Below are 288358 nucleotides of genomic sequence, written 5' to 3' on the forward strand. Positions count from 1 at the left end.
TCCGGGTTAGGGGTGGGTTTGCCAGGGGGCTTTCCTTGGCTCATCATGCTCTAGCAACTCCTTGTGGCGGGCTGGGTGCCTGCAAGCTGACCTCAGTCATCAGTTAAACTTCATTTGTCAGTTGAACAGTGTTTCCTGGGTTAAGCAAGCGGGTGTTAAGAAGCAGCGTGGCTTGGCGGCTCATGTTTCAGAGGACGCATGACTCGAGCTTCGTCCCTCCCGAGCCCGTTGGGGAGTTGCAGCGATGAGACAAGATTGCAATTGGATGTCATGAAATTGGGGAGAAAAGGGGGTAAAATAAATAGCAGAAAAAATACAAAAAGGTTAGAGAAATGAAATAGAAGACAACCAAACCCAAAGAACAGAAACTATCCCTGTGTTCATTGGTTCGCTACTGATTGAATAGCACTGCTGAAAGCCATTATTGAAAGCAATCCCTTGTCTGCTAAACAATAATTTTACTGAGTATTTCAATGTGAAGACAGTTACAAAAAACAGCATGGTTTGCATGTGAAACTTGGTATGGATACACTGGCTACAGTCTCTCTCTCTCCCTCTCACACACGCTCACACATTCAATATGTTGCCCGTTCTAATGGGGGCCACAAACTATTTTCAGGGAAATACACAAGACGTTGCTGGCTGTGTGGAGGACGTAATATAATTTCCGATAGGTAAATGTTTTTCATCCCCCTAGTGCTGCTGCAAGGTAGTTAAATAAAACATTCCATCGAAATATGAATGTTTCATCACCTCACTCTCTCCCTCAAGCTCCATCTCCATCTGACATGTGGACGAGGAGCTCTCAAATTTCTGAAGTACTCAGATACCCCTGGACACAGTTTAGAGGATACATTTTTGCCACCCTTTGATGAACTCAACCTGATTAATGACTAAAGGCTGGCAGGGAGAGAGAGAGAGGTGGGTGGGCTGGCAGGTAGGGATCAGGGATGGACCTGTTATTAGAATACGTCCACTTGAATCATCTTAGCGGATCCCTCTGAAGAACAACTGAGTGAAAGGCAGTGATTAACCCAATGTAATTCAGTAAATATCAATTGGTGGAATGGTAGGTATGCACAATAATGAATTAACCTCATGTAACTATCAACTGTCAGCCAATGTACAGTACATTTGATTGGTGGTGCTCAATGCATTCTCTCCAAAACACGATATCTATGATTCATGTGGTTAAATTACGTATGTTTTAAGTCAATGAGATAGATATTGGAATTATAACAGGGATACATTACCGTAAAAGTGGTGGTGTTTCAATAATAATAATAGATTGAATTCGTATCGCACTTTTCATTACAGCAACAATCTTAAAGACGCTCTTAAAACAACAAAACAAAACATTTCAGTTAGCCTAACGACAGTTCTGGGTGGAAGGCTTTCCACGGTCATCAATAGAGGCAGGTGCAAGTCCAACAGGTCACATCCTGTGTACGATCCACTCTCCATGCGCACCATCTTCACCAGTTCTGTCCACATCTCTCCGACTGAGGCCCAGATGAAGGATTGAGTAGAGAAAGTCAGAAGTTAGGTCACCTCTTGCCTTCCCCAGTTGTACTCCTTCGTAAACTCCTCTGAAAAACATGTAGCACCCACCTGGGTGAAGCCATGCAGCCGCTAAGAATAGGTGACATGAAGCTTACTACAGTCCACAGAGATAGTCCACCTTGAACTAAACCATTGTGGAAAAACTTTTCTGATCCCCTAACATCTTCAACAGTCTCCACGCCTCTGCTATCTCTTGTTGTTTCAAATGAAAACAGTTAGCTAGCAGGCTAGCTAAATAGCTAGTTTCTCAGTTCAGTTGGTAAACTAACTGACTTGCCAGTTGAGGCAGTCTAAAAACAGTTAGCTAGCAGGCTAGCTAAATAGCTAGTTTCTCAGTTCAGTTGGTAAACTAACTGACTTGCCAGTTGAGGCAGTCTAAAAACAGTTAGCTAGCAGGCTAGCTAAATAGCTAGTTTCTCAGTTCAGTTGGTAAAATAACTGACTTGCCAGTTGAGGAATGGTCTGTCCCTAGTGGGCCTCATTTGTTATGTTCTATTCTTTTGGATTTTACCAGTCAGGCCATCCATACTCACTAGTCCCAACCTCATGTGAATTGTTTATTTTATATTCTTTTGATAACCATTTTTTATTGAACCTTTATTTATCTAGACAAGTCAGTTCCGAACAAATTCTTATTTTCAATGACGGCCTAGGAACAGTGGGTTAACTGCCTTATTCAGGGGCAGAATGACAGATTTTTACCTTGTCAGCTCGGGGATTCGATCCAGCAACCTTTCGGTTACTGGCCCAACACTAAAACCACTAGGCTTCCTGCCACCCCATGAAGCTGATACTGCACCAAGTGTTGACATTTTTTAATCGATTTGTCCCAAGAACCAAAACTGAATTAATAGCCTATCATTTTCCTCATCTGTGTTATATAAGGTATTACCAATAGGTTCTCAAATGCTATAACCATGCAGTATTTATAGCAAATTCATGATAACAACCCTGATGCAGTAAATTGGTACAGAACAAGTTTTTATAAAATAAACGGACACACATTTTCCCTATGGTTGTAAAGATTACAGTGCATCCTCAGCACCTGGGGGATTTGGTGACTCTCATTGTAAGGACAGAGGTTCCTCATCATTTAGCTCAAAGTCCTCCAGGAATAAACTGGTGGACTCGCATATCATTTTCACCTATTTATGTTCAGTGTTATTAATAGGTTGTCATACACCACAATCAATATTCTTAATATCAATTTTACTGCTTGGTAGTCTGTGACAAAACATGTGCTTGAGGTTGAAATTGTCATTTAAAAGCTGTGAAGGATTGATTCCATGATCACGCATGGTTATTCAGTGATTGTACCAAAAGAAGCATGGAAGACTTAGAGTGGAGCCTTGTCTCTTATGATCATACATATCAGTCAGCTGATTAAGTGTCTTGTCAGTGAATGGTAAATCTCAGTTCCATCATTGTGTGCGGGAGGTGGGGTGGTGATATACACGAGGCAAGGATGCATGGACACCTTGGAAAATACTTACAATTTACAATGTGTCTTTCTAAGGGAAAAGAAGGTGCATAATCGCTGCATTTGAATCAGTGGTAGTATAGCTACATTGCTGATACAAAGTCAGTAACTGAACTTGTCTAAAAACATAATACATGTCTATCACCTTGAAAATCTCCTGACTAGTGAAAATGCTCATGGGCACTGAGACCTGACGTCTGCGTATATATCTTCAGAATGTGGGCTCCTGTTTCAAGTTTATAGCAAGGTCATTTACCAAAATTGAATTCGCTCCTGGATCAAAGGTCAGCCCTTCTTTCCCTCCTCACCCTGGCTCAGTGAAATTGCTTTCGTGTGTTAGCAGATACATCAGGTGGCTTGTTGAGCTGATGGGGCCAGAGGAAAGATGGGAGGTCACAGACAAACAGAAATGCAAGCAACAATCATGGATACATACCAAATGGTATCCTATTTCCTAGACTGTACAGTGCACAATGGGCCCTTGTCAAAAGTAGTGCACTATAAAGAGAATAGGGTTCCGTTTGGGACGCAGATATGGCAGGAGGCTGGCTGCTCTCCTGCCACTGACCATAGCAATCATACAATATCCAGTCATTTGTCTGCATGTAGCATCTCTCCAGACTTTCCAGGGCATGTTTAGGGCATGTAACACAGGAAGCCCCTTGTACAGCAGGGGCTCAGATAGTCATGCTGGGTTTGATATTGCAGGGTAAGATATAACCTGGCAGCCCATGGGAGGATGTGTCCCAATTGATTAATCAAAGCATTCCAAATATACAGTGAGGGAAAAAAGTATTTGATCCCCTGCTGATTTTGTACGTTTACACACTGACAAAGAAATGATCAGTCTATACTTTTAATGGTAGGTTTATTTGAACAGTGAGAGATAGAATAACAACAAAAATATCCAGAAAAACGCATGTCAAAAATGTTATAAATTGATTTGCATTTTAATGAGGGAAATAAGTATTTGACCCCTCTGCAAAACATGACTTAGTACTTGGTGGCAAAACCCTTGTTGGCAATCACAGAGGTCAGACGTTTCTTGTAGTTGGCCACCAGTTTTGCACACATCTCAGGAGGGATTTTGTCCCACTCCTGTTTGCAGATCTTCTCCAAGTCATGAAGGTTTTGAGGCTGACATTTGGCAACTCGAACCTTCAGCTCCCTCCACAGATTTTCTATGGGATTAAGGTCTGGAGACTGGCTAGGCCACTCCAGGACCTTAATGTGCTTCTTCTTGAGCCACTCCTTTGTTGCCTTGGCCGTGTGTTTTGGGTCATTGTGATGCTGGAATACCCATCCACGACCCATTTTCAATGCCCTGGCTGAGGGAAGGAGGTTCTCACCCAAGATTTGACGGTACATGGCCCCGTCCATCGTCCCTTTGATGCGGTGAAGTTGTCCTGTCCCCTTAGCAGAAAAACACCCCCAAAGCATAATGTTTCCACCTCCATGTTTGACGGTGGGGATGGTGTTCTTGGGGTCATAGGCAGCATTCCTCCTCCTCCAAACACGGCGAGTTGAGTTGATGCCAAAGAGCTCCATTTTGGTTTCATCTGACCACAACACTTTCACCCAGTTGTCCTCTGAATCATTCAGATGTTCATTGGCAAACTTCAGACAGGCATGTATATGTGCTTTCTTGAGCAGGGGGACATTGCGGGCGCTGCAGGATTTCAGTTCTTCACAGCGTGGTGTGTTACCAATTGTTTTCTTGGTGACTATGGTCCCAGCTGCCTTGAGATCATTGACAAGATCCTCCCGTGTAGTTCTGGGCTGATTCCTCACCGTTCTCATGATCTTTGCAACTCCACGAGGTGAGATCTTGCATGGAGCCCCAGGCCGAGGGAGATTGACAGTTCTTTTGTGTTTCTTCCATTTGCGAATAATCGCACCAACTGTTGTCACCTTCTCACCAAGCTGCTTGGCGATGGTCTTGTAGCCCATTCCAGCCTTGTGTAGGTCTACAATCTTGTCCCTGACATCCTTGGAGAGCTCTTTGGTCTTGGCCATGGTGGAGAGTTTGGAATCTGACTGATTGATTGCTTCTGTGGACAGGTGTCTTTTATACAGGTAACAAGCTGAGATTAGGAGTACTCACTTTAAGAGTGTGCTCCTAATCTCAGCTTGTTACCTGTATAAAAGACACCTGGAAGCCAGAAATCTTTCTGATTGAGATGGGGTCAAATACTTATTTCCCTCATTAAAATGCAAATCAATTTCTAACATTTTTGACCTGCGTTTTTCTGGATATTTTTGTTGTTATTCTGTCTCTCACTGTTCAAATAAACCTACCATTAAAATTAGAGACTGATCATTTCTTTGTCAGCGGGCAAACGTACAAAATCAGCAGGGGATCAAATACTTTTTTCCCTCATTGTAGTCTAATATTTAACTGTGTGGCCATTTGAGGGGAAGGACTGTTATGTTAGGTTTGTTCATATGTAAGAAGACTATATTTGAGAGGAGAGGTGAGTTAATTATTATATTATTATATATATGTATATGTATATATATATATATAATATTACATTAATTAACTATGTATATATATACAGTTGAAGTCGAAAGTTTACATACACTTAGGTTGTAGTCATTAAAACTCGTTTTTCAACCACTCCAGAAATTTCTTGTTAACAAACTATAGTTTTGGCAAGTCGGTTAAGACATCTACTTTGTGCATGACACGAGTAATTTTTCTAACAATTCTTTACAGACAGATTATTTCACTTATAATTCACTGTATCACAAATCCAGTGGGTCAGAAGTTTACATACACTAAGTTGACTGTGCCTTTAAAACAGCTTGGAAAATTCAAGAAAATGATGTCATGGCTCTAGAAGCGTCTGGTAGGCTAATTGACATCATTTGAGTCAATTGGAGGTGTACTTGTGGATGTATTACAAGGCCTACCTTCAAACTCAGTGCCTCTTTGCTTGACATCATGGGAAAATCAAAAGAAATCAGCCAAGACCTCAGAAAATTTTTGTAGACCTCCACAAGTCTGGTTCATCCTTGGAAGCAATTTCCAAATGCCTGAAGGTACCACGTTCATCTGTACAAACAATTAGTACACAAGTATAAACACCGTGGGACCACGCAGCGGTCATACCACTCAGGATGGAGAAGCGTTCGGTTGCCTAGCGATGAACGTACTTTGGTGCGAAAAGTGCAAATCGGTCTCAGAACAACAGCAAAGGACCTTGTGAAGATGCTGGAGGAAACGGGTACAACAGTATCTATATCCACAGTAAAACGGTCCTATATTGACATAACCTGAAAGGATGCTCAGCAAAGAAGCAGCCACTGCTCCAAAATATGTATAAAAAAGCCAGACTACGGTTTGCAACTGCACATGGGGACAAATGATTGTACTTTTTGTAGAAATGTCCTCTGGTCTGATGAAAAAAAATAGAACTGTTTGGCCATAATGACCATCGTTATGTTTGGAGAAAAAATTGGGAGGCTTGTAAGCCGAAGAACACCATCCCAACCATGAAGCACAGGGGTGGCAGCATCATGTTGTGGTGCTTTGCTGCAGGAGGGATGGTGCAAAATAGACAGCATCATGAGGAAGAAAATGATGGGGAAATATTGAAGCAACATCTCAAGACATCAGTCAGGAAATTAAAGCTTGGTTGCAAATGGGTCTTACAAATGGACAATGACCCCAAGCATACTTCCAAAGTTGTGGCAAAATGGCTTAAGGACAACAAAGTCAAGGTATTGGAGTGGTCATCACAAAGCCCTGACCTCAATCCTATTGAAAATTTGTGGGCAGAACTGAAAAAGCGTGTGCGAGCAAGGAGGCCTACAAACATGACTCAATTACAACAGCTCTGTCAGGAGGTATGAGCCAAAATTCACCCAACTTATTGTGGAAGGCTTGTGGAAGGCTACCCGAAACGTTTGACCTAAGTTAAACAATTTAAAGGCAATGCTACCAAATACTAATTGAGTGTATGTAAACTTCTGACCCACTGGGAATGTGATGAAAGAAATAAAAGCTGAAATAAATCATTCTCTCTACTATTATTCTGACATTTCACATTCTCAAAATAAAGTTGTGATCCTAACTGACCTTGGATTAAATGTCAGGAATTGTGAAAAACTGAGTTTAAATGTCTTTGGCTAAGGTGTATGTAAACTTCCGACTTCAACTGTATATATACACATACAATACCATTCAAAAGTTTGGGGTCACTTGGAAATGTCCTTGTTTTTGAAAGAAAAGCAAATTTTTTGTCTGTTAAAATAACATCAAATTGATCAGAAATACAGTGTAGACATTTTTAATGTAAATCACTATTGTAGCTGTAAACGGCAGATTTTTTATGTTATATCTACATAGTCGTACAAAGGCCCATTATCAGCAACCATCACTCCTGTGTTCCAATGGCACGTTGTATTAGCTAATTCATGTTTATCATTTTAAAAGGCTAATTGATCATTAGAAAATCATTTTGCAATTATGTTAGCACAGTTGAAAACTTTTGTTCTGATTAAAGAAGCAATACAACTGGCCTTCTTTAGACTAGTTGAGTACCTGGAGCACCAGCATTTGCGGGTTCGATTACAGGCTCAAAATGGCCAGAAACAAAGAACTTCCTTCTGAAACTTGTCAGTCTATTCTTGTTCTGAGAAAGGAAGGCTTTTCCATGTGAGAAATTGCCAAGAAACTGAAGATCTCGTACAACACTGTGTACTACTACCTTCACAGAACAGCGTAAACTGTCTCTAACCAGAATAGAAAGAAAAGTGGGAGGCCCCGGTGCACAACTGAGCAAGAGTATAAGTACATTAGATTGTCTAGTTTGAGAAACAGACGCCTCACAAGTCCTCAACTGTCAGCTTCATTAAATAGTACCCACAAAACACCAGTCTCAACGTCAACAGTGAAGAGGCGACTTCTGCGGGCCTTCTAGGCAGAGTTGCAAAGAAAAAGCCATATCTCAGACTGGCTAATAAAAAGAAAAGATTAAAATGGGAAAAAGAACACACACACACTGGACAGAGGAACTCTGCCTAGAAGGCCAGCATCAATTGGGTTGAGGTCGGGTGATTGTGTAGGCCAGGTCATCTGATGCAGCACTCCATCACTCTCCTTCTTGGTCAAGTAGCCAGTAGGTGTGTTGGGTCATTGTTCTGTTGAAAAACAAGTGATAGTCCCACTAAGCACAAACCAGTTGGGATGGCGTATCGCTGCAGAATGCTGTGATAGCCAGGCTGTTTAAGTGTGCCTTGAATTCTAAATAAATCACAGACAGTGTCACCAGCAAAGCACCTCCACACCATCACATCTCAAACACATTTAAAAGGAAACAAATTCCACAAATTAACTTTTTGGGTTGATTTCTTTAACACTTTTTTGGTTGCTACATGATTCCATATCTGCTATTTCATAGTTTTGATGTCTTCACTATTATTCTGCAATGTAGAAAATATTAAAAATAAAGAAAAACCCTGGAATGAGTATGTCCAAGCTTTTGACTGGTAATGTATATCCATTGATTGTTTAAGAATATAACTTATAAATGCCTCATGAGCCTAGTTCAACTGTCACACTCCATGAGAACCCAAAATACATGCTTGTTTTACTCCAATATTTGTAAACATTGTAAATGTAAACAAACACTGTATAGATTCATAACATGGTTAAAACAGTAATGTTGATATCATGGAGGGCCAGTCATTGCATCCATAGCTCTGCCTATTAATCTGAGAGGGGTTACATTTCTCCAGGCCCATCACTCAGCTTTTTACCAAAACAGAGGCGGGGCGACCATATTGTTATTGTTTCATCTGTAGATTTGCCCTTTAATCAAAGTGTCACCAGCAAAAAGGTCAACAATAGGCCTACAGCAAAGGCAAAGTATGGCATTAATTTTTCACATGTAAATAGCACTTTTAAGTAGTGCTCAAAGCATGCCATTCCATGAGTGCAACATTTATTTTAAACTTGAATCAATGAGCCCAATCAGTTCTCCATGACAACAAAATCATAAACAACAGAGTAGGGCTGGCTAATAAATCCTTTGTTTTGGGATGATGCTCAGGTAAAACAATTTGTATAATCTACACTTCCATATTTCCAAGTCCTATTCTTGAAGATCAAGGGGTATAACATTTATTGGAATGGCTGGAATTCTGATAGACTTTGTTTTTTAATGTAAAGATATAATTTAATTGTATTATTATATGTAGTAGAAAGCAATGGGTTAGAAAAAGCCTACATAACTAACCCATAAAGTAAAATGTAACATCCATATGGCAAGCTATGTCAACTTTAACATTGATTTGTCCTGCAATAGATGTTGTTCAATTGGTAACATATATTGTTGTCTTCTTCTAATGCCTCTTAATGGGAAAGTAATCTAAATGTAACTGCATGTAATAAGATTACATTATTGAGTTTGGGTAATCCAAAAGTTACGTTAATGATTATAATTTTGGTCAGGTAACTAGTAACTGTAATGATTACACTTATAAAGTAACCTACCCAACCCTGTATATACTACAGTATTTAATTTGCATATACCCTGCCTATTCCCCTCCTCCACACTGGGAATTTGTGCCACCCATAAGTGAGAAACCTACATGCCAAGTAAAGTGTCATGTGAAGGCCAAATTTCAGAGGATGACCATCATCACAATGACAGACTGAATGGAGGGTGGTGTCGCAGGTGCTGCTTCTCCTCCAGATGCTGTTATTTTATCTAAAACATCAGGTGTACGCCGACCCCAGCTAAGTAACCCTTGCAAAAACTTAAAGCGCAATATGCGTTTTATCTCCAGTACATTGCTATGATTGTCAGATATGTGGCTGCCCTACTGATAATCTCAGTGCGTCCTTGCTGGGATTCAATCTACTGTCAGGAAATACCAACACCCCAGACAAACACATTGGTTCACTGTTCCTCGGGAGCGGACTGTACACAGCATACCATAATGTTCTGAATAATGGCCACGTCTACCTCGCTCCCTATATTACTGCACCGCTTAGGAATAAAAAAACACAAGTCCAATATCTATCAAAACTGCTAAACTACCTGTTCACTACCCTCCTGCTATCCGGGGATTTGCACCTCCAGCCTGGGCCTAACACCACCGAGCCAGCAATTTTCACCGGAGTGGAAAGCAGGGAATGTCCACGTCCTCAAATCATCGCCGCCGCGGAAGTGGGTGAGTTCTATGGTCCCTTGATTTCTCTCGATTCACCCGGCTAATAGTTTTAATTTGACTCTCCAAACATATCCAAGTCACTATACGCGAACCCCGACTCTGCTTCTGGCACGCAAGCTGTTTTAATTAGTTCCCCACATCCAGTGTAAGCACAAGGGATAGTTAACTGTACTACCAAACTGAACCTAATCAAAACTAAACAAAACAGCCTAAACCCAGCCATCAGATTATTATATATTTTTGTACTTTTTTCAATGTTTCAATCACGCTCGAGTCATCTGGGACTACTAGGGGGGTACTTGAACATTTTCAGTGTCATTCCAAAAAGTGATCAAATTCATCATCTTCTCAGACTCAATCCTTGACTTCCTCTGCCTTTCAGAGACATGGCTCCGTAAAAACGCTCCATTTGCTACTTTGATTGTGCCTGGCAACAATGTTTTCAGGAGAGACAGGAATGAAGGAAGAGGAGGGGGTCTGATGACTTACATTACAGAACATATCCGATGTAAACAAATTGATGTGATAATGAACTAGAATGTATTGGCCAAAACGTTACACTGTCTCCCCAAATGTATTTTACCCTTATTGGAATGTACAGACTACCTTCTACCAAAAGTGTGTTTTTGATCAATTTATTAACATGCTTAGTGAACATGATTTTGGAAAAGAGGTCACCTTAATGGGAGATTTTAACATGAATTATGAAGACAAGTCTTGTAGGAAAACCCTCAAACAGATCACTAATACCTTTGACCTCACACAGCTAGTTAATAAAGGGCCAACCAGGGTGACTTGTTGCTCTAATAGAGAGAGTGACTAAATCATTCAATATGGTTACTGGGCTGTCTGACCAGAATCTGACACTCATAGCCAGAAAGCTTTCCAAGAACAAGTTTAACCTCTCTACTGTTAGAAAGCATGATCAGCTCAGAATACCTAAGAGTTAATACAATTATTTTGAAAATGTGATTAAGGGAATTAAACTGGAATTATATTTTGTCCTAATCAAATGTGGAAGCAGGTTTTTCTATCCACAATCTGGACTACAATAAATGGCTTCCTAAAGAAAATCCTGGCCAAAAGAGCACTCTTCCTTGGCTAAATGGAGAAATCTGGAAACTGATGAAATAACGATATCATGCTCTAAAAATAGCCCTAAAGTCCAAATTAGAGCATGACAAACGTAGGTTTACCATGTTTATTAAAAAGGTGATGAAAGAAATTAGACAGGCCAAGGAAAACTTTTTTATCAACATAATTGGTGAAGCAAAGGGAAATTCTAAATTGATTTGGGAGAATCTAAAACAGTTAAAAGGGAAAGACCATTGTAACACTGCAAAAAGACAAAAAATCTATGTGAAGGACAGTCTAGCACAGGATGCAGTCAAAGTAGCAACAGCCTTCAATTCCTACTTTGTTGACTCTGTCAAGGTACTGACACAGAACCCCTCCACTGGTTTCTTGAGCTTAGCGCCAGTGAATAACACTAAACTTGTCTTCATCATAAGGTAGGTGTCTGAGTCAGAAGTGAACAAGGCGATTAGCTCACTAAAGAACTCTAAAGCCAAATATGTGTTTGGGCTGGATTCTACGGTTCTTAATAACTACAAAGAGTCACTCATTGGCCCCATTACTAAGGTCACCAACACATCTATTGTTCAGGGGGTGTTTCCAAGGGTCTGGAAGTCGGCCATAATAACGGCCATCTTTAAAACAGGTTACCCTGCTGATGTGAGTAACTACAGGCCCATTAGTATACTACCTGTGGTGTCGAAGGTTACTGAAAAGTGTGTAGCAGAGCAACTGATTGCCCAACTCAACAACAGCCCCTTCACATTACGCTCTATGCAGTTTGGCTTTAGAGCAAAACACTAAACTCAGAACCGGCCAACTGCTTTCTTCTGGAAAATGTGAAGTCCAAGATGGACAAAGGGGGCGTTGTTGGAGCTGTATTTCTAGACCTAAGGAAAGCGGAAAACTTTTGATACTGTTAACCATGAGGTTCTCATCACAAAACTGTCCCAAGTTCAACTTTTCCCCGATGCTTTGAGATGGATGAAATCATACCTTGAAGGCAGAACCCAGTGTGTCAGAGTGAGCAATGAGCTGTCACCCACTCTCAGCTATGATGTGGGCTTGCCCCATCCGCAACCACCTGACTATATGTGATAAAGTGAAAATTTGAGGCCCGCACCCGACCTTAATCCGTAAATATAGAAAATGCGATATAGACTACAATCAAAGACGGCAGAAAAAAAATGGACAGGGGGTGCAGGATTTTTTGTTGTTGCGTGATTTCTTTACTGTATGTTTCTGTTTATAACTTCCGGCATTTTGGTAGGCTACATGTTAGTCAACTTGTCTATAATTAGATACATGTAGCTTTTCTTTTGTTGTTATATGTTGCCCTAGAAGACTAAGTAAACCCTTGCTCAACAGAATAGGGTAATAGATCGATATAATGAATGCTTCAATCTAGTTGACATCGGTATAGTTACCTCTGTCACCTTTCGCGGAGCAAAGACATTTTGGTACTGGGGAGAAAATACAATAATGCAAAAAATATATATATAAAAAAAATAAGATTATCTATGCAAAATTTCCAAATTACATCAGTTTGACTGGTTGTAAGGAAAAATAAAGCTGTGAAAAAGCCCAATGTGTTTCTGATAAGATTTCAGTTTGGCTTCGATGCATATTTTTTGTGCTTGAAATATGATCAGCTTTTATGATGAAGACAGCACCTCTACAGATGGTATCTAACTGAACATTGCATTCTCTCAAGATGCAGAAAGAAAGAAATCATATTTCTCCAGTCCTTTTCCCAAGTCCAAATGTTGCCTACATTTGGTGTATCATTTTACTGCAAGAAATGCTTAATTCTACAGGAGTTATTATGAAGGCAATGTGAGAGGTTATAGACCTACAGTCAGTGTCCAGATTTCAGTTTCCATTTAACCCATCTAAACAGTAGGCTACAGTTCCCTTGACATGCCATAGGCCTATTTGAAGTCCTGTCTTGTGACTGTTGAATTTGTATAGAGCCTCACAATCATCACACGTCATAACAGTCACTCTCACTGCTATCATCCTCTTTTACCACTTCACCAAATCTTTTCCAAACATAACTTTTCTGGCCCTCCTTTCTCTTCATTTTCAACTCTCATTTCACAGCTTTGTATTATTTTATTAAACTTTGACAATATCGTTTTTGCCTCCGTGGATTGAAATTAACTTTTTCTGCCCGTTCCCAAAAGCATTATTTGGCGAGTGGCTGTGTAGGCTATTTGGTGCACGTACTCTTAAGCCTTAAAGTTCAGGCTCATGCACTAATACCAAATTCTGTAGCCTAAAATAATATATATTACTACCTTTACTTCACTACATTCCTAAATAAATACATGTACTTTTTACTTCATACATTTTTCCTGACAGCCAAAAGTACTCATTAAATGTTGAATGCTTAGCAGGACAGGAAAATGGTCCAATTCATGCACTTATCAAGAGAACATCCCTGGCCGTCCCCTGCCTCTGATCTGGCAGACTCACTAAACATAAATGCTTCGCTTGTAAATTCTGTCTTCATGCTGTAGTGTGACTCTTGCTATCCGTACATTAAAAAAAAGAAAATTGTGCCGTCTGGTTTGCATAATATAAGCAATTTGAAAGGATTTATACATTTTATTTTTGATACTTAAGTATATTTTTGCAATTACATTTACTTTTGATATTAAGTGTATTTAAAATCAAATAGTTTTAGACTTTTACTAAAGTAATATTTTACTGGGTGACTTTCACTTTTACTTGAGTCATTTTCTATTAAGGTATCTTTACTTTTACTCAAGTATAGCAATTGAGTACTTTTTCCACCACTGGCTGATATAACCGTGGGGACTGAAGGTCATGAGTCAACCCGCACATCACTACTATGTACTGTACATGGTCATTGAACACTGGTCACTTTAATAATGTTTACATACTGTTTACCCACTTTATTTGTATATACTGCATTCTAGTCATGGCTCATCCTTTATAACAACTGCTGTACACTCCTTTTCTATTCATATACTGCCCATACTGTCTATACACACCATTGGATACTGTGTATATATGTATATACAGTGCCAGTCAAAAGTAAAAACTATGAAATAACACATCATCATCATGTAGGAACCAAAAAAGTGTTAAACAAATAAAAAATATTTTAGATTCTTCAAAGTGGCATCCCTTTGCCTTGATGACAGCTTTGCACACGCTTAGCATTCTGTCAACCAGCTTCACCTGGAATAATTTTCCAACAGTATTGAAGGAGTTCCCACATATGCTGAGCATTTGTTGGCTGCTTTTCCTTCACTCTGTGGTCCAACTCATCCCAAACCATCTCAATTGGGTTGAGGTTGGGTGATTGTGGAGGCCAGGTCATCTGATGCAGTACTCCATCACTCTCCTTCTTGGTCAAATAGCCCTTTCATAGCCTGGAGAATCTAAAAATAATCTAAAATAACTGACAGTGTCAACAGCCAAGCACCCCCACAGCATCACACCTCCTCCTCCATGCTTCACTGTGGGAACCACACATCCGGAGATTATCCATTCACCTACTCTGTGTCACAAAGACACAGCGGTTGGAACCAAAAATCTCAAATTTGGACTCATCAGACCAAAGGACAGATTTCCACCGGTCTAATGTCCATTGCTCCTGTTTCTTGGCCCAAGCAAGTCTCTTCTTCTTATTGGTGTCCTTTAGTAGTAGTTTATCTGCATTAATTCAACCATGAAGGCCTGATTCACACAGTCTCCTCTGAACAGTTGATGTTGAGATATGTATGTTGCTTGAACTCTGTGAAGCATTTATTTGGGCTGCATTTTCTGAGGCTGGTAACTCTAATGAACTTATCCACTGGAGCACAGGTAACATTGGGTCTTCCTTTCCTGTGGCGGTCCTCATGAGAGCCAGTTTTATCTTAGTACTTGATGGTTTTTGCGACTGCACTTGAAATCTTCCAGATTGACTGACCATCATGTCTTAAAGTAGTGATGGACTGTCATTTCTCTTTGCTTATTTGAGCTGTTCTTGCCATAATATGGATTTGGTCTTTTTCCAGATAGGGCTATCTTCCGGATACCACCCCTATCTTGTCACAACCCAACTGATTGTCTGAAATGCTTTAAGAAGGAAAGAAATTCCACAAATGAACTTTTAACTAGGCACACCTGTTAATTGAAATGCATTCCAGATGACTACCTCATGAAGCTGGTTGAGAGAATGCCAAGAGTGTGCAAAGCTGTCATCAAGGCAAAGGGTGGCTACTTGGAAGAATCTCAAATCTAAAATATATTTGGATTTGTTTAACGGTTTTTTGGTTACAACATGATTCCATATGGGTTATTTCATAGTTTTGATGTCTTAACTATTCTACAATGTAGAAAATAGTAAAAATAAAGAAAGCCCTTGAATGAGTATGTGTGTACAAATTTTTGACTGGTACTGCTGGTATATATACACTACCGTTCAAAAATTTGGGGTCACTTGGAAATGTCCTTGTTTTTTAAAGAAAAGCACATGTTTTGTTGTAAATGACTGGTTGTAGCTGGAAACGGCTGATCTACATAGGCGTACAGAGGCCCATTATCAGCAACAACCACTCCTGTGTTCCAATGGTACATTGTGTTAGCTAATCCATGTTTATAATTTTAAAAGGCTAATTGATCATTAGAAAACCCTTTTGCAATTATGTTAGCACAGCTGAAAACTTTTGTTCTGATTTAAGAAGCAATATAACTGGCCTTCTTTAGACTGGTTGAGTACCTGGAGCATCAGCTTTTGTGGGTTCGATTACAGGCTCAAAATGGCCAGAAACAAAGAACTTTCTTCTGAAACTCGTCAGTCTATTCTTGTTCTGAGAAATGAAGGCTATTCCATGCGAGAAATTGCCAAGAAACTGAAGATCTCGTACAACACTGTGTTCTACTCCCTTCACAGAACAGCGCAAACTGTCTTTAACCAGAATAGAAAGAGGAGTAGGAGGCCCCGGTGCACAACTGAGCAAGAGGACAAGTACATTAGATTGTCTAGTTTGAGAAACAGATGCCTCACAAGTCCTCAACTGGCAGATTCATTAAATAGTACCCGCAAAACACCAGTCTCAACATCGACAGTGAAGAGGCGACTCGGGGATGCTGGCCTTCAAGGCAGAGTTGCAAAGAAATAGCCATATCTCACACTGGCCAATAAAAAGTAAATATTAAGATGGGCAAAAGAACACAGACACTGGACAGAGGAACTCTGCCTAGATGGCCAGCATCCTGGTGTCGCCTCTTCACTGTTGATGTTGAGACTGGTGTGAAACTTTCTTTTTGGATTATGTGTGTATTGTTTTGTATTGCTTGCTATTACTGCACTGTTGGAGCTAGAAACGTAAGCATTCCGCTGCGATACCATACATGTTGATTTGATTAGATTTCATATTTATTGTGTCTGATTTAAACTCGATGGGGAGACATCTCAGTTCATTATATTATGGTTAATGGCACTTCAGCCCCGTCAGTCCAGAACTTAAGTCAGTGTTGTGTCAGTATGATCAGGGCATGTGAGGTAATGTAGGGCAGCCACTCTGATGTCTGGCAGAGCAGGCCAGCAGCCTCATTAAAAGTGATCTGGGCAGGCACCAGGCACCTCCACTCTTTGGTAAGCAGTGGACAGCAGAGTCTGCTTCATGACTCGCATGCTCAGACAGAGCACCCCAGTTAGTCTGGGACCACTCTCCAAGAAGAATTTTAATTTGGGTCCATTTGCCTTGCTACAAATAGAGCTGTGTGGTGGGAAGTACATGTACCTGAGGGTGTTTTAAAGGGAGAGTCATTTGTCCTCTTTTGACTCTCTCTTCCCTCTCTTCATTAAACACCAAAACAAGACACTCTTTATGTCTCTGACTGGGAAATGGTTCCCCCAGGTAAAATAGACTAGACTGCAGTGTCGTCATCACTTGACTGAGATGAGAAGCCAATGGATTAACCACTTGGGAGCCATCTATGTCGAAATTGTCTCTAGGACATTTATTTCATGTGGTTATAATTGAACTTTCTCATGGACACAAGTATCCATTTAGCAGCGTTTGGAAATTGTAGGGGCCATTGCATTGTAGAGAAATGTATGAGCATACTGTGGTTCCTTTTTCCTTTTTTGGTTTCTTTGTTTGGTAGTTCAAGAAGTTTACCCCTTGCCTTGTTAACTGTCTGAGAGCAGTTCATTGCCACAGTGTGATGACCAAGAGACAGTCACAGCTGAGTTGCTGTATGCTTGGCCAGACCCCTGGCCCCAGCCTCACTCACTCACTGTGGAGACGGGAGGTCCCCAATGCATCACTGTCAATCTCAACCACTCAGCATGGCCAGCCATGCACACTGAGGGACACAACTCCCCTGCCTGTCTAAAAAGCCTTTCCATGTCACTCTGTCAAGCAGGCCAGGCTCTCTCTCACCACATTGGGTTGGATCCATTTCAGACTGTCCCATCCCATCACATGGCCTCTGATGCAGTCTAGCTGCCACACAAATGATCCTCAAGGAATGGCCAGGAACCCTCTTGTTTTACTTGAGTTATACAATCTGATCATTAAACAGGATGAATTTAATTATCCACTAATTCAATAGGGTGCAATCATGGCTAAGAGAGCATGCCGTGCCAATGGGTGTTAAAACAGACCATGTTTATCCCCCTTTATAGTATGTGGTGCCGGCTTGCTGCCTTGTCTCACTACCCTGTGGCCTGGATAGAAGGACTCATTCAGGCTTTGGGACTGAGGGACTGGATTTGACATGGCTTTGTGGTTTGACAACAGCTGGGAATAGAGTTGAGTTGCATTAAGTCTTTGTCACCCTGAGACCCAACATGAGAGTTTTGACATGCAATGCTAAATTGTTTCTGTTTTACCGCATGGTAGGCCCACATTATTTGAATCTATGGATCAATAATGACTAATAGCCTGGGCTTAATGTCAAATATTAAACTAGTCAGGACCTCCCATAAAACAGTGCCCCAGCTCTGCATAGAGGCGGTTCTGTTAGCTTGCAGTACCATGCTTGAGTTCAACATGCAGCATGTTAAGTGTCAAGCACCAGAGGAGGCCACGTTTGTTCTTTAGTATCTTTAGCTTGTGGGTCTCATTCTCCTTATAACATCCCCCAAGGGACTTCAATTACAAATCTTTCACTGCTCTGTACATTTGCCGCAAACCATACCATTTTCTATAGTCCTAATTTTGACTCTGAACTCGCAACGTAGCATGTCAAAAAGAGAGTTTCACAGCTCACCCATGGGGAGCCAGGCTCGGCCCCAAAGAGAAGAGATGAGATCAGATGTCAGACAGAAGATCCTCTGCAGTATCAGGGTAGCCAGCCTGGTCTCACAGACTAGACATAACATAGTAAACGTAAACCTTGTTCACTCAAATTAGTACTGTATCATATGTTACACTTGGTATGGTTACATAAGACAGATGGTTACTTAAGGTAAAAAATTAAGTAGGGTGGGCGTATAACGAAAAAGTCTAACAACCCAAAGGTTGCGAGTTCAAATCTCATCACGGACAACATTAGCATTTTAGCTAATTAGCTACTTTTCAACTACTTACAACTTTGCAACTACTTAGGATGTTAGCTATCCCTTCCCCTAACCCTAACCGTAACCCTTTTAGCTAACCCATCCCTTAACCCTTTAACCTAATTCCTAATCTTAAACCTAACCCCAACCCTAACCGCTAGTCTAGCTAACATTAGCCAGCTAGCTAGCATTAGCCACCTAGCCACTTAGCTAGAATTTTTAAGATATCATACGTTTTGCAAATTCGTAACATATAGTATGTTTTCCAAATTCGTAACATATAAAACAAAATGGGTGATTGACATACACAAATGAATACATGCCATACGAAATGTAACATATCATACTAAATGGAGTGTCTCTGATTTTTGTACAGAATAATATGAAATGCTAATGGTGGACATTGAAAAAAAGGTAAACGAGGGTTTTGAAGACAGAAAAGTATTTGATGATGAGGCTTAGATTAAGGCCAGAGTCCTTCCCCTGATGAAATATTCAGCATAGCATCACCTTCTAGCCCCTCAACAGGTTTAGGGGAGAGCTAATACTGACAAGACACTGTGATGACAACGCAGAATGCACACAGACTTGGGACCTCATGTCACCTTGATGATCTTATCATTCAATTACAGGACTGAGAAAAGTTAGAAATAGCAGACTGACAATTCATCTCATCTAAATGGAAAGTGGATCAATGTTTTTTTCTGTCTGTCTCGACAGTACCTCTATCTTTTCATACATCCGTGTTCTCTTTATCTCTCCCTCTCCATCCCTCCTCAATATGTCGCCTGGTCTCTCTCTCTCTCTGCTTTAAGTGGAGTGTAACAGCTGCTGGAGGGTCACCGGCGGGCCTTTGTCATTTTTAACATTCCCCTCATGCTCCACCTGTGCCCCAACTGCAGAGAGTGATCTACACCCCTTGAGATTGAAAGGTGAGAGCCCAGCTGCCCCGCACTATGACACAGGCCAATTTGTTATTGGACTGTTTATCCTTCCCATCTCTCTGTGCAGCCAAGCATTGACCCTCTCAATGGCAGGTCATTATTTCCACAGCTTTGTATTTCTCTTCCTATTCAAAGCTGGGAAAACCATATTGTTCTCAGTCCGCCACCTTGTGATGTTTGAGCATATGGAGAAACAACAAAGAAAGTTGTTTTAAGACAGTCAGTGTGGTAAGTGTGGTGAAAGTCACCGAGGGTAAATTAGTTTTTATCAGTTTGTGTATTTGCCTTCAAAGTGTGGTTGAGCGTGTCTGCTTTCTCAGCCCAGCATGTGGTAACATGAGATGAGACTGCAGTGAGATTCTCCTGGGGGGGTTGAACAGCAACTCATCCCAAAGCAATTTTCAGGTTCACCCTGTAGCAGAACCTGGTATTTAAACATTTGTGGTTTTTTAATTGCCTGTTTATTCTTAACAGTTGGTGGTCTCCATTGCTTTATTGTTTAAAGAATCCTCCATGCTGGTTCCCACTGGAGGCTGAAATTGTGTAAGTAACCCCAATGGTGCCACCTTTTGGCATTACTGTCATGAAATTCAACATCAAAGTCTGAGGCTTTATGGAAAGTTCATAATCTACATTTTAGAATTTTTCATGACTTAATTATGGGACTCCTTTGACAACTTCTTGTTTACAGAGATCAGAGTCTGAAAAGTGTGGAAACGGGGACTTGGGACCAGCTCCCACATAGCAAGTAAGAATAACACTGCAGACAGAGGGCATCAGAGTAAGTCCTTTCTATGTTCAGTTGAAGTCGGAAGTTTGCATACACCTTAGCCAAATATATTTCAACTCAGTTTTTCACAATTCCTGACATTTTATCCCAGTAAAAATTCCCTGTCTTAGGTCAGTTAGGATCACCACTTTATTTTGAGAATGTGAAATGTCAGAATAATTGTTGAGAGAATTATTTATTTCTTTCATCACATTCCCAGTGGGTCAGAAGTTTACATACACTCAATTAGTATTTGGTAGCATTGCCTTTAAATTGTTTATCTTGGGTCAAAAGTTTCGGGTAGCCTTCCACAAGCTTCCCACAATAAGTTGGGCGAATTTTGGCCCATTCCTCCTGACAGAGCTGGTGTAACTGAGTCAGGTTTGTAGTCCTCCTTGCTAGCACACTCTTTTTCAGTTCTGCCCACAAATTTTCTATGGGATTGAGGTCAGGGCTTTGTGATGGCCACTCCAATACCTTGACTTTGTTGTCCTTAAGCCATTTTGCCACAACTTTGGAAGTATGCTTGGAGTCATTGTCCAATTGGAAGACCCATTTGTGACCAAGCTTTAACTTCCTGACTGATATCTTGAGATTTTGCTTCAATATATCCACATCTTTTTTCTCCCTCATGATGCCATCTATTTTGTGATGTGCACCAGTTCCTCCTGCAGCAAAGCACCCCCGCAACATGATGCTGCCACCCCATACTTCACGGTTGGGATGGTGTTCTTCAGCTTGCAAGCCTCCCCCTTTTTCTTTCAAACATAATGACGGTCATGATGGCAAACAGTTCTATTTTTGTTTCATCAGCCCAGAAGGACAAAAAGTACTATCTTTGACTTCATGTGCAGTTGCAAACCATAGTCTGGCTTTTTTACGCCGGTTTTGGAGCAGTGGCTTCTTCCTTGCTTAGCGGCCTTTCAGGATATGGCGATATAAGACTCGTTTTACTGTGGATATAGATACTGTTGTAACTGTTTCCTCCAGCATCTTCACAAGGTCCTTTGCTGTAGTTCTGGGATTGATTTGCACTTTTTGCACCAAAGTACATTTATCTCGAGGAGACAGAACGCGTCTCCTTCCTGAGTGGTATGACGGCTGCGTGTACCCATGGTGTTTATACTTGCATACTATTGTGTGTACAGATGAACGTGGTACCTTCAGGTGTTTGGAAAACACTCCCAAGGATGAACCAGACTTGTGGAGGTCTACACTTTTTTTTCTGTGGTATTGGCTGATTTCTTTTGATTTTCCCATGATGTCAAGCAAAGAGGCACTGAGTTTGAAGGTAGGCCTCATAGTACATCCACAGGTACACCTCCAATTGGCTCAAATGATCAGAAGCTTCTAAAGCTATGACATCATTTTCTGGAATTTTCCAGAGTCAACTTAGTGTATGTACACTTCTGACCCACTGGAATTGTGATACAGTGAATTATAAGTGAAATAATCTGTCTGTAAACAATTGTTGGAAAAATTACTTGTGTCATGGACACTGTAGATGTCCTAACCGACTTTCCAAAACTATAGTTTGTTAACAACAAATTTGTGGAGGGGTTGAAAAATTCGTTTTAATGAATGACTCCAACCTAAGTGTATGTAAACTTCTGACTTCAACTGTATTTAGCATGTTTATGCTTTTTTATCTATAGGGATTAGCCGTCATATTATGTGATATTTACAGTACATTCAGAAATGATTCAGATCCCTTGACTATTCCACATTTTGTTACGTTACTGCCTTATTCTAAATTTGATTCAATTGTCCCCCCCTCATTCTACACACAATACCCCATAATGACAAAGCAAAAACAAGTTAAATTTTTTTGAGCAAATGTATAAAAATAAATAAAATATCACATTTACTTAAGTATGCAGACGCTTTACTCAGTACTCTGTTGAATCACCTTTGGCAGCGATTACAGCCTAGACTCTTCTTGGGTATGACGCTACAAGCTTGGCACACCTGTATTTGGGGAGTTTCTTCTCTCAAGCTCTGTCAGGTTGTTCAGCTATTTTCAGGTAATTTTCGGGTTCAAGTCCGGGCACTGGCTGGGCCACTCAAGGACATTCAGAGACTTGTCCCGAAGCTACTCCTGTATTGTCTTGGCTGGGTTCTAAGGGTTCTTGTCCTGTTGGAAGGTGAACCTTTGCCCCAGTCTGAGGTCCTGAGCGCTCTGGAGCAGGTTTTCATCAAGGATCTCTCTGTACTTTGCTCCGTTCATCTTTCCCTCTATCCTGATTAGTCTCCTAGTCCCTGCTGCTGAAAAACATCCCCACAGCATGATGCTGCCACCACCATGCTTCACAGTAGGGATGGTGCCAGGTTTCCTCCAGACGTGATGCTTGGCATTCAGGCCAAAGAGTTCAATCTTGGTTTCATCAGACCAGAGAATCTTGGTTCTCATGGTCTGAGAGTCCTTTACGTACCTTTTGGCAAACTCCAAGCAGGCGGTCATGTGCCTTTTACTGAGGAGTGGCTTCCATCTGGCCGCTCTACCATAAAAGCCTGATTGGTGGAGTGCTGCAGAGATGGTTGTCCTTCTGGAAGGTTCTCCCATCTGCACAGAGGAACTCTGGAGCTCTGTCAGAGTGACCATCGGGTTCTTGGTCACCTCCCTGACCAAGGCCCTTCTCCCCTTCTTCCTCAGTTTGGCCGGGCGGCCAGCTCTAGGAAGAGTCTTGGTGATTCCAAACTTCTTCCATTTAAGAATGATGGAGGCCACTGTGTTCTTGGGGACCTTCAATGCTGCAAAAAATGTTGGTACCCTTCCGCAGATCTGTGCCTTGACATAACCCTGTCTCGGAGCTCTACAGACAACTCCTTCGACCTCATGGCTTGGTTTTTCTCTGACATGCACTGTCAACTGTGGGACCTTATATAGACAGGTGTGTGCCTTTCCAAATCATGTCCAATCAATTACATTTACCACATATGGACTCCAATCAAGTTGTCAAAACATCTCAAGGATGATCATTGGAAACAGGATGCGCATGAGCTTAATTTTGAGTCTCATGGCAAAGGGTCTGAATACTTATGTAAATACATTTTTTTGGGGGGGGGGGGGTTAATACATTTGCAAAAAATCTTAACCTGTTCTCACTTTGTCAATATGGGGTATTGTGTGTAGATTGATGAGGGGGGGAATCATTTAATCAACTTTAGAATAAGGCAGTATCCGTAGCAAAATGTGGGGAAAGTAAAGGGGTCTGAATACTTTCCGAATGCGCTGTATGTGTTTGGAACTGGTGTCATTGCTGTTTTGTACAGTACTTTGGTTTGTTAGTGTTGAAATGCTTACCAGTGCTTTTGTCAAAGTAAGGCAATGTCTCTTGACATGACAACATCTGACAGTCACAAGGTTAGGTCCAAGAAACTGTCATATCGCTGTTACAAAGAACTGAAAGACATGCATTCTTATCTTACTGACTCAGTTTACCTGTGCATGAAGGGCATGCTGAACATTTATGTCAAAACCTCTTGTATTTAGAATAATATTTCCTCAGTCATAGTGCACTGCATAAAGCTGACCATTATTAATGTAATCAGAATTAGCATTTCCCATTTATGATTCATGCAATATGCTCAACATCCCTTCAGAATGACTATGTTATCAAAATATGTGATTTACATTTGCAGTACACAAATATGTAAATGCACAGGTTGTGAACCTGACGGCCTGTAATTCTGCCTTTTTAATGTGTTTCTGAATGAATTGGACAGAACCAAGTACGTCCCTGACAATGAGTGGGAAGGTTTCTTAGTTCACAGGTGAGAGTTGTGACCCCCAGACAAAACAATATCCACATCTATCAAGAATACTCACTAGTGATCCCAAGAAGAAGGGAAACTATAATAGATTGTCATGAGCTAGTGATGGTGGGAAAAGTCAATCCAGTTACATATCACAATATTATTTAGGAAAATATTTTATCCATAATTTGACTCCAAGTATCGATTTAGATTTTCTAGGTAGCGTTAACTAGCGTTGGGTCGGCTGTACCTGCACCAAAACTCTGGTGTTTTTCATCCTATAGCTTGTTCTCCATTTTCTTTTAAAATAGTAAGCCAACATGATTTCAGCACTTTTAGTTCCATGACTCATCAAAACAAATTTTCTCATGCTCTTTCTTGTCTTTCTGCAACATACATACATTGAGTGTACAGAACATTAGGAACACCTTCCTAATACATTACATTTACATTTACATTTAAGTCATTTAGCAGACGCTCTTATCCAGAGCGACTTACAAATTGGTGCATTCACCTTATGATATCCAGTGGATCAACCACTTTACAATAGTGCATCTAAATCTTTTAAGGGGGGGGGGGGGGTTAGAAGGATTACTTTATCCTATCCCAGGTATTCCTTAAAGAGGTGGGGTTTCAGGTGTCTCCGGAAGGTGGTGATTGACTCCGCTGTCCTGGCGTCGTGAGGGAGCTTGTTCCACCATTGGGGTGCCAGAGCAGCGAAAAGTTTTGACTGGGCTGAGCGGGAACTGTGCTTCCTCAGAGGTAGGGAGGCGAGCAGGCCAGAGGTGGATGAACACAGTGCCCTTGTTTGGGTGTAGGGCCTGATCAGAGCCTGAAGGTACGGAGGTGCCGTTCCCCTCACAGCTCCGTAGGCAAGCACCATGGTCTTGTAGCGGATGCTACAAGCTTCAACTGGAAGCCAGTGGAGAGAGCGGAGGAGCGGGGTGACGTGTTCAACCTTCCCAAGTTCTCTCACCAGACGGGCTGTGGCGTTCTGGATGAGTTGTAGGGGTTTAATGGCACAGGCAGGGAGCCCAGCAACAGCGAGTTGCAGTAATCTAGACGGGAGATGACAAGTGCCTGGATTAGGACCTGCGCCGCTTCCTGTGTGAGGCAGGGTCGTACTCTGCGAATGTTGTAGAGCATGAACCTACAGGATCGGGTCACCGCCTTGATGTTAGTGGAGAACGACAGGGTGTTGTCCAGGGTCACGCCAAGGTTCTTAGCACTCTGGGAGGAGGACACAAGGGAGTTGTCAACCGTGATGGCGAGATCATGGAACGGGCAGTCCTTCCCCGGGAGGAAGAGCAGCTCCGTCTTGCCGAGGTTCAGCTTGAGGTGGTGATCCGTCATCCACACTGATATGTCTGCCAGACATGCAGAGATGCGATTCGCCACCTGGTTATCAGAAGGGGGAAAGGAGAAGATTAATTGTGTGTTGTCTGCATAGCAATGATAGGAGAGACCATGTGAGGATATGACAGAGCCAAGTGACTCTGCCAAGTGGGCAGGTTGTTGGGCGGCCGGCCGTCACAAGACGCGAGATTTCATCTGGAGAGAGAGGGGAGAAAGAGGTCAAAGCACAGGGTAGGGCAGTGTGAGCAGGACCAGCGGTGTCGTTTGACTTAGCAAACGAGGATTGGATGTCGTCAACCTTCTTTTCAAAATGGTTGACGAAGTCATCCGCAGAGAGGGAGGAGGGGGGGGGAGGGGGAGGAGGATTCAGGAAGGAGGAGAAGGTGGCAAAGAGCTTCCTAGGGTTAGAGGCAGATGCTTGGAATTTAGAGTGGTAGAAAGTGGCTTTAGCAGCAGAGACAGAAGAGGAAAATGTAGAGAGGAGGGAGTGAAAGGATGCCAGGTCCGCAGGGAGGCGAGTTTTCCTCCATTTCCGCTCGGCTGCCCGGAGCCCTGTTCTGTGAGCTCGCAGTGAGTCGTCGAGCCACGGAGAAGGAGGGGAGGACCGAGCCGGCCTGGAGGATAGGGGACAGAGAAAATCAAAGGATGCAGAAAGGGAGGAGAGGAGGGTTGAGGAGGCAGAATCAGGAGATAGGTTGGAGAAGGTTTGAGCAGAGGGAAGAGATGATAGGATGGAAGAGAGAGTAGCGGGAGAGAGAGAGCGAAGGTTGGGACGGCGCAATACCATCCGAGTAGGGGCAGAGTGAGAAGTGTTGGATGAGAGCGAGAGGGAAAAGGATACAAGGTAGTGGTCGGAGACTTGGAGGGGAGTTGCAATGAGATTAGTGGAAGAACAGCATCTAGTAAAGATGAGGTCAAGCGTATTGCCTGCCTTGTGAGTAGGGGGGGAAGGTGAGAGGGTGAGGTCAAAAGAGGAAAGGAGTGGAAAGAAGGAGGCAGAGAGGAATGAGTCAAAGGTAGACGTGGGGAGGTTAAAGTCACCCAGAACTGTGAGAGGTGAGCCATCCTCAGGAAAGGAACTTATCAAGGCGTCAAGCTCATTGATGAACTCTCCAAGGGAACCTGGAGGGCAATAAATGATAAGGATGTTAAGCTTGAAAGGGCTGGTAACTGTGACAGCATGGAATTCAAATGAGGAGATAGACAGATGGGTCAGGGGAGAAAGAGAGAATGTCCACTTGGGAGAGATGAGGATTCCAGTGCCACCACCCCGCTGGCCAGATGCTCTCGGGGTATGCGAGAACACGTGGGCAGACGAGGAGAGAGCAGTAGGAGTAGCAGTGTTATCTGTGGTAATCCATGTTTCCGTCAGCGCCAGGAAGTCAAGGGACTGGAGGGTAGCATAGGCTGAGATGAACTCAGCCTTGTTGGCCGCAGACCGGCAGTTCCAGAGGCTGCCGGAGACCTGGAACTCCACGTGGGTCGTGCGCGCTGGGACCACCAGGTTAGAGTGGCAGCGGCCACGCGGTGTGAAGCGTTTGTATGGCCTGTGCAGAGGGGAGAGAACAGGGATAGACAGACACATATTTGACAAGCTACAGAAGAGGCTACGCTAATGCAAAGGAGATTGGAATGACAAGTGGACTACACGTCTCGAATGTTCAGAAAGTTAAGCTTACGTTGCAAAAATCTTATTGACTAAAATGACGAAAATGATACAGTACTGCTGGCTGGTGGAGTAGGATAGCTAGCAGTGGCTGCGTTGTTGACTTTGTTTGAACATGTAGCTGGCTAGGTAACCTCGATAGTTTCAGTACTACACCTTGTCATGATACAAAAGCAACTATGTAGCTAGCTAACATAACACTAATCAAGACGTTCCTTTGTAATGTATTTAGTTTCTACAATGCTGCTCGTCGGTTATAGTTGGCTAGGTTTGGAAAAATGGCGTCGCGGGGGACGAAAATAGCTGGCTAGCTAACCTCGATAATTACTCTAAACTACACAATTATCAAGCTATGACAAAGACAACTATGTAGCTAGCTAGATAACACTGCACTAGTCAAATCGTTCCATTGTAATGTATTAGTATCTACAGCGCTGCTAGTCGGTAACGGTTGGCTAGCTAGCAGTGGGTTTGATGATGACTAGGTGTGTTGACTAAGTCTGGAGTCTGGACAACGGCGTCGCGTCGCGGTGCGGCTGGCTAGCTAACCTCGATAATTACTCTAAACTACACAATTATCTTAGATACAAAGACAGCAAAGACAACTATGTAGCTAGCTAACTAACACTAACACTACACTAATCAAGTCGTTCCGTTGTAATGTAATAGTTTCTACAGTGCTGCTAGTCGGTAGAAGTTGGCTAGTTGGCTAGCTAGCAGTGTTGACTACGTTAGGAGGACGAAAATAGCTGGCTAGCTAACCTCGATAATTACTCTAATTACTCTAAACTACACAATTATCTTTGATACAAAGACGGCTATGTAGCTAGCTAAGAAAAATTGCTCAGATTGCTCAGATCAAACAAATCAAACCGTTGTAATGTAATATTGACTTGCACCCCCTTTTGCCCTCAAAACAGCCTCAATTCATCAGGGCATGGACTCTACAAGGTTTCGAAAGCAGTCCACAGGGATGCTGGCCCATGTTGAATCCAATGCTTCCCACAGTTGTGTCGAGTTGGCTGATGTCCTTTGGGTGGTGGACCATACTTGATGCACACAGGAAACAGTTGAGCGTGAAAAACCCAACAGAGTTACCGTTCTTGACACAAACCGGTGCGCCTGGCACCTATTACCATACCCTGTTCAAAGGCACTTTTGTCTTGCCCATTCACCCTCTGAATGGCACACATTCACAATCCATGTCTCAATTGTCTCAAGGCTTATACATCCTTCTTTAACCTGTCTTCTGCCCTTTATCTACACAATTGAAGTGGATTTAATAGGTGACATCAATAAGGGAGCATAGCTTTCACCTGGATTCACCTGATCAATCTATATCATAGAAAGAGCAGGTGTTCCTAATGTTTTGTACATTTAAGTCAACAAAATGGTTGGAACTTCAAGACAGAATAAAATCGCAGTATTGAATTGCAATACATATAGAATCGAGAGAACCATGAGTATCGTGAAAATACTAGTGTTATCATATCAGCACCTAAGTATCATGATAATATTGAATCTTGAGGTCCCTGGCAATTCCCAGTCCTAATGAGAGCCATAGAAACCTGAAGCGTGCATGAACTTGCATTAATTCTGCTGCAGGTGTGCTCCAAGGGCCAGGCTCCCTGATGGAAGAGTGACACATCCTCCAAATTATAGTCTCTTGTTAATTGAGAGGCAGGCTCCCACACCTGATCACGAGGAGGTGTCTCATCCTAGTCATGGGTGTGTGGGTAATGCGCATCACTGTCTGTGACACTATAGCAGGCCCCCACAGGGCAATGAACACCCTGTCCCTCTGCTGCTCACAGTGACAGCAGAACCACAGCCATGGGTGTCTGTCTGACACATAGAATTAGAAAATTGTGTTTTTTTTTCATTCCCACCACTAGGCCCCTCTCCGCTTCCAGAAGCATTGGCTCTATAATTTAGAGGGTCACTGTCATGAAAGCTGTCGTCATGCCGAGTGTCATGCCGAGTGTCATGCTTCAGACCCATACACCTTTTTTTCCCCACTTTAGTCCACAGTGTACTTGTGGACTTCTCACATCATGTCTTCCAATCACCCCTGTCCTTCAGTTGGAAAGCCATCTTTCTGAGAGAGATGGGGCTTTACAGGCGCCCTGGGTTGCACTGTCATGCCCACTGCCTCCAAGGATGATGTCACATACAGATACAGGAACAAGTAGTTCAACAGTGCTGAAGGCGAGCGTTTTATTTTCTTTGACGCAATCGTCTTTAAAAAAAAAAGATATACAGTGCATTTGGAAAGTATTCAGACCTGTTGACTTTTTCCACATTTTGATACGTTACAGTCTTATTCTAAAATAGATTTTTTTTCCCCCTCATCAATCTACACACAATACCCCATAATGACAAAGCAAATAAATGCTTTTAGAAAAATATCACATTTACATGAGTATTGAGACCCTTTACTCGGTACTTTGTTGAAGCACCTATGGCAGTGATTACAGACTCAAGTCTTTTTGGGTATGACGCTACAATCCTGTATTTGGGGAATTTCTCACATCTCTTCTCTGCAGATCCTCTCAAGCTCTGTCAGATTGGATGGGGAGCGTCACTACACAGCTATTTTCAGGTCTCTCCAGAGATGTTCGATCGGGTTCAAGTCTGGGCTCTGATTGGGCCACTCAAGGACATTCAGAGACTTGTCCTGAAGCCACTCCTGCATTGTCTTGGCTGGGTGCTTAGGGTCATTGTTCTGTTGGAAGTTGAACTTTCGACCCAGTCTGAGGTCCTGAGCACTCTGGAGCAGTTTTTCATCAAGGATCTCTATACTTTACTCGGTTCATCTTTCCCTTGATCCTGACTAGTCTGCCAGTCCCTACCGCTGAAAAACATCCACACAGCATGATGCTGCCACCACCATGCTACACCGAAAGGACGGTGCCAGGTTTCCTCCAGATGTGACACTTGGCATTCAGGCCATTGAGTTCAATCTTGGTTTCATCAGACCAGAGAATCTTGTTTCTCATGGTCTGAGTGTTCTTTACGTGCCTTTTGGCAAACTCCAAGCGAGCTGTTATGTGCCTTTTGCTGAAGAGTGGCTTCCGTCTGGCCACTTTACCATAAAGGCCTGATTGGTGGAGTGCTGCAGAGATGGCTGTCTTTCTGGAAGGTTTTGCCATCTCCACAGAGGAACTCTGGAGCTATGTCAGAGTGACCATCTGGTTCTTGGTCACCTCCCTGACCAAGGCCCTTCTTCCCTGATTGCTCAATTTGGCAGGGCAGACAGCTCTAGGAAGAGTCTTGGTGGTTCCAAACTTCTTCCACTTAAGAATGATGGAGGCCACTGTGTTCTTGGGGACCTTTAATGCTGCAGATTTTTTTTGGTACCCTTAGCCAGATCTGTGCCTCAACATAATCCTGTCTCGGAGCTCTACAGACAATTCCTTCGACCTCATGGTTTGTTTTTTTCTCTGACATGCACTGTCAGCTGTGGGACCTTATATAGACAGGTGTGTGCCTTTCCAAATCATGTCCAATCAATTGAATTTACCATAGGTGGACTCCAATCAAGCTATAGAAACATCTCAAGGATGATCAATGGAAACAGGATTCACCTGAGCTCAACTTTGAGTCTCGTAGCAAAGGGTCTGATTACTTTTGTAAATAAGGTATACATTTGCTAAAATTTAGAAAAACATTTTCTTTGCTTTGTCATTATGGGGTATTGATGAGTGATGAGGAAAAAAATCAATTTAATTAATTTTGGACTGTAAAGTCACCTGGAATTCAGCAAAAAATCTGTTTAATACATGCAATCTGTTCCCAAGAGACGCATGTGATCATGTCTCAGTGTAATACAATGATTGTTATTTTCAAATACAATCTCTTTTTAGGCTTAGTTGTGGTCGATTTGCAGCATACAAAGCATCTTATAACTATGTTCCAGCCTCCCGACCACCCGATCTGACAAAAAGCAGCCCGTGGCTGACTGTAGTTGCCTGCCCCTGCTTTACCCTATTCACAATGCTTGGAATTTTCCTATTGATGATACAAAAGATACAGTTACATAGACAGAAACAATTTAATTACAGGCTAGGTACGCTTCGTAACGTAATACTTCTATACCTTTTCGGCATGCACAATGTTAAGGATTTGCAAATAAGGTCAATTCACCTTACTAGCTATAATCCATATTAAAATACAAGAAGGCTTATAGGAGGATCCTGATCTTTCAACAAAATAATCATATTATGTAAGCAATTTAAGAAAAGATGGCAAAACACCTATGTGATGTACCTCTGGCTTGTAATCCCACATCAAAGCTATATTTGTCTGATTGGTCCCGTAGGGTGTGTGGCATAATGTGTTCTCTCCCTCTCCACCGGAGTCTTCCATTATGCACTGCAACAACTGACATCACATCACCAGGGGACAGAGACAGCAGATGCAATCATGCTAATTCCTGATCTGGAGCCCAGGTGAGAGGGTGCCTCAGCCTTGTGGCTGGTTATCACACTCAGAGAAATACACTGCGTGCCCTGTTATCAGCTACGCTCTAATAACTCTGAGACGTGCATGTCTGGATAAAGAACAAATACGCACTGTGGTATGTCTATGCTTTGGCTAAGATTTTACTTTTCATCCTATTCTTTCGATTTAAGGCTTTACAGTGTACATTCTGTTTTTTTACTTTTCATCTTTATAAGTTGTATCCAACAAAGTTCCACAACAGTTTATCTACACAGCTGCTCTTCATTCTGTGAGGATAAAGAAAGTTTTCTGAAAATGTTGATCATGTAGGACCAAATATTGAGATCCCGCAGCTGAGCTCCTCCATTCATCTTTTTCCTAAATCCAATTTTACCATTGTAAATGGGTCAGTGGTTAGCCCAATTGATTGGTCTCCAGAATGCACATTTGGCTCTATTTCTTTGTTGGACCATCTTGGGGTTAATGGTTGGATTACCCTAAGAAATCAAAAGATACGCGTAACATATGATACAGTTCCAGTCAGTCGGTTCTTTTCAGTTAAATTCATGCAGCTTTCTCAGATGATCAGGCTGATCCATGCCTAACCCTTAATCACAGCAGGGGAAAAGGCTGTTTTCTCAACCTAAACCCAGCTGCCCTCTCCTCTCATCTAAATGCAATCAACCAGCTGCAGCCAAAGGCCAGATCCTTACCATGCATTGGCCCAGCAGTGTGTGCTCTCATGTCCTGCTGCTGTGAGCACATTCGTACATGAGTTACCATGAGTGGCTTTAGGTTTTTGAAGTGATTCCCATGCAAATTTGACTCTATCTGAAGGATACACCATGTATGCACTCATGTCAACTCTTCCATGTATTGTTTCCGGGCTTTATAGTACTAGTGCAGAGTCTGAAAGGTTTGTGAACATGAAAGGATATCAGAGATTCTGCCATCTAGAAGAGGGGTAGGCCTAAATAAAAGGATGGTGAAACATTAACAAGTTAATGGAATGAACTTGCAATCCATTTTCACCAGAACCAAATTATGCGTCATGAGTAAACCATCATTAGAATGCGTTGATAAATGTGAACGATTGTACATTTGTAAAACAACATTTTGGGGTAAATTAGCTTTCAACAAACAACAGTAATTATTTCATTTCCCATTGTTCTACGGGCTCCTCCTGCAACCTAATTATCTTTTGTTGAATTCATCTAAAATAGCATGAGTGTCCTTGACACCACTGATATGATATGATTGCTGGCCTCTTTAATGCCGTTCTCATTTTGAAACATCAACATACAGTGCCTTCAGAAAGTATTAACACCCATTTTTTGTGTTACAAAGTGGAATTAAAATGGATTTAATTGTCATTTTTTTGTCAATGATATACACAAAATAATATGTAATGTCAAAGTGGAAGAAAAATGTTAACATTTGTAAAACATTCATGAAAATTAAACACTGATATATCCTCATTTCAATATTTAATCCCCTGAGTCAATACATGCTAGACTCATCTTTAGCAGTGATTAGAGCTGTGAGTCTTTTCGGGTAAATCTCTAAGAGTTTTCCACACCTGGATTGTGCAACATTTGTCAATGTATTATTTAAAAAATTCTTTACGCTCTGTAAAATTGGTTGATGGCCATTGCTACAAAACCATTTTCAGGTCTTCCCATAGATTTTCAAGCAGGTTTACAGTAAGTCAAAACTGTAAATCGGGCACTCTGGAACATTCACTGACTTCTTGGTAAGCAACTCCAGTGTAGATTTGGTCTTGTGTTTTAGGTTATTGTCCCGCTAAAAGGTGAATTCATCTCTCAGTGTCTGGTGGAAAGCAGACTGAACCAGGTTTTCCTCTAGGATTTTGCCTGTGCTTAGCTCCATTCAGTTTATTTTTATTCCTGAAAAACTCCTCAGTCCTTAATAGTTACAACCATTCCCATAGCATGATGTAGCCACCACTATGCTTGAAAATATGGAGTGGTACTCAGTAATGTGTTGGATTTAATTGACCCGAACATAACATTTTGTAATCAGGACAAAAAGTAAATGGCTTTGACACTTTTTGCAGTATTACTTTAGTGCCTAGTTGCAAACAGGAAGCATTTGTTTTGAATATTTTATTCTGTGTATGCTTCCTTCTTTTCACTGTCAATTAGGTTGGTATTGTGGAGTAACCACAATGTTGTTGATCCATTCTCAGTTTTCTCCTATCACAGACATTAAACTCAGTGACTGTTTTAAAGTCACCATTGGCCTCATAGTGAAATCCCCGAGCGGTTTCCTTCCTCTCCGGCAACTGAGTTAAAAAGGACGCCTGTATCTTTGTAGTGACTGGGTGTACTGATACACCATCCAACGTGTAATTAATAACTTCACCATGCTCAAAGGGATATTCAATGTCTGCGTTTTTTATTTTTACCCATCTACCAATAGGTGCCCTTCTTTGTGAGGCATTGGAAAACCTCCCTGGTCTCTATGGTTGAATCTGTGTTTGAAATTCACTGCTCGACTGAGAGACCTTATCGTACGTGTGGGTACGGCGATGAGGTAGTCATTAAATAATCATGTTAAACACTATTATTGCACACAGAGTGAGTCCATTTAACTTAAGTGAATTGGTAAGAAAATGTTTTCTCCTGAACTGATTTAGGCTTGCCATAACAAATGGGTTGACTGCTTCTTGACTTAAAAACCTCTTTGGGAAAGGCGTGCCGCTAGCAGTATTAGAAATATTTTACTTTCATAAAATCACAAGTGCAATACATCAAAATAAAGCTTAACTTCTTGTTAATCCAGCCGCTGTGTCAGATTTCAAAAAGGCTTTACGGCAAAAGCACACCATGCGATTATCTGAGGACAGCGCCCTGCATACAAAACCCTCCAAAAGGTCCCAGTTGCATCACAAATGGTCCTTTTGTTCTATAATGTCCTTCTTTATATCCATAAAAACTCACTTTAGCTGACGCGCTTCAGTCAATAATCCACCCAGTTTCCCTCCATTTACATTTTACATTTTAGTCATTTAGCAGACGCTCTTATCCAGAGCGACTTACAGTAGTGAATGCATACATTTCATAAAAATAATTTCTTCCGTACTGGTCCCCCGTGGGAATCGAACCCACAACCCTGGCGTTGCAAACACCATGCTCTACCAACTGAATCCCAAACGTTACTAATAAACTTTTCCAAACAAGTCAAACAATGTTTATAATCAAACCTTAGGTACCCTAATATGTAAATAAATGATCAAATTTAAGATGGAGAATCGTTATTGTCTTTACCGGTGAAAAATACCAAAGAATGCGCTCTCATTCAAGCGCTTGGAAACACTACAGCCAAAAAGAGAGCCACCTAGAAAAACTACAATTTCTGGCTCATTTTTCCAAAAACCAGCCTGAAACTCTTTCTAAAGACTGTTGACATCTAGTGGAAGCCCTAGGAACTGTAATCTGGGTGGACTTCGCCTTATAATAAAAGTGACAGCCATTGAAAATAGGGGTAGGCTGAATTTTTTTTGGTTGGGGGGGATGGTTTGCCCTTGGGGTTTCACCTGCCATATCAGTTCTGTTATACTCACAGACATAATTTTAACAGTTTTAGAAACTTTAGAGGGTTTCTATCCAATTATATGCATATCCTAGCTTCTGGGCCTGAGTAACAGGCAGTGTACTTTGGGCACGCTTTTCATCCGGACGTCAAAATGCTGCCCTCTATCCCAAACAAGTTTTAAGACATTTCAGCTTTTAATTTTTAAATCATTTGTAAACATTTTGAAAAACATAATTCCACTTTGATATTATGGGGTATTGTGTTTCCAGTGACAAAATATCTCAATTTAAAATATTTTAAATTCAGGCTGTAACACAATAAAATGTTGAAAAACAGTGTGAATACTTTCTGAAGAGTCTGTACATGGCAAAACAACGTTGGTATTGGCTTAAGTGGACCACCTGCTATGTAATTTGCACTGACAATATGACACAACTGGTCTTTGGTTTGTAGCATGACATGTTATTGTACATAATCAGATAACCAAAGTACTTACATCATCCAATTGCTTCTACTGTTTCAATGTTATTTCTAGTATGTGTGATTCACAGTATAGATATACTGCTTGCTCCTATCTCCTGAAACGATGGCCCTTGTGAGCTGCTGTTATCTGCAGAGAGTGACCGCAGGCTTAGCTCTTTAACCTTGATGGATTATTCCGGATCAACAGGATCAATTCGAATGCCTGCCACTAGGAATGGCAAACAAAGGCTTCAGATAAGACAGTCTTGACATGTAGGTCAGGATACCTTTCCTTTAAGCAATATCTACTTTCTGTGGATCCACCCATTTGAAGAGGAAAACGATTGATATCCTTAAGTCTTCATCCCTACTCCTTTCGACTACTCTATTCCCAAATGCAACACGCTTTTATAAAATGGGTTGCTTCTCTCCATCTTGCTGTGAGGTATGTTGCCTCAGACAGAGGAGCTAATGCAGACATTTCTCACAAATCAATGGTGGATTCAAGTCTATTTAAAGGATGTGAGAAGTCTGCGGAGAGCTGAACTACCAGAAGCCATCTGACCAAAATAAACCCGTGTTGAATCTCGGAGGGTGATGAGCTGGAAAAGGAAAGTAGGGTATGTGGCCCTTCTTTTCACTCAATCATCTACAGGAGAGGAGAGGAGGAGCAGCACTGTGTCTGTTCACAATTCAAATAGAGCTGTCGGATATCAGTGGACAGACACACCAGGCCTGAGAGGAGGGAGACAGACCCTGACGTGACGTCTGGGAGACAGCCAGCCAAGGTGACACTGCAGGAGAGGGATGGGAGACGCCTGTCAGTGGTGCAATTGACTAATAATAGGAAGCCATGCCGATAGAAAGGATTGTGACACGTCAATAGAGCAGGGATAGAAAAGGCCCAGAAAATAATAATGATTATTGTTACCCTTTCGATGGGTGGAGTGATGGGGTCTAGAGCTCACACGTCACACTAGTCCAAATGATATGTTTCCGGTGTGTAGCAAGCAGACGGTACACTCTCTAGCCGTCGCTGTTTGTTTGGAAGCTGTCAATTTGTGCGTTTCATTGATGAATGCGTGTAAGTGTCTGTATGGGAAATGTTTCGCTTTCTCACTTTTCTCCATTTCAATGTTTGTCCTCGTATCACCTCAGTTCGGTGACCGTGCTGCTCCATTTCAGTACACCTTGTATGAATAAGAGGCAATTATATCGGGGTTGGTTAGTGAGTCATTGTGAATACTAGTGGCGTCATAAGCGCTGTAGTAATGAAAGTGTAAAGGTGACTTCTTCCACTCAATTTGTACAGAGCAGTCTGCCCATTGCTGAAAATATGTCAACATGTCAATAAACTTCATGAAGCGTCTCCTGTCCAGACTGAAGGAGACAGAAATGAGGTTCAGGTTTAGATGATTCAGAGCCTGTGTACTTCAGATAAAGGAAGATAAAGAGGATAGGAGAGCTCAGACTCAACAGGTTGTGGGAGCTTTGTCTGTGAAGTCTATATTAAAGACTTTGAGGGCTTTGATGGTTGCCATGTCAACCAGCCAAAGGAAATCCATACATGATCTTTCTAAATGTTAGCAATAAGAGCATTTGAAAAGCAACCAAATAAGTCAGCCAACTCTAGCTGTACATTTCTGTTGTACATTTCACTTGTTGATAAGGGATATTTGTTTGAGATTGAGGTCTCATTTATGTAGTCACTGAAGCCGTGAGTGAGCAAAGTATAGGAGAGGTGATGCTATACTTCTCAAGTGTTGATGATATTAAATCATTTTGAAATGAAATGCTGACTTTGGCTGTGTGCAATCGTTGGTGTGTATTCATCCAGCCAAGGAAAGCCTGGCTTCCCCAAAATATTTTGCCAATAAAATGTTTTAAAGGATAAAATAATTGACCTTTCATCTCTCTCTGTGTTTTCAAATGTTTTCATCAACTCACAAGTAACAGAATCTCACCGGAGAAATCATCAGAGCGAGGGAAACAGCGCCCCTCTGTCTCAGTATATGTAGCCCAGCGGTGTCCAACCCTGTTCCCGGAGAGCTACATTCCTGTTTGTTTTAGCTCCAACCCCAGTTGTAACTAACCTGGTTCCGTTTATCAACCAGCTAATTATTAGAATCAGGTGTGCTAGACTAGGGTTGGAGGGAAAACCTACAGGATGGTAGCTATCCAGTAACAGGTTTGGAGAGCCCTGGTGTAGCCCGTGTGTTGGATGCTGTCTGGACCAAAAGACAAGCAAAAGGCAAGCATTTGGCCTCCCTTGATAAAACAATTCCAAAATAATTAGCCAAACAGCATTGAGTGGGCTCAACTGTGGGTTGTTCTAGTGTACCAAGGGAGGCCAGTTTGGATTTGGCTTCAGACCAATCAAATCCTAAGCGAAGCGTCATTTTCATAAAACGTGTCTGTTCCTGGTCTGCTTGAGTTGATGTCCTGCAATAACTAGCTTGGTAAATCTGCCCTTTCCCAAGCCATGGATGGAGATGGAGATTTGGACTTGTGGTTTTGACTTAATTCTCTGTACAGGTCAATAATTATGACGGCGATTCTGATCTAACCATAAATTAATACATTGTGCCACTGGCCTGAGATCATTGAAGTTCAATATGTAGCCTAGTAGGCTCACGTTAACTAGCTAACAAACTAAGCTGGTTCTGTGGTTCATTGTTGCCAATGCGAGGAAGTTAAGCTAGCAAGCGGTTTAGCTAGGTAGCCTATGACAACAAAAATTAAAAGTGTACTGAATGACAGAACCATTTTGCCAACATGAAAGAGAGGAGGATGGCATTGGCGGATCAAAAAGTTTAAAAAAAAGTGTTTTACTTGTGTGTGCACTCACACATACACACACACACACACAGAGACAGAAATAAGTCCCATGGACAGCCACATGATATTTAGCAACACTGATTGAACTAAATTGTTTTTGGTATCTTTAAGATTTTCAGAGTATTTAACTAAGCATATATAGGCTTGTTGATTTGATGATGTTTAAATGTTTAAGTTGAAATGGTGCTGGAATAGTGAAGACAGTGCTCATGTTGTCTTTGTGCTGACTTTTGGTAACTCTGTGGTTCTAAATCAGTAGTTTAGTAAACTGTCGATAACATTAACTTTTTTTATTGAATATTTAAACATACAATCTACTTGCAGTCAATCTACATTTACATTACATTCAGTCATCTAACAGACCCTCATCCAGAGCGACCCACATAAGCAACCAGGGTCAATTCTCTGCTCAAGGGCACGTCGACAGATCTCCCACAAGGTCAAAAACGGGAACCCAAACCAGCGACCTATCAGCCACCGGCAAAAGCTCCCAACCGGCAGGCCACCAGCCTTCTAAGATCCCCCCCACAGTTCCCCGAAAGCTGCCCCTCAAGCATCCAAGACCCCCCCCTCCAAAGTCCCCCACCCTAAGCCCTCGTCCCCCAATGTACCAACAACCAACAAAAGAGAAAAAAAGAGAAAGACAAAGGAAAACAACAATACAAAAGACATCAAGGACAATAAAAAGCATAACAGCAAGGCCAACTGAATACATTTGAGTGCATGTATGGCACTATTTACTGTACATGTGTGTATCCCTGTATGTCCACGTGTGTGCGTTTGAATGAGAGTGTGTGTATGTGCATTTGTACACGTGTACAAACACTTGTGTGGCATCAGCCTAAGCCTCAGGCAAACAAGCATTAGATGTAACAACGTCGCCCCTCTGTGTCATTCAAACTTACTGTTTGTTTTGTTTTATTTTTTATTTAATTTTTTTACTTTGACCGTCATTCTGTCCCCCGCCCAGCAACTCCACTCCCACGTGTCTCCAATTCCACATCCCATCCCTCAGCTTCCCTCAGCTCATCCCACCTATCTCTGCTGGCTACCCTCTTTGGATTTCTACGCACCATGTATCTTTCAACTATGCTGTTATGTTTAACATACAATTTGAATATATCTAATTGAATAGAATCCCTAGATTGCGAGTTGAAGATAAATACTTTTACTAAGAGTGTTAGTATATTAGTCTCTCCAGATCTCCCAACAATACTATTTCTATGGTCAATTTTAGATCCATGTTTTGTATTTTCAGCCATTCCTGAATCTTAGACCAGAAACAAGGCTACCTGAGGGCAATACCAAAACAAATGGTCTATTGATTCTGTATCCTCACAACAAAATCTGGAGAGCTGCGATGATTGTATGCCCCAAATATTCAACATTTAGTCTTGAATCTTGCATCATACACCCTGTACCACGGAATCGGTACATAAAAATCTCTTCCCAACTATTTTGCAATCTGTATGGCACAGCTGTCAACATGCTGGTCCTCAAATTAAACTGGTATACTTTCCTATTTATGCTATTTTTATTCCTCCGCAAGTTTTGAACATTTATATTGGGCAGACAGACCAGTTCCCTACCTCCTCCCGCTGCCACCTGCCTTCTCCATTTTCGGGGTAATGCTGTAATTAATTGGTTGTAATCTTAGATTGAGCAGACCTTCAAATACAATTCTGATAACTCCATGAAATACATAACTCTACTATTCCAATTTACGTTATAATTTTTTTTGAAGTACCCTTTCATACATCTTTTCCATAAATACAGGTCTTTTATCATCCAGCACATTTCAGTTCATCCATGATATTTGTTGTAATATTTGTTCTAACTTTTCAGGGGAATGAACCAGCTCTGCAATGCTAGCTTGAAAAAGAGAGATACTTTGAAAAATGTATTATTAATCGAAAATGAGACATGGCAATCTGCACAAAGGCAAAAAGGCCACAATGGATGAGCTTTTCTTAGTAATCTACTTGAGAACCATTTAGGGTTCAATAAATACTTTTGTATAAGTGAAGCTTTTATAGAAAGTTTTTGTGCTTTTAAATACACTGCTCAAAAAAATAAAGGGAACACTAAAATAACACATCCTAGATCTGAATGAATGAAATAATCTTATTAAATATCTTTTCTCTACATAGTTGAATGTGCTGACAACAAAATAACACAAAAATAATAAATGGAAATCCAATTTATCAACTCATGGAGGTCTGAATTTGAAGTCACACTCAAAATTAAAGTGGAAAACCACACTACAGGCTGATCCAACTTTGATGTAATGTCCTTAAAACAAGTCAAAATGAGGCTCAGTAGTGTGTGTGGCCTACACGTGCCTGTATGACCTCCCTACACCGCCTGGGCATGCTCCTGATGAGGTGGCGGATGGTCTCCTGAGGGATCTCCTCCCAGACCTGGACTAAAGCATCCGCCAACTCCTGGACAGTCTGTGGTGCAACGTGGCTTTGGTGGATGGAGCGAGACATGATGTCCCAGATGTGCTCAATTGGATTCAGGTCTGGGGAACTGGCGGGCCAGTCCATAGCATCAATGCCTTCCTCTTGCAGGAACTGCTGACACACTCCAGCCACATGAGGTCTAGCATTGTCTTGCATTAGGAGGAACCCAGGGACAACCGCACCAGCATATGGTCTCACAAGGGGTCTGAGGATCTCATCTCGGTACCTAATGGCAGTCAGGCTACCTCTGGCGAGCACATGGAGGGCTGTGCGGCCCCCCAAAGAAATGCCACCCCACACCATGACTGACCCACCGCCAAACCGGTCATGCTGGAGGATGTTGCAGGCAGCAGAACGTTCTCCATGGCGTCTCCAGACTCTGCCACGTCTGTCACATGTGCTCAGTGTAAACCTGCTTTCATCTGTGAAGAGCACAGGGCGCCAGTGGCGAATTTGCCAATCTTGGTGTTCTCTGGCAAATGCCAAACGTCCTGCACGGTGTTGGGCTGTAAGCACACCCCCCCCCCCGTGGACGTCGGGCCCTCATACCACCCTCATGGAGTCTGTTTCTGACCGTTTGAGCAGACACATGCACATTTGTGGCCTGCTGGAGGTCATTTTGCAGGGCTCTGGCAGTGCTCCTCCTGCTCCTCCTTGCAACAAAGGCGGAGGTAGTGGTCCTGCTGCTGGGTTGTTGCCCTCCTACGGCCTCCTCCACGTCTCCTGATGTACTGGCCTGTCTCCTGGTAGCGCCTCCATGCTCTGGACACTACGCTGACAGACACAGCAAACCTTCTTGCCACAGCTCGCATTGATGTGCCATCCTGGATGAGCTGCACTACCTGAGCCACTTGTGTGGGTTGTAGACTACGTCTCATGCTACCACTAGAGTGAAAGCACCGCCAGCATTCAAAAGTGACCAAAACATCAGCCAGGAAGCATAGGAACTGAGAAGTGGTCTGTGGTCACCACCTGCAGAACCACTCCTTCATTGGGGGTGTCTTGCTAATTGCCTATAATTTCCACCTGTTATCTATTCCATTTGCACAACAGCATGTGAAATGTATTGTCAATCAGTGTTGCTTCCTACGTGGACAGTTTGATTTCACAGAAGTGTGATTGACTTGGAGTTACATTGTGTTGTTTAAGTGTTCCCTTTATTTTTTTGAGCAGTATATATAATCTCAACCCACCCAGTTCATATTCATTATATAGATTGGCACGCTATATCTTGTCTGGTTTAGCATCCAAGATAATTATAATGTTTTTACATGTATATTTTTTTAACCTTTATTTAACGAGACAAGTCAGTTAAAAACAGGTTCTTATTTACAATGACGGCCTACACCGGCCAAACTCGGACGATGCTGGGCCAATTGTGCACCGCCCTATGGGACTTGCTATCACGGTCGTACCAGGGTGTCTGTAGTAACACCTCTAGCACTAAGACGCAGTGCCTTAGACCGCTTCCCCACTCAGGAGCAACATTTTTTTTGCTCATATGATTTGAAAAAGGAATCATCAGGAGTAGGCAGTGCCATAAGTAAGTGAGTAGACTGAGATATGACTAAGGGGTTAATCAAGGCAATTTTTCCATAAATAGACAGGTATTTGCCTCTCCATGGTTGCAGGATCTTGTCTTTTTTTACTAGTTTTCTATGGAAATTCATTGTGGAGAGCTCATATATATATTTTGTGATATGAATACCAAGTATGCCTACTTCACCGTCAGCCCATTTTATACGTAAACTGCAGTGTAATGTAAAAGTTATATATTTTAAAGATCCAATAGATAATATTGTATACTTATCATAATTAGGTTTTAGTCCAGAGAGTTCAGAAAAGTTACCTAGATTTTCAATGAGACACTGCAGGGATCTAGATTGCGGAATTAATATAAAACTTGAGTCGTCAGCATACATGGACACCTTTGTTTTTAAGCCTTGGATTTGTAATCCTCTAAGAAGGCCAGCATCCCGGAGTCGCCTCTTCACTGTTGACGTTGAGACTGGTGTTTTGCGGGTACTATTTAATGAAGCTGCCAGTTGAGGACTTGTGAGGCATCTGTTTCTCAAACTAGACACTCTAATGTACTTGTCCTCTTGCTCAGTTGTGCAACGGGGTCTCACACTCCTCTTCCTATTCTGGTTAGAGACAGTTTGCGCTGTTCTGTGAAGGGAGTTGTAGACAGCGTTGTACGAGATCTTCAGTTTCTTGGTAGTTTTTCGCATGGAATAGCCTTCATTTCTCAAAACAAGAACAGACTGACGAGTTTCAGAAGAAAGTTATTTGTTTCTGTCCATTTTGAGCCTATCATCGAACCCACAAATGCTGATGCTCCAGATTCTCAACTAGTCTAAAGAAGACCAGTTTTGTTGCTTCTTTAAGTAGGACAACAGTTTTCAGCTGTGCTAACATAATTGCAAAAGTGTTTTCTAATGAACAATTATCCTTTTAAAATTATACACTTGGATTAGCTAACACAATGTGCCATTGGAACACAAGAGTGATGGTTGTTGTAGATATTCCACAAAAAATCTGACATTTCCAGCTACAATAGTCATTTACAACATTAACAATGTCTCCAATGTATTTCTGATCAATTTGATGTTATTTTAATAGACAAAAAAAATGTGCTTATCTTTCAAAAACAAGGACATTTCTAAGTGACCCCCAAACTTTTGAACGATAGTGTATATTGAACCGGAAAAATTATGTTATAAATTCTTCTGTCTTAGTAAAAAAAAATTGTCCTCTAGTAGACTTTGTTCAATTTCCAAAATCCCCCTCCACGTGGAAATTCTGTAAGTTATGTGAAGGCCAATTAGATGATGATCCGATCGCATTCTGTCTCCTGTCAATACTTTTTTTAACCTTTGATGCGAGAGAGAAGAGACAAAAAAGTAATCAAGCTAGTCTCCTCCATGTATATCTCACTAGGTCAGGGTTTTTTAGTCTCCAAATATTCACAATTTCTAATGTGTCCATAATATTTGTGATTTTCTTCAGGGCACGTTGATGATAGTTTGTGGAGTGATTTCGTTTACGGTCCATTGAGGTACTTTACACTGTGTTATAGTCTCCCACCATAATGATTTGATCATTTGTTGCCTGTAAGTTCAATAAATTGGCATAAATATTTTCTAAGAAGTATGGATCATCCTGATTTCGACCATATATATTAATGAGCCAAATCGGTTTTTCATCCACTTTCATATTCAAAAGGATCCACCTTCCTTTCGAGTAATTCCTGACTACTTGCACATTCAGATCAAAATGTTTGTAAATTAATATCATCACACCTTTTGAGTTCCTTTGTCAATGACAGAAAATAATTCAATTCCTTTTTCCACGCAACTTCATCTAAGGATGTAGAGTGAGTTTCCTGTAAACAGTAATCTTCTTTTTTTATAATTTTCTAAACCGTTACAATTATAACTGGGTATACTTATTTCACCCCTTACCATAACTAGATACTATTCTCAGTCTAAGTCGAAAACTTTAACTTGCTTGACCATGATTTAGGTGATAGAACTGTTCACCCGACAGATGTTGCTCTCCGGTTTTCTGATGAAACAAACATATGCCTAGTTGAATTTATTCAGATCTCTCCGGTTTTCTGATGAAACAAACGTATGCCTAGTTAAATTTATTTTGCCATTATGTCACTGTTGTCTTTTTGTTGTCATGGCCTTATTGTACAGTTGAAGTCGGAAGTTTACATACACTCAATTAGTATTTGGTAGCATTGCCTTTAAATTGTTTAACTTGGGTCAAACGTTTTGGGCAGCCTTCCACAAGCTTCCCACAATAAGTTGGGTGAATTTTGGCCCATTCCTCCTAACACAGCTGGTGTAACTGAGTCAGGTTTGTAGGCCTCCTTACTCTCACATGCTTTTTCAGTTCTGCCCACACATTTTCTATAGGATTGGGGTCAGGGCTTTGTGATGGCCACTCCAATACCTTGACTTTGTTGTCCTTAAGCCATTTTGCCACAACTTTGGAAGTATGCTTGGGGTCATTGTTCATTTGGAAGACCCATTTGCAACCAAGCTTTAACTTCCTGACTGATGTCTTGAGATGTTTCTTCAATATATCCACATAATTTTTCTCCCTCATGATGCCATCTATTTTGTGAAGTGCACCAGTCCCTCCTACAGCAAAGCACCTCCACAACATGATGCTGCCACCCCGTACTTCACAGTTGGGATGGTGTTCTTCAGCTTGCAAGCCTCCCCCTTTTCCTCCGAACATAATGATGGTCATTATGGCCAAACAGTTCTATTTTTGTTTCATCAGACCAGAGGACATTTCTCCAAAAAGTACGATAGTTGCAAACCGTAGCCTGGCTTTTTTTATGGTGGTTTTGGAGCAGTGGCTTCTTCCTTGCTGAGCGGTCTTTCAGGTTATGTCGATATAGGACTCATTTTACTGTGGATGTAGATACTTTTGTACCTCTTTCCTCCAGCATCTTCACAGGGTCCTTTGCTGTTGTTCTGGGATTGATTTGCACTTTTCGCACCAAAGTACGTTCATCTCTAGGAGACAGAACGCGTCCCCCTCCTGAGAGGTATGACGGCTGAGTGGTCCCATGGTGTTTATACTTGCATAGTATTGTTTATACAGATGAACGTGGTACCTTCAGGCATTTGGAAATTGCTCCCAAGAATGGACCAAACTTGTGGAGGTCTAAAATATATTTTCTGAGGTCTTGGCTGATTTCTTTTTATTTTCCCATGATGTCAAGCAAAGATGCACTGAGTTTGAATGTTGCCCTTGAAATACATCCACAGGTACACCTCCAATTGACTCAAATGATGTCAATTAGCCTATCAGAAGCTTCTAAAGCTTTTGACATAATTTTCTGGAATTTTCCAAGCTGTTTTAAAGGCACAGTCAACTTATGTATGTTGGCCTTCCCTGTAGCTCAGTTGGTAGAGCATGGGGTTTGCAACGCCAGGGTTGTGGGTTCGATTCCCACGGGGGGCCAGCACAGAAAAATAAAAAAATGTATGAAATGTATGCATTCACTACTGTAAGTTGCTCTGGATAAGAGCGTCTGCTAAATGACGTAAATGTAAACTTCTGACCCGCTGGAATTGTGATACAGTGAATTATAAGTGAAATAATCTCTCTGTAAACAATTGTTGGAAAAATGACTTGTGTCATGCACAAAGTAGATGTCCTAACCGACTTGCCAAAACTATAGTTTATTAACAATAAATTTGTGGAGTGGTTGTAAAATGAGTTTTAATGACTCCAACCTAAGTGTATGTAAACTTCTGACCTCAACTGTATATCACGGTGGTGTTTGAACAAATGTGTTATAGAGCAACCAACGTAATTATGACAACATAGGTTGTAACATGTATTTTTTCTGGCTTGGCTTCCTCAATGATTGTACCCACGTAACGCTACTGTGTGCCATGGAAGCTGAGTAGTCATTCAGAGGGATACCACAAGGAACCTGTTTCAGAGACACACAATCCTAATTAAAAGAGTTTGTTCTATTCTCATGGATGCTAGGCGAAGGACACTATTAGGACGACCAGGCAGAAAACACTGCTGACATGTGTTTTAGGGAGCATTAGCAGGCTGTAAACAGGATGGACTGGAACCAAATGCAATCAAATTAAATACAGTATGTTTATGAAAATTATAAAATTAAAGGTTGAGCAGATTAAAGACAGACCATTTGGAGGGGTTGCCTTTCTTGCCAATGTTTGTGTGATACAACAATTTCAAAACAAATCCACTTTAAAAACGATTGAGGAAATAGAAATGTCTGACAACTTATTTCTTTACACAAAGATTTGTGCGTCACCACTAGGGTTGCACAATTCCAGGAACTTTCAATAAATTCCCTGGTTTTCCAGAAATCCTGGTTGGAGGGTTCCGGAATACTTACTTATTCTATCCTGATTCCGAGTGTCTTCCAATGGGATTTTGGGAAAACCAGGGAATTTATTACTAGTTTACAGAATTTAGCAACCCCAGTCACGACCATGTTCCCATTTCATTGATACTCAACATTACCCAAAGAGAGCCCCCTGGATATTGAAATTGCACATCATTGGATATGATACTTATCCTGAGAGGTTTGGTGCATACACAGCTGTTAACCAATCTGTTCATAAATGGATAGGATAATGCAATGAAAATGTAATGCCATGTTTTCCAGTGCTTCATTGTTGAAGATTGGATCCAATTTAATGGGGTTGAGTGTATGGCATAACATCAATTTACCACCATTCGGCTTGAGTGCAAACCTGATAATTGGCCTCGGCTTTTAGCAGAATGTTTTAATAAGCACAGTTTTGCATCACACTGGTTTGGATTTAATTAGCACAGCCTTGCGCTCCCATCTGCAATTTCCTGTGTCTCAATTTAGCTCAGTACTCCTGACAAACAATATACAACACTGACATCGCTTGAACTTTTGGATTTCAAAAATGTCAGAAATGCCAAGCAGGTAAAATATACAGGAATATAATGAATTCAAACCTTGTGAATCTGTGTTTACTGAAACATTGTCTTTAAACATAGGAAATATATATTTGATTAACCAATAAATAACAAGGACAAATATGCTATTAAAGTGGTTCAGGATGTTATTCTGTACTTAGAAAAAACAATGACAACACCACCATTAAGAATGTGTGTGTGTGTTTTACAAAAAAATCACGTGAAAAGGTTAATAAAAAAACATGTTTTTTTCTCTTCTGTTCATTTTCTTGGTTGTTGGTGTATTGGGGGGTTCTTGGGGGTTGGGAATTATTACTATTATTTTTTTTTTTTAATGTTTCTTCTTGGCAGGGGAACTGTGGGAGGGGTCTCTGATGGTTGAGGGACAGCTATTGGGGAACTGTGGGGGGATCTTGGAGGGTTCGGGTTCACGTTTTTTGGCCTGGTGGGAGATCTGTCAATGTGCCCTTGAGCAGGACATTGACCCTGGATGCTTCTGTGTGTCGCTCTGAATGGGAGTCTGTTGGATGACTGGTGTGGTGTAGTTGTTGAGTGGCTTCAATGCAAGTATATTGTATGTTTCGGATATTCAATAAAAATATCTATTTTTATAAAAAATAAACATGGTTTTCCAGTCAGAAGTTTGGACACAAGGGTTTTTCTTTCTTTTTACTATTTTCTACATTGTAGATTAATAGTTAAGCCATCAAAACTATGAAATAACACATGGAAACATGTAGTAAAAAAAGTGTTAAACAAATCAAAATATAGTTTATATTTGATATTCTTCAAAGTAGCCACCGTTTGCCTTGATGACAGCTTTGCACACTCTTGGTATTATCTCAACCAGCTTCATGAAGTAGTCACCTGGAATGCATTTCAATTAACAGGTGTGCCTTGTTAAAAGTTAATTTGTGGAATTTCTTTCCGTCTTAATGCATTTGAGCCAATCAGTTGTGTTGTGACAAGGTAGGAGTGGTATGCAGAAGATAGCCCTATTTAGTAAATTACCTAGTCCATATTATGGCAAGAACAGCTCAAATAAGCAAAGAGAAACAACAGTCCATCATTACTTTAAGACATAAAGGTCAGTCAATCTGGAAAATATACAAGAACTTTGAAAGTTTCTTCAAGTGCACTTGCAAAAACCATCAAGCGCTATGATGAAACTGGCTCTCATGAGGACCGCCACAGGAAAGACCCAGAGTTATCTCTGCTGCAGAGGGTAAGTTCATTAGAGTTACCAACCTCAGAAATTGCAGCCCAAATAAATGCAAGGAACACACACATCTCAATATCAACTGTTCAGAGAAGACTGTGTGACTCAGGCCTTCATGGTTGAATTGCTGCAAATAAATCTCTACTAAAGAACACCAATAATAAGAAGAGACTTGCTTGGGCCAAGAAACACGAGCAATGGACATTAGACTGGTGGAAATCTGTAATTTGGTCTGATGAATCCAAATTTGAGATTTTTGGTTCCTAAACCCTGTGTCTTTGTGAGACACAGAGTAGGTGAATGGATGATCTCCGCATGTATGGTTCCCACCGTGAATCATGGAGGAGGAGGTGTGGGGGTGCTTTGCTGGTGACACTCTCAGTGACTTATTTAGAATTCAAGGCACACTTAACCAGCATGGCTAGCACAGCATTCTGCAACAATACGCCATCCCATCTGGTTTGCACTTAGTGGGACTATCATTTGTTTTTCAACAGGACAATGACCCAAAACACACCTCCAGGCTGTGTAAGGGCTATTTGACCGAAAAGGAGAGTGATTGAGTGCAGCATCAGATGACCTGGCCTCCACAATCACCCGGCCTCAACACAATTGAGATGGTTTGGGATGAATTGGACCACAGAGCGAAGGAAAAGCAGCCAACAAGTGTTCAGCATATCTGGGATTCCTTCAAGACTGTTGGAAAAGCATTCCAGGTGAAGCTGGTTGAGAGAATGCCTGATAGTCCCACTGTGCAAAGCTGTCATCAAGGCAAAGGGTGCCTACTTTGAAGAATCTAAAATGTCATAGTTTTAATGTCTTCACTATTATTCAAAAATGTAGAAAATAGCAAAAATAAAGAGAAACCCTTGAATGAGTAGGTGTGTCCAAACTTTTGACTGGTACTGTATATACAGTGCATTCGGAAAGTATTCAGACCTCTTGACTTTTCCAAAATAATATACATTTTACAGCCTTATTCTAAAATCTATTTAGTTGCTTTTTCCCCTCATCAATCTACACACAATACCTGTATATGACAAAGCAAAAGAAATGAAATCTTTGCAAATGTCTAAAAATAAAAAACCTGAAATATCACATTTGCATACGTATACAGACCCTATACTCATTTACACAAGTATACAGACCCTGTACTTTGTTGAAGCACCTTTGGCAATGATTACAGCCTTGAGTCTTCTTGGGTATGATGCTACAAGCTTGGCACACCTGTATTTAGGAAGTTTCTTCCATTCTTCTCTGCAGATCATCTCAAGCTCTGTCAGGTCGGATCGGGAGCGTCGCTGCACAGCTATTTTCAGGTCTCTCCAGAGATGTTCGATTGGGTTCAAGACCGGGCTCTGGCTGGGCCACTCTAGCACATTCAGTGACTTGTCCTGAAGCCACTGCTGTGCTGTGCCTCGATCCAATCCTGTCTCAGAGCGCTACAGACAATTCCTTCTGCCTCATGGCTTGGTTTTTGCTCTGATATGTACTGTCAACTGTGGGACCTTATATAGACAGGCGTGTGCCTTTCCAAATCATGTCCAATCAATTGAATTTACCACAAGTGGACTCCAATCAAGTTGTAGAAACATCTCAAGGATGATCAATGAAACAGGTTGCACCTGAGCTCAATGTAGAGTCTCATAGAAAATGGTCTGAATACTTACGTAAATAAGGTATTTATGTTTTTTTTTGTAATATAATTTGCAAAAATTTCTAGAATGTTTTTGCTTTGTCATTATGGGGTAATGTGTGTAGATCGATGAGGATTTTTGTAAAAGAATTGAGTGTTTCAGAATTAGGCTGTAAAATTAAAAACATTGAAAAAGGGAAGGGGTCTGAATACTTTCTGAATGCGCTATACAGCATATAATTTTTTTACCGGTATTTTGGAAATTCTTCTGCAACATTTCCATATCAGGTGACCCCACATGGGGTTGTGACCCCTAGTTTGGAACTGTTAAACTAAAGATTGGTAGCAGGTGCAGGTGCACCAGTTTGTGTCAAGAACTGCAACGCTGCTGGATTTTTCACCCTCAACAGTTTTCCGTGTGTATCAAGAATAGTCCACCAAGCAAAGGACATCCAGCCAATTTGACACAACTGCGGGAAGTATTGGAGTTAACATGGGCCAGCATCCCTGTGGAATGCTTTCGACACCTTGTAAAGTCCATGCACCTATCATGTTTCAGGTAAGACCCAGATGCAGACAATGTCGAAGTAACAACAGTTTAATTCAACAGGGGCAGGCAAAAGACAGGTCAAGGGCAGGCAGGGGTCAGTAATCTAGATAAGTGGGGCGGCAGGTAGCCTTGTGGTTAGAGCATTGGGCCTGTAGCTGAAAGGTTGCTGGATCGAATCCCTGAGCTGACAAGGTAAAAATCTGCCATTTTGCCCCTGAACAAGGCAGTTAACCCACTGTTCTCCGGTATGCCATCATTGTAAATAAGAATATGTTCTTAACTGACTTGCTTAGTTAAATGAAGGTAAAAAAAATGGTACAGGACGGCAGGCAGGGTCAGGGTAAGCAGAGGTCAGATAGGTGGGGCAAAGGTACAGGACGGCAGCCAGGCTCAAGGTCAGGGCAGGCAGAAAAGGTCAACACCGGGAAAACAGGAACAATCGAGAGACAGTGACAGAGGGGAAAACGCGTGTAGGCTTGACGAAACAAAACGAACTGGCAACAGACAAACAGAGAACACAGGTATAAATACACAGGGGATAATGGGGAAGATGGGTGGAGACAATCATCAAGACAGGTGAAACAGATCAGGGTGTGACAGCCCCAACAAATTGAGGCTGTTCTGAGGACAAAAGGGGAGAGGGTGAGTTTAACTCAATATCAGGAATGTTTTGTACACAGTGTTTGCCGCCATTTGAACGTGATCCATTAAACTGCCCCCCAAAAAATTATCCTGTCCATTGTTCCGCGAATGTCACGCAAAATCGTTGCTTTGTCCTGCATTTGGGCTTTTTAGACATGATCAACAATAGAGGTGCATGGGTAAAATGTTTGCTCTATAATCTGTTATATGCCTTGCCACCGTGATAAATTCAACCACACCTTTGTTTCATCACAAAACCAGAGAGCAAGATCTTTCCGGTGAAGTTTACAAAGCATACTGTGATGTAACAGTTACATGGCCTACAGCATGGTCAGGCAAGTTAATGTTTACGACATTTTCGGACTAGTAAACAACTACTGATTTAGAACCACGGAGAGTTACTGCAAGTCCCAAAGAAAAATGCAGCTGCCTCCACTGTTCCAGCACCATTTCAACTTCAACATTTCAACATCATCAAATCACCTGAACTTAGTCCAATACAGTGACAACTAAATGATTCCAAAAACAATTTAGTCCAATCATCGTAAGCTAAATAAGATGTGGCTGTCCATGCAAGTAGAAAAAAACACGCCAATGCCATTCTCCTCTCTTTCCTTTTGCCGAAATGGTCTATAACTGTCATGCAGTACACACTCTTAATTGTTCTTGTCCTAGACTACCTCTCTAAAATATTTGCTCGCCAGCCTAACTTCCTTTCACTGTCAACGATAAGTAATCTACTTAACATTTGCCTAATAGCCTACATCTAGCTACATCTTGAACTTCCATCCTCTCAGACCAGGGACACGATGTATGAATTTATGGTTGGATCAGAATTGCTGTTTGAATCATTGAACAGTATGGCGAATTAAGTAAAACCACAAGTCCAAATCCCTACCATGGCTATTTTAGAAAAGGGCCAATTTTCACTAGGTAGCTAGGCACCGGAGGACAACAACACAACGAGATGCAGCAATTTAAGTTTTTTCTGTCAATGATGTTTGGCTTTTGATGTGATGTGATTGGTGTGAAGCTAAATCCAAACTGGATTCGCTTGACACTTTTTTTGTGGTCCGCCAGGACCAGTCACAGTTGAGCTCACTCAGTTTAGCTCAACGCTGATTGGCTATTATTTTAAACTTTTTTTATGAAGGGAGGCCAAATGCTCACTGGCTTCCCATGCAGTCAATGCTACAGGCGGAAACAATGTCCTACTCTATTTGACAGCCTCAAAAAGATAGGCTACATATACAGAGACAGAGGGGTGTTGTTTTGCTGGCTCAGATGCTTTCTCTGGTAAGATATATTCAACCTCTTGTGAATTTGAAGAAAAATCATGAGACACATATTTACATGTGTATTTGCATACATACATACATTATTTTATCAGTAGTTTAGTTGGGATTTTTTTGTCCGTTTTTTGGGAAAGCGTGGCTTCCCTTGGCATCCATGAACACATGCCACTGATGGTCACCCTTATTTTAACACCATCTTTTCACATGTGAGGAGAAGAACATTATTTCAACCCCATCCCATGTGAATCTGCAATTCCACATGTGAAAGTGAGATTTTCAAATGTGGAGTTTTTTTTGCTTGTGAAATGCCAATTTCAGCTCAACATGTGAAAACATGTGAAACTAAAAATTTGACGTGTTTTTTTTTGTAAGGTTGTGTGTGTGTGTGTGTGTTTGCGTGTGTGCGTTTTAATGCGTATTAACATGGAGTTACAATAAAGGTTGCCAGCTATAAAATAAATTATCATAAACCTTTCAAATGGATTCATTGAACCTAAATAATTATTTCTATAGTCTGAAAAGGAGTGACATCACTTAATAAAAACAGGAATGAAACTTAAGACACTAAACAGACCTTTTCTCCCCCTTCTTTCTCCACTCTTACAACTCTGCTTTTTTCTCTCCCTTGTTCTTTAGCTGTGCTCACTCCACTGTGTCGGATTCTGTGGAGACGGACTGAAGTCCATCATGCAATTCATTACCCTCTGCCAGTGGACCGCTGGAGTGAGTCATCCTCTCTATTTTTAATTCCTCACTGACTCACCTTCTCAAATCACCAGAGAGACCCCACAAAACTAGGCATTTTTTTAAGAAACATAACCTCTTTCCACATGGCATAGTGCAGTAAAAGTAATATGCCCAGTAGTCCCCTCCACTCCTTCAGGTCCACTCATGCATACAAACCTGTATCCATTGCTATTGTATAGCAGTTATTACAATTGTATTATAAAAAGGTGTGACGAGATAAGACAGTGTGTTGTTTTGTGCTGAAGAATGAAATAAGTGATTTTGATGGATTACAGCCCTTACCTATGAGATATCTTTAGTTTGATGAATCACATCCAAGGATTTTCCTGCTCTTCCAGAATGTTGGGATGCCAAATTGTTTTGCAGATTACAGGAGCGTGGAGTGGTTTAGTCGTGCAGTGTACTTTTATAAATATTTATGTACAAATAAATCTCTGGGAGCAGCTGTTTGACCTCATCTCAATGAATCATGCATAATGGATGCTGAATTGGTAGATGCCATTATATGGAGGGACACTTCTGCTGCTGTTTCCCTTGAGGAGGACTCTGGCTGTGTGACTGGGTGTAATGGAATGTTTATCAAAGGTGCAGGATTAAAGACACACGACCACAGTTAGCCGTCTTCCATATTCCTCTGCACACTGTCTGATGTAGAATAAATCTGGGGGCACAGCCTTAATCCTTTGTAATAGACAAGTGAACAAATCCTGTCCCAACTATGGCAAGGAGAAATGAAGCGCTGTTGAGTGTATATAGAGGGGTTGATTGCTGATGGGACCCACCCAGTGGAAGTGGAGCCATTTGAATGTGTTTCAATACACTCCTGTTTATCTAACAGTAAGTAATATGTGTGACATCCGGTAGAGTTTTTTACAGTAGCCCTGTGTGGTTTGCAATTACTAGATAGGAACGATTGTGTCACAAATCCTCAGAGGCACACTGCTGTTTTGCTGTTTTGCAGTGTATTGAATTACTATTAGTCCTCACAGGACAGATTGAATACTCCAGTTCATTGAGATAATATCAGTTAATTGTTCAGCACTTGAGTTTTCTAAGTAAAAGAATTGCACACATACACTACCGTTCAAAAGTTTGGGGTCACTTAGAAATGTCCTAGTTTTTAAAAGAAAATTAAAAAAATGTGTCCATTTTAAATAGCATCAAAATTAATCAGAAATACAGTGTAGACATTGTTAATGTTGTAAATGACTATTGTAGCTGTAAATGGCTGGTTTTTAATGGAATATCTACATAGGTGTACAGAGGCACATGATCAACAACCATGACTTCTGTGTTCCAATGGCATGTTGTGTTAGCTAATCCAAGTTGATCATTTTAAAAGGCTAATTGATCATTAAAAAACCTTTTTGCAATTATGTTAGCACAGCTGAAAAATGTTATGATTAAAGAATAAATAAAACTGTCCTTCTTTAGACTAGTTGAGTATCTGGAGCATCAGTATTTGTGGGTTCGATTACAGGCTCAAAATGGCCAGAAACAAAGACTTTCTTCTGAAACTCGTCAGTCTATTCTTGTTCTGAGAAATGAAGGCCATTCCATGCGAGAAATTGCCAAGAAACTGAAGACAACGCTGTCTACTCGTACAACGCTGTCTACTACTCCCTTCACAGAACAGCGCAAACTGTCTCTAACCAGAATAGAAAGAGGAGTGGGAGGCCCCGGTGCACAACTGAGCCAGGGGACAAGTACATTAGGGTGTCTAGTTTGAGAAACAGATGCCTCAAAAGTCCTCAACTGGCAGCTTCATTAAATAGTACCCGCAAAACACCAGTCTCAACGTCAACAGTGAAGAGGCGACTCCGGGATGCTGGCCTTCTAGGCAGAGTTCCTCTGTCCAGTGTCTGTGTTCTTTTACCCATCTTAATCTTTTCTTTTTATTGGCCAGTCTGAGATATGGCTTTTTCTTTGCAACTCTGCCTTGAAGGCCAGCATCCCAGAGTCGCCTCTTCACTGTTGACATTGAGACTGGTGTTTTGCGGGTAGTATTTTATGAAGCTGCAAGTTGAGGACTTGTGAGGCTTCTTTTGAACGGTAGTGAACGGTCGTGTACTTTGTTTACTGAGAAAACAGAACTGCTAAGAATAACCCATTGGAGTTGAATCTCAGCAGCTTAATAAGGGATGAATGTCGACATTCTGCACATTACCTTGGAAACAATGAATGACGCAGCAGGACGAGGCGAGCTGAGTCCTTTGCGGAGTTAATTTTTCCAAGGTAAAGTATGGAACGGAGGCGTTTATCCCGCTTATATCACAGTTTCCAAAGAAAACAATATAAAAGCACACATTTACCGGTATAAATACTTTTTGTTCCATTGATATTTTCATTTTTATAAGCTAATTCATACTTTCATATATTTTGGTTGCTAGAGACGCGACCCAGTCATTCCTTCAATTAGTGTGACATTTACGGACTCAACCCAGTTGTTTCTTCTATGCTATGTTCAGTTGCCATGCTCAGTGGCAAAGTTCTTATCCCTTGCATGCTGCTAGCTAGCCAACTAGCTACAGCTGCACAGCCAAGACGTCTGCAGCCAGAATAACAGCAAAGTTGATTCTTTTGCATTTGTTTAAGCTGTTTAATCCCCCTTGTACCACAGTTTACAAAGAAAACAACACTAGGCACACATTTACTGGTAGAAATAAAACATGTACAGTACCAGTCAAAAGTTTGGACAGCTACTCATTCAAATATACACAGGCAGTTAGAAAAGCTAAGGCTATCTTTTTCAAACAAAAATTTGCATCCTGTAGTACTAACTCAAAAAAGTTCTGGGACACTGTAAAGTCCATGGAGAATAAGAGCACCTCCTCCCAGCTGCCCATTGCTCTGAGGCTAGGAAACACTTACCACCGATAAATCCACTATAATTGAGAATTCAATAAGCATTTCTCTACGGCTGGCCATGCTTTCCACCTGGCTACCCCTACCCCGGTCAACAGTCCGGCACCCCCCACAGCAACTCGCCAAAGCCCCCACCATTTCTCCTTCACCCAAATCCAGATAGCTGATGTTCTGAAAGAGCTGCAAAATAGGGACCCATACAAATCAGCCGGGCTAGTCAATCTGGATCCTATCTTTCTAAAATGATCTGCCGAAATTGTTGCAACCCCTATTACGAGCCTGTTCAACCTCTCTTTCGTATCGTCTGAGATTCCCAAAGATTGGAAAGCTGCCGCCGTCATCCCCCTCTTCAAAGGGGATGACACTCTAGACCCAAACTGCTATAGACCTATATCTATCCTACCCTGTCTTTCTAAGGTCTTCGAAAGCCAAGTTAACAAACAGATTACCGACCATTTCGAATCCCACCGTACCTTCTCCGCTATGCAATCTGGTTTCAGTGCTGGTCATGGGTGCACCTCAGCCACGCTCAAGGTCCTAAACAACATCATAACCACCATCGATAAGAGACATTACTGTGCAGCCGTATTCATCAACCTGGCCAAGGCTTTCGACTCTGTCAATCACCACATTCTTATTGGCAGACTCGACAGCCTTGGTTTTTCAAATGATTGCCTTGCCTGGTTTACCAACTACTTCTCTGATAGAGTTCAGTGTGTCAAATCGGAGGGCCTGTTGTCCGGACCTCTGGCAGTCTCTATGGGTGTGCCACAGGGTTCAATTCTTGGGACGAATCTCTTCTCTGTATACATCAATTATGCTGCTCTTGCTGCTGGTGATTCTCTGATCCACCTCTATGCAGACGACACCATTCTGTATACTTCTGGCCCCTCTTTGGACACTGTGATAACTAACCTCCAGACGAGCTTCAATGCCATACAACACTCCTTCCGTGGCCTCCAACTGCTCTTAAACACAAGTAAAACTAAATGCATGCTATTCAATCGATCACTGCCCGCACCTGCTCGCCCGTCCAGCATCACTACTCTGGACGGCTCTGACTTAGAATACGTGGACAACTACAAATACCTGGGTGTCTGGTTAGACTGTAAACTCTCCTTCCAGACTCACATTAAGCATCTCCAATCCAAAATTAAATCTATAATCAGCTTCCTATATCGCAACAAAGCATCCTTCACTCATGCTGCCAAACATACCCTCGTAAAAGTGACCATCCTACCGATCCTCGACTTTGGTAATGTCATCTATAAAATAGCCTCCAACACTCTACTCAATAAACTGGATGCAGTCTATCACAATGCCATCGGTTTGTCACCAAAGCCCCATACCCTACCCACCATTGCGACCTGTACACTCTCGTTGGTTGGCCCTCGCTTCATACTCGTCACCAAACCCACTGGCTACAGTTTATCTACAAGTCTCTGCTAGGTAAAGCCCCGCCTTATCTCAGCTCACTGGTCACCATAGCAGCACCCACTCATAGCACGCGCTCCAGCAGGTATATCTCACTGGTCACCCCCAAAGCCAATTCCTCCTTGGTTGTCTTTCCTTCCAGTTCTCTGCTGCCAATGACTGGAACGAACTGCAAAAATCTCTGAAACTGGAGACTCATATCTCCCTCACTAGCTTTAAGCAGCAGCTGTCAGAGCAGCTCACAGATCACTGCACCTGTACATAGCCTATCTGTAAACAGCCCATCTATCTACCTACCGCATCCCCATTCTGTATTTATTTATTTATCTTGCTCCTTTGCACCCCAGTATCTTTACTTGCACATTCATCTTCTGCACATCTACCATTCCAGTGTTTAATTGCTATATTGTAATTACTTCGCCACCATGGCCTATTTATTGCCTTAACTTACCTCATTTGCACTCACTGTATATAGACTTTTTGTTTTCTTTTGTTCTACTGTATTATTGACTGTATGTTTTGTTTATTCCATGTGTAACTCTGTGTTGTTGTATGTGTCGAATTGCTATGCTTTATCTTGGCCAGGTCGCAGTTGCAAATGAGAACTTGTTCTCAACTAGCCTACCTGGTTAAATAAAGGTGAAATACATTTTTAAAAATCTACATTGTAGAATAATAGTGAAGACATCAAGACTTAGTGGGACTATCATTTGTTTTTCCACAGGACAATGACCCAACACACCTCCAGGCTGTGTAAGGCCTATTTGACCAAGAAGAAGAGTAATGGAGTGCTGCATCAGATGACCTGGCCTCCACGATCAACCGACCTGTCATGCTGTATAATGATAGGAGACAGGCGCAGGAATACGTAATAAGGGGTTTTATTACTCCACCCAAAATAAAGCACGTAATGAAAATTAGGGGGACAAAGCCCCCCCCAAAAAACACGTATTTATGTAACACAGGTATGTAACCCAAACAAAAAAGCGAGGCGTAAACCTCTAAATATTACACGGAACGAGACCAGTAATAACAAGTGCACAATAACACGTAGCACGAAGCTGATACAACAGAGCACAGGTACTCACAAGACCAACGGCATGGGACAATAATCGACAAGAACAATGGGGAACAGAGGGCACATATATACGCATACTAATCAGGGGGAATGGGAACCAGGTTTGTGTAATGAGACAAGACCGTCAGGGGGTTGGTGGTAATGAATCCAGTTCAGTGACGCCTAGAAGGCCGTGAGGTAGACCTCCAGAGCTGGTGAATCAGCAACAGTACCGGGGAGATCCGTGACACGACCTCAACCCAATTGATGCAGTACCTTAGACTGCTGCGACACTCGGGAGGCCAGAAATACAACATTTTAATTCATATTTTCATTTATATAAGTAAATTCCTACTTTCTCATTTTTCGGCTGCTATAGACGTGACCCAGTCGTTCATTCAATTAGTTCAATATTCATGGCCGGGACACAGTCATTCGTTCTTTATGTTCAGTCGCCATGCTTGCTGGCAACATTCTTATCCCTTATTTGTTAGCTAGCCTGCTAACTCTGGCTACACAGTCACGACCTCTGCAAGCAGAATAACAGCAAATTAACTGTTTTCTATTGACATTCATTTGGATAAATCCATAACAATGAGCTGATAATACACAATTTTGTCTGGCATAGCTAGAAAAGTTTGCCTTCTTGTCAAGGCACTCGTCAACATTGACTAGCATATTGACTAGCATAATCATCAAACAATATGCTAGCAGCTAGCTAAATAGTTTGTTGCTAGCAAACCTGCCAATATAACAACTGATTTTAAAAATTTGAAAACAGAAAACAGATGGTCAAACTATAAACGTGGGAGGATTTGATAGCGTTAGCGGCGGAGGGGATCGGAGAATTTCATCTTTATCAATTACCACGTTAGGTCATAATCAGATGTCTCTATAAAAACAAATCAATGCTTGCCTCATTGGACCGGCATTTACAATGTATCCAATTTCAGTTTGTGTAGTTGTTGGTTTAGCTTTCTGTACCTATGTGGCCATCTGCATGTCTGCGTGTGTAGGCACATATCATGAATGAAAGGTGTCCCGATATATTTTCCAACTGTCCCGATATCTTTTGCAACTGTTCCGTTATCTGGTTTTAATGTCCATTCTAGAATGCCCTTCTAGCCAATCGGAGAGGAGTATTCAACAATGCTCTGGTATAAACCACAAGTAATAACAAGGCCTAGTAATAACTCCTTAGACATGTGAAGTACATTCCTATATGTAGGCTGAGGAGCAGAATACTGCCAGCCAGGTCTCCTTTAGAAAACCTCTCCTTACCTTCCTCAGGAGAGCAGCTCCAGCTATCACTGCTCTGAGAGCCTCCTCTGATGTTTGTGAATCTGCCCTTGATTCCACGAGCAGCAGCACTTCAGAGCTATTGCTACACCTGCTCTCTATTTTTCATCCGCCTTCCCTCGCTCCTTGATGTGCTTTTCTTGAAGAAACAAAAAAGTTAAAGAAGAAGCCCTGTGCTGTCTGACCTTGGAGGGTGTTATAATAATAACATCTTATAGTTCTTCTATAGTTAATCTTTAATAGTGTAATGGTAGATGCAGGGTCGCAACTTTGGTTTTAGAAGTGGGGGGGGGGGGCGCATAATTAACATTTTTATTTTATCCAGTCGGATAAACACTCCAAATAGCCTGTCCGACTTCTCGGAGGCGTCCGCGTGGTCCTACAGCACATTGTTTCCTCGTAAAACATGTCCCCCCGTCCCCAGTGAAAGTTGCGCCCCTGGGTAGATGTAATAGTATTATGAAAAGATAATGTGTGGTGCATGTTCATTTACGTGTGCACGTACACATACATTCACACATATGTCTGGACATTGCTTAAGCACCTTTTTCAATAAAAGGCATTGTCTATCCTTCAAGAGAATTCATACCATAAAGGCAAAGAAGGAGGTGAAATGACAAAGTGCTGTCTGATCCCTCTATTGAACTAAACGATTTCTGTTGTGCAGACTGCAGAGGGAGTGCACAGCTTAGTGAGTATGAGAATAGGATGCTGTGATGAATCATATCTGAGCATTGTTGAGGATACAAATCAGAAGACAGAACAACTTAAGTTCAGCAATGGACATTTTTACTTTTAAGGAAGCTATTGTCTCCACAAAGCTGTCAAAGTACAATTTCAGGAAATATGTATAAATTTAATATGCCCCACTTTTGCAAGTATAAAAGGTAAAGACAGAGGTAATTTTGGACAACACAAAAAAAAGGAGGAATACAGAACATGTTTCATGTTGCTCTATCATTTTGTGTGTGTGTGTGTGTGTGTGTGTGTGTGTGTGTGTGTGTGCCACTGGGTGATAAATAGCAACTGTCATAGCGTTGCTGCCATATGTGTTGCTTCACTGAATTAATGATGCCTTCCAGTGTCACAGACTTCTGCACCATATCTTTCTAACAAATAACAAATTCCATCAATGGCCTTCCTTTCACTTTATAGTTGACAAACTGTGAATATTTAGCATGAATGTTTAGTTTACTGAAAGTTAAGTACAGTACTTATAAAATCTATTTAAATATTCTTCTTATGAGCATATAGAGGTTATTCAGGCAATATGTATTACTTCCTCATGTTTATGCCAGTAGCAACGGCTACTGTAACCTCAAGCAGATGGTCTAGCAGCCTTCGAACTCTGACACATGGAGAACACCCATGAGTGTGTGATAACACACCAGTTATGTCACAGGGCTTTCAGTATGAAAAGAGAGATGAGAGAAGCAACCCCAACTGTTCTCCCTCTGTATCACAAACACTATAGCTGAATGTGTTAATGGAGAGTTTATGACCTGTATTGAGAGCCTGCCATGACTGTCATTATCAGGAATGTTTCAACAGATGGGTGAGCAGAATAAGTTATATTGGTGCAAAGATGAAGACATTACGTCTTCAGAAAAATAGGATATACTAGGTGAGTCGGTATATTTCCGAAGTATTAGATCGGGGTAGGCAACCCTGTTCCTGGATTTTGTTCCAATTAGGCACTACACCTGACCAACTGAGCTAATTGATTAGATCAGATCAGTTTAACACACCTGGTCTTCCTGCCTGTGGCACTCCAGGACCAGGGTTGCCTACCCCTGTGTTAGATCAGTGTTTTCCAACCCTGGTCCATTGAGTATGCCCAACAGTAAAAATGTTGTTGTAACCCTGGACAAACACACCTCATTCAGCTCATTGAGGGCTTGATGATAGGTTGACAAGTTGAATCAGGTGTGCTTGTCCAGGGTTACAATAAACTGTTGTGCTGTTGGGGGTACCTGAGGACCAGGGTTGGGAAACACTTTGTTGTGCAGTCAGCTTTAAAACGAGTGATCATTTCCTATCAATCCACTGTTTAATTACTGTATTGATACAAGGACAATCAACTACAAATAATCCATTTCCCCTGACTGCAACTACTTGAAAAAGATATATGAAAAAAAAATCTTTGTCCGTTCATGAATAGAAGTACTTAACAGCAACAGACACGTGCTGAATTTTGGATTGGATTTTTACCAATAGGCTATGACTGAGACTGCAATGCACTGCACATGGAAGAATCCCTATCCACTGGCGATATTACATCTGTTTCGTAAACAAAATTCAATATTTGAGTCAATTCATCCTTTAACAGGTTGAACGGGTATTATTATGGTTTATGTCACTCAGTTGTGACCTATAGTATAGTAACATTGCTTCTGTTGTGTTTTAAAGCTCGGGGCAGAATGCTGAATACTGGGACATGGTCTATTGACACGTTCCTTTGAGCACAACCCAGTATGAAACCTTTCCATGGGAATTCAATACCGTCCACCCATTCTAAGCTATCGGCTGTCTGAGACACAGACTGGGTGGAGAGAGGAAGAATTAGCAAGGATTTGAAACTTTGAGGGATGAAGGATAAAGTTAATCACATCTTCAAATCTTTGTTCGATAATAGCCTATTGCAGCTGTGAGGAGCAAGAAGCTGGAGGGAGGGTAATTGTAATTGTAAATGTCACACCTGATACATCAAAGGATTGTTAGTCCAACCGAATAGCCTTGATTTTAAGACTTGAATGTGAACAGGCTATTTGTGTGGTATGAAGTCTGTAGTGAACAATCAAACAAAAAACAACTCCAAATTGTCTCTCTCTACTCATAGAAAATGTGGACAAAATCTGACCTCTAGAGAATGTGCTGTAGTAAACCGTTCAGGACACGCACCAGACATCAAGTTTGAGTCTGTCTCTAACATGTGTAATGCTGTTATCTATAGTGACATAACGCTTAAGACTATTTTTACATTGTCAAATCCTTATTAATCCCTGTAGATTATGATGGAAACTGTGAGAAGTTGTGTTCACTGGCTGTCCTAAGATTAACATCCACACAGAACCATAAACCAACGTCCCTTTTTGACCGTTCAACTGACTGACTTTGATTAAACGAACCCACTTCCTGTACGTCTTGATCATCTTTTATGTTCTTTGTCAGCTCAACTTCTCTGCCGCTGCTATTTCTAATCAAGGCATGCTTTGCTTTAAAACGTTTTTTAACTTATTTTCATCCTTTCAAATTGCTATGTGAACACTATGATGTGCAGGTCAATTGCTTATTCATGGGTGTCAGTCAGTGGGAGAGGATAATACTTATCTTTACTGCAGATATTTTAGACCAGCATTAACTGGGGTGGTCAGACTTTTTACATTAAAATAATGAGAATCAGTGCTCATTAGGACCCCACAACACCGGTCCCTCATTCAAAACCAACATGGATTGATATTTTAGGCGATTATTCATTTAGGGGAGAAAATGGACTCAAACACAATGATTTATTCAAGAGATACATGTGGTAACTGACAGAGAATATCATAGACATCTGTTATACTGTATAGGCTTGCCCTTTTGTCTTTCTTTGTAATGGGTGACTCGACACATCTCACATGGTAAAATGAATAGTGATAAGGACTGCAGTGTGTACTCTGCTGTACAATTCATATTTCAATATGTTTTAAAAGGGTCCTTAGAATGAAAGCAATGTATTGACAGTTGACAATTTAGCAACCAATAATGTATTTCTACCCATATTCTAGTTATAGTGTAGATTTTATCTGAATAAAGGAGTTAATTCTATCCAGAAATTGTCTTTAGGTTTGTAGTGCAGGTCTCTCCAACCCTGTTCCTGATGAGCTGCCCTCTTGTAGGTGTTTGTTCCAACCCCAGTTGAAAGTAACCTGATTCAACTTATCAACCAGCTAATTATTAGAATCAGCTGCTAGAATAGGGTTGGAGGGAAAACCTACAGGGTGGTAGCTCTCCAAGAACAGGGTTGGAGAGCCCTGGTCTAATGTATATACACTGTTTTGTATTGTGCTGTCCATGGTGCTGAGTTTACTCATTCATTGCTGGAACTGACCATGGTACTGAAATGTGGATTTGCAATATCAGCAGACAGTTTTTAGTGAACTATTTAAAGCCATGAACCAGCTACACACACCGTAAGTCAGATTTATAAAATTATGCACATTACATTTAGATTAGCTCAGATTTTTATTTGACCTCTCTATCTCTCGCTCTCTCTCTCTTGCTTGCTCTCTCTCTCGCTCTCTCTGTCCCTCTCTCTCGCTCACTCACTCCCACCCTCCAACTTGCTTTATTATAGATGCAGACCCACAAAGCCATTCCGTATCCATACTCTCATCCTCAAAAGGCTTATACTGGTTATATGGATCACACTGAGCTAACATATTAAGTTGCGACAAAGATGCTTCAACAGTTTAAGATAAACAATATTCTTTTTTGAGTCAGGCTTTTGTAAGCGTCTGGAAAACAACATGTATTTTTGCTTTGTCTGGCATATGTGGATGTAGAGGATTGCTGGTGTTCATCATGCATTGCTAGGCTCTATTATTCTAGGCTCCCATATTATGCTAGGCTCCCATATTCACTTTCATGTGAAAAAGATACTTCAAAACTCGAAAGAAGATTGAAAGAAGCTTTGAAGCTTGAAGTCTTGATAGTGGTTTGAAATGGTTGAGCACAAGCTGAATGCATATCTTCAAATGGAAATAAATGAAAGATATTCCATCGTTAAATCAACAGCAGGAAGTCTAACAGAATAAATAAAGCTGAACACTACTTGAATGAGAACCTATTTTCCCCTTCTCACTCTCCACCTACTTTATTTGTCTTTCTGATAAAAAAGGCTTTAGGGTCCCTGTACTCAGAGACATACATAGGGCTGCATCCCAGCTGCATCAGACAACAACAGCCCAACTTTGGTATCAGAAATTGTGAGTGTGTGTTCGCTTACATGCGTGTGTGTGCTTGCATGTATCTGGGTGAGTGTGTACGCATGTACATACATATGTACTGTACAGTATATTTTACATTAAGTTTCTCTTTGGAATGCCTTGGATGTGTTCATGCATGCAGTATGTGTGCATGTGCATGTGTATACAGTATATATGATTAAGGAAAGACTCAGGAGGGAGTTCGGTCTTTGGAATTCCGTGTATGTGCTTTTTTTTGTTTGCAAGTTCCAAGGATTAATTTTCACCATGCAATTCTGATATTTATTTGTCTTATGCTTTTGTCTGTCTGTCCATCAATCCGTCCATCCATATGTATATCTCTGTTTACTGTCTGTCTGTGTCTGTGTGTTTGTGTTTGGGGGGGTATGTCTGTGTGCATCTATAATATAATCATTGGTGTTGATTGTTATGATGCAGTGTATGTGTGTCTAGAGCAGAATTTTCTTAGCGGTTCAGTTCACATTCCCTCTGTCCACCGACGGCACCATCTGTCTGTGTGATTTACGTAACCCAGAGAAGTCCAGCATCCCCAATGTAGGCCAGCCATTTACATGTCTGCAGTGAGTGGATTAAGTCTGTATCTGGATACTAATATCTCTCCTGCAGCACCAGCTCTGGGAGCAGCTAGCCTTTCCGCTTCAGCTAACATGCACTCTGACTGCCAAGTGGGGAGCCCCAGTCTGCCCGTCTGCCCACGACGTCCAGCATTATTTTATATTATCTCACCTTGTTTCCGTGTCTCAACTGCCTACGAGTCATAGGGATGCTGGGAGGAGGTGTCGTAGATGTGGTTTTGTGAATTACACTCGAGTGATGAGTAACCTTGCCTGAGACCTGAAGACTCAGATGAGTTCCCAGAGCTAATGCCTAGGCTTTAGATCAAGGGTACAATGTAGTCTTGACTCTCGAGTCATGCAGAAGACCTAGATTTGATACATAGTTGGTCCCACAGGCTTTATCATAGGGTGTAAGCTTTAACTCTAACTGTAGGTGTATGACTGCTATTTGAGAACATAGAGAGAGACAGGTGGCAGCAATGTTCTGTTCAACTTCTCCCTCTTTTATTTCACTTCAGGGTGGCAGGCCTCTACCCTCCCTCAAACCGAAGCCCTTAAAAAAAGGAGCTTTTAGCATCTGACTCGTGAACAGTACAGTTTAAACTCTGCCCATCTCTCCTGTGGTTCCGATAGGCTCAGTGAGAAGCTTATTAGGCTGCTGATTGGACAGATGGGTGAGTCGGGGGACCTCCTTCTCTCGTTTCCGCCTGAGGGGGTCTTGACATAAGGGCTAAACTAAGCTCTGCTCCCAGGAGGATCAGCCTCAGGCCAACTCTGTCCTGCTGTAAACCGACAGCCCCCTGACCCAGAGCAGGTCGATTGAGGGGAGGAGAGGAGGAATGGATAATCTTAAAGATGCTAGTACTTTAATACACTATCTAGCCACCAGCAGTAATTCAAACAGTCAAAGGCATGATAAATCCATGGACTTGAACCCTCTGTCTTGATTTAGCTCTAAAGTTTGAGGATGAGGAAACCATATCAACACGTTGCATTCAGCGTTTTGGCCCCGACTGTTAAGGCAAAACACTATTGATGCCTTAAGTAATCTAATCTCAATGATGATCTTCTGAACAATTGTTTACCCATTACCCCAATCTAACACCGCTGAAGGGAGCGACTGTAAGCCAACTGAGGGGAGCGTTTACAGTATTCTAACAAGTGAAGCCTATTGGGATTTAAATAGCATCTTTGGTCAAGCTCATTTCCCTACTGTCACAGGCATCCTATCAGTGGGGAGGGAGTTAGCCAACAGGGCAGCGCTCTGTCCCTCGAGGCCACATGTTTTTGTCTTGCCTTTGCACTTAATTGATTCAAGTTAAACAGGGTCAATTCTCCAGTTTGTCCAGACCTTAATCAGGTGATGATTGAAAGCTAACAACGAGGAGCAGCAGAGGCATTGACCCCTGAGGACTGGAGGTGTGCTACATGGGTTATTATGTGCACACAATGGAGGAGGCTGTCCAGTTACTTAGAGCCCAGGCCGTCAGTGATGCATGAATGGATCTGCAGGAGTCCGACCTCTCCACTGGCGAGTGATTCCTCACCGGGCTCATAGCCAAACAGAGCGCGAGACAAGCAAACATGGTTTTAGGACCAGGCCAGGAGACGGGTTGTGGAGACTCAACACAGATGGGTTTTACTGATGCACACAATGGGACCATCCCTAACTACACGGGAAGTGGTGAAAAGTCAAAATAGCACTCATCATTCATGATTTGAGGAGATCTGAGAGATCAGAAAAAATGACATTACATTTCTGTAAAAAGAAACAGAGTGCCAAGGTCTTGTCAAGTATATTTACAAACCACCATTCTAACATCATTCTGAGATTACTATATACACAAAGACAAATAGTGTCTCCATCTTAGGTTGCTCTTGTAGAGATTGCTATAGACCAACTGTACTTCTGGATCTTGATAACCTTAAAAATGAAAGGAATGAAAAAAAGTCCAAACCAGTGCTTTAGGAGAAAGAGATGTGGAGGTCTTCATGTAGAACCACTTTACATCAGATGACTGTGGTGGTATTCCCCTAGAGTACAAAAAAAGTGTCATTGCTCAGTGAGACTGAATGGCTTGACAAAGTCAGAAATACCTTGTTCAAATTTTCCCAATGCAGCATCTGCTCTCATGCAATACATTTTTCTTAAAATATATGATTTGAAATAATGGTTTATTGATTACATGCCCTGCATGTCCAAATGTAACCCAGTGCCATGTATTGACATCTTTGGATACAGTCCAACTTCTGACGAACAAGAAATGGCTTCTTTTCTGAATTTGTTATACTAGGTTTTTTTACATGAAGTTTTCAGAACAACAATGGCTGCTTATCAGTTACTGCCATGAAAATACTGTAAAATGCTGCTTGATTTGGTTGGTTTTGATCTCAAATTAGAATTTCTGTTCAAAGCTATTCCTTTAGTGACTAGGCTGGCAAAAAGACAATCAACATCAAACTGAAATGAAAAAAATGAATACCAAGCCTGAGTTTCGATAATGAACTCTGAAGGCATTGCTCGTCATACATAAATCGGTGTGATCTGGCAAGTACTTTGATTGTGGCTGAGGGGGGCAAAGGCACAACTAAAAACATGTGGCCTCCAGGGACAGAGCGCTGCACTGCTGGCTAACTCCCTCTCCACTGATAGGATGCCTGTGATGGGTAGGGAAATGAACTTGACCAAAGACATGCTGCTTAAATCCAAGGAGACTACACTTGTTAGAATACTGTAAACGCTCCCCTCAGTTGGCTTAATGGGTAAACAATTTAGAGATGTTCAGAAGATCATATTTGAGATCAAATTAGTTAAGACATCAATAGAGGGTTTTCTGAATTGTGAATAATGAAAAAGCATGATGGCAAAAACCTCCAAAATATTTCAAAGCACTCTCAGTAGACCATTTAAAACCACTTTATTCATAGGCTACTTTTGGCTAATGGCCGTGATTAAGAAGAGGGTATGCTATGCTTGGTTTTGAATCAAATTAAATGAAACGGGGGGAAACCAAACGTTTTTTTGATGTTTCTAAATACGAGATTTTTCAGCACAAAAGACACATCTCTCCTTCCAAGGGCGATGTGCGTCACGGCTGGATAGGCTGCGCCTCCACTCTCAAAATCCATGCCATTATCAACTGTGTTACCGCTAAGATGTGCTTTTTGTGGGTCTTAAAACTACCCATTAGCGCTGCAAGAAATTGTCACTTTTGCGCTTGTTTTTAAGGACACACTTTAAATATTGCCACCCCTCCCCTCCCACCTCAGTGCAAGCGAGTTGATGTTAGTCAGGTAAATTGCCGAACCTGGTATTAGGGCTGGAAAATGCTAGTGCGCCTGTTTTTACATGATGAAATTACAAACTAAGGTGCGTTTAGAGAGTCCAAACTTTTCACAGAAGTTGGACAAAAATAATGTCCAATATACATTTCAAAAAAGGGGAATGTCTGTTGACTGTTTTGTGGCTCCTGAAATGTTTATGAAATATTGGTGATGTAGGCCTACATAAGGCTACTGCGTGCACCTTCGCTGGTAAAATCAATGCCATAACCAATTGCTTTACCAATAAATCCAGCTTTTGGTCTGTCTTAAATATCTTTAGTTGCACTGACTGAAATGTGCATATTGGCACACGTTTTTAACCTCTATGGGATCGGTGTCCCTAAACCGGATGGTTGTTGCTAACGTGCGCTAGTGTGACTAGAATGATGTTGTAAACAACAGCCAACTTTCCGGGACATAGACATGTCTTATATGGGCAGAAAGCTTAAATTCTTGTTAATCTAACTGCAGTGTCCAATTTAAAGTAGCTATTACAATTAAATTGCTATTGTTTGAGGAGAGTGCACAACAACAAAACCCTTTTATCATGGCAACTGGTTTGATACATTCACCTCTGTAGGTAAATAATGTACTTACATTCAGTAATCTTGCTCTGATTTGTCATCCTGAGGGTCCCGGAGATAAAATGTAGCATAGTTGTGTTTGATAAAATTAATTTTTATAGTTTTAACCCCTGCTGTCTCTGCGGAAATTTAAAAAAAAGGTCTGATCCTTATTAAAGACACACCTCATATTTATACCCCTCCCACCTCAGCGCAAGCGAGCTAATGTTAGACAGGTAAATTGCCGAACCTGGTGTAAGGGGTGAAAAATGCCAGTGCGTCAGTTTTTACATGATGAAATGGCAAAATAAGGTGCATTGACACTGGAGCCTCCTTGGTGCCAGCCCAAAATAGAGCACAAAATCTGTGAGAATTTGAGATTCAAATGTCACATTTTCTTGAAAAATATGTCCAGCAGACCTACAATAAAACAGGTTGAACTGCGAAAAGGAGATGAAGGTGAGCAGGAAATCAAAACAGCTGTTTGAAGTGATTTGCACCGTAACTCTTCTACCCAGAGCCTGTAGCCCTCATATCGCTCTCTGTCACTCCTATTTATCAGGCCAGTCTTGCCTTTTATCTACATTACTGCGCCTCAGGTCACCGGACAGGAGTGATCAGGTCTATCCTCATGACGATTGTCCATGGAGACATTTGCAGTCCTGATGTTCTTAAGCCCCAACTGCTATTCCCTGACACTGCAGCAGGAATTTGAATAACGCCCTGGCAAGACACGGATTTGCTCCTAACATGCTTATTAAAAATGCCACATGGCAGACATCATCTTCCTTGACCCTGTGTGATGTAAGCTTAATTGAAAACAAAAGCAAATATAGAATCTTGATATTTTCATTGTCACATTTTTAATTGGAGGGTGAAATGACTGTGCATTTGTATGTGTGGCCAATTAGCCGTAAAGGCATGGATTGCTTATGAGATATCAGTAATTTGTTGTCTGCACCACAAACAATCGGTCAAAGAATACACCATGAGAGGCAAACTAAGAGCTTTCCATTCAACCCTGATTACCGAGTGAGCATTAAAAAGCAATTATTTGGGGGCCTATTACACTTTCATTAATGATTGGATTTTTGGTTAGGCCAATGACAATTCAAATATATCTATGCCTGTCCATTAATCCCACCGTTTATCCACTCTTCAAGGACATCTATTATTGGCACATTACTTTTAATAAGTTAGTATTTGTCTTAATCTTTCAGTAATTATAAGTGATACAAGTTTATCTTTGTCATTTAATATTCCTCTGTAAACAGTAGTGCAATCCCGGATAGTGGAGAAGAAGGAGGGACTTAAACTGCAATACTTCATGGACAAACTGACAGGGATCCTTATGGTGGACATATTAATTGTGCATTTTTGTCCAAAATTGAAGAGAATATTGATCAGTAGGGAAGGAGAATAGACATTATTTATGACCCTGCAGTAGAGCTAGAGGATCTCCCTCCCCTCCCCTCTCTTTATGAATCATTTAAATCAATATCTCTGTAATGCCTTTGTTCCATATAATGCATTTATTAAACCTGTGATGTATTTGTTTTCACATATATCGCCACTGTGTGTCCCTGGAAGACACATTTCAGTTCAATGCATTCAGTTGTACATGTGACTAGGTATCCCCCTTTCCCTTTCCTTTCCATACTATTTTGTATTAGCTATGTATGGCCATGGCACATTTCTCTGGCAAGTCCAAACGAACACAATCTGTCATTATCAAGGTTGAGACAGGCAGTTTTAGCAATACAGTCCTCCAGAGAAACTGAGGTTTTTGTTTTTATGTGGGACCTAATTTGACAGATTAAGGTGAGGTTTCTGCTCTGTTCTAAAAATAGCCCTGTGAAAATAGCACTTCTGCTTCGAGCCTGATTGTGTTGATTATGTTTTGATTAGAACAGACAGTTGCCAGTAAAGAACATAAGGCTCTGTCAATTAAATAATATGTACAAAATTATAGGCTAAATCATTTTGACAGTAAAAAAATAATTTCTAAATATTTCTCATTTCCATATGTACTAGGAAGCTACGTGTTTGTTTCTTGGACTTGTGACTTAAAATGTGCCTCTGGCCTTGAAAAAAAAAATGTACTGATTGAAAGCATAAGGGGAGATCGGTGAAAAAAATGACCTGGTCAAGGCTACGATGGCGCCTATGCAAGGAGTGGAGCTTAGTCATGTGTTCAAAAGCGCATATCAGACCGAGAGCCTAATCCTTCCTTGGTAGTTCTTTATGTTTTAGTTTAGAAAACGATCCCTCCGCGGAAGCGACAGTCAGGGAGAAGGTAAAAACAACTTGATTGCCATAGCAACGTCAGGGAAACTACAGGGAGTTGTGCTTCAAATAGGCTACAGAAGTTCTGCAACATCTTTAATTGTGCCTCTCGTTGTTGTTAATTGCCCGCCTCAACACATTACGGAAATGTATTAACTGTAGGCTATAGGAAGCTCTGGGGACATGTCGTCTGGATTCTGGACAGCCAATAAACTGTCAGATGCAAACACATGATCATCTTTAGCGGACAACAGTTCTTGGGGGCTTGAACATAAAAGCGGTTTCCTATTTCGTTCACACCTGTGAACCGTTTAAATTGTGTCATTGTAATATCAACACTCCCTTATCGCTGGTATGTTTTGCCATCATTCAAGACTACGTTACCATTGAGTGCAACGCAATGGGCATACTGTAGGCTGTAATGCACAATGTCTCAGGGAAACTGTCTGGGTTGGCAATGCTCAGTATAGTATAGTCGGGCCCGCAACCTGGACCTACAGGCAGTGGTGAAAACATTTGCATACAAAAAAGGAAGACTTCAGGAGACCAGGGGGGTCTCTCAAGTTTGAATTGACCTTGAGCATTGCAATCCATTTGCTCAGCTGGGATCAAGTCACTATTATTCGAGTCACAAGAAAGTCTCAAGTTATAAGGTCCGAGTCTCGAGTCAAGTCCAAGTTGTGCATTCTAAGAGCAAGTCGAGTCGAGTAAAACGTTTTTTCAAGTCTCAAGTCAAGTAAAAAACAACCTATACATATTTGTCTATTTATTGAAGTTACCAGATAGCCCTTTTAATATTCCTACAACATATTTTGATTGTGTAATAATTCATTTTAACAATACATTCCAAATGAAAGCTTCAGAAGTATACTAAATGATCAATTTCAAGCAATTTTGAATTTTGACATACCAAAATACCAGTAGATCTATGCTAGTAATTGTTGCTTGATGCCCAATTGCTGGTAAGCTTGCAAAGTAAAGAGTTAATATTCTTGATCACCAAACTATTTTTGGAGCTGCATATTTATTTATGGCAATCCTCTCTCGCTACAATTTGATGTTTGCACTGCCCCCGATTAAATAGCTGTACAGAAAATCAGCAATCTTTTCGCTAGCTCAGTGGTTCTCAAACTTTTTGACCCACGACCCCCAAAAAGCAATGGTTCAAAGCTTGCAACCCCCGCGCACGCACAATGTCTGCGCAAAAGTAGCCTGTCACTACAGCCATAAACGGCAATGCATATTCAAAATTTAATATAAATAAATAAACTATGTTTTACACCTACATTTTTTTGCTGAAATTCATTCATGTTAGTAGCCAATATCAAGTAGGGATATCATGTCATTTCTCTGGAGTCCAGAGCAGGCAGAATCAATCATAAGGCATACCTACCTGTATGCAGCAGAGGTTGCAGGAACGGATGGATAGCAATGTCTGTCTGCACCGCATGCTATCACTTTGGAGAGCTGCCTGCCCACAGAATGCTCGTTGCCAACTGGGTAGCCCCTTTCCTCCTCACAAATACTGTAATTCATTCGCCATACTATCTATAGGCTATTTGTTAGGCTATTTGATGTGTCATTTTTATTTTATAGAAAGTGTATATATCAGCTAAATACGGTAAATAGCTATAGATAGTACACTGCATAATGAAACAATCCCTAGTAAGCTAGTGTTTTGAGGGTGGACTGACTGTATTATTTGGAATTAATAGACTAGGAGAGAGCGCAAGGACAGCTCATGTCATTTTGGTTCAGGTAGCCTATACAGAACACTCGTATATTCTAAATCTATTGGTAGTTGATTAGCATGCTGTTGCATCGAAAATGTATTTTACAATCTGCAATGTTTGAATTTCCTACTTTAATTACTGAACAAGTAGGCTAATTACATTATTGCCAGCAGTCTAAAAATGGCAGCATTGCGACACCGTGTAAGCCTATAAAGTCGTTAAATGTGACGACCAAATAGGCCTACCAATAAACATTTATCCATTAACTAAAGCAAAGCTATACATGCCCTCGAACCATAGAAGCCCATCATGTATTCGACAGGCATGCAGTTGCATAGACATGTCGCAATTTCAGCACCATGGACAGCAATCTGTACTAGTCTTTACTTTGTGAGTGACTCTGTCTGACACATTCGAATGTATTTTCTTTAGGAGTGGAGGGGGCGAACTCCAACCTTGCGGGGGTCCAGAGAAAGTGATTTACGCCAGTGGCATCAGTTATACATTTGCTTTTATTTAATATGCCTACAGAATAATATCATTAAATAATTTGCTTAGTGATTGTTAGGTGTCATTCACTGGAAGTCAACACAAAAAAACGCAATCTTTTTCTAGATATTTGCCTGGTATCTGGTCCTTCACCCCAGCTCATTATTCCACTTTTTTGATCAATTACAGTACAGTGTAGGCCTAATAGCACACTTGTTTTAAGTAATCGGCTTGATGATTAGTTGACTAGTTGATTCAAGTGCGCTATTGGGCCTATTGGAATAGATCAAATGGCTTGGGGTAGCTGTGGAGAGGTTTGGGAAATACTGGTCTAGATTATAATGTCCTGGATAAGAAGGAAGGATATTGAAATGTTTGAGTATGCCAATAGTCAGCATGGCAAAAGTCAGTTTTACTTTTACAAAACCAATAGCAGGCTATTTAAGAGACACATCCCAATTTGAGATTGATGTCAATGCATCTATGAGCTATAGAGGTTAGTTATAGATCGACCCTCCCCACCGCGGATGGTAGATTCCAAACTGCTTTAGCTCTATGCAGGCGCGCGGTGTAGAATAGGTTCAAGCTTGGCTCTCGTTCGTTTGTTCGTTAGGGAAGCCCAAATCAATATACTGTTCTCCAACCTTGTCTAGAAGCCCATTTATCGGAGTCGGTCGTAAATACATATTACTTTAATACTTTAAAGCGTATTATATGCTTATATTTCCTCACTTGTAAAAAAAAAAATTCACATTCAAGACAGGACCGCGTGCTTCCGATGGGACTAAACTTCTTCTGAGACATAACGATGCTGTGAAACAAAGCACACCTTTCTACAAGGTAAGAATTACTCTTGTTTATACTTTTATTTATAAACAAGTCCTGTTTTTATATAACTTTCTGGGACAAACACTTTGTAATGTTATGCTAATTTTTTTTTCTTGTGACCGACACCGTTCTGAGTGTCTCAAATGAATACGAATGCGCTGATCAGTCTACTAGACTTGGACGGTGTGTTCTGTGGTGCTGGTTATTGTCATACGGAGGAACTCAATAGTTCAATGGCTCACTCCCTGTCACATTTGTGGACACGTGTCCTAAAAAACCGTAATGAGTGCATAAAGCATATAGTCTTTCAGTCTTTCCACCATACTGTATTGTTTTAATGGGACTGTCGTGAGTAGCCCACAGGGCTATTGACCAAGCGCACGACTCCTTGTAAAGTCTCAGTGTGTTTGTGATTCATGCTGCGTTCTTGCACCACAATCATGAAGTCCCGGTCTATTCACCATGGTCGCTCTCTTTACTCCCCCTCAACTGTCAATGGAATTTAATATATCCTCAGGCTATTTTTCTAAGATATTGATTGCAAACAACTTACAGTAATTTTACGAGTTTAATCATCATTTCTGTCCAAAAACATAATCCACAGCCATTTATAGATGGTTCAGTTTCCCTGAATATTAGCCTGCAAACTCAACGTTGAATTTCATTGAATTTTATGTCGGCATAAATGAGCCTTTGGATCAGGAAAGTTTCCTTTCATGACCTCTATAAGCCAGAATGTTCAATAAAATGATATTTTAACTTGCTTTACTAGTTGTCAGTGTGGTTGATCCTTTTGCAGGTAGGAATGTGAGACAATATTAACTACATGACCAAAAGTATCTGGACACCTGCTTGTCGAACATCTCATTCCAAAATTATGGCCATTAAATGGGCATTAACATCCTCCACTCCTCTGGGAATGCTTTCCACTAGATCTTGGAACATTGCTGGAGGGACTTGCTTCCATTCAGCCACGAGCATTAGTGAGGTCGGCACTGATGTTGAGTGATTAGGCCTGGCTTGCAGTCGGCGTTCCAATTTATCTCAAAGGTGTTTTTTGGGGTTGAGGTCAGGGCTGTGTGCAGGCCAGTCAAGTTCTTCCACATTGATCTCGATAAACCATTTCTGTATGGACCTCGCTTTGTGCACAGGGCATTGTCATGCTGAAACAGGAAAGAGCCTTCCTCAAACTGTTGCCACAAAGTTGGAATCACAGAATCATCTAGAATATCATTGTATGCTGTATTGTTAAGATTTCCCTTCACTGGAACTAAAGGGCCTAGCCCAAACCATGAAAAACAGTCTCAGACCATTATTCCTCCTCCACAAAACTTTACAGTTGGCACTATGCATTGGGGCAGGTAGCGTTCTCCTGGCATCCGCCAAACCCACATTCGTTCGTCGGACTGCCAAGTGGTAAAGCGAGATTCATCACTCCAGAGAATGCGTTTCCACTGCTCCAGAGTCCAATGGCGGCGAGCTTTACACCAATCCAGCCAACGCTTGGCATTGCGCATGGTGATGTTAGGCTTGTGTGAGGCTGCTCGGCCATAGAAACCCATTTCATGAAGCTCCCGACGAACATTTATTGTGCTGATGTTGCTTCCAGAGGCAGTTGGGAACTCTGTAGTGAGTGTTGCAACCAAGCACAACATTTTTTACGAGCTACATGCATCAGCACTTGGTGTTTTGTTCCGTCAGCTTGTGTGGCCTATCACTTCGCAGCTGAGCCGTTGTTGCTCCTAGACATTTCCACTTCACAATAACAGCACTTACAGTTGACCCGGGCAGCACTAGCAGGGCAGAAATTTGACAAACTGATTTGTTGGAAAGGTGGCATCCTATGACGGTGCCACGTTGTAAGTCACAGAGCTCTTCAGTACGGGTTAATCTACTGACAATGTTTGTCTATGGCAATTTCATGGCTGTGTGCTTGATTTTATACACCTGTCAGCAACAGTTGTGGCTGAAATATCCAAATCCACTAATTTGAAGGGGTGTCCACATAGTTCTGTATGTATAGTGTAGCCACAGGAAAGTATGAATAAATCAACTTTTCAAAGTGCTGGTAGTGCCTTCAGATTTCTATCACCTGCAGCATATGCAGAACCATGTAAACACATGCAGAAGCTTGACAAGTATGCATGTGTCACGTGCATGTATTGTCATCTTGTGCGCATGCACATAACCTCAATATCCATATCACGACATGGCTGAATAAGTTTAGTTTTGTGTAGGTGCTCTGTTGTCAGTAGGATTTGTGTCCACTCATCTTTTTCAGGAACATGTTGTATTTACACAAACTGTACATGTCATGTCCTGACCACAGAAAGCTGTTATTTTCTATGGTAGAGTTAGGTCAGGGCGTGACAGTTTTTTTTTGTAGTTTAGATTTTCTATGTTGTTATGTTCTAGTTTTTGTATTTCTATGTTGGGCTTTTTTGGGATGATCTCCAATTAGAGGCAGCTGGTCATCGTTGTCTCTAATTGGAGATCGTACTTAAGTAGTTGTTTTTCCCACCTGAGTTTGTGGGAGATTGTTTTTGAGTAAGTGTATGTTGTAGCGCTTCGTCACGGTTTGTTGTTGTTGTGGTGGTCTTTCAGTTTTTTTGTATGTATTGCATAGTTTCACAGTTTAATAAAGAAAATGTGGAACGATACACATGCTGCGCTTTGGTCCGCTCCTTCATCCTACGACAACCGTGACAGAATCTCCCACCACCAAAGGACCAAGCAGCGTGGTAAACTGGAATGGAAATGGGAGGAAATCCTGGATGGGGCAGGACCCTGGACAAGGCCCGAGGAGTATCGCCGTCCTAAGGAGGAGATTGAAGCAGCGAGAGCAGAACGGGGATATTACGAGGCGTTATACCATCAAGGCAAGCAGGCGGAGACAGCGAGAGAGGAACGGCGACAATACAAGGAACTAGCATGGCAACGACGGAAGCCCGAGAGGCAGCTCCAAAACATTTTTTGGGGGGGGCACAAGGGGAGTTTGGAGGAGTCAGGTTTGGGACATGAGCCAACTCCTCATGCTTACCTTGGAGAGCTGAGGGGTAAACCAGAGCCAGTCAGGGAGACGAGTGAGGAACTCGACGCAAGATTCCGGAGAGAGGTGTTAGGATTGAGAGCGCTGCAGAGCGGGCGTGCTGAGGAGCGTGACACCAGTCCGGTGTCATATGCACCTGTTTCACGCATCGGGCCTTCAGTGCGCCTCCCCAGTCTGGTACGTCCTGTGTCTCCTCCACGCACTCGCTTGAGGGGGCGTGTGACCTGTCAGGCACCATGTTTTCGGTGATACGCACGGTGTCTCCAGTGCGCATTCACAGCCCAGTGCGTCCTGTGCCAGCGCCCCGCACTTGCCGGGCTAAAGTGAGCATCCAGCCAGGACGGATTGTGCCAGCCCTATGCTCCAGACCTCCAGTGCGCCTCCAAAGCCCAGTACGACCTGTACCTGCTCCTCGTACTCGTCCTGAAGTACGTGTCACCAGTCTGGTGCCACCTGTGCCAGCCCCACGCATCAAGCCTCCAGGGCGCCTGCCCAGCCCGGGGTGTCCTGTTCCTGCTCCCCGCACTCGCCCTGAGGTGTGTGTTACCAGTCTGGTGCCACCTGTGCCAGCCCCACGCATCAGGCCTCCAGTGCGCATTCCCAGTGCCAGAGTCTCCGGCGGCGGTCTGCAGTCCGGAGTCTCCGGCGGCGGTCTGCAATCCGGAGCCTCCGGCGGCGGTCTGCAGTCCGGAGCCTCCGGCGGCGGTCTGCAGTCCGGAGCCTCCGGCGGCGGTTACGCCCCGAACTGGAGCCGCCTCTGCTGGAGGATCCGTGGGATGAGAGGGTTCTTCGTCCTGCACCAGAGCCGCTACCGACATTAGTCATCCACCCTAACCCTCCCTTTTTTTTTTCTTTTTTTTTTGTTTTAGGTGGCGTTCGGAGTCCGCACCTTTTGGGGGGGGGGAGCTGTCACCTCCTGACCATAGAAAGCTGTTATTTTCTATGGTAGAGTAGGTCAGGGCGTGACAGTTTTTTTTCTTCTAGTTTAGATTTTCTATGTTGTTATGTTCTAGTTTTTGTATTTCTATGTTGGGCTTTTTTGGGATGATCTCCAATTAGAGGCAGCTGGTCATCATTGTCTCTAATTGGAGATCATACTTAAGTAGTTGTTTTTCCCACCTGGATTTGTGGGAGATTGTTTTTGAGTAAGTGTATGTTGTAACTCTTCGTCACGGTTTGTTTTGTTCATTCAGTTTATTTGTATGTATTGCATAGTTTCACAGTATAATAAAGAAAATGTGGAACGATACACATGCTGCGCTTTGGTCCGCTCCTTCATCCTACGACAACCGTGACAGTACATGTGAATCAAGGACACACAAGTCAGCAGAACCTTTCCACTATGAAGGAGCTCAGTATTTACTAATAAGTTGGCTATTTATTTACTAATACGTTTTATTCCGTTTCAGAGAGCAATGAAGAGGATTTCAGTTAACCTTTCCAGTTTGTATACTCCACACTGCTTAAGGCAATCTGGTTTTCTGAGGTTGAACGATACCAGCCAGTTATCACCAGCATTAAAACGTCAATCATAACAGCTGTCCAATTTGCAGTGCAGTGCTGTACTTCAGGCAGACAGGGCTCTTATTAAAGGGGTAGTCCAACCCCAACAACATATATATGCTAGTGTAGTTCTGTCTCGCCAAGAAAACAAAAGAGGATTACATAAGGGGAGCTTCCACATTAATCCTACATCCCCCCCACCCCCCACCCCACCCCTTCTTGGCACTTCCACCATATGAAATTTCACGTGGTGGTGGTCTGCAGGTTTTTTTCTGGATAAAAAAATGGGGTTGGGTGGTGGGCAAACATTTTAGAGGACCCCCCATCTTGCCCCTTCCAGACATTTTTTGAATTTTTAACCCTTTGACAGGTTCGAACACACGGGTGTGATCATTCTACAGTGGTCCCAGCAACATACTCTCAAAACGGTGTGATTAGAACACTTATTTTGAACGTCCAGTTAAAGTTGATGGAACAGTCAGCGTTTGAGCTGGCCACACTGTTTTTTCACAAACATTTTGCACAATCATAACATTGTAAAGACTATGTCCTCAATGTGAGCAGTTTATTTTTGGATGCAATGTTCAGACATTCACAGAACTAGAAACAGCAAAACACAAATCTCATCCAAATTGGAAAATGTAGGCTACATTAGTCGTAGCGCTAACTGAGGTAAGTGACCTAACACAAGCGGTTATACTTAGCTAACGCTTGGCTGACAGAAACCATAATATGAATTAGCTAAATTATTATTTACAATTCATCAAATCACGGGTGAGCTCACCAGTGATCGAAATAATTGAGGAAAACACTTTCTAAAAATGAAGTGTTCTGACGATTGGTAGTTTGTACGAGCTGCCAGGTTTGTTTCTTTCGCCTCAACCAAAGATAAGAGGTTGCAAGATGAGTTGGGTCTGTTTGCATTATGCATGTTGAAGAGGGTGTGCTGTCATTTCCAGAAGTTTAGACGAGTGAACCGACCCTTCATCTCATTTTGTTATAACATCTTTGGTCTGACTGATGTTTACGTGACAACCAGAATGGGTTTTATGATATCAACAAACATGGCGCCACACATAGTTGGCAATAAGCTTAGCTTTAGCTCATCTTAATCAGTACAACCTTCAAAAAAGTATTTTACACACATCAAATATGTCCATTACAATCTATGCAAGAATCAGAATGCATGATTTGTCACTAGGATTTGAAAACATTTTAATTAAACATGAAATACATTATGCTCCATAGCTACATACGGTGTACTACAGTAGAAACGACAACATGATATACACACATTTTAATGATAACGTACTAAGGCACTTACTTTGACAGGAATGCACACATCTTAAGTTATTATTAGTAAGAAAAACAACAATGAAGGTAACACGGGGGCCAGCTGGAAAATGTGCCAGGGGGGGGGGGGGAGTTTGTGCAAGTTATGTTCTGACTTGAGATGCGCAAATATGCATACTTGATCTGGGGAAACACTGGGGAAGTGCTTGGGCTCTTGTTGAAGAGAAGTTTGTCCGGCTCATTAATACCTCAAATATAAATTGTCCACAACAGTGAAATGGGCTACGTCTATGTGAATTAATGAGGATGTGGAACACACCTCAATTCAAACGGTTGTTAGAAACTAAACCTTGTTTGAAAATTATTTGAAAATCCAAGTTGAAACATAGCCAATAGATAATTAGCAGGCAGCGTACCTTGGTTTGAGGGCAGTGTGGGTTAACGGTCTTGTTGCATAACAATCACATTTTGGAACAGCGAGTGCATTCTGACCACGTGCATAAAAAAACTCACGCTGGGGAGACCGTTAGAGATATTTGAAACTCACACGTGAAAAAGGTTAAGCACATTTTTTACAATTTTGAAAATGTCTCTTTGGAGCTGAGATCCAATTGTGCAGGTTTAAACTTTTCATGCAGAAGTTCCAACTATCTCTAACGGTCCCCCCAAAATAATATTTTTGGTATGCATGATGTCAGAATGCGCTCACTCTTCCAAAATGTGATTTTTACGCATCAGGATAGTTAACCTGCGCTGCCCTCAAACTAAGGCTTCCTGCTAATTATCTATAGCCTATGTTTCAGCTTGTCAATTTCAAAATATTTTCAAACAGCGGTTTTATTTTCAATTAGTTTTAAATGAGGTGCGTTCCGCCTCCTCATTGAGTCACATAGATTTGGCCCATTTCACTGTGATTGACAATTTGCGTTTGAGGCATACTATGCTAATGCAAGGCGATAATTATCTAGATGATCTTCTCTATTCAATAAGACCCTAAGCACTCCCCCAGTGTTTCCCAGGTCAAGTATGCAGACATTTGCGCAACTCCAGTCAGAACCATCCCAAACTTTTTCCTTGTGGCACGTTTTCAGGCTGGTGCCCGCATTGCCTTCATTGTTGTTTTCTTTACTAATAGTTACTTGTGTGGACGTGCGTGTTACTATCAAAGTAAGTGCCTTATTAAGTTATCTTAATAGTTTCTGTATATCATGTTATTTAGTTTCTACTGTAGCACATCGTATGTATGTATGTATGGAGCATAACGTATTCTGTGTATTCCTTTATAACTGCGGACAAGTGAGATACTAATTTCATAACCTTTTATGGTGTTATACTTAATTGTGCTCATGTAGCTTGCTACATTATTCTATTAACTCTGTAAAACAATGCTAATGGCGTCAGAGAAGTATTAGCTTGTGTTGTATCATTTGAAGCTGCCCTGGCCTTATCATGACCATGGCCTGTGTATTCATTTGGCCTGTTTAGTATAACTCTCCTCTGCCCCCTTGTGGAGCTCCTCAGTTAATGTTTCTTACTGTTTCTTATGTAGTGCCAGTCAAAAGTTTGGACACCCCTACTCATTCAAAGGTTTTTCTTTATTTTTACTATTTGTAAGTCAAAAGTTTGGACACCCCTACTCAAAGGTTTTTCTTTATTTTTACTATTTGCCAGTCAAAAGTTTGGACACCCCTACTCATTCAAAGGTTTTTCTTTATTTTTTACTATTTTCTACATTGTAAAATAATAGTGAAGACATCACAACTATAAAATAACATATATGGAATCATGTAGTAACCAAAAAAGTGTTAAAAAAATCAACATGTATTTTATATTTGAGATTCTTCAAAGTAGCCACCCTTTGGCTTGATGACAGCTTTGCACACTCTTGGCCTTCTCTGAACCAGCTTCATGAGGTAGTCTCCTGGAATTAATTTCATTTAACAGGTGTGCCTTGTTAAAAGTTCATTTGTGAAATTTCTTTCCTTCTTAATGCATTTGAGCCAGTCAGTTGTGTTGTGACAAGGTATATAGAAGATATCCCTATTTGGTAAAATACCAAGTCCATATTATGGCAAGAACAGCTCAAATAAGCAAGGAGAAATGACAATCCATCATTACTTTAAGACATGAAGGTCAGTCAATCCAGAACATTTCTATGACTTTGAATGTTTCTTCAAGTGCAGTCGTAAAAACCATCAAGCACTATGATGAAACTGGCTCTCATGAGGACCGCCACAGGAAAGGAAGACCCAGAGTTACCTCTGCTGCAGAGGATATGTTCATTAGAGTTACCAGCCTCAGAAATTGGCAATTAACTGCACCTCAGATTTCAGCCCAAATAAATGCTTCACAGAGTTCAAGTAACAGACACATCTCGTCATCAACTGTTCAGAGAAGACTGTGTGAATCAGAGCTTCATGGTTGAATTTCTGCAAAGAAACCACTACTAAAGGACACCAATAAGAGGAAGAGAATTGCTTGGTCCAAGAAACACGAGCAGTGGACATTAGACCGTTGGAAATCTGTCCATTGGTCTGATGTTTGGGCTGAAATTTGAGAATTTTGGTTCCAACTGCTGTGTCTTTGTGGGACGCAGAGTAGGTGAACGGATGATCTCTACATGTGTGGTTCCCACCGTCAAGCATGGTGGAGGAGGTGTGAGGCTGCTTTGCTGGTGAAACTGTCTATGATTTATTTAGAGTTCAAGGCACACCACCATAGCTACCACAGCATTCTGCAATGATACGCCATCCCATCTGGTTTGCACTTAGTGGGACTATCATTTGTGTTTCAACAAGACAATGACCCAGAACACACGTCCCGGCTGTGTAAGGGCTATTTGACCAAGAAGGAGAGGGATGGAGTGTTGCATCAGATGACCTGGCCTCTACAATCACCGACTTCAACCCAATTGAGATGGTTTAGGATGAGTTGGACTGCAGAGTGAAGGAACAAGTGCTCAGCATATGTGTGAACTCCTTCAAGCATTCCAGGTGACTACCTCATGAAGCTGGTTGAGAGAATGCCAAGAGTGTGCAAAGCTGTCATCAAGGTAAGGGTGGCTAATTTGAAGAATCTAAAATATAAATAAGTAATATAAGTAAGCATTTCACGGTAAGGTCTACACCTGATGTATTCGCCATGTGACAAGTAACATTTGATTTGATTTGAAGAGGCGCCCTGCTTCGAAGAGCCACACACGACACATTCCAATCGGACATCTTTTTGAGGCGCAAAGCACGCTTCTTCTGTTCCATAGAAACACAAAAAAACGAAATAATCCCACTTCCTGTTATTCTCGTCGACCCCACCTCATCCAACACATCCACAATTTTAATAGAGACTTCAAACGGATCTCCCAGGTAACAACATCGATCTAAAACCCTTATTCTAATCAAAAAAGACTCTGAACCTGGTTTTGATTTACAAGTTTCCACTATCACTTTACTTCTCTTATTTCCTTTTGCATTTTCCACTGTAATCCAGATCTTCTCACTCTCATCTCCACCCGGCACGCCATCTGATTCAAACAGAACATCCACTTCCGCCATTTTCCCCTGAAAAAGATTCTGGTGGAATGATTCCCCTTCCTCCTTTCTTTCCTGTCAACTAGCGTGACTAACTGTTACTTTTTTTTGCCTAAGTGTACAGACACCGGTCATATTCAGCTTGTGTTGCACGTTTGTAAATTGATCAGTTATTCTGCGCATCAGTTATTCTGCTCTGAAATCGGAGAATGGACAGCCAAAGTAAATTTATGTACTTGAGATAATACAGTTGTTGGAAGTTTACATACACCTTAGCCAAATACATTTAAACTCAGTTTTTCACAATTCCTAACATTTAATCATTGCTCGCACACACTTTTTCAGTTATACCCACACATTTTCATATAGGATTGAGGTCAGGGTTTTGTGATGGCCACTCCAATACCTTGACTTTGTTGTCCTTAAGCCATTTTGCCACAACTTTGGAAGTATGCTTGGGGTCATTGTCCATTTGGAAGACCCATTTGCGACCAAGCTTTAACTTCCTGACTGATATCTTGAGATGTTTCTTCAATATATCCACGTAATTTTCCTCCCTCATGATGCCATCTATTTTGTGAAGTGCACCAATCCCCCCTGCAGCAAAGCACCCCCACAACATAATGCTGCCACTCCCATGCTTCACGGTTGGGATGGTGTTCTTCGGCTTGCAAGCCTCCCCTTTTTCCTCTAAACAGAACAATGGTCATTATGGCCAAACAGTTCTATTTTTGTTTCATCAGAGCAGAGGACATTTCTCCAAAAAGTACGATCTTCGTCCACATGTGCAGTTGCAAACCGTAGTCTGCTTTTTCTAATGGCGGTTTTGGGGCAGTGGCTTATTCCTTGCTGAGTGGCCTTTCAGGTTATGTCAATATAGGACTCGTTTCACTGTGGATATAGATACTTTTGTACCTGTTTCCTCCAGCATTTTCACAAGGTCCTTTGCTGTTGTTCTGGGATTGATTTGCACTTTTCGCACCACAGTACGTTCATCTCTAGGAGACAGAACGCGTCTCCTTCCTGAGCGGTATGACGGCTGCGTAGTCCCATGGTGTTTATACTTGCGTACTATTGTTTGTACAGATGAACGTGGTTCCTTCAAGCATTTGGTTAATTGCTCCCAAGGATGAACCAGACTTGTGGAGGTCTCCAATCTTTTTTCTGAGGTCTTGGCTGATTTCTTTTGATTTTCCCATGATGTCAAACAAAGGGGCACTGAGTTTGAAGGTAGGCCTTGAAATACATCCACAGGTACACCTCCAATTGACTCAAATGTTGTTAATTAGCCTACCAGAAGCTTCTGATGTCATGACATAATTTTCTGGAATTTTCCAAGCTGTTTAAAGGCACAGTCAACTTAGTGTATGTAAACTTCTGACCCGCTGGAATTGTTATACAGTGAATTATAAGATTATTGAAATAATTATTGAAATAATCTGTCTGTAAACAGTTGTTGGAAAAATTACTCATGTCATGCACAAAGTGGATGTCCTAACCGACTTGCCAAAACTATAGTCTGCTAACACAAAATTTCTGGAGTGGTTGAAAAACGAGTTTTAATGACTCCAACCTAAGTGTAGGTAAACTTCTGACTTCAACTGTGTCGATTGAGTTCGTAAATTCACTTTCTACTATCTGTATAACAGTCATTCAAGTTCATCATAGCAAAGCTATTCACATTTTTTGCCAGCTAACCAAATCACACCTGCATCTAGCTGTAGCCACCGAAAAATCATATAAGGGGGAACAAAGTCGGTCACTCACCCACTCCTCCAATGACATGACATCATCCCAGCAAATTGCTTGAAAACCTTAGGCTTATTGTTTTTTAGCTTGCTAAATAAAGAGCTACAGTTGGGGAAAGAAGTATTTGATCCCCTGCTGAATTTGTACGTTTGCCCACTGACAAAGAAAGGATCAGTCTATAATTTTAATGGTAGGTTTATTTGAACAGTGAGAGACAGAATAACAACAAAAATATCCAGAAAACACATGTCAAAAATGTTATAAATTGATTTGCATTTTAATGAAGGAAATAAGTATTTGACCCCTCTGCAAAACATGACTTAGTACTTGGTGGCAAAACCCTTGTTGGCAATCACAGAGGTCAGACGTTTCTTGTAGTTAGCCACCAGGTTTGCACACATCTCAGGAGGGATTTTGTCCCACTCCTCTTTGCAGATCTTCTCCAAGTCATTAAGGTTTTTTTGTTGTTATTCTGTCTCTCACTGTTCAAATAAACCTACTATTAAAATGATAGACTGATCATTTCTTTGTAAGTGGGCAAACGTACAAAATCAGCAGGGGATCAAATACTTTTTTCTCCCACTGTACATAAATAGATATGCTAGGCTATTAGCCACATTATGAATGACTTGCGATCATTGCTTTGTTTACTTTCTTCCGTTTTTGTCCTAAATATTGAGTCATTGAAATTGAAGCAGTGCATCCCGAATGGTTGGAGGCAGGAAACAATGTACCAAGCCAGCTGTCACTTATAACCTGAAAGAAATATATTTTGCACGAGCAAGAAATGTATTGTTGAATTATATTAATCATGCATTGATCTGCATTCATCTATTCTGCCAATAATGCCTTAGTGTAGGTCCCGTGTGGCTCAGTTGGTAGAGCATGGCTCTCGCAATGCCAGTGTTGTGGGGTCTATTCCCATGGAGGACCAGTACCAATGCTAAAATATACATTTTTATTTTATGATTGTCTGTTTGTTTCATATCTACAAAGTAGTTAAAACATTGTCAGTTCCACTTTAAGTTTACACTGAAAGCGTTTTTCCATCCAGAAAATGTATAAATATATTTTTTTGTAATGTTTAGGTGGCCCACCCAAGGATTTCAATGGCAGAAAAATCCCCTGGTCTGTGCTGCTAGTCTGAGCTCCAACACACTCTGCCATGGCACCCCAAGCTGGAAAAGAGCAGCAACACTTTACTGCAGAGCAGAGAGAAGCTTATCTACTTCAAGGGGTTCCAAAGAGATTGTTTATAATTCAGATTAATGTCAACCTTAAAGCTGCTGAAACACATCATCATCATATTCTGACCGTGGTCACATAGGCTTAGCTTGCATAGGAGTGACAACTCCTTTTATTGAAAACAACATGATTACCACAGTTGTGTTACGGTCTTTCTCTTGACGAACTAACAAGTCTTCACATCCATAAATTCATATGAAGTGAGTTCCGCATATTGTACTTGGGCATTTCCATCTAAAAGGACCCTTGAGCACCAATGTGAAGTTCATAAGATTTGAAATCATAGTAGTCACAAACCACAGTTGGGTCACCTGCTACGGTCCTCCCACTTGCATACTGTTATGGCAAGCACACATGTTTTTTTTCTTCTATTTCTGTCGTCTGGTGGTCAAAACAAGACTGTGAAAACAGTTCTGACAACCCCTACCTCTCATTTTCCCTTCCCTTTTCTTACTGACACCTACCATTACTGACGTTGAGAAGTATACTGAACGCAACATGCAGCTGTTTCAACGATTTTACAGTGTTATAGTTCATATGAGGATATCAGTCAATTGAAACAAAATTAGGCCCTAACCTTTGGATTTCACATGATTGGGAAACCAGATATGCATATGTTGGTCACAGAAACAGGTATCTTTAAGAAAAATGATCCTCACAATGGGCCTCAGGATTACGTCATGGTTTTTCTGTGTATTCAAATTGCCATCGATAAAATGCAATTGTGTTCGTAGTCCGTAGATTATGACTGCCCATACCATAACTCCACTGCCACCATCGGGCACTCTGTTCACAACGTTGACATAAGCAAACTGCTCACACACACAACATGGTAGAGAAATTAACATTCAATTCCCTGGCAACAGCTCTGGTGGAAATTCCTGCAGTCAGCATGCCAACTGCACGCTCCCTCAAAACTTAAGACATCTGTGGCATTGTGTTGTGTGACAAAACTGCACATTTTAGAGTGGCCTTGTCACACCCTGATCTATTTCACCTGTCTTTGTGATTGTCTCCACCCACCTCCAGGTGTCTCCTGTTTTTCCCCTTTAGTCCCCAGTGTATTTATCCCTGTGTTTCCTGTCTCTCTGCTCCAGTTCATCTTATTTTGCTAAGTCAACCAGCGTTTCTCCTAGCTCCTATTTTTCCCAGTCTCTGTTTTTTCCTAGCCCTCCTGGTTTTGACCCTTGCCTGTCCTGACTGCGAATCCGCCTGTTCTGACCTCAAGCCTGCCTATCCCCTTGTACTGTTTGGACTCTGACCTGGTTTATGAACTCTCGCCTGTCCCCGACCTGCCTTTTGCCTTGCCCTTTTGGTATAATAAATATCGGAGCCTTTTATTCTCCCCAGCACAGGAGAAACACTGAAAATGTCTGGGATTTTGTATTTCAGCTGATGAAACATGGGACCAAAACTTTATGTTGCATTTATATATTTTTCAGTGTAGTTGAAATTTGATCAGTCCGCCCTGGCCGGACCAAATCTGAACCAATCATAGATGCCTATGTTTCACAAGTTTGGACAGTATTGTATGGTAAGGTAGAGAACAGTACAGTGCAAACAGTAAAGTAGAGTACAATACAGTACCGTATTGTTGAGTAAATCACACTATGGTAGACTACATACAGTATTATGTATTGTACTGAACATGTCTACTTTAATGTACTCTACTGTATTGTTCTGTATTCCACTTTGCTCTACTGTACTGTGATGTCTAAACTCTAGACTTCTTTGGTTGTTTTAGATTTGGTCTGGCAAATTTAGGTCTTGTTTTGGGGCGGAGCTCATGACAATAATAGCCAGTGTGTAGAATAATATGCAAAACAAGGATAGAAGAAGAAGAAGGATATTGTATATTTCTATCTTTGTGTACCTATTTAGGATACATCACCATGAAGAGAATGACATTCATATCCATAATTATGCATTTCTGTATAGTACAGATCAGGGGGCTATGATGTAATTCCATTACCGTTATTCCATTACCGGATGTAAATCCACTTCACCTACTGTAGTTCAATAACAAAAATAAAAAATGTCAAAGTCAAGGTGCCATGTCGTAGCTGACACCCTATTCTTTCTGGAGACACCTTTGAATTTAATTTGGAGTTTTTGGAAAATGTGGTCGCATAGAAAACTGAGAGAGATTTTACCGTAATTACCCAACTTTACATGCACAGATCTTGAAGTAAATGGGTTTCTGTGAAATTGTCTGCGTACATTCTTCAAAGTAGTCCTATTGCATAGAGTTGTATGGTTTGTTCAAATTTGAAATCAATGGTTTTTGTTTGGTATACATTTGAAAGTAAAAAATCTGAGTCAAAGTGTAATTCTGTTGCTGTGAAATTGCCCATGAAATTACCCAGTTGCATGGAAGACACCCAGGAACAAAATTTGTTAGACCTCTGGAATTAAGTAGTGTACTGGCTCTAGTCCACAATAATATGATATACAGCAGCATATTGGTTGATTAGTTATCCTTCTCTGTCCTCTTCTGCTCACACTGATAATGATAGATACAGTATGTCAGACACTATCGTCCATACTACACCTGTGCCTGCACACTCAACCAGCATTTTCCATCGCAAGCACGTCAGCATGACAGCTTTCCATAAATCACAGCTGATGATATTGGCATCGTATGTATGTAGAAATCTCTGTAAGGGGATGTGATGTTCATATGTTAGCAGTGTGGCCATCGAATCCCATAGACTGACAGATGCAGGTAGCAATTCCCTGGTTTCTGCAGATTAGAGGATTAAGAGAGTTAGGATTTGTGCAATATCCTTAATGCATCAGCGCAGACAGTAGAGCCAGAATGAGTTTACAGTGCAGTAGTGTTTCTCTCTCTCCCATTTGCTGATAGACATTGGTGACCTTGTATTTTCCTGTGTGTGAGATCTAAAGGCGCACTTTGTCTCTGTCTGACCCATCTCCATTTACATGTCTGTATGGCTGACCCATTAATCTACTGTACATACAGCAAATTACTGAATCTATTCCACCCGTATGCTGTTGTATAATTAATTTGTATTAAGTCGACCAGCTCTGCCCTTGGCTTTAGTAGAATATATTGCCTTGTCTGCTTTTATGATTACATTTATATTTTGTTGAAGACTGTATATAAGTGCCTGTGTTCCCTGCAATGCCCTATGTGTGTGTTGGTTTAGTTGCTTTGGCAAAGCTTGAAAGAGAAGTCTTAGCACAACAGAGGAGATATACGACTGATTACAGTCCTCGCAAGTCAATTCATGAATTCTTCAACGCTCAACAATCCCGTTTTTCAGATAGTATCTTATTAAGTAACTGCAGTGTTCATGATATTGAAATCATTTTTTATAGCATACACCTTGTTAGACTGTACATTTTAAACCTATCAACTTAACCTGTTTTGGAATTTTTGCATTTTAAACTTAGACATTACCTCAAGGCTTTTTTTGCAAAGTAACCTGTTGTGTTTCTCCATAGCCAAGTGTTGGCTTGGAGGGAAATGAAACAGTCTGTAGTCTAAATTAATAAGAGTGCAATCAAGTATACAGTTTTAGAACGCTCCAAGTTCTAAATAACTCCCCAAGGAACATTGATTTCAGGTTCTCTCTGTCTCACTGCCTCGCTCCCTACCTACTCCCTCTCTGCTGGAATTATTGAACTTTTGAGGCTTTTTTTATGATATTTCCTTTTCAAAGAGAAGTCAAGTGACAGAGGATATGCTTTTTAAACCAGCTAAATATTTAACTATATATGCTTTAAGGCTGAAAGATTGTATTTTTTAAAAGACATATTCAGGACTTAATATTCCTCAATATGAATAAACTTGACGGTTACTTTTTTTGGTGATGGTGAATAAAATTGACATGTAAATGAACATGCTCTCTTGAGAATGGCCTCGTCCAGATTGTAGTAAACAGTACAGCTGGTTATAATAACAAGGGTGGCAAGTAGCCTAGAGGTTAAGAGTTTAAGAGTGTTCGGAAAGGTTGCTGCTTCAAATCCTCGAGCCAACTGAGTGAAAAATGTGTCATTGTACCCTTGACAAAGGCACATAACTCTAATGACTAAAATGTACAGTGCCTTCGGAAAGTATTCAGACCCCTTGACTTTTTCCACATTTTGTTGTTACGTTACAGCCTTATTCAATCTACACACAATACCCCATTATGACAAAGCGAAAACAAGTTTTTAGAAATGTTTGCAATTGTATTAAAAATAAAAAACAGATATCTTATTTACATAAGTATTCAGACCCTTTGCTATGAGACTCGATATTGAGCTCAGGAGCATCCTGTTTCCATTGATCATCCTTGATGTTTCTAAAACTTGTTTGGAGTCCACCGGTGGTAAATTCAATTGATTGGACATGATTTGAAAAGGCGCACACACCAGTCTATATAAGGTCCCACAGTTTACAGTGCATGTCAGAGCAAAAACCAAGCCACAAAGTCGAAGGAATTGTCCGTAGAGCTCCGAGACAGGATTGTGTCAAGGCACAGATCTGGGGAAGGGTACCAAAAAATGTCTGCAGCATTGAATGTCCCTAAGAACACAGTGGACTCCATCATTCTTAAATGGAAGAAGTTTGGAATCACCAAGACTCTTCCTTGATCTGACCGCCCGGACAAACTGAGCAATCGGGGGCGAAGGGCCTTGGTCAGGGAGGTGACCAACAAACCGATGGTCCCTCTGACAAAGCTCTAGAGTTCCTCTTTGGAGATGGGAGAATCTTCCAGAAGGACAACGATCTCTCCAGTACTCCATCAATCAGGCCTTTATGGTAGAGCGGCCAGATGGAAGCCATTCCTCAGTAAATTGCACATGACACCCACTTGGAGTCTGCCAATAGGCACCTAAAGACTCTCAGACCATGAGAAAGGAGATGTTCAGGTCTGATGAAACCAAGATTGAACTCTTTGGTCTGAATGACAAGCGTCACGTCTGGAGGAAACCTGGCACCATCCCTATAGTGAAGCATGGTGGAGGCAACATGCTGTGGGGATGTTTTTCAGCGGCAGGGACTGGGAGACTAGTCAGGATCAAGTCAAAGATGAACAGAGCAAAGTACAGATCCTTGATGAAAACAGGACAACGACCCTAAGCACACATCCAAGACAACGCAGGAGTGGCTTCAGGACAAGTCTCTGAATGTCCTTGTGGCCCAGCTAGAGCTCGGGGCTCCAGAGACCTGAAAATAGCTACGCAGAAATGCTCCCCATCCAACATGACAGAGCTTAAGAGGATCTACAGAGAAGAATGGAAGAAACTCCCCAAACACAAGCGTCTATCGTCATACCCAAGAAGACTCAATGTTGTAATCACTGCCAAAGGTGCTTCAACAAAGTACAGAGTAAAAGGTCTGAATACTTATGTAAATGTGATATTTCAGTTTTTTATTTTAAGTGAATTAGAAAACATTTCTAAAAACCTGTTTTTGCTTTGTCATTATGGGGTATTGTGTGTAGATTGATGAGGGGAAAACATTATTTAATACATTGTAGAATATGGCTGTAACAAAATGTGGAAAGAGTCAAGGGGTCTGAATATTTTCCGAAGGCACTGTAAATGTAAAGAACATGCAGGACTGAGCTTATTTAGCCTAGTGAGAAATGAACAGGTTAAATTTGCTGGACAGCCTTTGTGCCCCTGAAGCCAATGGAAATACAAATTTATTCAGAGTGAGAGAAGCAAGTAGCCTTTTCAGCCAAAGAAATTACCCACAATTGTAATTATAGTCTGAAGAAACGTTGTATTAATGAATTTGAACAAGACAATCAAAGACTTGTGTGTTAATGTGGCTTTGGAAATTATGCACTGTCATGCTGGGTGTTTTTCTCCTGCTTATCCTATGCCCAGAAGCCAAGTGAGCAGCGAGCACTGATCAGAACTAATTTAGGTGGAGTATGCTTACTAACTACAGTATACAGACAGGACTTTGCCTCTAACTACCCTCTTCCCACTACACACTGTTACATTTTTTTTTTTCACCTTTATTTAACCAGGTAGGCCAGTTGAGAACAAGTTCTCATTTACAACTGCGACCTGGACAAGATAAAGCAAAGCAGTGCGACATAAACAACAACACAGTTACACATGGCATAAACAAACGTACAGTCAATAACACTATAGAAAAATATATGTACAGTGTGTGCAGATGTAGTAAGGTTAAGGAGGTAAGGCCGTAAATAGGCCATAGTGGCGAAATAATTACAATTTAGCATTAACACTGGAGTGATAGATGTGCAGATGATGATGTGCATGTAGTGATACTGGGGTGCAAAAGAGAAAAAAGTAATAACAGTATGGGGATGAGGTAGTTGGGTGTGCTATTTACACATGGGCTGTGTACAGGTACAGTGATCGGTAAGCTCCTCTGACAGTTGATGCTTAAAGTTAGTGAGGGAGATATAAGTCTCCAGCTTCAGTAGTTTTTGCAATTCTATCCAGTCTTTGCCAGCAGGAAACTGGAAGGAAAGGCAGCCAAAGTAGGTGTTGGCTTTGGGGATGACCAGTGAGATATACCTGCTGGAGTGCGTGCTATGGGTGGGTGTTGCTATGGTGATCAGTGAACTTAAATAAGGCGGGGCTTTACCTAGCAAAGACTTATAGATGATCTGGAGCCAGGGGGTTTGGCAACAAATATGTAGCGAGGGCCAGCCAACGACAGCATACAGGTCGCAGTGGTGGGTAGTATATGGGGCTTTGGTGACACTGTGATAGACTACATCCAATTTGCTGAGTAGAATGTTGGAGGCTATTTTGTAAATGACATCGCCAAAGTCAAGGATCGGTAGGATAGTCAGTTTTACGTGGGTATGTTTGGCAGCATGAGTGAAGGAGGCTCTGTTGCAAAATAGGAAGCCGATTCTAGATTTAATTTTGGATTGGAGATGCTTAATGTGAGTCTGGAAGGAGAGTTTACAGTCTAACCAGACACCTAGGTATTTGTAGTTGTCCACATATTCTAAGTCAGAACCGTCCACAGTAGTGATGTTAGGTGGGCGGGCAGGTACGGCAGCAATTGGTTGAAGAGCATACATTTAGTTTTATTAGCATTTAAGAGCAGTTGGAAGCCACGGAAGGAGTGTTGTATGACATTGAAGTGGTCGGTGATCTGTTTGTTAACTTGGCTTTCGAAGACTTTAGATAGGCAGGCCAGGATGGATATAGGTCTGTAACAGTTTGGGTCTAGAGTGTCTCCCCCTTTGAAGAGAGGGATGATCTCGGCAGCTTTCCAAACTTTAGGGATCTCAGACGATACGAAAGAGAGGTTGAACAGGCTAGTTATAGGGGTTGCAACAATTTCGGCAGATCATTTTAGAAAGAGATTGTCTAGCCCAGCTGATTTGTAGGGATCCAAATTTTGCAGCTCTTTCAGAACATCAGCTATCTGGATTTTGAAGGTGAAGCGGGGGAGGGGGGGGGGGGGGCGTGGGCAAGTTGCTGCGGGGGGTGGAGAGCTGCGGTAGGGGTAGCCAGGTGGAAAGCATGGCTAGCCGTAGAAAAACGCTTAATGAAATTCACGATTATTGTAGATTTATTGGTGGTGACAGTGTTTCCTAGCCTCAGTGCAGTGGGCAGCTGGGCAGAGGCGCTCTTATTCTCCATGGGCTTTACAGTGTCCAAAAACCTTTTGGAATTAGTGCTACAGGATGCACATTTCTGTTTGAAAAAGCTAGCCTTAGCTTTCCTAACTGACTGTGTATATTGGTTCCTGACTTCCCTGAAAAGTTGCATATAGTGGGGGCTATTTGATGCTAATGCAGTACGCCACAGGATGTTTTTGTGCTGGTCAAGGGCAGTCAAGTCTGGAGTGAACCAAATTTTTTGATTGGGGCATGCTTATTTAAGATGGTGAGGAAAGCCCATTTAGAGAACAAACAGGCATCCTCTACTGACGGGATGAGGTCAATATCCTTCTAGGATACCTGGGCCAGGTCGATTAGAAAGGCCTGCTCACTGAAGTGTTTTAGGAAGCGTTTGACAGTGATGAAGGGTGGTCGTTTGACCGCGGGCTCATTACGGACACAGGCAATGAGGCAGTGATTGCTGAGATCCTGATTGAAGACAACAGATGTGTATTTAGAGGACAAGTTGGTCAGGATGATATCTATGAGGGCCCATGTTTACGGATTTAGGGTTGTACCTGGTAGGTTCCTTGATAATTTGTGTGAGATTGAGGGCATCTAGTTTAGATTGTAGGATGGCCGGGGTGCTAAACATATCCCAGTTTAGGTCACCTAGTACGAACTCTGAAGATAAATGGGGGGCAATCAATTCACATATTGTATCCAAGGCACAGCTGGCGGCTGAGGGGGTTTATAACAAGCAGCAACAGGGAGAGATGTATTTCTGGAAAGGTGCATTTTTTTTAAAGTAGAAGCTCGAACTGTTTGGGCACAGACCTGGATAGTATGACAGATCTCTGCAGACTATCTCTTCAGTAGATTGCAACTCTACTGTTGTAGTTGGGGATGAAAATTCCAGAAATGTTGGTGGCCTTCCTAAGCCAGGATTCAGACATGGCTAGGACATCAGGGTTGGTCGAGTATGCTAAAGCAGTGAATAAAACAAGTTTAGGGAGGAAGCTTCTGATGTTAACATGCATGATACCAAGGCTTTTACGGTTACAGAAGTCAACAAATGAGAGCACCTGGGGAATAGGTGTGATGCTGGGGGCTACAGGGCCTGTGTTAACCTCTACATCACAAGAGGAACAGAGGAGGAGTAGGATAAGGGTTCGGCTAAAGGCTAATCAGAACTGGTCATCTAGTGCATTGGGGCAGATTTCTGGGCGTGGTAGAATAGATTCAGGGCATAATGTACAGACAAGGGTATGGTAGGATGTGAGTACAGTGGAGGTAAACCTAGGCATTGAGTGACGATGAGAGAGCTTGCATCTCTGGAGACACCAGCTTAGTCAGGTGAGGTCTCCCCATGTGTGGGGTGTGTGACAAAATAGCTATCTAAGGCATGTCGAGCTGGACTAGGGGCTCTACAGTGAAACAAAACAATAACTAACCGAAACAGCAGAAGACAAGGCCTATTGACATTAGATAGAGGCATGTGTAGGCGAGTGATTATGGCCGTGTAGCCAAGAGTCCAATGAGCAGCAATAGGTGAGTCCGGGAGACGTTCGGTAGTCGTTACTATGCTAGGCGAGTGGGAGGCACGGTGTTCAGAAAGTTAGCAGGCCGGGGATAGCAGATGGGTCTTCGGCAACATCGCAACGGAAAAGCTTGTTGAAACCACATCGGACTAATACGTTGGCAGACCAGTCGTGATGGATCAGCGGGGCTCCGTGTCGGCAATAAAGGGTCCAGGCCAATTGGCAAAAGAGCTATTGTAGCCCACAAATTAGCGGGTATACCTCTTTGGCTAGCCGGGAGATTGGCCTAACTTGAGGCTAGCTCAAGGCTAACTGGTGCTTGCTCCGGGACAGAGGCGTTAGCCAGCGTAGCCACTCGGGTGTAGCTAGCTAGCTGCGATGATCCGGTGTAACGTCCCAGAGCTTGCGGGCGGAATCCGGAGATGTGGTGGAGAAAATCAGTCCGATATGCTCTGGGTTGATATCGCGCTGTGCAGACTGGCAGGTATTGACCGAGCTAAAGCTGGCTGGTGTCCAGGCTAAAGGTGAAGACCGCTAGCCGTGGCTAACAGTGACTACTATCTAGTAGCTAGTTAGCTGGCTTGCTTCTGATGGAAGTTCCAGTTATAACGTTTAAAAATTGCAGATCCGTACCACATTGGGTGAGGTGGGTTGCAGGAAAGTATATTTAGATCGTAGGCGGAAAGTGAGATTAAGATATATACGAAAAAAAACAACAAACCAACTGTTTACATAGAACAAGACGGGACAAGACAAACACACGTCCGACTGCTACGACATCTTGGATTACCAGTCACTGTGTGACTATGCACAGCGCTGCCCCACAGAATTAGATATGGTAGAAATAATTGCCCTGAAGCCCAAAGCAAAAAGCCCAAGGCAAAAAAGAAGACTGTTGGAATTCGAATGATCTTGTTTGAATGACTTATCTCATTAGCAACTTGTTTGAAGTACTCAGTAACCTGTATGAATTACATAGAAAAAACCCGAATGAAAGTTGTTATTTTGTCTAATTAGGCCTACTTTGTTATGCAGCTTGTCAGACTGTGTAAAGGTTGTTGGAGCCATTCATTCACCGATTCCATCCATTGATATGATTATACATTGACAGTTCTTTGATAACTTAAAGCAGGGCTGCTTTTGAATGCCAGAGCATGTAAGTGGGTGAGCGTAGAGCGAGGATCAGAGCATATTTTTAGCAGATTAAAAAAATGTTGTCGGCCCTCTCTCCCGCTCTCTACTGCTCAGCCACACACATTGTTTCCTTTATCACTCTTCTTTAAATGATTGTGACCACACGCACAATAGCCTATATTTAGTTTCTATTCTACTTTCTAACATTAGGATATGTAGTTTCTATTTTGAAGGACTTCAAATGTTTTAGGTAAGCTATACATAGACATTATTTTTGTTTTTCTTGTAATAGAAACACCATAATATAAATACATCTAATTAAGCTAAAATATCATAAATCGTAATTAATAAAGCCCAGTATCAGATTCTTTTCATAAATAAAAGGGAATAAATCATCTTAAACTTCTGCGGTCGAATGATATGCGCACAGAAGCAGGCACCAACAAGCTTCACATGTACATTGATTATGGAAAATATAGTCATGAAATTAAATATTATTATTATTATAATAAAGACAGAAAAATACAGATTTGAAAGTTAAGTTACATAAAGGAATATTAGGGGGAATATAGCCATAATATAAACAAGATAAATGAGAATGGAATATACAGTTGAAGTCGGAAGTTTATATACACTTAGGTTGGAGTCATTAAAACTCGTTTTTCAACCACTCCACAAATGTCTTGTTAATAAACTATAGTTTTGGCAAGTCTGTTAGGACATCTACTTTGTGCATGACACAAGTTATTTTTCCAACAATTGTTCACAGACTGATTATTTCACTTATAATTCACTGTATAACAATTCCAGTGTGTCAGCAGTATACATACACTAAGTTGACTGTGCCTTTAAACAGCTTGGAAAATTCCAGAAAATTATGTCATGGCTTTAGAAGCTTCTGATAGGCTAATTGACATCATTTGAGTCAATTGGAGGTGTACCTGTGAATGTATTTCAAGGCCTACCTTCAAACTGCTTATTTGCTTGACATCATGGGAAAATCAAAAGAAAACAACCAAGACCTCAGAAAAAAATGGTTTACCTCCACAAGTCTTTGGGAGCAATTTCGAAATGCCTGAAGGTACCACGTTCATCTGTACAAACAATAGTACGCAAGTATAAACACCATGGGACCACACAGCCGTCATACCGCTCAGGAAGGATACGCATTCTCCTAGACATGAACTTACTTTGATGCGAAAAGTGCAAATCAATCCCAGAACAACAGTAAAGGAACTTGTGAAGATGCTGGAGAAAACAGGTCCAAAAGTATCTATATCCACAGTAAAACGGTCCTATATTGACATAACCTGAAAGGCTGCTCTGCAAGGAAGAAGCCAATGCTCCAAAACCATCATAAAAAAACAGACTATTGTTTGCAACTGCACACGGGGACAAAGATCCTACTTTTTGGAGAAATGTCCTCTGCTCTGATGAAACAAAAATAGAACTGTTTGGCATTATGACCTTCATTATGTATGGAGGAAAAAGGGGAGTCTTGCAAGCCGAAGAACACCATCCCAACCGTGAAGCACGGGAGTGGCAGCATCATGTTGTGGGGGTGCTTTGCTACAGGAGGTACTGGTGCACTTCACAAAATAGATGGCATCATGAGGGAGGAACATTTTGTGGATATATTGAAGCAACATCTCAAGACATCAGTCAGGAAGTTAAAGCTTGGTCGCAAATGGGTCTTCCAAATGGACAATGACCCCAAGCATACTTCCAAAGTTGTGGCAAAATGGTTTAAGGACATCAAAGTCAAGGTATTAGAGTGGCCATCACAACGCCCTGACCTCAATCCTATATGAACATTTGTGTGCAGAACTGAAAAAGTGTGTGCGAGCAAAGGAGGCCTACAAACCTGACTCAGTTACACCAGCTCTGTCAGGAGGAATGGGCCAAAATTCACCCAACTTATTGTGGGAAGCTTGTGGAAGGCTACTCGAAATGTTTGACCCAAGTTAGACAATTTAAAGGCAATGATACCAAATACTAATTGAGTGTATGCAAACTTCTGACCCACTGGGAATGTGATGAAAGAAATAAAAGCTGAAATAAATCATTCTCTCAACTATTATTCTGACATTTCACATTCTTAAAATAAAGTGGTGATCCTAAATGACCTAAGACAGGGAATTTTTACTAGCATTATAAGTCAGGAATTGTGAAAAACTGAGTTTGAATGTACTTGGCTAAGGTGTATGTAAACTTCCGACTTCAAATGTATGCCTTCAGAAAGTTTTCATACCCCTTGACTTATTCCGTCCTGCTGAACGGTGAATTCATATCCCATTGTCTGGTGGAAAGCAGACTGAACCAGGTTTTCCTCTAGGATTTTGCCTGTGCTCAGCTGCATTCCGTTTCTTTTTCACACTGAAAAACTCCGGTCCTTAAAGATTACAAGAATACACGTAACATGATGCAGCCACCACTATGCTTGAAAATATGGAGAGTGGTACTCAGTAATGTGTTAAATTGGATTTGCCCCCAAACATATCACTTTGTATTCAAGACAAAAAGTGAATTGCTTTGCCAGATTTTTTGCAGTATTACTTTAGTGCCTAGTTGCAAACAAGATGCATGTTTTGGAATATTTGTACTCTGTACAAACTTCCTTCTTTTCACTCTGTCAATTAGGTTAGTATTGTGGAGTACAGTAACTACATCCTCATCCTCAGTTTTCTCCTATCACAGCCATTAAACTCTGTAACTGTTTTAAAGTCACCATTGGCCTCATGATAAAATCCCTGAGCGGTTTCTTTTTTCTCCGGTAACTGAGTTAGGAAAGACACCTGTATCTTTTGTAGTGACTGGGTATATTGATACACCATCCAAAGTGAAGTGTAATTAATAACTTCACCATGCTCAAAGGGATATTAAATATCTGTTTTTTTTATCCATCTACCAATAGGTGCCCTTCTTTGCGAGGCATTGGACAACCTCCCTGGTCTTTGTGGTTGAATCTGTGTTTGAAATTCACTGCTCGACTGAGGGACCTTACAGGTAATTGTACAGTATGTGTGGGGTACAGAGATGAGGCAATTATTTTTTTTAAATCTTGTAAAACACTAATATTGCACACAGAGTGAGTCCATGCAACGTATTATATGTCTTGTTAAGCCAATTTCTCCAGAATTTATTTAGGCTTGTCACAACAAAGGGGTTGCATTCTTATTGAGTCAGGACATCTCATCTTTTAATTTTTAATTAATTTGCAAAAGTTTCAAAAATGTAATTCCGCTTTGAAATTATTGTGTATTCTGTGTAGGCCAGTGACAAAACATCTCAGTTTAATCTACTTTAAATTCAGGCTGTAACACAACAACATGTGGAAAAAGTCAAGGGGTGTAAACACTTTCTGAAGGCACTGTATTTGAAAAGCCTCAAATTGAAAAATAAATTGAGATGAAGACACCCACGTTTGTGGATGCTATTTCTCAAAAATGTTCACATTTCTAAGTGTCTATTGTGCAATTATTTTGGGGGGATTGGAGGAAGAAAACAAGTAGGCGATCAGTATGGTAAAATAAACTTTAGTGAATTATTTACAGTGAATATATACAAAATAATACGTACAGGAGCAAATCAGCCGGAATATCAGGACACACAACTGCAATGCATTTCGACAACTACTTCATATGTACATTGCATCTGAAACTGTTCTTTAGAGAGTACAACCCCTGTCTCCACGAAAAGTGTGTTTAGGGCTCGGCTCCATCTACATTCGTTCCACCTGGGGCTATTGACCCAGCTGTGGATATATACGACACACTGGTGCGTAAAGACATATCCAAGCTACAGTAGAGGCCTCTATCCCCTATGTCAGGAATAACTTTACCATCCATCCAGTGGACCAACTGAACAGTGGACCAACTGAATTTTGCTCTGCCCTGAGTACCCCTGAAGTACCGCTTCGTGCATTTTACCAGTAGGCCTATGGTCTTCTCAAGTACCCCCTATGGATTGGCTAAGTACCCCCAGGTACCCCTGGTTGGGAACCACTGTTCTATAAGACTGAAGTACTCAGGCAACTGAATGATCAGATGTTCTATGACAGACTTAATACAAACCACCACAAAACAGTTTTTGGCTGTAATCCAACAGACTGTGACCGAGGGCATGCATAATAGTGATATCACCAAAAGAGAACAGATTATTGGTGAGTTAAAACAGCTCCACACTGGTAATCTGCAGCCCCTAAAATACCAGGTTTGGTAGAAGACATGAAGAGCTCTGCTTGGCTTCAAATGCCCTGATTGATAAATATGCCCCTATGTATTGTGACACTTTTGTTTATCAAAGACCCCACAATTAGACATAAATTAATCTTCTTCTCGCTAATAAAAAGGACTCCACACAACATTATTGTCCAAACAATCCGTCCACACCTCAATTTCTTGCCCAATTGGCTTTTGACTACTGGTAGCTTGAAGCATTTGAAATAGCCTAATCGGTACGGTATGCGTCAGCCTGTGCAGAATAGTAAGGTAGTAATAATTTCTTGTTATTATTATTAGTATTATTAGTGCTACTACTGCATGAGGCTATAAAACTACCACAGCAAGTTGATCCAGGCAATGCAAGGACTTATTTTGCAACACCCTCCCCCCCTTCGGTGTGTTTGGATCATGATAGTTCATTGGTGATGTGGACACCAAGGAACTTGAAACTCTCGACCCGCTCCACATCAGCCCCGTCAATGTTAATGGGGGCCTGTTCGGTCCTCCTTTTCCTGTAGTCCACAATCTGCTCCTTTGTCTTGCTCAAATTGAGGGAGAGGTTGTTGTTGTCCTGACACCACACTGCAAGGTCTCTGACCTCCTTCCTGTAGGCTGTCTCATTGTTGTCGGTGATCAGGCCTACCACTGTTGTGTCGTCAGCAAACTTAATGATGGTGTTGGAGTCATGCTTGTCCACGCACTCGTAGGTGAACAGGGAGTATAGGAGGGGACTAAGCATGCACCCCTGAGGGGCTCCAGTGTTGATGATCAGCGTGGCAGATGTCTTGTTGCCTACCCTTACCACCTGGGGGCGATCCATAAGGAAGTTCAGGATCCAGTTGCAGAGGGAGGTGTTTAGTCCCAGGGTCCTTAGCTTAGTGATGAGGGCACTATGGTGTTGAACGCTGAGCTGTAGTCAATGAACAGCATTTTCACATAGGTGTTGCTTTTGTACAGGTGGGAAAGGGCAGTGTGGAGTGCAATTGAGATTGCGTCATCTGTGAATCTGTTGGGGCGGTATGCAAATTAGAGTGGGTCTAGGGTTTCCGGCATGATGGTGTTGTGAGCCATGACCAGCCTTTCAAAGCACTTCATGCCTACTGGCGTGATTACGGGGCGGGAATCATTTCATCAGTTTACCTTCACTTTCTTGGGCACAGGGACTGTGGTGGTCTGTTCAAAACATGTAGGAATTACAGACTCGGTCAGGGAGAGGTTGAAAATGTCAGTAAAGACACTTGCCATTTGGTCTGAGCATGCTTTCAGTACACGTCCTGGTAATCGGTCTGGCCCCGCGGCTTTGTGAATGTTAACCTGTTTAAAACTTCTTAAGGCTAGGGGGCACTACTTTCACTTCCGGATGAAAAGTGTGCCCAAAGTAAACTGCCTGCTACTCAGGCCCAGAAGCTAGGATATGCATATAATTGGTAGATTTGGATAGAAACACTCTAAAGTTTCTAAAACTGTTATAATTATGTCTGTGAGTATAACAGAACTTATTTGGCAGATGAAACCCCGAGGACAAACCATCCAGGATCATTCTTTTTGAGGTGACTCTGTTTTCAATTGGTTTTCTATGGGAACCAGATTTCTGTGGCACTTGGTTGTAGTTCCTTTTGCTTCCACTAGATGTCAACAGTCTTTAGAAATTAGTTGATGTTTTTCTTTAGAGAAATTAAGAAGTACGGCTATTCTGAACGAGGGTCCAGCCTAGAGCTCTCTAATGTTTTGATGCGCTCTCCAGGTGACGCGCTTCACGTTGTTTTTATCCGGTATTGAACACAGTTTTCCCGTCTTAAATTTGATTTAAGTTTCAAAATACCTAAAGTTGGATTAGGAAAGTTGTTTGAAATGTTTGGACAGTGTTTACAGGTAACTTATTAGATATTTTGTAGTCATGTTGCGCGAGTTGGAACCGGTGTATTTTCTGAATCAAACGCTCCAAATAAATGGACATTTTGGGGATAGAACGACAGAATTTATCGAACAAAAGGGCCATTTGTGATATTTAATGGACATATTGGAGTGCCAACAGAAGAAGATCTTCAAAGGTAAGGCATAAATTATATAGTTATTTCTGACTTTTGTGTCGCGCCTGGTGGGTTGAAATGTGATTTTCATGTGTTGGTATGCTGGGCGCTGTCCTCAGATAATCGCATGGTTTGCTTTCGCCGTAAAGCCTTTTAGAAATCTGACACTGTGGCTGGATTAACAAGAAGTTCATCTTTAAACCGATGTATAACACTTGTATGATTTATGAATTATTATTATGAGTATTTCTGTTTTTGAATTTGGCGCGCTGCTATTTCACTGGGTGTTGTCAAATCAATCCCGTTAACGGGATTGGCGCTCGAAGGGATCTTTAAGAAGTTAAAGGTCTTTCTCACATCGGCTACGGAGAGAGTGATCACACAGTCATCCGGAACAGCTGGTGTTCTCATGCATGCTTCAGTGTTGCTTGCCTTGAAGCGAGCTTAAAAGGCATTTAGCTTGTCTGGTAGGCTCGTGGCACTGGCAGCTCATGGCTGGGTTTCCCTTTGTAGTCCGTAATATTTTTCAATAGAGTAAAATGGATTTAAATTTCCCTGCATTAAAGTCCCCGGCCACTTGCAGTGCTGCTTCTGGATGAGCATTTTCTTGTTTGCATATGGCCTTATACAGCTAGTTGAGTGCAGTCTTGGAGCCAGCATCAATTCAAAGGGTTCTCCTATGGGGACACCTGAAGAACCCTTTTGGGTTCTAGATGGCTCCTTTATTTTCTAAGAGTGCTGTTAAAGTGCTCACATATGCTGCTTCCCTGCCAGTGTGAGTGAGATAACTACTCCTACTGGTAAGTGTGGTCTAAGCAAATTCCTTTACGATATTACGTTACCTCTCTACACTGATTCTATAAATGAAAACCGTTGTTTGGCTCGTGTCATACACATTTAATTCAACATTTAATTCTAGCTCACAATAAAAGACGGCTGTGTATTCCCTCCAGCAGTGGTGAAGTCTAGGCCTATGACTATGTAGCCTTGTGACACTGTCCTACTGCACTCTGTGCCGGTCCCTACTTACAGTTGACGTCAGAAGTTTACATACACTTAGGTTGGAGTTATTAAAACTCGTTTTTCAACAACTCCACAAATTCCTTGTTAACACACTATAGTTTTGGCATGTCGATTAGGACATCTACTGTGTGCATAACACAAGTCATTTTTCCAACAATTGTTTACAGACAGATTATTTCACTTATAATTCACTGTATCACAATTCCAGTGGGTCAGAAGTGTACATACACTAAGTTGACTGTGCCTTTAAACAGCTTGGAGAATTCCAGAAAGTTATGTCATGGCTTTAGAAGCTTCTGATAGGCTAATTGACATCATTTGAGTCAATTGGAGGTGTACCTGTGGATGTATTTCAAGGCCTACCTTCAAACTCAGTGCCCCTTTGTTTGACATCATGGGAAAATCAAAAGAAATCAGCAAAGACCTCAGAAAAATATTGTAGACCTCGACAAGTCTGGTTCATCCTTTGGAGCAATTTCCAAACACCTTAAGGTACTATGTTCATCTGTACAAACAATAGTACGCAAGTATAAACACCATGGGACCACGCAGCCGTCATACCGCTCAGGAAGGAGACGCGTTCTGTCTCCTAGAGATGAACTTACTTTGGTACGAAAAGTGAAAATCAATCCCAGAACAACAGCAACGGACCTTGTGAAGATGCTGGAAGAAACGGCTACAAAAGTATCTATAGCCACAGTAAAAAAAATCCTATATCGACATAACCTTGAAAGGCCCCTCAGCAAGGAAGAAGACACTGCTCCAAAACCACCATAAAAAATCGAGACTACTGTTTGCAAGTGCACATGGGGACAAAGATCGTACTTTTTGGAGATATGTCCTCTGCTCTGATGAAACAAAAATAGAACTGTTTGGCCATAATGACCATCGTTATGTTTGGAGGAAGAAGGGGGAGGCTTGCAAGTCGAAGAACATCATCCCAACCGTGAAGCACGGGGGTGGCAGCGTCATGTTGTGGGGTGCTTTGCTGCAGGAGGGACTGGTGCACTTCACAAAATAGATGACATCAAGAGGCAGGAAAATTATGTGGATATATTGAAGCAACATTTCAAGACATCAGTCAGGAAGTTAAAGTTTGGTCGCAAATGGGTCTTCCAAATGGAAAATAAATCCAAGCATACCTCCAAAGTTGTGGCAAAATGTCTTAAGGACAACAAAGTCAAGGTATTGGAGTGGCCATCACAAAGCCCTGACCTCCATCCCATAGAACATTTGTGGGCAGAACTGAAAAAGCGTGTGCGAGCAAGGAGGACTACAAGCCTGACTCAGTTACACCAGCTCTGTCAGGAGGATGGGCCAAAATTCACCCAACTTATTGTGGGAAGCTTGTGGAAGGCTACCCAAAATGTTTGACCCAAGTTAAACAAGTTAAAGGCAATGCTACCAAATACGAATTGAGTGTATGTAAACTTCTGACCCACTGGGAATGTGATGAAATAAATAAAAACTGAAATATATAATTCTCTCAACTATTATTCTGACATTTCACATTCTTAAAATAAAGTGGTGATCTTAACTGACCGGAATTTTTACTAGGATTAAATGTCAGGACTTGTGAAAAACTGAGTTTAAATATATTTGGCTAAGGTGTATGTAAACTTCTGACTTCAACTGTAAATGTAGTACATTTTTGAGAGATAGCATCCCTTTTTATTCATGAAAGGAAGTTGATACTGGCCTTTATTATTTACGACATATTGGTGATATTATTCATTATTTAAATTGATTTATATTATTGTGTTTCTATTCCGAGAAACATTTGAAGTCCTTCAAAATAGAAACTACATGTCGTTGTGATAGAAAGTAGAATATAAACTTAGATATAGGCTACTGTGGGTGTGGTCACAGTAATTAAAAGAATAGTGATAAAGGAAATGAAAAATGCTAGAGCATGCCCAGAGCTTGTGGCTGAGCAGTACCGAAGCAAAATTAGAGCGGGAGAGAAAGCAGACATTATTTTTGCGCTCTGCTCCACACTCGCCCACTTACATTCCCTGGCATTCAAAAGCAGCCCTGCTTTAGGCTATCAAAGAACTGTCAATGAATAATCATATCAATGGGTGGAATCAGTGAATGAATGGGTGCAGCAACCATTACACGGTCTGACAAGTTGCATAACAAATGAGGCCTAATTAGACAAAATAACAATTAAGTCATTCAAACGAGATACAGGTAGTAACCAAAAAAGTGTAAAACAAATCAAAATATATTTTATTTGAGATTCTTCAAAGCAGCCACCCTTTGCCAAAGTAGCCACCCCAGTTTTGCACACTATTGGCATTCTCTCAACCGGCTTCTTGAGGTAGTCACCTGGAATGCATTTAAATTAACAGGTGTGCTTTGTTAAAAGTGAATTTGTGGAATTTATTTTATTCTTAATGCGTTTGAGCCAATCAGTTCTGTTGTAGGGGTGGTATACAGAAGATAGCTCTATTTGGTAAAAGACCAAGTCCATATTATGGCAAAAACAGCTCAAATAAGCAAAGAGAAATGACAGTCCATCATTACTTTAAGACATGAAGGTCAGTCAATCCAGAAAGTTTCCACAAGTGCAGTCGCAAAACCCATCAAGTGCTATGATGAAATTGGCTCTCATGAGGACCGCCACAGGAAAGGAAGACCCAGAGTTACCACTGCTGCAGTGGATGAGTTCATTAGAGTAAACTGCACCTCAGATTGCAGCCCAAATAAATTCTTCACACAGTTCAAGTAACAGACACATCTCAACAACAACTGTTAAGAGGAGACTGTATGAATCAGGCCTTCATGGTCGAGTTGCTGCAAAGAAATCACTACTAAAGGACACCAATAAAAAGAAGAAACTTGCTTGGGCCAAGAAACACAGGCAATGGACATTAGACTGGTGCAAATCTGTCCTTTGGTGCAAATTTGAGATTTTTGTTTCCAACCGTTGTGTTTTTGTGAAACACAGAGTAGGTGAACGGATGATCTCCACATGTGTGGTTCCCAATGTAAAGCATGGAGGAGAAGATGGGATGGTGTGGGGGTCAGTGATTTATTTCGAATTCAAGGCACACTTAACCAGCATGGCTACCACAGCAGCGAAACACAATCCCGTCTGGGTTGCGCTTAGTGGGACTATCATTGGTTTTTCAACAGGACAATGACCCAAAACACCTCCAGGCTGTGTAAGGGCTATTTGACCAAGAAGGAGAGTGATGGAGTGCTGCATCAGATGACTTGGCCTCCACATTCCCCTGACCTCAACCCAATTGAGATGGTTTGGGATGAGTTGGACCACAGATTGAAGGAAAAGCAGCCAACAAGTGCTTAGCATATGTGGGAACTCTTTCAAGACTGTTGGAAAAGCATTCCAGGTGAAGCTGGTTGAGAGTGCTAAGAGTGCGCAAAGCTGTCATCAAGGTAAAGGGTGGCTACTTTGAAGAATCTCAAATAGAAAATATATTTTGATTTCTTTAACACTTTTTTGGTTACTACATGATTCCATATGTGTTATTTCATTGTTGTGATGTCTTCACTATTATTCTATAATGTAGAAAATAGTAAAAAATAAATAAAAACCCTTGAATGAGTAGGTGTGTCAAAACGTTTGACTGGTACTGTACATTTTTTACTAAGTCATTCAAACAAGATACTAAGTCGTTTGAATGAGATACTAAGTTGTTTTAAGACAAGAATTCCAAGAGTCATTTTTTTAATAAATAGAATTGCCCAGGGCTTCAGGGCTTCTGTACTTCCATAACATTCCTTTTATTAATCAGAGAGAAAAATGTCAAGCTGAAAACTATGTTCTCTAGCACTCCGTTGCTGATCCGACAGGTACAATGTATTTGAAGGAAAGAGTCAGCCTACTTATTGATAATACACTCACATGTCTGCTTATTATGTTGTGAACCATGTTGTGATACCATTTTGTTCAGTAGTAGATTCATACACTCTTTAATAAGTAATATTTTTATTTTCTTATTTGGTGTTTCCAGTACGTGTAGGTGTGCAGCATTCAGATAAATGTCGGGGCCCGAGGGGGAAACCATTAGAATCCAGAATCACACATAGACCTGCTGTCTGATGTTTTCCCATTTCTCTGATGGTATGATTCTTCCCCTTTCTCCAAATAGCGAATGTTTGTTTTTCTGAACGCAGGGGTTCAAGGGAGTCATTAGGTAGGTTGCACTGTGTACAGATATGAGGAGAGGGTTATGAAAACAAGATTGGAATGTGTGTGGAAGGGGTTAATGGGGTCAGGAGTGCATCAACAGTTCTGAAGCTGCTGTTTCAGAGCTTAGGCTACTCAATGCCATTACTGAAGCATTAATAACTCATTGTTATTTAAGGGGCGCTGGTCAAAAGTAGTGCACTATATAGGGAATAGGGTGCCATTTGGAACGCACTTACCTCTCCCCTCCAGCCCAACGCCGTAGTCTATACATAAAAATTGAATAATTATTTGTAGGGCCTACACTTGATATACGCTGATGTTATGCTATGTTTGACATTCTCTGCCACTGTGCAGATGCTTCAAAGTCAAATTTACAGTACATGTTCCTCACAAAGGTTAATATGATAGTAAGTGTTAATACAATATGTTAAAAGTACTTGTAGTTAATTGAATTTTTGTCAGTGGTTTGATTTAGAAGACTAATTGGAGAAGTGCAATTAACTAATTGGAGCTGTGACTGGACTGCCATCAGTCTACTCCCCCTAGTAGACCAGGCTTTCTCTTCCTGCTGGATACCACTGTGGGAGGCTCTGCTGCTCGCATTATCAAGCCTAACTACCTTCCCTGACCTGAGAACCCCTTTTGGAACACACAATGTGACTGTGCCCCAATTGATGGTGTCCTCCGTGTATAAAAATGCACAGTAATAGTTGCTTGTACAGTGATACACAGAACTCTGGGGTGGTTCTATTCATGTGACCTTTAATCTATGTGCTCAGATAACGCTATTCTTCAGACTCTCTGTCTACTGTACAGGGTGATGCACATTCACTCGCTACTCTGGCCCGATGCACAATGTAGAAGGGACAATGCTACTTCATTTGTATTGTCCCCTACTGTCTTGATGGTGTATTTCTTCGTCTTTTTGAAAGAGCTACTAATTAGATGTTGTTGCTCCTGGTGATGTTTCATAGACTGCTCTGTAGAGTGCCATTTTGTGCTTGCCTAGAGTCTATTCACAAAACAATGACAAATCAAAGTATTTCTAGTCTAAAGAGAAATGAATAGATAATTATAGATCACTTTTTAAGTTAAATGCAATCATATGTTTTAATGAGTTTTATGCTTTATGCCAGATGAGATTCATTCATATTATCCACTCATCTCACCTCTTTCTCCGTCTCTCATTGTCTCTCTTGCAGTATGTGCACGTCCTTTCCTCTCTCTCTGTTTCTTCCTCTCTCTCTTGTCATTGCTGTCTGACTTGTTTGCTGTGTGACAGGCTTTTAGTGGAGGGGATTTGTCAGATTAACCAGGGCCACCCCATCATCGGAGCCATCCCCAGTGAGGCGTCTGTCTGCCTGCCATTTGCCTGTGCCTGTGCTGGCTGGAGCTCCCCTGCTGTGCTGTTCCTCAGTGTCACACATTCACCGGGCCGTTGAGCCATCAGAGGCGTCAGCATACAGCCCCAATCTTATCTCCTGCTGTAATAACTGTGCCCACTCAGGCGACTCCATCTCCAAGGCAATTTCCCAACTCACTACCCTGGTTTAGGGGTCCGAGGAAAGGGTACTCATGTATGTGTATGTGTATTTAAATGTTTACTTGTTTATGTATTTATTCACTGTGTTCTTTGGCATGTTTGTTCATGCAGAGCTCCGGCGTGTTAGAGGCACTTTATGGATTTGTAACTGGCCAAGTGCTCTGTCATCCGAGAAATGATCAAAGGTAGATGACTTTGAAAAACGCTATGAATCACGCATACTGTACGTACACACGTACACATACAGACAGAAAAACACACACACACACACACTAGAAAGACACAGCAGGAACTTCTTCCTCTCTGACTTGTCTGTCTGGGCCTTGATTGTTTCCCAAACAGCAGTAACCAAATACGAATGGACATGCAGTGCATAGAGATTGATCTGCATTAAGGAGAGATTGTTGTGATGAGTCATTACGGATGCAGTGTGCTTTTCCTGGCTGTTGTACTTATGGCAGTCATTCAGTTGTACTTGTGTCAGTAGAAAGTAAAGGATCAGACGCTAAGCTCTTGGGTTTAGATTTGGTGTGGCAACTCACCATGGCTGCTGTAGAGCATAGACCTAAATCAGGAAACTAAGAGTGCTTTGTGAAAGCTTTTTGATCAACACCACTCAAATGTATGAGTAGAGATGGATGTGATAGTAGCTAACAGCCTAAAGGCACAGAGGAGAGTCTTTGATCAAAGGTGGAGAGATTTGTTTACTTTGCATAAGGCACTTGCATAAGGAAATGACTCTATTGCTCAGCATAACAGCGCTGTACACTCAGTCAAAAGCCTAGTGATTGGACCGGGAGGATTTTACTGTGATTCCTACATTTGGTTTGTATAACTGACTGTCAACATAAAACGAGTTAATCTGTGACAGAGCATTGATGAAAAACGGTTCATGAATTTCAATGGGGTGTATTTTACTGTCAGACAGTGCGTGTGAGCATGTGTGTGAGCCCCCCTGCTCCAGTCAGTTTAGGAATTGTGATAATCAGGCTTTACTATCTATAGAACAGAGCAGAAATGACTGCTAGATTAAGACACTTCAATATTTGGTCGCCAAATCCGACATTTAATCTCAATCCGCTGTATTGGACTGCAGAAATTCTCTGACAGGAAAGCAATCTTCTGACAGGAAAATCAAGTTTTATCTCTCAATTTGTTCAGTTTCCAGAAGCTACTATAGTGTCCTAATACTCTGTGCTTCTGTGTACGAATCTAATATCTGATTTCATATTTCTTACTCATAAAACACAGTTCCAATAAGCACCCGTGATCTGGACATAAAGTCTGAGGTATATGTTAGTGATAGCGGCATGGCAGGTGGGTTGTGGTGAGGGGGGCATTGGGACCCCATTTCTAAAACAGTAAAGCACTGCATTTTTAAATGGCTATTTTCCCTCAGTAATTTCAAAATGTCTGACAGCTCCATAGCCTGAGTGGAATCTGATCACACCAGAAGGACATCTTGTTAGGTCTCCCAGGCAATCTTCTACATAATGGAACCCAGGCCCAGCAATGATGACATTCTTAGCAGTATAGTTGACTACAGCTTATATTATACCTCCTCCTTCCTTTCGAGAATATTTTCATAAATTATTGTAGTAATTCCAATAGGCTTAGGCTGCCCCCCCCCCCCCACACACATTTAACTGTAGTTTGAAATGTCGTAAGAAAAAGTAATAACACAGAAAATCAGCTGATAGATTCCTCCTAACAGTTGCTTGTATTCAGTACCTGCTCATGTTCAACTCAAATTGTTTTTACTTGACCTCTGGCACATACTTTTACACATAATCTGGCACATAATCTTCCTCATATGATGTTTGATGTCAGTACAAGCCTATAACATTTCACATGGGGCACCAGAGCTAGAGATATCCACATCCATTAAACTTTTCCCTGCTCTCACACACTCTTGGTTTGGCCCTGTAGGGTTAAAGATCCAATTACCAGACTGGCAGATTCCCTAAATTGCTTTAGATGTCACAGATGTCACACTCTCCCAGGTCAGACACCGAGCCCCTCAATCCAATCCATTTGCATGATGGGAGGGTTCCAGGGCTGATAAAATAGTGATTTATAGGATGGCTCTGACGTTAATCCCTGATTGATCGGTAAATTGAGTCTTATAATATGAGTTATTTCCTGTGCCATACATAAAACAGTCCTTCTTCACTAAATCCCTCTTTAATGTTTCTCTCTCTGCTCTCACGTGTTCTCCTCATATTTGCCTGTATTGAAATATTAAGGAGGGTCCCAGGAAACGATATGTCTACTGGGAAATGAGGTGACATTTTTGGCAAAGGACGTTTACAAGAATCTTTTGGGGAAGCCAGACTATAACTCTTTGAGTCAGTGCTTTATTGGCAAGTGGAGAAGTTGTCACCCTTTTTTTTATATCCGAAAGGTGAATGTTACAGAAATAGCTAGGTCACCTTTACCCTCACACTTCTCACTCAATGTGGCAGAATATTTCAGTTGAGTAATTTAGACTTTGTTCCTACTTTAAGTCCAACCTAGATGAGTTTTAAGTGCTCTGTGGTGCTGCAATCTGTTTCTGCCGCTCTCATCCTTCCTTTTTATTACTGACATAGAGTTTGAAGCATTTGCCGACAGCCTACAGTGAGTGGATTACTCAGGGGCATGTTTTAATGAGCAAGGGAAAGAAGCACAAATGCATAGTGAGAGGACGGCAATCATGTTTTATGCTGCACATTGACAAAATTAATCAATAGACTCATTAATGAAAGAAACACCTGTTGTTAACACAGGCACAGACAAACAGCTGTTGTATTTATCATAGACCAAGAGAACAGGTTTTCTGTTGTCTCCGTTCTTTTATACTTCAGAGTACTTCCATGTATAAAACAATCTGCTCTCTTGAAAATCAACATGTATGCTTTTCTAACTTCTCTGATGTATTTCAAGTAGGGGCCTTGATAAAAAAAAAAAAACGGTTTAGTATACTGCAGATATCTGAATACCTGAATAGACACCTGACTATCGTGGGATAAGGCTCCTCTTATAGCCCACTTACAAATCATTCAAACCCCTGATAATATTTACACCCAAAGTTGAAGTGAAAAGGCCCATGGTTTGGTGTATCTGGGCCCTGCAGTACAATCTGAGGCTAGAAGCCTTCCAGTCAATCATAGGGAGCCAAATCTGGGGGTAGTGAGGAGAGCTGGAGAGCATCCAACTGCTTTTTCTCTCATTACTGTGGTGCTCCATCAATATCACATAGGCATGGATGGTGGTTTCCTGCAGCTTTAATTCACTTTCCTCTCCCCCACTGTAGAACACGCCTGTCTGTTCATTCACAGAGATGGCACATCGGGCCAGATCTGAATATGAGTCTTGCTGCCATCTGTTCATGGGACTCAGACTCACACCGAAGGTGTAGGCGGAGAGGATTACTCACTTTGGCCTGTTAATATTTATGGGAAGGAATTCAGTGAAGTGTTAGCTACAGTGCCTTCGGAAAGTATTCATACCCCTTGACTTATTCCACATTTTGAAAAAAATGATTAAATAGATTTTGTTCTCACCCATCTACACACAATACCCCATAATGACAGTGAAAACATGTTTTTAGAATTGTTTGCATATTTATTGAAAACATAAATATCTCATATTGAATACATAAATATTTCATTTACAAAAGTAGTCACACCCCTTTGCTATGACACTCCAAATTGAGCTCAGCTGCATCCTATTTCCTTTGAAATATAATGGCACAAATAATGACACCGGTTGGCCTATAGGTGGTGCTGTTGTAAGCAGTCTCATCCTCATATCTGCCGGCCCATTTAAAACGTTTTCAAGTGCATTTGGATAGTATTCAGACCGCTTGACTTATTCAACATTTTGTTACGCTACAGCCTTATTCTAAAATGGATTCAATAATTCTTTCCCCTCATGAACCTACGCATAATACCCCATAATGACAACAAAAAAACATCATATTTATATAAGTGTTCAGACCCTTTACTCAGTACTTTGTTGAAGCACATTTGGCAGTGATTACAGCCTCGAGTCTTCTTGGGTATGACGCCACAAGCTTGGCACACCTGTATTTGCAAGCTCTGTCAGATTGGATGGGGAGCATTGTTGCACAGCTATTTTCAGGTCTCTCCAGAGATGTTCGATCAGGTTCAAGTCCGGGCTCTGGTTGGGCCACTCAAGGACATTCAGAGACTTGTCCCGAAGCCACTCCTGCGTTGTCTTTGCTGTGTGCTTTGCTGTGTGCATTGGCCTGTTGGAAGGTCAACCTTCGCCCCAGTCTGAGGTCCTGAGCACTCGGGAGCAGGTTTTCATCAAGGATCTCTCTGTACTTTGCTCCGTTCATCTTTCCCTTGATCCTGACCAGTCTCCCAGTCCCTGCCGCTGAAAAACACCCCCACAGCATGATGCTGCCACCACCATGCTTCACCGTAGGGATGGTGCCAAGTTTCCTCCAGACGTGACGCTTGGCATTCAGGCCAAAGAGTTCAATCTTGGTTTCATCAGACCAGAGGATCTTGTTTCTCATGGTCGAAGATTTCTTTAGGTTCCTTTTTGGAAAATTCCAAGTGGGTTGTTATGAGCCTTTTACTGAGGAGGCCTGATTGGTGGAATGCTGCAGAGATGGTTGTCCTTCTGGAAGGTTCTCCCATCTCCACAGAGGACCTCTGGAGCTCTGTCAGAGTGACCATCGGGTTCTTGGTCACCTCCCTGACCAAGGCCCTTCTCTCTCGATTGCTCAGTTTGGCCAGGCAGCCAGCTCTAGGAAGAGTCTTAGTGGTTCCAAACTTCTTCCATTTAAGAATGATTCTTGGGGACCTTAAATGCAGCAAACATTTTTTTATACCGTTCGCCAGATCTGTTCCTCAACACAATCCTGTCTCGGAGCTCTATGGACAATTCTTTTGACCTCATGGTTTGTTTTTTGCTCTGACATGCACTATCAACTTGTGGGACCTTACATACAGTTTAAGTTGGATGTTTACATACACCTTAGCCAAATACATTTAAACTCAGTTTTTCACTATTCCTGACATTTAATCCTAGTACAAACTCCCTGTCTTAGGTCAGTTAGAATCAACACTTTATTTTGAGAATGTGAAATGTCAGAATAATAGTAGAGAGAATGATTTATTTCAGCTTTTATTTCTTTCATCACATTCCCAGTGGGTCAGAAGTTTACATACACTCAATTCGTATTTGGTAGCATTGCCTTTAACTTGTTTAACTTGGGTCAAACATTTTGGGTAGCCTTCCACAAGCTTCCCACAATAATTTGGGTGAATTTTGGCCCATTCCTCCTGACAGAGCTGGTGTAACTGAGTCAGGCTTGTAGTCCTCCTTGCTCGCACACGCTTTTTCAGTTCTGCCCACACATTTTCTATGGAATTGAGGTCAGGGCTTTGTGATGGCCACTTCAATACCTTGACTTTGTTGTCCTTAAGCCATTTTGCCACAACTTTGGAAGTATGCTTGGGGTCATTGTCCATTTGGAAGACCTATTTGTGGCCAAGCTTTAACTTCCTGACTGATGTCTTAAGATGTTGCTTCAAAATATCCACATAATTTTCCTCCCTCATGATGCCATCTATTTTGTGAAGTGCACCAGTCCCTCCTGCAGCAAGCACCCCCACATGATGCTGCCACCCCCGTTTTGGAGCAGTGGCTTCTTCCTTGCTGAGCGGCCTTTCAGGTTATGTTGATATAGGACTCGTTTTACTGTGGATATAGATACTTTTGTACCTGTTTCCTCCAGTATCTTCACAAGATCCTTTGCTGTTGTTCTGTGATTGATTTGCACTTTTCGCACCAAAGTACGTTCATCTCTAGGAGACAGAACGTGTCTCCTTCCTGAGCGGTATGACGGCTGCGTGGTCCCATGGTGTTTATACTTGCGTACTATTGTTTGTTCAGATGAACGTGGTACCTTCAGGCGTTTGGAAATTGCTATAGTTTGTTAACAAGACATTCGTGGAGTGACTCCAACCTAAGTGTATGTAAACCTCCGACTTCAACTGTGTGTGCTTTTCCAAATCATGTTCAGTCAATTGAATTTGCCACAGGTGGACTCCAATCAAGTTGTAGAAACATCTAAAGGATAGGCTCAATTTCTAGTCTCATAGCAAAGGGTCTGAATACTTATTTAAATAAGGTATTTCTGGTTTTTATCTTTTATACATTTTCAAAAAAATTGCTTTGTCATTGTGGGCTATTGTGTGTAGGTTGATGAGGATTTTAGAATAAGGCTGTAACGTAACAAAATGTGTAAAAAGTCAATGGGTCTGAATACTTTCTGAATGCACTGTAGGTGTCATTCCTCATTCTGAAAAAATGTGCCTATAATTGCCACCAAAGGTGCTTCTACCTCAAATTGACTCAGGGGTGTGAATATATATCTGTATTTAATTTTCAATAAATATGCTAAAATTTCTAAAAACATATTCTCACATTGTCATTATGGGGTATTGTGTGTAGATGGGTGAGAAAACAAATCCAGTTAATGCATTTCTAATTCAGGCTGTAATACAACAAATTGTGGAATAAGTCAATGGGTATGAATACTTTCTGAAGGCACTGTATGCCGTTTTGATTGCTTGCCTGAATTATGTTTGTCTTTCCATCTTCTATGATGTGTGTGTGAAACCCTGCCTCAGAAGTTTGCCTATACTTGTATGTGGGACTTGTTGGGTTGAAGCCCTGGGAGTTTTTGTCAGCTGCTTATCTGCTCAGGTGGCTCTTATGTGTAATCAACAGGTTCCTAAAGGACATATTCACTCAAAGCCCGGAATTTATACAATTCCCTGTGGAAACCTGTCAGTCACCGAGTCACCAGGTGGAAAGATGTGCAGGAATCGGGAGGAGGAGGGAATTGTTCAGAGAAGTAGCTACGCTCAGGGAGCAAGAGACTATTGTGTAGAGCCACAAGAGACAGACCTCCTTAAAGACATTTCTCTCCACCTACCTACCTCCCTCAGTAGTGTTGCCTTGTTTGTACAACTAAGTTTGTGAGGCATAGTAATGTCAGTGCTCTGGTTTTATTTATGGTTTTGATGTGTTGCAGTTCTAACTGTGTGAATCCATTGAATGTGCCTCACAGTAACTTGTGTTGAAATTCAGGTCAGGCTCCAAACACTTGCTTCTTTGTTAGGGATTCAGAGCAAAGCTGTGAAACCTATTGTTATTCTCTGTATTCTTTTTTTACATGGTCAAATAACTCAAGCATAGACTGGTAACTTTCTTTCTAATTTGGCCCACAGAAACTAGAGGCCATGAGTAACTTTGTCAAAAAGCATGGCACCGATTGGCAGTCTCTTATAAGCAGTCTCGCCCTCATATCCGCCGTCCAGTTTGAAATGTATGTAAGTGTCTTTCCTCATTCTGAACAAATTGGCTCAAGGATGCATAAGGTCCGTCAGGATAGATTTTCCTCCATCTTTTTAATTTTGGAAAACCTTTGAAAAATGTATTCTCAAATATAGTATGTAGGCCTATGGTACATCTCTTAACTTAGTCTGCGAAAAGATAAGGGATTAGTTAAGAGATGGCTGAGTTATTGATAAATCAGAAAATGTAATGTTACGTGTCAATTTAAATCCCCTTCACAATGGCCTATCAACTTGAAACTGTTAGGATCATCAAAGACCACGATGAACCATATGAAAAGTTTCTCATTGATATCTTAAAAAATAAGGAAACGATTAAGAATTCACTTTTTTGACAATGTAATGCTAACGCTTAAAATACATAATCATAAAAAATCTTCTCATGGACTAAAAGTCAGATTCACTCCAGATTGGTTTTGGACTTACAATAGTCCCTAAAGAGTTTGAGAAAATAACATTGATGTATGTACACAGTATACCGTATATGTACACAGTTTGAGAAAATAACATTGATGTATGTACACAGTATACCAGTAGATGCATATTAACACATACACTAATATGATTAAAAATGTTTTTTTTTTTTTATTGTTTCCGGGGCAGGACATCTGTTTTTGGGAGATGCTGGCTGATCACGTATCCGGTCACAAATTTCCTTTCATAGGATACCCGGAGGCAAAAGGTGTGTTCCTCTGCTCCGATGTTGCTGACACCGAACAGATCTCACAATGCCAAGATAGGAGTTTTAATTATCAGCTAACCACATCATATGTTATAGCAATCTGTCAGTCGATGACACAGTCGATGACGTGGCACGCAATCATTGTTTGATGCATGCAACGTCTGAGCAGGGGAACACGACCCAAGTCATTAATATCCGTTGGTGATTGGTTGAGGCTTCTTGGGTGTGTGACGTCACTCCGAGCCCTTACCAAAACATGGCAGACAGTTTCTCTCGCCTCAATCTTAAACCAGTATTAACCACCAACTTCAATGACAGGTATCTTAAAATTAAAAGACAAGTCTCGCATGACCACACCCAAATAACATTGTCGCAGAGGGCTTTCTAGCTAGCTACAGTGTTTTTCATCTCAACCATTTTCTTGTAAAACAGCTCAGCTAGCTAGCGAAATGCTAACTTGCGACACTAGTTAGCTAACGTGTTGGATAAACTGCTTCTAGACTCGGGAGCTCATGGGGGCTTCAGGAGCCAGCGGGTTACGGTACATCTTAACATGTTCCGTTGGGAGCAATGAAACAACAGAGCACCATTCCTTTTCATGAATGGGAAGTGAAAGTTGGTGGGGGGACCATTCGGCGATGCAAGTATGGGAGAATGGATGTGAACAGGGTGGGACCAAAGTTGGGGAAAGCGGAACTTTATGCAAATACTCCATCATTGCGGCCCGCTTGACCAATCAAAGCTCACTATACTGTAGCTTCCAGACCCTACTGGATTGGCTGTTGATACCTAGCACTACCTCGCATGCTTGCTAGCTTGCTGGCACCCACACGAGGTTCAAACTAGTGTGGCGAGGCGGAATACAAGTGCTAGTTAAAACATACCGTTATATGATTCTACGATGGGCAACAACGACTGGCTAATAGAACTGAACCGATGAACATGGGGCAATAAAATTTGGTATGTAAATGTTATGAATATGTCCTTAGAAGCTGTGTGAATAGAAAGTCACTGCAACCTTAGATGGCTGCACCAGACCAGTTTGTGGCACTATACTGTAGATGTCATTGGTACCAGCGGCACCATTGTGGACTTTATCTAATAAAAATAAATGTTCAATTCAAATTATGCAGACAATTAATGTGATTTTTATTTTATCAGTATAGGTGTATAATCACATTGTTTCCCTGTTATGTGGTCTGAAATCTGTGAAAAGTGGATATTTTATTCGGTAAAATGAGAAGCCGGAAGTCCTGATGCTTTCGCAGTCAGCGTATTACAGCTGTGAGAGTGTATTGAAGTATTTCGGAATGCTAATGTGTAGTGTACCAACTGAGATTTAAATCAACATGGTAGTGCTTACACTTAGGGCCGGGACGATACCAGTATCGCAGTATTTTTTCCATGCCAAAAATTAAAACACGAAGCAGACCAAGCTCCAGCAGACCGAAAACATGCAGGATGTAAAAAAAAAAAAAAAAGGTCTGCTATAGCTTAGAAAATTAAGGCTGTTTTCCTAAAGAAGATAGTCTCTTCTTGTTTTGTTTCCTTGCCACGTCACTAGTGAGTATCGTGATACTGGTATCGTTCCGGCCCTACTTTCACTGAGGAAAAAAGATAGTTCCTACATGATGGAGTGCTTGCTTTGTTATCCAACTGATCTTGTGTCCTATCTGTCATCCTGTTAACCCCCGTTCATTTGCTGCTCGCAGCTATATTTTTATGTTGTGTTTCCGAGACACCAGAGAACGCAATTTGAATGGCTCACAAAACTTTTATCCTGCTGGCATTGTTATTGTGGTGGGATAGCACATCATTGGACCCTTTGTTGCTTGGTGTGAGCTACAAAGGGAAGAAAGTCAAAGCCTCATTGTTTTATTCAAATAAGGTTTAGGCACAAAATATAAGTGGCATGCATATTTTCCATTCATTTAATGTTGGAAAGATATGGTGGGAAACATACTATTTTAATGTCATTTTCCCTCAGTCCTGTTAGTATATGAAACTTATACATGAACCATTGTGACCCACAGAGGATAGCAGAGGGAAATGGATGCCGTTTAAGAGTGACATGTAGTTCCTTGAAACAAAGATACTGTTTGATTTGGTTCTGTAATGAGACTCTTCTTCACCTAGACAGCGTTTTCTGTGTAACTTACATGGCATGCAAACTGTTGTCTACACGCTAGTGGTTTGCATTTGCATGCCTACTTTATTACCATCCCATCAAATGTGTGTTCTCTGTGTAATTACATCACACAAACAACCGCCCAGACAAAAACATAAACTTCCACTGTGTTCACCGTGTTTACTAATACAAATGTTATACAGCTGAGATCGATGGAGCACAGGATGGGATTCCATCATCACTCTGTTTCTTCCCAAGGTTGATCCCACCTCATGTTTTATCTCTTCTGTTGAAACCAGCTAGGTTTTTTTTTACCCTCAGAGCATCAATTAGAGCACTAAAAAAGACTCACATACTAATGGCAGAGGTTATTGTGTTCAGACTATCACTTAAGAGAGGAGGAAACAGCCCCCTATTCATTTGTCGGAGCAAACCATGGCTTGAATTATTTAGCATTACCTATTTGATAGATGCCAGAGAGCAGTACTCCTCTGGTGCGATATGAGTATCCGGATTCTCCCTTTATTATTCATGAAAGAGGGAGGAGAAAGATTGTGCATGTGTGTGCGCGCAAGATCTTCATAGATTTTAGGTTGAATGGTCTCAGCCATTGTGCATATTTGATTCATAGTGTATATTTTCCCTTCTGTATATTCCCTTATTTTTTAGCCTATGGCGATGTGTTGGGCAATCAGTGGATACTCATTGGTTGCTCTCTGAGCTGACGTCATCGAGATGGAATGCCGATCAATCTGAAGGCCTGGTGTGTTGGGTAAAATTAAGGCATTACTTACTGTATGCTGAGTATTTCCCCCAAAACATGTGTACCTTCATCACTAGCATTGAGATTTCAGACCAGCAAAGAGATAAGAGCTTGTTGATTCTGGGGATGATAATCTTCTCCTACATGTTGCTGAATGCTGATAGCAGCATGTATGTTTTCCACCCAGCTTCAGATGAATGACAACGTCTCCCAAAGAATCCAGCTCATCACACACTTTAATTGGCAGTATAACTCATAAGGAGAGATATCTGAGGACATACAATGGCTTTGATTATCCTGGAGATAGCACTTGCATGAAAATCACTTTCTAGTGTAGTAATGAGTGATTGATAGTCAGTTAGCATGATTTTTTGTATGCTTTAGTGCAGGAGTATTCAACTTGTAACCACGGACCCAGGTACTGCAGGGGTTCCGTGAAAATACACTGCTCAAAAAAATAAAGGGAACACTTAAACAACACAATGTAACTCCAAGTCAAACACACTTCTGTGAAATCAAACTGTCCACTTAGGAAGCAACACTGATTGACAATAAATTTCACATGCTGTTGTGCAAATGGAATAGACAACAGGTGGAAATTATAGGCAATTAGCAAGACACCCCCAATAAAGGAGTGGTTCTGCAGGTGGGGACCACAGACCACTTCTCAGTTCCTATGCTTCCTGGCTGATATTTTGGTCACTTTTGAATGCTGGCGGTGCTTTCACTCTAGTGGTAGCATGAGACGGAGTCTACAACCCACACAAGTGGCTCAGGTAGTGCAGCTCATCCAGGATGGCACATCAATGCGAGCTGTGGGAAGAAGGTTTGCTGTGTCTGTCAGCGTAGTGTCCAGAGCATGGAGGCGCTACCAGGAGACAGGCCAGTACATCAGGAGACGTGGAGGAGGCCGTAGGAGGGCAACAACCCAGCAGCAGGACCACTACCTCCGCCTTTGTGCAAGGAGGAGCAGGAGGAGAACTGCCAGAGCCCTGCAAAATGACCTCCAGCAGGCCACAAATGTGCATGTGTCTGCTCAAACGGTCAGAAACAGACTCCATGAGGGTGGTATGAGGGCCCGACGTCCACAGGTGGGGGTTGTGCTTACAGCCCAACACCGTGCAGGACGTTTGGCATTTGCCAGAGAACACCAAGATTGGCAAATTTGCCACTGGCACCCTGTGCTCTTCACAGATGAAAGCAGGTTTACATTGAGCACATGTGACAGACGTGACAGAGTCTGGAGAGGCCGTGGAGAACGTTCTGCTGCCTGCAACATACTCCAACATGACCGGTTTGGCGGTGGGTCAGTCATGGTGTGGGGTGGCATTTCTTTGGGGGGCCGCACAACCCTCCATGTGCTCGCCAGAGGTAGCCTGACTGCCATTAGGTACCGAGATGAGATCCTCAGACCCCTTGTGAGACCATATGCTGGTGCGGTTGGCCCTGAGTTCCTCCTAATGCAAGACAATGCTAGACCTCATGTGGCTGGAGTGTGTCAGCAGTTCCTGCAAGAGGAAGGCATTAATGCTATGGACTGGCCCGCCCGTTCCCCAGACCTGAATCCAATTGAGCACATCTGGCACATCATGTCTCGCTCCATCCACCAAAGCCACGTTGCACCACAGACTGTCCAGGAGTTGGCAGATGCTTTAGTCCAGGTCTGGGAGGAGATCCCTCAGGAGACCATCCGCCACCTCATCAGGAGCATGCCCAGGCGTTGTAGGGAAGCCACACACACTACTGACCCTCATTTTGACTTGTTTTAAGGACATTACATCAAAGTTGGATCAGCCTGTAGTGTGGTTTTCCATTTTAATTTTGAGTGTGACTCCAAATCCAGACCTCCATGGGTTGATAAATTGGATTTCCATTGATTATTTTTGTGTGATTTTGTTGTCAGCACATTCAACTATGTAAAGAAAAAAGTATTTAATAAGATTATTTCATTCATTCAGATCAAGGATGTGTTATTTTAGTGTTCCCTTTATTTTTTGAGCAGTGTATATGAATATCAACAGAATAAACGGATTTTGAATTACATACCTACAGTAACAAAAAGATGAAAGTATCTTTATTTCAACTTTATTTCTCAACTCCAAATATTGAGCAAATTACTCTCATTGGAGTCAATTACACTCACTGGAGTATTTGACATAGGCTTCGAAAAAGCACCCGCGAATAGGCCACCAGTATGGCAAGTGCCGCTAGCTGTTGGTAAGATTTCTTGACTTGGACATATATTTTTGCCAGCACATTGCTAACCTTTGCTTAACCAGCTAAACAGCTGCGATTAGCGAAAAATAGTTTGGAGTTACCTTTCTAGCTAATAGGCTATGTTAGAGTTTACACTTCCTCTTCCAATTATAATGTAGGGAGGTCAAAATAATGAAAAACAATGTTCCAAATCTATTCATTTTAAAATCCGTATCATTCACCTGATTATAAGACAAGAGGTGATATTTATTTTTTTGCTAACGTATGAAGGGGTTCTGTGAGTCGCTGGTTTGTTTGGGAGGTGGGGTCCCTGGTCAAGAAAAGGTTGCCTTAGTTTTTAAGTTTTCATATTTCATACATTTTTCATGGTTTACAATTTCAGATTATATTTATATGGGTCATGTACATTCAAGGACATAGTTCCGGAGACCCACAGGTACACATTTACCCCCCCCCCATACACCCAACCCCAATGAGAGGTTCCGAGGGTCCAATGGGTCCCGAGGGTCTGGACCAAGAAGCACAGCTCAAAGGTATATGGACATGTATGGTAGAAGATTCTCAGCATTGTGGGCTTTTCTAAGACAAAAGGTGCTCTCTCACACACATGCACGCGCACATTTCACGGTGCAACTGTTGTAAGCATTTGATTTAGCATTGTGTATGCACTGCATGAACCATTGTATATCGAGGAGGATAGATCATCTGAGGATTGATAGTACAGTACTAACAGCATGTACCCTTAGACACCCCTGTGCTCAAAGTTCAAATCCATGCAATTTGTAGTTTCTCATGTACCAACCCAGCAGTGTGCAAATACTGAAAAAGCTACATAAGCCATGAACTTGCTACAGTATAACCCTCAAGGGTTTAGGCCAGTAGCTTGATCTCTCTCCCTTACATTGATATCTTACTCAACTCTCCTTCACTCTGTCAAATGGCCCATGAGTCTACACTATAATGTATTGTTTGTAGTTCCTTTATACTGCATCTAACACACAAATACTGTATGCAGTAGCAGTGCGTGGGTAAAATCACTGGGGAAGCCAAGCCGGGAGAAAAAGGCATCTTACAACCTATGCCTTGCCACCGTGACATGTAGGCCTAAGGTCGAGAAAATAAGAAGACACAGCGGCAGATAACTTGAACCACACCTTTGTTTCATCACAAAATCAGAAAGCAACATCTGTTCGGTGGAGTCCACAAAGCATATTGTATGTAACAAACAGTTCCCCTACAGCATGATCAATGAAGTTAATGTTTCCACCTTTTTCAGACTACTAAACAACTATTGATTTAGTCGCAAAGAGCTGCCAGCACCATTTCATATTCCAGCACCATTTCAACTTCGACATTTCAAGATTATCAAATCACCTATGATTAGTCTAATACAGTGGCAAGTAAAAGATTACAAAAACAATTTAGTCCAATCAACGTAAGCTAAATATCATGTTTCTGTCCATGGTTCTGATTTCTCTGTGTGTGTGGTGCTTTAGTAGAAAAAATATGTTGACTCAACCTACTTGTAGAGAAACACCAATGCCATCCTCCTCTTTCATGTTGCCGAAGCGGTCTATGACTCTGTTAAACAGTACACGCTTTTAGTTTTTGTTGTGCTAGGCTACCTGCCTAAAATGCTTGCTCGCTAGCCTAACTTCCTTTCACGAGCAATGATTAGCCAGCTAGTTAACATTAGCCTACATTGGATCAGAATTGCCGTTATAATCATTGGACAGTACAGAGAAGTAAAACAACAAGCCCAAATCCATGTCTCCACCCATGGCTAATTCAGGAAAGGGACAATTTTAGCTAGCTAGCTAGCAACTAGAGGACAACAACACAACAAGATGCAACAATTCAAGTTTTTTCTGTCAGTGACGTTTGGTTTTAGATGTGATTGGTTTTAAGCCAAATCCAAACTGGCTTCCCTTGAAACTTTCTTTTGGTGCGCCAAAACCATTCACAGTTGAGCTCACTCAGTTTAGCTCAACGCTGATCAGCTATTATTGTATAATTTTTTTATCAAGGGAGGCCAAGTGCTCGCCGGCTTCCCTTGCATTCAACGCTACGGGCGGCTACAATATCATACTCCTTTTGATCAGATAGCGTCAGAGACAGAGGGGCGCTGTTTCGCTCGCTTGGATGCTTTCTCCGGTGAGATACAGTTGAAGTCGACAGTTTACATACACCTTAGCCAAATACATTTAAACTCAGTTTTTCACAATTCCTGGCGTTTAATCCTAGTAAAAATTCCCTGTCTTAGGTCAGTTAGGATCACCACTTTATTTTAAGAATGTGAAATGTCAGAATAATAGTTGAGAGAATGATTTATTTCAGCTTTTATTTATTTCATCACATTCCCAGTGGGTCAGAAGTTTACATACACTCAATTAGTATTTGGTAGCATTGCCTTTAAATTGTTTATCTTGGGTCAAACATTTCAGGTAGCCTTCCACAAGCTTCCCACAATAAGTTGGGTGAATTTTGGCCCATTCCTCCTGACAGAGCTGGTGTAACTGAGTCAGGTTTGTCGGCCTCCTTGCTCGCACTCGCTTTTTCAGTTCTGCCCGCACATTTTCTATGGGATTGGGGTCAGGGCTTTGTGATGGCCACTCCAATACCTTGACTTTGATGTCCTTAAGCCATTTTGCCACAACTTTGGAAGTATGCTTGGGGTCATTGTCCATTTGGAAGACCCATTTGCGACCAAGCTTTAACATCCTGACTGATGTCTTGAGATGTTGCTTCAATATATCCACAGAATTTTCCTACCTCATGATGCCACCTATTTTGTGAAGTGCACCAGTACCTCCTGTAGCAAAGCACCCCCACAACATGATGCTGCCACCCCCGTACTTCACAGTTGGGATGGTGTTCTTCGGCTTGCAAGCCTCCCCCTTCTTCCTCCAAACATAATGATGGTCATTATGGCCAACAGTTCTATTTTTGTTTCATCAGACCAGAGGACATTTCTCCAAAAAGTACGATCTTTGTCCCCATGTTCAGTTGCAAAGCACAGTCTGTCTTTTTTATGCCGGTTTTGGAGCAGTGGCATCTGCCTTGCTGAGCAGTCTTTCAGGTTATGTTGATATAGGACTCGTTTTACTGTGGATATAGATACTTTTGTACCTGTTTCCTCCAGCATCTTCACAAGGTCCTTTGCTGTTGTTCTGGGATTGATTTGCACTTTTCGCACCAAAGTACGTTCATCTCTTGGAGACAGAACCCGTCTCCTTCCTGAGCGGTATGACGGCTGCATGGTCCCATGGTGTTTATACTTGCGTCTACAATTTTTTTCTGAGGTCATGGCTGATTTATTTTGATTTTCCCATGATGTCAAGCAAAGAGGCACTGAGTTTGAAGGTAGGCCTTGAAATACATCCCCATGTACACCTCCAATTGACTCAAATGAGGTCAATTAGCATATCAGAAGCTTCTAAAGCCATGACATCCCTTTCTGGAATTTTCCAAGCTCTTTAAAGGCACAGTCAACTTAGTGTATGTAAACGTCAGACCCATTGGAATTGTGGTACCTTGAATTATAAGTGAAATAACCTGTCTGTAAACAAATGCGCAAAGTAGATGTCCTAACCGACTTGCCAAAACTATAGTTTGTTAACAAGAAATTTGTGGAGTGGTTGAAAAACGAGTTTTAATGACTAAGTGTACCTAAGTGTATGTAAACTTCTGACTTCAACTGCATATATTTTTTTACACAAGCATAATGTTGATTCAACCGTGGCTACTTTTACCCTGTGGGCTATTTGTTTAATGTTTTTTTTACTCGTAGCAGGTATCCATATTATGTTATTGTGTTCCGAGAATCCGTTTTTATCTGCATTTCACAGAATTTACACAATGGTTACACCTAACAATATAATATCAGTAAGCCTGGCTGGTGTCATTCATCCCTCAGTGTTTTCAAGAGTTCTGAAATAAAGGAAGACTGGATGAGAAGTCTGGATAACATGTCAAAGAGAACAAAGAGTGAGACCTTTAAGAGAGAACAAGGCAAACGGATACACTTGAAGATGCGCAATATAACCTTTTTTAACATTGCGTTCAGGTTGGTTATGATTTAATTTCACTTTACTCAAAGAAATGGAAAGCTTTTTCTCGTTGTATAATACTTACTCTCTTTGGCACTCAAGGAAGGATGGAATGTTGCTGTACGAACTGTTCTGATTTTGTGACTGATGTCAGTGATTGTTTGCTTGTTCCTAGAAATAAGAAATTGGACTTTGCCAGTTGTTTGTCACATATTAATCTGAACCAAGCTGTCGTATGCATGATTACGAGGCCAGACATCAAAAACATTTTCATTACTTTGTTGTTAATCTGTTTCTAACCCAATAACAATGGTTATTCATCTGGTCTGATACATATAAAGCAAGATTATGAACAGTAAGATCAAAGCCACCTTACCATAGGCATAGCATACAGTAATTGTTTTTTTCTCCCTCCAACTGTTGAATTGGTACAGTACAGTACAGTAGATCTCATTTCATTGTGGCTGCCCTGAGACTGTGTGTAGGACCCAGACCTCCTGCCCCTGTTTTAGGGCATTAAAAAAACAATCCCGAAGGGTTGGAAGAGAACATAATTCTGTTGGCTGGTTTATCTATTTCATGGCCAGTGCTTAGAGGGGGGCCTCCCTGCTGTTCCACTGATCCGCATATCTAAGCGACGCTTTGGGAGAACCTTCCTAATACATCAGGCAGCACTAATGGACTGTTGGATCCCTCTGATAGATGTGCTATTCACATGCTGTCATTCACTGTAAGCATGTTTACTGGCATCCCGTCACTGTCTCGGGGTGTTGTATTAAACACCACACTGTTGTGCCTGGGAGAGCGTGGTACAGTTAGACTTTGAAATGGTGGCACTGTTGTGCCTGGAGAGGAGACTGTGGCACAATAGGGCTTTGAGAGTACATGGCACACGGTGGCTGCCTCTTCTTCTCTCTCATCAGTGTTTCCTCTCCTCTGCTGTTTGAAGCTCCAGTAGTCTGAGACACATTTGATCATTAAAGGCAGGTTGTGAAGTTAGACAGGAGGAGTCATGCAGTCCTATTTTCACGGGTGGCTCTCTGGAAGGGAAGGGAGCTTTGTTTTCACCTGGTACTGTGACTGTCAGTCCAGGACGGACTGGACCTTGAGACTTGACACATTTAAGGCCATGTGTGATGTTATCACTTGACTCTCTTAGTCTCCTGTGAAGGTGGCAGCGTCTCTACGACACATTGATATCAAACCTCTCCACTCAGGGACAAGCAGGGGTGTTTATGTCAGCGGTGTTCCACTGTCTGACTCCCTGACAGTCCCCTGTTTTACTGCTCCTCTCTCCCACATCGTGTTGTCGTCAAAAGAACATTGAGCAATAAACGTAGAATATGCTTATGTACTTGATTTTTCTCGACGGTTATCATCACCGTGCTGCTAAATACATTTTGTACTGTTTGCTAAGTTTGGGCCAATAACTCTTTTCTGTCTGACAGAAAAAACAAACGTATCTGATTTACAGTAGCTCCAGAGTGCTGCATGCAGAGTCAATGGTGGAGGGCAAAATTAATAGAAACGAGAGGCGGGAACAGAGGGATGTTTTAATTAGCCCTTTTGTCTTTTCCTCTGACCTCTGCATGTTCTCTGAACAATGCCGAGACAGAAACCAAAACACACCAATGTACTCCACACCCCGTTTCTGTGTGTATGTGTCTCCGAGGCATGCTTTGACAAATTCCCACTAATGGTTTCCTGATAATGAGGCCTACTGGAGAATTGAGGTCTCAACTCAGCTCAGCTCTGTGGAAAGGTCACAGCAGCTGCAGCGATGGCAGGTTGGATACAGGCGGTGTTGTCACTGTCACAGAGGACTGATAGGTGAGAGAGGGATGGGAATAGAAGAAACAGGACAGTAATTTGTGGTGCTCAAATAACAGATGTAAAAAAATGTAGGTACATACTGTAGTAGACTTGGGCGGTATCCAGATTGTCATACCTTCATACCGACCTTGTGCCATCCTGGGATATTCAGTAATACTGGCACTGAACACAGTAGGCACTATTTTCAAACTCCACTGAGCCTCTGTAATCCGACGATTAGCAATGCTAACAAGTACATGTAAAATCCATAGCTAATGCTAGCTAAATGCTAACGAGAGCATGCAAACATTTTATACAGTCTTTGACATAAACTATTTGCAGGACAGACATCCCAGCTCATAAAGTTATAATGGTTACAAAAACATGCTACTCATAGTTTGCTGCACACAAAAAAAAAATATTAGAGAGCGCGGCTCTTGATCCAGGAGGGGATTATCTGCTGTTACCAAGAGAGGCTTGATTTTGCAAGAAGCTAACCACTTAGTTAGATACGCTGAAAAAACATATAAACAAAACATGAAACAATTTCAAAGATTTTGCTGAGTTACAGTTCGTATAAGGAAATCAGTCAATTGAAATAAATTAATTAGGCCCTAATTAATGGATTTCACATGACTGGAAATACAGATATGTGACTCATTTCAGAAATCTAGACGTATGTCACACATCACTACTTCACAGGAGAGGCATTTGAATGTAAAAAAATGTTTTTAATCAAAATTCGTTTTTGGCCAGAAATGCCTTCTGGAACGTGTGAACTTTCATGTGCCTTAATAACAAACTTGTATGCCATCTGTAACTACGAATACAATTGTTAAATTGCGAACGTAGTTGGTTATGCCACGGAAATAGACAGGAACATTCCTGCTAGCCATGATTGGCTGAGAGATGAGTTCAGATTGGTCTGTCATGTGGCATGCTTCTGTCTATGAAATGAGTTGCTCAATATGTGTAGGTAATCCTTTCTAGTCAGCTTTTTTGAAAGATATCCCAAATAACTGCAAAAGTGTTGCTAAGGCTTTCTGGAGGACCAAGTTTTGAAATCAGTGGAATGCCCGGTGGAAGCAGTGTGTTATAGCTAAGGAGATGGAGAGAATTCAGGTGTTTGATTGCAAATCCGGAGGGAGTCGAAAAGAGAACACCTGTTGTATAAACACCTGTCTACAATTACATATTTAAACTAAAGGAAACATTGGCATCTGTGACAGAGCGGAAAAAGCATTCACCCGTGTAAGAGCGTCTAGCTAGCTACATTTTCTGATATTATACGTTTCAGATTTTGTTAGAAAGTAGTTGTCATTGCAAGTTAAAGCGTACTGATAGCTAGCTAGCTAACATGAGCTGGCTGGCTCACTAGCTAACGTTACGTGAATGATCTGTATAGTAATATTATTCATATCGCAGAGACATTTGCATTGCTAGTTATAGCCTAATGTTAGCTAGCTAGCTAACATTGAACTTAGTTGATTAGCTTTAGCTAACTGTAGATTCATGCAGAGTATTAACGTTATGAGTTGGGATTATGGTTCATTGTTCAGCTAGCTAGCTACATGTCTAAACAAAAGACTCCACTATGAAAGTAACCATTTCACTGTACTGTTTACACCTTCTGTATCCTGTGCATGTGACAAATTAACATCGATTTTATTTGATATAGTGTGTGTTTACCGGAGACGGTAATGTAAAGAACAACATGAACTGTACCAAAGTCAAATTAGGATATAACGTTGTCTAAGCCAAAGAGACCAAGTGTTCAAGTTCTAAAATTCTCCGGTAGAATGCCCTGCTTTTATTTCGTCACACTGACAACCGTAAGCTATTTTCTGTAATTAGCTCGCCATTAACTTGTAAATAATGATCTTGTTGTGAGTTTATTTTCCTGTAATAATGAATACAAATTAGCTAAAGTTAAGACGTTGTCAGCTATATGATATGGTCATTATTTGAACTGACTAGCCAGCTAATTTAAACGGATGGGTTTATTAGTGTTAAAATACACCAGTTATGCTATTTTGGACCACCAGGCTGCTGATGTCATCCAGCATGTTGTTTTTGTTTACACTTTTTCATAACAACAAACACAAGTTTGATGTCGGACAACAATGTCACTGCGACAACTGTATACAGACATGTTGATAGACATCAACCAGCCTTTAGTCTTGAAATCTTTGGTTGTTTAGTACACTACCGTACTCACTGTTTAACACATGGCTTCACATGTGAATCCTTAAAGAGATAGGTGAGGCTAAGGCTTAAGAGGCTGTGAACAATTCTGAGTGGGTGTCGACAAAGAAAACCTCTCCAGTAGGTGTATCAAAACGTTCGAGGGCCAGTTTATCAACTTTCAAAGCAGAATGACTTTCCCATTGTTCCTTAACTGTAGTTTATGATATACCATTTTGTAGCTCTATTTATATTGACCCACCCTCCTGTTTTTACGCTGCTGCTTCTCGCTGTTTATTATCTATGCACAGTCACTTTACAAATGACCTCAACTAACCTTTATCCCCGCACATTAACTTGGTACCGGCACCCCATATATAGCCTTGTTATTGTTATGTAATTTTCTTGTGTTACTTTTAGATAATTGTATTTTTTAAATTCCTTTAGTAATTTAGAAAATATTTTCTTAACTCTATTTCTTGAACTGCTTTGTTGGTTAAGGGCTTGTAAGTAAGCATTTCACGGTAAGGTCTACACCTGCTGTATTCGGCGCATGTGACAGATACGATTTGATTTGAGTCTCTACTTTTATATAATGTAAAAAACACCAATTCAAATTTTGCTACAAAAGACCGAATCGAGCCGGTCGGTCACATATGCATCTGTTGGTCACAGATACACCAACAACAAAAAAATGTGGACAGCCCTTCAAATGAGTGGATTTGCTGACAGGCGTATAAAATCGAGCACACAACCATGCAATCACCATAACCAAACATTGGCAGTAGAATGGCCCGTACTGAAGAGCTCAGTGACTTTCAATGTGGCACCGTCATAGGATGCTGCCTTTCCAACAAGTAAGCTCGTCAAATTTCTTCCCATCTAGATCTGCCTTGGTCAACTGTAAGTGCTGTTATTGTAAAGTGGGAAGTCTAGGAGCAACAACGGCTCAGCCGCAAAGTGGTAGTCCACACAAGCTAACAGAATGGGACCGCTAAGTGCTGAAGCACGTAGCACGTAAAAGTCGTATGTCCTCGGTTGCAACACTCACTACCGAGTTACAAACTGCCTCTGGAAGCAACGTCAGCACAATAATTGTTCGTTTGGAGCTTCGTGAAATTGGTTTCCATCGCCGAACAGTCGCACACACGCCTAAGATCACCAAGTGTGATGCCAAGTGACGGCTGGAGTGATGTAAAGCTTGCTGCCATTGGACTCTGGAGCAATTCTCTGAAATTATTAATTACGTTTCAACATCTCGCAGTCCGATGGACGAATCTGGTTTTCGCGGATGCCATGAAAAGGTTTCCTGCCCCAATGCATAGTGCCAACTGTTAAGTTTGGTGGAGGAGGAATAATGGTCTGGGGGTGTTTTAACGCTACAACATACAATAACATTCTAGACGATTCTGTGCTTCCAAATTTGTGGCAACAGTTTGTGGAAGGCTATTTCCTGTTTCAGCATGACATTGCCCCTGTGCACAAAGCAAGGTCCATACAGAAATGGTTTGTCGAGATTGGTGTGGAAGAACTTGACTGGCCTCGACAGAGCCCTGACCTCAACTCCGAGTCAGGCCCAATCACCCAACATCAGTGCCTGGCTTCACTAATGCTCTTGTGGCTGAATGGAAGCAAGTCCCCGCAGCAATGTTCCAACATCTAGTGGAAAATCTTCCCAGAAGAGTGGAGGCTGTAATCGCAACAAAGGGGTGACCAACTCCGTATTAATCCCCATGATTTTGGAATGAGATGATCGACGAGCATCTACATACTGCATACTTTTGGCCATGTAGTGTACCTTTAAAAAAAAGTGTGTTGATGAGAAAAGCAGTCAGTATCTGATGTGACCACCATTTGCCTCATGCAACCTGGCAGATCTCCTTCGCATAGAGTTGATCAGGCTGTTGACTGTGACCTGTTTGACGTTGTCCCACTCCTCAATGGCTGTGCGAAGTTGCTGGATATTGTCGGGAACTGGAACACAGTGTCATACACATAATTCCAGAGCATCCCAAAAATGCTCAATGGGTGACATGTCAGTGAGTATGCAGGCACATTTTGAGCTTTCAGGAATTGTGTACATATCCTTGCGATATGCGGCCGTGGATTATCATGCTGAAACATGGCGGTGGATGAATGGCATGACAATGGGCCTCAGGATCTCGTCACAGTATCTCTGTCCATTCAAATTGCCATCGATAACATTCAGTTGTGTTCAGTTTCCTTAGCTTATGCCTGCCCATACCATATCCCCACCGCCACCATGGGGCACTCTGTTCACAACGTTGACATCAGCAAACCGCTTTCCCACATGACACCATTCATGCTGTCTGCCATCTGCTCCTCATTGATGGAACCAACTGCAATTGGACGCTCTGATTCTCCTTGGACAATTAAAAATATTGATTGGGGAACTATTTTCTGGGGAATGTGGCTATTTTTCTTGATTTTTTATTTTACTTAGTAGAAAAACAATCTGATTTTGATTTGATTTTGTCTATCAATTGTATGCACAGGGCTCCCTTGCGAAAGAGACCCTGGTCTCAATGGTGACTCCCTGTTTAGACAGGTAAAATAAATACAAAATATTGCCCAAGCCTAGTACATAGTATACACTTTTTGTCATTCAGGTGATGGAATAGGCAGGATTCTGTAATACATGCAGTATTTGTATGACTGGTATTGAGGTAACTCTCTTTGAATTGAATCACTTTTTGACAGCATCCCTTTTGATTTAAACAAAACTTTCCATACATGTTTGCCCATGGAAGAAGTGGACAGCAAGTTACTTTCTGGACCTAAATGGCAAAATCCATTTTACATACCATACCATGAGACATCCATGTCTTGCCCACTTCAAAAGGTAAATGTTTCAGTTTGATATCATTTAAACCAAGGATAAGCCACTAAATCCAGCCCCAGGACGATTTTTGTCGGTGGGCTGGAACATTATGAACCGCCCTGATTTTAAATGCTTACAAACATATTGAAAAATGTTATTAAATAAATATTATACATTTTTTTCGCCAATTAGCAAAAAAAAACATGTAAACTCAGATTTGTTTTCATATATACATTTGTTGTAGCTTAGACCCTACTTTACATCATCTGAGGTGTTTGTGTTGTGCCCTCAATCGGTTGAGACACAACATGCTCTTGAATACAGGGCGGATGTCATTTCAATCATAGAAATATTCATAAAATAGACCTATCTATTCAGACCACTGCAATTTAGTTGGTACAACATTGACATTTAAATTGACATTTTAACTTCTAATTACTACCACAACGATAGCCACCGGTCCACCCACCATCAAATGCCAACTTAAATGCGCACACCAGTAGAAATTCACTTTTTCGAGCTGGAAGACAATGGCCAGAGCTTACCCATGATGTTGCACAAGGATTTAAGTCAATAAGTCATCATTTAAGTCAAACTATGATATATTTGGGCTTGAAGTGATAAGTGCAAATCCGTGTCAATGCTGTCTTTTCCTATGACTGTTCCGCTCGTCATAAAGATTGGACCAAGGTGCAGCGTGGTAGGCGAACATTTTACTTTTATTTAAAATGAACACCGACAAAACAACAAAATACAAAACAAACATAAAGTGCTACACAGCAACTATACAAAAACAAGATCCCACAACCTAAGGTGGGAAAAAGGCTGCCTAAGTATGATCCCCAATCAGAGACAACAATAGACAGCTGCCTCTGATTGGGAACCATACCCGGCAAACAAAGAAATAGAAAAACTAGAATGCCCACCCAAATCACACCCTGACCTAACCAAATAGAGAAATTAAAAGTCTCTCTAAGGTCAGGGCGTGACAATGACATGATGTGAAATTCTTTGTAACTTACATTTCATTTCAGGGCTGCGATTTATTTGAATATTACCTCCCAACCTACCTCCCACCAACATGGCATTGTTTATTAATCAGAAACACCTGCAAAATTGTTCTTCTTCACTGGTCGCGACTGAGCCAAACAGCATGCTAGATAGCTAGCATGCTAGCTAGCTACACTGACAGCTGTCAGTTCCCTATTTGTTGATGTTTCTTTCGTCAGCAGGATATTATTTTCCACCCCCAATTCATGAATATATATAAGTAACCTGCATCATTATTTGGAGGTGGAACCTATACAAGTATTTCCGCTCGAGGGCAGGAATTGCATCAAAATAGGGATGGCATTGCCCCTTTAAGTGGTCATGTCTATTCTATTACCTGTATTTCTATGATTTCAATAGGTTTCCTATGGAGTACTGACAGTATAATTTAAAACAATGGATATTCCCATTCAAGGCAACATTCTCGGATGATGTGGACCTCCATCCATCATTGTGGTACCATTTGAAAGTTGACATTTCTATTTTATTCCCATTTTAATTCATTTATCAGCCACAACATAACACTCAACCTGTATTCAAGAGCATGTTGTGACTCAACCGATGGTGGGCACAACACAAACACCTCAGATGATGTAAAGTAGAGTATATGTACTGTATATGCGAATATGATACACAGTTTTAGATCATTTACATTTCTTCTCAAGAAATGATTATATAGTTTGACCACCCTGTCTAAGCTTTTCAATGATATCAATCTAAACCGTTTATCTTATCCGTTAATGAAGACATGCATGTCTCATGGTATGGTGGGGTATGCAAAATAGGTGAACTTTTGAACACCTTTATCTCTTGAATATTTTGCATTCAGGTCCAAAAAGTCACCATCTGAGCACTTCAATAATGGATTAATATGTATGGGAGGTTTCGTTCAAATCAAAAAGGGTTACTGTCAAAAAGTGATTGAATTCAAATGGCTTTACCCATTGGTACATTTTTTGCAGTCAAAGCTGGTGGGGATATAGTGTATCCAAACCCCTGCCAAGTCTGATCTGATGAATTACTACACAACCAACCAACACTCCCAGTAAGAATTTGCCCATGGTTTTGTAAGTAGCACCAAATGATTTATGGTGACAATGTTCAGCTGCAGTTGCAAAGACAAAAGAAAAATGATTCTATTTCCATGCTCATGAGAGATAAAGACCCAATTTTCACATTGTGAAACATTCTCAACATAAATAGGGCAAATAATGAGATAGTGAAGGAGACATCATTCCACACACGCGTGGTGTGAATTGTATAGCTAGTGCCTCGACTAGTGTCTGCATTCTAATTCTATGGTACTTGGGAGAGGAGAGAGCATGCCACTCCAGCCATTTGTGAGAGCTGTCTCATGGGGAATCTAATGTGTTTGGAGAGGATCTCTATTATCTCCAGGGGGGTGGGAGGCTGAAGTGGCCTATGGAGCAGTGCTCTGAATGGGACTACCATCCTCTGTCGCTCCCCCTCTCAGCATTTCCTCGTACATCATTACAGGTGCTCCTTACAAAAGCCTCTCACCCATCCCTGAGTGGAAGCCAATCTGCACACTGAATGAAGATGGCCATTTTAATACATCAAAGCAATTTGGACCTAAATAGTTCCTCATCATCATCATACGGTACATGTAACTGGAATTGTCCTATACAGTAGTAGGTACTAGCGAGCGTTTTAATAAGCAGTATATCATATTAATTAACATTTTTATTGGCTGAAAACAGCTGGAAAAAAACTATTTCCCTCAGTCAAATCAAGTCAGTTTTATCTGGTGGTGCTTGTTTTGCATTTGAATGACCATTTGACTGAGGTAGATATGGAAAATAAATAGAGAGGGCTTAGTAATCATGGTGGTTCACCTAAATTCCCCAAGAGGCTGTGCTCAGCTCTGCCACAGCTGGACTGCTACCATCCCTCCAATCTGATGCTCTCTGAAGGAAAAAATTCTCTCAATCTCCATTTGTGGGAATGGCAGTGTGTTACACAAGAGTCTTTGCAAAAGGTCAGATAACTACAATTGCTTGAGGTACACCTGAGCATCCGTGGAGGGATTAGAGATACCTTAGCCTAAAGTTTAGTACTGAGAAAAACAGCCTCAAATCGTCCAGAGGAATTTATTGAAACACTGTAATGAAAATGACATGTAGTGAAAAGGTAATGTTTTATTTTATTGCCAGGTGGAGAAACCTTCTCTCCCACTCAGTAATCAGTCAGTGAAATGCCATACATGTGTACTGAGTTGAAATAGCAGCTTTAGCTAAATTAAAAGCACTTTACCAGTCAGTCACTTACATGACTCATTAGGCTCCCACAAAGCTGCTCTCTGTTTGTCTGGTTCCCTAGTCAGCCAGCTATCTGTCTGTCTGTCTGTCTGTCTGTCTGTCTGTCTGTCTGTCTGTCTGTCTGTCTGTCTGTCTGTCTGTCTGTCTGTCTGTCTGTCTGTCTGTCTGTCTGTCTGTCTGTCTGTCTGTCTGTCTGTCTTGTCTGTCTGTCTAGGCTACCTCTATTCTTCCAGAGGCTACCTCACCATTAGTCTGAGTGCCTGAAGGCACATCACAGCTCAGTTGATCCACAGCAAATCCACAGATGCCCTCTACTTTTACCCACTGGTCTCTCTATTTAGAGCTCTCCTCTCCTCGCAATAACCTGTCTCCCTCCCTTTCCCCTCATGTAGCACACTTTCTCCTTCCTCATATCCCTTCTCCTATTCTATCCATCTGTTACCGATGTCTGGCAGGCTGCCCACCTCCACATCCTCTCCCTCCCAGTTGCACTTCCTGGCACATGCTCTCCTTTTGTCTACCTCCCTATTCCTCCTGTTCTCTACCTGTTGGACTAGCTCCTAACTCTTCCCACCCTCCAAGCAGCTTCAATTAAACCATCAGGAGCCACAGGTCTGACTCACCGCTAGCATCACAGCTATGGTCACAAAGTCACACCCCCACCCTTTCAAATCCCTTTGTTTTCAGGCAGATTAAGGCAGTGAGAGGTCTGCTCAATGTGGATTTGGGGATTAGTTTAAATGGAGTATGTGGATTGCTCCTGCCACGGTGAGCTCACAAGATTGTTTTTTTCTCTTCTGACACTGACTGTGGCCCATGCCCATTTGTGATGTTCCCTTATTGAACTGTATCTGAAATCCTTCTGTTGTTCACGTGTCACTTTTTATGGAAGTGTGAACGTGTTCTCTTGCTTCTTTTTCTCTCTCTCTCCGTCACTTTGTCTTACAAACAAAACACATATATAGTCACACACACAACGTTTTAAAAGGATTAATGAGTCAATTAGCACTCCTTATCCGTATTAATGAACTGTTTTAAGCCCTTATGTTGTTTAAATTAAAAATTATGTGCTGGTATGATGTGCAGATATGTTTTTGTAATTGACAGTACACCTCTTTGAGGATCAGATGATGCAGTTTGCTACTGTATACTTGTGGTAAAAAGGGCTCAAGTAAGTTGTGTAGGCTGAAAGCATAGCTCTTTAATGAGAATTTTTATTTAATGCTTTTCAGCTTGATAATTGCTACAGTACCTGTACTGCACGTACACCTACCTTTGATGTTTTTGTTTGGCTCTAACTACTTCTCCTTAATGCTGTTTCATCACTCCATCCACGTCTATCTCTCTCCCCCGAGGCTCCACCTCTAGTCTCTCCTGGCTATCGATCTGATTATTGACAGTCCAGCATGGATCCTATCATCCTACCAAACACAATCCCATCCCTTCTTACCCATATCAAAAAAAACTATATTATACTATGGTCTAAATACTGAAGTCTGCAACAACACTACAGTTCACTGTAGTATACAGTGCATTCGGAAAGTATTCAGAACCCTTGACTTTTTCCACATTTTGTTACATTACAGACTTATTCTAAAATTGATTTAAAAAAAGAATCCTCATTAATCTACACACAATTACCACATAGTAACAAAGCGAAAATAGGTTTTTAGAAATGTTTGCAAATTTATATTAAAAAAAAAACAGAAATACCTTATTTACATATGTATTCAGACTCGTTGCTATGAGACTTGAAATTGAGCTCAGGTGCATCCTGTTTCCATTGATCATCCTTGAGCTGTTTCTACAACTTCATTGGAGTCCACCTGTCGTAAAATCAATAGATTGGACATGATTTGGAAAGGCACACACCTGTCTATACAAGGTCCCACAGTTGACAGTGCCTGTCAGAGCAAAAACCAAGCCATGAGGTCGAAGGAATTGTCCGTAGAGCTCTGAGACAGGATTGTGTCGAGGCACAGATCTGGAGAGGAGTACCAAAACATTTATGCAGCATTGAAGGTCCCCAAGAACACATTGGCCTCCATCATTCTTAAATGGAAGAAGTTTGGAACCACCAAGACTCTTCTACAGCTGTCTGCCCAGCCAAACTGAGAAATCAGGGAAGAAGGGCCTTGGTCAGGGAGGCACCTAAAGGACTCTCAGAGCATGAGAAACAAGATTCTCTGGTTTAATGAAACCAAGGTTGAACTCTTTGGCCTGAATGCCAAGCATCACATCTGGAGGAAACCTGGAACCATCCCTACGGTGAAGCATGGTGGTGGCAGCCACGTGCTGTGGGGATGTTTTTCAGCTGCAGGGACTGGGAGACTAGTCAGGATTGAGGGAAAGATGAACGGAGTAAAGTACAGAGAGGCACTACAGAGGGTACTACAGAGGGTAGTGCGTACGGCCCAGTACATCACTGGGGCTAAGCTGCCTGCCATCCAGTACCTCTACATCAGGCGGTGTCAGAGGAAGGCCCTAAAAATTGTCAAAGACCCCAGCCACCCCAGTCATAGACTGTTCTCTCTACTACCGCATGGCAAGCGGCATCGGAGTGCCAAGTCTAGGACAAAAAGGCTTCTCAACAGTTTTTACCCCCAAGCCATAAGACTCCTGAACAGGTAATCAAATGGCTACCCGGACTATTTGCATTGTGTGCCCCCCAACCCCTCTTTTTACGCTGCTACTCTCTGTTTATCATATATGCATAGTCACTTTAACTATACATTCATGTACATACTACCTCAATTGGGCCGACCAACCAGTGCTCCCGCACATTGGCTAACCGGGCTATCTGCATTGTGTCCCGCCACCCGCCACCCACCACCCACCAACCCCTCTTTTACGCTACTGCTACTCTCTGTTCATCATATATGCATAGTCACTTTAACCATATCTACATGTACATATACCTCAATCAGTCTGACTAACTGGTGTCTGTATGTAGCCTCGCTACTTTTATAGCCTCACTACTGTATATAGCCTGTCTTTTTACTGTTGTTTTATTTCTTTACTTACCTATTGTTCACCTAATACCGTTTTTTGCACTATTGGTTAGAGCCTGTAAGTAAGCATTTCACTGTAAGGTTGTGCTGTATTCGGCACACGTGACAAATAAACTTTGATTTGAGATCCTTGATGAAAACCTGCTCCAGAGCACTCAGGACTTCAGACTGGGGCGAAGTTTCACCTTCCAACAGGACAACGACCCTAAGCACACAACCAAGACAATGCAGGAGTGGCTTCAGGACAAGTCTCTGAATGTCCTTGAGTGGCCCAGCCAGAGCCCTGACTTGAGCCCGATCTAACATCTCTGGAGAGACCTGAAAATAGCGTTGCAGCGACGCTCCCCATCCAACCTGACAGAGCCTGAGAGGAACTGCAGAGAAGAATGGGAAAAACTACCCAAGTACAGGTGTGCCAAGCTTGCAGTATCATACCCAAGAAGACTCAAGGCTGAAATTGCTGCCAAAGGTGCTCAGTACAAGGTACTGAGTAAAGGGTCTGAATACATATGTAAATGTATTTTATTTGTAATAAATTAGATTTTTTTTCTAGAAACCTATTTTTGCTTAGTCATTATGGGGTATTGTGTGTAGATTGACCAGGGGGAAAAAATGATTTAATCAATTTTATAATAAAGCTGTGTGGCAAAATGTGGAAAAGTCAACGGGTCTGAATACTTTCCGAATGCACTGTATACTATAGTACCCTCGAACTCAACTTTGGACCTCAAAGCCAGTTCCACTGCTTTCTTTCATTGTTCCCCTATAATAAAAAAAAGGTGAGGTGGTTTTGCAGACTGTAGTGTTTTTGCAGACATCACCTCAGTATTTACAATTGTATTCTACAACATTCTATAGTAAGTAAAACACATGATCGGGGGATACTACAGTGTGTAGTATAGTATTATACAGGAAACTACAGTTTATTACACAATTAGGACACACTCTCCCACTATGGTAAGTACTGTAGTATTCTATGGTAAACGGTAGCATTTTTTTCATGTGGGTAACCAGTGACCGCAAGCAAGGTTTGCCGGGGCCATAGTACATGAGAGAGATCTACATAAGAGACACTGTCCTGTATGTGTCATCATGACTCACTTCTTGCCTATTGTTGAGTGGGTTAATATTGTCAGTCCAGGTGAGTGTCAGCGTTTACCACTTACCATGATGAGGCCTTTGTGTGTGTAAATACTGCTGGTAATCAATGCCCAGAGTGGAGATTCCTCTTGATATGTAAACACTTCAAATATAACTTATTAAAAGTATTGATCTGCCCTCAGCTACATGCCCTGTCAGTGGAATTAAAAGGAAATGTTTAAAAACTTCATATGCAAGCTATTATCAATAGATTTTTCCTTTGTTTCCTGTAAACATTTTGAAACTACAAAATATTAAATGAGAGAAGCAAAGTGTTCTTTCATATGCTGGTTGTTGAAGTGTAACAAAGACAAGTGTAACAAGAATCTTTCCACTTTTTATGCCTATGCCTGTGAGCTTCAAATAGTACTCATTGTTGTACTATTCTTTTGTGCAGTTCATCTGAACCTGTTGCTGTGTGAACATTGTTAAGATGGATAGCAAAAGTGTTAGTTTTGTTCTAATCAGAGGTCTACTATTCAAAGGGAGATGCATTATACTACCTGCTCTCTGACGCCATAGTTTCCTGCTTCTCAGCTGCTGGTGGTGGGGTGGTGGTGGTTGTTGTGAGGCCTTGTCTGGGCCTGGCTGGTGTAGCACAGCCTCAGCCTCACAGACAGATGCAGAGTGGGCTGGTATCAACGAGCGTCTGGACGGAGGCCTCCTCCCTCCAGCAGAGCCTGCTGGCTATGATTCTCCTTCTCTATCTCCTCACTGGGGGAGTCAGAACAGAACTAACTCACTAAGTGATAATGAGCCTGAGACACAGTGAAGCTCCCCAGTCCTGATCCCACCTGCAGAGACTGCCTGCTCACCGTGTGAGTGGGAGAGTGTGTCCTGACTGTGTTCTGACAGTGTAGTCAGTCAGGTGTTGATTGTGTTGATGAGTGTATCTCTTTAACCTCAGCAGGAGATTTGGAATGGGACAACTCCACCAATCCCCATGGGGCTCCCATTCTGTGTTGACTTGACGTCTCCAAAATAGATTTTCACTGTTAAATACTTGTTTGGTATATTTCTTTCCATTTCTTCGGAAAGAGCATGACTCTCACCGGCAATGTAAGGGACTACATGTCATTGATAGATACTAAAGTTAGGTAAGGTACTTAAGACAACACTGTGTGGTGGCCCAACATAAGATTTGAACAAGCATAGTTTTCAGTCCAGTTCTTTTTCCTCTGTCTTGCAGTCCAGTTCAGCGTGCTCTTAGTATTCTAGGAAGTGAACGTGTTACTTTGATGTGTCAGTTTTCATGCATGCTCTGCTCTCTCTCTCTCCCTCGCTGTCACCCCCTAACAGGTGAGCACATCAACCTAAGCCAATCCCCTCAGAGCATCTACGCCGGTCGCCGTGAAGATGGACACAAAGGAGCGGCGGCACTGCTCCCTGACCCGGGGCCGCTGCAGGAAGGACTTCCACCATGCCATGGCGTCCCTGGAGCCCGAGGAGTGCCGCGTGGCCACCCAGAAGTCCTACAGCTCCAGCGAGACGCTCAAGGCATACGACACGCGCCTGCGCTACGGGGGCTGTGTGGCAGAGCTGGTGCATCACGAACATGAGGAGTACGTCCGCCAAGGTAAGCTCTACGTTTCTGTGTCGGTCTCTGTCTCCACTGACCGGGGATTTATTTCAATACGTTCTCTTCCGTTTTCACAAGATTTAATTTTTGTCCAGTCCGCAGCTTCTTGATAATGTTGTAATAAAGGGAACCTCCCACGGTCTCTGTCATGATGTGGGTCTAGTATTGGGCGGGATCCAGATTTCCATCCCTTCATACTAGAGCTGGGCAAAATGGACAACAATCCATATCACAATAAATTGCCTGAATTAATGCGATCACGATAAATAGAACGATAAGTTTATAACATTAATGTGCACCACAGTTTTGTTTATTATTCTTTAATCTACTAGTACTAATTTGATGGTTGTATCCATCAATTGTCCTATTAACAATCACCCATATTTGCAAACTAGTATAGGCTACTTATTGTACTGAACGATATCAGTAAAATGCTTGCAATAAGTGATCGGTGTGGTCAGTGTCAATACTTTTTGGTTTATCATCCCAGCTCTACTTCTTACCATTCCTACACCATACCAGGGTATACACTATTACCGGTAGTGAACACAAGGGGTGCTATTTCTTTCCAAACTTTTTTATGCCTATTCACCAAACAGATGTTGTGGCTGTAATTCATTACTATTACCATATTATGCTTAATGATTCTGATGAAAATACCCTCTTTGTCTTTATCAAACTAATGTTTTTGCATATTTTCAGTGTGGAACCTACGTTTAGCGGGGTTATAGCCGAGGCGAACCAATTCTAAATGGCACTTGCAGTTCGCTAAGCCGCTTAAGTAGAAAATAGACAGGATGCAATTATTCCAAAACTGCAGCTCATTTTTGGAACACATATTTTCATACTTCAATCAACAAGTCCATTTTACGTTTGTGATAAAGCTGTCATCACTTGGCAAGGAATATAGCTTATGTATCCCATCACTTAGATACGTTTTTCTAGGAATGTATTTATGTAGGCCTAACGGGAGCTTGTCTGTGCACTCAGCATGCATGTGTGGAGGGAGCGGTCGGAACGCAATTGATTGAATGAGACACAGAGGGGAAAGGAAATTTAGGGTGAAAAACGGTGTGACGCTTGGCTTGGGGTCTTTTTTGTTGTGCCCCCCAAATGCACATGTTCAAATTGAACACAAATTAACAATGTCTTCAAGACACATTTTCACTTGCCTGTTTGGGCAGCCACAAAGCATATTCCACCAAATAGTTTTACAGTATTTGAAAAAATATCAACTCAGCAAAAAAATTATGCAAAATGGGGCAGCGCTAGGGGCGAGTGAACTGGCATCTAGATGTATGTTAATTTCCATTTGCTCAAAACATGAGACATCTGTGGCATTGTCTTGTGTGACAAAACTGCCCATTTTACAGCGGCCTTTTATTGTCCCCAGCACAAGGTGCACCTGTGTAATGATCATGCTGTTTAGCTTCTTGATATGTCACACCTGTCAGGTGGATGAGTTTTTTTTCATTGCAGGCAATCTCAACGCTGTGCATTACTGGGAAGACATCCTCCTCCCTCATGTGGTACCCTTCCTGCAGGCTAATCCTGACATGACCCTCCAGCATGACAATGCCACCAGCCATACTGCTCTTTCTGTGCGTGATTTCCTGCAAGACATGAATGTCAGTGTTCTGCCATGGCCAGTGAAGAGTCCGGATCTCAATCCCATTGAGCACGTCTGGGACCTGTTGGATCAGAGGGTGAGGGCTAGGGCCATTCCCCCCAGAAATGTCCGGGAACTTGCAGGTGCCTTGGTGGAAGAGTGGGGTAACATCTCACAGCAAGAACTGGCAAATATGTTGCAGTCCATGAGGAGGAGATGCACTGCAGTACTTAATGCAGCTGGTGGCCCCACCAGATACTGACTGTTACTTTTGATTTTGACCCCCCTTTGTTCAGGGACACATTATTCCACTTCTGTTAGTCACATGCCTGTGGAACTTGTTCAGTTGATGTCTCAGTTGTTGAATCTTGTTATGTTCATACAAATATTTACACATGTTCAGTTTGCTGAAAATAAACGCAGTTGACAGTGAGAGGAGATTTCCTTCTTTGCTGAGTTTAAATATTTTAAAGACCAAGTTTTGACATCCATATCGAGTATTCATGTCCATCCCTACCCCAAACCAATACAGTTTTTTGGGACGGTTGTGAAAATCATACCGTCTGTATTTCAAAATATCCTGGTATACAGTATACCGCCCAAGCCTATGCGTCTCTCTTTTCAATCACCTGCGCGTCATGCTCTCCAAACCCCAGACTCACCTGGTCATCTGTGGCGCTGTAGGATTTCACACTACACAAGGATGTTGTTTTCTATGGAAGAGATTAAGGGGAGTTTCTGGTTATTTTCAGTAAAAAATGCCAGTCCAGACTCACTTTCCTGGTCCACAGAGTGTGGATTATTCATTCTTCCTTCACGGGGTTGGACAAGCAATGACCCTTAACTTTCTCTCTCTCAGAATATTCAGTAGCTAACTGCGCCCTTTCTAATTCAATTTCACAGGATACTAAACCCATGCGAAAACAATTGCAAAAAAGGCTTTTAACATTCCCGTCAGTTTGTCAATTAAAAACTGGGTGACAGATGTGCTGCTTAGATTGGATCCAGACTAAAGCCCATCAATATTAATTTGAGGATGAAAACGTGATGAGTGACAGGTTGGGCCTGCTCCTACATTGTATTTTGTCTACAAAACGTTATTATATGCACAATGCTGTAGCTCTCACGTTGATTAATTTGATCAAACACATCTCTGTTGGGCTCATGAAAACACACAGTCAGATGGTGGTCAGGCGTATTAGTGTCTGGGAGGAGAGATAAGCTACATCATACACAGGCTGCTCCTGGCCCGGACACTTAGCGGGGAGGAATCGAAAGGAATACTGCTGGCTCCCTGCACCTACAAAGTTTACATCTAGAAAGTCATTGAAACATAGCATAGACAAACCCTGTTGGTCAAAGTCTATCACTCTTTCTCCTCTTCCCTAACGAATCATGGGAATTCATTTCTAAACCTTGCTTAAGAGGAACAAAATATTTGAATATCGTTCTACTTTATTCAAATGGGTAACAAAAGTAATTCCCCAAACAAAGACAATCAGTTGCATAGCTGTGTCCTAACACTTGTCTGTAATCGTTCAGTACTGTTTGTGGAAATAATCAATTGTATACAGTATATGCCGTTTAGCAGACGCTTTTATCCAAAGCGACTTAGTCATGCGTGCACACGTTTTACATATGGTGGTCCGGAGAATCGAACCGACTGTGGTTTTCAGCCCTCTCTTGACAGACAGACACCGTGGCATACACACTGCTGCCTTTTAGATGTATTTTATTATAAGTAAGTAGCACTAATTCAAGTCAAAGCAGAAGGCAGACACTTCCAGATATTACATAGAAGTTCTCTCTCACTTTGTTATTAATTTTTAACATGAAAAATGTAGTGTGACTTGTACTGAGTTCACTACCATTGTATGACCTAGGTTACGCTATTGTCTTACACAGTACAGTAATTCAATGGGTGCAGGTTTTATTATGACATTTTAATTTGACCCATTCTAAGCGGTTGCCTGTGGTTCTCATATGTGTTTGCTGTGGAATTAACTGCTAAGACCTCACACAGAACTGCATTGCTCTCTCTCTCTATAGCATGGTTCAGTGTTCCCTGGGAGATGAGCTCAGGTAGAGATCAAAGGAAGAACAAAGACAGGTGTCATGCAGGAAGGAGTCTCTGGGTTGAATATGCAGCTCTGGAGAAACCTACTGAGGATACTAAACAGTCTGCCTACCTCACCCAGAGCCATAGCTCACCTTGTCCTCACCTCACTCTCACTCAAACATCACACAAGCACTTTCCTCCATGGATAGACTGTACCATGGAGAGCAGGTGTCACCTGATGAATATGAGAATTGAGGGCAAGAGAGAGAGAGCGGAAGACAGAAAAAGAGACAGAATGCACCAGAACTTTAACACAACTGCTTGAGACAGACTTCGTGAAGTTTCTGCTGCCATCTGATCCAATTTCTTGCAAAAAGGTCTCTTAGGGACACATGCTCGTTCTTACCCTCCACCCTCTGTTCCCTCTATTCACCTATTCCCTGGCAGGTGATGTATCATTAGTCACCGAGATAAATGAGGACATAAAACTGTCCGCGTCTACAGCTTGAACACTGCAGTCCGGGTTCAGATGTGTGTGTGTGTGTGGGCCTGCGTCAGCCACAGCCATATGGTTGGGGATATCAGGTAGAGCAGGAGAGGCTCATAATGACCCTGGCCTGATGAGAATGCACGCCGTCTCAGCGACGGAGAGCAGAGCCAACCTCTCCATCAAGAGCAGTTTGGCTCCATGCAACATCTGGTGTCATGCACTTCTGCTCCCCGGTTCAACCATTACCAAACCCGGCTCAACCATTACCAAACACGGCTCAACCATTACCAAGCACGACTCAACCATTACCAAACACGAATCTACCCAAAACACGGCAATGTCGTTTGTTCTCATTTGCCCGCATTGTTTGTTCTGGGTCTTTATCTTTGTGCGTGCATGTGCCCTTCATGTTCCAATGGAATCCTGAACATAATATAGGCATTTTACAATAAAGCCTCATGTTAAAAGCCATAAATAGAGGCCTAAATAAACAGAATCCACAGTACTGATTCTTTGGTTATGGTAGAGTACAATTTCGAGGGGTGTAGACAACAAAATATAATCTTGATACAGAAATAGAGCTGGGACAGACTCGAGAGATAACCGGCGGAAGATAGAGCCATTACTATTGTGTGAATCCATAGTGACGCGTGTGACCACTTGTTAGATGAGTTGTCATAAACAGAGATGATAGATCATTTTCATTGTCGAGGGGAGCGTTTGTCCTTTGGTTTAAGGAGCTGTGTGCACGAGCTGCGCAGACTAAGATTGGGATGTAATATTGATGGGTTTGTGGCTGCTGGTGTGCTGTCTTTGTCTGGGAGAGACTACTGGAATATGAATGAGCCTTAAGGGGGAGGAGGATGGGGTCTGGGGCCAAACAACATGAGTGTGAGGAGATGGTGAGCGGTGCGACGCGCCAGGACAGGTTTCCCAGAATACCAGATCATGGCCATGCCACTGTGATCTAAAGAAACAGCAGAGTGCAGGAGACATACAGGGCTGTCTATTTGTTCCTGTCTTTCAGTGGGTTTCTCTCTGCCTGTATATCCACCTCAAAGGCTGTTTGAGTGAATGTGCATTGTGTAGGTGCAGTAGGCCTAGAATACGTGGACATAATGAGATTGGCTACCCACTGATTAATTTCAATGCTCATAGTAATAGGAGCATGCCGCAATGGCAGGGGACTGGATGGTGAAATAGTGAGATGACATTTGTAGGTCAGTGCGAGGGTTTAGTGTGCGAGGGCACAGTTTGGTTTAACTACTGTAGCCCTCGGAGGCTGTGTGGTGCTAGTTTGTTAATTCAATTAGTTCCATCACAATATACTCTCAGCTCTAGTGCACAGATTGTGATCTTTCACCCTTCTCTCTACATAAAGCACCAGCTGCATAAGTCACCTCAATAATCAACAACATTTATTTCGTCTTTTCTCCTATTTTTTAACTATTTGAATACAAATGTGAGAAAGTAACTACTTTTCTGAAACTATTGGATTGGCTGTTCAACTAATGGCAGGGCTGTATCTGGCAGGACTATATTTTTTATTTATTTTTACTTTATGTAACCTTTATTTAGCTAGGCAAGTCAGATAAGAACAAATTCTTATTTACAATGATGGTCTACCGGGGAACTGTCTTGTTCAGGGACAAAACAACAGATTTTTACCTCGTCAGCTCTGGGATTCGGTACAGTAATCGTTCGGTTACTGGCCCAACGCTCTAACCACTAGGCTACCTGCCGCCCCCATGGAAAGGCATTTTGAATATAGAAATAGAATGAATAGAGCACACACAATCACCTATACTATTCCAATCTATCTGACAGTCATATTTGATCTTCACAATACATTTATATCTGAACATTTAGTACATTTCCATTCTCCTGAATGTCCATTGCCCCAGGTGTATATAATCAAGTCCAACTAATTAACCAATGACATGTTGTATATGTAACAGTGTTGCTTCCGTCCCTCTCCTCGCCCCAACCTGGGCTCGACCCAGGGACCCTCTGCACACATTGAAAACAGTCACCATCAAAGCATCGTTACCTATCGCTCCACAAAAACCGCGGCCCTTGCAGAGCAAGGGAAACAACTACTTCAAGGCCTCAGAGCGAGTGATGTCACCGATTGAAACGCTATTAGCACGCACCCCGCAAACCATTTCACACCGGTTACACTCACCACTCTTTTGACCTCCTCCTTTTCCGCAGCAACTAGTGATCCGGGTCAACAGCATCAATGTAACAGTTTTGCTTCCGTCCCTCTCCTCGCCCCTACCTGAGCTCGAACCAGGGACCCTTTGCACACATCGACAACAGTCACCCTCAAAGCATCGTTACCTATCGCTCCACAAAAGCCACGGCCCTTGCAGAGCAAGGGAAACAATTACTTCAAGGTCTCAGAGCGAGTGACGTCACCGATTGAACCGCTATTAGCGCTGTCATGATATGGCCCTTTCTGTGTCTAGATCGTGGCTTCCCCCTCTCTCTTGCTCTCTCCTACACGAGGTTCTGTTATCTCAGGTTGTAAATTCCTGGCGGAGACTCTTTCCCCCTGGCCATGCAGTATAGAAAGAGACAGTTTCACAGCAGAACAAAGGAACTTCTACTACCTCACAGAATGTGAGACCTGAACAATATCCATGTTATGGAGAATGTGTAAACAGTCAGTGGAGAAGCCAGCTATGACCCGGTCCATTTTGTTTCATGTTTGTGACCTCATGAAAGACAATACAGCCACATTACCATAACTCTGTTTATACAGGTGCCTCCGTTATGAGGTTTCCATCTAATTATTGTATAAAATGAATGAGTAAAGATGAAACTATTTGTGAAATGATGTGATGTTAAACCTTTAATGTGAGAGAATTGTATTCCCTTTAAAGTTTGACTAAGTCATTGGCCCGCCCCCGTGAGCACAGACATGATCAGGTGTCATAGAACTGCCTTTTCTATTGTTACGAATAAAACCCCCTCCTGAGGAAATCCTCAGTAGACCACACATACCTCGGTGTAAGCTGAGGTGGCATAGGTTTGAGTACCGAATACCGACAACCGCCGAAAAATCTATTCTATGAGAATATTTCTGAATGGTACTCTGAAGTATCAATTCTAACCACAAAAATACTTTTATCTTCAGGGAAACAGAAAGAGAGAGAGACTCGGATGAACTCTCCAGCAGACGGACCGGATTCCAACAGAAAAGATCACGACACATGGGCGTAAATATATATTGATTGCAATTATTCCCGAATGAGTGAGCGTTCATGTCCAAAGGATTAGCATTTAAATTAATATAGTTATCAACTGTATGTAGTGATCCCTTTTGTATTTCCCGCTCTTTCTCAGTCCACACCAACTCCTCTTTGTCCACCAAGCTGTCATATCGGCTTAGCCCATTAGGGAATCTTCCCTATCATTAGTTAGTAACATATCTACTGTTTGTTTGTTTATGCATTTCTGTGATTATTTAGTTAGTTAGTTAGTAAATAAATGATTAAGCCAATTGGTGTATGGATGATTCATAGTAAAGGCTGGGTTTGTGTAGATAACCGACAATTTACGACGTTTGGAATGAGACTGACGTGAGGTAAAGAATTATTCATTAATAGAAGACTAATTAATCAGATATTAAAATATCTGAAGAGTTATATTTGGAAAATTATAACTTTGTAATCTGAAGATTTTCCGTGGTGCCCCGACTTCCTAGTTAATTACATATACATTATTTAGTTTAATCGCGTAATAATAATTACAGAGAATTGATTTGATAAAATAACATCTTCGCTTTTAATGATGCCAAAGACACGACAGCGCTCCCCGCTAACTAGCTAGCCATTTCACACCGGTTACATACAGATACTTTTGGTCATGTGGGGTATGTGGACACCTGCTCGTCGAACATCTCATTCCAAAATCATGGGTATTAATATGGAGTTGGTCCCCCCCTTTGCTGCTATAACAGCCTCCAGTCTTCTGGGAAGGCTTTCCACTAGATGTTGGAACATTGCTGCACGGACTTACTTCCATTCATCCACAAGAGTCTTAGTTAGGTTGGGCACAGATGTTGGGTGATTAAGCCTGGCTCACTGTCAGTAATCCAATCCATCCCAAAGGTGTTCGATGGGGTTGCCTGCCAGTCAAGTTCATCAACACCAATCTCAACAAACCATTTCTGTATGGACCTCGCTTTGTGCATAATGGCATTGTCATGCTGAAACATGAAAGGGCCTTCCCCAAACAACCACAATGTTGGAAGCACAGATTCAATCGTTTAGAGCAGGGGTGGGCAACTCCAGTCCTCGAGGGCCTGATTGATGTCACACTTTTTGTCCATCCCTAGCAAACACAGATGATTAATCAAATTGCATTCTAAACTGAAGATCATGATTAAATGATTATTGTAGTCAGGTGTGTTAGCTGGAGCTGGGGCCAAACTTTGACACCAATCAGGCCCTCGAGGACTGGAATTGCCCACCCCTTGTCTAGAGTGTCATTGCATACTGTAGCGTTAAGATTTCCCTTCACTGGAACTAAGGGGCCGAACCATGAAAAACAGCCCCAGACCATTATTCCTCCTCCACCAAACTTTACAGTTGGCACTATGCTTTCGGGCAGGTCTCCTGGCATCCATCAAACTCAGATTCATCTATTGGACAGCCAAATGGTGAAGCATGATTCATCACTCCAGAGAATGCATTTCCACTGCTCTGGAGTCCAATGGCGGCAAGGTTTACACCACTCCAGCTGATGCTTGGCATTGTGCATGGTGAGCTTAGACTTGTGTACGGCTGCTTGGCCATGGAAACCCATTTCATGAAGCTCCCAAGGACCAGTTCTTATGCTGATGTTGCTCCCGGAGGCAGTTTGGAACTCTATAGTGAGTGTTGCAACGATAGACAAATTTTACTCGCTACGCGCTTTAGCACTCAGCGGTCTCGTTCTGTAAGCTTGTGTGGCCTACCACTTCGAGGCTGAGCCTTTGTTGCTCTTAGACATTTCCACTTGCTCCTAGATGTTTCCACTTCACAGGGCAGAATTTTGAGGAAATTACTTGTTGGAAAGGTGGCATTCTATGGAGGTGCCACGTTCAAAGTCACTGAGCTCTTCAGTAAAGTAATTCTACTGGCAATGTTTGACTATGGAGATTGCATGGCTGTGTGCTCGATTTTATACAAATGTCAGCAGGGGGTGTGGCTGAAATAGCCGAATCCATTAATTTGAAATGGTGTCCACATACTTTTGTATATATAGTGTAAGCATAAATAAGTTGTGACACTCAACTACTGTATGACTCTTTCAACATGCCACTAAAAAGGTTGAAAGCTAAAATACATTTTATGAAACCTGAAAATACGGATGCTTAGCAAAACATACTTTGAACCTCTTTCTCCATCTGAGGGTAAGTGTTCTTGTTTCAAACACACACACACTATACCATCTTTAAAGGGATAGTTTACTCAGAATACAAGCTAGCATGATTTTCCACCTACCTCAAGAAGGCAGTTTTGGGATATTTAGTTTCCTTTCAGCACGTAATAACCAGATTTTGTTACTGTTCGCGTTCTCACGAACACTTAACATTAAACTGTTCTCGTGCCTGTAATTTAGCTGTAATTACTTTGGAGCAACATATTATTAACATATATAATACTTTGGTAATTGCATTTTAATTGCATATCAATGAGCTGAGTTTTTGTAACTACTGTACACAAAAGGAATAGCGACTGTTCTTTTTTCCAAGTATGTAATAAACTCCATTATTATGCAATTATAAAGCAATTTCCAAAGTCCTATTTAACAACAATTTTGATATTGTAATAATCACAAAGTTTCTACTCATGTAAAATTACTTGATGTCAAGTGTTACTGTATTACGTTATGTCGCACTCGGGTTGAATAAAGAGAAAACAATACATAAAAAAATCCATAAATGTATAATTCTTGTGCAATTTATATTTATAGAGTACATTGAGGTTTTCCTTTCATTCTTTTTAGGCTATCTGGCATTAGTGCTTTAGGGTCTAACTTTACCTGCACCAAATAGCTACGCGCCAATCGCCAAACGCTTTTTGGAACAGGCAGAAAAAGTTAAGCTCCCATCCATTAGAGCTAAAAGGACCATGACTGAGTTTTATTCAATAAAGAAAAGCTGTGAAATGTAGAGTTGAAAATAAAGAGAAGGGAGGGCCAGAAAAGTAATGTTTGGGAAAGATTTGGTGAAGTGGTACAGAGGATGATAACAGTGCCGGCTATGTTTTATGTGATGATTGTGAGGCGTTATAAAATTCAACAGTCACAAGATGGGACTTCAAATAGGCCTATGGCACGTCAAGGGAACTGTAGCCTACTGTTTAGATGGGTTAAATGGAAACTGAAATCTGGACACTGACTGTAGGTCTATAACCTCTCTCATAGTGTTAATATTAACTCATGTAGAATGAAGCATTTCTTGCAGTAAAATTATACACCAAATATACATGTTGACTCAGGAACAGGAGTGGAGAAATAGGATTTCTTTCTTTCAGCATCTTGAGAGAATGCAAATGCACAGTTAAATAGCAAATAATAACAAATAGCCTACCAGAATGTTGAAAATTCTAAGCAGAACATAAGTAAATTAGGCAAAACATAATCATGCACCCCCTGTAAAAAAAATATTTCCGCAATCTCTGACTGTAGCCTACAGCTCATTTTCATTTTGAATATCAAAGAAAATAGTTGTCTTTTAGTTAAGTCTATATAATCTATATTCGGCTACCTCTAGTATTTGAAAAGTTGGTATTTTAAAATAAATTACAAAATACAAAAATGTTCTGCCCAGGTCTGATGTGGGATGTGACAACTAACAAGGAACTTTGTTCCTGTACCCTGATTTTTCGGCGATGGTCATTTCGACAAATCACAATTTCAGAGTATATTTTCTTACACTTCTCCCCCAGAATTTAATCGAGCATCTGACACAATCACACAAGATTTTAGTTCTGGGTTTCTGAGATTTATATTTGATAAACTAAATTCTTTACACTTGGCATCTTTCTAAACCTTACAAAAATGTGAATTCACTGTATGCAAAGAAGATAATTAAAGGCAGTGCTGGAAAGTTCATTGGCGATATGGTGACCACATCAGGGCTCCCGAGTGGCGCAGCGGTCTAAGGCAACGCATCTCAGTGCTAGATTATTCCATGCTGTATCACAACTGGCTGTGATTGGGAGTCCCATAGGACGGTGCACAATTGGCCCAGTGTTGTCTGGGTTAGAGTTTGGCCGGGGTAGGCCGTCATTGTAAAAAAGAATTTGTTCTTAACTGACTTGCCTAGTTAAATAAAGGTAAACAATTATAATAATTTTTTGAAAATAAGGGAGTAGTTTGGGTATATTGAGGTAAACCTGTGGCAACGGGTATGGAGAATGACCCTCAAGGCTGTTGTTTTTTAAGCATGAGTTGTCTGGATGACAGTTGCCTAAGTTACATAATTAGCATGGCCAGGAGCTCCTAGCCTGCCCTTAGTCATTAGCACACCATTCCTGCTGGGGAACACTCTGGTTGACACCATGAGTCTCCATCAGCGGCCTCCTGAGGAGAGGGCAGGCAGTGCATTTATGTTTCCATGTAGCTTTGTGACTGAGCACGCCAGAATAACTAAGAAAGCCAATACGACTGAGCAGGCCAGCCTGTGTCTCAGTATTACCAAGGCCTCTTTCTCTGAGCAACCGTCTCCGGCTGCTTCTGCGTTACTTATGGCCATGCTGCAGTGATATGATTACCTGTTGTAGTAGAGCATTGACAGAGGACTTGGCCTCAGAACACTGCAGCCATGGGTCATTACCTCCTCCCCTTCCTCCCATTCTGGCTCCACTAGCCTTGTAGTGTGATGTTGTCAACACCATCCAGGATTTAGAACTAGGAGTAGAATTGTCCTGTCCTCCTCCAGATCTCTGCTATGAGCTAACCTCAGTGGTACACCAGTGTTATAGAGGTCTATGATGTGGTGTAGAGGTTTACGGTGTATATATAGGTCTACTTGCATTTCGTAAATCTGGGCAATGGTTTGCTTTTTGAGGTTCAGATCTGTCGGTGATGCTTTTAGTAGAGACCTCAGTTGTTTGGCAATTAGCTATTGTTAAATCCAAGGGGAGGGAGGCAGTGTAATTCCAGCTACACAGTGTGTTGCAGTTCCTTGCATTTCTAGAGGCCCTAATAGCTTCCTGGATCCCAGTCAGACCCCACACTAGGGCACTCTTAGCACGTAAGTAGGTTATTTTGCATAAGATTCCAATAATGCACTGGAGTGAACCTTGGTTTTTCACCCCCCTCCAGACCCTAATGGCCTGTAATGTGGAATTGCAAGGATGCAGACACTTTGAAAATTTGCCTGGCTTTGAAAATGAGCAAGACGGTGAAAGAGGTATGATACAGTAGCCCTTAGTGTCTTTGCCAAAACTAAGCCCCCGTTGCTAAGATAATTAGCGTCAAACCAGTAAAGGGTATTACAACCAGTCAAACGGATGTCATTTGGAAATTTTGCACAGAAAATCTTTCCCATCTGTTTTTTTTAATTACATTTTCTCCCCGGTCCCTAAACGTCTTTGCTCCGCAAAAGAAGCAGAGATGACAGAGAGAACTTTACTGAAGTCAACTAGATTGAAGAATTCATTCAATCATTTATGACATATAGGCTAATGACAGAAGGGAAGCTTAGACAAATTGACTAATAAATCGCTTACCAGAATGTCGATTATTTTAAGCAGAATCATCTAAATTAGGCAAAAAATAATCATGCACCCCCTGTAAAAAAAAATATTTCCGCAATCTCTGACTGTAGCCGACAGCGCATTTTCTATAGCGGGTTAGGGTGCAGGTGAACAAACAGCTGACCCGCGCACCACTAATTTGAATATAGTTGCCTTTTAGTTGAAACTCTATAGAAACTACACTGCTCAAAAAAATAAAGGGAACACTTAAACAACACAATGTAACTCCAAGTCAATCACACTTCTGTGAAATCAAACTGTCCACTTAGGAAGCAACACTGATTGACAATACATTTCACATGCTGTTGTGCAAATGGAATAGACAACAGGTGGAAATTATAGGCAATTAGCAAGACACCCCCAATAAAGGAGTGGTTCTGCAGGTGGGGACCACAGACCACTTCTCAGTTCCTATGCTTCCTGGCTGATGTTTTGGTCACTTTTGAATGCTGGCGGTGCTTTCACGCTAGTGGTAGCATGAGACGGAGTCTACAACCCACACAAGTGGCTCAGGTAGTGCAGCTCATCCAGGATGGCACATCAATGCGAGCTGTGGCAAGAAGGTATGCTGTGTCTGTCAGCGTAGTGTCCAGAGCATGGAGGCGCTACCAGGAGACAGGCCAGTACATCAGGAGATGTGGAGGAGGCCGTAGGAGGGCAACAACCCAGCAGCAGGACCGCTACCTCTGCCTTTGTGCAAGGAGGAGCAGGAGAAGCACTGCCAGAGCCCTGCAAAATGACCTCCAGCAGGTCACAAATGTGCATGTGTCTGCTCAAACGGTCAGAAACAGACTCCATGAGGGTGTTATGAGGGCCCGACGTCCACAGGTGGGGCTTGTGCTTACAGCCCAACACCGTGCAGGACGTTTGGCATTTGCCAGAGAACACCAAGATTGGCAAATTCGCCACTGGCGCCCTGTGCTCTTCACAGATGAAAGCAGGTTCACACTGAGCACGTGACAGACGTGACAGAGTCTGGAGACGCCGTGGAGAACGTTCTACTGCCTGCAACATCCTCCAGCATGACCAGTTTGGCGGTGGGTCAGTCATGGTGTGGGGTGGCATTTCTTTGGGGGGCCGCACAGCCCTCCATGTGCTCGCCAGAGGTAGCCTGACTGCCATTAGGTACCGAGATGAGATCCTCAGACCCCTTGTGAGACCATATGCTGGTGCGGTTGGCCCTGGGTTCCTCCTAATGCAAGACAATGCTAGACCTCATGTGGCTGGAGTGTGTCAGCAGTTCCTGCAAGAGGAAGGCATTGATGCTATGGACTGGCCCACCCGTTCCCCAGACCTGAATCCAATTGAGCACATCTGGGACATCATGTCTCGCTCCATCCACCAATGCCACGTTGCACCACAGACTGTCCAGGAGTTGGCGGATGCTTTAGTCCAGGTCTGGGAGGAGATCCCTCAGGAGACCATCCGCCACCTCATCAGGAGCATGCCCAGGCGTTGTAGGGAGGTCATACAGGCACGCGGAGGCCACACACACTACTGAGCCTCATTTTGATTTGTTTTAAGGACATTACATCAAAGTTGGATCAGCCTGTAGTGTGGTTTTCCACTTTAATTTTGAGTGTGACTCCAATTCCAGACCTCCATGGGATGATAAATTGGATTTCCATTGATTATTTTTGTGTGATTTTGTTGTCAGCACATTCAACTATGTAAAGAAAAAAGTATTTAATAAGATTATTTCTTTCATTCAGATCTAGGATGTGTTGTTTAAGTGTTCCCTTTATTTTTTTGAGCAGTTTAACCTCTATCGGACCGGCGGGACGAAGTCGTCCCACCTACGTAACAGCCAGTTGAATCCTGTGGCGCGATTTTTAAAACGTTTGAAATGCTATTACTTCAATTTCTCAAACATATGACTATTTTACAGCTATTTAAAGACAAGACTCTCGTTAATCTAACCACACTGTCCGATTTCCAAAAGGCTTTACAACGAAAGCAAAACATTAAATTATGTCAGCAGAGTACCCAGCCAGAAATAATCAGACACCCATTTTTCAAGCTAGCATATAATGTCACAAAAACCCAAACCACAGCTAAATGCAGCACTAACCTTTTATGATCTTCATCAGATGACACACCTAAGACATTATGTTATACAATACATGCATGTCTGTTCAATCAAGTTCATATTTATATCAAAAACCAGCTTTTTACATTAGCATGTGACGTTCAGAAAAAGCATACCCCCCGCAAACTTCCGGGGAATTTACTAACAATTTACTAAATTACTCACGATAAACGTTCACAAAAAGCATAACAATTATTTTAAGAATTATAGATACATTACTCCTCTATGCACTCGATATGTCCGATTTTAAAATAGCTTTTCGGATTAAGCACATTTTGCAATATTCTAAGTACATAGCCCAGCCATCACGGGCTAGCTATTTAGACACCCACCCAGTTTAGCCTTCACCAAAATCACATTTCCTATAAGAAAAATGGTCTTACCTTTCCTGTTCTTCGTCAGAATGCACTCCCAGGACTTCTACTTCAATAACAAATGTAAGTTTGGTCCCAAATAATCCATCGTTATGTTCCATCAGTGACGTTTTGTTCGTGCGTTCTAGACACTATCAGAATGGTAAATCACGGTCGTGCGCATGGCGCAGAACGTGACAAAAAAATTCTAAATATTCCATTACCGTACTTCGAAGCATGTCAACCGCTGTTTAAAATCAATTTTTATGCCATTATTCTCGTAAAAAAGCGATAATATTCCGACCGGGAATCTGCAATTAGCTAAACAGCCGAAGGAAAATACTGCACGGGGTCGAATCGGGCACGCGCCTAATTCCATTGTCCTCTGATGGGCCACTTGGAAAAGGGGATTCTGTGTTTCAGCCTGAGGCTGCCTCGTCATCGTTCAGGTTTTTCCCGGGTTCTGAGAGCCTATTGGAGCCCTAGGAATTGTCACGTTACAGCTAAGATCCTGACTCTTCAATAAACAGAAGCAAGAACAACAACACCTTGTCAGACAGGGTACTTCCTGCATGAAACCTTCTCAGGTTTTTGCCTGCCATAGGAGTTCTGTTATACTCACAGACACCATTCAAACAGTTTTAGAAACTTTAGGGTGTTTTCTATCCAAACCTGAACAATAATATGCATATTCTAGCTTCTGAGTTGGTGTAGGAGGCAGTTAAAAATGGGCACATATTTTTTCCAAAATTCTCAATACTGCCCCCTAGCCCGTAGAGGATATATTCGACTACCTCTAGTATTTGAAAAGATGGTATTTTAAAATAAAATACAAAATAAAACTATTTTCTGCCAAGGTCTGCTGTGCGATGCGATGACTAACAATTAAAAAAAATTGTCGATGATCATTTGGACAAATCACAATTTCACAGGAGCTTGCGTCTTTCAAATTTTGGAAGGGGAGTGGATATTTGAACCATAGACTTGCATGGAACTTGCAGAGAGAGTTTATTTTCTAACACAACCCCCCCCCCCCCCCCCCCCACACACAAGATTTTAGTTCTGGGTTTCTGAGATTATATTTGATAAACTCCATTCTGTACACTTGGTATCTTTCTAAACCTTACGAAAAATTGGAATTCACTTTATGCAAAGCAAATAATCAAAGGCAGTGCTGGAAACATCATTGGTGGTATGGTGACCACCTCATTTAGAAAATAAGGGAGTAGTTTGGGTATATTGAGATTAACCTGTGGCAACGGGTATGGAGAATGCCCCTCAATGCTGATGTAATTTAAGCATGAGTAGTCTGGATGACAGTTGCCTAAGATTCATCATTAGCATGGTCAGGAGAGCTCCTAGCCATCCTAGTCATTAGCATACCATTCCTGCTGGGGAACACTATGGTTGATACCATGAGTCTCCATCAGCACCCTCCTGAGGAGAGGGCAGGCAGTGCATTTCAGTGGCAATTTTTAGCATGTAAATCTTGGTGGGGCAAACTCCCAATTTTTTTTTAGATGCATGCCTGCAAACCCACTACACTACACAACACAACACTAAACAATACATGAATTGCACTATAACGGTGACAAACGGTACCCACAAACTGTTAGGGCCTATATTAAGCTGTCACAAGAGCAGAGCTTTCTTTTCAACACCATGGAGTGAATCCTTACCAATATTACATCTGGCTATCAGCGGAGCCTTGTCTGGCAGCGAAACAGTTCATTCAGCTTTATTTACTGCCTTTAAAAAACATAGCTGATATGGCTGACTTGCTTAAAGAAACATGGTTTCTACTGACAATTGAGATGTACAAACTATGGCATAAGGGAACGAGGAGCGGATAAGAGGCCATCCGTCATTTCGATTAAGTCATTAATGAGCGAGCTAAGACGGAAGTAGTCAATATAACTATTTGTTCAGCACGTTTTAAATGTACAGTGACAGAAATCAGAACATGGGCCGTTATTACAGTATACTCCCTGTACACCAAGTCAGAAACATAGGATAAATAAAGGGGGCATATAAGCAGACAATGAAAGCTCTTACAATATTCAATGATGACATTTCTCCAAAACAGGCTATAGGCTACATGTGCACCACCATGTCAGAACAGTAGGCTAAGTTATGAGGAGGAAGGGACCAAATTATTAGTGTGAGGCATATGGGCTGCTAACAGCTTACTACACAACATACACTTAGTATTACTTTCTTAGCTACAGTATACATATCTCCCTGACATATTACATTATTTATGCAGCAGCAAACAATAAATTTTTGGACTCACCTTGTTGTGCTGTTCTCACATGAACAGGAAGTTGGCGCGGCGGTCCTTCTTGCGGGCAAATTTTGTCATCAAACTTTGTCATCAAAGTTTGGCATTCTCTGGATCTATGGTGCTTTCAAGACAACTGGGACCTCGGAGAAAAACAAGGTTGAATCATGACGTCAGTGATATTCAGGTCAGAGCTCTAGAAAAAGGCCAAAATTCCTGAATTGGAATTCCCATTTGGATGACCATTTTTCTCCGAGTTCCCAGTTGTTTTCAACTCAATGAAGTCTGAGATTTCCTAGTTACGAGTTTCCAGTTATTTTGAATGCGGTAGAAGTAATGCTGGATTGACAGCATGGCCAATGTATTCAACCTTTTCTGGCCCATGGTGTTGCATGTGAATGTTTATCCATTTAAGCTTGGAAAAGAGACCCTTAAACCCAAACTTGGACCACACACCCTCTCCACTGAATAGCATGTTAGTGATTTCTTTGCAGCGCTTGCAGTTAGCCACTGATTCCTTCCAAACCACACTCATTGTTGAATTTGCGATTTCCAACTTGATGTGTAATGTTTATGTCCAATGGCCGATGAGCACCGATATGTTTTATCTATAATTTCTCTTCATATGGCAAGGATTGAAAAGGATTTTCCAGTAGATTGTCAACTTGATTCATAATGATGACCACTTGTCTAGCTAAGATTTTGAAAGTATGATGTTGACATGATCAGTCCAAACAAAGCTAAGGTAGATATAACATGATTTGACGTAATTTTATTTGTGGTCAATGACCTTGCACCTTCTTGGATGGGCACTTCTTTTATTTTTTTAAAGAATTATTTTAGCCCTTTTTCACCCTAATTGGTAGTTACAGTCTTGTCCCAACACTGCAACTCCCGTACTGACTCGGGAGAGGTGAAGGTCGAGAGCAATGCATCCTCTGAAACACAACCCTGCCAAGCTGCACTGCATGCTTAACCCAGAAGCCAACCACACCAATGTGTCAGAGGAAACCCAGTCAAACTGGCAACCGTGTCAGCATGCAATGCGTCCAGCCCTCCACAGAAGTCGCTAGAGTGCGATGGGACAAGAACATCCCGGCCGGCCAAACCCTCCCCTAACCCAGACTACGCTGGGCCAATTGTGCACCAGCTCATGATTCTCCCGGTCGCGGCCAGCTGCGACACAGCCCGGGATCGAACCCGGATCTGTAGTGCCGTCTCTAGCACTGCAGCACAGTGCCTTAGACCACTGCACCACTCTGTAGGCTTGGATGGGCACTTCTAATATAAATCTATGGCAGCACCCAAGGGGTTTGAACTTTTTAGCTCTCCCTGTAGATTTTGCGGTGATGTAGTGTACCCATTAAAGACAGAACACTGAGCCAATCACGGTGCAACTAGAGAACATTACCAACCCCTACGCTCTGTATTTTCCACTGGCTAACCCACCACCACAAAAAGTACTGAGCTAGGCTGAAACACCTGCATTTTGGAGCTGCCTTACTCAAGAAAGCATAAAAGAAACCATGTTTGTATGCGGCTTTATTGACTCAATGATTTTTTTATTTATTTGCAAACTGATATATGACACCTATTAATGCCAAACGAACCCGCAAAACTGGGAAAATATGTTTTTATAAATAAATAGTAATAATAATAATAATAATATATTATTTCTTTAATAAAATGTTTTTTGCTGAATGACAGGTTGCCACTAATGCAGAATAACTAGGAAGGCCAGTATGACTGAGCAGGCCAGCCTGTGTCTCAGTATTACCAAGGCCTCTTCCTCTGAGCAACCGTCTCCGGCTGCTTCTGCCTTACTTATGGCCATGCTGCAGTGATATGATTATCTGTTGTAGTACAGCATCGACAGAGGACTTGGCCTCAGAACACTGCAGCCATGGGTCGTTATCTCCTCCCTTCCTTCCATCCTGGAATCCACTAGCCTTGTAGTGTGGTGTTGTCTCCAACAGCATCCAGGATTTAGAACAAGGGTTAGAATTGACCTGTCCTCCTCCAGATCTCTATTGTAAGCTAGCCTCAGTGGTACACCAGTGGTAAAGAGGTGTATGGTGTAGGGCTGACCCCAATTAGTGAACTTGTCGATTGTTTGGTCGATAGGCTTTTGGCCGACCAAAGATTTTTTGTTGTTGAGCAGCAGCAAACATATATATATATATATATATATATATATATATATATATATATATATATATATATATATATATATATATATATACACACTGCTCAAAAAAATAAAGGGAACACTAAAACAAAACATCCGAGATCTGAATTAAATAATCTTATTAAATACTTTTTTCTTTACATAGTTGAATGTGCTGACAACAAAATCACACAAAAATAATCTATGGAAATCCAATTTATCAACCCATGGAGGTCTGGATTTGGAGTCACACTCAAAATTAAAGTGGAAAACCACACTACAGGCTGATCCAACTTTGATGTAATGTCCTTAAAACAAGTCAAAATGAGGCTCAGTAGTGTGTGTGGCCTCCACTTGCCTGTATGACCTCCCTACAACACCTGGGCATTCTCCTGATGAGGTGGCGGATGGTCTCCTGAGGGATCTCCTCCCAGACCTGGACTAAAGCATCCGCCAACTCCTGGACAGTCTGTGGTGCAACGTGGCGTTGGTGGATGGAGCGAGACATGATGTCCCAGATGTGCTCAATTGGATTCAGGTCTGGGGAACGGGCGGGCCAGTCCATAGCATCAATGCCTTCCTCTTGCAGGAACTGCTGACACACTCCAGCCACATGAGGTCTAGCATTGTCTTGCATTAGGAGGAACCCAGGGCCAACCGCACTAGCATATGGTCTCACAAGGGGTCTGAGGATCTCATCTCGGTACCTAATGGCAGTCAGGCTACCTCTGGCGAGCACATGGAAGGCTGTGCGGCCCCCCCAAAGAAATCCCACCCCACACCATGACTGACCCACCGCCAAACCGGTCATGCTGGAGGATGTTGCAGGCAGCAGAAAGTTCTCCACGGCGTCTCCAGACTCTGTCACGTCTGTCACATGTGCTCAGTGTGAAACTGCTTTCATCTGTGAAGAGCACAGGGCGCCAGTGGCGAATTTGCCAATCTTGGTGTCCTCTGGCAAATGCCAAACGTCCTGCACGGTGTTGGGCTGTAAGCACAAACCCCACCTGTGGACGTCGGGCCCTCATACCAACCTCATGGAGTCTGTTTCTGACCGTTTGAGCAGACACATGCACATTTGTGGCCTGCTGGAGGTCATTTTGCAGGGCTCTGGCAGTGCTCCTCCTGCTCCTCCTTGCACAAAGGCGGAGGTAGCGGTCCTGCTGCTGGGTTGTTGCCCTCCTATGGCCTCCTCCACGTCTCCTGATGTACTGGCCTGTCTCCTGGTAGCGCCTCCATGCTCTGGACACTACGCTGACAGACACAGCAAACCTTCTTGCCACAGCTCGCATTGATGTGCCATCCTGGATGAGCTGCACTACCTGAGCCACTTGTGTGGGTTGTAGACTCCGTCTCATGCTACCACTAGAGTGAAAGCACCGCCAGCATTCAAAAGTGACCAAAACATCAGCCAGGAAGCATAGGAACTGAGAAGTGGTCTGTAGTCACCACCTGCAGAACCTCTCCTTTATTGGGGGTGTCTTGCTAATTGCCTATAATTTCCACCTGTTGTCTATTCCATTTGCACAACAGCATGTGAAATGTATTGTCAATCAGTGTTGCTTCCTAAGTGGACAGTTTGATTTCACAGAAGTGTGATTGACTTGGAGTTACATTGTGTTGTTTAAGTGTTCCCTTTATTTTTTTGAGCAGTATATATATATATAGTAGCAGTCAAAAGTTTGGACACACCTACTCATTCAAGGGTTTTTCTTAATTTTTACTATTAACTACATTGTAGAATAATAGTGAAGACATCAAAACTATGAAATAACACATATAGAATCATGTAATTACCAAAAAAGGATTAAACAAATCAAAATATATTTTAGATTCTTCAAAGTAGCCACCCTTTGTCTTGATGACAGCTTTGCACACTCGTAGCATTCTCTCAACCAGCTTCATGAGGAATGCTATTCCAACTGTCTTGAAGGAGTTCCCACATATGCAGAGCATTTGTTGGCTGCTTTTCCCTGACTCTGCGGTCCAGCTCATCCCGAACCATCTCAATTGGGTTGAGGTCGGGTGATTGTGGAGGCCAGGTCATCTGATGCAGCCCTCCATCACTCTCCTTCTTGGTCAAATAGCCCTTACACAGCCTGGAGGTGTGTTTTGGGTCATTGTCCTGATGAAAAACAAATTATAGTCCCACTAAGCGCAAACCAGATGGGATGGCATATCGCTGCAGAATTCTGTGGTAGCCATGCTGGTTAAGTGTGCCTTGAATTCTAAATGAATTTTATTTTATTTATTTTATTTTTTTATTTCACCTTTATTTAACCAGGTAGGCAAGTTGAGAACAAGTTCTCATTTACAATTGCGACCTGGCCAAGATAAAGCAAAGCAGTTCGACAACATACAAAAACACAGAGTTACACATGGAGTAAAACAACATACAATCAATGATGCAGTAGAAAAAAATAAGACTATATACAATGTGAGCAAATGATGTGAGATAAGGGAGGTAAAGGCAAAAAAAATGACAGTGTCACAAGCAAAGCACCCCCACACCATCACACCTCCTCCTCCATGCTTCAAGGTGGAAACCACAGATGCAGAGATCATCCGTTCACATACTCTGCTTCTCAGAAAGACACAGCGGTTGGAACCAAAAATCGCTCATTTGGATTTATCAGACCAAAGGACAGATTTCCACCAGTCTAATGTCCATTGCTCCTGTTTCTTAGCCCAAGCAAGTCTCTTCTTCTTATTGGTGTCCCTTGGTAGTGGTTTCTTTGCAGCAATTCGATCATGAAGGCCTGATTCACACAGTCTCCTCTGAACAGTTGATGTTGAGATGTGTCTGTTACTTGAACTTTATTTTGGCTGGAATTTTGAGACTGGTAACTCTAACTTATCCTCTGCATCAGAGGTAACTCTGGGTCTTCCTTTCCTGTGGCGGTCCTCATGAGACCCAGTTTCATCATAGCACTTGATGGTTTTTGCGATAGAACTTGAAGAAACTCTCAAAGTTATTGAAATGTTTTGCATTGACTGACCTTCATGTCTTAAAATAATGATGGACTGTCATTTCTCTTATCTGAGCTGTTCTTGACATATTATGGACTTGTGCTTTTACCAAACAAGGCTATCTTCTGTATACCAGCCCTACCTTGTCACAACACAACTGATTGGCTCAAACGCATTAAGAGTAAAGAAATTCCACATATTCACTTTTAACCTAAATGCATTCCAAGTGACTATCTTATAAAAAAGGTTGAGAGAATACCAAGAGTGTGCAAAGCTGTCATCAAGCAAAAACCTTGAAAAATCTCAAATGAAATATTTTTTGGTTACTACATATGTCTTATTTTATCATTTTGATGTCTTCACTATTATTCTACAATGTAGAAAATGGTCAAAATAAAGAAAATCCCTGGAATGAGTAGGTGTGACCAAACGTTTGACTGGTACTATATATATACAGTTGAAGTCGGAAGTTTACATACACCTTAGCCAAATACATTTAAACTCAGCTTTTCACAATTCCTGACATTTAATCCTAGTAAAAATTCACTGTCTTAGGTCAGTTAGGATCACCACTTTATTTTAAGAATAATAGTAGAGAGAATAACTTATTTCAGCTTTTATTTCTTTCATTACATTCCCAGTGGGTCAGAAGTTTACATACACTCAATTAGTATTTGGTGGCATTGCCTTTAAATTGTTTAACTTGGGTCAAACGTTTCGGGTAGCCTTCCACAAGCTTCCCACAATAAGTTAGGGGAATTTTGGCCCATTTCTCCTGATAGAGCTGGTGTAACTGAGTCAGGTTTGTAGGCCTCCTTGCTCGCACATACTTTTTCAGTTCTGCCCACATATTTTCTGCAGGTTTGAGGTCAGGGCTTTGTGATGGCCACTCCAATACCTTGACTTTGTTGTCCTTAAGCCATTTTGCCACAACTTTGGAAGTATGCTTGGGGTCTTTGTCCATTTGGAAGAGCCATTTGCAGCCAAGCTTTAACTTCCTGACTGATGTCTTGAGTAGAGTTCGACCGATTAATCGGAATGGCCGATTAATTAGAGCTGATTTCAAGGTTTCATAACAATCGGTAATCGGTATTTTTGGCCACCGATTTTATTTTTTAAAGATTTTTTTATTTTTATTATCATTATTTTTTTACACCTTTATTTAACTAGGAAAGTCAGATTAAGAACACATTCTTATTTTCAATGATGGTCTAGGAACGGGGGTTAACTGCCTTGTTCAGGGGGGATTCGTTTTTGCAACCTTCGGTTACTAGTCCAACGCTCTAACCACCTGCCTTACATTGCACTCCACGAGGAGCCTGCATGGCAGGCTGACTACCTGTTACGTGAGGGCAGCAAGAAGCCAAGGTAAGTTGCTAGCTAGCATTAAACTTATCTTATAAAAAACGATCAATCTTAAAACCTCTTGAGACTCTCATCCCGTTAGCGGGATCATTTTCCAGCGAAAAACTCCTAGCGACATTAGCATAACAAAATTCAATATTTTTTTTTTTCAAATATAGGACTGTCTCATATCGTTTTATAGATACACCTCTCTTGAATCAACCCTCAATGTCCGATTTCAAAAAGGTTTTACAGGAAAAGCACAATATTAGATTATGTTAGAGGAGTACATGGTAAAAGTAGCATCATATGAATTTTCCGGCCAAGCACATGCATCACATATAACCAAAAAACAGCTAAATGCAGCACTAACCTTTTACAAACTTCATCAGATGACACACCTAGGACATCATGTTACACACAGCATGCAATCTTTTGTTCAATAAAGGTCATATTTCTATATAAAAACAGCATTTTACATCGGCACCTGACGTTGACTAACTATTTTCCCATAAAATGCGTCCCGGGAAACAGTGCTACAATTTTATAAATTACTATTCGAAAACGTTTTTTTTTTTTATATTGTCAATCTAAGATTTATAGATGAATATCTCTTGAAAACACCCGTCATAACAGATTTTAAATTAACTTTACAGGGTAATCACACTTTGAGATAAAAGGGGATGCGATACTCAGAAAATGAGCTAGAAAGCCTAGCTCGTCGCCATCTTGGAACAATCGCACATCACATCTGATCTTGTATAATATTGCCAATAATCCCTCACCTTTAGTTGTCTTCATCAGAAAGCACTTCCAGGAATCCCAGGTCCACGACAAATGTATTTTCGGTCGAAAAAGTCCATCCTTTATGTTCCATTAGCTTGCTGTTGTTAGCGCGTCAGAAGGCTGTATCCAAATGTTGATACGGGCGCGGGACTTGGCTAACGAAAAATGACTTTTTTCCCTCCTGTAGGTTCGTTCAAACATGTCAAACGTTGTATAACATTAATCTTCAGGGCCTGTTTCAACAAGAGAGCCAATCAGATTCGAGTGGGACGATTTCATTGTGTTTCAAAACGTTTCCAAAGGTGGGGGCAGACACGGCCGCCGACGTCACAATGCTGATGGCCCTCCTACTGTGACCAATTGCCACAGCGTCTCCTGCACTGAGTTTCGACAGCAGAAGCCTCAAAACACTTTGTAAAGACTGGGGACATCTAGTGGAAGCACTGGAAAGTGCTCAATTATCATTTTTTCACGTTGTGAATTACAGGGAAGGCTGTGAAGTCGAGTCCACAATTCAGAATCCCACTTCCTGGTTCAATCGGTCTCGGGGTTTTGACTGCCATACGAGTTCTGTTATACTCACAGACACCATTCAAACAGTTTTAGAAACTTTAGGGTGTTTTCTATCCATATAAAATAAGTATATGCATGTCCTGGCTTCTGAGTTTGATTAGTAGGCCGTTGAAAATGGGAACGAATTTTTTCCAAAATGCGCTGTGGCGCCCCCAGTGGTAGGATATACGCAAGAGGTTAACATAATCACTTGTTAACTACACATGGTTGATGATATTACTAGTTTATCTAACGTGTTCTGCGTCGCATATAATCAATGCGGTGCCTGTTAATTTCTCATTGAATCACAGCCTACTTCGACAAACGGGTGTTGATTTAACAAGCGCACTTGCGAAAAAAGCACTGTCGTTGCACCAATGTACCTAACCATAAACATCAATGCCTTTCTTTAAAATCAATACACAAGTATATATTTTTAAACCTGCATATTTAGTTAATATTGCCTGCTAACATGAAATTGTGTCACATCTCTAGCGTTCATTGCACGCAGAGTCAAGGTATATGCAACAGTTTGGGCCACCTGGCTTAGGGATGCCACCCATTAGATAAAATACGGAACGGTTCCATATTTCACTGAAAGAAAAAAACTTTTGTTTTCGAGATTATATTTTCCGGATTTCACCATATTAAATGACCTAAGGCTCGTATTTCTGTGTGTTTATTATATTATAATTAAGTCTATGATTTGATAGAGCAGTCTGACTGAGCGGTGGTAGGCACCAGCAGGCTCGTAAGCATTCATTCAAACAGCACTTTACAGGCTGCCTAAGTATGGCTCCCAATCAGAGACAATGATATACAGCTGTCCCTGACTGAGAACCATACCCGGCCAAAACAAAGAAATACAAAACATAGAAAAAAGGACACCCTAGTCACACCCTGGCCTAACCAAAATAGAGAACAAAAACCTCTCTATGGCCAGGTCGTGACAGTACCCCCCCCCCCAAATGTGCGGACTCCGGCTGCAAAACCTGACTCTAAAGGGGAGGGTCTGGGTGGGCCTTCCTTACGGCGGTGGCTCTGGTGCGGGACATGGACCCTGCTCCACCTTCGGCTTGGCCCAATTAGGTGGCACCTCTGGACTGGGGACCCTCGCAGCGGGCCCTGGACAGGCGGGCGACTCTGGCGGCTCCTGACTGGAGGGCGACTCTGGCGGCTCCGGACTGGAGGGTGACTCTGGCGGCTCCGGACTGGAGGGCGACTCTGGCGGCTCCGGACTGGAGGGCGACTCTGGCGGCTCCGGACTGGAGGGCGACTCTGGCGGCTCCGGACTGGCGGGCAACTCTGGAGGGCGACTCTGGTGGCTCCGGACTGGCGGGCAACTCTGGCGGCTCCAGACTGGCGGGCAACTCTGGCGGCTCCGGACAGGCGGGCGACTCTGCCGGCTCCGGACAGGCGGGCGACTCTGGCGGCTCCGGACAGGCGGGCGGCTCCGGACAGGGAATGCGCACTGGAGGCCTGATGCGTGGGACTGGCTTTGGAGGTGCCAGACTGGTAACACGCACCTCAGGGCTAGTGCGAGGAGCAGGAACAGGACGTACTGGACTGGGCAGGCGCACTGGAGGCCTGATGCGTGGGACTGGCTTTGGAGGTGCCAGACTGGTAACACACACCTCAGGGCTAGTGCGAGGAGCAGGAACAAGACGTACTGGGCTATGGAGGCGTACCGGAGATCTGGAGCTCAGGGCTGGCACACACCGTCCTGGCTGGATGGTCACTATAGCCCGGCACGGGCGGAGCGCTGGCACAGGGCGAACTGGGCTGTGCTGGGGAATGATGGCTGCCGTGCGTAGAGCAGGCGCATGGTAGGCTGGACCTAGGAGACGCACTGGTGGCCAGATGTGCTGTGCCGGCGCACTTCTCCCTGGCTGAGTGCCAACTCTAGCACGGCAACGCTGAGGAGCCCGTATCGACCACACCGGGCTATAGCTGCGCAATGGTAGCACAGTGCATAACTCAGCATAACAGGGTGCCTGCTTCATCCGTCGCTCCCCATAATAAGCACGGGGAGTTGGCTCAGGTCTCCAACCTGACTTACCCCAACTCCCCGTGTGCCCCCCCCTCAGGCTCCTGTAGCTGACTTGCCTGTTCCTCCCAGTATCGCCGTTACGCCTTCGCTGCCTCGATCTCCCACTGCGGGCGGCGATACTCCCCAGGCGTTGTCCAGGGTCCCTTTCCGTCCAAAATCATCTCCCAAGTCCAGGAGTCCATAACCCTCTGTTCCTCCATACCACGCTGCTTGGTCTTCTTGTGGTGGGTGGTTCTGTAACGGCCGTCGAAGGGAGTAGACCAAGGTGCAGCGTGTTGAGTGCTCATCATGTATTTATTGTACTGAGAACACATTAACAAAGAAACAAAAACGACAGCCAAACAGTTCTGTCAGGTAACCACCCACAAAACCCAAAGGAAAACAGGCTGCCTAAGTATGGCTCCCAATCAGAGACAACGATATACAGCTGTCCCTGATTGAGAACCATACCCGGCCAAAACAAAGAAATACAACACATAGAAAAAAGGACATAGAATGCCCACCTTAGTCACACCCTGGCCTAACCAAAATAGAGAACAAAAACCTCTCTATGGCCAGGGCGTGACAACAAGATCCTTTGCTGTTGTTCTGAGATTGATTTGCACTTTTCGCACCAAAGTACGTTCATCTCTAGGAGACAGAACGTATCTCCTTCCTGAGCATTATGATGGCTGCGTGGTCCCATGGTGTTTATACTTGCATACTATTTTTTGTACAGATGAACGTGGTACCTTCAGGCGTTTGGAAATTGCTCCCAAGGATGAACCAGACTTGTGGAGGTCTACAATTTTTTTTGAGGTCTTGGCTGATTTCTTTTGATTTTCCCATGATGTTAAACAAAGAGGCACTGAGTTTGAAGGTAGGCCTTGAAATACATCCACAGGTACACATCCAATTGACTCAAATCATGTCAATTAGCCTATCAGAAGCTTCTAAATTCATGGCATCATTTTCTGGAATTTTCCAAGCTGTTTAAAGGAACAGTCAACTTAGTGTATGTAATCTTCTGACCCACTGGAATTGTTATACAGTGAATTATAAGTGAAATAATCTGTCTGTAAACAATTGTTGGAAAAATTACTTGTGTCATGCACATAGTAGATTTCCTAACCAACTTGCCAAAACTATAGTTTGTTAACAAGAAATTTGTGGAGTGGTTGAAAAATAAGTTTTAATGACTCCAACCTAAGTGTATGTAAACTTCCGACTTCAACTGTATATATTTGCGTCCATCTCAGTGAACTAATCCATTGCAGAGGCCTAGACTAAAAGCCAATTTATGCTTGACCCAAAAATGTGGTCGATGGCTCCATATGGAGGGTGTGACGCAATTACTGAGCCTCAGAGGCATGCAGAGGCCAAATCGAGCTCTGTACCCCATCGCCATGCGCCTCTCAAATGTTGTAGCAATGCGGAGGGCTCGGTTGACCATAGGTAGGGGCCTGTATAATCACAAACTCACTTCCTTGACAACTTCCTTCACAACAGCTCTGTACTGCTCCACAACACGTAAGAAGTATGAAATCCCTGACTTTTGCAGAGGCTATCACCATAAATACTGCATGGCCAATGCAGATGTCGGATTGACCATACAGCGCACAGATGCACAATGGCCTTCTCTCTTCAGAAAGCGCACTCTCATGCCAATTTGTGCAAATACATTTTTCATAACTTAATTGTGTGAATTGTTTCCGTTTGATTGTTAGTGTATATCACTTCTCCATTACAAATATCACCAGTAGTACATTTGCCATAAATTCCTATAATTATTAATCTACAATGGTTGTTTGGTTATGGTAATTTCTGTTAATGCATTAAATATATTATTTTTTGAGTCTTAAAGTTGTCATTGTGGACACATTGTTTGCAGAGCGCACAACACTTGTGAGAAACAAGTTTTGGTTTACAGTATTTCATTCCATTTTACAAGTTTTGTCAATTAAATTTAGTCGCTGTCTTTTGTTTGGAGCGCTCTTGTATATAGGCCTATAGGCTACCTGGCCTGCATGAAAATGTAGGCATATAAATGTGGCCTTTTGGGGATCTGATAGTATTTCTGATTGGCTTAACGCACCACCACTAATGAGCTGTTGAACTTCTCAAATTATTGTTTTTTTCACCTCAAACAGCAAGCAACAAATCTGTTGAGAATGACAATAGCTCATCAACGTACTTGAAAAATCTTTCCAGCTCTCTCCCTTTTGATAACCACTCTGCATTAAAGGGAAAAACGTCATGATCTGATCCAGTGGAAACGTTAGAAAATAGGCCTACCTGATAACTTCTTATCAGTGCTTGACTTGGACTGAAATAGGTGCAGGAGCATCACAATACTTTTGAGCTAGGAACAGGAGCTAAAGCAGTAGAATATTTGAGGTGCCAGTACTCATCTCCGGTGAGCTCCTGCCCAAGTCAAGCACTGCTTCTTACCCTTGCGCAAATACACTACAGCTGTGTCTGTCCCGAGCTCACTGGCACTGGAAACTCTGAGGGCCTGAAATATTTAAAGTTCGCTCGCTCGTTAGCTCAAGCTTCCTTTGGCCAGACCCAAGTTAATAGTTGATACAATATTTCAAGTTCGTTGCAGACAGGCCATGCGTAGTCAATGTGATTTTTAGGATATATTTTCTGATAATGTTTTTATCTGCAATGCTTTTATTTGTTGGCTTGATGTAGGCTATTTTTACATAGTTGGCAATGGCAATATAAGTTACTTTTTAGGTTTGTATCATTTTCATTTAGATTTGGATAGAATTTTGATTAACCACATGACAATGATTTCGATATATGAAGACGTTATTATAAATTATTAAATGAAACTGTTCCACGAAAATGTGTATATATGAAAACCAGCAACTTCAGAAGAGTAATGGCAGACTCTGCGAAAGCCAGACAGAGCGGGATGTAACGCCCTGGCCATAGAGAGGGGTTATTGTTCTTTATTTTGGTTAGGCCAGGGTGTTACATTGGGTGGGCGTTCTATGTAAATGTTTCTATGTTTTTGGTATTTCTTTGTTTTGGGCCGTGTGTGGCTCCCAATCAGGCACAGCTGTAGTTCGTTGTTGCTGATTGGGAGTCACACATTAGGAGCCTGTTTTTCCTTTGGGTTTTGTGGGGGATTGTTTTCTGTCTCGTTCGTGTTTGCGCCTGACAGTACTGTTTGGCTGTCGGTTTTGTTGTTTTTTGAATAGTGTTCTTTTGTCATTAATAAATTCCCGAAGATGAACACTAACTCCGCTGGACCTTGGTCTACTCTCTCTTCAGACAGCCGTTACACGGGAGGAGAATTGTTGAGTCAGGTTAAGGTTTTTGCCTTCTGGTTATCTAGATCTTTGACTCCCACCCGAGTCATTAGTGTCTTATTTAATCAAACAGTAAAATTAAGGCATCAGACAAGCTCAATGCATATAGTTGAATTCATTCAAACACATAAGGTGTGTCTATATATGGCAAAATACACGTTTAAAATGTTGACCAATCGATTAGTCAAAAGACGACTTTCGGGTCGATACAAGATTTATTTTAGTCGGGGACAGCCCTAATATGGTGTGTATATAGATCAAGTTGCATTTCATAAATCAGGGCAAAGGCTTGCTTTTGGATGTTCAAATCTCACTAGTGGTACTTTTAGCGGAGACCTGTGTTGATTGGCATTTAGCTATTGTTAAATCAAAGAGGAGGGAGGCTGTGTAATTCCAGCTACACAGTGTGTTGCAGTTCCTTGCATTTCTAGAGGCCCTATTAACTTCCTGGGTCCCAGTCAGACCTCACACCAGGGCACTCTTAGCCTGTAAGTAGTTCCCTCTTTATTTTGCATAAGATTAACAATAATGCACTGTAGTGAAACTTGGTTTTCACCCCCCTCCAAACCAAAATGGCCTGTAATGTGGAATTCCAAGGATGCAGACGCTTTGAAAATTTGCCTGGCTTTGAAAATGAGCAAGACGGTGAAAGAGGTAGGATACAGTAGCCCTTAGTGTCTTTGCCAAAACTAGGCCCCCGTTGCTAAGATAATTAGCTTCAAGCCAGTAAAGGCTATTACTGGCTTTTTTCTCCCTTAAACCTTTCATATCTTTTCAGTCATTGAAGTTTGTCTGAACTCAATGTACAGAATGTACCTACTTCAACTCAACAACAAAAGATTTCCATTCTCATGTTTAGATGAAGGCCTTTCAGATGATGTTGATGTTTAAGCCAGAGAGCAATGCATCGTGTTAACCAAGATTTTGAACCTTCATGCTATTGTAATCCAATTCATGTGTCAATGAAATACTATACTATACTCATCCACTTGTGCACCGAGCAAAGTATAGCTGTCACGCCCTGACCAGGGGAACTCTGCTATTTTGGTCAGGGTGTGGTATTTCTATGGTTTATTTTCTATGTTTTTGTTATAGCCTTTCTTTGTGGTTTATTTCTATGTTGGGCTCGGGGTGATTTCCAATCAGACAGCTGTCGCTAGTTATGTCTGATTGGGAATCACATTTAAGTTCCTTTTCCCCCCACGATGTTTGTGGGTTGTTGTCTCTTTTGTTTGAGCAGTTAATGATCAGGCATTTTCTTGGTTTTGTGTACGTGTTTAATTCAGTGTAAGAATAAACATGTGTTCGCTCCCAGCTGCGTTTTGGTCCGCTTCCTCATCACCTGACGCCAATCGTTACAATAGCTACTGTAATAGCTGCTGCCTCATCTGAGAAGATAAAAAAGGAACACAGCAATATGATAGTGATAGTAGAACCCTGATGCATTGATGGAGGACTCTGAAATATACTCATAGAGCAATCTCTTAAATAAAAGGGTCGGAGACAGATGCTCCACAATCAGTCGAGGAGTAGGATAAGACACTCTGAAATGACCCTAATGGGCATTTATAAGGCTGGAACTCCAGGAATTGCACATGTCAGTGGCCCACAGTCTGAAAAGCACTGTGCAAAGTGACTGAGATCAGTGAACATGTTAAACGCAGCAATGAGGACACAATGAGGATGATCAATGTCAATGTATGGCGAGAGTTCAGTTGATTAATGTTCATATACTGTACAGCTGATAGATATCAAAGATTTGCCATGCCCATGATCACGGTCTAATAAGAAAGTATTTTCTCTATTTGCCTAGGAAATGCAGCTGCATTTCTCTTCAGATATTGATTAGAACCAGGCATGTCAAGTCTGAATCCTTCTGGATGTTAAGGCATAAATGAAAGCCATACATCAGTTATGCCCTTCTGCACCTTCACTTTTATTTTTAAAATGCAGTGAAGCGAGAGAGGAACTCTGAAACAGAAAATGAAAGAAACATATTCGATTTCATTACAGTTATGAGCTTTCATTAAGGTCTGTTCTCCTGTGTACCTGAGAACAGGAGTAGTTTCAGAGAAAGCGGCTGGGAGTCCTCTATTTCAGCTCAGCAGGGATTTTTCTTTGGAACAAAATCTCTGGCATCATTATTACTTATATTAACAGTCCAGACTTGCCTAGGGCTCTCAAGAATTTAGATTTGCACTATGAGGCACAGGTTGGGCTTTGTATCACTCTGAAAAGTAATGGATTTTATCACGGAAATACTGGGTGGCTTTTTCAATCAGCGCTACTCAGCTCAGATCTCTTTACTTATAGAAAACCTTTTGGGGGGGAAGGGGTTGTGCAGAGGAGGGCGGGGATGGGGGGGAGAAAGCTCCAAGACAAATCTGTTTTTCATCCTGTTTGTCACTGGACACGGCCCGTATCGCTGTAGTTTCAGTCATGTGCAGGTAGATCTGACAGGCCTGGTCACCTCAGCTTACCCACTCATGTTAACTCTTTCAGACCACAAACACTCTGCCAGTCCTGGACATGCAGCTCATTTGGATATGCATAAGACCATCAATCAGGTTGTTTGAGAGGCCTGAAAGGAGACAATTGAAGTGATGTCAGTCTTGAAATGCCACGCCATGTCTGCTGGCATGCGAACAATGCTGTGTTGCCATAGAAACAATTTCCTCGACAAATGACCTTGCCTCCTCTCTCCTATTTCAGCACCTCGTTGAAAGGGGCTTCTGGCTCACAGGGCCTGCGTGTTTGTGGATATGTAAAGTGTGTGGACCAACACTGGGACTGAGGGAGATCCTGAGCCGTGACTAAAATGTGTTTATTAGGGAAATGACCTTGTCTTTTTCTCCCTCAATCAATGGAAGCTTGATGTTAAAACATCTGGTCTGCATCATCCGTATTGCACGCCTGTCTTTCTATTCTCTTTTGGTTAAACAAAGATCCATAGAGGGTCTCTATTTGAGGGTTTACAAAATAACTATTCTTTTCAGTTTCGAAATAGAGTTAAAATGTCTTGTCAAACAACTTGTGTGATATTATCATTCACATATATTTTTTTATTTTAGACAGATCACACAGTACATGTAATGTTAGCTAGCGAGCCAGCAAGCTAACATTAGCTACCTAGCTAACAGTACACTTGAATTTACAATGAAAATGACTTTCTTACTAAATTTGATACGTGTAATATCTGAAAATGTAGCTAGACTCTTACCCTTATACATGGATGAACGCTTCTCCCTCTCTGTCATGGATACCATGTTTGCCCTTAGTTTGAAAATGTAATCCGGAGATGGGTGTTTTATACAACGGCCTTCTGTGTTCTCTTTTTGACTCCCTTTGCATTTGCAATCATACTCTACTTCCATCGGGTATTCCACTGATTTCAAAACTCGGTCAACTTCTTCCATGACAACAAAACTGTTGATTGCCGTTTCTTCCCCATCACTGTCATCCGAAGACTCTACAATATCTGGTTCAATTAAAATGTTTTTACCTAAATCCGGGATTTCCTCATTGTCTGATTCATTTTCAGAGTCTGAGAGAGTAAGCATGGCACGATCATCCTCCAGAAAGTAGTCCACCGCAACTTTTTTTCCACTGATATTTGTCAATAGCCCCTGTTAAATTCAGGGCAGCCATGTTGAGAGCAGTAGCAACACTTTTGCAGATCTCCATGTTATCTTTCAAAAATGCCACGGTAGCAAGGATTATCTACACATACTGAGCAGCTCATGTTATAGACAGAAGCATGCTACATGGCAGACCAATCCAAACTCATCTCTCGGCATGTCCAGCCCATCCATTATCTCAGCCAATCATGACTAGCGGGAAGGTTCCTGTCTTCTTCCCTGACTAAACCAGCTAGGTGTGTAATTAAAAAATATTTACAGATGGCATACAAGTTTGTTATTAAGGCACATTTTGGGGTGGCAGGTAGCCTAGTGGTTAGAGCATTGGGCCAGTAACCGAAAGGTTGCTAAATCAAATCCCCGAGCTGACAAGGTAAAAATCTGTCATTCTGCCCCTGAACAAGGCACTTAAACCCACTGTTCCTAGGCCGTCATTGTAAATAAGAATTTGTTCTTAACTGACTTGCATGGTTAAATAAAAAAAATAACAAATAAAAACAAACATGAAAGTTCACATGCTCCAGAAGGAATTTCTGCCAAAAAATACATTTTGATGAAAAAACTTTTACGTTCAAATGCCTCTCCTGTGAAGTAGTAACGTGAGGCATACGCCTAGCTTCCTGAAATGGATCACGTACACATCATGACCAAAAGTATGTGTACACCTGCTTGTCAAACATCTCATTCCAAAATCATGGGAATTAATATGGAGTAGGTCCCCCCTTTGCTGTTATAACAGCCTCCATGATTCTGGGAAGGCTTTCCACTAAATGTTGGAACATTGCTGCGTGGACTTGCTTCCATTCAGCCACAAAAGCATTAGCGAGGTCGGGCACTGATGTTGGGTGATTAGGCCTGGCTCGCAGTCTGCGTTCCATTTCATTCCAAAGGTGTTCAATGGGTTTGAGGTCAGGGCTCTGTGCAGGCCAGTCAAGTTCTTCCACTCTAATCTCGACAAACCATTTCTGTATGGACCTCGCTTTGTGCAAGTGGGCATTGTTATGCTGAAATAGAAAAGGCCCTTTCCCAAACTGTTGCCACAATGTTGGAAGCACAGATTCAATAATCTAGAATGTCATTGTATACTGTAGTGTTAAGATTTCCCTTCACTTGAACTAAGGGGCCTACCCCAAACCATGAAAAACAGCCCCAGACCATTATTCCTCCTCCACCAAACTTTACAGATGGCACTATGTTTTTGGGGAAGGTAGCCTTCTCCTGGCATCCGCCAAGCGCTGATTTGTCCGTTGGACTGCCAGATGGTGAAGCGTGATTAATAATGTCAGAGAACACATTTCCGCTGCTCCAGAGTCCAATGCCAGCCAGGGGCGATTCTGGCGGCGGGGGGGGGGGGGGGGCACAATTTTTTTTTTGCCATCGTTCTTTTTTCACATCCGTTATTAGACAGTGACAACACGGAACACTAATGATTATGAACATTGTCTTTTGCCTGCTAATGCCTGCAATGCAGTGAAGAAAACTATATGACAACAATAACATCTAATGTAACTGGCCCCTCTAACAGTACAACTGGCCCCAGCTTGGCCCCCCCCAGTTGAAATGGTCTAGAACCGCCACTGATGCCAGCGAGCTTTACACCACTCCAGCCGACGCTTGGCATTGTGCATGGTGATCTTAGGCTTGTGTGCAGCTGCTCTGCCATGGAAACCCATTTCATGAAGTTCCCGACGAACAGTTCTTGAAGTTGCCTCCAGAAGCAGTTTGGAACTCGGTAGTTAGTGTTGTAACCGAGGACAGATGATTTGTACATGCTACGCATTTCAGCACTCAGCGGTCACGTTCTGTGAGCTTGTGTTGACTACCACTTTGTTGCTGAACCGTTGTTGCTCCTAGACTTTACACTTTACAATAACAGCACTTACAGTTGACCGGGGCAGCTCCAGAAGGGCAGGAATGTGGCAAACTGACTTGTTGGAAAGGTGGCATCCTATGACGGTGACAAGTTGAAAGGCACTGAGCTCTTAAGTAAAGCAATTATACTGTCAGTATTTGTCTATGGAGATTAGATGGCTGTGTGCTCAATTGTATACACCTGTCAGCAACGTGTGTGGCTGAGCCAAATCCATTCATTTGAAGGGGTGTCCACATACTTTTCTATATCCACTGCATTCGGAAAGTATTCACACCCCTTGACTTTTTCCACATTTTGTTATGTTACAGCCTTGTTCTAAAATTGATTAAATAAAACTTTTTTTATCATCAATCTACACACATTACCCCATAATGACAAAGTGAAAACAGGTTTTTAGAAATGTTTGCACTGTACTAAAAATAAAAAACAGTATTCAGACCCTTTGCTATGAGACTGGTGCATCCTGTTTCCATTGATCATCCTTGACATGTTTCTACAACTTGATCGGAGTCCACCTGTGGTAAATTCAATTGATAAGGTCCCACAGTTGACAGTGCATGTCAGAGCAAAAACCATGCCATGAGGTCGAAGGATTGAGACAGGACTGTGGCAAGGCAAAGATCTGGGGAAGGGTACCAAAACATTTCTGCAGCATTGAAGGTCCCAAAAAACACAGTGGCCTCATCATTCTTAAATGGAAGAAGTATGGAACCACCAAGACTCTTCCTAGAGCTGACCGCCCGGCCAAACTGAGCAATCGGGGGAGAAGGGCCTTGGTCAGGGAAGTGACCAAGAACCCGATGGCCACTCGGACAGAGCTCCATAGTTCCTCTGTGGAGATGGGAGAACCTTCCAGAATGACAACCATCTCTGCAGCACTCCACCAATCAGGCCTTTATGGTAGAGTGGCCAGATAAAAGCCACTCCTCAGTAAAAGACACATGACAGCGCGCTTGATGTCTGCCAAGACCATGAGAAACAAGATTATGTGGTCTGATGACATCAAGATTGAACTCTTTGGCCTGAATGCCAAGCGTCATGTCTGGAGGAAAAGCGTGGCGGCAGCATCATGTTGTGGGGATGTTTTTAGTGGCAGGGACAGGGAGACTAGTCAGGATCGAAGTAAATATGAATGGAGCAAAGTACAGAGAGATCCTTGATGAAGCCTGCTCCAGAGCCCTCAAGGCCTCAGTCTGGGGTGAAGGTTCTCCTTCCAACCCGACAACGACCCTAAGCACACAGCCAAGACAATGCAGGGTTGGCTTTGGGACAAGTCTCTGAATTTCCTTGAGTGGCCCAGCCAGAGCCCGGACTTGAACCCAATCTAACATCTCTGTAAGAGACCTAAAAATAGCTGTACAGCAATACTCCCCATCCAACCTGACAGAGCTTGAGAGGATCCGCAGAGAAGAATGGGAGAAACTTCCCAAATACAGGTGTGCCAAGCTTGTAGCGTCATACATAAGAAGACTCCAGGCTGTAATCGCTGCCAAAGATGCTTCAACAAAGTACTGAGTAAAGGTTATGAATACTTATGTAAATGTGATATTTCAGTTTTTTATATCTAATAAATCAGCAAAAATGTATAAAAAACTGTTTTTGCTTTGTCATTATGGTGTATTGTGTGTAAATTGATGAGGGGGGGGGAAATCCATTGTAGAATATGGCTGTAACGTAACAAAATTTGGAAAAAGTCAAGGGGTCTGAATACTTTCCCAATGCACTGTACAGATATAGTGTATTAGAACATACTTAAGCAATAAGTCACAAGAGGCAATGCTGTGTCATGAATACAGTCACAGGTAAATGGCATTGTTCGGCCCGACGCGATAGTGGAGGGCCAATCAACCTATTTACCTTTGACTGTATCAAATAACAATAACAAAAAAAACGTAAATTCATACAATTTAATTCTAAATCGGGTTGTTAGTTCTTTTGTTCATGTTGCTACAGATGCGACCCAGTCGTTAATCATTTTTGCATAGTTGCTTTGCAAAAAGACTGGTCAAACGTTCTAAACAAAATAGTTGCTTCGCAGGCTGGACAATGCTCTTGTCAAACATTGAATCTGGAATGACTAGCTGCATTTTAGTTTTTTTAAATATTTTTGTCTATTGCCATTTACTTGAATATGTCCATGATAATGACGTTGATGCGTGATTTCCACTGGCTCAGAAAAAGTTGTCTCATCTGGCCACCGTTTAATCTATGTATGGTACTAAAGAGATCAAAATTCAAAAGTCAAACATTAACATGTATGAATCCCCACTATACCAAACTAAATCCTAGGCTGGATTCAAGGTTGAGATACAAGAGATGATTCGGACAGCAACATGAACATGATATTCGTATGGAGGCACAGTGATCATTTCAGATGGAACTGTTAGCAGGCATAGGTGCGTCTGTGACGGCCAACATAGCACGGCTTGGAACGCTGCTCGCACAATTAGCATCCAGGATCCAAACAACCAGTTTTATAAAGTACAGTATAGCACATTACAAAGAATCATGACTGACGGTAGAGTTGTGCTGTCTTCTTGCTCACCCACTCAGCCTACGTGGAGCTGGCCCCCATCGGCATCAGCTATTTCCTGTCAGGTATGCACTACACAGGTATGTGCCACAGCCATACTGGATCTGTATCCCCTGCACCTGCATTGGGGACATATACAGGTGTGTCCTTCCTACTCTTCCCCCTCTGTCTTACTGTACCTGTTGTGTACCAGTGAAGATTCCTCCAGTGTCCAGTCCCAAATAACCAAAACCAACTCCCCTTACTCCTTCTGTGGGTGGATCCAGATCATCTTCAAACTGTTTGTTGTTTGCTTATGGATAATTTTAGCATTTTGCTTGTGTTCATGTTTGTATCATGCCTGTGTTAAATGTTGTAATGTTTCATGTACATCTTACCTCATACCAATATCTAATATTCACAATTGTACAGTGTCTTGTCTTGAAATCCCAGGGCGTTCAATCTTCGAATATGAGCTGTGCACAGTCATCTCATATTCTGCATGTATGTACAGTATGCACAGGTCCACGTTGATCATGATACATTTATCCTTTATATTGATATTTCCATTGTTATTCTTTGATGCTGCTAATATCCGCTCATGATGTCTTTAAAGGCACAGTACAGTACGCAACCCATATGCTGTAATTGCTAAGCCCTTCCTTTTAATGTTGTTCATTATCAATTCACTGCAGTTATCTAATGAGCTCTTGTTATTAATTGATTTCCTACTTTTCAGCTGATTGCAAGAGATCGCATCCGCAGCGTTGTTTTAATTAGCGCAGCAAAATGTATTGGTTGAGCATGCCTTTTTGCTCAATTTCTTATTCTGGAGCTGAAACCTAATTGGGCCTCTGTTGTTTTATTGACTCACTGTTGTACTTTTAATTTCAGGTAATTGTTTTTGTCCCTACACTATTGTCTACTCTACACAACTTGTGTGGATAACCCATAGGTCTTCCTCTGACTCGCTGTCTCAACACATAGTTGAAGTACCTTATTATAGGGATTGTTGATTAGATGCTATTGTACTTGTTGATTAGCTGCTGTTGTACTTCTACAAGCAGTAGGAGTGGTGAACGTTTTCCCATTGACCTGCAGCGCTGCTGCTGCTGTTCTTTCTCCTTCCATTACTCAGAACTCCCTATTTTTTCCCTTCCGCTATGAACACACACACCTGGTGATGGCTCCCGTGTGATTGTGTCAGATTGTTATTTGGAGCAAGAGTTGGATTCCATGTTATCGCTGAAGCATTTCTCTTGCCACAAAGCTTCATATAATACTACCGCTTTAAAGATGGAATCATTAATAGAAACAATAGCAAAGTGGTCACCTCACCTGGGCTGTCGAAAAAGAAGCTGAGGGATGGGCCTGGAGAAATGGAACCATTCTCAAATTCAAAGCGAGATCTATGTATGACTGACCATCCATGAAAATTATATTTGTAACAATTTTTTTTAAACTATTTTACATTTGATGTTTTGAGGCTATACAGTGTTTGTTTGCATTGTTTCGAAACATTGGAGTAAAACAAGCTAATACTGTATGTTGGGTTCTCATGGAGTGTGACAGTTGAACTAGGCTCATGAGGCATTTATAAGTTATATTCTTTAAGAATCAATGGGTATATCATTCATTTATAAGTCCAAAAAATAGATGTAACAACTAAGGATTCTAGCTTTAACATTCTTTTTTTTAATTATTCCTTGTACTCCTCCTCCACACCACGACCTGTCTTCATTCACCCTCGTTTTCAATTCATCCTACTCAAGCCACAGGGTCTTTTGGCAATTTTGTCATAATAACCTGGACCATTATTATATCTCTGTTATGTCTCATTTCTCTCTATTACACATTTCTCTGACCATGGAGCAGGAGCTTATACCGGTCAGCCAAACATGGCATTATGAAAATTACATTTCTGGTCTATTTCCCCCCATTAATTGAATTGCTTATCTTCAGATCTGCATAGTTGAGCAGTGTTTCCGCTGCAGTCATTTAACTGTGGCGCTGCGCCATGGCAAAATCATTGCTGTCACGGCAAAAAAATAGGCAAACATGCATTCTGACAAGCAGTCGATGCACAACAATTCTTGCAATTGCAGAGAAAACAGCCGTTTTAATGGCCTTTGTTAAAAAGAAGGGGATCCAAGCTTTCCATTACTGTTTTATTTATTTTTCAACTTCGAAAATATGCACGAACTGCACCCTTTTTAAACCCGGTTAAGCACCTTACCAATCCGCAATTCACCATAGGGGAGAGTGGGGCTAAATGTAACATGGGTCAATTGTAGGGTAACTTGGGGTAAAACTTCACCCTTCCTCTAAATCCTTTTTTGGGAGTGACTTAAAAAAAATAGTGATGAGTGATGAGACGGATGACGTTTTGTTGTTGAGCAAGAGTAGTGGCAACCAGGTGGCTGGTTAACCTAATTTACTCTAACTGGTAGGCCTAGATTATATTCACTGTGTTTATTCATGTTTTTTTTGGGACATACAGTAACATTTATCAATAGGATGCTAACTAGTTAAAAGATCCCATTTGCGATCGAGCTAAAGATTAGACCAATAGGATAAATGCAGATAGGCATCCCCATGCTTCAGCCTATTTATTTCTAGCCACTATACTGCATCTGTTGGGATACAGGTGATAATGCTTATTGCTAGTAGCATACCTTATAATATGGACCATGCATAGGCTATATGCATGGTCCTATATGTAAGAATAATTTGAACAAATCATTTTACCAATATGTTATAGGGCTCATCTGGTGGTGGAAATGATGTTGCCAGCATACTTTTATTTTTTTCATTCATTTTGGAGTAGCATGTCCTTTTTTTAAAGTCACCAGAACAGAGCTTCTCAATCCTTCTACATAAAACATTTCCGGGAGGACCCCTGGAATTTCTAATACAGCTCTTTGTAGATGTCCACACTGAAAAAATGTGGGGACTGAGCTTGCATATGATGCCCTTTATCTGAGATGCTGTTTTTAAAGAAATGCTAACATTTCAGCAAACATTAGCAAATCTAAATGTCACTTCTCTTTTTATGCCTGCTTCAGCCTGCCTGCCCCACAAACCTCTCAGAATAATATGCATACACATACAGCATCTACCCACCCCTCCTGCCCTGGGTGTAACTGGGTTGTTGCTGTTCTCAGGAAGCTTCACACTGGCGGAGCTGGGAGTGAGTGACCAACAGGCCCAGCACCAGCACCAGACCCAGCACCAGGCTGCCTACCACTCCTCCCACTCGGAGCTGGGCCTGTTGCAGCGGGGCTACTCCCTCAGCGCCGGCTCCGACGCAGACTCTGACCCAGAGGGGGTCATGTCGCCGGAGCGTGCCGTCCAGCTGTGGGGGGGTCACGGGATCAAGTCCCGTCGCAGCTCCGGCCTCTCCAGCAGGGAAAACTCAGCCCTCACACTCACCGACTCAGACAACGAACACAAGTCTGACGACGAGTCAGGTAGGACAGACAGAAAGAGAGAGCGAGAGAGAGGTGGGGAGGGATTGGGGGAGTGGAGAAAGAGCGATGGAAAGATATGCTGAGGAAGTAAGTGGAAGCTGAGACTGAAACCAACAGAGAAATGTCATGAAAAATGTATGGATACAAAAAGACAGAGCTCCTTGGAAGTGCACTTGCAGTTTTTTGATGCATATGTTTTTCTTGACTTTAAATGTATGTCATTGCTACCAAGCCAGTCTGGCTGAATGTCACTAAACACTAGTGCTGAGAAATTAAACGAAATGTCCTTTTTTAAATAACTAATTGACCAGGGTCAGTTCAATTATTTGAATTCGATTTCAGTTTTTTTTTGTGAGGCAATGCGCAGTTTCTCTAGAGATAAATCAGATCAAGGCCGAACTCTGCAATGTAGTAGGGAGTTGTAGTTTCCAACAAGCCAATATTCTACATAGTTTAGCACAGAAATTGTGGTAATTAACTGCAATGACCATAATCTATTGCCCTCCTACTTGTCCGGTCTCAGACGGAGAGAAGAGACAGAAGAGCGGGCGATTGAGAGGGATACAGAGCATTTGCTTCATGAGCTATCTTTACCTGTAAATACATGACGTAAGATTGATAGTTGGTATTCAGTCATAAAAGTATGCCTCATTTACTTTGAATAACTACTAAAATAGTGATTTTGCCAGACAGCATAGGCAGCAGCTCTATAGAGATGAGATTATGACTTGGAATTCAATAATAAAGTCATCAAATAGGCCTAAAACAAGTGTAATATACACAACAACTGAAATATTTTATTAAAGTAAAGTAATGTGAATGAATGATGGTTAATAAGTGATAAGCAGTATTGGACAGTCACTACCATCATGAGACTTCTATTAATTGTTTTATTCTGTGTTGTTACAGCATTCAACCCACATAATGGTTAGTGCATTTAATGTCTGAAAAAAATAATCGAAACTGAAATCGAAAAAACATGAGAATTTTTTAATAATCGACCCGAAACCAAACTGACCTCAAAAAGCACCAATTGCTCAGCACTACTGAACACAGTCTCAGTAACTAAATTGACCAATTAGAAGTGTTTTTGAATGGACCCAGAGCATTAGAGCCACCAACACTGGATCCTGATCAGGACTTTGATCAGATTAAGTCCTGGACACGATCTCTCAGTCAGCCATGCTGCTCTGCCTGGCATGGCGCCCTCCTCTGATTGACAGAGTCTCTTAGAGATCAGCTCTTTTGCTCCTTCTCGGTCTCTTTCTCCCTCTGTCCCGTTGGCTTCTTCTCCGCTAGCCATCTCTCTGAAACCATCACCACACACAGAGAGAGCATGCTACTGTAGAGTGTACCAGCACCACTCTGACTCTCATTTCTCACTAACGTCCTAATAGTATGCATACTAGGATGGCAATGATTTTGTGATTGCTGCCAATGAGAATATACATTTAAGTGAAATTATATTGTTTTCCTCTGGTTCCCTTCTCCTCCATCTCGTCCTGTGTTTACTTGGGCATCGGGGGTTTGTGTATGTGAAATGATCTGTCTTTTTCACCTGTGCACTCTGAGCTTGGCAGTAATGGCAGGTTTTAGAGGAGAGGCGTTGGAGTTGGATTGTGATTTGTGTTTTAACACGCGTTTGTCTACCTGATTATATACCTGGTTGTGTTTTGTAATTTCTAGACAATGGAAGGTGATCCCGTTGTTTGATTCTGTTAGAACTCTGTGAGTTTTGGGGGCATGGGGGACGCATGCTGTGGTCTCCCCGTAGGTGTCGCGCGTCACTTCTCACTAACAATAGTGCAACCCGGCTCACGCTGCAAATGACGTGGTGCTGATTTCCACTGGGGAATCATCTGCATTGTTCACAGTACAAATATGCATCAGGGAGCGCTCACAAGCCTTTGTGGGGCCTGCTGATTTTTTTGTTTGTTTTTTTTTTACATAAAAGATGTATTTTTCTGTGTGAAAGCCAACATTTAAATCCCTGCATCCGTCAACCACCCTAGCCTAGAAGTTATCTAAGAGCAGATCCCCATGCTTATCCTTCAAAAAGGCCACGGCGCTGCATGATCCATTTTAATGTGCCTTTTTTATAGATTGGTTCGCAAAGTGTTTGTGTAGATTGAATTAAATGCGCACGCAGCAAGACTCCAGACACTAATGTATTCTCACCATGGGAGCTAATTAATAAGGACAGCGAAGCGAGCGTTCGATTTGATCAAGAGACCACGGGATGACTAGCGCTAGAGTGCAGGGGACTGTGTTTGTCCTGTGTGCGAGGCAATGCAGGGCGAGGCGAGGGGGGGGCACTGTCTCTCTCAGTTCTGCTCATTATCACCTTACTGTGTTTCATGGTTGTTCTCGGGTCAGAGGGGGCCTCATGGCGAACACAGCTGAGATGAACTGAGCCATAGTGCTGTCGTCACCGTGCCCAGCGACTGACTCCAAGTGACTCCCCTTCATCTGGCCTGTCAGAGTGTCACAGACTTCTGTTGGCCCTCTAGCTCCTCCACAGCGCCTGCTGCCTTGCCTCGCTCTCCCCCGCTGCCTTCTGGGAGCTGTGCCTCTGTGCCAGAGACGCAATGAGAGAGGGCCCCTTTACGCACGCCACAGTGGAATAAAAACAATTGGCTTATTAGCATCCCGGCCCTCATTAAAACAGCAGGATTTGTCTGTTATTTGTTGTATTGAAAGTCTTTGAAGCTGATATCTGAGTCACAATGCACTGGTGCAGAGGCATTTTCTCCATCGGGTAATGGCAGACTTCATAACACAATAATTGTCAATATAGAATACAACTTGGTAGGAGACAAAGTTTGTCAAGAGCTGAAAACATTATATTAATATTTAATGCTAATTCACAGCGGGGGAGTGAACGGGGTTGTACAGTGAAACACAACTTACTGCCATGCCTACTGGGATCAGAGAGGAGTGCCAACTACAGTAGCATACAGTTGGTGCCACAGGTGTATCTTATCAACATACAGTAGACTACAGCTTCAGTTGTTGCTTACAGTTTTTGACAATTGCTTCCACATGATTACTGAAGCTCTGGCTCCTTTTCTCCTAGACTCTACACACAAAATCCCAAAACACACACACACGCGCACAACATGCAAACGTCACACATCTCTTGCAAAACAAAACATTTCATTCAAAACTATTTTAACTCTTCTCAAAATGCATCAAAACTCTACACACAAACCATCAAATTATTAGCTCTTATACACGCCAACTACACACGGATGTGACACATGTAAAACACTACTATCTCGTGTCTTTTGCACGTTCAGTGTGCAGCGGAGTCCACGGCAGTTTGTCATAGCACTCACACGTACATGTATGTGCACAAATATATACAGTATGTATGCATATTCAGTATATATTTACACAATAAACAGAAATGCAAGGGGGGAAAAAATAATATGTATTTCTTTCTCAAAACATTGTATTTTCATCCAGATTTCAGTAACAGACAAGAAATACAGTAGAAGATAAACAATAGGCTTGTCCTTGTCCTCCTCCTCATCTTCCTCCTTGTCCTTGTCCTCTTCCTCCTCGTCCTCGTCCCCTTCTTACTCTCACTCCTCTTCCTCTAACTCTCTCTCCGGAATTGGCCTCCATTGTCGTCCAAACCAAGAAAGCCAACCCGAAGCCTATTTATAGTGCTCGAGCTCTGATTTCTAAGCGAAGAAATGAGCTATAAGTGTTTTCACACGTGAGCACTGGGTGTAGGTAATCGGTAAACGAGTGTGGCATTTGGAATGGCAGTGTTCTCCAAACGAAACACGAGACCTGTTAGTTTTGAAAGATGTGTCAAACGTAGAGAACTGTGTTGAGTGTTTTGCAAAAAGTGTGCTTTGCAATTGCAAACTGAGTGTAAAGCGGATAATGTGCTTGCAGTTTTGCAGACTTGGTCTGAAGATTAGGTACATGAGTTAATGGTTTCACTGAGTGTGCCTCAAGTACTACTTTTAGTGTGTGCGCGATTGTGAAAAACTGTAATAGATTCCACGTGTCCGTAGTATAGCATAGATTCCATGGGTTAGCCGCTCAGAAATCACACGCGTGTACCTGTATGTTGGTGGACGTAGTCATCATTTACGATGGAGTGCATGTAGGAGAAGGCTAGTGGGAGACTGACAGGTGGATTCCTATCTATCTAGTTATAAGATAATCACTCATTTCACCGGCTTCCCATATCTCATTAACAAACATCAATCTAATTAGGAAGAGATTTGTTGAATTTAACAACCAGGGCGTGTCTGCCTGTCTCCCTCTTTAAATCTCTACATTGTGTCACTTGGATTGTTAAGTGAATGGAAATGAACATGTCTGTCTGTCAGTAATGGAAAATTATGCCGCAAGTGGGCAATCATTAGTTCTGAAGTCAAATCTTAGCTATGGTTTCCAGGACAACCATCCTCCTTGAAACAACATTTGGCAGGCCCTTTGGGTCTGGGTGTATTTCAGTGTGTGTGTGTGTGTGTGTCAACATTCAGCCTCACTCCTGTGAATGATGTCTCAGGTTGCCATAGGCTTGGTTGTTTTCCAGTGTTATTCCAATAGTAGTGTAGCTACGGCACTGGAATGAAAGGCTGCTGACTGTAGTACGCTGTTGTTGGATTTACAACCCAACACGACTGACAAAATAACATTGTGAAAGAGTTGTCATAATGTAGGTTGGCTACACATTCTCCTCTTTTTTAAAGAATAGTTCTGCCAAATGTCCCTAACTTAACAGTCAAAATGTTCTCCATATCACATTTGTTTCTTTCTGTCTTATTTTGATAAGAGTGGGAGGGTGAGAAGTAAAAGGGGCCCTCGTTTCATTTTATTTGTGCGTGCTGAAAGTGTTGGGATCGGTAGCCAGCTAGGCTAACGTTAGTGCAGCGCAGCATGACAGGAACAGGGGCCCAGCCAGGCGAGGCATTTCCTGGGCACAGGTGTGACAGGCGCTAATGAATCCACTAATGGCAGCCGTTCCCCTCCATGCTTATCTGTCCCACTTCTATCTATACTGTTATTTCACGATTGTTTACAGGCCATTAGCATTTGTTATGTGATAGAATAACACACACTGGGCCTTTACGGCGGTTGCCTGTTGGGAAAATGGCGGTGACAGTGCTGAACGTTTATTTAACGTGTCGACGGCTACGGCAAAGGAGGTAATTGAGAATTGATTTAGCAATAATGACTTTTCATATGTTCCCCTGCACAATGCTGATGCTGTCTGATTAACTTGCGAGACTGCAATTTGCCACTTAATGGGGTCTGCCCTTTCCCTTTGCAAAAGAGGAGCTGACTTTTGGAGTTGTGAAAATTCACTGTTTGAAATTGTCATTGTCTGCTTTGAAAACCGATCCATCTTTGTCTTGTTTTACTTGTTACCATCAAAAGACAGAGATAAGAGCATTGTATTGGCGAAGGATGTGGAACCAGGGATTGGCTTTGTGGTTACCGCAGTCTGACACACTGTCTGTGGTCTCTAGTAACTAAGGGGATGCTGTTATGCAGGGTAGTTAACATAACTTAACCATTTACACACTCCATTTGTAAAACCTCTCAAATTAAAGATTGCTTGCTGGGGAATGCGCAGCTGTTCCCCACCTGGAAATTGATTGCCGTTTGGAGGAGGCAGATGAGAACAGAGCTTCTGTAGTTTGTTGTTGAAAGTGCCTGTCCTCCAGCTGTCTACCCCATACCCTTATTTCCATATTGTGCCCCTCAACATATCCTCCATTAGTCATTTTAGTGTGCTTACAGAGGCAAGACTAAGGTTTGAGTGCACTAAGAGTCATAGCAGCAGCGTGATAGTGCGCTTAGTCATACCCACATAAATACTGTAAAGGTGTGCTTTACCCGTATCCGTAGCACTACACTGAATACAGCACCATTCAGTCTACAGCACATTTGTACTTTCTCTGCATATCAATACAGCGGAGTGAAGTTTTCTTTCATACATTCATATAGCAATGGGGAAACATTGTTTGCATTCTTGTGACTGTATTATATTTGCACTCATAATGTGCAGGGAGCAATATGATATTCTCAGACACGTACAGTACACTGATGTGACAAATGATGGCAATGTGGAACCCGGCAGGAAATGACACATTAGATAACAGTGTGCCACATCTCTTTTACCAAGCACATCTGGTGGCAGATTTAGTCAATACAATAAAATGTCAAAACCACAATGAGACTCCGGAATAGAGCGAGGAAACCCCACTGCTTCTTTAAATTGGATTCCATGTTCTAGCTCGGAAAATGGTCAAGTCTAGGAGTATGTGAGAGCACCCAGTGTATAGATTGTGTTGAGAGGCATGACTGACAATGTGTTAGTTCTAGATAGGGACTAGACTGCAGATAGAAACTTGGGTTACCAGGATGTTAGTGTTCAATGATAGGGATGTAAAAAAAAAATATATATATATATATATATTATCTTGTTTGTGTGTGTGCGTGTGGGTGTGGGGGGAAGGGGGGTCTGTGTACTTGTCTTCATATTTACCATGCTGTATTTCTTTTTTGTTCTTATTATTAAAATGTTTGTGTCTTCCATCTCAAGCATACTTCGATGACGAAGGTGATGATGAGGATGAGGAGGATCTGTACAGTCACCACCGTTTCAGTAAGTGCCATCTCACTTTCACCCCTCTACTGTGTACTGCAAAGGCATCTGTGTTCTTACTACAACTGTGCCCTTACAACCTTCATCTGCAGTTGTTACCTTGATACCACCATCAAACACACTGTTGTGAATTCATCCTTCATGGCTTTGTTCAGTGCTCTGTTGTTGTTTTCATCCTTTCCTGTTGTTTTGGGCTGAGTGGGATGTTGGGGAAGGCCTTTTGTCAGGGTGTTCATGCATCCAGGACATCAGGTCCCCTAAGAGCTGGAGGAGGATTAGCTCCGCTCCTGTGTTGTAGCTGTCTGTCAAGGGAAGAGAACAGGGGACAAACAGACACGGACACTTAGTGGCAGTAGCCTGTTGTAACTGAACAGTACCGCTTTCCCTGATGAGAAGTTGTCACACAGAGACAGATTGCTTTCTTCATAAACCACTCATTAGGAACTCCATTAATCACAATTCCTTAAACAAACCCAGGGCCAATTAGCTTCTTTCATCTGGAAATACCAGTCATCACTGAATTGCTTTTCAGTCCAGCTATTTCAGGCATTTTACAATTATTTGAGCAATTGCCTCCACAAAGGCAATTCAGCAATGAGTCTGTTTTTTTCCATTAGCCAAAGCCACAGCCATATGTTGTGCACAAGGTAACTGAGGGATCATCTGTGTTGTTGTATGTTTATGTAAATTAAAGTATTACAATCATTGGAGTTTTAAACATGCTTGATTTAGGCCATAAATGATATCTGTGTCACAGCGTATCTCACCGTTTCTCTTCAGCCACCAGCAACATGTATTTAGCCATTGGGAAGGATAGAAGCGGTGTCCCTATGGTAGGAGTAATGGTGTTATCCAAAGGTAGTAAATACCACTGGTTAGAGTACTGAGTAATATCCACTGGTGCCATTCATATGGCATGGAGATGAAACTGAATGGGAGTGAATTGTAGGTCGATAACAGCGACCACTGCTTTGTTACCTAATCAATCACCTGTCAAACAATCACAGGTCTCCTTGGTCTTACACCAGCTCATCATGACCCAGTTTGGCTGTACCTGCCTTTCCTTCTCCAACCCCTGTTCCTCCCTGACCCTGCAGGTTGTGTGTGGGCCTATGTGATTACTACCCTCTCCCAGTCTCCTACTGTGTGCTGGGGAGCAGAGTGGTGTACAATACAATAGCGCAAACAATCAGAACCTTCATTCTAAGGCACCACGGGAACATGATTTTGCTCCTCAGGGTGACTCAACAAGGGGTTGAGCCTTTCTTTGTACCTATCATTTTGCTCACAGTGCAGCCAGCTTTCTTCAATTGCAGAATGCTGCCTTTTGTTATTTGATATCAGATGCTATCTCACTTTTATGGGATTGTATATCCCGTTGTTTTAACAGGATATAACGAGTCTCTGCTTCCATTTGTTCAACACCCTAAGTCTACTTTTTGATTTCATGTGTGTAGTTATTGTGTATGAATCAATGTCCAGATTTGGAAACCTTGGTAGATGTATCTAGGTAGGAATCTGCAACAGTTATTTCAAGACCTACAGTACATTGCAATACATTGGAGGGATAAATAATTTGATCAGAGCATTATGCATGAAAACAGCTACATGATTGGCACATTGTAAACATAGTTACTTACATTCTTTCATTAGCACAGTTCTGACAAACACACTGACGCACATCACTGAGCAGCACATTTCTGCTTTCTCACACTGAACACACTTGTTTGCTTGGGCTAAATTACTATGCTTGGCCCGAACGTTTTCTCCAAGTACATGCATTGAAACTGTGCCAGTATTCCCCTTGAGATCAAATCTGACATAGAAAGGACAGTGATCTAAAAGATAGTCCAGGAATAATAAATCAAAACTCTTAGGGATTCAGCAGAATAGATATACAGTAAGGCATGTTGGTTTATTTGTGGCGCTACCTGTGATGGATGGTGAATAGTGATCACTCTAATCAACATCTGTGGCTGGGAAAGAGCACTCCAAACTGAACATTATCAGTATGTTCATCTTTAATCCCACTGTTTTTGGCACCTAATTATCGTACGCTAGGCTCATTTACCCTCTAGCACAGTCAGACTGTAGGGAAGGATGGACATGTACATCTCATCACTGGGTGGATGTTTGCTTTTACACAATAATATTGGTGCCATTGAACCGTTTCTACTACAAACTATCGATAAAGATTGTGAAGATGTGACATGCTGTAATGTAAGGTCTACTATTGGATTGAATGTTGATTATAAAGACAGACACTACCTACAACACTTGAATGGAAAGGGATTTTGCCCTTTTAGTTGCTAAGGTACAGTAAATAGAAAATGGATACTTGGAAGAGATTTCCCTTCCCACATCCATGTGTCAATAATTTAACAACCCAATCAAGGAAGCCAAAGCAAAGAATTTCATTCCATGTTTTGAATTCTTGTCTTCAGAGAAGTATATGAATTGCAGCGCCTTTAAAACCATTGGCATTTGGGATCGACAAATAACCTGAATAGCTGTTTCAGCCAAGCGGATGCAAACAAGTATTGTTGACTTCCTGGATGTCCCTTTATCCTATACAGTACAATAAACACATACACACACTGTAACAAAGCAGTGATGTAATGGCAAAGAGGAGCTATCCAAGGCAACTGTCCGACACAATCTTGACTGTACATGAATTACGGAAAGGCGTGCAAGGCAGGTGTCACAAAAAGTGTCGTGTTGAATTGACCAAACTGCAGCGGGTATGTGGATACTCATTCTTTTAATGAAAAAAAACACAAAGCAACCACAGGGAAAACCAAACAATACTCACGACCAAACAGTGCGGCAGGCTAAACAAGCAGTGCTCACAAACAATTACCCACAAACACACCCTACTAATATAGGACTCCCAATCAAAGGCAACTCAACACACCTGCCTTCAATTGGGAGTCCAATCCCAATTAACTCTACATAGAAAACAAACCTAGAACCTATACCCACAACTAACTAAGTAAACCTAGAAATACATAAACACAGAGCAGTGCCCAAAACCCCCAGAATACATAAATAAAACAACCTACTACCTACACCACCACCCCAAACCATATAAAACAAATACCCTCTGCCACATCCTGACCAAACTCCCACAACAAATAACCCTTAACTGGTCAGGACGTGACAGCAGGCTCTATAGTACTTGCCTGAATATCCAGTGACTTTCACGCAGTAGCCAGAATCTGTCTGTAACACAATGTGACTCAGTGATGATTATTTGTTGTTGCATCTGGACAGGGGCCAGCCAGCGTTGTGATGTCGTAAAGGTTCTCCAACTGATATCAACATAAACAAGCAGGATATTGACTGGGCTTGCAGGGCCCCCTTGTGTTGAGTTCGTCCTGGATGCGTATGGAGATGTATGATATGAATTTCCTTTGTGCCCCTCAGTATGTTCTTCGGGATCAACAATTCCATTTTGGGGTATTTCAGGGCCAGTTCCACATCCTTTTTCTCTCTTACTCTTTCTCTCAAATGCCATGAAAATCTTTTTTCAAGGTGGATCAACCAAATTACCCAAATATACCTGAAATGTCCTCATTTTTCAACCTCTTCTTTGACTCACTTTGTCCCATGCCTCCTGTTTCCCGAAACTTCTAAAAGTGTGAGCCATTTAGTTCCTCATTCACATCAGTGTCTCTAAACATATTTAACACACTCACAACTAGTCAAAAGCTTGAGTTGTCTTAAAAAACACAAAAACTGTTTTGAAGTGGATGTGCAGTTACTTAATCATTGATTTACCAGTCAGATCAAAGTTGTTCCAATCCTGCAGGACACTAAGCATTTAATCTGAGAACATATGTCAGCTCTATTCCTCTGTGGCTTCTCTTCAGAGACCGAGGGGAGAAAGATTGTCTGCTCTTTGGGGACAGGATGCTCCTGCTGTTTGATAAGCCAGTAGTCAGAGATGTGGGTGGCTGCCAGCCTTCTTCTGCTTTCTGTTTCTCTCTTTGCTGTCAGATTTTTTGTTCTTGTTTCTTAAAACACCAGTGTCACTGACAGTCTCTCTATTCCTCCCACTTCTTTTCAAATGAAAACAAACATGAAATGTTTGAAATGAAAGTATTGTCACTTTACCGATGCAGAGAGGAGGCGGATGCTCCTTTCTCGTATAAAAGCAGTCGAAAGTCGATTTTCTGAAACACAAAAAGTGTCAGTGAGTTTGTTGATGAAGAGATTGCCTTGTTTTTATGGGAGCCTTATCTGCGGAGAGGTAGAGCTGAGCCGATGGCTTCACCTGTCACACGTCGGATTGATCCAATTGGTGTTGGCTATTGATGTGATCTATGTGCCGATCCATAAGCGAATCCTTTTAGTCCCAGCAGCTCTTTCTCAAACTGCACTTTACATCACTTATTTTCATCAGAAAGCTTTCATACCTCTGCAGCACGTGACAGAGCCTTCATCTCTCCCCACTGCATGCAGGGAAATGGCACAAACACTTACCATTCCTGCTGCAACAATGATGCAGTGATTAAACATGTGGATGTCTGAGAGAGAGGGAATGCCGTCCTCAATCTGGGTTTAGGGCCGGCCACAGCACTTTCCTGCTCTGCTGACAACCCTATCATAATACCTCCTCTGTTTGGAAGGGGAATCTAATGAGGGGTTGAAGGAACAAATTGGAAGATTGAGGCCTAATGATCCTGTCTGCAGGGCTGTTTACTGAGCAGGCCATCAGTGGTGGTCCCCAGTGGCAGGCCTAGTGCACCGCACAGCAGCAGCAAAAAGCATCGAGCTCTCTGGATCCATTTCACACATTCACTCTTCCTCTCTGGATCGGCTAACAGGAGCGGTCAACTTTCTCCCCAGACACCAGCATTGTAGCGAACTGGCTCTTGGTAATTGACAGCAATTATTATGGAAATGGGGAGGATTGCGAGAGATTAACCCGCCAAAATTAGTATTGGAATGAGGCTGGCATTGGCAGGCGAGGGGACTTTGTGTGTGCCGCCTGGACAAATTGGAATTTTTGTAGTCCTTTGGTTGTACATTTGCTGGCTGTTCCCCCCTCGCCTTGTTCAGCTCTCATTGCCACACACGGTTTATTCCTGGCCATCGCAAAGTGTGGCTCCAATATCATCATCTCCATTTCACCTGATTGATGACTCCTGTACTGGAGCCATGTACATAGCTTACCTTTTTAAAGGTTATATAACCCTCTTCCATTGCAGCTGTCAGATAAGGCTGTAGTGTAGTTTAACCAGGCCTGGCCTATGTGATGCTATTTATTATAGGGAGAGATAAGGGTACTGAGAGGAGCCAAAGAGGAGAGAGGCAAGCGATGCTCAGCAGTCCAGAAAATAGTCTAACACGCTCCAAGGTGAGGTTCTTATATGGGCCCATGCACTATTCATGTGTGTGTGTATTTAACTGTTGTTGTGATATGGGTTTGGTTGAGTGTTAGCTCTAGGAAGACACTGACCAACATGCAGGCTGGAAGGAATCATAGTAGTGCAAGTAGTAACGCATTAATGTTATCACACTTGTATTCAAGTGTCTTTAGTACTCCTAGACACAAATTCGGCCATGCATAACATGCATAAAATTGCCTTGTGCAATATCTTTGGAAAGCACAAGTCTAAATGGAGAGAAATACTGTAGCTTGCCGTTCATTTTTTCATGCGCCATGGCCTCATGAGTTTGAGGGCTGTAACATCAATATTCATCATATTTGTCATACATTTTAGACCCTTATCCAGAATTATGATTTTTGGCCTGGCATTTAGCACATTATCCATTAATCATTATACCAGCTGTAGCACAATAACAAAATGTTAATGTCACTAATTTTCTATGCAGCAGAGGATACAACATCGCCTGTCACCTCAGGTAGCAGTATGAGGGCAACCCGTCTCAAATAACTCACAGCCACACACCACAACTAAGGCGTGGCTCACACAGGCAGACTATTCAGAAAAGTCATTCCCTATTCTTCACACCCAGCATTAGAACCAGCATCCCTCTAGTCAGAAGTCAATTTCCACCAGGCCTCTCTTAATCTCCCCTGCAGTATCAGGGTATTAAACCCACCACCCTCAGGCCACCTCCGGGTTACAGCTTTACTCCAGTGGCACGTCCAGCCTATACGGTACACATACTGTATAGCTGTGACCTAGCGTTGCCCTGGCAAATCTTCCCATTAATCAGGTCACAGAACGATAAAACGAGATTCACAAAAAAATGTTCCATGATTCTTCGCCCGGTCTGGGGCCGCCATAACAGACGACTGGCAATGTGTACCATTGAAGATAGAGGGGCTGGCTGAGTTTCAGTGTTGATTACAGCCATTTCAAATGGGTAGAGTCATCTCTCTCTCTTTCTGCCTTGCTTTCATGCCTATTTTCTAACTCCATTTTGATGTCTGCCTAAACACACAACTGTGTCTCTGTCAGAAATCGGAGCGATTACAGGTGGAAGGGAAGGTTGGAGAGAGGAAGGTATACAACACACAACTGTTTCAACAGCTGTAAGACTCTACCGCTGAGCTCAAAGTCAGGCTGAATGAGAGAGGGCAGCAGGCTCGGCAGAAAAGCATGTTTTTCTCCATTCAATCTAATTTTAGCCTTTCTTTTGCACAAATTGTTGTTGTTTTTCTTTGATGCACAAACTGTCATATTGAATGTAATTTTCCACTGTAGTGTCCTACCACGCCATTACTCATACATCAAAGTATGTATTGAAAATTGTATTGATCTTCAAATGAGCGGTTCCCGTCCGAGTAAGTGACTGAGCCATCGCCTGTTCTTATCAACGTAGTGTAAATATTATTGTTGTGGTGGATGTGGCTGTCGTTGCTGGCCCTCCTGCTGCTTCTGTTAGGCATGAGGGTTAATGGGCAGAGGGGTGACTCAATGAGGGCTTGATCTTGCCATTTAAAAACAAGAGCTTTAAAGACGCTCCTCCCAAGAGAGGGGAGAGTGCCGATACTAAAGGTTCTGGCCCAGATGTTGGGCTGTGTGGTCAGCTGTGCGGTCAGAAAGGAAATGTACTCCTGATGGCATTGACATGACTTTCCGTATGTGAACAAACCCCTGGTTTGACAGTGACTGCCTAACATGCGTGCATGCAGCCGGACCCCACATCCCATTTGCACCGGAAATTCTCAGGGTATAAGTCAGCTGGTTGCCATGGATACTGTTAAACCAATTTGACAGATTTTTTTTCCCCCCCGCTGTCTCCCATCCCGGTCCATTGTTAATGTCTGAAGAGCAGAGTGCTAAATATGCCCTCAGCCACAGTTGGGAGAAAATGCCCCCAGCTAACCAGGATGATCTCGTCTCATTTTATCACATCACTAAGATTATATATGGGGCCATACATAATGGCAGAAAAACACTTTTCATAGTTTTAACTTCAATATAATTCATGGAAACAAACTTACATTTCAAGGAAGTCATAACTTATAGGGAAATAGTGTGTGTTTCTGTAATTGAGTGCAGTGGACTGACATAAGCACTGTGACAGCAGATCTGCAGGGGAGTCGGAGTGCAGAGGATCTCCGAGCCACTCCTGCAGACCCATGTGGTGGGTCTCAGCACACGGCCGGGGGGCTCTTAGTGTCATAGACAGAAGACGGCCTGTCACTCATCAGTCTGGGAGAGCAGGCACACCTCCACGCATCATTAAACACAGAGACGGTCACCACAAACCCTAGCTTTCCCTGACAACCTCCCTGTCTTCTTCCCCTCACCCATCCCTAGCTCCAGCCTCATCCTCAGCCTCATCCCAAGCCTCACCCAGCCCCAGCGCCAACCCAATCCTCAGCCTCAGCCTCAGTCTCAGCCCCAGCCTCAACTAGCCTCTGCCCCAGCTTCAGTCTTAGCCCCAGCCCCATCCTTAGCTAGCCTCAGCCCCAGCCCCAACCCCAACCATAGCCTCAGCCCACTCTCACCTTGACAAATGGGAGGAAATCAGATCGTCACCTATGCATTATTGATTTTCTGCTCGGTTGGTCTCTATTGGCCATGTTTGTGACTGTCTCCCCTTTTGGGGGGGGGGGGTGAAGTTGCTCACTGTAGTCAAAGTCACTGAAGTTCAATGACATGGTTACAGGCACCTGTCACTCAGAGACCAGAGTGGAAGCCAACCGTACAGCACTCATTAATGAGCGAGACGGACAGAAGGACTAGTGGGGGGAATAGTGTGAGATGTTGATTTCCTGCAGATATGCAATTTACTGGAGTTCCGAACTGTTCGTAAGAGAACCTTGAATTTAACCTAAAACAGGATGGAGATGCAATTTATCTCAACTTTCTTTTCATATGGAGGAAAGAGGGCTTGACTCACAGTATGTGTCATACTAATCCTCTGAGGAGACAAAAACATGTGGCCCAGATGTACTGTATCTTTGAAAACTGTGGCCTCAAACCTTAAATAACAAATCCTTCCAAAAGAATGCATGGAAGGTTTTACTGTTTGTTCAAATCTATTAACATTGTATACAGTGTAGGTCAACTTGGGAGTTAACACAGTTTATTTGTATCTGATAATATAAATAGGTGTTGGACCTCCGCAAGCACAGTGGCATGTATTCATGAATAACAAGGAAAGCCGCCCCCCCCCCAAAAAAAATTAAAATAAATAAAAATCAACATATTAATTAATTTATTTTTAGTCTCTTTGTGTTTAATCCTTTTCCTTCAATTCACAAGAGGCTGAATGTATCTCACTAAAGAAAGAACAAGCGAAGCAGCGCCCCTCTGTCTCTGTATATGTAGCCCATCTAGCTGATGCTGTCTGGTCAAAAAGAGTATGATACTGTAGCTTTGAATGCAAGGGAAGCCAGTGATCACGTTATAAAATAATAGCCAATCAGCGTTGATCTAAACTGAGTGAAATCACATAAAAAAATCTAACATACATAGGTCGGGGTGCCTTGTAAGGATCCAACGGCGAGTGAGTAATCCCCCTCTACCATCAGTCCTATTAGGCAACATGCAATCATTGGATAACAAAATGGATGAACTCCGATCAAGACTATCCTACCAACGGGACATTAAAAACTGTAATATATTATGTTTCACAGAGTCGTGGCTGAACGACGACATGGATAACATACAGCTGGCATAGTTTTAGGTCTATCGGCAAGACAGAACAGCTGCCTCTGGTAAGATAAGGGATGGCGGTCTGTGTCTATTTGTAAATAACAGCTGGTGAACGAAATCTAATATTAAGGAAGTCTCGAGGTTTTGCTCACCTAGAGTATCTCATGATAAGCTATAGACAAAACTATTTACTAAGGGAGTTTTCATCTATATTTTTCATAGCTGTCTATTTACCACCATAAACCGATACTGGCACTAAGACGGCACTCAACGAGCTGTATAAGGCCATCAGCAAACAAGAAATAGTTCATCCAGAGGCGGTGCTCCTAGTGGCTGGGGACTTTGATGCAGGGAAACTTAAATCCGTTATACCTCATTTCTATCAGCATGTTAAATGTGCAACCAGAGAGGAAAAAACTCTAGACCACCTTCACTCCACACACAGAGACGTGTGCAAAGCTCTCCCTCACCCTCCATTTAGCAAATCTGACCACAACTCTATCCTCCTGATTCCTGCTTACAAGCAAAAACTAAAGCAGGAAGTACCATTGACTCGCTCAGTAAGGAAGTGGTCAGATGAAGCAGATGTTAAGCTACAGGACTGTTTTGCTAGCACAGACTGGAATATGTTCTGGAATTCTTCCGATGGCATTGAGGAATACACCACAACAGTCACTGGCTTCATCAGGAAATGCATCAACGACGTTGTCCCCACAGTGACCATACGTACATACCCCAACCAGAAGCCATGGATTACAGGCAACATCGGCACTGAGCTAAAGGGTAGAGTTGCCGCTTACAAGGAGCGAGACTCTAACCCAGACGCTTATAAGAAATCCAGCTATGCCCTCCGACAAACCTTAAAACAGGCAAAGAGTCAATACACGACTAAGATTGAATCGTACTACACCAGCTTCGACGCTCATCGGATGTGGCAGGGCTTGCAAACTATTACAGACTACAAAGGGAAGCACAGCCGCAAGCTGCCCAGTGACACGAGCCTACCAGACGAGCGAAATAACTTCTATGCTGGCTTCTAGGCAAGTAACACTGAAGAATGTATGAGAGCATCAGCTGCTCTGGACGACTGTGTGATCACGATGTGAGTAAGACCTTTAAACAGGTCAATGTTCACAAGGCCGCAGGGCCAGACGGATTACCAGGACGTGTACTCCGAGCATGAGCTGACCAACTGGCAAGTGTCTTCACTGACATTTTCAACCTGTCCCTGACCAAGTCTGTAATACCAACATGTTTCATGCAGACCACCATAGTCCCTGTGCCCAAGAACACCAAGGTATCCTGCCTAAATGACTACCAACCCGTAGCACTCATGTCTGAAGCCATGAAGTGCTTTGAAGGCTGGTCCTGGCTCACATCAACACCATTATCCCAGAAACCCTAGACCCACTCCAATTTGCATACTGCCCCAACAGATCCAAAGATGATCTATTGCACTCAACACTGCCCTTTCCCACCTGGACAAAAGGAACACCTGCGTGAGAATGCTATTCATTGACTACAGCTCAATGTTCAACACCATAGTGCCCTCAAAGCTCGTCACTAAGCTAAGGACCCTGGGACTAAACACCTCCCTCTGCAACTGGATCCTGGACTTCCTGATGGGCCACCCCCAGGTGGTAAGGGTAGTTAACAACACATCTGCCACGCTAATCCTCAACACGGAGGCCCCTCAGGGGTGTGTGCTCAGTCCCCTCCTGTACTCCCTGTTCACTCATGACTGCATGGCCAAGCACAACTCCAACACCATCATTAAGTTTGCTGACAACACAACAGTGTGCCTGATCACCGACAACGATGATACAGCCTATAGGGAGGAGGATAACAACCTTTCCCTCAACGTGATCAAGACAAAAGAGATGATTGTGAACTACAGGAAAAGGAGGACCGAGCACGCCCCCATTCTCACCCATTGCGCTGTATTGGAGCAGGTTGAGAGTTTCAAGTTCCTTGGTGTCCACATCACCAACAAACTATCATGGTCCAAAAACACCAAGGCAGTCGTGAAGAGGGCATGACAACGCCTATTCCCCCTCAGGAGATTTGGCATGGGTCCTCAGATCCTCAAAAGGTTCTACAGCCGTACCATCGAGAGCCTCCTGACTGGTTGCATCACTGCCTGGTATGGCAACTGCTCGGCCTCCGACCACAAGGCACTACAGAGGGTAGTGCATACGGCCCAGTACATTACTGGGGCCAAGCTTCCTGCCATCCAGGACCTCTATACCAGGTGGTGTCAGAAGAAGGCTCAAAAAACTCCAGCCACCCTAGACATGTTCTCTCTGCTACCGCACGGCAAGCGGTACCGGAGCGCCAAGTCTATGTCCAAAAGGCTTCTTAACAGCTTCTATCCCCAAGCCATAAGACTCCTGAACAGCTAATCAAATGTCTACCTGGACTATTTTCACTGCCCCCACCCCCACCCCCATTTTTACGCTGCTGCTACTCTCTTTTTTTTTTACTTTAGTAAATACTTTCTTTACACTTTTCTTTATATTTTAGTATTTCTTCTTCGGTGTATTTTTTCTTATTAACTTCGTTGCTGGTTAAGGGCTTGTAAGTAAGTATTTCACTGTAAGGTCTACATGTGTTGTATTCAGCGCATGTGACAAATACAATTTTTATTTCATTGGAATAGTGGAGGCAGCTTCTGTTTTCTTTGCGACTTGTGGTAGCCTAACTCTCCGTGGTTCTAAATCAATAGTTGTTTAGTAGACCGAAAATGTCAGAAACATTAACTTGTAGACCATTCTGTAGGTCATGTACCTGTTTGTTACATGCAATATGCTTTGTCGATGTCACTGGACAGATGTTGCTCTCCAGTTTTGTGATGAAACACAGGTGTGGTTGAATTTATTCTGCCACTGTGTCTTATTGTCTCAGTCTTAGGAAGATACGAGGCATATAAACTGAAGAGCAAACAACTCAATTATCACAACACATACAGTACCGGTCAAAAGTTTTAGAACAGCTACTCATTCAAGGGTGTTTCTTTATTTTTACTATTTTCTGTATTGTAGAATAATAGTGAACACATCAACACTATGAAATAATGAATTCATGTAGTAGCCGAAAAAAGTGTTAAACAAATTCTTCAAATAGCAACCCTTTGCATTGATGACAGCTTTGCAAACTCTTGGCATTCTCTCAACCAGCTTCATGAGGTAGTCACCTGGAATGCATTTCAATGAAAAGGTGTGCCTTCTTAAAAGTACATTTGTGGAATTTCTTTCCTTAATGCGTTTGATCAGTTGTGTTGTGTTTGTGACAAGGTAGGGGGTATACAGAAGTTAGCCTTATTTGGTAAAATAACAAGTCCATATTATGGCAAGAGCAGCTAAAATAAGCAAAAAGAAATGACAGTCCATCATTACTTTAAGACATGGTCAGTCAATATGGAAAATTTCAAGAACTTTGAAAGTTTGTTCAAGTGCAGTCACAAAAACCATCAAGTGCAATGATGAAACTGGCTCTCATGAGGACCGCCACAGGAATAGACCCAGAGTTAACTCTGCTGCAGAGGATAAGTTCATTAGAGTTACCAGCCTCAGAAATTGCAGCCAAAATGAATGCTTCACAGAGTTCAAGTAACAGACACATCTCAACATCAACTGTTCAGAGGAGACTGAGTGAATCAGGCATTCATGGTTGAATTGCTGCAAAGAAACCACTACTAAAGGACACCAATAAGAATAAGAGACTTGCTTGGCCCAAGAAACAATGGACATTAGACCAGTGGAAATTTATCCTTTGGTCTGGAGTCCAAATTTGAGATTTTTGGTTCCAACCGCTGTGTCTTTGTGAGACACAGTGTGGGTGAACGGATGAGCTCCGCCTGCGTATTTCCCACCGTAAAGCATGGAGGAGGAAGTGTAGAAAATAGTACAAATAAAGAAAAACCCTTGAATGAGTATGTGTTCTAAAACTTTTGACCGGTAGTGTAGGTTGTAATATGGCTATTTTTCCCTGACTTGGCTTCCCCAGTGATTTTACCCACGCACCGCTACAGCGCAAGCAAAACCCACATGCAACACCAACGTTTCCTTGTAACTAACAGGAAATGTTATCACTGAATAGCTGTCACTGGAATAGCTGCCACATTCTCAGTGCTGCCATATTCTTAACTCATTTCATCAATATGCATAACAGTGTAACAGAGTCATCACTGTGAGTGAAATGTGACTTAAAAGCCCATGTATATTGTGTGATTTCAGGGGTTTGATCCTGGTCCTGAAATGTTACAGCCATATTGCTTTAAAGCAGCTTTTTAGTCTTCTGTGGTAGTTGGTCAACAGTCCATTCCTAATGTAGTACAGTCCATTCCTAATGTAGATTATATTCATCTCATCATTCAAATGTGTCTCCTCCAATGGGTACATTGGAGGAGACACATTTGAATGATGAGATGAATATAATTTGCAGTTCAGTATGGGCTTGTGATATGGGCACATGTTCACCATGCTAAATCTCCAGAGTTGTGTGACGAACAGCTTGTCACACTGGCCCTCTTGTTAGGAGTTTGCAGATGGCATGTCATCCATCCTTAGAAGTCCCTTTCCTCTCCCTCTCTCGCACTCCATTCCCTCTAGCCACTTCTCTTTCATTCTGTCTCTCTCTGCCACAGGGCACTTTGACGCTACCATGCACCCATTTTCCTTTGAAGGTGTAGCTAAACCAATCTGTTCCATGAAGTAAGCTCTTCCATATTCAATGGCTTGCTTTTGATTGCAGTTTGAATAGATGTGAGGGAAGATAATGACGTGTTTGTTTCTTGCTCTTTTGCAGGCAGGTAATTCATCTCTTTGTAATGTATTTATTATTGCATTATTGACACTAACCCTGACCCTGAAGCGATAATTGCTTTTCAGTGGAATATTACTGGTAGCTAATCAATACCACAGTATTGCCAATGCCTTTGTCAATACCACAGGTAAAGTCTGTCACCGATTTTCTTTGCTACAATTCCAATAAGAGGTTGTAGAATGTTGCGGTGGGTCCTTATCTGACAGAAATAACCAGAGACTTGGAAATATTGCAATAGGACTATCATGTTTCAGGAGAAGACCCAGATGCAGACAGTGTCGAAGTAAAAAAGTTTATTACTAGAACAGGGGGCAGGCAAAATGACAGGTCGAGGGCAGGCAGAGGTCAGTAATCCAGGGTGGTGTGACAAGCTACAGAACGGCAGGCAGGCTCAGGGTTAGGGCAGGCAAAATGGTCAAAACTGGGAAAACTAGAAAACAGAAACTAGAAAAAGACAAGAGCAAGGGGAAAAACACTGGTAGGCTTGCCCAAAAAAACTAACTGGCAACAGACAAACAGAGAACACAGGTATAAATACACTGAGGATAATGGGGAAGATGGGCAACACCTGGAGGGGGGTGGAGACAAGGACATTTGTCAATTTGAAATAAAGATAAGACCTTGTGGCCATATTTAAATTAGTGTGAATAATGATTGTCTTAATCATATCTGAGCAAGAATTTAGGGTTCGGGCTACTAAAATGCAATCATATTAATTTCCTGCTTGTTGTAATGTAAAACAAATTAGAGTGATCCTATCATTGTCATCGAGAGTAAGGGGGAGGGGACAGGGGCTACATGCCCCCCTCAATGTCAGAAGCAGGTAAAATGTTGTTGTTCCCTACCCCCAATAACAAAAAAACAAGTCACCTGATTTATTAAGGGACTTATATTTTGAAAAGACCCCGCTGCTGGAACGTTAGTCACTTCCCCCACTGACTGCTTCGTTCTCACTCTCGGTTGTTACAAGGTGTGTGGCAGTGTGTGAGTGAGGAAAAAGCACTGTGCAGTACCACCGTCATTACTCACCGCACTGGGTAAAGTAATTGTTGTTGGCAACAACAAAGTAAGTTTAAGTAAAACGTTTATGTGAATAAACTTTGATATGTTAGAACGAACCTGAGCAACTTTCTCCTGGCTATTAGCCAGTGGTGTAGAGGTGCCTGGAGAAGTGGGTATACTCAAATTTTTCCCCAAAAATCCTAACCTCCATAGCAAAATGTGTCCCCTCCCAATGTCAAAGTCACTCCTACGCCCCTGGTGAGAGCAAACATGAGCTGAAGTTACTTTATGGAATACTGTAGATCAGGGATGAGAAACTTTGATGGGGTGCAGGCCACTAAAAATCTGAACTCATCATGAGGGGCCACAGTTGCTCACGGGTCTGCGTACCCACATCCATACACCCCCCAATTCGACGATGATAGCAAGTTTAGATAGCTGGGCGGTAAACTAACTGCGCAATCTAAAAAATGTTAGCTGACATGGGCTAATTGACTGACTATCAGTGACTGACATATCAAGAGAAAAACTACTGACGCACAACCAAATTTTGAAATTGCACTTTGTGTGTATTTTACTATTCTAACTCGCATCAGGAAGTTGAAACTGCTCGGATCAATTTCCCCAAAAAATAAAACTATATATACAGTTGAAGTCGGAAGTTTACATACACTTAGGTTGGAGTCATTAAAACTAATTTTTCAACCACTCCACAAATTTCTTGTTAATAAACTATAGTTTTGGCAAATCGGTTAGGACTACTTTGTGCATGACACAAGTAATTTTTCCAACAATTGTTTACAGACAGATTATTTCACTTATAATTCACTGTATCACAATTGCAGTAGGTCAAAAGTTTACATACACTAAGTTAAACAGCTTGGAAAATTCCAGAAAATGATGTCATGGCTTTAGAAGCTTCTGATAGGCTAATTGACATCATTTGAGTCAATTGGAGGTGTACCTGTGGATATATTTCAAGGCCCACCTTCAAAACAATCGTAGACCTCCACAAGTCTGGTTCATCCTTGGGAGCAATTTCCAAACGCCTGAAGGTACATATATAGGTATATATATATGGGTTGGGGGGGATTGATCCGAAGGCCTTCAAAAGGGGGAGAGGGGTTAGATTATACAATTTATGCTGTAGATTATACACTTTATGCTGTAGATTATACACTTTATGCACTATAACATTCATAAATTCCCCAAAACCCCTCAATGAATAGAATGCTGTTCATTGACTACAGCTCAGCATTCAACACCATAGTACCCTCCAAGCTCATTATTAAGCTTGAGGCCCTGGGTCTCAACCCACACCCTGTGCGATTAGTCCTGGACTTCCTGACGGGCCACCCCCAGGTGGTGAAGGTAGGAAACAACATCTCCACTTTGCTGATCCTCAACACTGGGGCCCCACAAGGGTGAGTGCTCAGCCCCCTCCTGTACTCTCTGCTCACCCATGACTGCGTGACCATGCACGCCTCCAACTTGATCATCAAGTTTGCAGACGACACAACAGTTGTAGGCTTGATTACCAACAACGACGAGACAGCCTATAGGTAGGAGGTGAGGGCACTTGGAGTGTGGTGTCAGGAAAACAACCTCTCACTCAACGTCAACAAAACAAAGGAGATGATCGTGGACTTCAGGAAACAGCAGTGGGAGCATCTCCCTATCCACATTGACAGGACAGCAGTGGAGAAGGTGTAAAGTTTTGAATTCCTCTGCGTACACATCACAGACAAACTGAAATGGTCCACACACACAGGAGGCTGAAGAAATATGGCTTGTCAACTAAAACCCTCACAAACCTTTACACATGCACAATTGAGAGCATCCTGCCGGGCTGTATCACCGCCTGGTTTGGCAACTGCACCGCCCACAACCGCAGGGCTCTCCAGAGGGTGGTGCGGTCTGTACAACGCATTCCCCGGGGGAAAACTACCTTCCCTCCGGGACACCTACAGCACCCGATGTCACAGGAAGGCCAAAAAGATCATCAAGGACAACAACCACCCGATCCACTGCCTGTTCACCCTGCTACCATCCAGAATGCGAGGTCAGTACAGGTGCATCAAAGCTGGGACCGACAGACTGAAAAACAGCTTCTATCTCAAGGCCATCAGATTGTTTAACAGTCATCGCTAACACAGAGAGGCTGCTGCCTACATACAGACTTGAAATCATTGGCCACTCTAACAAATGGATCACTAGTTACTGATGTTTACATATCTTGCATTACTCATCCTATATGTACAATAGATGGTAATTTATACCATCTATTGCATCTTGCCTATTCCGCTCGGTCATTGCTCATCCATATATTTATATGTACATATTCTTATTCCATCCCTTTTCTTAGATTTGTGTGTATTAGGTAGTTGTGGAATTGTTAAATTACTTGTTGATAATGCTGCACTGTCGGAACTAGAAGAACAAGCATTTCGCTACACTCGCAATAACATCTGCTAACCATGTGTATGTGACCAATAAAATTTGATTTGATGTCTCATGTTATTTCTGCTACACACCATGTATTTTGTGTGCAGTAGCTGTATCTGTTTAACGTTTCTTACATGTATACTTTTTATGAATACAAAGGGATAAATTAAACATAAGACTTCTTGTTCTGTGTTCATGCACTGTATAATGACTTCCCATCACAGAGAAGATGTAGCTAACAGGCTTTGTATCAGAGTTCTGATTGGGATTTACTGTTCCAGAGCTCCAAATCTTTCCACTGTCGGAGCTGTGACAGCACTTTGGCAGGGTCTGGGCTGGTACAGCCAACCGTATCGTCATGCAAATGTTTCCCTTCCTCCCCTCATATGTCAGATGCTAATTAGCAAGTATCTAATTAGTGTTAGAAGATTAATCACTCTTGGGAAGGAGTTGGGGGGTTCAGTGGCAACGTGATGTGACAAAGATGCTGGGAGCTATGCTACTGTGGGAAGGCTGAGGCTCCCCTCAAACAGAAAACATGTGGAAGGAATGGGAAAGCTGATGAGTCACATGGTTCCTATGTCTCTCTGTGTTAGCCTAAAGCTCATAATGACCAAGATAGCTACATTGGTCTGAGGTTGACTGAAGGACAGGTGCCATATTAAGACATTCAGTGCTATACTGGATGTATGACCATTCATAACAGAACCGTCTACATTGTGATACAGTCTTACTTGTGGCGGTGAGAGGAATCTAATACTTGTTCAGTGAAAATAGAGTAGGAGAAGCGGTCAGAGATTAAGCCTCTAAACCTTGGTGTTACTGTTCTTTTTAATAGTCTGCGGTCCCGCACGAGAATCAATTAACATGAAAAGATGAATGATGGATATGAATGGAATAAATGATAAATGAGGGAATAAATGATGATACCATGAAGTGACACTATTTTCTTCTTTACTCAAAGGAGAGTGTTTGATTAAAACCAGTTCCCTTGTTCCCTTCATGGATATAACCAAATCTGAATCCACCTATTAGCTCTAGTGCAAAATCAAGGATCTGTTATTATACAATGAAGGCTGCTGCCTTAAATACAATCAAAGATTGAATGACTATACTAATATATCCTCACATTATGCTTAATTAAACTATGTTTACTGTTGTGGAAAAACAGTGTATGGTACATTATTGTTATATAGAAACTTTTTTTAATTGCGGCAGATTATTCAGAACTATGGAGCTGAAAATGTAGTACATCTAACTTAACGTTATTCAATTCACTACTAGATACTTGACTTTGGCTTCTCAGAAAGGAATTTAATGTGTGGCTTGTGATGTGGTAGCAGGACATGGCCAAGAGTAGTGATTGTTCATGCAGTTCTACAGACAGCCCGTGGCTACTTAGTAGGCCAAACGGGGGGGTGTCTGTTAAGTTTTAAGTTTAATTAGATGAATGCAAAATGAGGCAGCGCTAGGGGCGAGTGAACTGGCATCTAGATGTATGTTAATTTTCATTTGCATGCCTGGCTCTTTGAGGTATGGGAGTGGGGGAGGGGGTGAGGGGGGGTGGAGCACTGAGTTTATCACTGATATAATTGGCGCGGGCTTGCTCTTGGTGCTCCTGATTTGATTGTCTTACTCTCCCAGCATTGACGGAGGCGGCTTATGGTAGAGAAATTAACATTACTTTCTCCGGCAACAGCTCTGGTGGAAATTCCTGCAGTCAGCATGTCAATTGCTCACTCTATCAAAACATGAGACATCTGTGGCATTGTGTTGTGTGACAAAACTGCACATTTTACAGTGGCCTTTTATTGTCCCCAGCACAAGGTGCACCTGTGTAATGATCATGCTGTTTAATAAGTTTCTTGATATGCCACACCTGTCAGGTGGATGGATTATCTTGGCAAAGGAAAAATCCTCACTAACAGGATGTAAAAAATGTGTGCTCACAATTTGAGAGAAATAAGCTTTTTGTGTGTATGGAACATTCCTGGGATCTTTTATTTCAGCTCATGAAACATGGGACCAAAACTTTACATGTTGTGTTAATATTTTTGTTCAGTGTATGACCAAAAGAATGTTGATACCTGCTCGTCGAACATCTCATTCCAAAATCATGGGCATTAATATGGAGTTGGGCCACCCTTTACTGCTATAACAGACTCCACTCTTCTGGGGAAGCCTTTCCACTAGATGTTGGAAAATTGCTGCGTGGACTTTCTTCCATTCAGCCACAAGAGCATTAGTGAGGTCGGGCACTGATTTTGACGATTAGGCCTGGCTCGTAGTCGGCGTTACAATTCATCCCAAAGGTGTTTGATGGGGTTGAGGTCAGGGCTCTGTGCAGGCCAGTCATGTTCTTCCACACCGATCTCGACAAACCATTTCTGTATGGACCTCGCTTTGTGTCATTGTAAGCTGTAGCGTTAAGATTTCTCTTCACTGGAACTAAGTGGCCTAGCCCAAACAATGAAAAGCAGCCCCAGACCATTATTCCTATTCCACCAAACTTTACAGTTGGCACTATGCATTTAGGGAAGGTAACCTTCTCCTAGCGTCAGTTGGACTGCCAGATGGTGAAGCGTGATTCATCACTCCACAGAATGCGTTTCTACTGCTCCAGAGTCCAATGGCGGCGAGCTTTACACAACTCAAGCCGACACTTGGCATTGCGCATGGTGATCTTAGGCTTGTGTGCGGCTGCTCGGCCATGGAAACCCATTTCATGAATCTCCCGACGAACATTTATTGTGTTGACATTACTTCCAGAGGCAATTTAGAACTCAGTAGTGAGTATTGCAACTGAGGACAGACGATTTTTACGCGCTACGTGATTCAGCACTCACCAGTACTGTTCTGTGAGCTTGTGTGGCCTACCACTTCGCCGTTGAGTCGTTGTTGCTCTTAGACGTTTCCTCTTCACAGTAAAAGCCCTTGACTGGGGCAGCGCTAGCAGGGCAGAAATTTGACAAACTAACTTGTTGGAAAGGTGGCATCCTATGACAGTGCCAAGTTGAAAGTCACTGAGCTTTTCAGGAAGGCCATTCATTCTACTGCCAGTGTTTGTCTATGGAGATTGCATGGCTGTGTGCTCAATTTTATACACTTGTCTGCAACGGGTGTGACTGAAATATCCCAATCTACTAATTTGAGGGGGTGTCAGCATACTTTCGGCCATATAGTGTATATATGGAGAGCATTCGGAAAGTATTCACACCCCTTGTCTTTTTCCAAATGTTGTTACGTTACAACTTTATTCTAAAATGTATTAAATTCATTTTTTTCATCATCAATCTACACACAATTCTCTATAATGACAAAGCAAAAACAGGTTTTGAGAAATTTTTGCAAATGTATAATTTTTTTTACTGAAATATCACATTTACGTAAGTATTCAGACCTTTACTCAGTACTTTGTTGAAGCACTTTTGGCAGCGATTACAGCCTTGAGTCTTCTTGTGTAATACGCTACAAGCTTAGCACACCTGTCAGGTTGGATGGGGAGCGTCACTGGTCAGCTATTTCAGGTCTCTCCAGAGACGTTCGATCGGGTTCAAGTCCTGGCTCTGGCTGGGCCACTCAAGGCCATTTAGAGACTTGTCCCGAAGCCACTCCTGCATTCTATTGGCTGTGTGCTTAGGCTCATTGTCCTGTTGGAATGTAAACCTTCGCCCAGTCTGAGGTCCTGAGCACTCTGGAGCAGGTTTTCATCAAGGATATCTCTGTACTTTGCTCTGTTCATTTTTCCCTCGATCCTGACTAGTCTCCCAGTCCCTGCAGCTGAAAAACATCCCCACAGCCACCACCATGCTTCAGCGTAAAGATGTTATTGGCCAGGTGATGAGCGGTGCCTAGTTTCCTCCAGATGTGACGCTTGGAATTCAGGCCAAAGAGTTCAATCTAGGTGTCATCAGACCAGCGAATCTTGTTTCTCATGGTCTGAGAGTCCTTTAGGTGCCCTTTAGCAAACTCCAATCTGGATGTGCCTTTTACTGAGGAGTGGCTTCCATCTGGCCACTCTACCATAAAGGCCTGATTGGTGGAGTGCTGCAGAGATGGTTGTCCTTCTGGAAGGTTCTCCCATCTCCACAGAGGAACTCTGGAGCTGTGTTAGAGTGACCATCGGGTTCTTGGTCACCTAGTTCGTTTGGCTGGGCGGCCAGCTCTAGGAAGAGTTTTGGTAGTTCCAAAAATGTTCCAATTAAAAATTATGGAGGCCACTGTGTTCTTGGGGACCTTCAATGCTGCAGAAATGTTTTGTTACCCTTCCCCAGAACTGTGCCTCGACACCATCCTGTCTGGGAGCTCTAGAGACAATTCCTATGACCTCATGGCTTGGTTTTAGCTCTGACATGCACTGTGGGACCTTATATAGACAGGTGTGTGCCTTTCCAAATCAAGTCCAATCAATTGAATTTACCACAGGCCTTTGTGGTAGAATGGCCAGACGGAAGCCACTCCTCAGTAAAAGGCACATGGCAGCGCGCTTGGAGTCTGCCAAAAGGAACCTAACAAGATTCTCTAGTCTGATGAAACCAAGATTTAACTCTTTGGCCTGAATGCCAAGCGTCAGGTTTGGAGGAAACCTGACACCATCCCTACGGTGAAGCATGGTGGTGGCAGCATCATGCTGTGGGGATGTTTTTCAGAGGCAGGGACTGGGAGACTAGTCAGGATCAAGCTTACAATTAAAACCTAAAGCAAGAAGTACCAGTGACTTGCTCAATACGGACGTGGTCAGATGACTCGGATGCTACGGTACATGACTGTTTTGCTAGCACAGACTGGAATATGTTCCGGGATTCATCCAATGGCATTGAGGAGTATACCACCTCAGTCACTGGCTTCATCAATAAGTGCATTGACGACGTCGTTCCTACAGTGACCGTACATACATATCCCAACCAGAAGCCATGGATTACAGGCAACATCCACACCGAGCTAAAGGCTAGAGCTACCCCTTTCAAGGAGTGGGACACTAATCCGGATGCTTATGAGAAATCTCGCTATGCCCTCAGACAAATCGTCAAACAGGCAAAGCGTCAATACAGGACTAAGACTGAATCCTACTGCACCGGCTCTGACGCTCGTCGGATGTGGCAAGGCTTGAATAATATTATGGACTACAAAGGGAAACCCAGCCATGAACTACCAAGTGACGCGAGCTTACCAGATGAGATAAATGCCTTTCATGCTCACTTTGAGTCAAGCAACACTGAAGCATGCATGAGAGCAACAGCTGTTCCGGACAACTGTGTGATCACGCTCTCCGTAGCTGATGTGAGCTAGACCATTAAACAGGTCAACATTCACAAATCTGTGGAGCCAGACGGATTACCAGGACGTATACTCAAAGCATGCACGGACCAACTGGCAAGTGTCTTCACTGACATTTTCAACCTCTCCCTGATCGAGTCTGTAATACCTACATGTTTCAAACAGACCACCATAGTCTGAGTGCCCAAGAAAGTGAAGGTGACCTGCCTAAATGATTACCGCCCCGTAGCACTCGGTAATCATGAAGTGCTTTGAAGGCTGGTCATGGCTCACATCAACAACATCATGCCTGAAACCCTAGACCCACTCGAATTCCATACCGCCCCAACAGATCCACAGATGACACAATCTGAATTGCACTCCACACTGCCCTTTTCCACCTGGACAAAATGTGATAATGCTGTTCATTGACTACAGCTCAGCGTTCAACACCATAGTGCCCACAAAGCTCATCACTAAGTTAACCTCTCTGGGGTATGTGGGACGCTAGAATCTCATAATTCAAATTTCTCAAACATATCCCATTTTAAAGATACACTTCTCGTTAATCCAACCACATTGTCCGATTTCAAAAAGGCTTTACGGCGAAAGCATAACATTAGATTATGTTAGGACAGCGCCGAGACAAGAAAAACCACACAGCCATTTTCCAAGCAAGGAGAGGCGTCACAAAAACCGGAAATACAGCTAAAATGAATCACTAACCTTTGATGATCTTCATCAGATGGCACTCATAGGACTTCATGTTACACAATACATGTATGTTTTGCTCAATAAAGTTCATATTTATATCCAAAAACCACATTTTACATTGGCGTGTAATGTTCAGAAATGTTTTGCCTCCCAAAACTTCCGGTGAATGAGCACATCAATTTACAGAAATACTCATCATAAACGTTGATAAAATATTCAACAGTTATTCAAAGAATTATAGATACACTTCTCCTTAATGCAACCGCTGTGTCAGATTTCAAAAAAGCTTTACGGCGAAAGCAAATTTTGCAATAATCTGAGTACAGCGCTCAGATATCAAAACAAGCCATACAGATACCCGCCATTTTGGAGTCAACAGAAATGACAAAAATTACATTATAAATATTCACTTACCTTTGATGATCTTCATCAGAATGCACTCCCAGGGATCCCAGGTCCATAATAAATGTTTGTTTTGTTCGATAAAGTCCATCATTTATGTCCAAATACCTCCTTTTTGTTCGCGCGTTCAGTCCACTACTTCAAATGCAGGAAGCGCGCACAGTCACAACGAAAAGTCAAAAAAGTCCTATTTACGTTCGTAGAAATATGTCAAACGATGTATAGCATCAATCTTTAGGATGTTTTTAACATAAATCTTCCATAATATTCCAACCAGACGATTCCATTGTCTTCAAAAAAGAAAAGGAACACAGCTAACTCTCACGTGAATGCGCGCCACTGAACTCATGTTATTCTCTCAGTCATCTACTTCCAGGAGCTCTTATTCTCTCCCTAGTCACAGTAGAAGCATGAAACAAGGTTCTAAAGACTGTTGATATCTAGTGGAAGCCTTAGGAAGTGCAAAATGAACCCTAAGTCACTGTATACTGTATAGGCAATCACTTGAAAAACTACAAACCTCAGATCTCCACACTTCCTGGTTGGATTTTTCTCAGGTTTTTGCCTGCCATATGAGTTCTGTTATACACACAGACATCATTCAAACAGTTTTAGAAACTTCAGAGTGTTTTCTATCCAAATCTACTAATAATATGCATATCCTACCTTCTGAGCCTGAGAAGCAGGCAGTTTACTACGGGCACGCCTTTCATCCGGATGTCAAAATACTGCCCCCTACCCTAGAGAAGTTAATAAGGACCCTGTGAATTAACACCTCCCTCTGCATCTGGATCCTGGACTTTCTGACGGGCCACCCCCAGGTGGTAGGCAACAACACATCTACCACGCTGATCCTCAACACTGAGGCCCCCAGGGGTGCGTGCTTAGGCTCCTCCTGAACTCCCTGTTCACCCACGACTGCGTGGCCAAACGCGACTCCAACACCATCATTAAGTTTGCTGACGACAAAACAATGGTAGGTCTGATCACCGACAACGATGAGACAGCCTGTAGGGAGGAGGTCAGAGACCTGGCAGTGTGGTGCCAGGACAACCTCCTCTCCCTCAATGTGAGCAAGACAAAATAAATGATTGTGGACTATAGGAGAATGAGGGCCGAACAGGCCCCATTAACATCAATGGGGATGAAGTGGAGCGGGCCGAGAGTTTTAAGTTCCTTGGTGTCCACATCACCAACAAACTCTAATGGTCCAAACACCCCAAGACAGTCGCGAAAAGGCCACGACAACACCTTTTCCCCCACAGGAGACTGAAAAGATTTTGCATGGGTCCCCAGATTCTCAAAAATTTCTACAACTGCTCCATCGAGAGCATCCCGACCGGTCGCATCACCGCCTGTTATAGCAACTGTTCGTCATCTGACCATAAGACGCTACAGAGGGTAGTGCGTACAGCCCAGTACATCACTGGGGCCAAGCTTCCTGACATCTACAGTAGGACCTATATACTAGGCCCAAAATGTTGTCAAAGACTCCAGTCACCCAAGTCATAGAATGTTCTCTCTACTACCGCACTGCAAGCGGTACCGGAGTGCCAAGTCTAGGACCAAGAGGCTCCTTAACAGCTTCTATCCCCAAGCCTGAACAATTAAACAAATGGCCACCCGACTATTGACATTGAACCCCCCCCCCCTTTGTTTTTACACTGCTGCTACTCGCTGTTTATTATCTACACATAGTCACTTTACAAATGACCTCAACTAACATGTACCCCTGTACATTGACTCCGTACCAGTACCCTTTGTATATAGCCTCGTTATTGTTGTGTAATTTTTAAAGTATATTTTTCAAGTATAAAAAAAGTATTGAAACGTATGCACTCACTACTGTAAGTCGCTCTGGACAAGAGTGTCTGCTATGTGAATCAAATGTAATTAAGGCATGGGCTCTATTTAAAAATATATATTTTTTTGTAGAATATTACAGCCGCTATTCAATGTGTTCCACATGTGAGCATTTGTGGCTATGCACAGACTAGTAACATAATAAAACTTAAAATATGATATTCTATTATTTTGAAATACAATTAATTCATTTTTTCCTAAATGAAATTATACATTATGTATTTGTGATGGTGTATAACACTTGAATTGTGGTGTTTTGTGTTTTTCTCATTTTTACATTTAGCCTACAGTAACAAACTAATGAAAATGTTTAGTTTTTTCGTATTCTGATGGTAGGCCTAGCTAAAACCTTCAGAAATACAACCAAATTATACTTTTTTGCAATAGAATATATATATATATATATATGAAATGTATTTATTAGACTGTTAGAATGAATTGTCTCAAAAGGGTATTGCTAGATGCTCAGCTTTTCTAGTGTTAATAGTCGGAGTAGAGAAACAAAATCTGGTGTATGACTCCGGGCCAAAATTCTACGAAGATCCAACAAAAGAAAGTACCATATGCATTTCAGTTAACTCAATCAAATCAATCAAATGTATTTATAAAGCCATTTTTACATCAGCCGATGTCAGAAAGTGCTATACAGAAACCCAGACTAAAACCCGAAACAGCAAGCAATGCAGATGTAGAAGCACCGTGGTTAGGAAAGACTCCCTAGAAAGGCAGGAACATAGGAAGAAACTTAGAGAGGAACCAGGCTCTGAGGGGTGGCCAGTCCTCTTCTGGCTGTGCCGGGTGGAGATTATAACAGTACATGGCCAAGATGTTCAAACGTTCATAGATGACCAGCAGGGTCAAATAATAATAATCACAGTGGTTGTAGAGGGTGCAACAGGTCAGCACCTCAGGAGTAATCAAACTAACAACCCAATGATCATCTCCCAGTACAAATTAGCTAGCAATAGCAAGCTAGCTAAATGTCCATGAATGTTTTGTGTTTTAACATGCCTCCAAATGAAAATAGTTGGTTCACAGTTGGTTTTGATATTTTAATCTGTGTGTCATGATCGCGTCTGGTGTGGATGGACAAAATCAACATGCGCGCAAGGGAGCACGCAGACACACGCGTGACTGGTGTAGTCAACATGTTACAAGGAACGGGGCAGACATGAATGCATGCAAGAAAGCCAGTTACAACCTCAGATGAGACATCAATCACGAAAAAAGGACAATATGGAAGGAAGGTGAATCCTATTACACCAAGTTTCACCATCAATGTAAAGCCCTAGTTATTTTGTTGCTTTGACATAGTCATTTCTGAAGATGATTGTTATTAGTCTGTCCCTCATTCTAAGGTCAACCCTGTTACGTGACCTGAACTCTCATAATATAGTGAAACTATTGCTTTTCTAATATTTTTTTCAAAAGAAACATTGAACATCTAATACTCAAATCATAGTGTAAAAGCAGATGAGCTAGTTTGACAATTTCTGGCCATTTTCTTGTGTTTTGTGAGGGAAAACTGAGTGGGTTGAGCAAAACACGTCAACCCTGTTACGTATAGATAGACAGCCTAGAAATGTTTTTGCAATTACATTTTTTTTGTGATGCTGGCATTCAATTGCCACTCCCTGTTGCACACAACAAGCTTCCATTCCCCCTGTCAAGAGGGGATTTATGGCAGATTTTTGTTAATGAAATGACCAACCCTGTTACAGTCAACCCTGTTACGGTCAACCCTATTAGTTTATTTGGCACCCTGTTACTAAATTAGGTGAAAACAAAAGTTTTTTTTAACCAATTTACTCTTCTCAACAGACACCGAATCAGTGTAAGGACCCACATACGTATCTACCTGAAATACCTCGTACCCCGGCACAGTGATTTTTTTTAATGACTTCCTCTAGGTACCCAACACATACAATTATCTGTAAGGTCAGATTCAACCACAAAGACCAGGGAGGTTTTCCAATGCCTCGCAAAGAAGGGCACCTATTGGTAGATGGGTAAACATTTAAAAAGCAGACATTGAATATCCCTTTGAGCGTGGTGACGGTATCATGTTATGGGTATGCTTGTTATCGGCAAGGACTAGGGAGTTTTTATAATTTAAAAAAAAAACGGAATAGAGCTAAGCACATGCAAAATGCTAGAGGAAAACCTGGTTCAATCTGCGTTCCAGCAGATACTGGGATACCAATTCACCTTTCATCAGTCTGGTAATACGAGGCTACGAGGCATCCTGACACATGCAATGAAGGACAGTAAGTTAAAGCATTTAGATTTGTGTTCACTTTTAGTTAGCAATGAATGTTAACATGGACATTTTGGTCTCCCCTGTGCTCTTTTAATCGCTGTGAAATGCAATTGGAATATTGTGGTGAAGTGGCTATGCTACCGTTGCTCTTATCCATGCGTGGTCGGACAAAACCATATAGTTGTTTCACACGGGATCGCACATTGTGAGGGCTTTTTTTGATGGACAGAAAATGTGTCCCTTATCATATCATCTTGATAACTCCAGCAGTACATAGTAGGCCTCACTAATTTCCATTTCTCCTCTATTTGAATGTCTTTGGTGCTGAACATCCAATCACTTCAATCGTTGACATCCACTGTCAACACAGGAGGGTCTCTTGTTAATTCAGATTAAATGATACTGTAGCTGAGGGCATTACTTATATGTGAAACACTATAACATGGACATGGTCATGTTCTTATTGGCTTTATAGACATTTGTGAATGTCTGATATGCGTACACTACTGATATTACTTAGTTTTCCCCAAAGCAATTTTCACAATATAACCAAGATTAGATGATAAACTGCAATAAGGCTCAGATAGGTTGTAGGTATGAAATGCATGCCCGGCTCTCAGATATATTTCCTCCAAATCAACAGTAATAGCAGGCCTACTCTCTGATATATTGTGTGTGTGTATAGTGCAGTATAGTGTAGTGTCCTCAGGGACTGCTGTAAATGAGGACCCAATGGGCCCATGATGAAACAGCTGAGGCCCAACAGAAGTCCATCACACAGTAGAGGAGATGAGCCTTACTGTATTTACCCCTACCAGTCACATTTACTCCTCTTGCTTGGCTTTTCTTTTTTTTTCACCTGTCAGGTGTTTTTTCCTCGTTCTCTGCCTGTCTATTTTCCTTTTAGTTTCCTGTAAAGGTTAACCAATCTTTGCTTAATCTCTGACAGGAAGACAAACGGCCAGGCTCAATCAGAGCTCAAATCCCCTCTCCCTCCCCTCCTGTTACACGGGCCCTCTGCTTCCATACACACACACACAGGCATAATTTAACGACGGCTGTTGCCTCAATATAATGTGAGCCCAAACATTTGAAATAAGCTAAATTGCCATTTCAATAACATATTGATTCTCATACTTCAGGCATTTGCTTGTGGTGGGTCTTTTAGTGTCTGTCCAGTGATTTCCAGTTATGTCTACTTGATCAAAGTTCTGCTGGAGACAGAACTCAGTGGTTGGTGTTGGAATAACGCAGTATGAGTATGAATATTTACAGTCGGGAAGAATGAAATTGCAGAGCCTGTGAAGATCAAATTTACACTTGTAACAAACATGTGAATATGAATAACTTGATTCTCTTCCTGTGATATCTTATGTTCTCACGGCTTAGAGAGAATAATATTTGATCTCATTAAAATGACTGGGATATCAAAGCACAGGTGGACAGTTGTCAAGCTGTACTACTTTCTAGATGAGTTACCATAGCGCCGAGCTGACTGATTTTAACTGACGTGGCATAGTAGGAGCCTTGCCTTCACAAGATTGTATGATCCATAGAAAAATGACATACCACTAGTTTACCAGCTCTCTTTAAAATATATAAATCATGTATCATAAACATTCCATGTGACCTAAAATAGGTCAACTCACCATGCTGTTAGAAGATGACTAATCCATCCAGACTAGTGTTATAAATATAGAAAGCAGGTTGATGTTTATTGTCATGAATATTGCCCATGGGGCAAAACTGAGAGATTTCCACTAGATGGGCCAGCTGCAAAAACAAAATTGACTATGTCAAACAAATTCCTGAAAACAAAAATAAGCTTTTTGGTCTTAATTTAAGGTAAAGTTAGACATTATGTTAGCAGTGTGGTTAGGGTTAAGGTTAGGGTTAGTTTTAAAACCAGCTAGTGTGCCAGCTAGTGACCACTCTGCAGAGCTGCCTCCAGGGCAAGATTCATGACAATAAATGCCAACCTGCATATAGAACAGAGTTTGGTTGACTCTGTGCTGTTGTGTCCAACACTCCAGATTGGGCTTTTAAATTTAGACTAAAGACAACAGGAGTTTTCTCACACTCCTACTCAACCAGAACTGCAGCTATGGATCAGTATCCTTTGATCTTTGAGCAGCCCGGGTCCCAGCTCTGCAGCCCTGTTGAACCAGGAAGTCACCCAGGTGGGAGAGGATGGAGAGCAGGAAGCCAGCATGTCCTCCTGGAACCCAGTTCTCCACTGAGTTTTGGACCGGGTGGCAGCATGAAACTTCACAGGAGCATCGGCTGTTGACAGGACACAGCTTGCTCCAGCACTGGCTACTGTCATAGCTGAGGTGATGAGACCTTGGCCTAGGCTACTCTTCAGTAAACATTTTGTTTACATTATTGCCTTATTCTAAAATTGAATAAATAGATGTTTTCCCTCAATCTTCACACAATACCCCGTAATGACAAAGCTAATTTATAATAAAAAGTACTTTTTAGTGTACTATGCTTTAAGCCTTACCTGCTCAAAGCATAGAATAGTAATAGTAGGATAGTAATGTTTCAAATAAAATAGTGTGGTGACCACTCATTAACGTTTGTATTAAGCATACTCTGTTATTTCAATGACAAATTCCTTTGTGGGAATAAATACCACTGGGATTCCTGATTGGAAATTAATGTAGCCTACTGTCTTGAATTACTCCCCAATTACTGATCTATGTTGGAGGTAGAGACCATCATCACAATCTCATCTATATTATTTTTAATACATTTTCTGAACCACAATCTTCAAATCAAATTGTCCTCTCTCTCCTGCTCTCTCTCCCTCTCTCTCCCCCTCTCCCTCTCCACATCTCTTTATTCCTAGAGAACATGCTTTACCACATTCCACCCCCCTCTGTTCTCTGCTGGTAGCATCTTCTTTGTGCAGAACAGCGATGAGGCAGCACGCTCTATGCTCCCTCACTTCAGAGCAGCTCTTTCTTTGAAAAGCGCCCAGCCCTTTTTTCCCGTTCTATTCCTCTCACTCCCAGATATATTTTTCTCCACTCATTTACTTCGCAAACACGTACTACATGTTGTGTAAGGGTGAGTGAGATGCAACACAATATTCCAATAAACTTTACCACAAACTGAAATTATCCTCTTCGGGTCCTGTCCGCGCCTAGTGCCAACACCTTTTGATTTAGAAGTATTATTGAACATTGCGGACCCGCGTTGCTTTGAGACTTTGCTGCAGAATTGAGTTCAAAGCGCGGAGAAGAGTGGCCGCGTTCGTGCGGAGATATGCGGGGAGCGACGCACCAGTCTGGCATGCACAGAACGAAAGGGCTGTTACAAGAGCCAGGTAAGGATACCCTTTTAACTCGCACGCTTTCTTTCAAAGGCAGGAAGAGCGTGCGGTTAAAGTGTGATGGAGACCGCGTGAGTGTACCTGTTAGATTGACAACAGACAACAGAAGTGTTAAACTTGTAAGGGTTGTTATTTGAGTCAAGCCATAGACAGTAGTCTCAATAGAGATGGAGCAATTGAGAAATTAGAGATTAACCTGGACAATAACCTGCTGTAACATGCATCAAAATCTCTCTGTATGTTTGCTACAGCGCCGTTAATCTCATTAGTCTATTATCAGTCGCCTTTCCGCCTATTTTTAGCTGTCTGAAATATCAACGGAGACGTGCATCATCTTCACATAATCGAATGACAGACGGAACGCATGAGGAAGACCTGTGCCACTTTATCTGTTGTGATTAGTTGCACCCATGCCGAATGCATATATAAAGGAAATATCTTATTCTGTTGGTAGTAAACTCATTTTAATACATTATTTGTAAGCCTGTAATTATAATTCCTATATAAAGCAGTAGGCCTATGACAACATGTTGAAGTGCTTTGGCATCATTGTATTGGTTTTTGAGATAGCATTAATGGTTTAACATGTATATTGTCGTGTTATTACATGTATAATTCACCTAAATTACAAATATATTTTTTTTAATTGGGGAAAATAGCCTACTCTACCTCGAGATTTTAGCAACCCAAGGTTGAACTGATTGTTTACATAGCAACATAATGTCATTAGCATTATCAGAGCAAAACAATGTGAGTGACAGGACCCCTGCTAGCATCCTCCAAGTAGCATGCCTGAAAATCCTCAAAGTAACTTCAAATGTTGCAACATCATTTCTTGGGGAGGTTGAATATAATATCAAATGTCAGATATTAACTTTGAATAAACACTTCTTTTTTTTAAATAGTCTACTACACTGTTATAGGCCTATGTGGTATTCACCATAATACTGAGATTTAATTAGATTTATTACAGTACAGTTATTAATTTCTCACTGGCGATTTTTGGTCTGTTTTAATTATTGGTTGAAAGGGAAAGATGGAGCATCACCAATTCATAGCACACACACACACACACCTCACACACTCCCACTCCTACACATACAGTGCCTTCAGAAAGTATTTATACTCCTTGACTTATTACTGGTTACATGTGGTCTGGTTACACGTGGTGTGAGGCCACTTGGGCATACTACCACATGATCTAAAACGCCATTGGAGGTGGCTTATGGTAGATTCTCTGGCAACAGCTCTGGTGGACATTCCTGCAGTCAGCATGCCAATTGCATGCTCCCTCAAAACTTGAGACATCTGTGTAATTGTGTTGTCTGACAAAACTGCACATTTTTATTGCCGGGACCAAAAAAAACTGTCCCCGGCACAAGGTGCACCTGTGTAATGATCATGCCGTTTAATCAGCTTCTTGATATGCCACATCTGTCAGGTGGATGGATTATCTTGGCAAAGGAAAAATGCTCACCAATAGAGAGAGAACACATTTGTGCACAAGATTTGAAAGAAATAACCTTTTTGTGCATGTGGAAAATATAACGGATTTTTATTATTTCAGCTCATGAAACATGGGACCAACACTTTACATATTGCATTTATATTTTTGTTCAGTGTAGTATGTACAGTCTTTTCAGAAAGTATTCATACCCCTTTACCTTTTCCACATTTAGTTATTAGCCTGAATTCAAAATTGATTAAATAGATGTTTTTCTCTATACACAATACCCCATAATGACAAAGTGGAAACATGTTTATACATTTTTGCTAATTTATTGAAAATCAAATAGAGAAATATCTAATTTATATACTGTAAGTAGCCCTATTCACACCCCTGAGTTAATACTTAGTAGAACCACCTTTGGCAGCAATTACAGCTGAGTCTTTCTGGGTAAGTCTCTAAGAGCTTTCCACACCTAGATTGTGCAACAATTTAAGCTCTGTCAAATTGGTTGTTGATCATTGCTAGACAACCATTTTCAGGTCTTGCCATAGATTTTCAAGTAGATTTAAGTCAAAAATGAAAATTCACTGTCTTCTTGGTAAGCAATAACAGTGTATATTTGGCCTTGGGTTTTAGGTTATTGTCCTGCTGAAAGGTGAATTAATCGCCCAGTGTCTGGTGGAAAGCAGACTGAACCAGTAGGATTTTGCCTGTGCTCAGCTCCATTCCGTTAATGTTTTGATTGTGAAAAACTCCCCAGTCCTTAATGATTACAAGCATACCCATAACATGATGCAACCATTTGTAAACATTTCTAAAAACATAATTCCACTTTGACATTAAGGGATATTGTGTGTAGACCAGGGGAAAAAAATCTCTATTTAATCCATTTTAAATTCAGGCTGTAACACAACAAAATGTGGAGAAAATCAATGGGTGTGAATACTTTCTGAAGGCACTGTACATATGAACCAAACAGTTCTAAACAAACCAGGCCATGCAGTGGCATCGCGCAGTTTCGCAGGCTGAAAAACTGGGGCAGAGAGATAAATGTGCTGTTTTATACATAGCCTCTCAAAATGTAATAGGATCTCTATGTCATTAACCTTCAAAGTTCCAGAATGGAGTGAAAATGGCATCCATATTGGTCAGGGAAAAATCCAAACCAGTCTAATTGGAATTAATGGCAGTCGAGGCATAATCCAGATGTGATATATCAGAAATTGTGTAATCGAATTACCATCAACCTAAAATATTGTCTTATAATTATAAATACAGTTTATATGGGTTTTATACAAATGTTGTGTATAAATAGCCTGTAAATATATGTAAACAGACCATAAATGTCTTCATTTTCTTTGAAAGCTGTGATATGATACAATATCAGTACCTGTTGCATTGCAAGTCCTATCATCAACTGATTTCAGCCAACGTATGGCTGTAGATTGACTGCATTGTTTGAATGGAATATTGGCAGTTAGAAAAATGTATGGAATTATTCATCTAAAACTACCTGGCTAGCTAGCTAACAAACATAGTAGGCCTACAGTGCAGATAAATTCTTTAAATGCATTATTTTACGCTATCTTATCACAACACGGTTTGCCAACTCCCTGACCAAAAGAGTTGACATTTAGGCCATCAAAAGGCGGCTCATGTCCATTCTATTATTCTAATTCTTAAATATGTGGTTTTATAGCTAATCTCATGCTATTTTACACATTTTGCCATGAGGCAGAGAGAAAATGTTGCAGTTTTAAAGCTAATTTCCTGTAATATATATATATATATTTTTAATTTATGACATGTTCATATGCTATCTGGGGGGCCCAACCTCCTGGGAGAAGCCCAACCATGATTGCAGGAAAATAATTATATATCTCATCAATATTCTAAAAATGTGTTTCGTGTTTTCCACATCATTGCGGGATTAGTATTGGTTCTCTGTAAGACATGCCTTTGCTTCATTTGACATTTGAAGCAGTGGGACAGATTTCCACTTCATTCTCTATATCTGAAATTAGAGGAAGTCTTGGCTCTCTCAACATAAAATCCTCCTGCTGAAAACATGGGCACAGTAAAGAGGACAAGAGGACAGGAGAAGAGAGGGAGAGGACATGAAAGAGGGAGAGGAGATGAAAATAAAACAATTTTCTGCCCAGTCAAGGTGTGTGTGGGTGTGTTGTGTAAGTTTCACCTTTACATATGTCACATCTGTGCAGCATGGGGTGCAGAGGAGACTGGGGGTGACTGAGGCACGTCCAGGTTTTTATGAGGCTCTTAAAATTTGACCGGCAAGAAGCAATTTACCTCAGCCTAGGACCCATAAACCTTATGACAGACAGCGGGAGAGGGCGTGTGATTGAAAAGCTTCCCAGACTCCTGTCCAGCATGCATTATGAGGAGCAGCAGAGAGGCATCTTTCAGCAGCTTGTCCATATCAATCCTGACTGCTCTTGGTTCAGGAGCGGGGATTCTGCACACCAATCACTCACCTCTGTCCGTCTCGATGTACCACACTGCTATGTGAACAGTGTTTGTAGAAGGCGCAATTTCTCATCCACCCTGATCACACGCCACTGTGAAACAAGTGCGAAATTTCATGCTGTTTTTCTGCAGCTTGAAAAGGGAGAGAGGGATAGGATAAATGATAGTGGAATACAGGTCTGTTTCCATTGGTCCAGCAAGCTCCTTTGTTACAGCACAGACTAATTACACCCACTTGTGCATCTTTTCTGGCAAAAAAAGAGAAGGAAGGTTTAAATTGAAAATATGGATTCCATTAACCTTGCAGGCAAAGGGCCACTCTCCAGCATCACATTAGCAGTGAGGGGAATTGGGGAAAGCATACAATTCTATTATTGTTTTATAAGCTGACAATTTGTTAATTTGCTGTGTCTGAAGTGTAAACGGACTGTTTCATCAAGAGCATCTTAATGGGATGTGCATGATGGAAGCGGCTTAGAGGTGTGGAGGGCCCTGATAAACAGGAGACTGTTGGGATACACACACAAGCTCGCACACACACACACACACACACACACACGCATAGAGGCACACAAAAATATTATGTATACTCAAATACTGACACATGAACACATCAACGTGTTGTTGTAATGGTCGGCAGGTCTGAAACTTCTTGATAGATAATGCCATTCCCTTGCTCAATGCCAGCTTGGACCTATTGTTGATCTTTGTTGGTGTCAATGGCAACAACAGAGTAATGGTGTCTTCTTCAGTGTGTAGTGTAGTGTAGTAGCGTGCACGTGGCAGTAGCCCCGCTTGATGGCCTCTACTGGTACACAGCCACAGGTGCTTCTGTTGCATTGAGATTGCTGGGAGGTCAAACTCAGATTAACCTTGAGTTTAAGCACCATCTCAGGGTGGTGTCACAAACCTACTGTATACACAAACATATGAATAGCTGTAGTTGAAATACAATCATAAACATAATTGGATTGAGTAGTAGAAGATATGAAATGATTATTTTAAAAGGAACTGTGATGAAGATTTGGTCAGACATTTGATGGGTCAGCTTACCATGTCCCCCTGAAAATCTCTGTGTGTACTACCACAGTATGCACACTGGCCGTGTCCAAAATCCTTCAGAATGTATTCACACCCCATGACTTTTTCAAAATTTTGTTGTGTTACATGAATTCAAAGTGGATTAAATTTAGCTATTTTTTTTAAAACACAATACCCCATATTGTCAAAGTGGAATTATGTTTTTGGAAATTTTTACAAATGTATAAAAAATAAAAAGCTGAAATGTCAATAATTATTTAACTCCTTCATTATGGCAAGTCTAAATAAGTTCAGGGGTAAGTTGCATGGACTCACTCTCTGTGCAGTAATGGTGTTTAACATGATTTTTGAAAGACTATCCAGTCTCTGTATCACACACATAGTTATCTGTAAGGTCCCTCAGTCGAGCAATGAATTTCAAACACAGATTCAACCTCAAAGACCAGGGAGGTTTTCCAATGCCTCGCAAAGAAGGGCACCTATTGGTAGATGAGTAAAAAAACTAAAAAGCAGACATTGAATATCCCTTTGAGCATGGTGAAGTTATTAATTAGGCTTTGAATTGTGTGTTAATACACCCAGTCACTACAAAGATACAGGCGTCCTTCCTAACTCAGTTGTCGGAGAGGAAGGAAACCGCTCTGAGATTTCACAATGAGGCCAATGGTGACTTTAAAACAGTTACAGAGTTTAATGGCTGTCATAGGAGAAAACTGAGGATGGATCAACAGCATTGTAGTAACAACAAAATACTAACCTAATTGACAGAGTGAAAAGAAGGAAGCCTGTATAGTATAAAACTTTTCCAAAACATGCATCAAGGCAGTAAAGTAATACTGCAAAAAATGTGGCAAAGCCTTTCACTTTTTGTCCTGAATAAAAAGTGTTATGTTTGGGTCAAAGCCAATACAACACAGTACCACCCCCAATATTTTCAATTATAGTGGTGGCTGCATCATGTTATGGGTATGCTTGTAATCATTAAGGACGGGGTGTTTTTCAGGTTAAAAAATAAATGGAGGCCTCACGAGTGGTGCAGTGGTCTAAGGCACTGCATCGCAGTGCTAGCTGTGCCACTAGAGATCCTGGTTCGAGTCCAGGCTCTCTCGCAGCCAGCTGCGACCGGGAGACCCATGGGGCAGTGCACAATCGGCCCAGTGTCGCCCGGGTTAGGGGAGGGTTCAGCCGGCAGGGATGTTCTTGTCCCATTGCGCTCAAGTGACTCCTGTGGCGGGCCGGGCGTAATGCATGCTGACACGGTCGCCAGGGGTACAGTGTTTCCTCCAACACAATGGTGCAGCTGGCTTCTGGGTTAAGCGGATATTTTGTCAAAAAGCAGGGTTGTGTTTCGGAGGACGCACGGCTCTAAGACCTTTGCCTCTCCCGAGTTCGTTTGGGAGTTGCAGCGATGAGACAAGACTGTACCTACCAATTGGATACCACAAAATTAGGGAGAAAAAGGGGTTAAAGTATTATAAAAAAAAGAAATGGAATAGAGCTAAGCACAGGCAAAATCCTAGAGGAAAACCTGGTTTAGTCTGTTTTCCACCAGACACTGGGACATGAATTCACCTTTCAGCAGGACAATAACCTAAAACACAAGGCCACTGGAGTTGCTTACCAAGAAGACAGTGAATGTTCCTGAGTGGCCGAATTACAGTTGACTTAAATCTACTTAAAAATCTATGGCAACATCTGAAAATGGTTGTCTATCAATGATCAACAACCAATTTGACATAGTTTGAAGAATTTTTAAAATAATAATGGGCAAATGTATCACAATCTAGGTGTGGAAAGCTCTTAGAGACTTACCCAGAAAGACTCACAGCTGTAATCTCTGCCAAAGGTGGTTCTACAAAGTATTGACTCAGTGGTGGGAATAGGCCTATTTACGTAAATTAGATATTTCTCTATTTCATTTTCAATACATTTGCAAACATGTATAAAAAACATGTTTTCACTTTGTCATTATGGGGTATTGTATGTAGATGAGTGAAAATATATATTTAATACATTTTGAATTTGGCCTGTAACACAACTAAATGTGGAGAAGGTCAAGGTGTATGAATACTTTCTGAAGGTACTGTACATACTACACTGAAAAAAAATATTAATGCAATATGTAAAGTGTTGGTCACATGTTTAATGAGCTAAAATAAAAAAAACGTATTTCTCTCACATTTTGTGCACAAATGTGTTTATCCCTATTGGTGAGCATTTTTCCTTAGCCAAGGTAATCCATCCACCTGACAGGTGTGGCATATCAAGAAACGGATTAAACAGCATGGTCATTACACACGTGCACCTTGTGCTGGAGACAATAAAAGGCCACTTTAAAATGTGCAGTTTTGTCACACAGCACAATGCCACAGAGAGTGTACAATTGGCATGCTGACTGCAGGAATGTCCACCAGAGCTGTTGCCAGATAATTTAATATTAATTTCTCTACCATAAGGTTCCAACGTCACAACTGTAGACCACGTGTAGCCATGTCAGCCCTAGACCTCCACATCCGGCTTCTTCGCCTGCAGGATTGTCTGAGGGGGGTGCTGAGGAGTATTTCTGTCTGTAATAAAGCCTTTTCTGGGGAAAAACTCATTCTGATTGGCTGGGCCTGGTTCTCCAGTAGGTGGACCTGGCTGCCAAGTGGGTGGGCCTATGCCCTCCCAGACCCACCCATTGCTGCACCCCTGTCCTGTCATGTGAAATCCATAAATGATGGCCTAATGAATTTATTTCAATTGACTGATTTCCTTACAGTACCAGTCAAACATTTGGGCACACCTAGTCATGCAAGGGTTTTTCTTTATCTTTACTATTTTCTACGTTGTAGAATATTAGTGAAGACATCAAATCCATGAAATAACAAATATGAAATAATGTAGTAACCAAAAAAGTGTTAAACAAATCAAAATAGGGTTTATATTTGAGATTCTTCAAAGTAGCCACCCTTTCCCTTGATGACAGCTTTGCACACTCTTGGCATTCTCTCAACCAGCTTCATGAGGTAGTCACCTGGAATGCATGTGGAATTTATTTCCTTGATGCGTTTGAGCCAATCAGTTGTGTTGTGACAAGGTAGGTGTGGTATACAGAAGATAGCCCTATTTGGTAAAAGATCAAGTCCATATTATGGCAAGAACAGCTCAAATAAGCAAAGAGAAACGACAGTCCATCATTACTTTAAGACATGAAGGTCAGGCAATTTGGAAAATGTAAATTACTTTGAAAGTTTCAGCCGCAAAAACCATCAAGCACTATGATGAAACTGGCTCTCATGAGGACCGCAACAGGAAAGGAAGACCCAGAGTTACCTCTGCCAAAGAGGATAAGTTCATTAGAGTTACCAGCCTCAGAAATTACAGCCCAAACAAATGCTTCACAGAGTTCAAGTAACAGACACATCTCAATGTCAACTGTTCAGAGGAGACTGCATGGATCAGGCCTTCATGGTCGAATTGCTGCAAAGAAACCAAAATGTAGAGATTTTGGTTCCAACCACTGTGTCTTTGTGAGACACAGATTAGGTTAACGGATGATCTCCATGGAGGGCGAGGTGTGATGGTGTGAGGGTGCTTTGCTGGTGATACTGTCAGTGATTTCTTTAGAATTGAAGACACACTTAACCAGCATGGCTACCACAGCATTCTGCAGCGATACGCCATCCTATCTGGTTTGTGCTTAGTGGGACTATCATTTGTTTTTCAACAGGACAATGACCCAAAACACACCTCCAGGCTGTGTAAGGGCTATCTGACCAAGAAGGAGAGTGATGGAGGGATCCATCAGATGACCTGACCTCCACAATCCCCCAACCTCAGCCCAATTGAGATGGTTTGGGATGAGTTGGACTGCAGAGTGAAGGAAAAGCAGCCAACAAGTGCTCAGCATATGTGGGAACTCCTTCAAGACTGTTGAAAAAGCATTTCAGGTGAAGCTGGTTGAGAGAATGCCAAGAGTGTGCAAATCTGTCATCAAGGCAAAGGGTGGCTACTTTGAAGAATCTAAAATCTAATTTGTTTAACACTTTTTTGGTTGTTACATGATTCCATATGTGTTATTTCATAGTTTTGATGTCTTCACTATTATTCTACAATGCAGAAAATAGTAAAAAATAAAGACAAACCCTTGAGTAGGTGTGTCCAAACTTTTGACTGGTACTGTAACTGTAACTCAGTAAATCTTAGAAAAGTTTGCATGTTGCATTTATATTTTAGTTCAGTATATTTAGAACGTACTGTTTAGTAAAACGGAATACAGTAAGCAACAAATATCAGCATGCTCGGCTCATCCTACTGAGAATGCATCATCTAATGAGCAATTGCATTGATTCCCTCCATTCGTTCATTTTGTTAGAGCGCGTCCCCTCAGCTGATTATCAGCTGTTGTCAGACACACTTGGGTCTCAAAAGACGATTATTTTCCTCAATAGTGTGCAGCAAATTCTACTAATGACTATGCTATGCTTCTACAAAGTATTGAATCAGGGGTGTGAATAGGTCTACATACAGTATGTAAATGAGATATTTCTGTATTTCATTTACAATACATTTGTAAAAATTTCTAAAAATGTGTTTTCTCTTTGTCATTATGGGTTATTGTGTGTAAATGGGTGAGAAACAAAAGCAATGTAATACATTTTCAATTCGGGCTGTAACATAACAAAAATGTGGAATAAGTCAAGGGGTATGAATACTTTCTGAAGGCACTGTACATACTATTTAGAAAGTACTGTTTAGTAAAAATGAATACAGTAAGCAACAAATATTAGCATACTTGGCTCATCCGACTGAGAATGCATCATCTAATGCTCAATTGCATTGATTCCCTCCATTCGTTCATTTTGGTAGAGCGCGTCCCCTCAGCTGATTATCAGCTGTTGTCAGACACACTTGGGTCTCGAAAGACGATTATTTTCCTCAATAGTGTGCAGCAAATTCTACTAATGAGTATGACATCCTGGCATTTAAAGCACACTACATTTTCAAAATTTCACATGCGATAAAACATTCTTTTTTTCAGCATACCCAAAATGCCTACTATTTAGAACGCAAGTATGGGTATTCAGACACGGCCATTGATACATAAATCCTGTTGGTTATTATTTCATATAGAGTCTTATCTAGGATTGTGCTCTCTGTCACCTCAGCAGCATCCCATGTCCTAGCCAGTAGAGAATGATACATGTTGATTCTGCTTTGGCTATCACTGATATGAGGTTAAAAAAATAAAAAATAAAAAAACATCTTCTCATACCGCTATGTCGGCCTTGGGCGATTTGTTTTGATTGAGTGGCCCCCAAGAGGGAGCAGTGAGACAGAGATTCGATCAGCTTGTGTCTCCTGTTGCTGTCTGTTGCTGTGAACCAAAGAGAAATTGTCATGCACGTATAGCACAGAATCCGCTTTGACATTTGAATCATAGATATGGTAGAAAAAGAGAACGAAAGATGGAAAAGGAGAACAGAGTATTTGGCCTAAAAGAGCTATTTACAGTCTGTTTCCCTGCATACTATCAAACTTCCTAACTGCTGGCCTGCATGCTAACAAACTAACTACATTGTTTAAGAGCAAATGTCCAGAGCAGATGCCACAGATCCCTGTGCTCCCTATCTTTAAGTGTGAGACCTTGGAGATCAGTCTTCCCAAGATGGAGAAAGAGAGGGAGAGGGAGGCGGTATTATTCCTGCTGTGATCATAGAGAATGATAGAGTACATCATTGTATCATTCATATTATGGCATCTGTGAGCACACGGTCAGTTTCCTTAACCCATAAGAAGTCTCACTCAGTTGCATACTTTAAAATGGTGGAAGCCCTCAATGGCACTGTCCATGCCAAAATAGGTTATATCCGTCTAGAGTCCCCTATCTAACTCTATGGCTGTGATGGCTTGTATGTGTGTTGTTTTCTCTCTCCTCTCCTCGGCTGTACCTCCTCTGCTCCTGGGAGGCTGCCTGGCTGTATGTGGGCTCAGATGGAGGTGCAGGGGACTGTGACACGGCTACTGCTCTTTAGGGACTATCCAGCTCAAGGTCACAGCTGCAAAGTCACATGGAATCGGGTTCCAGGCTGCCCCTCATGATCCTTTTCCCACACTTACATTATTCTGTGTGTTTGTGTGTGTGTCATTGTAGCAAACTATTATGCTATAACCTCCATGTATATTGACAAAAGCAAGATAAAGCCCACTGAAATGTCAGCTGACGTGTGTGTGTGTGTGTGTGTGTGTGTGCCCACGCGCATGCTCACACTTGTGTATGTACAGGTAACTGCCAAAATAAAGGAAACACAAGTAAATGAGGGATACAAAATATATTGAAAGCAGGTGCTTCAACACAGGTGTGGTTCCTGAGTTAATTAAGCAATTAACATCCACATAATACTTAGGGTCATGTATAAAAATTGCCCATTATTATGGCTAGAAGAGATCTCAGTGACTTTGAAAGGGGGGTCTCAAAGGAGCGTAGAGGTTTTAAAGGGTGTGTGTGTGTGTGTGTCAATCATCAGAGGCCAGGGGATGTGTTCATTTTGGAAGTGGGCTGCTCAATTGACGGCTACATGGAGCAGGCCTTTGCCGAGAAGCTGCTCAAGTACCAGCCCCTCGTGGCACGCTTGGACAGCCTCGGGTGGAGGTGCAAGCTGGTGGCGATGATATTCGACAGTCTCAGCCATGTACACAGGCTTGCAGTGCATGGCCTCCAGATTGCGGGCCTGACAAAAATTAGGGCAAAGCAATTGGCTAAGTACTGCTCTGTTTCAGCTGTCGTGGGCAGCCTAGCTGTTTGGAGGAGGTGCTTTCTGTACCATTTAGTGTCATGCATACAGGGACCTCTGAAATATTTGGATCCTTTATTTGTAAATTTGATTGGTGGATTCAAATAAAGTATTTAAAAAGTGTGTGTGTGTGTGTGTGTGTGTGTGTGTGTGTGTGTGTGTGTGTGTGTGTGTGTGTGTGTGTGTGTGTGTGTGTGTCACCAGATCTCAACCCAATTTAACGCTTATGGGAGAGAGACTCAGCATTTTCCACCACCATCAAAACAAAACACCAAATGATGGAATTTCTCATGGAATAATGGTGTCACATCCCTTCAATAGAGTTCCAGACACTTGTCGAATCTATGCCAAGGCGCATTGAAGCTGTTCTATTAAGACACGTTATGTTGGTGTTTCCTTTATTTTGGCAGTTACCTGTAGATGTAACTGTATGGATGGCTGGCCAGGGTTCCTGGGTGTCTCAGTGGTCAGTTGGAGACTGGCAGTGGCAGGCTCTCATCCAGGCCTAAGTTTGCACCTCACTTCACCCAGTGCTCTTTCTAGCGTCTCATTTGCATGTGGCATTTCCATGTGCTCTCCGTCTCCCTCATCAGAAACCCTCTGATCCATTACCCCACCACTCTCTATCTTCTTCACTCTACTCTTCCCACCCTCTCTCCATCCCTACCTCCTTCCCTTCCTCCCTACCTCATTTTCTCTCTCTCTCTGTTTCTCTCCTGCCTTTCTCTCTTTCTTTTTTCCTTACTCTCTTATTTCCCTCTATCTTTTCCTTTCTTTTCCCAGGTAAGAACCCAGGTGTAAATGATTTCATGATTAACATAACCTGTGTTTATTCGAAGTGGGTGGGTTGTTTGTTTCCGCTGATTGAACTGGAGGAAATTGTATCAAATCAAATCAAAATGTATTTGTCACATGCGCCGAATACAACAGTGAAATGCTTACTTACAAGCCCCTAACCAACAATGCAGTTTTAAGAAAACTACCTAAAAAAAGAAGAAATAAAAGTAACAAATAATTAAAGAGGAGCAGTAAAATAACAATAGCGAGGCTATATACAGGGGGTACCGGTACAGAGTCAATGTGCGGGGTCACGGGTTAATCGAGGTAATTGAGGTAATATATACATGTGGGTAGAGTTATTAAAGTGACTTCTGCATAGATAATAACAGAGAGTAGCAGCAGCGTAAAATAGGGTGGGGGGGACAATGCAAATAGTCTGGGTAGCCATTTGATTAGATGTTCAGTAGTCTTATGGCTTGGGGGTAGAAGCTGTTTAGAAGCCTCTTGGACCTAGACTTTGCGCTCCGGTACAGCTTGCCGTGCGGTAGCAGTGAGAACAGTCTATGACAAGGGTGGCTGGAGTCTTTGACAATTTTTAGGACCTGCCTCTGACATCGCCTGTTGCACTACAGCACCCTCTGTAGTGCCTTGCGGTTAGAGGCCAAGCAATTGCCATACCAGGCAGTGATGCAACCAGTCAGCATGCTCTTGATGGTGCAGCTGTAGAACCTTTTGCCAAATCTTTACAGTCTCCTGAGGGAAATAGGTTTTGTCGTGCCCTCATCACAACTGTCTTGGTGTGCTTGGACCATGTTACTTTGTTGGTGATGTGGACACCACGGAACTTGAAGATCTCAACCTGCTCCACTACAGCCCCGTCAATGAGAATGGGGGCGTGTTCGGTCCTCCTTTTCCTGTAGTCCACAATCATCTCCTTAGTCTTGATCACGTTGAGGGAGAGGTTGTTGTCCTGGCACTACACTGCCAGGTCTCTGACCTCCTCCCTATATGCTGTCTCGTTGTTGTTGGTCATCAGGCCTACAACTGTTGTGTCATCGGCAAACTTAATGATGGTGTTTGAGTCATGCCTGGCCGTGCAGTCATGAGTGGACAGGGAGTACAGGAAGGGACTGAGCATGCACCAGTGAGGGGCCCCTGTGTTGAGGATCAGAGTGGCGGATGTGTTGTTACCTACCCTTACCACCTGGGAGTGGCCCGTCAGGAAGTCCAGGATCCAGTTGCAGAGGGAGGTGTTTAGACCCAGGGTCCTTAGCTTAGTGATGAGGGCACAATGGTATTGAACGCTGAACTGTAGTCAATGAATAGCATTCTCACATACAGTGCCTTGCAAAAGTATTCATCCCCCTTGTAATGGACATACACAAAATAGGCCAAATTGGTGAAGTGAAATGAAAAAAACATTTAAAAAAAAAACGGAAAAGAGGTGCGGAAAAATGAAGTCCCTAAATAAGATCTGGTGCAAACAATTACCTTCAGAAGTCACATAATTAGTTAAATAAAGTCCACCTGTGTGCAATCTAAGTGTCACATCATCTCAGTATATATACACCTGTTCTGAAAGGCCCCAGAGTCTGCAACACCACTAAGCAAGGGGCACCACCAAGCAAGTGGCACCATGAAGAACAAGGAGCTCTCCAAAGTTGTGGACATTTACATTTAAGTCATTTAGCAGACGCTCTTATCCAGAGCGACTTACAAATTGGTGCATTCACCTTATGATATCCAGTGGAACAACCACTTTAATAGTGCATTTAAATCTTTTGGGTGGGGGGGTAGAAGGATTACTTTATCCTATCCCAGGTATTCCTTAAAGAGGTGGGGTTTCAGGTGTCTCCGGAAGGTGGTGATTGACTCCGCTGTCCTGGTGTCGTGAGGGAGCTTGTTCCACCATTGGGGTGCCAGAGCAGCGAACAGTTTTGACTGGGCTGAGCGGGAATTGTGCTTCCTCAGAGGTAGGGAGGCGAGCAGGCCAGAGGTGGAAGAACGCAGTGCCCTTGTTTGGGTGTAGGGCCTGATCAGAGCCTGAAGGTAGGGAGGTGCCGTTCCCCTCACAGCTCCGTAGGCAAGCACCATGGACTTGTAGCGGATGCGAGCTTCAACTGGAAGCCAGTGGAGAGAGCGGAGGGGCGGGGTGACGTGAGAGAACTTGGGAAGGTTGAACACCAGACGGGCTGCGGCGTTCTGGATGAGTTGTAGGGGTTTAATGGCACAGGCAGGGAGCCCAGCCAACAGCGAGTTGCAGTAATCCAGACGGGAGATGACAAGTGCCTGGACTAGGACCTGCGCCGCTTCCTGTGTGAGGCAGGGTTGTACTCTGCGAATGTTGTAGAGCATGAACCTACAGGATCGGGTCACCGCCTTGATGTTAGTGGAGAACGACAGGGTGTTGTCCAGGGTCACGCCAAGGTTCTTAGCACTCTGGGAGGAGGACACAAGGGAGTTGTCAACCATGATGGTGAGATCATGGAACGGGCAGTCCTTCCCCGGGAGGAAGAGCAGCCCCGTCTTGCCGAGGTTCAGCTTGAGGTGGTGAGCCGTCATCCACACTGATATGTCTGCCAGACATGCAGAGATGCGATTCGCCACCTGGTTATCAGAAGGGGGAAAGGAGAAGATTAATTGTGTGTCGTCTGCGTAGCAATGATAGGAGAGACCATGTGAGGATATGACCGAGCCAAGTGACTTGGTGTATAGTGAGAATAGGAGAGGGCCTAGAATAGAGCCCTGGGGGACACCAGTGGTGAGAGCACGTGGTGCGGAGACAGATTCTCGCCACGCCACCTGGTAGGAGCGACCTGTCAGGTAGGACGCGATCCAAGTGTGGGCCGCGCCGGAGATGCCCAGCTCGGAGAGGGTGGAGAGGAGGATCTGATGGTTCACAGTATCAAAGGCAGCAGATAGGTCTAGAAGATGAGAGCAGAGGAGAGAGAGTTAGCTTTAGCAGTGCGGAGAGCCTCCGTGACACAGAGAAGAGCAGTCTCAGTTGAATGCCCAGTCTTGAAACCTGACTGATTAGGATCAAGAAGGTCATTCTGAGAGAGATAGCAGGAGAGCTGGCCAAGGACGGCACGTTCAAGAGTTTTGGAGAGAAAAGAAAGAAGGGATACTGGTCTGTAGTTGTTGATATCGGAGGGATCGAGTGTAGGTTTTTTCAGAAGGGGTGCAACTCTCGCTCTCTTGAAGACGGAAGGGACGTAGCCAGCGGTCAAGGATGAGTTGATGAGCGAGGTGAGGTAGGGGAGAAGGTCTCCGGAAATGGTCTGGAGAAGAGAGGAGGGGATAGGGTCAAGTGGGCAGGTTGTTGGGCGGCCGGCCATCACGAGACGCGAGATTTCATCTGGAGAGAGAGGGGAGAAAGAGGTCAAAGCACAGGGTAGGGCAGTGTGAGCAGGACCAGCGGTGTCGTTTGGCTTAGCAAACGAGGATCGGATGTCATCAGCCTTCTTTTCAAAATGGTTGACGAAGTCATCCGCAGAGAGAGAGGAGGGGGGGGAGGGGGAGGAGGATTCAGGAGGGAGGAGAAGGTAGCAAAGAGCTTCCTAGGGTTAGAGGCAGATGCTTGGAATTTAGAGTGGTAGAAAGTGGCTTTAGCAGCAGAGACAGAAGAGGAAAATGTAGAGAGGAGGGCGTGAAAGGATGCCAGGTCCGCAGGGAGGCGAGTTTTCCTCCATTTCCGCTCGGCTGCCCGGAGCCCTGTTCTGTGAGCTCGCAGTGAGTCGTCGAGCCACGGCGCAGGAGTGGAGGACCGAGCCGGCCTGGAGGTTAGGGGACAGAGAAAATCAAAGGATGCAGAAAGGGAGGAGAGGAGGGTTGAGGAGGCAGAATCAGGAGATAGGTTGGAGAAGGTTTGAGCAGAGGGAAGAGATGATAGGATGGAAGAGGAGAGAGTAGCGGGAGAGAGAGAGCGAAGGTTGGGACGGCGCAATACCATCCGAGTAGGGGCAGAGTGAGAAGTGTTGGATGAGAGCGAGAGGGAAAAGGATACAAGGTAGTGGTCGGAGACTTGGAGGGGAGTTGCAATGAGATTAGTGGAAGAACAGCATCTAGTAAAGATGAGGTCAAGCGTATTGCCTGCCTTGTGAGTAGGGGGGGAAGGTGAGAGGGTGAGGTCAAAAGAGGAGAGGAGTGGAAAGAAGGAGGCAGAGAGGAATGAGTCAAAGGTAGACGTGGGGAGGTTAAAGTCACCCAGAACTGTGAGAGGTGAGCCATCCTCAGGGAAGGAACTTATCAAGGCATCAAGCTCATTGATGAACTCTCCAAGGGAACCTGGAGGGCGATAAATGATAAGGATGTTAAGCTTGAAAGGGCTGGTAACTGTGACAGCATGGAATTCAAATGAGGAGATAGACAGATGGGTCAGGGGAGAAAGAGAGAATGTCCACTTGGGAGAGATGAGGATTCCAGTGCCACCACCCCGCTGGCTCGATGCTCTAGGGGTATGCGAGAACACGTAGGCAGACGAGGAGAGAGCAGTAGGAGTAGCAGTGTTATCTGTGGTAATCCATGTTTCCGTCAGCGCCAGGAAGTCTAGGGACTGGAGGGTAGCATAGGCTGAGATGAACTCAGCCTTGTTGGCCGCAGACCGGCAGTTCCAGAGGCTGCCAGAGACCTGGAACTCCACGTGGGTCGTGCGCGCTGGGAGAAGTACAGATGACTGTTGGGTTATAAAAAAATATCAGAAACTTTGAACATCCCACAGAGCACCATTAAATCCATTATTTAAAATGGAAAGAATATGGCACCACAACAAGCCTGCCAAGAGAGGGCCGCCCACTAAAGCTCATGGACCAGGCAAGGAGGGCATTAATCAGAGAGGCAACAAAGAGACCAACGATAACCCTGAAGGAGCTCCAAAGCTCCACAGAGGAGATTGGAGCATCTGTCCATAGGACCACTTTAAGCCGTACACTCCACAGAGCTGGGTTTACGGAAGTGGCCAGAAAAAAGCCAATGCTTAAAGAAAAAGATAAGCAAACACGTTTGGTCAGATGAGACTAAAATTGAGCTTTTTGGCCATAAAGGAAAACGCTATGTCTGGGGCAAACCAAACACCTCTCAACACCCCAAGAACACCAAGCATGGTGGTGGCAGTATCATGCTGTGGGGATGTTTTTCATCGGCAGGGACTGGGAAACTGGTCAGAATTGAAGGAATGATGGATGGCACTAAATACAGGGAAATTCTTGAGGGAAACCTGTTTCTGTCTTCCAGAGATTTGAGACTGGGACGACGGTTCACCTTCCAGCAGGACAATGACCCTAAGCATACTGCTAAAGCAACACTCGAGTGGAAACATTTAAATGTCTTGGAATGGCCTAGTCAAAGCCAAGACCTCAATCCAATTGAGAATCTGTGGTATGACTTAAAGATTGCTGTACACAAGCGGAACCCATCCAACTTGAAAAAACTGTTGCAGTTTTGCCTTGAATGGGTGAAAATCCCAGTGGCTAGATGTGCCAAGCTTATAGAGACATACATACCCCAAGAGACTTGCAGCTGTAATTGCGGCAAAAGGTGGCTCTACAAAGTATTGACTTTGTGGGGGTGAGTAGTTATGCATGCTCAAGTTTTCATTTTTTTCTTATTTCTTGTTTGTTTTATAAAAAAAATATTTTGCATCTTCAAAGTGGTAGGCATGTTGTGTAAATCAAATGATACAAACCCCCCCAAAAATCTATTTTAATTCCAGGTTGTAAGGCAACAAAATAGGAAAAATGCCAAGGGGGTTGTGGTAAACCGTGGGATGTTGGGTTGAGCATGCAGAGATTAACACAGAGACCGGGACACAGAGACAGTTTTAGTCAGCAAACACGACTTTACTAGGCCATAAAATAAACATAAAGAAAATCACATAGGTTTGGCTTGGTCCTTCTTTTCAGCTTTGGCTATGTGTGCCACAGTGCTCCTTTTATGTGGCCTCCACGGCTGGTTGGCACTTTCCCCTAATTACCTCCACTTGGAGCCATCCGTGTCGGGTTGCCCAGCTCGTGTACTCCCAGCAGAGGGAACCAACGTCGCAGCACGTACCTCCCCTCTATTACCAACCCCCGGGGTAGATCTCCCAGGATACCCCCCCTCCCTAGCCCTGACCGGGAGGGAGGCATGCTCAGGGCTAGATTTGCATCCCTCCTGGCGAGGGCGTCCGCATTCCCGTGCTGGGCCCCCGAACTGTGGATGACAGAGAAAGAGAACCATTGTAAGGACAGGAACCAGCAGGTGACACGGTCATTCGTGTCCTTACCTCTTGCCATCCACACAAGGGGGGCATGGTCAGTGATCAGGGTGAACTTCCTCCCGAGGAGGTAATACTTGAGGGTGTCCAGTGCCCACTTCACTGCGAGGCACTCCTTTTCGACAATCAAGTACTTCTTCCTGTGGAGCTTCCTGCTGACATACATGATTGGGTGCACCTCACCTTCCTGATCTTGGGACAAGACGGCCCCAACCCCTGTGTCAGATGCGTCTGTCTGGACCAGGAGGTTTTTTGAAAGGTCTGGAGTGACAAGTACCGGGTGCGAACATAGCGTGTCCTTCAGGTCCTGGAACACCGCCTCTGTGTCCTCCGTCCATCGCACCGTCTGGGGTAGTCATGCCTTCGTTAGGTCTGTGATGGGAGAAGCTTTTGCGGCAAAGTTAGGTACAAATCGACTGTAGTAGCCTGCTAACCCCAGGAATGACTTCCCTTGCCTCTTGCTTTGGGGGACTGGGCATTCCCTAATGGCAGCAATTTTATTCTCTTGGGGCTTCACATTTCCCCTGCCCGATCTGATAGCCCAGGTACTCCACCTCGGCGTAGCCCAGCTTGCACTTGTGGGGGTTTGCGGTCAGACCGGCATCCCTTAGCGCATCCACCACTGCCTGTAACCTACAGAGATGGGACTCCCAACTGTCACTGTGCACAATTATGTCATCCAAGTAAGCAGCCGCGTACTCACTGTGCGGCCGCAGGACATGTTCCATGAGTCACTGAAAGGTCGCTGGTGCCACGTGGAGCCCAAAAGAAAGAACCCGGTAGTGGTATAGCCCCCCCCCCCCCCTGGGGTGGAGAAGGCCGTCTTCTCCCGGGAGGCCGCTGCCAGTGGTACCTGCCAGTACCCCTTTGTCAGGTCCAAGGTGCTGACGTATCTCGCTATCCGCAAGCGGTCAATCAGTTCGTCCACCTGGGGCATGGGGTAGGCGTCGCACTTACTGACCTCGTTCAGTCCCCGGAAGTCATTGCAGAAGCGGACGGTTCCGTCCGGTTTCGGCATCAGCACTATAGGGCTAGACCACTCACTGTGGGACTCCTCCAGCACCCCCATCTCTAGCATTGTCGTCACCTCCCGCTGGACCGCCACCCTCCTGGCTTCTGGTATCCGGTATGGCCGTTTACACACTTTTTCTCCCGGACGTGTGTGGATATGATGTTTCACGAGTTCCGTGCGCTCCGGCACCTCTGAGAACACGGCCGTATTCTGTTGGACCAACTCTCTGAGCTCTTGTTGTTGGGTCGGGCTGAGGTCTTCCCCTATTGCAACTTCGACAGGGGGCGGGCTCTTCTGTGGCCGGGTCCACGTTACGCACCGCGCCACTTGTGCGTGCCATTTCTTCACTAAATTCACATGGTAAGGCTGGAGGGGTTTTCTCCCCCCCGGTTGGCGGACCTTGTAATTTTATTGAAGTGTTCGACTAGCCTGTCCATTTGTGGATGGTACACACTGGTCCTCACCTGTTCGATTCGTAGTAGATTGCAGACATCTTTCATCACACAAGACATGAATGTGGTGCCCTGGTCGTTCAGGATTTCCCACGGAATACCCACCCGGCTGAATAAATGGAAGAGCTCTCGTGCGATACCTTTCACTGCCGCCGTGCGCAACTGGATTGCCTCAGGATACCTGGTGGCGTAATCCATGATTACCAGGATGTATTGGTGTCCCCTCGCGGTCTTCACCAATGGCCCCACCAGATCCATCGCCACCCGCTCAAATGGCACACCTATAATGGGCAAGGGAACCAAAGAGTTTCTATAATGTAACCTCGGAGCTGTGATCTGGCACTCTGGGCAACTACGACAGTAATCCTCTACTGCGCACTCCGGGCCAGTGGAACCGGTTCCCGATCCGCTGCAAGGTTTTCGCCATCCCCAGGTGTGCCCCAAGCAGGTGGGTGTTGTCAAGCTGCAAGACAGTCCTAACATACTGGCTGGGTATGAGAAACAAGTATTTCATAACCCCATTGTGCTTTACTACCTGATACAATATATTATGCTTGATGTCAATTTAGGGGTAGTGCCTCTCACTTACCCCAGGTAACAGCACGCCATCCACCGCAATAACTTGGCCCCTCGCGTTCTGGAGACTGGGGTCTTCTAACTGGGCCATCCCGAACTGACACATGAGGATTCCCGTGTCGGGAGGTCCGTCTGGTGCCTCCACCTCCATAAAGGGGAGCCTGAGGTCTTACTCGCACGGTGGCTCACTTGCCGGAGCGGGGTCGTCTCCCTCCTCCGGGTCCGACTCAGGCCCAGTGGACAACTGTCGCGGCGGGGGGTAGGTTGCACAGGCCACCATCCTTTTTCATCTCCTTCCTACCTCACATGCGCGTCTCCCCAGGTCCCTCCTCCACAGTGCCTGGAAGAGAGGGCAATTTCGACCGAGGAGAATGGACATGGGCAGGTTAGGAACAGCCGTCATGAGCATCTGGCACTCCCCCTTGGGGTGGTTATCCTCACCGGCCCAGTTGGGTACCTCTTCATGTCCCTGTGTACACAGAACACTGGCACCTCCTCATCCTCCGGTTTGTCTTTCCCCTCTCGTGTGAGGCACTGCGGGTGGGTCAGGGTCACCATGCTGCCGGAGTCCAGCAGAGCGCTGGTGTCGATGCCATCGATTCGTACAGGAACCATCTGAGTGGCTGTCTCGGTGTACACCCAACAGGAGATGACATAACTCGCCATCCGGGTTATCCCAGAGCTGGAGGATGTGGATTTCTTGGACTCCTCCCTGCCGGGACAGCTCCGCGCAAGTTGTCCCGGCTCACCGCACTCATAGCAGCGCCTCTGATCTAGGTCCAGCAGCAGCCGACGTCATCGGTTTGGGTCACCCTCCCGTTTCACGGCCTCGGCGTGTTCCGTCTGGGCCCCCTTCAGCCCCTCGCCTCTCTCTGTGCAGTTCTTCCCCTTCGCCAGTTCCACTCTTTCCACCCGGGCCCCTCTGAGCAGGTCCTGGGTGTTCTGGTGAGTTTCCACAGTGGTCAGCAATTCCTCCAGGCTCTGGGGGTTCTGCACGCTCACCGTCTTCTTCATCTCGTATGGCACGGCCTGAAGGTAGTGATCCAGGACAACCTTGTCCATCATCAGGAGGGACATTATGTCAGTCAGTAGCCAGCCCCTGGTCAGGCGCACCAGGTCGCTCATCTGAGCACGGCGGGAAAGGGTGGAGTCAAAGGCCCAGTCGTGGATCAGTTGTGCACGGTGTGCGAGGTTGAAACCATAACAGCTCAGGTCGGTGTTCGAGTCAAAGTAGGCCTTCTGGGCCTTCTGGTTGGGTGCCAACAGGCTGGCCCACTTGGGCTTGGGCCATCCTTCCCTGTGCGCCGTCCTCTCGAAGGTGCACAAATACATCTCCAAGTCATCTTCCTTCCTTAACTTAACCAGGAACTGATTTCGGCCAGACTCCTGAGCCATCCCAGCCTTCAACTGAGCTACCTCCGCTACCAGTCTGAGGTTTTGTTGGCACTGCTCCCCCAGTGCTTGCTCCTGCGGGAGCCTGTTGCTTCTGCTGGCTGAGGATAAACTGAGCCACCAGCTCCTCCATGGTAATCTCTGTACACTCGACCCCACGGTACCCAAAGCTACTGAGATGCCCACATTCTCCACCATAAGTGGTAAACCGTGGGGTGTTGGGTTGAGTGTGATGAGATTAACACAGAGACTGGGAGGCTTTAGTCAGCAAACACGACTTTACTAGGCCATAAAATAAACATAAAGAAAAATCACATAGGTTTGGCTTGGTCCTTCTTCTCAGCTTTGGCTCTGTGTTGGTCTCTCCCGGTTCTTTCCCGCGGTGTGCCACAGTGCTCTTTTTATGTGGCCTCCACGGCAGGTTGGCACTTTCCCCTAATTACCTCCACTTGGAGCCATCCGTGTTGGGGTGCCCAGCTCGTGTACTCCCAGCAGAGGGAGCCAACTTCGCAGCACGTACCTCCCCTCTATTACCACCCCCCTGGGGTAGACCTCCCGGGATACCACAGGGGGTGAATACTTTCACAAGCCACTGTAGGTGTTCCTTTTGTCCAGGTGTGAAAGGGCAGTGTGGAGGGCAATAGAGATTGCATCATCTGTGGATCTGTTGGGGCGGTATGCAAATCGTAGTGGGTCTAGGGTTTCTGGGATAATGGTGTTGATGTGAGCCATGACCAGCCTTCAAAGCATTTCATGGCTACAGACATGAGTGCTACGGGTCGGTAGTCATTTAGGCAGGTTACCTTGGTGTTCTTGGGCACAGGGACTATGGTGGTCTGCTTGAAACATGTTGGTATTACAGACTCGGTCAGAGACAGGTTGAAAATGTCAGTGAAGACACTTGCCAGTTGGTCAGCTCATGCTCGGAGTACATGTCCTGGTAATCCGTCTGGCCCTGCTGCCTTGTGAATGTTGACCTGTTTAAAGGTCTTACTCACATTGGCTGCAGAGAGCATGATCACACAGTCGTCTGGAACAGCTGATGCTCTCATGCATGTTTCAGTGTTACTTGCCTCGAAGCGAACATAGAAGTAATTTAGCTCGTGTCACTGGGCAGCTCTCAGTTGTGCTTCTCTTTGTAGTCTGTAATAGTTTGCAAGCCCTGCCACATCCGATGAGTGTCAGAGCCGGTGTAATACGATTCGATCTCAGTCCTGTATTGACGCGTTGCCTGTTTTATGGTTTGTCAGAGAGCATAGCGGGATTTCTTATAAGCTTCTGGGTTAGAGTCCCACTCCTTGAAAGCGGCAGCTCTACCCTTTAGCTCAGGGCGGTGGTGGCCTGTAATCCATGGCTTCTGGTTGGGGTATGTACGTACAGTCACTGTGGGGACGATGTCATCGATGCACTTATTGATGAAGCCAGTGACTGATGTGATGTACTCCTCAATGCCATCGGAAGAATCCCGGAATGTATTCCAGTCTGTGCTAGTAAAACAGTCCTGTAGCTTAGCATCTGCTTCATCTGACCACTTTTTTATTGACCGAGTCACTGGTGCTTCCTGCTTGCATTTTTTGCTTGTAAACAGGAATAAGGAGAATAGAATTATGGTCAGATTTGCCAAATGGAGGGCGAGGGAGAGCTTTCTACACGTCTCTGTGTGTGGAGTACAGGAGGTCTCGAGTTTTTTTCCATCTGGTTGCACATTTAACACGCTGGTATAGATGAGGTAAAACAGATTTAAGTTTCCCTGCATTAAAGTCCCCGGCCACTAGGAGCGCCTCCTCTGAATGAGCGTTTTCCTGTTTGCTTATGGCTGTATACAGCTCATTGAGTGCGGTCTTAGTGCCAGCATCGGTCTGTGGTGGTATGTAGACAGCTACGAAAAATACAGATGAAAACTCTCTAGGTAGATAGTGTGGTCTACAGTTTATCATCATCCAGTTTGTGCACCCTGTTGTCACAACCTTTACTCGTGTTTTCATAAATAGCACTAGAACTGTGTCCTTGGGTGTGGGACTGCAGGGGTTGTATCAAATCCTTTTCGATGAAATGCAATGCTTTTTTAGAAGGTGAGACATAGTAAATGTGAATGCGGCTGAAAGCAAAGCCCAGATCACTGCTGCTTTCTGACATTTGCCTTTGAGTCATCCTGGCTGAATATAGCCCAAACACACCGCTCCACGCACATAAGAGGTGCAGGAAGTGAGGCAGTGGCTGAATGAGGAGGAGGTTGCCGTATCACCTTGTTTTGGAGACAGTGATGTAGTGGGAGCCAGCCTCCTTGTGAGAGGATCATTGCGGTGACAGACGTGACAAATAACCAGCGGTAAACTGGGTGGGGGGGGGGGGAGTGAGGGTGGCCCGCCGTAGCATCTCCATCCATCAATAGGGCTCAGCGTCAGGCAGCCCACAGAGGCCATTCCTCAGCACACAGACACACACCGTACTGCCTGCCAGCCAGACTGGAGCGAGATGCTAAGCGTCTGTCACCTCGCCCTGCTCGCCTTACCCCCCTAGCCTCACTGCTGGCCACTGGTAATCTGCTACTCACTCTCAAATACCACCGGTGGAGTTGTGACCTTCAAACTGCAAGCTAATGGAATGCCTTACATTTAGTCCTGTGGGTCTTTTCAGCTTTCAAATTCCACAAGAGAATTTCAGCTTTCAAATTGCAAAAGAGTCTGAGATTTTACATTTCCGTGCTCATACAAATGTGTGCTGTGTTTTTTTGCATAGATATTGAGAATAAAGTCTCCAACCCCATTTCACGTTCTACATCAGAGGAACTGTTTGATTAGCGTGCGCCGGAGAACAACTCTTGGCAAAAACCACCATCAATATCCATAATGTGCCTGGAAAGGGAATCAATGGATGGAGAATCAGCCAGCCCCTTTCCTTCTACTATCAACACAGCTCTCGACACACTCCAAAATGAAGCCATTAGGCAGCTCATCCAGGTCCCCACCTAGCTTAGAGAGGGATGGAGGGGCTCTGACTGTTTGTTATCCTGGGACTTGTCCTCACTAGACCATGTACCTGTGTCATCCAAGCAACCACACCCCCTCTGCTTTATGGTGTAAGTCAGGGCTTTATGGCTGGTTTACAGACCCACCAAGGAGCCCCACAGTGGGGGAGTGGAAGGTGGAACAACAAGGTTAAAGGGAGGTGTATTCATTGCTCTGTATTTAGGTGTGGTTTTCCCCTTAGAGATGGGTGTTAAGGCTGACCGCTGGCCTGGAGTTGGGAGTTGGTTCATCAGACAGGGTTCGGTTTAAAACAGATCAATGGAGAGAGAGAAGAGCTGTGAGGATCTGATGGTCCCTCTAATTAGGTGTGCATGTTAGCTATCGCAACCAGCTCTCACAGTCTCACATCAGAATTAGACGTTCATTCATGTTTCTCAAACATAACATTTTGAAGTTGCTCCAAACGTTAAATTTCTAAGTGTTTAAGGTTAAGTTTAGGCATTAGCTTCAAATGTTTAAGGTTAGTGTTAAGTTCAGGCATTAACTCCAATTTCTTAAGGTTAGACATTAACTCTGAATGGTTAAGGTAAGGGTTATGGTTTGGGATAGGGTTAAAACCAAAATATAAAAACAACTTTCTATCACTGGATTTGAAATTGCAACCTTTGGAATCAGAGGCAGATGCTTACACCCATCCACATCCGGATTGTTGTACCAAACCGAAACTTATTTGAAGGTAACAGCGCTCTCTGGTGCCCCTAGTGGCCGGTTGTCCCAATTTCCTCAGACATGAATGGACAGGTAACCTGGCTGAGCTATTGTTCCATGTCCCACTGTCAGTTTCTGTCTGTCAGTTTTCCTCTCTGGACAACAGCAAGGGCAGGCGGAAGACATAACATGAACTAACTCAAAGTACCCATCGTCCATGACTATTTTTAAATGTATCTGTATCTTTGTTAAAAAGAGAAAATATGCACATCCAACAGAACAGAAGAATGTATCAAAGAAAAAACTCTGGTATGCTCCCATTAACCAGACGCACAAAAAAGACAACGTTTCGATCAGAGTTGGATCTTCATCAGGTCATACCACTGTGAAAACACACCTACCGTAAATTCCGGACTATAAGCCGCAACTTTTTTTGCAGACTTTGAACCTCGCGGCTTAAACAATGACGCGGCTAATATATGGATTTTTCCCGCTTTCAATTTTTTTTTTTCACAAAAAAAAACACATTCTGTGACGTGCTCAGTTTTTGGACGGCACGAAGCTTTCATTAGACCAATGAAATTGCCGAACGGGTTAAGGTCAAACAACTTTTTTGTTTACTGTTTAGATTAAATCGAGCGCTCTCAAACTTCCCATCATTCTGATTACGGTAGTCATTTTGTCACCCTCATCATGGCAAAGACACGGAGAAATGCATATGATGCCGCTTTCAAGTTGAAGGCGATTGATCTGGCTGTTGGAAAAGGAAATAGAGCTGCTGCACGGGAGCTTGGTCTTAATGAGTCGATGATAAGACGTTGGAAACAGCAGCGTGAGGAATTGACTCAAAAAAAAATACAACTAAAGCTTACTGCTAATTTTTTATTTTTTGTTACAAGCTGTGTTTCGTTAAAGCCTATTTATTTTTGTTACAAGCCGTGTTTCGTTAAAGCCTTTGTAAAGTTAATTCGTTTCAATGTACCGGTAGGCACCTGCGGCTTATAGACATGTGCGGCTTATTTATGTTCAAAATAATTATTATTTTTAAATTCAGTGAGTGCGGCTTATATTCAGGTGCGCTTAATAGTCCGGAAATTACGATACTTAATAACCTCTAGAGGCATGTACATCCAGTCAATTGAATACATATAATATGTTAACATCCCAATAAATATTACACAGTAGAAATATATATAAAAACATGAGTACATTTAGGTTTGTTGATCCACGTCAAGTAATATACAGTAGGTGTGCGATAGATAAAAACAGGCGAGTCAAATGTGTCAATCATTTTGTATACAATATTATATAGGGGAAATGGCAAAAAGCAACCCCCTGTGAGCTGAACACATTATAGAAACGGTTTTATATCTAGTTCCTCGTTTAGACCTCTTGTAAAACAGAGTGTTGAGGAAATGTATCGCCCTCTCCACATGGCATTTTCACATGTTCAATTCCCAAGTAGCAGAGAGAGGACAAGTTGTGCTTTGCCTGGGAAAAGCGCACAGCAAGGGAACATTTGATATCATTATTTCTTATGCAAATCCTGTGTTCTGTGATTCTTGTTTTAAGCGCTATGCATGTCTTTCCCACATATGCTAATCCGCATGGACACTTGATTAAATAAATGACATTGGTGTTGCAGGATATTTTGCTTATAATTTGGATATCTTTGCCAGTCTCTGGGTGATAAAAAAAAAAAAAAGCCATTTGTGAGTAAATGCCCACAAACGTAATTCTCATCTGGAATATCACTAAGAAAGTGTCTCGCTGGGGGCGGGGTTGGGAGGCCCGCTCTCATTAACATGTCTCTGAAATTGTGGCCTCTTAAACAATGCCTAAACTTCATCTTCATTAGCCCCCGAGTTTGTCTGTCAGACTTCTAGAGAAACGGAGCGTCGCAGCAGGTTCCTCCAGTTGGCCATTGATCAGCTTGTAAACGGTGTGAATGAGTCCCTACCGCCCACCTTATTGTGCTCCAGTGCAGTTATCAATGTTTTGATAGCTATCTATTTATATATCTACCTATCTACATCAGGTGTGAGTGGGTTTTGAGGCTGTGTTTTGACAGGCAACCTACAAAAAAACAATGCTGCTGACATCTTCAGAAGTGCTTTATGTAACGTCAGCAGCAGCACTCACTCAAGTAGGCCGGTGTTCCCTCGTTAAGGGACTGAGCTTGAGCAAATCTTCTCGTTTGACGTCACCTCCTACACTCTTTTTTTTTTGTAGCTTTCTAAACTGATACAGGGTGCCTGACATAAAACACACATCTTCATTAGCTCTATCAGTATGACTGTGTGAGTAGTGTAATGGAGGCCCTAATAACAGTGTTTGTGTGCTGCTGTGGGATGCCTCTGATAAGGCAGCGCTGCTTCTCCACTGCCCATTATTCAGAGTGATGCTCTCATATCGGCCCGGTGATGTATAGCTTGATTTGTCTGCCAATTTCCGTCTGGTGGGGGGGGGCAGCACATGCTGTTATGTTCCATGCCAATGGGCCTCCAGCTCCCATTACCAGAGATGTTATGGGCTTATTTTAATTACAATTGAACTCTCGTCTCGGATCGGCTCCCTATATATATATATTTTTTTTACACGTGTGTATGCCTGTGCTTCCTGTGTGTGAGGTGTTAGCATGGATGATGAGATTTATGTACAGTAGAGAACATTGGTCCTCAGGCCATGGGTTGCAAGGGTCTTGACGTGTTAGGTCTCAAGGGTAATTCACACGCAGAGCGAGAACTGGATATTTTACAAGCATTAGACATGCTGTGTTCTCTAAGCCCAGTGGCTGGGCCTTTTTGAGACTCTTTCCTAGGGAAACCTGCAGCTGCCAAAACACAGCCAATCCTGCCCCCTGCCCAGGACCCGTGCTCCTCTTTCTTCTGCCTCTGAAGTGCAGTTAAAGCCTCTATCCCTGGGGGGCTGGATGACACAATCGCCATAATCTACATTTTACACAAAGGCAAGGGTGTGTTTGATTTCCCACACAGACACTAATTGTCTGGGGTCTTTCCAGGGTGGAGCACCACCCTGTCAGTGGTGGGCCCCTTCTGCTTTGTGCAAAAGTCTAGATGAGTGTTTTTTAAATATATTGTTTTTTCATATTTTTATGCTCTCCTCTCTGGCCTCCCTTAGCAGATAACAGTTGGACTTTGGACACTGTGGAGATAAGGGAAAGATAAAGATAGAGAGGAAGGGAGAGATGAGAGCGAGAGAGCTAGAGAGAAAGAGCTAGAGAGACCTAGAGAGGAAGGGAGAGAGAGAGAGAGAGAGTAAGGGAGAGAGAAGGTATTGATCCTCCATGGCAACATGAATGGGGTTTAATTACCTGAACCTCATCGTGTGCTCCTTTGCTCCTAACCACTCTCAAAGGAGTGTGTGTGTGTCCACGTGTGTGTGCGTGCATGTGTGTGGAGGGGATACTAATTGCTTGCATCTGGTACATTCTTAGAAAAAAAGGTTCAAAAAGGTTCTTTGGTTGTCCCCATAGGAGAACCCTTTTTGGTTCCATGTAGAATCTTTTTGGGTTCCATGTAGAACCCTCTGTGGAAAGGGTTCTACCTGGAACAAAAAAGGGTTCTTCAAAGGTTTCTCCTATGCGGACAGCTGAAGAACCCTTTTAGATTCTAGATAGCAACTTTTTTTCTTAAGAGTGTGTATTATGGACTGGATAGGCCTGAGTGGACGGTTTAAGTGTATTTCTGTCTAACTCAATGCTTAGCGCTGCATGGATGTAGCTCTCCCCTTCCACCAGCACCAACATGGCAGTTTCCCTCCGATCAGGATCGAACCTGCTTAGCTTCAGCATCAGACAGCAGAGCGAAGCAGGCAGGGTGTTATAGCTGCGGGCTATATCAGCATCACTTGGCTACTTGTGGGACTGGGAGTATCAGAACAGCAGGTTTACCACACCTCAGGTAGCTGAAACTATTACATTATTTCTGTCATCCATTTCACATCAACCGTGGTTCATGAGGAATGTTTCTTTCTTCTCAGTAGAGCATGGATTAAGTTATTGACGGCATGCTAGTAGAATTGGATAAATCAATAGGCAATTACATGCAATGTGCTATATTCATATTCATAGATAACGTGTAGCAGGCATACAGTACATTCTCCTGAATAAAGCACCATTCTCTACAGCTAAATGGTTGCTGCTAATTGCTGTATTAGATGATCTAATGAAAAACTGTGCTCAGCTTTTAACTGGAAGTCGTAGCCTGCACATTCTGAACTCACTGCAAGATCAGTGGGTTTTTTTCTGTTTTATTTCATAGCAGGAGTATCTAGCCCGTTCACTCGATAACGTGGAGCCCTGAGTGACATTTATAGCAGGCATGAGTGACACTCCAGTGTGCAGTGCCTTATCATCATTCCTGGGTCTCCATTACTGTCAGGCCCAAAGATCATCTCTCACAGCTACCTGTGAGGCTGCAACGCAATGTGATCCCTCTCTGATTATAATGATCATAGGTGGTGGGGAGCGCTCTCCAGTCTTTTTCCCCATATAAACGTATATCTGGTGAACATCTAGCCCAGTTTATTGTTGTTCTGTGTTCGACTCTGTTGATCAGGTGCGATAAAGAAGCGAAGTGCGGAAGCAGGTATTTTGATGAGAGAGACTATTAGTTTCCATTGAGCCATGGGGAGCCATATTGTTTCAGCCACACCCAATTAGCTCCCAGTTTGAGTGGCGGAGGGTCGTTTCACAGTCTGACGCCCTTGCCTCAGCGCTCGGCACGCAGGCAGAAATCTCACAGACAGCCATGCATGACAATGAGACAGGGGGTGGAGCAGCTCCGTTCACAGACCAATTATGTGCCAGGAATCCCTCCGCTGCTGACACTTCCAGGAGGACATCCGTCTGGGCCCCGAGCTCCATTGGCAGGTCCACGCCAAGCTGTGATAGGTCAGAAGCATGGCTATAGACTACAACTGTTGTTGTTGTAAATCCTCACACTGTATAGTCAGGATGAACACATCAACATCAGCTGCTAGTCGAGATGAATGTTGAAATGTCTCGAGTGCCGTTGAAATGGGATTTCAGTTGGCAGGATGAGTAAAACACACAGTGAAACTACACAAGGCCAAGTAGAATAGAGGGAGTATTAGAGTAGGCTATGCATGCTGGCAGAATGCCGTAAGTTGAAGTGGTCTGCAGAGGCCTTGGGTCTAAACTAGGAACAGTGTTTTCTAGTTCAAATTAAAGTTTATTGGTCACGTACACAGATTTGCAGATGTTATCACAGGTGCAGTGAAATACTTATGTTTCTAGCTCCAACAATGCGGTAATATCTAACAATACACAAATACAAAAATCTAAAACCCCCAAAAATATCAGAACGAGCAATGTCAGTCTGGAATAAATATAAAGTGCTTAAACAGTATGTAAAAACTGATCAGTGACCAGTATTCAATGAAAGACAACAAGGAAGGAGGATGTGATGGAGGATGTGATGCTTCATCACATCCTCTTTCCTTGTTGACTGGCAGTGCTATTGCCAATATCTCAACCTGATGAGCATTTCATTGATGAGTTGCTCCTCAATTATCTGTCTCCCTTCCCATCTGAATCAGTAACTTAATTTAACATCTCCCTGATAATTGAAGCTCTTTCTTGTTGTTTTTTCTTGCTGGTAAGCACAGCTTCATCACAAACAGAGGCGTGTGTGTGGCTGCCTGCGTGGAGGCCTGGCAGGGAGAAGGCAGACAGGTGTAATTGGAATTCTGGTGTGAAGCGGGAGCAGGAAATGAATGTGACAGGATCAGAGGGATCAGGTCCTCTGCAGGAATCTCAATTAGAGCACCAGGCCCAGGGGAGGGAAGGAAACTCTTCCAAACTAACTCCACAATTTTCCACAAAAGTTTCAACCTAATGATGCCAGCATAGACAGAGCCTTTCCCTGTTTTTGTGTCTGTATGAATCTGTAAAGAGAGAACATGGAATGACTCGGAATGCTTCTGTTGTGTTTGTGTGAAATGCAAAATACCCACCGCGTAGTCAAGGTGATGGTTTGAAATATGAAAATATGAAAAGGCGATAGTGTCATTTGGAAGTGTTTACTTTAACCCTCTCTCCACCTGGGTGGAGTCACAGATGAGGCGTGAATTATTTTTCAGATTGGCCAGACCCCAGTCAGTCAATCAGAATGGAACCTGCCTCTAATTTTCCTGTTGTTTTATCCTTCCAACAGTTCAAGCTAATTTTTTGTCAGAATTGTTTTTTTTTGTGTTAAATATGGCTTAGTTAAATGGTTTACTTTACACGTGACATGGAAATGTGCAGGGTTGGAATAAGGTTGTGTGCTTGTGTTTGGTTCAAGGAGCACGCATACAGAATGCATACAGAGTGCATACAAAGTGGGGCAAATGGGTTTGTTTAGAGTGGAGGCGCTGCTAATGTGCTTGTTTGTCGGCTCATTGACCTTCTGGATTTGCATGCTAAGTTTTGCATGGTAACTGCTGCCAACGACAGGTTGTTCTGCATGTGTTAAGCCAGGCTACAATGCTTGCCCGCCCGCCACAGCGCTAATACTCCTCAATTAGAGCACTTTGAAAAGGTTTGATTTAATAAACAAGGAGGAATTTCAATCTTTTACTGCTCCTGGCCTCATTTGCTTTTCTTGACTCAGAAGAAGTGACACCCATTTTCTCTGTAATAATGTTAATCCTAATGAGCTCGAGCCGTAAGCGGTTTCATCATGAGGCCTTAATGATGCGTGTGTTGCCTGGCCTGTCTGATGTATTAAGTAAGGCCCTCAAATGAATGCTATCTGGGGACGGAGAGAGAGAGCTAGCTTCAGCAGTGGGCCCCAGGCCCGGAGCCCAGGCCTGCAGTCTTCCTCCGGCTGCACATTCCCACCATCTACTTCCCCTTTGAAGAAAGCTGTTTGTCAGATAACGCAAGTGGGCCTCTAGATACCCGACGGAATTCATGTATTGCAGCCTCCTGATGCGTGAAGCAGAGAGGAGAAGGCGTAATGTCAAAGGGATGTTCCCTGGCGAGATCTCTAGCTAGCTCTACCCACAGCCAGACACCCGCTGCACCCACTGAGAGAGAGAGAGAGAGAGAGAGAGAGAGAGAGAGAGAGAGAGAGAGAGAGAGAGAGAGAGAGAGAGAGAGAGAGAGAGAGAGAGAGAGAATTTTACAGACAGGAGATGTGGAACAGGCTATGTTAAGGCATATCTGTATGATATTTTTCTAAGTATGCCTACTACATTTCCATTAAAAAAGACAAGATCGTCCTTGTATCGTTTGAAAGGTATTGGCCCACTAGGCCTGATATCTACTATATCTACAGCATTTCACCCACACAGCTGCTTTCCATTCAAACATATCAGCCTCATAATCATGTCCTATGGTAACAAAATGGACTTCATTAAAACATGAAAGACAAAATGTATGTTTGGAATATGAATTTTTACTTGCTAAGATCTGCATTTGAAGTTAAAATACCGTATCACTGAAGCCAGTGGCTGTCGGTGACGTTTAAAATGAGGGAGGATTTTTTGTGGCCTTATTTCTATTACAGCATATTGGATGACTGTCATTCATATTCCATTTACCCAGCTCAATGTAATATTGATAGGTTTAGGCTACTGCATGATACTCAAATTTTCCCTGTACCTATCATGAGGTTGCTACGAGAGAATTTTGAGTAATCAAGGTGACAGACAGTGACACATTCAATACCACCTTGCACACTCTTGCCTGCATCTAGCTGATCTAGGGTGTAATCGTTAATCCAAGAGTTGCAAATGACAGTTTCCATTGGAGAAATTCAGGTATGTTTATCCCCGTTTCGTTCCGTTTGCTTCAGTTTAAGAAATGTTTTTCAACAGAATCGGCAGAATGAATACACCCCTGATCACACGTTAACACGATTCACTTTCATGGCAGCCATATAAAAACCCCATGATCACTTTACTCATTGTATATATCATTCCTTCTCGCAACTGCTACGCGCTCTCCTCTCACCTTTTCCCTTCGCTTGGGGACTTCAGTGCACAGCACATCAGCTATCTATGACCAGGCTAAAAAATATTTTTTTCCAAAACATATCATGACTGCTAACTGCTACGCACAGCCTACATCGTTGTCACCTCATAGTCAACATTGAGACTGGAACTAACGTGTTAGTAAATCCGCTACAATCATGCAGTACAGTGTACAGTCAGAACTCAGTTTAGCAGTTACATCGGCAGGCCCCGGTGGCAATAAATTAATAAAACCAAAAGCTTACCTTAACTCGGAAGAGTTCCAGTGTTGGATAGCCATAGCCAGCTAGCTAACATAACATCCCTCTCTATTTGAGCCGGGTGTTTGAGTAGGCTGAACTAGCTAGCTGCATTAAGTAAAAACAATACAACCAAAGCTCTCTCTTTCTTGCTTCTCCTTAATTCTGGAAGAAATTAATTTGTTCAAAACTGTTTAACTATTATCTTTCTCTCTCTTTGAGTCAACTACTCACCGCATTTTATGCACTGCAGTGCTAGCTAGCTAGAGCTTATGCTTTCAGTACTAGATTCTCTGATCCTTTGATTGGGTGGACATGTCAGTTCATACTGCAAGAGCTCTGATAGGTTGGAGGACGTCCTCCAGAAGTTGTCAAAATTACTGTGTAAGTCTAAGGAAGGGGGTGAGAACCAAGAGCCTCCTAGGTTTTGTATTGAAGTCAGTGTACCCAGAGGAGGACAGAATCTAGCTGTCCTCCAGCTACCCTACAGAGTGCTGCTGAGGCTACTGTAGACCTTCATTGCAAAACCGTGTGTTTTAATCAAGTATTTGGTGACGTGAATATATTTGGTATAGTTTTGTATAAAAAGTATAACCTTTAAAATGTTTCAATATTTTTATTTTTATGAAAATCAATGAGGAGGATGGTCCTCCCCTTCCTCCTCTAAGGAGCTTCCACTGGCTGAAGCACATTGTTCATCCAGCATTCCGATCAACAGGCTTGGCTGGCATAGGCTGCCAGTTGCGGAAGAGACAGACACAAGCTTTATCACTATCACACCTTATTAACAGCCCTGTCAAACAAACAGATGTCCATTCTGAATGTTTTCCTTATCAATAGTCACACCACAGTGTGTGTACATCTTTCCACACATTTTTTCCAGGGAGGATAATTAGAGTGGATTAAAAAATCTCACAGGAAAACAACTGTCAATACATTTTCCAGTCTGAATTCCCTGGGGCTTCAACCTTACATATTTTGTAGTGAAAAAGGTGAGGTGATTATATGTTAGCCTCTCTTCTTCGGAGCTGTGTGTCTATGTGTGCAGGGGCGTCACGCATCCATTATTTTAGAGGGGGCATGAAGTACATGAGAATTTAGCATTTTTCAAACACCTGAAACTGCTTGTTCCTGCAATCTAGAGCCATAATCATTACGCCTAATCCTATGTAAAAAAAATAATTTAAAAAGTTACAAAAATTAAGGGTACCGTAACACTTTTCCGTAGGTTGGGTTTATTTTAATCCTACCCACGTGCCCACAGCTGGCAGCACCCAAGTAATCATCAATTAGGAGCACAGTTGCAAGGGACCCAATCATAATGGTCATGGTCAATTTGGTTTGACATTTGATATCCCTATGGGGCTAGTTAGGGACCATAAGTAAATTACACAATGTACATGGGACAATATTTTTAAATGTCAATAGCTCCAAATGTCAATGACTTAAAAACCTCAAACCAATTAGAAATTGTAGAAATTCAAATACAAATATTGAAAGCATTTAATGAGACAACTAAAAAATATGCTACATTACTATAAATATTAATTGCTAATTATAGAAAATAAGATAAACAAGATTTTTAATATATACTGTATATTTTTTAATGGCTATATATAATACAAATCGAGATGAGGGCGATGGAAATGCATTTGGCAGTTGATCTGCTTCTGTTCTGTGGGTGGCACTGTGTGCTCTTTTCAAAGGATGGGTCCCCGTCTCTCCGGGGCCATGGAATCCGGGGGGTCGGGGGTGGTCTGCCGGGCATTGGGATGACAAGGACAAGGATGAGGAGGGGTTTTAGCGGGTGGAATAGTGGGGACCAATTGAAGGTTTACTTAGTAGCAATGCAAATATCATGGTACAGCTATATAGACACTCAATCATCATGTTACTTTTTAATGGTATTTTTCTTGCCACTGTATGTTTGTATGTGAAACCATTGGAATTACCTGGATTTCTGCATAAATTGGTCATAAGATTTGATCTGATCTTCATCTAAGTCACAACAATAGACAAAGACAGTCTGCTTAAACTAATAACACACAAACAATGATATGTTTTCATGTCTTTATTGAACACACCATGTAAACATTCACAGTGCAGGATGGAAAAAGTATGTGAACCCTTGGATTTAATATCTGGTTGACCCTCCTTTGGCAGCAATAAGTTCAACCAAACGTTTTCTGTAGTTGCGGATCAGACTTGCACGACGGTCAGGAGGAATTTTGGACCATTCCTCTTTACGAAACTGTTTCAGTTCATCAATATTCTTAGGATGTCTGATGTGAACCGCTGTCGAGGTCATGCCACAGCATTTTAAATCGGGTTGAGGACAGGACTCTGACTGGGCCACCCCAGAAGGCATATTTTCTTCTGTTGAAGCCATTCTGTTGTCAATTTACTTCTGTGTTTTGGATCGTTGTCCTATTGCATCACCCAACTTCTGTTGAGCTTCAATTGGTGGACAGATAGCCTTACATTCTCTTGCAAAATGTCTTGATAAACTTGGGAATTCATTTTTCCGTTGATGATAGCAAGCTGTCCAGGCACTGAGGCAAGCAAAGCAGCCTCAAACCATGATGCTCCCGTCACCATACTTTACAGTTGGAATGAGGTTTTGATGTTGGTGTGCTGTGCCTTTTTTTCTCCACACACAGTGTTGTGTGTTCCTTCCAAACAACTCAACTTTAGTTTCATCTGTCCACAGAATATTTTGCCAGAAGCGCTGTGGAACATCCAGGTCCTCTTTTGCAAACTTCAGACGTGCAGCAATGTTTTTTTGGACAGCAGTGAATTCTTACGTGGTGTCCTCCCATGAACACCATCCTTGTTTAATGTTTTTTATCAAACAATTGTTTAGTGTTTTTTCGTCAACAGAGATGTTAGCATGTTCCAGATATTTCTGTAAGTCTTTAGCTGACACTCTAGGATTCTTATTAACCTCATTGAGCATTCTGCACTGTGCTCTTGCAGTCATCTTTGCAGAACGGCCACTCCTAGGGAGAGTAGCAACAGTGCTGAACTTTCTCCATTTATAGACAATTTGTCTTATCGTGGACTGATGAACATCAAGGCTTTTAGAGATACTTTTTTAACTCTTTCCAGCTTTATGCAAGTCAACAATTCTTAATCTTAGGTCTTCTGAGATCAGGCAATGCTTCTTGTGAATAGCAAACTCAAATTTTGTGAGTATTTTTTATAGGGCAAGGCAGCTCTAACCAACATCTCCAATCTCATCTCATTGATTGGACTCCAGGTTAGCTGACTCCTGACTCCAATTAGCTTTTGGAAAAGTCTTTAGCCTAGTGGTTCACATACTTTTTCCAACCTACAGTACACTGTGAGTGTTTAAATGGTGTATTCAATACAGACAAAAAAATACAATCATTTGTGTGTTATTAGTTTAAGCAGACTGTTTTGTCTGTTGTTGTGACTTAGATAATCAGATCTAATTTTATGACAAATTTATGCAGAAATCCAGGTAATTCCAAAGGGTTCACATACTTTTTCTTGCCACTGTATATTATGATAAATATAATTGAAACTTGTGTCTCATTATGGTAATTGGTGAAATAAGTATAGAAAGTTATAATTGTAATGGCTTAGCAGATAATAAGAAAATACAATATTTACCTGGCTTAAAGAGAAGGAATATAATATCTATTGTTTTACAGGAAACACATTCAACAATTTTAGATGAAGTTTTGTGGAAAAAGGACTGGGGGGACAAAATATATTTCTCCCATGGGCAAAGAAATTCAAAAGGGGTGAGGATTTTAATTAACAGTAATTTAGATCCAAATGTGCAAATTGTCCAAACAGATCATCAAGGTAGATGGATTATTTTAAAGAATTTTAAGAATTGATTAACTCTACAAGCAACACTAGACTATATTATTATAGTGGGATATTTTAATACGGTTTTAAACACCTCTATGGACTGTAATATAAATCACACTACAAACTATCACCCACAGGCACTTATGGAAATCATGAATGTCATGGATATATTGGAATTAGTGGATATATGGAGGCTGAAAAACCCTGACCTAGTGAGATATACAGTTGAAGTCGGAAGTTTACATACAAATACATTTAAACTCAGTTTTTCAACATTACTGACATTTAAGCTTAGTAAAAATTCCCTGTCTTAGGTCAGTTAGGGTCACCACTTTATTTTATGAATGTGAAATGTCAGAATAATAGTGGAGAGAATTATTTATTTCAGCTTTTATTTCTTTCATCACATTCCCAGTGGGTCAGAAGTTTACATACACTCAATTAGTATTTGGTAGCATTGCCTTTAAATTGTTTAACTTGGGTCAAACATTTCGGGTAGCCTTCCACAAGCTTCCCACAATAAGTTGGGTGAATTTTGGCCCATTCCTCCTGACAGAGCTGGTGTAACTGAGTCAGGTTTGTAGGCCACCTTGCTCACACACACTTTTTTAGTTCTGCCCACAAATTTTCTATAAGATTGAGGTCAGGGCTTTGTGATGGCCACTCCAATACCTTGACTTTGTTGCCCTAAGCCATTTTGCCACAACTTTGGAAGTATGCTTGGGGTCGTTGTCCATTTGGAAGACCAAGCTTTAACTTCCTGACTGATGTCTTGAGATGTTGCTTCAGTATATCCACATAATTGTCCTGCCTCATGATGCCATCTATTTTGTGAAGTGCACCAGTCCCTCCTGCAGCAAAGTACCCCCGCAACATGATGCTGCCACCCCCGTGCTTCACGGTTAGGATAGTGTTCTTCAGCTTGCAAGCCTCACCCTTTTTCCTCCAAAGATAATGGTGGTCATTATGGCCAACAGTTCTATTTTTGTTTCATCGGAACAGGGGACATTTCTCCAAAAAGTACGATCTTTGTCCCCATGTGCAGTTGCAAACCGTAGTCTGGCTTTTTTATGGCGGTTTTTGAGCAGTGGCATCTTGCTGAGCGGCCTTTCAGGTTATGTCCATATAGGACTCGTTTTACTGTAGATATAGATACTTTTGTACCCGTTTCGTCCAACATCTTTACAAGGTCATTTGCTGTTGTTCTGGGATTGATTTGCACTTTTTGCACCAAAGTATGTTCATCTCTAGCAGGCAGAATGCGTCTCCTTCCTTTTTTAATGATATTTCCACTATAAGGTCAAAATAACACTGAATTTATGAAAAATATGATAATGACCTCTTTGTGTAAGAGCTGTTTAAAACAAATGCCAGACATGTCAGCCTTTCAGCTTCGATTTATTTTAGGAGTTCATAGGTGAATTGAGTTGTTGCACACGAGTAGGCATTCCCTAATGGAAATATGCAAATAAATGCTAGAATGTGCCAATAGAATCTCACTAAATTGTGCTTGGCTCTGCCCAACTCCTTGCTTGTTCTCCCCACTATGATTCATTTGCTCCCATTGGAAACGACAGGCTCTGGTCTATCGTGAGTTAGTTATAAAAAAATTATGTTAGCTAGATTGCTAGCTAGCTAGCCTGTTGACTGTTGTTCAAGCTGCAGTCAGTCAGTCACCAAAAACAGACCAAGGTAGCCTACTTGGTTCAGCTCGTGTCTTGTCTTTTTAATGCTAATGCACAAATTGACAATTTCAAGATTATTTATCATTAGGTATTAGAGCTAAAATGAACTGTTTTTGGATTAGATTAGTAGACTAGCCAGCCAGCCAGAAGAAAAAGAAAGGGTATATTATGATTAACTAGCTACTGTTTGCACTAATTATCCTTGAGAAGTTACTACAACTTGATTGGAGTCCACCTGTGGTAACTTCAATTGATTGGACTTGATTTGGAAAGGCACACCTGTCCATTTTTTTTTAACTAGGCAAGTCAGTTATGAACAAACTCTCTTATTTTCAATGACAGCCTAGGAACAGTGGGTTAACTGCCTTGTTCAGGAGCAGAATGACATATTTTAACCTTGTCAGCTCGGGAATTTGATCTTGCAACCTTTTGGTTACTATTCCAACGCTCTAACCACTGGGCTACCTGCCGCCCCAAGGTCCCACAGTTGACAGTGCATGTCAGAGCAAAAACCAAGCCATGAGGTCGAAGGAATTGCCCGTAGAGCTCCGAGACAGGAATGTGTTGAGTCACAGATCTGGGGAAGGGTACCAAAAAATGTCTGTAGCATTGAAGGTCCCCAAGAACACAGTGGCCTCCGTCATTCTTAAATGGAAGAAGTTTGGAACCACCAAGACTTTTCCTAGAGCTGGCCGCCCGGCCAAACTGAGCAATCAGGGGAGAAGGGCCTTGGTCGTGGAGGTGACCAAGAACCCAATGGTCACTCTGACACAACTCCAGAGTTCCTTTGTGGAGATGGGAGAACCTTCCAGAAGGACAACCATATCTGCAGCACTCAACCAATCAGGCCTTTATGGTACAGTGGACAGATGGAAGCCCCTCCTCAGTAAAAGGCAAATTTATAGCCCGCTTGGAGTTTGCCAATAGGCACCTAAAAGATTCTCAGACCATGAGAAACAAGATTTGCTAGTCTGATGAAGCCAAGATTGAACTCTTTGGCCTGAATGCCAAGTGTCATGTCTGGAGGAAGCCTGGCGCCATACCTACGGTGAAGCATGGTGGTGGCCGCATCATGTGGTCAGGATGTTTTTCAGCAGCAGGGACTGGGAGACTAGTCAGGATCCCAAGAAGACTCAATGCTGTAATCGCTGCCAAGGGTGCTTTCCTTTCAACAAAGTACTCAGTAAAGGGTCTGAATACTCATGTAAATGTGATATTTAAGTTTTTTATTTGTAATAATCTGCAAAAATGTCATCATTATTTGGGTAGATTGATGAGGAGGTGAATAACAATTGAATTCATTTTAGAATAAAGCTGTAACATAACAAAATGTGGGAAAAGGGCTGAATACATTCCAATGTATATAATTTATTATTCAGAAATTCTTAAGTGTAAAACTAACAATAACTCAATAATCCATGCATTCTGGGAATGCTATAAAGTCATGGGCGGAGTTTGAAAGTTGGCTGTCAGAAGTATTACAATGTAAATGTACTTTTAATCCATCTGTCTGCATTTTTCAAGTGATGTCATATGAGGGGGCAGCGAGATACTTGATGGGTTGGACTCGATGGGTTCTTCTCGTCAATTATCTTGAAAAAACATATACTTAACTGGAAATCCTCCATTGTAAAGACAATGGAAAAATCATGTGCTTCATTATCAAAATATTGAAAGAGCTTGGGCGACGGGAGAGGAACAAAATGGTGCAATTTGAGGCGTAGAGTAGTGCAGGCACTGGAGATAGGAGGGAGAACAGGTGGGTCTGGGTAGGAGTGACGTTGTTGTCTTTTGTATGTGTATGTTTTGTATTGTTTAAAAAATATATAAATATATAAATAATATATAAATATATAAATAATATTTGATATAAGTTATCTCCAGTATCATCACAAAGTATATTTTGCATAATGATGAAATATACTTTGTGATGATACTCAAGATTATATCAAACATAAGTATTAGTGTCTTTATGCGTTTCACAGGCCTAACACAGCAAGTAATACTGTGTTACTGTGTTTGCCTCTCATTACGCAGAGGATGGTCCACCATGCAAACAGGCTTTTCTGGTCCTGCATCTTCTGGTGGCCTACTTCATCTTCTGGTGACCTACACAGTCAGACTGAGCCTTTCAGTGGTCTAAAGAGGCTCAGGGAAATAAAATAGAACAACTATATTTTGTAGTATTAAAATATATATTAAAAAACTAAACACCCACAGTGATTTATTAGACAAATTTATTTAAAAATATAATTATGGTGGCTTTAATGAACCAAATCTAAAACGAACCAAAAATAAAATGAGGCTAAATAAGAAGTGCAGTCCCCCTTTAAGAACCTTTATGCCTTAGGAGTTTAGTACAACTGCCACACTGGTATATAATATCATAACCCAAGAATTAAAGCAATTTTTGCATTTTATAAAGTCTAGCAATCTTGCCAGCAGGCATGCCACCTAAGATAGTTAGACAAGCTAGCTACTCTAACTTGATTGATAGCCTGAAATGGCTTGGTAGCTAGTTATGAGGTTGGGAGATTATCTAGCTGGATAGCTAAAAATGTTTTAAAATAATAGTTTAATTGTCACATACACCAGAATAAAATTGCTAGGTGGGTAGAATTACAGAGAAACAACAACATTTTTGTTGTATTTATTCATCAAGAAGGAATCAATAGGCTACATAGCGTGATCAAATTAATTTACAGACATACCTCCTGGGAGTCCTGCCCGTCACCGGCGGCTAAAATCAAATCAAACTATGTGCGTGTCACTCGACACTCTATCTCCTCCTCCACTGACGATGCTGTCGGCACGCACTAGAGCAGGGGTATTCAACTCTTACCCTACGAGGTCTGGAGCCTGCTGGTTTTCTGTTCTACCTGATAATTAATTGCACCCACCTGGTGTCCCAGGTCTAAATCAGTCCCCGATTAGAGGGGAACAATGAAAAAATGCAGTGAAACTGGCTTCAAGGTCCAGAGTTGAGTTTGAGGGCACTTAGAGTATCTAGCGTCCTGCCTAGCATATCTTTGCTCCGTTTTGCACCTTGGAAGGAATCACTTACTAGGGAGAATAGGGAGAATTGCCTGGTCCATTCAGTGTGCCCCCTCTGCAAAATACAGCTGACAGATCTTTTTATAAATAATGAAGATACAGCTTGGGCTTAAAAATTAAGTTGAATAATTAGTTTCATTCATTTAAAAGAGGAAAATGTGTGTGTGGGCATGGTGTGAGAACAGAAGCTGCTGTTGTTAAGGAATCCCTAATGAGCCTGCTGTACCTGTCTGGCATCCAGGTCCAGCTCTTTCTCTCCTCCATCTCTCTTTATCCCTCCTCTCTCTCCCCTCCTTTCTCTCTCTCTCTCTTTCTCTCTTTCCCCTCTATTTTTTATATGTATTTATCTTTCTCTCGTTCTCTCGTTCTCTCTCTCTCTCTCTCTCTTTAAGAGAAGAGAACACAACACAGGACCTGGAGGGGCTATCTGATGTGAAGAGCCCTGCTAGCCTCTCTCTGTCTCTTCCTCCAGTCTGGAGCTGCCATGCTGCCTGTTAGAGCCCACAAAGTCAAGGGCAGAGAGAGAGAGAGAGAGAGTCAGTCCTGGGTGACCCATGTGTGGGGAATGCCTCCTCGCAGATATCCTTGGTGTGCAGGGGTGGAGACGAAGGGAGAGTGTTGCTCACAAATCTCATTAAGGCAGCAGGTGCCAGGAAGGCTTTAATTGCAAGGCACGTCTTCTAAATCGCCCCTCTGATGGCCGATGGGGAGGGCAAAGCAATTGGCTGATGATTTTGTCAGAGCGTAGTGCACCTGATAGAGACGGTTTTGGCTGTCAGGACTGGGGGAGCTACCAGGGCCACAGTGAACAGAGACTAGAAGAGACTCCTTCTTTTTCTGTCCCCCATTAGTTAAATAAAGGTTAAATAAAAAAATAAAAATGTATATTAAAGTTCAGTCCAAGCTAACTTTATTTCTGCTAATTAAGGCAACTTTCATCACCCCTGTCAGGCAGCTCAAAAATTGGGAATTAGAGTTCATCTCCTCAGCTTCCTTCCGGCCCCGACTTAAGTCTGACGCAGGGAGGAGAGTGTAATGAACCAGGGCCTGAGTTGAGTTCTGTCTTGTGTGGTTCACCACAGGTAGGCTAAGACAGAGGATGGCTACCTTCGCAATAATGAAGCCAGCTGATTATTTTTAGCCTTTGGTTTTCTCCCATATAATGTCTCATCCCCAGGGACTTCAGCCATTCTGCATCGGAGGGTTTCTTTGAAGAAAAAAAGTCAAATTAAAAGAAACGAAGAAAAAAAGTATTTTAAACAAACGTAGGATCGAGACAGACAGTGGTTACAAGATGTTCGTTATGGATTTTGTTTTGCTCGGTGGTGCAACAAGTCAGCAACTAGATGATTTGCGATGCCCATAAACAATACCATGTCATGTCTTCCAGTTTCTAAATTAAGACTTATGTTTATCTGACGCAGGATTCTATGCCTGGAGATGTACTCAGTAATTTATGCCTCTCTTTGCATAATTTATTCACTGTAATGTTGTTTGACTGCAGAATTTTGCCATCACTCACTCCTCTTTTCAGAGAGTCTGAGCTGGGAAAGAGAGATAGAGCGAGAGAGATGGGGGGGGAGCCAGTAGCAGAGTTATATTTATTTCTCTCTAGATCCTCCCAGGTGAAGTTTCCCCCCATCCATTTTGTTGGCATTAACGTTGCATTTCATAATTGATCTGCTTTTAAAAAGCAAAAGCCAATGCCATTCAATTCACTGGAGGCCCAGAGCTGTCCAATCAAACAGTCTAGCAATATCCCTCTCTATACCTCCTTGGAAGCAGGGAAAGTGGGTTGCTCTTGAGGTACGGTTTGATGTGCCTGCTACTGTTTTAGCTGAGCTGTTTACCCCCACACAGCACACCCCACCCAAATAAGGTAATTGGATTCTCCCCCCCCCCCCCCCCCCAGCACAGTGCTCATATTGACAGTCCATAAATCGTGGGGTAGAAATAGCTCTGCTGTGTTTTGTGTGTGTGTGTGTGTCACCTGGTCTACTGTTCTCTCGTTGTGTATGTGACGCTGCAGGAGTTCTATCTGGGTGGCCAGGTAACATTCCTGATCTTCACTGGGTGCGTTTACACAGGCAGCCCAATTATTGGCAGACGATCTGATTGTTCAAAAGAGGGGGGGGGGGGAAGTGGCTTACATGTGATGGGCTATGGTGGTCCAAAGACTGTGTGATCATAACGGAACGAATGATGCTCCTTTTGCATTATAAATACTGTACATACAGTATACCTGGGTGCACATGCACCAACCCCCCTTACTCCACGCCGGTCCAGACCGCAATCTCTCAGATACGATAATGGGGAAATCCAGTGAGAAAACACGAAGTATTAGCTGTGAGCTTTAGTCAGATCGGCTACGTTCAGTGTGGAGTGAATGCCATGCTAATTTATTATCAGGACGTGTTCAAAAAGAGACTGAAAGGAGATGGCGTGGTTGAGAGAGAGCGGATTGCCACAATCACCCTCCATGAAAGAATAGAGAAGGACGTTTTGAATCGCCGTCTGTAAACATGCATATGGCCAACATGCTATCAGAGGCGCCCAAGTGACTTATCCAGCATAACTAAATCGATTCATTGTCCATCTGAAATGTACTGTTTACATCTGTCAAAACAGTGACAGTTGTGGCCTTTGAACAGTAATCAATGACATTCGTTCGTAGAAATCAATTGTAATGATAGTGACAACAACAAGTGTGGTTAATCATTGGTTGATTGATATCTTCTCGCCCCTACGCTAGACGGTCCCAGGTCCTTGTCATTGTCGCTGGTGTCCCAGTGAGTGGTGGGCGTTTGCCACACAATGAGTCGTCAATGTCGGGGTTGCTTATCCGCATCTGGCAACGGTGGTTAAAAATGGACAGGGTTGAAAGGAGCAAGGGAAGCATTATAGACGGATATTGTCAGATAATAAATCACTTTCCCTTTTTGTGAGATTATTCCTGATTCGACTCATTTGGACGGCATTAGGCCTTTGCTGTTGTTCTACAGTAACCCCCCCCCTCCTTCTATCCTCCTCTAGCTCTTCTCTCGCAAAACCCCTATCATGCAGCCAGCTCCACTCCACCATGCCTTCCTCCCACTTTCCCTCCACACGATCGATAGGTCACCTCTCTTATTAGACCCTCAAATGTATTCCTCAAATTCTTCCTTTTCCGTTCTCCTCTCACTCCCACTCTCGCCTTTATCTCTCTCTCTTTCTCTCTCTCTCTCTCGCCTGTCTCCCTCATCCCCCACTTTCTCTCACCCTCTATCCTCTATTCTGGCCTCAGGGTCAGTGCATCACTAGATAGATCTTGCCTATTCTTGTACCCTTTAGATTCTGTCCTATTTTCTCTCCTCAGTCTGTCTCTTGTAATCCTGCCCTTTGCCCTGTCATTTCTTCCTCTGTCTCTCTCTCTCTCTTCCTCTCTCCATCACTCCCTCAGCTGGAAGGCCGTGTTAGGACTGTAAGATGACAAGATGACTGTTACATGTTGGAACAGGTTGTTGATGGATAGAGCTTTCTCACTAACACTTCCCAAGAGCAGTGTCCTGTTTCCCAGGTACACATATAGCATATAGGTATACAGTATACTCAAAGGTAATTGTCAGTTATATCTGTCACGTCTTTTATTTCACAAACTAGTCTCAACACCAGTCTTTGGATCTTGATTCTCTTTCCCGAGAATCAGCTAACGCTTTCATGGGTACAGACAGACCGCTTTGAATCAGTGTATGACAGGACTACCCATCAAGAAGCCCATCTATCTCTGGCTCCAAGGTGTGGGAGACTGTATTCTCCCTGTTTTTGGTCCGCGGGGTGACATCAGTGCCATGGCTCGTTAGCCACTAACAAGCCCCATCACAGGCCCTTATTAACATCCTGGAGTCAGCAGCAAGATACTAGTGGAGTGAATCACTGTCCTTAATGTGCTGTGTGCTGCACTTTCTATGACGTCCCTGTGCCCCCCCCCCCTCCCCCCCCCATGTCGCTAACAACCTAGCACCCCGGCCCCATTACTCTCCCTTTCTAATTTAGCTATTTGTTTTGGTGTCCTCCTCTCTCTCCCTTCATCTCTCTCTCTCTGGCATTCTGTCTTGCTCTCCCTCTCCTCTTTTCTGTCTGTCTCTCTCTCATCTCCCTCTGTCTGTCTATCCCCCCTATCTCTCTTTGTCTCACCGCCCCTCGCTCTCTTCTCTCTCCCTCTCTCTCTCTCTCTCTCTCTCTCTCTCTCTCTCTGTCTCTGTCTCTCCCTCCCTTTCTCTCTGTGTGTGGTGGTGTGACTCCAGGTTTTAATTAAACTCTCACAGCTGGCAAGGGCACATCATATCCTATCTCATCAGCCCTGCCGCCTGGCTCCCCTCAGTGTCACTCTCTCAACCAATCTGGCTGTGTTACAGCCCCCTCACTCCATCTACCCCCCCCTCCCCCCACCGCCATCCATCCCTCCCTCTCTCCCCTCTCCTATCGACGCCTAGGGCAAGCCACTTTGTATCCTGACACTCCACTCCTTTCCATCCAGTCGAGATTTATTACAAATCATACGCCACTGAAAATATGTATAGGAAAGCGTAGGGTTTTAGACATGTTGATCTGTTGTGTTGTGTAAGCCACTAAACCTGGAACGCTTTCATGTGTTTATTATGTTATTTGTAGTAGGGTTTGTATTGTGTTGCGTGTATATGCATGTGTTGATAGAAAGCAACAAGACCTATGTAAACATCCATTAGGAAGATAATGTGACAGTGAATGGAAGTCCTCGCTGTGGAGAAACCGCACAGTTTACAAATGTGAGCAGGGAACCACAAAAACTCTCTCACATTCAGGAGACTAAATGTTTGATGGATGGCGTTTGCCATGAAGAAATGGGCATTTTATCTCTCTAAAGGTTTTGTAATTGCTGCAGAAAGAGGATCCAGTACTCAGACATATTGCTGTAATGGGATAAAACAGAGGCAGGACTCTGGCAGAGCAGTGCCAGTAATCTGATTCTCCACAGTGTGTCTCACTGCTTCTCCTGATCCTGTCTCAGATCTTCGGGTTCACTTCCCCTCCCTGGGTGATGGGGCAGCATGGGAACTTAGGACACGGTCCTGCAACGTTTCAAAGGTGCCGGCTAGACCTGGATGGCAGCAGCTCTGGTGCTCTGGCAGTCTTTGTATTAAACAGGAGGCATTTCCAAATAAATATTGAAGGAGTAAACACATTACTTTAATTGTATTGTAATAATGTGTATTGCATTATTTGAAAAGCCTTTATGGTGATTTAATGTCTTCTTAACAGGGCGTGGAAACATATGTGTGGGTTTAGCTCTGATTTGTTTGAGATTTGCCTGTTGATGTGGAGCGTGGCTCACACGGTATCTGCATATTTTTACATAACACAGAGGTATTTCCATATGCTGTTTGTATCAGCCTACAGTTCTTAAGCCTTTATTGCTGGTGAAGTGGCTGAGATTAAAAAAAAACTGTTGAAGCGTTTGTCAGGCTGAATATCCAACGCCAGAGAGCATGTGTGTCCAGACTGACCATGCCGGTATCAGTCTACCCTGGCAAATACCTTTTCTGGCTCTAGTTACTGATCCTGCACCCAAAATGGCAGCACGGACATGACTGCTTTTCTAAGTAAGAGCACTCAATAAAATCTATCTGTCTTGCTCCAGATATTGAGCTTTTAGACCAGAGGTGGACATTAGTTGTCCTGGAGGAACCGGGCTTACTCATGCTTTGTGTCCCCTGATTAAATTACTTCATTAGAGGGAAGGTAATCCAATAAGCACTTTATTAACAGCTGGCAGCAGCAGTGTAGCGCAGGTGAGCACGGTGACTCACTCCTTTTAATGACACTGGGATGGGTGGGAGGACAAGGTGTGTACCATGTACACAGGCTCATTGGACAACAGCAGGGTTAATCAGACACACACACCTCTCTGTCCGGACTGGTTAGAATAGCTGAATTCAATTCATCTGATATATTGCACAGTGCAAACTGTCAAGGGCTTAACTTTCTTCTGACTTTAAAGTTGCACGGTCCAAATTTCACTGCGGAGCTTTTACACAACGGATACAATGCCGCTGTACACGGACTATGCTTTTCGGTACGGAAAACGGAGCGGAACCCTACCCTAGGTTCAAGGACAGCACACGGTGGAAATGGGATATATTCATGTGGAAAATAATCCTCGAAAAACCAAATAAATATTTTGAACAGTTCCATCACAAAGAAAGAATGTTCAACACTTTTTTTCTCTGTTGATTTCTCTTTCTTTCTTCTTGTTTTTTTTGCGTCGCCATCTCTTTCCATCATAGCTGGAAAAAAATGACACCTACACCTTAGCATGCCTCCTGCAGCGTAAGTCCTCACATTACCTCTGAAACGACCTCCTGGCTGCTCTGCTACCTCCATACGGCACTTGGCAGCAAGATCTCAGACATTCACAGTGGTTAATTCAGTGTTGCACACACACCACCCTTACTCCCTGTGCCCTTCACTGTCTCTTGAGCTTTCTGTCAGCCTGCACCTCCATTTCTCCGTTCAGCCTCCCTCCCTTTTCCTCTCCTAATAAGCTCAGGGACTGGCCATCCGCCTGAGTGACTGGGGGAAACCTCCCGCTGCTTCGCTTTTCTCGCCAATTCCAGATAGAAGGCCATGATTCAGTGGCTCCACCTCTGATGGTCCTTAGCTGCTAAGTGAAATTTAATGAACAGGGACAGGTACTTTGAGGAAAAAGCTGGGCTCTCTGAGCATGAATACGAGGATATTGGGAAAGCAAGCAAGTAAAACCGTACATTGGCTTACTGCTGCCTTGCCTCTCCTCCTGCTACCAACCCTCCCTCCTACCGCCTCAGATGTTTACAGGACAAGTATTGGCAATGACATAGAATAGGATTATACAACTCCACTGCTGTAGGACTGCAATGTCTGCTGGTTTTTGTTTAGCCTCAGCACATAATTAATCAGTGACAGGCATTGATTGGATGGTAATCAAACCTGGTTTCCCAGGCCTTATCATTTTGCTGATTGAAATGTGAAACGATGAAAGCAGCAGACCTGCAGGACTGGAGCCGTACTCCCCCTGGTACAGAGGAACTCATAGTACTGAGTAAAGTCATAAACTGCATAAATTGTCCTTCTCTATTCCTCACAAGCTTTAACTATTGGGCGGCAACAATATTAGGTATTCAGTGGCGGTCTGGTCTCCGTGGCCTGTGGATGCAAGTTACGTAGTTCAGTTCTGTATGACAACAGCTAATGCAGCCTGAATACATGCAAATGTACATGTTTTTACTTGACTGTTGTGTTCTATCAGACCGTTGCTGCTGTTTACTGAAACATTGCTGATAACTGCATTTAGACGTTATTGGGGACGACCAGCTACAAACCAAATTAGGTCAGGTTATCTGATGGAAAAATTCTATTTAAAAGAGAAAGAGAGGGATAAAAACTCACTGCTGAGTCTTCCCTGTGACATTTGATTGGGGAGCAGTTCACAGCAAGGACATTTTGCACGGTAAGGGGCTGAAAAGAGGAATTACTCCACACACATGTGAAATGTAAACAAACAAATCCCACCAAAAGTAAATCTTATGCCACGCCATATAGAACAAAAAGGTAGAGCGAGGCAGATAACGAGAATTTAAATAGAGACTGACACACCTGTGGGGATAGGTTTTGGGGGGAAATGCGAACAATCCGCTCGCTGACACTGCACCAACATTCTTCCGTCTCCTCCACTTCCCACTGAGAGAGGTAATAGGGAGGATGGATCTGGTGCACTTTCAAAGGCTCTCTCTGTGGAGAATACCCAGCGGTGCTGTTTTGACAGACACACATCCTAGAATGAGAGTGTGTTGCAGAGTTAGGGGCATAAAAGAGAATGCAGAGCATGACTGAGAGCCCACCTATATAAAAAAAAAAAACAGACTCCGGCAAGGAGAGCAAGACGCTGTAGAGGACAGATAGACGCAACTGTTCTGTTTCATATCCCTGAAATTAATTTTACATTACAGATATGTTTTTTTTTAAATCAAAATGGCCAGCTGTCCAATGGCTTTGTGAAAAAAAAAATCTACAGTGAACAATTAAAATCACAGGTCAGGATCCTTTGCCCTTGAAATATTATTTTAAGTATTAAAATGTAATCCCCTTCTTAATTTGTTATAGCAATTAAGCAGTAGTAGTTGTAGCATTGTAACAGTGTAACATTCATTTCCAACGGGTTGATTCCATATGCAGAAAAGGTAAGTGATGGTTTCATGTGTATGTGTGTGTATTCGGGAGTGACAAGGACAGATAGAGGAGAGTCCAGAACCAGCACTACAGCAGTCTGTACAGGAGGTTATTGTCCATTCCTTTTTGAATTGGACATGAAACGTGTTCATGGGAATGCATAGCTTTCTGAACTGACTGGATTTACAGGGGCCATAGTGTTAACTGCACTGCTTTTGCTCAATTTACCCGCTGTGTTTACCCTGTTTTTATTTCCCATCCTTCTCCTTCCCATCCCTGGATCCTGTGAACACCTGAGAGGTTCATTAGTGTGGGTAATGTTCTGGTTCCAGTCACTGCTCCTCCGCAAACAGCCCGCTCCCCCTGGGGGCACAAACTCACGTCAAGAAATTCATTTTACATAATGTGGGACAAACTTTCTCCCAGTGAAAAGCTGAGCACCCCTAAGTCAATTTGGAAGCGATACAGGGCTTTGTTCCACCCTGATTGAAACAAATGCGGGCCTTTGTCTTTATTTCCAGTTTATACATGATGGTGATCGAGACCTATCTGCCAGCCCACCTGATTAAAAGTGCTCATGATTAAACATCCCTACGAGAGGAGAAAATAACTCATTTGAATATGTTTCGGGGGAAAAATGCTTAATTGCTTTCTGAAATCGTTTGCATCAACAAATTGGAAAACGTCTGTTATTGTTTGCAGTGCAAATCAATTCTCAGCTCTGGGTGAAGCAGTGAATAGTTTTCTACATTTTTTAACTATTGATATGTGTGCTAAAGAGGAGAGTTAAATGATTATATTATCTGTTCAGTCACGATTTGGAGTATGTATTCTACTACACTGAACAAAAACGTAAACACAACATGCAATCATTTCAAAGATTTTACTGAGTTACAGTTCATATAAAGAAATCAGTCAACTGAAATACATTCATTAGGCCCTAATCTATTGATTCCACATGACTGAGAATACAGATATGCATCTGTTGGTCACAGATACTGTACCTTTAAGAAAAGGTAGGTGTGTGGATCAGAAAACCAGTCAGTATCTGGTGTGACCACCACATGTCTCATGTAGTTCAACACATCTCCTTCACATAGACTTCATCAGGCTGTTGATTGTGATCTGTGGAATGTTGTCCCACTCTTCAATGGCTGTGCGAAGTGGCTCGGCGAAACATGGGACCAACACTTTACATGTTGCATTTATATTTTTGTTCAGTGTATGGAGAGATTCACGCTGGCAATAGGTGGAGTCAGAAGGGATTGCTGGGTGAAATAACACTGGTGTGTATATACAGTATCATACTGCAGCAGATTCTAATAGAATTTAAATGGATTTTATGTCATTTTTTGATAAATGGCCCTCTTGGGTATATGTGTTTCTGTGTTCCTGTGTGTGTGTGTGTGTGTGTGTGTGTGTGTGTGTGTGTGTGTGTGTGTGTGTGTGCGTGCGTGCGTGCGTGCGTGTGCGTGTGTGTGAGCTGTGTTTTTTGCCCTGTTATTTTTAGGCTAAGGTTAAACTGTTTGTTGATGTGTTCATGGAGCGAGCCTTGATAGCTTAGTGTGAAGAAACCCCATAGAGTTGGGCTGGGCTCTTTCATTTTCTCTCATTTAAGTATGCTGTGAGAGGGGAAAGGCCAGCTCTCACCTCTAAGGGGCACTGGGGAGAATTGCGAGTGACAGCATGTTTAGGCAGGGCTACACAATCTCAGGAGGGAGCCCGGAGTGTCTTAGGTGTCACTGTGTGTACGTTTTTGTGTGTGTGCTTGTGTGTAGTATGTGCACATGTGTGCGTTTTGCCTTTGTTATTGGGTGACGTACTGTACAATCTGCATGCCTGCAGCTTTGAATGCTGTGAGCTAAACAAAGGTCTGCCTCCATTGTTTTAGCTCTGTAAGGCTGTGGAGTGTGAGTGCAGCTGGGTCCAGGGTTTGGGGCCTCTGGGATACGGATGCATTTTCATCAATTTTCTTCCCAATTTCCATGTGTTTTTTTCCTGTCAGGGAAACAACAAAGGGCAGAACACTGCCTCCACATCTTATCTCCCTCTATTTCTCTCTCTCTCTCTCTCGCTCTCCCTCTATTTCCCCCTCTCTCCTTCTCTCTGTCTCTCTCCCTCTTTCTCTCTGCCTCTACTATTGTTCTGTTTCAACCCCAACTCTCCAGTGCCGGCGTCTTTCTGTGGCACAGCCGAGTTTCTGCGCCATGGCGCTCTTTGTGAGCTCTAGCAGTCGAGAACTGCCGTGGGTAATGAGGACGGATGCCCGTGCGTGGGAAGCGCTGGCGCTTTGTAGTGTCGCTGTACAATAGGGAGGCTCCTGGAAGCAGTCAAAGTATTGCCACACAGTAAACAGAGCTGCCCAGAAATGCGGGTTTAGCAAAGACAGTTTCTGAATTAGCACTAATTAGATTACGACTTATTCTCACTTCTGCTTAACTGTGGGTTGATGCTCTATATGCTCAGCGTCACAACAAAAATATTAAAAGGGAGGAAAGTGTAGTTGACAATGATATTTCCTCACCTCCTAGCGCAGAGCTGTTGAAACCGAAGCAAAGAGGCACTGTGCTTGTAAGTGGTTCCTTGGTGTAAGTTTCCTTTTTGTTAATCTCTTGTGGTCTAAAGATAGAACAATGGACATTAGATTTTACTGACATTGTACAGATTTGATCATCTCAATCTCACTTTAGACACACACACACACACACACACACACACACACACACACACACACACACACACACACACACACACACACACAATGTGAATGAACAACAGATAGGCTATTATATGTTTCCAGAACTAGGCTTGAATCTGTTTTTTTTTTAGCATACATCAAGAACTAGAATTGTATCAAATGCACTGATTATCCTTAGAATACTGGGTTTCTGGACTACAGAGACAGTGGTTTGGAACTGATCTAAAACAGACACAGATGAATCTACTTCTGGACTATTGATCATTTGGTTTCATGGACATGGTTTGTAATATTCAGCAATATATTGTACATGAATATATAGGTAGACACACAGGCAGAAGGTTGTTATATAACATGTAAAACAATCGGGGAGATGATAGCCTATCAGTGATGGCACACTATATGGGTGGCACCCCCAGACTCCTCAACATGAAAAGCACCCATTTCCCCAGTCTGCCTGGGCAACTGCAGCATGCCATGGAGAATTCACCCATACTAGAGGGACACTGCCATGTCAGCTGTACAATACCGTACACTGGAGGGTATTCTAAAGGCTCATAATCGTGTGTGTGTAGCCTGTAGGAGTGGAGAGCTGGAGACGGATCCGTAAAAGCCTTATGGTGCATGGCATGATGATCTAAACACAATTTGACTGACCCCATAGCGAGAGCATAATGGCACTAAATGTATACCTGAGACACTTGCTGCAAAGGCAGCATAACAAAGAGAGAGATAGGAGTTGCCTAGTTGACCACACGGGAGGCACAGACCAATCCACTCCCTATAATGACACCATGAGCTCACCTTTACGCACCAGCCCGCCCCTCTGCAACATTTGTACTGTACACTAACTGCATGGCTCTTTGTCAGTTTGCCTGCGCGTAATTCATGGTAACGTTAGTGCACTGTAGCGCTGAAGATTTAAGTTGGATGTCTGTCTGTTCGTTTCGATGCGAACACATCAGCAACCAGACAAAGCTACCCGCTACTGCCGCGGATGCTAACAACCTCAGTTTCGCGCCTTTCACTGTCTTCTCTGGGTGCACGTCTGTGTAGCCGACACAGAACACGGCGCTCTTTGCTGATGCTGGAAAAATGTCTACCTCCCTTGCATGAGTAGAGCAGAAGCCGAGTTCGCAGCATGGTGAAAAGCAAAGGTAAGCCGAATAAATCGACTTATCTTTATTGCTGTGTGTGGCTCATTCAACTATGCCTGGATGCTGTTCAAATAATATTATGCGGTTCTTGTGTTCCCTCTGGATATGGTTTTTAAAGTTGGTTGACATATGGGGGTGCATCTGTCGTGAGATATCCTATTTCAGCCCGTTGAGTTTTTTTAGGAACTGAATTTTGGTCTGAATTCTGACTCCCATCCCGTGATAATGTCAGCCTCTTTTGGAGTAAATCATTCCAACATCTGCTTTCTACGATGTAGTGTAGGATTAGAGCTGTAGGCAATCTATTTTGTATTAGGGCTTCATCTAGCAACACCTGATTGCTTTTCATATAATTGTTTTATTTTACATCACATTTAACAATGTATCCACTTTATCATAATTGAAGCGTCTCATGTAACCTATATGCAATTTATGAACTTCGTTTTGATATGTTATCGAAATTGTGCACCATCTACACTCTTAAGGGCATTTTAAATGTGTGTGTGTGTGCGCATTTAATTAGGTTGATGAACGTTGTTTGATTTTGTTGTTAGAATAATCGTGACGTTTGAATGGAGTCTAGGGACACTCCCAGAACAACTGATTGCAATCAAAGTAAGGGGGAGTGGTTGGCAGTTTAAAATGCTAAGTTATTCTACATTCTTCCTCAGATAATCAGCATTTTCTGATATAGTCCACCTGTTATTAAATATTTGTGTTTTAGCATTCTTCGGTAATTGTCAGTCTCAGGAAAATGTATATGTAACCAAATATTAATCTACCACTGAGTATCTGATGTACTAATCATCGACATGTATCGCACCATCTTCTATATCTATTTTAGGACATGCCCTGTGATGTGTTTTGAATTTGAAGATATATACTTTTTATATGTTCTGGATTTTGGCTGGTAATGTTTTTATAGTGGATTTCCACAGCTCTTGTTTGGCCTACATAAAGTGTTTACATAAATGCTTTCAGGGAGGGTGATGTATAAAAAATAAAAAAAAACTTTAGACACAAACTCATTAGCATGTTCTATCTTTACAGGGCTGTAACACTCATGCCTCTTTTTCTCCTTTTTATTATAACTACTATCTACGTAGTAGTGTTTTCATCACTGTCTGTGTTTCGTGTCACTAGGCAATATTCTTATTTAGCAGAGCTGCTTTTTCCTTCTGTGCCTCTTTTCAGGTCAACTCAGTTCCCATGTCTCAAAGGCTGATAATGTCATTACTAATTGACATGTTGGACGGTCCAATTCATAGTGCATTACTCTAATATATTTTAGTGATGGGGGGGGGGGGGGGTGATAGTTACATATCACAATATTTGTTTTGGACGATATTATATCCATATTTGACTCCAAGTATCAATTTGTAAAAATCGATACGCCAAAAAAAACTTGATTTGTCATCCTATAGCTTGTTCTCCATCTTGTTTTTAAATAGTGAGCCAACAGGATTTCATCACTTTTATTTCCGTGGCCGATCAAAATAGAAATCGCCATATCAAATCGCGATACATATAGAATTGTGAGAATTGCAATGCATATTGCATCGGCGCCTAAGTATCGCGATAATGTCATATCGTGAGGTCCCTGGCAATTCCCAGCCCTGGTATATTCTGATATGTGCCCTCGTCCCTTCTCAAAGCATCTGCCAAGTTTGCAAAGTCCTAGCTGGAGAGAGAGGTAAGCGAGAGAGAGCTGCTTGGAGAGTTAAGGTTATAAATGAGGCTTGCTTATTGTTGGAAATGTAGGGTACTATGTGGGAGCCAAACTATAAATCTCTCGGAGGTGTAAATATGGTTAACTTGGTGATTATAATACTCTAAGGCTATATTCTTAGACAGCCTATATGTGGGGCATAGGCTTTTGAACCATTTCTCACTTAATAAGTCAAAATGAGCAATACCCTACTAAGACATTCACTGTTATCAGTGTATGGATTAGCCGAAAGGGGAATAGCTAATGCCGGGTTGATGACACTTGTAATAAATGTATTAGCAATATAGGAAAAACACGAATGATTTAAACACTAAGGATCTCATTTACAACTAGAAAAGAAAACATGGTTCATAAGCGAGAAATATTAATGACTTCCTTTGGTTGGAGAGGCTCGATACACCTGCTCTTCACGAATACTGGAGTGTGTGTATCACTGACTATCCTTGAACTGTCCAAGGAAGGAGCACACTTCGGTTTTTCAAGGCAGTGTTTTTTTTCTGTGTTAAGTGAAGTGAGTACATGCTCATGTCTGATTGGGCGTTACGTACAGTACAGCCAAGTAAATGTGCATCATACGTATGTGCATGGGGGGAGAGGGAAAGACAGACAATGCCTAGCACATGTATGTTTGTTTGTGGTGTGCGTCAGTGCAGCAGGGTATTGCCACATCCACTGCGGGGCTCTGTAGGAGGAGCTGTGCAGAACAACATCATCCAGCCTGCTCCTCGGGGTCAGATGATGCAAAAAGGAGCAGCGTTTGCCTCAGTGTGCTGTACGTGCTGATCCCAGAGCCTGGAGTAGTGGGGCTGATCCTACTACTGGCTGGCCTAGCGGTGAGTGTCACACAGCAATGGTCCGGTCACCTTGCAGCCTGGCGCAGTCAAGGTGCCCAGTGGGCTGCTGCTCACTAATGACCTGTGTCCTGCTGCTGTCCCCAGGACCAGACTTAGGGCCCCCTGGACACTGATGTTACCAGTTGTCAGATGGTTAATATGTGACTGGCATTTGACTCTGGGATTCAGCTAAAACATTCAACATTTTTTTTTATAAGGCACTATAAAGGTTTAGGAGGGGGTTGTGTGACTGTGTGTGTGTGTGTGTGTGTGTGTGTGTGTCTGCATGCGCGTGTGTGTAATTTGTGTGAGCTCTAGGCTTGGGCGATATACTGTTTATACCGAATACTGAGGTATTCTGAAATACCTACAGTTTGATTTTCAATCCCGAGCACTGTTTATAACTATATGTATAACTATAAGAAATCTAAGATGTGTCAAATAAATTATGTTGTTTGCTAACTTGCTAGCTAGCTAAGTGGCTAGATGGCAAGACTAAACTTCTTGGTTACAGCAGAGACATTCCAGCCTGAGTACCAGTCTCTTTAGCTAACACCTCCTTGTCATTGCCAAAGAGCCTGACCTTTCTGCCATATTCAAATATGAACATTCTATCATTAATGAACTCAAGGAGAACAGAGGAGTTGATCCTGATTCGATAACCCTCACAGCGATCATCCAATAACAACAATTACCCAAATATTGGCATTCAATCACTTTTTTCTCTCCAGAGAACGGGTTGGTGTCCGGTTGCTAAGCAACCATTTTTTGTTTATCCAGACTAAACCAGTCTGTCAAAAGATTCTAGCTGTAAATTCTCTAAATACATACTGCAAACCACAAAACCTATTTGCTTTGATTTTTAAGCCTCAAAATACAACAACTTGTCTAGCTAACAGCTGTTTGTTTTTGACTTGATGATTATATTTTCGAGGCTCAACATGTCATGGAAAATATTAATGTTATTTTCAACAACCAACTCCGCCTTAAATCCAACTGCGTATTGAATGTTGAGATTGCCGAAAGGCCAGTCTCTTTGGCAAGGACATGGTGTGGCAAGGAGTGGAATGTTAGCTAAAAGACTGGTACCCAGACTAGAGACATTCAATTCCCTCCTGGATGAAGATCCCTGTTGCCTAAATATTTTTTGTGCGTAAAAATAATAATACATTGATATTTTTCCCCTTGTGTCCATTTCCAATAATACCGTATACCATGGGATAGTACAGCACCTTTGTGATGGTAGGAAAATTTGGATACCGCCCAACCCAAGCATGCATGCCTACATACCTGATTGCAACAACTCAGTGAAACTGGCTCCGGGGTTCAGAGTTGAATATGACGGCTGTAGAGGGAGGTGTCCAATTGAACTAGCTTCAGGTTTTAACTGAAAATTAAATATGATTATTAAGGCCAATAGGCCAATATAGGCCAATATATGAAATACGTCAATTTAGCAGGAGTTGTTCAATTTGATAAACTCTTTGGTTAGTGTCAGTTGATCTCAAAAAGTATTTAGAACAGCCAATGGAGCGTAGTTTTTAGAATACGGAGGAGGCGGCGTGGTTTAGAGCAATTTGTATTATTCTGTACTTAAATCCATGACACTCAATTTAGTATGATATGTTATGTTTGGTATAGTTACATAAGACGGATAGTCACTTAAGGAAAAAACGAAATTATGGTGTTTGATCGGGGTGGTTGCCAAAGATTGTGAGTTTGAATCATCACGCACAATTTTAGCTAATTAGCAACTTTTGAACTACTTGCTACTTTTTTGCTACTTAGCATGCTAGTTAACCCTTCCCCTAACCTTAACCCTTTAACCTAACTCTGAAACTTAACCATAACAAGGAACCCCTAGCCTAGCTAATGTTAGCGAGGTAGATAACGTTAGCCACCTAGCTAGAATTTTTAACATATCATGTGCTTTGTATATTGGTAACATATTGTATGTTTTGAAAATGTGTAACACATTGTACGTTTTGCTAATTCGTGAATTGAAATTTGTAACATATACAAAATGGGTGAAATACATCCACAAATGAATACATACCATACGAAATGTATTCGTATGCTTACCCCGAACTGTATTCGGGGTAGCCTAGTGGTTAGAGCGTTACTAGCGGACTAGTAACCGAAAGGTTGCAAGATCGAATCCCCGAGCTGACAAGGTACAAATCTGTCATTCTGCCCCTGAACAAGGCAGTTAACCCACTGTTCCTAGGCCGTCATTGAAAATAAGAATTTGTTCTTAACTGACTTACCTAGTTAAATAAAGGTAAAATAAAATAAAAATGTAACATCAAACTAAATGGAGTGTCTCGGATTTCCGTACAGAATAATACGAAATGCTCTGAGACCAGGTTGGTCTGTTAACAAGCCTTTTAGTTGTCTTTCAATTTGGTTCAAATTACATGTTTACAGTGCAATATGTTGATTTGAGTAAATTAATGAAGATGGTGGCGTCTTTGTGATAAAACTGCATCCTCTGAGGCCAGTGACTCAAACTCATTACCGTTGAGACCTGCTTCAAATAAAACTCAAAGCAATATGGTGTGTCTTTGACAATCTCTCTCCCCACTTCAAAGGCATCACTTCATTTGAGTAATTCCCTTATTTTGGGATTATGAGTGCTTTCGGTTGGTGGCATAGGAAAAACACTTTCTCCAAGTGAACGATCACAAGACCCCTAAAATCAGAGAGAGAGAGTGAGAAAGTGGCAGAGAGAGAGAAGAATTGAGGCATGCAGATTTGCAGGTTCTATGAAAACAAACAAACAAAAAAAGCTGTGATTTTATGCGGAACGTGTTGTCAGGGGGAGAGGCTGCTCTCATTGGTTTGGAATGGAATCTAATTTCTCACTGCTTTGATCCTGTGTGAGGGCGAAGAGTTCTTAGGACTCCAGATTGGGGGGGGGGGGCTTGAGGATGAGTCAGCGTATAGAAAAGTAAGACCGTTTTTTTTGTTACTTTTGCGACACTGGATAAAAATAGTGCCTGAATGGAAGCATCCTACTTCAAAGGCAGCGATGTAATAAGTAATTTATACCGTACATATATTAAAAGGCAACAGCTGATGGCAGAAGTGGATCTTTAAGTGGAGCTTTGTTCTGTGTGATGGAGAGCCGAGTCAGCACATCTTAACCCGTTTCCCAGCTGTCTTTATAATGAAACATACAAGGATAGAAAGAGAGATGACGGTGATATTATTGCTCAAGTCTGGTTTTCCGATGTGCTTTGCAGCTGAGCCTAAGTCTTGGTTCTTGCCTCCCTCCTGCTGTGCCACATTGCCATGTTCTGGGCTAATCTGTACATCAGCAGCGAGACACACACAGGACAGTAGGAGGGATGTGGGTTTGCTGCTGAGGTGGCTGCTGTGTTGTTTGTGCTGCAGGATTTAGAAAACACTCCAAAACCGTCCGTGTTTCTGTTGGGTTGAGGAGGGGTAGCTAGGTTGATGAGGGAGGGAGGGAGTTGATGGATGAGGTCAACTTGTTGTGACGCCGGTGTCATGTATGTGTGCTATGATATATGAGATGACATCACCATATCACATTGTGGTGGATCATTTCACCCATTTGCTCGAATGAAATTGAACAACTGAGCCGATATTGAAATCACACAATGCTCCATAGAGTTGTCTCCATCCCACCTTGAGTGGGATTCTGTTGAAAATGATTTGAGAAACTAAGTGTGGTTTCATGTGAACGATGGTGCCTGGGCATGGGGCTACCGGGGCTGTGAATGTGCTGGGGATGCAGCAGGGAGCCATCCCAGTCATGGGGAGTGATGACACAAAGAGGCCGTGACAAAATGGAGTCAGGCCGATTGGAGCCAGTTCTTTTCAGACCACGCTGAATGTTGTTGTGTGAAAAGGCCTTGGCCCAGGAGAGAGGGGGCAGTGAGGGATAGAAAGGCGCTTTTATGGAGCCCCCACATGTGGAGCCACCACATTATGGAGCCCCCACCGAGTGGCACAGCGGTCTAAGGTACTGCATCTCAGTGCAAGAGGCGTCACTACAGTCCCTGGTTCGATTCCAGGCTGTATCACATCCGGCCATGATTGGGAGTCCCGTAGTGCGGCGCACAATTGGCCCAGCTTCGTCCGAGTTTGGCTGGGGTAGGCTGTCATTGTGAATAAGAATTTGTTCTTAACTGACTTTCCTAGTTAAATAAAGGTTCAATAAAAAATTAAAACATATCAGGCAATAGAAAGAAAAGTACTGTACTACTTGGTCCAAAAATACATTATAAAAAGCTTAGCATTCATTTACATTTGAGGTGCACATTAAACTATTTATGGTGCACATCAAAGCCCTCAGCAATCAAAATACCAACATAATCAGATGCTCATATGTAATGCAAGGCACGTTAGGTAGTGTGATGTCTCTGCAAGTGACATTTTGTGAAGTAATCTTTGTCGACTTGTCACATTAGAGCTGGCTTGTCCTCACTCTCCCTCTCTCTCTCGCTTTCTTTCTTGCCCCTTCTTGATGTCAGCGTTTGGAGCCGCGTTAAACGTGACAAAGAGGACAGACGCGCGGAGCTCTGGTTCCTTTTGGTCCTCTAGTTTTGTTTTGGTGTGTGATGTCGGAGGACACTGATATGATACATCTCTGCAAATGTCACAGCTAGACCTGCTGTGTGTAGACAGCCTCAGCAGGAGTCAACGAGGAGGAGAGAGGAGAGGCGGGGAGGCAGCGGCCCTGTGTGTTTGCTTCCCAACACATTATGTGACTCGGAGGACAGGGACGCTAACAGCGGAGGATAAGGCTTCAAACGGCGATAACGGCTCCAAATGAGCCACAATGAAGGCCTGTGCCAAACGTCCACACTGGAATAGGAAATGAGGGCTGTTCTGGTACTCTGTGACAGGAACCGATTTCATCCTCCGATCTTCCATTCAGAAAACCTTCCTATTTTATGTTGATGTTCTGATATAGCGGCTAATGCCTGTTGTTGACAGGAGAGGAGGATGAATCCTTAGCATTAGAGAGAGATTTGCCCTCTATCGCCATCCAGCCACTCTACTCTCTGGCTCCTCAGAACTGTACTATATGTCCTCTTCCCCTCCACCGCCCGTTCCAATGTTCTGCTAGCCTATTTGCTTTGAAGAGTGCTGTGTGGCAGCAAGCTAGTGATGCAATGGTTGTCTTCCACTCCGGGACTTTGAAGCAGGCATATATTATTCAGCAAAAGCAGGCCACTTTTTTAAACATTTTTAACTACACACGACAAGAACTGACATGAAGTCAAAATCACCCGGCCTCTATACAAGGACACGTTTGCCAAAGCAGCCGTGGATGTTGGATCTGCCGACTTGCTCAGAGCAAAGTGGGTGGTGGTGCTCATGTTATTAGTGAGAGTATTCACACTAGCCGGGAGTGCTTTGCCTTGTACTGACAGTTACAGGGCCTTGGTGACACCATTCCATCACACCGCAACAAGGTGCAAGGTTGATATATGTGTCTGTGATCTTGATGAGCTGCATCAAAACATGCTAATCTAAAAGGATACCATGGATGCGTGGGAGTAACCCCTTGGAGGGAATCAGCCTTCGTTTCTCCATTGCTGTGTTGGACATAAGCAGGAAAAACAGAATATATGAAATGGAATACTGTAATTGACTGAAATCAGAAAATGGAGCAATAATTATTTTGAGAAATGGTAGCCTTGAATAAATGTACTTTGCTTACAAATGGTCTTTATTGAAGAATGAGTATTTTATGGAATTTCTAGGCCACGCATGATCATATATTTTTGATCATTCTCAAAACACATTATTAATATAATCTCCTTTGTTATTTCCTTTGAAATGTCCTAATAAGCAAGTTTATGTCCCATTTCACAAGTTAAATACTTGTGGTTAGTGGACATAGTTCTCTTTACAAACCAAATATTTGATGGCCTAAAATAGGATGTGAGAAAGGGTTTAGGATGAAACAAAAATAAACATAAGGCTACCCCTTGGATTTTCTGTTGGGGTCAACCATTTTTCTTTAACCAAATGTTGAGCTCTAGTGTTACTGCAGGCTTAATCATGCAAATCAATGTTATTTTCTCAGTGCAATCTGGTTTGGTTGCAAAATAGATTAAAAAGGAGCTAGATCCCCCGTGACTATGGCAAAATAAAGAAAATTCTGCACCATCAAAGAATCCTAAAGAAAACTCATATGCTTTCACTATTTATTTCCCAAGGTCAGAGTCAAACGCAGGACTTCTTATTTCAAGGCAAATAAAATATCTTACATGATGGTTAATTTAAAAGCCTGCATAGGACATCAAAGTTGACCTCCTTCCAGTGTGCTACTATTAAAGAGCAAGGTTATCAGAGCGATTTGAAGGAATTGAAAGCCCTGTAATACTTCTCCATTTTCTATATCTCTTTCTTTCTCAATTGTTTCTCTCGTCTTTCATTATCGTTATTTTATGGCTGAGCTGCCGATGGAATTGACAGCTTCCTTTTGAACACATGAATAATGGTAGCCATGAAAGAGATTGACAGTGTGTCTAAAAGAGCATTGTATTGACATGGAGACGAGATTGTGTAATTTCTAGCACTTCTTCATGTTCAAAGAGGACGCCGCCTATTGTCCTCCTGTATCTTACAATACTAGTGTGCATAGTAACACGTGCCCTCCATCTTCTGTGTGTGTGTGTGCTCCCCAGGTCGTCCCCTACCTCCCACACCTTCGTCCAGCCTGCTACCCCCTGCCCCACCTCCACCCTCTGGCCCGCCCCATCCTGCCCCCCCAGCCATCAGGGAGTGCCAAGTGCCCCTGCTGGACAGCGGCTCCCCCCATGTCATGCTGGACCCCCCTCCTGACGACGAATTCTCCCCCAATTCTTACCTCCTCCGGGCCTGCGCACCTCCACCCCAGCCCCCCTCTGCGGGTAAGACCTTCCCCAGCCAATGTAAAGTATCATAGATATGCCATCTACCATGGAATATCTCTCTGTCTCTGTTCACTGTGGTTCAGGGATAGATACAGATCTCTGAATAGTTTAGATTTAGTTTTAAAACCAAAAAGTAAGCGCATAGTAAACGATTATGCCATATCGTTGAAGGTGAAGGACATTCTACAACGAT

At 42.4% G+C, this 288358-nt stretch overlaps 2 protein-coding genes across 3 annotated transcripts in view; both read left to right on the forward strand.

Annotated features, from left to right (window-relative positions):
• Positions 1-74735: 74735 nt before the first annotated feature.
• Positions 74736-200553, forward strand: LOC115149625 (teneurin-2-like). The gene is made up of 5 exons (XM_029692576.1): positions 74736-75082; positions 143490-143766; positions 185768-186073; positions 192651-192713; positions 200456-200553. Exons 2-5 carry the CDS (start codon positions 143547-143549, stop codon positions 200551-200553), a joined length of 687 nt encoding a protein of 228 aa, XP_029548436.1. The 5' UTR covers positions 74736-75082; positions 143490-143546.
• Positions 200554-278423: 77870 nt separating this feature from the next.
• LOC115148455 (teneurin-2) overlaps positions 278424-288358 on the forward strand; it is a 76038-nt gene continuing 66103 nt past the window's right edge. The window contains exons 1-2 of one of the 2 annotated variants that reach the window (XM_029690359.1): positions 278424-278704; positions 287938-288162. In XM_029690359.1, the coding sequence (XP_029546219.1) occupies positions 278689-278704; positions 287938-288162 (241 nt within the window). In that variant the 5' untranslated portion in view covers positions 278424-278688. The remainder of the gene's footprint in view (positions 278705-287937; positions 288163-288358) is intronic. The other variant, XM_029690360.1, reaches the window with a different exon arrangement.

The sequence above is a fragment of the Salmo trutta genome, chromosome 15 (genome assembly GCF_901001165.1).
Source record: "Salmo trutta chromosome 15, fSalTru1.1, whole genome shotgun sequence".
NCBI classification, from domain to species: Eukaryota; Metazoa; Chordata; class Actinopteri; order Salmoniformes; family Salmonidae; genus Salmo; species Salmo trutta.

Bases quoted from the DNA above. Each gene is read 5' to 3' on its own strand.
- LOC115149625 (XM_029692576.1), top strand. From the start codon at position 143,547: ATGGACACAAAGGAGCGGCGGCACTGCTCCCTGACCCGGGGCCGCTGC. The intron at 143,767-185,767 runs GTAAGCTCTACG...TGCTGTTCTCAG, and splicing joins TGAGGAGTACGTCCGCCAAG to GAAGCTTCACACTGGCGGAG. The intron at 192,714-200,455 runs GTAAGTGCCATC...ACCCATCCCTAG, and splicing joins GTACAGTCACCACCGTTTCA to CTCCAGCCTCATCCTCAGCC.